The 250,579-nt window shown below is 34.4% G+C and overlaps 5 protein-coding genes, 1 non-coding gene and 5 pseudogenes across 23 annotated transcripts in view; 7 read left to right on the top strand and 4 right to left on the bottom strand.

The window, feature by feature from the left end:
* TOGARAM1 (TOG array regulator of axonemal microtubules 1) overlaps positions 1-2,881 on the top strand; it is a 68,584-nt gene extending 65,703 nt beyond the window's left edge. For both annotated transcript variants that reach the window (XM_039856548.1, XM_039856547.1), the window contains 2 exons: positions 943-1,029; positions 1,749-2,881. In XM_039856548.1, coding sequence (XP_039712482.1) covers positions 943-1,029; positions 1,749-2,002 — 341 coding nt within the window. In that variant the 3' untranslated portion in view covers positions 2,003-2,881. The remainder of the gene's footprint in view (positions 1-942; positions 1,030-1,748) is intronic.
* A 5,284-nt stretch (positions 2,882-8,165) lies between these two features.
* Positions 8,166-38,554, top strand: PRPF39 (pre-mRNA processing factor 39). 6 transcript variants are annotated; one of them, XM_039856472.1, is made up of 14 exons: positions 8,166-8,320; positions 19,470-19,816; positions 20,247-20,372; positions 21,019-21,137; positions 25,412-25,579; positions 30,017-30,182; positions 30,656-30,763; positions 32,159-32,323; positions 32,636-32,762; positions 33,115-33,383; positions 34,249-34,433; positions 37,152-37,226; positions 37,440-37,560; positions 37,817-38,554. In XM_039856472.1, exons 2-14 carry the CDS (start codon positions 19,499-19,501, stop codon positions 37,871-37,873), a joined length of 2,004 nt encoding a protein of 667 aa, XP_039712406.1. In that variant the 5' UTR covers positions 8,166-8,320; positions 19,470-19,498; the 3' UTR covers positions 37,874-38,554. The 6 variants fall into 6 exon arrangements, with proteins under 6 accessions (XP_039712406.1, XP_039712411.1, XP_039712408.1 ...); XM_039856474.1 differs by lacking the exon at positions 8,166-8,320 and adding an exon at positions 20,728-20,890 and having other exon boundaries at positions 19,702-19,816; positions 20,247-20,624; XM_039856475.1 differs by lacking the exons at positions 8,166-8,320; positions 19,470-19,816 and adding exons at positions 20,556-20,624; positions 20,728-20,890.
* LOC120597949 (uncharacterized) lies at positions 25,846-25,964 on the bottom strand (annotated as a pseudogene).
* Positions 33,445-33,524, top strand: LOC120597995 (small nucleolar RNA SNORD127). The gene has a single exon (XR_005651487.1). It is a non-coding gene; the product is annotated as a small nucleolar RNA SNORD127 (small nucleolar RNA).
* A 304-nt stretch (positions 38,555-38,858) lies between the features above and the next one.
* Positions 38,859-52,308, bottom strand: FKBP3 (FKBP prolyl isomerase 3). The gene is made up of 7 exons (XM_039856478.1): positions 51,898-52,308; positions 49,420-49,521; positions 48,656-48,763; positions 42,558-42,693; positions 42,006-42,073; positions 40,416-40,513; positions 38,859-39,205 (listed from the first exon to the last, which is right to left on the bottom strand). The coding sequence occupies exons 1-7, from the start codon at positions 52,003-52,005 to the stop codon at positions 39,151-39,153; spliced, it is 675 nt and encodes a 224-aa protein (XP_039712412.1). The 5' UTR covers positions 52,006-52,308; the 3' UTR covers positions 38,859-39,150.
* FANCM (FA complementation group M) lies at positions 52,171-118,662 on the top strand. Of its 4 annotated transcripts, none has more exons than XM_039856460.1 (25): positions 52,172-52,284; positions 53,190-54,029; positions 54,493-54,665; positions 57,255-57,332; positions 58,365-58,523; positions 61,179-61,310; positions 63,016-63,148; positions 63,477-63,602; positions 64,123-64,203; positions 66,682-66,866; positions 70,724-70,930; positions 71,514-71,727; positions 74,813-74,970; positions 75,985-76,140; positions 77,790-79,674; positions 83,885-83,976; positions 84,082-84,150; positions 86,839-86,967; positions 87,721-87,877; positions 89,879-89,982; positions 90,720-91,274; positions 94,800-95,175; positions 96,774-97,065; positions 97,578-97,730; positions 117,992-118,662. In XM_039856460.1, exons 2-24 carry the CDS (start codon positions 53,510-53,512, stop codon positions 97,714-97,716), a joined length of 6,120 nt encoding a protein of 2,039 aa, XP_039712394.1. In that variant the 5' UTR covers positions 52,172-52,284; positions 53,190-53,509; the 3' UTR covers positions 97,717-97,730; positions 117,992-118,662. The 4 variants fall into 4 exon arrangements, with proteins under 4 accessions (XP_039712395.1, XP_039712394.1, XP_039712393.1 ...); XM_039856459.1 differs by lacking the exon at positions 117,992-118,662 and adding an exon at positions 107,653-108,870; XM_039856458.1 differs by lacking the exon at positions 117,992-118,662 and having other exon boundaries at positions 97,578-98,336.
* LOC120598014 (uncharacterized) lies at positions 80,370-80,488 on the top strand (annotated as a pseudogene).
* On the bottom strand, positions 99,928-146,334 carry MIS18BP1 (MIS18 binding protein 1). 9 transcript variants are annotated; one of them, XM_039856465.1, is made up of 18 exons: positions 145,471-145,617; positions 143,271-143,446; positions 141,246-141,877; positions 137,254-137,361; positions 136,493-136,980; positions 134,131-134,204; positions 132,357-132,487; positions 129,506-129,593; positions 127,971-128,128; positions 125,180-125,331; positions 124,622-124,718; positions 121,771-122,614; positions 114,521-114,693; positions 113,632-113,792; positions 111,556-111,701; positions 108,876-108,963; positions 101,091-101,142; positions 99,928-100,907 (listed from the first exon to the last, which is right to left on the bottom strand). In XM_039856465.1, exons 3-18 carry the CDS (start codon positions 141,784-141,786, stop codon positions 100,807-100,809), a joined length of 3,402 nt encoding a protein of 1,133 aa, XP_039712399.1. In that variant the 5' UTR covers positions 141,787-141,877; positions 143,271-143,446; positions 145,471-145,617; the 3' UTR covers positions 99,928-100,806. The 9 variants fall into 9 exon arrangements, with proteins under 9 accessions (XP_039712399.1, XP_039712396.1, XP_039712398.1 ...); XM_039856462.1 differs by having other exon boundaries at positions 143,247-143,446; positions 145,471-145,616; XM_039856464.1 differs by having other exon boundaries at positions 143,247-143,446; positions 145,335-145,586.
* Positions 125,657-125,775, top strand: LOC120597989 (uncharacterized; annotated as a pseudogene).
* On the top strand, positions 137,437-137,555 carry LOC120598020 (uncharacterized; annotated as a pseudogene).
* Positions 146,335-150,883: 4,549 nt separating the features above from the next.
* Positions 150,884-165,519, bottom strand: LOC120597802 (60S ribosomal protein L27-like; annotated as a pseudogene).
* Positions 165,520-250,579: the final 85,060 nt, after the last annotated feature.

Below are 250,579 nucleotides of genomic sequence, written 5' to 3'. Positions count from 1 at the left end.
AATAAAAAGTGACAACAGCAAATGCTAACAAGGTTACAGAGAAACTGAATCTCTTACACATTGCTAGTGAGAATGTAAATAAAATGGTATGGCCACTTTAGAAAATATTTTGGCAGTTTCTTAAAAAATTAAACATGCACTTATGATATAACCTATCAATTGCATTCCTAGCACTTATCTCAGAGAAATGAATACTTCTGTCCATGCAAAAACCTGTACACAGTTGTTCATAGCAGCTTTATTTATAATAGCTAACAACTAGAACAACCTGTATGTAATTCAGTGGATTAGTGGTAAAACAAACTAGGTGACATCCATACCATAGACTGCTACTTAGCAATAAAAAGGAATAAACTGTTGACACAGCACATTTGGACTGATCTCAAGGTCATTACTCTGAGTGACAAAGCCAGTCCCAAAAGGTCATGTGCTGTAGGATTCCATTTGTGTAACCTTTTCAAAATGACAAAATTACACAGATGGAAATTGAATTAGCGATTTTCAGAGTTTAGGGGCAGTTAAGAAAGAAGCACTGGATGTGACAATAAAGAGGTAGAACTAGGGAGATCTTTGTAGTGATAGAATAGAAAAATCAGTAAAGGTAAAAATGCCCCCCAAAAGTAATTTTTTTCTCTTTTTTGATAAATTTATATATTGTCATTTAGATAGAATAAGATGCCTAGAAGATAGGCATCTATCTCTTTTTTATACCATATGATAGTTCCTTTAATAATCTATTGTATTTTTATTTCTCATTTTCTGCAAGAATGTTACTGTTAAGGTTTTATGGAGAATTTTAAATAGTGATTAGGTAAATTAAAGTCTTTTAGATACATTCGTAATCATTTACATATTTTTTTCCTTTTATTGCTATGTAATGGAAAATAATTACAGTCTCATAACTCTTTAAACATGTCTCCCTCTGTCGTTCTTTTTGTTTAGACAATTACTTACTTCTACAGCCATTTTGCACAAAAGCTCAGTTTTTAAATGGAAAAGCAAAACAGGATATGACTGAAAAGCTTGCTGGTAAATATTTTTATATTGTTAATTCTAAAGAAATATTTTATTAATTAAGGATAAATTGATGAGTATTAAATTTTAATTTTAGGATAGCTACCCAAATTCAGTATCATTACCCATGAAATAGCAAGAAATTGTATAATGATTCCCCAGGACCTTTTAAGACTTTTACCCCCAAAATTTTCTTCAAAAGGATTTTATCCTTTTTTTTTCTAGTAAGTATTTAGTCTTCCTGTTAGTAAAAATAAACAGGATAAATAAAAAGAATTAAAATCAAGTATTAGTATTCATAGAAAACTGTTATTCCAACTTATCTATTTGATAAAAAGTCCATGGGTCGAAATGTATAAATTTTTAATTAACTGCATTTGGAAAACATTAAGATGAATTTTGGGTTTGTTTCCTGTCTTCACTATTTTTGCCTGAACCTATCATTGTATATGGAATTCTTATACTTGAAGATCCCAATCTTTGGGAGGAAAGTTTCTGACTTCTTTTAAGATGCCTAACATTTTAGAAAAAATGGCATTGGGGAGAGGCTATTTTATACGCTTTTTAATTAGCAGAACTTGAATTTATTTTGTATTACTTTTTTCTTTTTTATTAAATTTATTAGAGTGACATTGGTTAACAAAATTATATATACAATTTAATTAATGATACATCATCTGTATGAATTTGTTTTTTTAAAAAACCTTAATGTTTACCATATTTTTGTATTTCAGATATTGTTATGGAACTCTATCAAAGAAAGCCCCATGCCACAGAACAAAAAGTGTTGGTTGTTTTATGGCATCTCTTAGGGAACATGACAAATAGTGGCTCTCTGCCTGGAGCTGGAGGAAATATACGAACAGCCACAGCTAAGTTATCAAAAGCACTTTTTGCACAGATGGGCCAGAATCTGTTAAATCAGGCTGCATCTCAGCCACCACATATCAAAAAGAGTTTAGAAGAATTGCTCGATATGACAATTTGAAATGAATTATGAATCTTTCATGAAATATAGTATGATGAACAAAACTGTTTACATGATGACAGATGGAACTTTTTTAAAGTTACATTTTTCAGTGCCTGTACTTCTCATCCAGTAAATTAAGTCAATGGCTATGTTTATTTGCATCCTGTAAGTACACATCTGTCCTGTATCAACCCTACCACTTGTACCCATCACACAAAAAACCAAAATAATTAATGTAACCTAATATTCTTGAAATCTGAGACACATGGAATTAATTCAATTTTAATATTTTTGAGAAAAGTCCTGCTCATTTGCACTATCCTATAAAAACCGCAATTTGTTGCCCTATATGTACAATTAGATTTGTAATTAAAAATATACTTTTTATTATGTAATCATGTTCTTCTATGTCTCATTACTCAGTCTTATTTTATGAAGTGGAAGAAAAGTCATTGAACTATGTTATCGTGCTTTTTGTGAAAACATGTATTTCTCAAATCAGTCTGCTAATATGATTGTGCAGTATTAGCTTGCTTTTGCTGTTTTGTGTTAATGTGATATATTTGCTTACCACTTGGGTTTAATCATCTACGTAATTGTGAAATTTAAAAAGTTATAATAAAGCATGATGACCAAAGTTTTAGGAAACATTTAAACATTTTAAATGCACGTTTAAGAAAACGTGTTGAATGTAACTTCCCTATTTTTTGTGCAAACACTAAATTTTATTTCTATTTGCCCTGACATTTATAAAGGTGTTATTTTGCTGCCCAGTTATGTAATTCTCAAAAATAGTGCCAGGTGTTCTATAGCTTTTCTCAGAATTCTTGGGCTATAAGTACTGTATGCATCTTAAAAAAGAAGGAATGTTATAAAATAAAAGGATTTATTTCTGTAGATGTGTGAGAGCTGTCCTATTTTTCCAACTTCTATATATGTTAAAGTGGAAAAAATATATATTGTAATATTAACCTATCACTTATACTCAATATACTTGATATCATATTGACTTTTCTCCTTTGACCTGGGTTATAATTCTAGATATGCAGGAAAGTAACTGTGACCTTGCACAAGTCACTTGCCAGGTCTAGGCCTCAGTTTTCTCATCTCTAAAATGTGAGGGCTGGACCAAATGATTTTTAAGGTCTCATCTTGTTCTAAAATTTTTATGATTCTATGTTGCTGTTTATTCTATGATCACTTTATTACAATTGTGGATTATCTTCATTCTTTTTCATTTCGTTTGTCACTGACCAGTTTTTTAATGTATTTAGCTGCTTTTTAAATTGTGAGTCTTTGTATTAACCTGTGACTTCTGAGGAGAAAAAAAAAATGAGTTTTTAATGCCATTAGAAGCTAAGCTGAAAGGAGAGTAAAGACTTGGTTACTTTTTCTATTTATATATATTGTTTTATAGTTACATACATACTTTTAATATACTTTATTTTTTCTCCTAAGTGTATTTTATTATGTTTCTATACTTTAGGTCTGAAGTTGGCAAACGTTTTCAGAAAAGGATCAGAAAGAAAATATTTTTGGCTTTATAAGCCATAGACAGATTGTGGCATATTCTTTGTTTTTGTTTTTTTAACAACCCTTTAAAAATGTAAAAAGCATTCTTAATTCAGGCCAAATGAAAACAGACCTCTAGTATAGTTTGCCAACACCTGGTGTAGCCTCTTTAATTTCAGTTGTAAATCTGAAATCATCATTAAATTTTGATTCAACACTTTACAATGTGTATCACTGAAACCATAGTTATAGATTCCAAGTTTTATTAATTTTGACCACTGACCTTGTGTCATTACAAATGTGACTACTAAGTTTGCATTGATTGAGGGATAAGTTAAATTTTAAATTTCAAAGGTAAAAGAATACCATTACTTTATGTATAAGTTTAATTGTCCCTTATTTTAAATAGATGTAGTTTGAATTTTGCCTTGAAAAAGTACAATAAATACAATCACTACTAATAAGGTGGAGATTTTATTTCACATAGTCTGTATGCTTGCTTTTGTTATAAAGAAATTAGCCATAATGTAACATAGAGTCTCAAGCTGTAAAGATCATCTCTATTTTAGTAACTTCTTGATATTGAGCACTCAGAAGCCTAGCACTCTGTTATCAAGAACTGTTATTAATCCAGAAGTCAGCAAAGAATTGGAGACTGATCACTGATTGAAAGAATTAGAGGGGTGGTTCCATTGAGTAGTACCTAGCACGTCTGCCTTACATACAGAAGGTCCTGCGTTCGAGCCCCAGCGGAGCCACGGCCCGTACCCCCAGTGTGCCAGGCCCTGGGTGTGTTCTGTGAGTGCCTGGGAGGAGACGCCCCACCTTCAGAGATCCAGCTCTCAAGGGAGATGGCAACATCCCTGGGTCAGGGGTGGAAGAGAGGGGGGAGGGGGTCAAAAAAAAAAAAAGAAATAGAGAAAAGCTGAAGGCCTGAGTAAATTGAAATAAAGGATGTTCTTTTATAAGTATTGATAATTATAAAATCCTAACCCCACTAGTATTCTGACTAAAAATAAAAAAATTTTAATGGAATCATTATCATATAGTCATTAAAATGTGAAATACTTTAATCACAGAATTAAACATTCATAATGTGTTAAAAGAGCCTGACTACAAAATAAGTACAGTGTCTCTATCAAATATATATGCACACAGAAAATAGAACTAGAATTATATACAACAACATGTTAATGGTGGTAAATCATGGGTAAAGTAGTTTTTTTTTCAGTGTGCTATTCTGCAATTTCTATTTTTTCAGAAATGAGCAACATGTATTGCTTATGTAATGAAATTTAAGTTACAACAAGTGAAGGTAATACGAAGAGAATGTGAAAATAAAGGCAATGTGAAGAGAAAAAATATGGTAATAAAAAAAGAGACAGTAAAGAATATCAAAGTGCTGAGAGATATAGACACATTACTAGAGGGAGGATAAGTGAGGAAAGCAAACTATTCAAAAAGTAAAGCGCATAAAAAACTTTGATTTGGAAAGCATGGATTTGGAACCCAGCTTTATTATTAACCTGCCAAGCCTTACATACATCTTGGAGTTGTAAGTTCAAAAATTAAAATGAGATTCTTTATAAGAAAACATTTGTAAACTGAATTCTCTATAGGTAACTTATTATCAGCAGCAAATGAAGATGAAGAAGGGTGAGCAGAAACCTTATAGAAATCTTTAGTAATGGTATAAGCTAAGCCTACTTATTGCTAGTTAACTGGCTGAATATGTCAAGTGAAGGCAAAATTAATTAAGCACTGAAGTATTATTAATAATTTATTGTCTCATAATGTGTACTGTAAAAGAACTTAAACTCTTAATTCATGCTTAAATTCGTCTCGGCAGAATGGTGGGATAAGAAACTTAAAGGCATTAAAGTAAATTGCAGATTAAGCAAAGTACCGTTTTTTTTAATATTGAAGCATAGAATGTGCAAGACATATAATTCAAAAACAAAGATCTGGTGGTACCAAATTATCTTGAATGACTTTTTTTTTCACCACTGTGCTTAGAGTAGTACCTTGACTTATCCTGGGTGCTGAATAAATAGTACTTGAATAAAATAGTGAATGATACATAAGTTTGAACTTTATTCTTGAGATAGAAAGCAATGTTTTCAGGATTGGAAGCGGTGCATTTAAAGTAACCAGTAGCAAAGGATTAGATAGAGTAAGGAAAAGATGTAGGCAAGGAAATCAATTTGGAAGCACTGATCCATAGCCACCTGTGGCAAATGGATTTCATTAAACGCTCCATCTTAAAGGATTGATAGTGTCTGCCTGTGCAGTGTGTTGAAAAAGATTATGAAGTTATGACAAGTTTAGATGGGAAGGAGTGTCGTGATCTATCTAGGGTTTAAAGCCAGACTCTATATGTAGTCAAGGTCTAAACTATAGTAGAAGCAGTGAGAATTAAAAGAATGGATTTGAAAGGTGTTCTGGTGGTAGGATTGAACTGGGTTGACGATAAAGATTTGGAAGATAAAGGAGTCAGCAGTTAATGAAGTTTGTAACTCTAGTGAGTTTCTCTAGTGAGGCTTTGTTTTTTTATTTAGAATAGAAGGACCTTCCTTGTGCTTCTACCTACATTTCTTTGGCCACGCTTAGATTCAAGGGAAGCTGGGAAATTGAGTATATTAATTCCTAGCCTCAATAGTTGAGGAAGATAATAAGGAAGGTAATAGGAATGCATATGAGTGATCCTACCTATAATCTGTTATATTCTACATCCCCCACTCTGATGAACCACAATGGCAGTTTATGCTCCCAGGAATTCATTTTACTTTGGAACCAGTGTCCAATAAATTCTGAAAAGTCAGCACATTTTTCCCAGTGTGAGGTTACCTTGATAAGAATCCAAAGATATCTTTGGAGGAATAGTAGTTATAGGACAGAGTTTGTCCACACGTCTCTTAGCAGGGCCAAACACTAAACACTGAAAATAGTGGAGAAATATTGGTTATTTTATTGATGAATGGTGCCATCCAGGAGAACAGGAAGCTAATGCTAGTATGAAGGCTGGCACGATTATGAAAGACTGTATTTTCAATGTTAAAATGTTTTAATTTTTCTTGTAAGTACTGGGGCAAACCAGGAGAGTGGAAGCAATAGCACTGGCTTGAAAGGTAAGATATAGAAAACTAGAAGAAAACAATGAATCTGCCCTGAATAAAGTTGAAGCAGATGAATTTTTGCAAACTGGCTATTAGAGGAGGTTGGGATCTTGGAGCTAATCTTACTGATGAAGAATTTGAGATCACCTTAGGAAAAGTTGAAAGAATCAGTAAAGGAGTGAAGAAGGCCATTAAATGGCAGTGTTGTAAATTCCAATCTATCACTCTTAATAGCCTGCTCCTACTCATAGTAAACATCTAAAAGTTGCTAGTTAAACCAGTAAAAAGCATGGCTGAAGTGTCAGAATCCAAAAAGTTTAACTCGAAGAACAGGAAAGGGAAACCTGCAACTAGATGCAGTTTGATGAAAGTGAAGGCAGAGGGAAAAAGATTACTTTTGATCATTGGAAGCAAGGGTCGTTGAGGAGATTTATGATTAACAGGGCCGTGGACAGGAAACATTATTATGCAGAGAAATATTTCTGGACTCAAATTCCAGAGGAGGAAGTTACAGCCCAGCTTTGATACTACTGAACCTTGAACACAGAAGAGGGGCTGATTAGATGGGTGAACTCAAGAACCTTGTAACAGAAACAGAGAGGAGAGGAAGGCCAGACGGGGGGGGGGGGGGGGGGGGGGGGGGAGTTATTTTTAAGTGATAAAAGTACAACTGAAGAAGATTGCTAAGACTGGCAACACAATTCCAGAGGATAATTTTACATATCCCTCTGTTGTGACCGAAATAACTAGGCCCAACTCGAGTGCTCTAATCCAAGAGACAGTTTATTAGCCGGCAGCTGTCCTTGCCAAGGAGCAGCCCGGAGACGCAGGGGCACAAAGGTTTTAAGCCCTCGATTCCATCCCCCACATCCTTAATTTTTACACAAAAGACTATATCTCCTCCATTCATTAACTGATAACTAAGAGGTGGGTAAGCAAGTAGGGTTACAGAAGCAGAATGCGTCATTGTTAAAATATTTTGTACCTATAGGCAGTGATCCGGCCAGTAAATCCCTCTAGTTAATAAATTTTTAGCAGATAACTAACTAGAAGTGAGACATGGCAGTTAGCATGTTCCATGTCTTATCCTTAACCTATTGTTTCTAAAGGTGAGGTCACTACACCTCTAATATTCAGTTCCTTAAGCCCCTAACTCCACTATTGTTTACTCTTCAGGTAGCCTGAGTGGAGTGTGTCCATATACCATTTTGAGATTTGGGGGTTTAAGGATGAATTTCTGTCCATTTTTAGGTGGGGGGTAAAGCCTCAACAATTGTTAGGAAACTTTAGATTTTCTCAGTAATATTTTTCTTTGGGCGGGGGCTGGACGCTGTCTGCATTTGTGATCAGGGGTATGAAAGGCCCTAAACACTCTTTAGGCTTGGGAAATCCACACAGAGCCGGGAAACTGAGCAGGATCTGCGGCCCCGCCTTCGGTGCTGGCGGGTGGGGCCGGGCAGGGGCCAGGGCGGGGCCAGGACAGGGTTGTCTCTTGGACCCTGCGGGAGGCCATGCCTGCGCGCCGCGCAGCCACGTGACTCCTTCGCCTCCTGGAACACCGGCGCATGCGCGCCGCACTCTCGACGAGGCGGCCGTGGCGCTGGCGGCTTTCTTGTGGCGGCTGTGGGGACTGAGACTGTGGAAGTGCCATCGTCGGCTCTGTTGGCCCAGACTGCGGCTCATGTCTTTGCGTCGCATCCATCGTCAGGTCAGCAGGGGTGGGTGGGCGCCTTGGAATTAGCTGAAGAGGGTGACAGGCTGAGCGTGAAGGGGCTCGCCTTGTTTCAGGCCTCTCTTGGGCCGCGGCCTCTCTCTCCCTCCCTGTTTGCGGCCTTGCCTGGCCTCAGCGCCCAGCTGTCCATTCTTTTCTCCTTCCCACCTGTTGGGTGGAGCAGTGCGAGGATTCTTTTCTTAGACCAGACGTTTCTCCTATGGGTGCTTTATGACTGGCAGGGAAATGTGGGCCTCCACACCTTGATTTAGGAAGAGATTTGAGAGTAAGTCTGAAGCACTTGCTTCCCCGAGACCTGGAAACCATTGTGGCTGGGACGACTGGAAGTGGAAGGGGTTCAGTAGTATCCTCCAGAAGTCTGGGAGAATATAATACAAATTCTGTTAAAGCTTTTAGGCTTCTTGTGAAACGCGTTCTGCGTTCTGACTGCATAAGCCACTCTTTTGGGACCCTGAGTCGAGCACCCAGAGATCTACCAGAGCTTTTGACAAGATAGGATAAAAGCAGAAAAAGTAAACATTAAAAATCCTAGTAGAATCTTTTAATGAAATTGATTTAAGAATAATGTTTACCTTTTGTAGACAGAAACCAATACTGATGTTTTTCTCACAGTAAAATTACATCTTTAAGTTAATAAATAGTACTTTAAAGTAGTACTGCTTTTAATGTATGATTGGTGATACCATAATACCACATTATTTTATGCTATTAAACTTACTTTTTAGTTCGATATTCATGTTGCCTTCTCTTTAAGGTCTTAAAGTTATTTGGCAATTGATCTAATCTGTTAAGAAGTATTTTAAACTTTTCTATATCTGGCAAGGTTGAAAGTTAAGAATGCAAGCCTCATAGATGGAAGTATGAAGCTTCTGTTGGAACTTAAGTGTTTGGGGCCCTGTGAGCGTTTAAGTGGATTTAAAAAAAAACCGGGCAACTACTGTCAGGTATTCCCCACACCCTCCCCCTTATAGCTTCATTGTAGAGTTGCAAAAGTTTCCACTCTTCCACTATTCAGCCTTTGGTATGGAAAAGGCGAATGAAAGGAATTCTGCTAAAGAAGACTAGTTCTTAGATTGTGAACTCTTAAATAATTAGGGGTTGATCAAATTATTCTAGTTAGTAGGCCTGAAGAGATATTTAAAGTGAGAATTGAAAAACAGAAAATTTTTAGTGTCATTGGTATTTGGTACTGTTTTTTACTTGCTTAGCTTGCTTAGCTATAGTTGACTAAGAAAAAGAATTTTGTAAATCAAATAACAAAATATGGGGTGTGTGTTTTTCAAGTGAAAGAACAACCTTCTGTGGTATGTTAACAATTCCACATAAAGCATAGGATTTATTTTAATAGCCAAAGGAGAAAGTAGTAGTTCCAGCCAAATGATGATTTTTTTTCCCCCCCAAAAAACCCGAAGGTGATGCAGACATTTATGCAAATATCTACCTATCTATATCTATCCATCCATCCCAGTTCCTGGAACCTAATAAGTTTTTAATGTGTGAAAACTTAAAAAAGGTCAATCTGTGACTATTCTACTTAACCTCTGAATACAGTTGCTAAAACAAGTGGTTATGATAGTCTCTTTTCTTAAAAACTTGAGTCTTAAAAATGGACTTATCTGATGAGGCACAGAGTAACTTATAAATTGCAAAGCTGGTTGACTTGTATTACTCCAACTAACTCTCAGTCCGTAGCGATGTCTTCGTATTTTTATATGTTACTCTGTTTATGAAAAGAGTAACCACTGGTATGATTTTGAATACCTCTGTGGCCATTTTCTAGATAAGAGATGAATGGGTTGAACAGGATTGTAAGAAGTAGGATTCTGAATATATTTGCATGTGAGAGAAAGGGAGGAAGAGTCAAGGATGACTCCAGGATTTTTGGTCTGAGCAACTGGAAGGAAGGATAGGGAGGGCCATGGGTAGAATGGGTTTTTGGGGAGAGATCAGGAGTTCACTTAGGGACATTTTATAATTTGAAATGACTGCATATGTCCAGATGATGTCATGTACCAATTGGATATATGAACCTGGGATTTGGAAAAGAGGTCTGGGCTGGAGATAGAAATTTGGAATTGGCATATAATTAGTATTTAATTATACTGAGATTGAGAGTTAATGGAGATAGAGAAAAGTAGATGACTAAAGACTAAATCTTGGGGCACTCTAACATTAAAAGACCCAGTCTGTCAGGAAGCTGTCACTTAGGAGTAGGACTGATAGTGAGGTAGGATTAACACCAGGAGATAGTGTGATCTGGAAACTAAGTCAAGAAAGTATTTCAAAGAGGAGGACATTATCAGCTCTAGGAGTGTGTTGAATGAGAAAATGTGAGAGCTGAGGACAAAATCTTGGGTGCTACTAATTCTTATGGTCCTGAGAAGAAAACTGATAAAAAGTAGAGAGCAGTGATTAAGAAGCAACTATCTTGCGAAAATGGTTGGAAGAAGTGATCCAAGTCAAGAATTCAGGGTTTGACTTTTTATAGGAGCAGAGATACTTCATCCATTGTGACTAAGGAAAGGATAATGGTTATGTATTTCAGCGATTAAAGTAGTGCTATAATAGAGATAGAAAACAAAACTTTGACAGCAAAAAGGAAGGAAAATTAGAAATGAGGTGAGGGGATTGGGAGGTTGGTACATAATAGATTTACTTCAAGGTATAAAGAATTTAAAAAAGGAAATGGAGGATTGATTAATAGAGATCTAGTAGGATAAAGACTGACCGACCTGGATGTGGCCACAAGGATTCCACAGTATACCAACATAATGGTTATTTTCTTAAGAAAAATTGTGGAGAACACCATTGTTCATGATTAATTCTTTCAAATAGCCTTTAAAAATAATTATTTCTAATTATAGAAATGTCACTTATTTTTTATATTTCCCTTATCGGCATCTTTGTTAATCTAATACTTCTAATAATTTGCCAAGTCATCATTATTTCTTTTAGAGAAAAATTCTAGAAGTGATATTGGTAGGTCAAAGCTGTGATTAATTTTAAGGTTTATACTACATGCTGGTATATTGAATTTCGAGAATATAACCCAAGGGAAATAGCATTTAAAAAATTTACGTGAGGGTGTTTACTGGGATATACTTAGGAAAGCCAAATTTTAGAACTCAAACCAAACTGAGGATTGTATAAGCATATTCAACCATACTGCCTTTCATGTTGATCTATGTTTCTGTGAACATGCCAAACAAGCACTATCTCAGTGTGCTCTTTCTGCTGCCTGGAATTTTCTTTTTCCAGATAATATGCATGACTGGCTTTCTTACCTCATTTGCTCTTTTGTTCTTAGCACTTGATATCATGTACGTATTGTAAACTTTACTTTTTTTTTTTTAATCTTTCTATCTCGACACGAAAATGTCAGCTCCTTGAGAATAGGGGCTTTATTTTGTTCATAGCTAAATTTCCAGTGCTTGGGACAATAGTGTCTGACACACAAAAATCAATCTCTATGTATTGAACGAATATTTTTACACAAGGAAATGAAAATGTTAAATGAAAGTTTAGCATACAATAATTTATATGCCTAGTTTCAGTAAAATAAATAATAATAAAGTATAAACCCAAAGAACAGGAGGAGATATCAGCAGATGAGAACATTTTGGAAGAAAATGGATGGACTAGTTTTAACTGATTAACTTAGGTTTTCGTTTTTCTGTGTTTAGCTGTGTTTGCTGAGAGGGAAGTTAATAAGGAACATGATGGATCTTCCCAAAAAACCCCAGAGAGGCTCAGGAATTAGGTACTAAAGGCCTCTGAAGATGAGAGTGCTGAGTGGAACTAAAAATTGGAGGATTGGTTGAAAGTCTGGTGTAGTTTAGACCCGAAATTTTCCTTCTTCATCTAGTATAGTCAGCAAAAAACTGGATGTTTATTATTTGAAGAGAGTGGAACCATTAAAGTTTTGGCACAGCTGTTGGGAGATTGGGCAGGGGTGAAGCGTCTTAATTAAAATAGGAAATCGAATGAAAGTTTCTATATTGAATAGTGAGATCACTAGCCCTGTTTGTCTTCTTTTCTCCCAGAATGTTTGTTGCCTTCCTTATGTATTTTTAAATTGAAGCATTCTCTTTGAGAAAATTTAACCCAAAGGAAATGATATAAAACACTGACATTTAGTGGGTTCCCTCCAACAGAATGCCATTCTGCACTGAGGCCCACAAGTTGTCTAGTTTCTAATTTGTTTTGTGATGCCTTACACTTCTTGAACAGAATTTGAAGATCACTCTACTTGAGAGATCCAAATAGTTAAAAAGTATTCAGAAGAGACAATGCTGAGAATAGAATAAAATTTAAAGTAAATTATAGGAAAATAACAGGAGATATTGCACCAGAGAGACAGGAATAGGAGACTATAAAATGGATTATTCAGAGAATTAAAAATGGAAATTAAAAATTTGATTCATATATTTAAAACCCAGTAAGAGGGGATATCTCAAGAATAGAATGAGTCAGAGGGATAAAGAAAAAAATGTGGAAAAGATAAGAAAAGTAGAGGATCAATCTGAGAGGTCCAGCACGTGAGCACTGTGAGTTAAAGAGAGATAAAAGGGAAAACCAAAGAGAGAATTATCAAATAAATAATAAATATAGAACATAAGGATTGAAAGACATAAATATCTAGATTAAAATAGGCCTTCTGAGTGACTGCCTTGCAGGATGAATGGCACTCATCTTAAGGTACATCATTGTAGAATTTCAGAACACCTGAGACGAAGAGAGATCCTAAACGCTTTCATGGAGAAAAAAACAGTTCACATATAGAGGATGAAGAATAAAAATGGCATCAAATTTTCTCAACGGCAACACCAGATGCTAGGAAACTGAATAGATTCCTTCAAAACGCTAAGAAAAAAATATATTTTCATTCTATAATTTTATACTCAGGCAATCTGTCATTCAATTGTGAGGATTTTAGATTTGGAAAATTTTAATTTTTTCACCCCCACATATCCTTTTTCAGAAGGTTATAGAAATGATTCTTTAAAAGAGGGAGTAAGTCAGGAAAGAAAAATATTTTGGCTGTTATAAGTGAGATTCATCCCAGGAGATAAGTGAAAGGAATTCCTTGGATCAAAATGAACAGACAAACCTATACAAGAGAAATCAGTCTGAGTTGGTGCAGAAAGTTTTAGAAACTGATGGTTTTAGAATGGATGTCTCCAGAAGGGAAAATGAAGTTGATAAGTATGAGAGCCAATTGTTTTTTGAAGGACTTTTTTAACAGCTCTTCAAGGATATAGGGTATAGGGTCAGTTTCTAAGGACAACCAAGCATGTGAAAACAATGATGAAAGATTTAAAGAGGTAGAAGCAAGGAAATGTAATTATATACATTTCCTTGCTTAGGAAATGTATGAGATAGCTTGAGAGAAATGTTTACATAAGGCACACTGATGTAAACCTGAATATTGCTTTAAGCCCATAGTGATAGAACTGTGTTGGGAGCACGTGAGAGGGAAGTTTTGTACATATGTTTGGTATAATAGCTAAATTTGAATCTTCTCTAATAGACTACAGAAAATGTCTAAAATGGAAAAAAAAAAAGTAATAAGATATACCTCTAGATAAACTGTTGACTTCCAGTTTTTTGAAGTCAAAGTGAACAGCTTTTTTTCTTCCTCGTAGAACTTCTACAAAAAGATTTTAAATGCATCATGAAGTTCATTGTTTTCCTTAGTTAAAGTATGACATCTTAAATTTGGATAACGCTTTCCAAGAAATTCATTGTTTGCTGTGCTACTTTCATTTATGTGAATTTAAAGTTTTTAAGACTTTTACATGCTTTTATCTCATCTGATGATCTTAATAGCCTTATGAAGCAGATAATGCAGGTATCATTAGTCCCATTTAGAAGTGAGAAAAGCGAGAGCAACCTAGGATCATGTGCTATAAAGGGAGAGAAGTATCCCTAACCCCCACCTTTTGTCATATTTATCTTTCTGTGCTTTATCTTATAATGAAAGGTCTGGGAATTCTAATTCCTAGTCTTTTGTACCTTATTATTTCCTGATTTACTTATGATTTAGCTGTTTTCCTTTTTGTTTTATTGTGGCAAAACCATGTTAACATAAAATTTACCTTAATTGTTTTAAGTGTACAGTCCAGTAGTGTTAGGTATGTTCACATGGTTGTGAAACGTATCTCCAGAGCTTTTCATCTTACAAATCTGAAACTATATCCATTAAATACAACTCAGCCATTAAACAGTAACTCCCCTTTTCTCCCTTTCTCCAGTCCCTAGTAACCACCATTCTATTTTCCATTTCTTTGAATTTGGCTACTCTAAATAACTTATAAAAGTAGAATCATACAGTATTGATCTTTTTATGAATGGCCTGTCTTCAGGTTTCATCCATATAACATATGACAGGATTCCCTTCATTTTAAAGGCTGAATAATATTTCATTGTATGTATATACCACATTTTGTTTATCTGTTTGTCAATGGACATTTGAGTTGCTTCTTGCACTTGGCTATTGTGGATATTGCTGCTCTGAAATGGGTTTGCAAATAGCACTTTGAGACCCTGCTTTCAGTTAATTTGTATGCATACCCAGATGTAGGATTTTTGAATCACATGGTAGTTCTCTTAATTTTTTGAGGAACCTCAATCCTTATTTTCTACAGTGGTTGCACCATTTTACAATCCCACCAACAGTGCACAGGGGTTTCAGTTTTTTCCTCACCCTCACCAAAACTTGTTATTTTGTTGTTGTTAGTAGCGGTCCTAATGTGTATGAAGTGATAGATATCTCATTGTGATTTTGGTTTGCATTTCTCTGATGATTAATGATGTTGAGCATTTTTTCATATACTTCTTGGCCATTTATATGTCATCTTTGGAGAAATGTCTATTCAAGTCCTTTGCCTCTTTTTTAATCAAGTTTTTGTTGTTGAGTTGTAGGAATTCTTTATGTATTTTGGATATTAACTCCTAATCAGGTGACTTTCGCAAATATTTTTTCTCATTTTGTAGGTTACCTTTTCACCCTGTTGATTGTGTCCTTTGATGTGCAAAAGTTTAAGTTTGATATAGCCCTATTTGTCTATTTTTGCTTTTGTTGTCTGTGCTTTTGGTGTTATAGCCAAGAAATCATTGCCAAGTCCAATATCATAAAGGTTTTCCCCTATGTTTTCTAAGAGTTTTATAATTTTATATTTACATTTAGGTTTTTAATTCGTTTTGAGTTAATTTTTCTATACAGTGTAAGATAAGGACCTACCTTTATTCTTTTGCATGTGAATGTCCAGTTTCTCATCACCGCTTACTATTTGTTAGAGACTGCCCTTTCATTGAGAGATTTTGGTACCCTTGTCTAAGATCATTTAACCATGTATCTGAAAGTTTGTATCTGGGCTCTCTGTTCTATTCTATTGGTCTCTTTGTCTTTATTTCAATACCACACTGTTGTCTTCTTTTTGATAGTTAAATTTGATAAATTGGTACCAGTGATTGCTATATTATGAAGAGTCTGTTGGAATAACTTAGTAAAAGTAACTTTAGTATATTCTTTTGACCCAGTGATTTTGAAGTAATCAGAAAAAAGATTTCCCTAAGGGCAAGGCCAATGTTCTTAATTCTTTTTATAACACCTTAATTGCAGGGTGTGGAGTAACTGATAATCTCTTATTGTGGGAGTGTGGTACATTCTCTGATTCCAGAAGAAACCCTTTTGTACCATTGAAATATGCAGTTAGAACAGGGCAGGTAGTAAATGACTCAGAATGTGTCAACCAACACACAAAGCAATGACTAATTTGCATTCGGAAAATTAACCTTCAAATGTGTCTTTAAAGGATGGGGTTAGAGAGCAAAATAAATTGAGAAGCTTCTCTGGCTTTTTCTAGAGCCTCAAATGGTTTAAACCTGGGGAAATTTATGACAGTTACTCAAGTAGAAGGGAACTTTTTTCTGGTAGTCGTAATACTTTGGATTCTCCTTTATTATGTACGAACTAGATTTGATTGGTGTATTTTTTCTTCTTAAATTCCTCTGTAGAATTTCTTCTTCTGTCATATTTTAAATCTCTCAAATCTCTCTGTAAATTTTCTTCTATTCTCAAATCTCTCAGGCCCTGCCCTGCATATTCTGCTGCTTACCCTCCCATTTCTCCAATACAAACCCTCTTCATTATGGTCATTTTCTTGTCTTAGAACCAGTCCTAATTTCTGCCTTTTAGTCTACTGTCAAGATTTGTTCTGTCAAGCTAATAGGCTGTTCCCTATTCTGTAATAATTCTATTTCAAAACCTGTAGTTTTTCAAAGTTAAAACCATGTTCTATATTTCATGAAGCTTTTCTAGCTGGCAGTAATTTTCAGTTGATTAATCTTTTTTACTTCATTTGAAATTAATTCAAATCTTTCCCGCCCACCCCCCCCACCCCCGCCTTTCTTTCCTTGTTTCCTCCTCTTGTTTTTAATCTCTCTCCAACTAGTTAAGAACCCTTAGAGTGAGGACCTTATCTTATTCTGGACAAAGAACTAGTGGAGAGCTGGATATATACCAGGCATTGAAAACTTTTGTCCCCACCTTAACTCTCTGCACTTCCCTTATTCTCCTCCTCCTTTATTTTCCCTAGATTTACCTGGTTATAACTAATTCTTCCAGTAGCATTCAGTCTCAAATGGTCTCAATTTAACATTTTAAATTTATCCTTTGTTGGGAAAAATTTTCCTTCATATTACATTTGAAATAATGAACATATAAAAAAATCGATTTCATATGTACACAATTTAAAAGATGCCCTCTATACACACAAAAGAACTTAAAACTATTAAGAAGTAAAACGAACAAAAATGTTTTACAGTGTATGTCATGAAGATCAGATTTCCTTAGTTTACAAAAAACTTGTCCAAACCAGTAAGACTAAAAATTAGTGATGCAATAGAAAATATGGACAAAGGATGTGAAAAAGCATTTAAGAAAAAATAAAGGAAATAGAAATTCAACCTCCTCATAGTTAAACAAATGCAAATCAAAATGAGGTATTGCTCTTATTTTTAAATCAAATGAACAAAATTTAAGTTTTCATGGTACCTAGTGCTGAAATGGGAGATGAAGAATGGATATTCTTATGCATTGTTAATCAGTTAGGAATGCATTTTCTGCAAGTAATAGAAAACCTGTCTATTAATAGTTTAAACAACTAGGGATTTAATTTCCCACACAGTATGAGTCTGGCAATGTGTTATTAACATCTTGATGATGTCAGAGATGGCATTCATTAATTCTGACCAATCCCTTATTAACTGCTTCATGTATACACATTGTTTCAGATATGTTCATATTCAAGGTAAGAAAAAGTAATAGAACCTATACTATTTTTGACTGTCTCTTTTTAATTTAATTTTATTTTTTAATCAGAAAAGCAAAATCTTTCCCAGAGCTCTCCAGCAGATCTCCTTTTCAGTCTCATAATCCTTTATATAGGGTTAGGTATCATGTGTCTCTGAAAAAAAACCCAAAGTTTTGTTAGGAAGATGGTGAGAGAGGATATTGGATAGGCATCTAGAAGTGTCTTTCCAAAGGACTTTGCAACTTTTCTAGAGATAAATTGTCAGCATCTTCCCAAATAAATATACATGTATTCTTTGATTCAATAGTTCTGTTGTTCAGAGTTTATCTGTGAATAAGTTTCTGTTCTTCTGAATTATTTAGAGAACTTGATAGAAATAGAACTTTCTGAGCCGAGCCTAGACCTCAGAATCATTGGTGTTGGGGTCAAGGAATTTGTATTTATAAAAAAAATAGCTTACTAGGTGACTATTGTGTGGAGCTAGGCTTGAAAATTTCTGTATAGATTATAGTGAAACTCAGGTTTTTAAAGTAGGCGTAAAATTGCAAAAATAATAATAGTAAGCCAGCCAACCATTGGCATACTGTAGCTGGCTTTTCTTAAAAACAAAAACTTTTTTTTCTTCTGTCAGTTAAATAATTGCAGATAAGCCAAAAGAAGAAAGCATCAGCCCATTATGCAGGGAGAACAGCTGTTAACACCAACATTTTTTGTGTATTTTTATTTTATTTGGTATAAATCTCTATAGATGCATGTGTTGCATATATATGTATAGTATATACATAGTAGACATATTTCTTTATCTACACAGATACATATTTCCTTTATTATTATTCCATTATATAAATATGACATTTACTAAAGCAGTCCTCTTGTTAAAACTCATCTCTCTGTTTGTATAACAGTAGTGTTATAGTGAATGTTTTTATACAAATGTTTTTGATTATTTTCATAACATAAAATACATACAGTTGCCATTTAGTACATTTTGGTTGATTGCCCTCTAGAAAGATATCTGTAATTATTGCCAATTTGATATCTTATTGTTTTAATTTATGTCTTTATTAGTAAAGATGTGATCCTTTCATATATTTATTGGTCACTTGCATTTCTTTCTTAGCATTACTATCTTTAAAATCTTAATCATATTTTTAAATTTAAATTTTATTTTTTAAGATCATTTTTAAACTACATTATACTATATTGTGTATTCTGAGTATATTTTAAGAGTAAATCAGTTTTATGATCTTCATTTTGAGAATAATCACTCACTTGGGAAAAAAGACATGCCTTCTAATTTAATGATTCACTTTCCATTTAAACTGTTAGTAAAAGAGATGAAGTCAACTATGAAAATATATTGTGGCACTACCTTTATAAGATAAAAGAATAATCCCTTGTTATTTTATGGCCTTAACAATAAAGATAATGCTGTTTTCCAGGATTGGTAGCAAGATAGCATTCAGATATTGAATTTTAGAATTTTAACCAGCTAAGTAGCATTAAATTCAAATATGATTGCTTCTTTAGGGAGCAGGCATAGTCTTCACTTGTTTTATGGATAAAGGAAGTAAATCTTCAGTTATTTACATTTTGCTCAAACACTAAAAATAAAATGGCAATTTTTAGAAAATTTATATGTTACAGAATTTTTCGTAATATAGAAACTAATAAATCTAATTATGAGTTAGAGGAGAGATCAAGAATCAATATATTTAATAGCTAATGAGGGCTTTTTTTTAAAAAGTGCTTTTGATGATGCCAAATAAACATTTGAAAGACATTTCTCTTTATTTTTGTTTCTACAGATCATCTACTGAAGACAAAATAAAGAGCTATGCAAAATTATCACATGGATGAGTACAGAAATTCTAGTAATGGCAGCACAGGCAACAGTTCGGAGGTAGTAGTGGAACAGTCCGCTGATTTTAGTACTGAAATTATGAATGTTACGGAAATGGAACAGTCACCTGATGGATCTCCTAATGTGAATGCAACTACAGAAGAAAATGAAATAGCAAATGCTGTGGACCTTCCAGTGATAGAAACAGAAGCAAATTTCCCTCCAGAATATGAAAAATTTTGGAAAACTGTAGAAAATAATCCTCAGGATTTTACAGGCTGGGTATATTTGCTTCAGTATGTAGAACAGGAGGTTAGTAACTATTTAAATGAGACTAAAAGGACAAATTAATCAGGTCATATCAGACTTATTGTTTTGTAATTAAAGTTGCCTTTTTTATACTTTCAGATTGAATTGAATAAGATTGGATATATACTTTTTTATCTTCAAAAAATGACTTTTATGGCATCTGTACATGTGAATGTCTGTATTAATGGAGTCAAAGTCTATTGCGGGGTGTGTGGGTGCATATGTATAAAATTACTGAATAAAGTTACCTTGCTATTTGACAGAATTAGTTCCTTCTAGATAAGTTTGTATTTGCAGGGACAAGGGGTGCTGTGAGTGTGGTTTTTAAACCTGCCATTTATTTTATTTGAGATAACACTTTTGAAAGGAATAGTAAATATTTTTGTGACAAAAACTTCTAAGATGTTTAAACACCTCATTTTATTTTCATCAGAATCACTTGATGGCTGCCAGGAAAGCATTTGACAAATTTTTCATACACTATCCGTATTGCTATGGTTACTGGAAAAAGTATGCAGACCTTGAAAAGCGGCATGACAACATTAAACAATCAGATGAGGTGCGTACATCACTGAATAAAGTTATCTCCATTAGGTACTGTAAGCCAAATAATAACAAAATAAAGACCTTTTTTTGGCTGGCAGTACCTACGATTTATGGTCAAACAATTTTATAGGGTATTTTATTTGCATTTGTCACTCTTGTGGCATTTGTAGCTAATATTTTCTCTCTTTGTTGGCAGGTGCGTTAAACCTCTACAGTTTGTCAAGCTTTGCAGTGCAAGCCTCTGTATTACACTGCAGCTTAACAAGTAGGGCAGGGCTTTTCTCTCACTTACATTTATTTCTCATTTTCCAAACAATATAGTTGGTTTGCTAGTCACATTTGCTACGTCTTATTGCATTTTTGGTCAGACGCTGTCATTGATGCTCTAATGGGTCTGTGCCCTATGGTCTGTAACCCAAAGCCTGCCCACACAACCCGGTCAGAATGCAGGGACTGCTGCGCTTTGAAGATCAAGACTCTGCACGTGGGGATCAGAACATTGCCATGTTCTATCCAACCTCCACCCAAATGGTAATGGTAGATTATTTAAACAAAATTCCAGTAATTAGTATTTCTAAGGTTCACCGGATAACACAGTGTTGCCTCTCTGTTAAGAAATAATTAAATATTTGAAGTACAGTTTGTTGTTTTCTTCTTAGGTTTATCGGCGGGGGCTTCAGGCAATACCTCTTAGTGTTGACCTTTGGATACATTATATAAACTTCTTAAAAGAAACATTGGACCCTGGTGATTCTGAAACAAACAGTACAATAAGAGGGTATGTGAACCCTATCATATTTTTTTAACCATTGCAAAAGTATTTTATAGTATCAAGGTACTATATTTTATTCTACCCACTCCTTATAGGAAATAATCACTGTTGCAGTGACTGTCTCTGTTTGAGTCAGTGTTTATGAAGAGCATACTAGAAATGGAACTCTGTCAAATGGAATACACAGCTAAGTTTTATCAAATGTTTCTTCAAAAGTGGTATTATTGTCAACTCCCACAGTGTATGAGAGTAGTCATTTTCTCATAGCCATGCCACATTTTTTTAACCTCCAGTGATTTTACATTATTTAAGTTTTACATAGTTCTACATTATTCATCCTAGTTTGCCATCTTTTCATATTTTTATATAAGCCATTTTTACATTGCCTGTTCATATCATTTGCTCATTTTACTTTTGAATTATCTTTCTTATTGATTATAGGAAATTTTAAGTGTTTTTGGTTTTTATTTTTATCAAAGTATGTGCATGTGGTTTAAACAATCAGTGATAAACTGCATGTACACAAAGTGATTCCTTTATCCCTATTCAAGTATTTTGGCTGTGTCTTCTGTTTTTCTCCTAACACATTCGTAATAGTAACTCTCTACTGCTTTCTCTCTCTCTTCATTAGCTGTAGACGTTGTAATTCTTTTATGATAGGTGAGAATGGAAGAATCGTCTTTTCATTCCCGAACTTTCCAAAATGGATAGGTTTCATGGACTTTTGTTTTTCTTGGAGTTAGTTACTATTTCCCTTCCCTCCTCCCTTTTTTTCATTTGCCAGATTTTCTTTGAACATTTAAAAATCTTCACCCCCTCTAATTTCACTAGCTATTACTAATACTACTTGACAAAGTGTACAGAAGCTATGTAAGTTATTTTTTGGAGCTAAAAAAATTCTATTTAATCTGAAAATTGTAAAAGAGAATTACACTCTGAAATCTGTCAATTCCAATTTTTCCCTTCCATCTTGGAGACAACCCTCTTGGAACCTTCTCTTCTGTAATCTGGACTGGTTGCTCTATTCTGTTTCTGCTATACAGCAGTTGTTTTGGGATTCTCCTTACAATGATTCTAGGATGTCTTTACCTCATTCTTGGGTTTCCAGCTGTTTTTATTAAGACTGTATTGGATCCTGCTCTTTCGGCCTACCTTTTAGAGTAGTACATCCTATTACTCCCGATAAAGGATGCTTGGAATTAAAAAAAAGTCTGAAACACCCAACTGATGGTATAGTGGGATATGGAATTTCGAGTTGAAGGTAATTTTTTCTTACGGCTTTGAAGGCATTTATTTCTTCATTCTCTTATAACTTCTAGTATTGCTATTGAAAAATGTACCATTCTTCTTCTGGATTCTCTTTATATGACTTGTTTTTCCTCGTGGAAAATGTTCTCCTTACCTTTAATTTAATGTGATTTTATAATGATGTGCTTTGGAATAGACTTTCTAATTCATTGTGCTTATTATTTAGTGGACTTTTTCAATCTTGGATGCTTGCATCCTTCTTTTCTTTGAAATGTTATTGTGTATATTCTTATTTTGATAATTTCCTTCCCTTGGTTTTCTCTGTCGTTTTTATTACCCAAGAATCTTTCTTGTTCTTTGTTCCTTTTTTTATTTCCTCCTATTCTTGTTATATGCTACATATCTTCTGCTGCTCCAGCACGGTTTCTTCTGAAGTTTTTTTATTTACTTGTTTTCATCTCTGACATGTCTGATTTCTGGATTTCTGCTTATGTTAAAGATTAGATATTAATAAACTGAGTGGAAACTCTCTGTGTTTTGTATGGGGGGGAGCATTTTTAGTTGGCCTGGAGGGCTTTACAGTAAAGTGAATAGGCGGCTACTCAGATTTTGTTGGGAACTCTCAGTGTTGGTATACTCATATCTTATTCCTATGCTAAGCAGCATCTTCATTAAAGGATCATCTGATCTGCCTGGGGAATGTATACCTAGCTTCTGAAATCCCATAGCTGGGCAGGAAATGAGGATTAAGGTCTCAACCATTCATTAAGCAGACCTTCTTTCAAACACTGTTTTTAGTTTATTACCTTATCATCCTTCCTCTCCCAACTCTCCCATCTTTCTTAGTGTCTGGTGTGTTAATTTCCTGAATCATTTTGGGATTCTGCAGGGGCAATGACATGTATTTTACTCTCTTGAAAACTTCATACACTTACACATGTACACACATACACACATTCTTAATCCTTTATCCATCTTAAACATATTTCCCACAGTTTTAGCCATCTTTTAACTTTGTTTACAGTGTCTTTTTATCATATAGAGGGTTTTTTTCCCCTTAATGTGGTTCAGTATTCAATCTCTTACTGGTTTCTGAGTTTTGTGCCTATCTTGTCAAGAATATATATATCTTGTATTTTCTTCTAATTATTTTAATAGCTTTTCAAAAATTACTCATTCATCTGGTATTTGGTTTGTGTCTTTTGTGAGATAGATTTTAAACTTTCATTTTTTGCATTTATCGAATAGTCCAGCTTTTCTGCATTTATTTAAAATATCTTCTTCAGCATGTACTAAATTCAGACATTCATATGTTTTGTTATCTTGGGAACTGTTTTGTTAATCCATTTTTCTGTTCCCAGGCCAGTGCCATACTTTTAATTACTATAACTTCCTAGTTTCTTTTGATATCTTTCAGGAAAACACTGCTTGCATTGTCTTTATACAAAAAATTTACATTTTTGTATGGTAGGTGAATGTTAGAATTCGTTTTTCCTGTTCCACCCAAAATTTGTTAGAGCTTTGATTGGGATTGTGTTTAAATTGTAGATTAATTTAGATAGTATATTTTTATACTGGTAGAATCCTTCTTAATTCTAAAATATTTATTTTGAAAATATGTATCTAAAAGTTTTATCCCATTAGGACTTCAAATCTAATGGTTAAAATTGCTTACAGAAATCTCTTAAAATGAATTAGGTATTTTAAATTAACATTTTTGTAGTAAACTATAGTCGTGGGATTTTAGAATCTAGAAAGACTTATGAGAGTTTTAAAATATATGTGTACTTCTCATTACTTTATAAGGCAGCTGGATCTCTTATTAGAGAGTTATTTTGCTAGAAAATTTTTACTTAAATTGATATAACATATGTCTCTGTCTTCTGTTCTAAATGAATCCTCAACAAACATTTCAAGTTTAGCAAATATTTAAGTATCTACTGTGTTATTTTTATATGTTTCCAGGGTATAAGTTTTGCATTATAATTTTATGTAAGGTAAAATTACATGAAAGTACATTTATCTATATTCCCTTTATGTTTTCTCACTCTTTGAGCAGCTATTATACACTTCTTTATTATTCCTTCTACTTTTTAATCTCTACCTGTATAGAAAACAATATAATTTTGAATTTAGCATTATATTCTAAAATGTAAAAATAATTTTATTTTTAATTTTTTTAAAGTTGAGGTTTAATTGACATACATCACAGTAGTCCTCCCCCCCACAATCTACAGTTTTACTTTTCACGTTTTCAGATACCCTGAATATATTAATTGGAAAGTTTCAGAAATAAACAATTCATAAGTTTTAAATTGAATATTCTCTTGAATAGTGTGATGAAATCTCTAGCCTACCTGCTATGGGACATACATCATTTCTTTGTCTAGCATATCCATGCTACCTGCCTATTAGTTCCTTAGTAGCTGTCTAGGTTATTAGATCGATGATCACAGTATCGAAGTGCTTGTTTTTAAGTAACCCTGATTTTACTTAATATTGGCCCCAAAGCGTAAGAGTAGTAACTCTGGCAATTCAGATGTGCCAGAGAGAAGCTGTAAAGTGCTTCCTTTAAGTGAAAAGGTGAAAGTTCTCAACTTAAGAAAAAAGTCCTATGTGAGGTTGCTAAGATCTACGGTAAGAATGAATCTATCCATGAAATTAGAAAGAAGGAAAAGAAATTCATGCTAGTTTGCTGAGACAGACCACATTCACATAACTCTAATTACAGTATATTGTTATAATTGTTCTATTTTACTATTAGTTACTTTTGCCTAATTTATAAATTAAACTTAATCAGAGGTATGGGTAGGAAAAAACAGTATGTACAGAATTTGGTACTATCTGTGGTTTCAGACATCCCAAGACTGGGATTCTTGGAATATATCCCCTGAAGATAAGGGAGAACTACCATATATTAGTTTGAAGTGTACAACTTAATGATTTGATATTTGTACACATTGCGAAGTACAGAAATAATATTTTAAAAGTGGTTTTATCTTAGATAACTTAAAGGTAATTTAATTTTTCAGAACTTTTGAGCATGCCGTTCTAGCCGCAGGAACAGATTTCCGATCTGACAGACTGTGGGAAATGTATATAAACTGGGAGAATGAACAGGGAAACCTGAGAGAAGTTACAGCTATATATGATCGTATTCTTGGTATTCCAACACAGCTGTATAGTCATCATTTTCAGAGGTAAGTGGAAAAATCAGGTCATTAAAATATCTTTGATTGTTCAGGTAATTAATTCCTAATATTGAGGATCGTAATTCTCTTGAAATGTCATGTTGAAGTCTATTAGATTCAACGAGGAATATATTTCCTTGCTTGATAATCACAATTTATACACTTATTATTATTATTATTCATTTATTTATTTATTTTAGGCGAGGCAATCCTTGGTTGACCTCACAGGTTGCAAGGACCTTGTCATCTTACAATCTCTTATTTTTAATTTTTTACTCCTACAGCACCTGGTCTTCCTAGGTGGACTCCCATCCAAGTGCTAACCAGGCCCAACCTTGCTTAGCTTCCAAGATTAGACGGGATCGGGCTTGTTCAGGGTGGCATGGCTGTAGACACAATTTATACACTTTTAAATTTAGACATTTTCCCATATGTCTTGTGAAATGTTTAGGAATTTTACTGTTTTACTTTTTTTAGACATAAGATTCTTATCCACTTTATAGATGAGCCTTTTGTCTGAGGTATTTCAGAATAGTGAAGGAATGAGAAAGTAGAATCTTAAGTTTAATTATTCTTTGTGGTACTAAACTAACACTGTACAGGGCATATAATAGATGCTGTTTAAAACTTAATGATTTACTACAGGTACATTCTTGTGTTCATGTAACTCCTTATATCCAAAACAGTGAATGAAGTATGTATTTTGTGTAGTAAGCCCTGTCTGTATTCAACAATAAAAAATTATTCATTTAAAATTTACACTGTGATTTTCCATTATGATTGGTATAATTTCATTTTAATTAGTACTGTTAAAACAACTAAATCTGTGTACTGTGATTTCCACATTTTGTGTTATGATGTACTCAAAGCCTCCCACTAATACAGACTCAGAGACCTGTCTTTCTGAACAAGAAAGTGTTAAGACTGTGTTGATAAGTATTTACTTTCTTTCAACTGTAATATTTTCTATATTTTTATCATTTTTATAAGTAGTATTGTGTTAGAGCCTATAAACTTAGGGACTTTTTAAATAGATGATTTTCTAAATTTTTTTTTACTTAAATGTAGAACGCTTTATGAAGCATCTGAAAAGTTCTATGTATCAGTTTGCTAAGATTAAAGAGGTTATGCAGACTACTCAGGTTAGAAATAGGAAGCATGTAGATCTGAATATACTGTCTCTTTTTTATGGAATAGACATATTCCATATGTCTCTAGGGTCTATTGACCTAGGGAGACACTTGCTGGAAGACATCATTAACACGAAGCTTGGCATTTGGAAATGCTTGATGAGTATTTGTTGAACGAATGAATATAAAAGGTGGGACAATGAAAGTGCCTATTCATAAACCGATTCTTCTGGGATCTAAAGTATATGTAAAATATATGATTATAAGAACTTTACTGTTGGTAAGAAAAAAAATATAATTAGGAAACATACATACAGTATTTGCCATATGCCAGACACTGTTCTCAGTGCCTTATAACTCATTTAATCCTCACAATAAGCTAGTATGGTATAGGTACTAGTAATATCCCATTTTATGGAATTAGAGGAAGATTAAAATATTCCTGTAAGGTCACATAGTTAGTAAGTGTTGGAAGCTAGACAGTGTGGCCCTAAAGTTCTTGAACTAGTCCTCTCCAAATCTTTTTTATTTTTATTTTTATTTTAATGAATATCCCACTAGGCTTTTTTAAAGTCATATATACTTATAACAAATTAGTTGATTGCATTATGCATACTGCTCATTAATATGCTCTTTTTTATATAATACAATGAGAACCACTTTTCTTATCAGTGTGTAGCAAACTCACAAGTAGTATTTATTGTAAGTAAATCTTATAGTTTATATAAATAAATTCACATGACTAGCTGCTTTGAAAACCTCTGAAGTGTTTTCTTTGCATAATATACTCTCCCTACTTAAAAGTCTTAGCACTTGCTATGCAACAGATGATATGCCTTTTAAGTTGTAGGAATAAAGGCCCAATATAACTATGTGTGGATGGTCTTGGCCCTCAAGTTTCTCAAAACTATAGAAAAGGAATGATGTGTTAAAAAAAGGATTCTAAGTGCTATAGTAGAAATAATTTCCATTGGTTATACACCGAACATTATCTCTAAGAAAATATGTAATTTAAAATCTTACTTAGCATGAGCACTTTGTGATGTGACCTAACTTCTCAGACCCAGTGCCTAGTTGTTGCTAAGCTCTAGCCATACCCAAGTACTGATAATTTCCCAAAAGGTGGTGGTGTTTTATACTTTTGTGACTGTATTACCTTTGTCACTTCCAATTTGTTTGGTAAACACATATTCCTCAAGAACATACAGCTTAATGTTTCTCTGTGAAACTTTCCCAGTTCACCTAAGTAGAAAGTATCCTTTGGTCATTTGTGCTATCACGCTACCTACTTATTTACATTTATCTTAGCATTAATTTTGCTATATCTCTTGTAGCTTTTACATGTCTGTCAGTTTCTGGAGTTTATTCTTTTTATCCTTAATAGCTAGGAATAGGGCTCACTATATATTAGATCCTCAGCCATTCTTCATTGAGTAAATTAGCTTTATAGTTGAAAAAGCTGATGAAAAATTACTGCTTAATATTATGCATGTTGTATCACCATTTGAAAGAATTTTCTACACAGTGTAGCAATTTTAAATTTATGCTCTATTAAGTAGTTATTTTTCAAATTTATCTTATTTCAAGTTTCTTATTTGTTTCCTGGTCTCAATTTTGAGTTTTAATATTTATCTGAATATTAAATTGTTCCTTTTCATACTACACATTTGAGAGTTACCTCTTTTTTTTTAAACAAGGCAGTCTGTATTTTTCCCTCCCAGTGATGAAATGGGTCCCAGGTTAATCCTCTGTATCCACTGAGTTTTGCAAAATTGAAATTAGTTTTCAGTGTTATTTACAGACATTAGTGGAAGTCTAAAAATCCAGGTGTAAATAGCCTAAATCAATTTTAAGAAAGTTGGGAGGAAATTTTATAATGTTGGAACATGTCTAATAATTAGATTGAAAAGGTAAATTTGGTCAAAAGTTGTGTCAGAATATGAAAAACTTTAAGGAGATTGGATTTTAGCCTGACACGGTAAATGCACTGAAGTGATTTTGGCAGGAGGAATTTATGATCATGTTTATGATTTTGTTTTACCTGATTACTTTTTAATAACATTTTTTATAGTAGTATTGGGTGGGGATGAGAGTTGTGAGACTAGGGGCTGGAATACTATGTCCAGGGGAAAAGTGAGGAGGGCATGAAAATGTTAGAAGGTAGAATCAATACAACCTGGTATCCATTGGAATATAAATAAACTAGATAGAAGAGATTGGAGAACTTAGTGGTTGACACATTAGAAATGTTGAAGGTGTTGATTTGTGGATGAAGATGACACAGTTTAAGACATTTTTTATAAGTTTCCAAATTGAGATAGTATAGATATTGAGCTCCTCAACTTGGTGTTTTTGATTAATATTTGTACATATATATAAATTAGTGTGTGTGGATAAAATGAAACGACATTTTTTTCAAAACACTCTGCTTAAAATTTCTTTGTGAAGAGTGTTGGACATTGGATATACTAATCTGGAATTTAGGAAGGTTTGAGCTTGAGTTATAGTTTTGAAAGCTGTCATAGTATGTGTGTTATTTCAAGCTATATTAATAAGATTGTCCAGAGATATGTAAAAATAGATGAGAACAAAATGCAGAGCAGAATCCTTAGAAATACTTGCATTTAGGGGCAGGTAGGAAGAGGGATCTCTCAAAGGTGATCAAGGAGCAGTCAGACTTGGAGGAAAACCCAGAAAGTGCTAAGTCAGAGCCGAAAGCAAAGAAGATTCTAAAAGAAAGGTGTGGTTAGCCTTAAGTACTGAAGACATCAGGATAGGCTGTAGTACGTGTCCCTTTAATTTTGCATGTAAGAGGTACTTTGTGACTTTAGGGCAATTTCATTAGAGTTTGATACAGACACATGGATTCAGGAGTAATTGAGAGGTGGGGAAGAAACTGCAAACATTTCTTGATCATTTATAAGTGATCATTTATAATTTAAGTATAGATAACTATATTTAATTTTACAGTAATTTTTCAAGATAGATATTGTGCCTTTTTACAGATGAGAAAACCAAGATTTAAAGAAAGGGAAAACTTCCCTTAAGTCAAATAACTAATAATAGACAGAACTAGAATTTGAATTTATGCCTGTCTATGCCTTTTCCATTTCATTACAAAGGCAGAAAGGAAATGAAGATGTCTGTAGACTGCTTTATCAAGTGGTAGGTTTTTACTACAGAAAGGAGGGAGAAAGGGAATGCTGTTTTGCTTTCTTTAAATCAGTTTCTTTGTAAGAATGTGTTATGGGAATTAACATGGGATCTGAAATTAGGCTTCATATGTAGAGCATGTATTTTTATTGTCTTCCTTTAGATTTAAAGAACATGTACAGAATAACTTGCCTAGAGATCTTCTAACTGGCGAACAGTTTATTCAGCTGCGAAGGGAATTAGCTTCTGTAAATGGACATAGTGGTGATGATGGTCCTCCTGGTGATGATCTACCATCAGGAATTGAAGACATAACTGATCCAGCAAAGGTAACTAGACTTTTAAAAAATCCTTCAATACATGAAAAACTGGACTTTATATACCTTGACTGCATGTGTGGTATGACTTGTAGCTCATATAAAGTATTTCTGATTAAGGCAAGTGAAAATTCTTTAGCTGGTATAATTTAAATACAGATTTAGGTAGAGAATGTATTTTACTATGAGACATCTAGAAATAACCTAGAAAGAATATTTTTGCCTACATTGTGATCTACCAGCCCTATTTAAATAAATAAATAAAAATTAAAAAAAAATTTAAAAACATTTTTATTAAGTAGTTAGGAAATTCTGTTACAAATTTTAGTAGTTAATTTTATTTGCACATAATTTATAACAGTTTAAAACCCTTCACTATTCTAAGACTAAAGTATGTGTGGATGATACTTAAATGTAAGCAGCGATATTTTAAAATTTCAATATATAACTTGTGTGATTTAAATTTTTTTCTTTTTCTTCCCAAGCTAATTACTGAAATAGAAAACATGAGACATAGAATCATTGAAATTCATCAAGAAATGTTTAATTATAATGAGCATGAAGTTAGTAAAAGGTGGACATTTGAAGAAGGTGTAAGTGTTTTTATTTTGTAATAGTCTCAAAAATATAGTGATAGGAATAATGTATTTTTCTTTCATTTTTGAGTATTGCCTCTATTGCTTTTTATTTTTCTTATTTAAGTAATAACTTAAGACATTTGTCCCATTTTTGCTACTAGTATCAAATTTAGAATCTTATTCAATTCAGATTTATTTGAATTGCAAGATATCTCTTTAGTCCAAACCATTTTTTATACTTGTTCAATTCTTAAAATCAACATTGAATTATACTTCACATACAACAAAATGTACCCCTTTTAGGTGTACAGGAAAATGAGGGTTTTTCCCCCCACAATTCTAATTTTTTATTTTTTTAACAGCTTTATTGAGATGCAATTCACATACCGCATGGTTCACCTACTTAAAGTATAAAATTTAGTAGTTCATAGCAACTACAACCATTACTATAGTCAATTTTAGAACATTTTCATCACCTCAAAAAGAAACCCCTTACCCTTTACCTCTCATCCCTCTATTCCCTTACCTACTCAATCCATCCCTTCCGCCCAGCTCTATGGTACTACTAATCTACTTTCTTTTTCTGTAGATTTCTCTGTTTTGGCCTTTTGTGTGAATGGAACTATATAGCATAATATTGGTATCATCCAGGGATTGGTTCCAGGACCCCCATGGATACCAGTATCTGTGGATGCTCAAGTTTCTTATATTAAAAAAAGGCATAGTATTCTCATGTAATCTGTATTTTCATGTAAACATGGTTTGCCTACACATCACTTCATTCATGTGGATTCAGCATAGTGCCAGGAGTGTGGCAAAGTCAAGTTTTGTATTTTGGGACTTTCTGGGATTTTTTTCCCCCCCAGATATTTTTGATCCATGGTCGGTTAAATCTGTAGATGCAAACCCTCCGATACGGAAGGCCAACTAACTGTATGTGGGGTTTTCGTGACTGGTCAGAAAATGAGTTTTGACAAATGTGTATGTGCTGCAGTCACCACAGAAGTCAGGAGATAGAATTATTCTGTCGTTCCAAAAAGTCCCCTTGTCCCCTTTTCAGTCAGTAACCCCCACCTCACTCCTAGCCCCAGGCAACCACTGATCTGCTTTCTGTTATTATGGTATAATTGTTCACTTTAAAAGTAACAGTAAGATTTCTAAAATATTAAAAAATTGTGTTAAAATAACTGAATAAATGGAAAATACCTTGTTTCCTCATTATGTAAAGCCTAAGGTGTTTAAAGGATTATAATTTACAAAGTTTTTTTTTCAACGTGAAATATGGTGATTGAAATTTTTGGTTCATTAGCAATTATATTTATAATTTAAATAATTTATATTGTTACTGTACACATGCATATTTTGTTGATATTGGTTTATTTTTATTGTCATGTCATACTTTTATTACAGATTAAAAGACCTTATTTTCATGTGAAACCATTGGAAAAGGCACAACTAAAAAACTGGAAAGAATACTTAGAATTTGAAATTGAAAATGGGACTCATGAACGAGTTGTGGTTCTCTTTGAAAGATGTGTCATATCATGTGCCCTCTATGAGGAGTTTTGGATTAAGGTAAGAAAATTATATGCTCTGAAACTTGAATATTATAAACATTGATCTAGTGACTAACCTTTTTTGTACTTCTGTTGAATGTTGTTCATATAACTATATCTGTTGCATTAGGAGATGGTCTGCTTGCAACCAGATTTGACTGCTGCATATGCCAACCTCGTTGCCTCTCTTCGTCCTTCCTTACAGAAACTAGTCTAGTGGTTCAATAAAGGTGCTGAATGGGTTTACAAATAGAATTTTATCGTTCTGTCACATATTTAATGGCTTGTTCAACTGTAAATTATTCAGTATTTCCTCTGTTTCTGTGTGTAGTATGCCAAGTACATGGAAAACCATAGCATTGAAGGAGTGAGGCATGTCTTCAGCAGAGCTTGCACTATTCATCTCCCAAAGAAACCCATGGTGCATATGCTTTGGGCAGCTTTTGAGGAACAGCAGGGTAAGATTGAGGAAATTCAGTTGATTTTTTGGGATTTTAAGTTACTTCAGGATAAAGATACAGAAATCGAGTCTTTAAGGGATGGTGTAAAGCAGAGACTGGTAAACTTTTTCTATAAAGGGCCAGATAGTAAATATTTTAGGCTCTACAGGCTAGATGGTCTCTTTCCTAACAATGCTGCCATTATAGCCTAGTAGTAGCTCTAGATAATACATAAACAAATGAGCATGTTCCATTTTTTAAAAATAAAACAGGGCTGAATTTAGCCTCTGAGCTGTTTCTCAGCAATACCTGACGTGAGGATATTTCAGAAGATTAAACAAAAGCGTAAACAATGAATTACTATTTCTAGGTAATATTAACGAAGCCAGGAATATCTTGAGAACATTTGAAGAATGTGTTCTAGGATTGGCAATGGTTCGTTTGAGAAGAGTAAGTTTAGAACGACGACATGGAAATATGGAAGAAGCTGAATATTTGCTTCAGGATGCCATTAAGAATGCCAAATCAAATAATGAATCATCGTTTTATGCTATCAAACTAGCCCGCCATCTTTTCAAAATACAAAAAAACTTTGTAAAATCAAGAAAGGTGCTTTTGGAAGCCATTGAAAGAGACAGAGTATGTATTTGTATATTTTGGAATGTCTTCCATAAAAAAACATGTTTTTTGGGGTTTTTTTTGGCAACTATGATGAAAGATTTGTCTGTATGTAATATATTACTAAATGAAGACAACAGTCCCTCTAAACTGATGTTGCCACTTTTTAAAGAAAAATTTTAAATTATTATGAATTAAAAGGTTGAAAAATTAAGATTATTGGATTAAAAAGTGTTGCAGACATTGTGATACTATTTTCCCCACATTTAGAAAATTTATGGTAAATTTACTGATGATTAAGTAGACGGCTTGGGAGAACACCTTATAAACCAAAGCATGGCAGTTATTTACAGTGCAGCAAATGTAGCAGTGAGATTCTCCTTTTTCCAAAGTATTTCCTTTTATATATCAATTGATAAGAGTCAGTAGATAGGTAGGTTCTCATTTTTTCAATTTTCAGCTAATGCCGGGTCTGTTTAAGATACAGGTTTATAACAGTTTGCTTCCCGCTGCAGTTTAAGATGATTATCTACAGTTGTCAAGATTTAAGTTATTGGAACCATATAGTTCATTTTTTAATATTTTATATTTGTCATGGTAGGTCAAGCCACTTGAATCTCAAGACAGGATATAGGGTTTTAAATTATTGACATTCAACAATTTTCATGTTGTTTGGGAAATACCAGGATAATGTCACTACTTGTAAATGTGCTAATCAGTTTGTACCTGTTTTGATATATGCTGAAAACATTTAACATGAGTTACATTTTAATACAATTTTTAATATTGAATTTTTCAAATTGAGACATAAAAGGGCATTTTAAATATAAATATCTGTGGTCTAAAACTTGGAAATATTATTAATTGATGCTACTTTTTTACACAGGAGAACACAAAGTTATACCTTAATTTACTTGAAATGGAATATAGTGGTGACCTCAAACAAAATGAAGAAAATATCCTAAATTGTTTTGACAAAGCTATACATGGTTCATTACCTATTAAAATGAAAATTACATTTTCTCAGAGAAAAGTGGAATTTCTTGAAGATTTTGGTTCGGATGTTAATAAGTAAGATATTAATTATATATTTATATTTGAATAGTAAATGAGCATTGATAATTCTTGATGGGAATTTGATGATTAATACAACTTAATATATTGTTGAATTTAAAATGTTTACCTAGTTTATTTTTCCCTTAGGTAGATGTGGGGTAAATTCAGTTTCGTAAATGTATATGTGTTTAAGAGGAGGACATATGGTTTGTTTTTCCTTCAAAACTTTTCAAAATTTTGGTATGGTAATTTGAACAGTGAGTTGATGAGAGAAGGCAGGTAGGAAGCAGCAATCCCTTGAGAAAGGGAATAGATCAAGGATTGAACCCTGAAACACAGATACATATAGGCCACAGAAGGTGGATGGGATTCATCTGGGGGGGTGGGGTAGGAATGCCATTTTATCTCAGATTGGAAAAGAGGATGGATATGGTTCTACAGATAATGCCTAATGGCCTTATCTTTGTGCATTGTAAAAAGCTGAAAGTTAAGGGTGGTAGAAATCTAGATTTGAGTAAAGGACAAATTTAAGATTTAAATTTGTAAGACAGAAGAGTAGAAATTGATTAGAGCTGCAATTCCATTTCTAGTAAGGAAATATCCCAGTTCTTGTTAGGCATGTGCCTTCTCTAATTCTAATTTAGAGTGAATTCCATTGAAATAGCTGTTCATAAAATAAGACTTACTTGTGTGTCTGTGTGTATTTATATGTGTATGTGTACATTTTTGATGGTTGAGTAAAATTTCAAACTAAAAATCATTTAACATGAGTTACATTTTAATACAGCTGTATAGTATGTGTTTGGTTTACATTAAATGTTTTATATGAATTATCTAATGTAAAATATGTTAATAGTCTAATGAGGAGTATAGGCACTTCAGTAGGTGGAGAGGTTTAAAGAGAGATTAGGCATTTTTTCCAAAGTCACTTAGCTATTACCTTGTACAGCTGGGATTAGAACCTACTTCAGAGTCTGCTCTTAACCACCTCATGTCCTCTATAGCTAGTGTCTTCTGTTTGTTTTGCAATGAAGAAAATATACGAAAGAAATGGTATATGTAATTCTAGTTTTTAGTCTATTTGGATGATATGGTAATTGAGGAAATACATAAGTATATGAAGTAGCATATAACTTAAGACTGTGGGTCAGAATGGATTTGTCATCCTTCATAGAGAAAGTGGGGCTTCATTTAAATACAAGATTCTGATAAGGAGGATAAAATGTGGAAGTTAAAAGTTCATATAAAAGTGACATCTGCTTGATGGAGAGTTTTGTGAAGTAGTGGAAATTATATAGATTGTGCTGGGTCTTGAGAGCTAGACTGAGTTCAGAGAACATGTAGTACACAGTTGACAGTAGGAAGCTATTAGAGTTTTGGTTGAGATTAAATGACATATTTTAATTAGGCAGTAATATGCCTGCAAAGAGGCTCAATGCAAAGATGCCAGTTGGGCCTTTGCAAATACTATTAAGGAGGGTTTTAGTATCAGGTAGTATGTTGTAGTAGAAATTAAAAAGAAAAAAAGAATGATTGAAAAATAAATGAGCCATTTAGACATTTAGATAGCAGTATAATGAATTAATAAGAATTAATGCTTTGGTCAGACAAATACAGGCTTAAATGTTAAGTCACTTGCTGATTTGTATGTTCTTCATTTTTCAAAATTTCTCACATGAAGATTGAGTCTCATCACTCAATCTACGGGTTGTTAAAGGCTTTAAGGTAATTAGTCCATTTAAAGTTTGATATTGAGTAAACACTCAACCTGAGATGACTGGTATTAACAATTTTATAGCCCTTGAACATGTTGGGACCAGTGTAATTATAAATATTATTAAATGTGTGTATATATATATATATATATGCAAGATGCCCAGGGAAGTTGTGCATGTTATGTAAAATTTCAAGGTTATTTCTACAGAAATGTTGTATTCAGGTTTATGATTACTTTTAAAAATAAAGCCAATATTTCAGAAAATGGTAAAAGGAAAACAAAATCATGATTTTACAGTCAGTTTGGCTTCAAGTGACATATGGCACTTAGAACTTCATAAACAATAAGTTCCATATATTACATCAGAATTTTATTAAAACTTACCTTTTAATTAATGATAACCAACTATACTATAGTTTTATATGGTTTTTAGTTTCATTTTAAATACACTTTATCCTAACTGATGTCAGGTGTCTTCAGTAGCATTGTTACGTTAGATTTTAAAGTATACAGATTGTACAGTTGTCAGGACTACATGATGGCATTGGACAAAAACATCAAGGTCATTGTCTTAGTTGTGTCACAGCTTCTCAGGCAGGCTTTCCTCATGTATTAGAAATGATAAGCACAGGTAGCTCTTGGCCATCAGCTTTTAGCCAACTAGTAGAACAGGCACCTTTTCAGTAGCTCAGTCAAAAACCCTGGGACTACTAAACGTCCTGGTTTGGGTCATATCCTCACCTCTAAATCAGTTATTGGTCAAGGATATAATGTAATTAGCCAGGCCTGTAAGAAGCCCCATTTGAATGCATGGACTGAAAAGGAAAGTGCAGGGCAGTGGTTCCTCAGAAAAGGTAGCTGGGAACAGATTTGCCTGCTGGCTCATTAAAAAAGAAAGTCAAAGGATGTTCATTTCAATTTACTTTTGTTTTCCTAAGTAGAAATAAGTTAAAACACTTTAAAAATTTAAGTTTGGATTTTGTATATTCCAGTGGATTTTTTTTCTTTTCTCTCAGGCTGTTGAATGCTTATGACGAACATCAAACACTCCTAAAAGAGCAGGATTCTTTAAAAAGAAAAGCAGAAAATGGGTAAGTAACTTTGTTGAATCAGAAAGGGATGCTTAAAAGACATTTCATTGTGGTAATTCCTGTAAAAGACAAATATTTTTAAATGTTACCTTTATGTTGTGGTAATTTAGACAATTTTTTAAAAAAATATGCAGATGTACACTGGTGGCATGCATCTGTTTGTTAAAGGACCTATCTGTAGTTTTGAAGGTTTCCATTTGTCCTTTTATTTAGATCAGAAGAACCAGAGGAAAAGAAAGCACACACAGAAGATACAACTTCATCATCTACACAGATGATTGATGGTGATTTACAGGCAAATCAAGCTGCATATAACTATAGTGCCTGGTATCAAGTGAGTTCACACAATTATAATTGAATTTTTGGTTCATAGATGTTGTTAAAAAGGCTTTTTTTTTTTTTTTTTTTAAAGATAAAGCAATTCTGCTTCTGTTCCAGATTGTACAGTATGTTATTTTGTGGTCAAATCTTAGAATTTCAACAGTGAACACATGCCTATTTTCTTACACATATTTGCTTTATATATATTTTTTTTATATGAAATTCAGCCATAGTGCTAGCATGCCAACATGTTTGCTTTTTCCTTTCAGTATAATTACCAGAATCCTTGGAATTATGGACAATATTATCCTCCTCCTCCAACTTGATGGAAAAATGTAAATATCAGATGGAGTGTGTGACAGTATGAAATTTTTTTTTTTTTAAATGAGGGATGTAAACATAGCATAAGCTTGTTGTATTTGATAACTTGTCTTCCCTGGTTCTGTGTAACATTTGTTTAGTAATAGGGGAAAATGTCACTAAGTAGCTTACAGATACTATTTCCTACCATTTATAAAATTTACTTTTTATTGGAGAACTATTTTTTTTATTTTTGCATTAAGTGGTCTAGAATTCTTTTGCAATGCATTTGCAAGAGTTTTTGTAGCCTTAAAGGTAGGAAAAAAAACCTGACTGCAAATCATGTCAGTGTAGTACAAGATTCTGAAAATACATTAAGGGCTGGTTTAAGGATTTACCTCCAGTTAAAAAAAAAAAAAAAGGATTTTAACCTTTGCTGACTAGGTTTTGTCTGCGTGTTTCAATTATCCTTGTGAATTTCGATCTAACTGCAGAAAATATACATAATTGAAATACTGTATCTTGAAATAGATTATAAATAAAATGTAATGTTTGCATCCCTTTAAAAAATGAAAATCATATCAAAAGTATGTTGTTTCAGGAGACTTTGTATTTAGAATATTCATGTAAACTTGTGAGCAAGCCTTCATTTTTGATCAAACTGATCATCTTCATTTTTGTAATAAAATTGAAGACTCATCCTCTAATTGTTATGAATTTATTTGGGAGATCACTTAATATTAACTTTATTATTAGTGGGTCATTGATTTTGAAGTATCCTTTTCTTGAATTCAGCTATTATCTTCTAACATTTCTTAAACCTTTTAGCTTTTGAATTCCTCTCAATCTCTGCTTTTGCCTTCTCACTATATAGGAATATTTATTTTAAAGATTTTAATATGAGTGTCCCTGGCAAAGCTGTCTAGATAATTTTACTGTTACTCCCTGGTTTGGTGAAGTCTTAGTCCTGGTTAACCTAATCAGAATATTAATATATTAACACCAAACAAATCAAGACATTGGATAAATTTTTATTGAGCCTTTTAGTTTACAACATGAGGTAAAAGAAAAATGAGTTCTCCTTAACCAGTATTTTACACACCAGTAGTAAAATATTTTAAACTTCAGGGATTTATAACAGATTACATTTTTTAAAAGTTTGGGAATCAAGTAAACAAGTTCTAACTTAACTCCTGGAATTTTGCAGTTGACTCTTCCCTTAACAATAGCAACCAGATGTAATTAGTTACATAAGTTTCTTCAAGGCCATTGCTGATGTCTTTAGATCTCAAGCATTGCTATTTCAATCAATATCCACTAATTCCACTTCAAATATGAGTTTTGCATTTGGTGGGATTCTGTTGAAGAAGTCAAGGTAAATATGATAAAAGTTGCTTCTCCCCTCACTCCCAATAACGTTAATCTAAAATCAGAGTTATGTGTACTGGATGTTGGTAAATAACTCCAAATAGGAGGACTTTACAGTTGCTTCAGAAGTGAATAATAAGTGTAGTGGTTCCTAATAAAGGTATCTTTGTGAATGGAAATCGTAGACTGACTAAAGAAGTTTAGCATGGACTAAGATCTTCCTTCCTGGGATGCCTCACCATTAGCAACCATTTAATGAAGACTGCTACTCAGTACTGAAAAAAAAAAAAGTGATTTCAGTCTAGCTGGGTAGATATTAAATCAAAGTTTATATAAGGTAGTTCCTAATATTTGTTGTGAATTTAAAAATGCTCAGTTTAGAGAAGAGTTCGATTTTTATCTGATATTGGTCTTGAAATGCTTCACATGAGGGAGCTACAGCTGGCCATCAGATTTTGATAGGTTTAGAAGAGACTTATATCCTCAAATAATGTTAACTGATAAGACTAGAAAGGAGTTCCAAAAAAACTTTTTTTTCAAACTTTAATTGGTCCAACTAGTCCAATGGGAATGGAACCAACAACAGAAAACTAACTTCTCACCACTTATCTACTGGATTGTTCTGGAGTCATGACTTTTTTTTAATGTTCACAAACTAGACCTATCAGAAAAATATTGTCATTAGTAGTAATCACAGATGCTTACAGTATGATGGATCCATGGTCTCCTTCATTTCATAACTGGTAATCCCTAACATGTTTTCTATTTCTGTGCTTTGTATACTTACTTATAATCACCTAAAATTATACTGTAGCATAAATTACCATGAACCATTATCTGCATCCTGCAGTTTGTTACGATTGTTTGTATTGAGCAGCTTAACTCCTTGAAGTAAACCTTTCAACCATTAACAATTGCCTTTCAAAGTGGAAAACTTAAACCTCACAGTTTAGGTTTGAAAAGTAAGAGCTTGAAGAAGAGGGAAAAAAGGTAGATTCTACCTCAAGTTTGAATACTTTGTACCAACAGAAAATATTAACTATTGTCTGTATTGCAGATGTTGATACAAAAGCCTCTAAATATCAGGAAGACTGGTCTGGACAGGATTCCTGACCCTGGAGATTAACCTAGACAGCATCTTTCATACCGTTAGGTGATCTTTTAGTGATTTTTCTTTAATTACAAGGGAAAAAAGGATACTTGGCGTCAGGCTGTCCTTTCTTTCCATAAGCCCATTCTGGTTCAATCTCCAGTCGAGCCTTTTCTCCTTTACTCATAGTCAAGAGTGCTTCATCCCACTAAAGGCAAGAACATAAAATCAAAACTAATGATAGTCTGCAAAAAATACATGCAAAACCAGAAGAGAGGCAAAGTTATATACAAAAAGAACATTACTGGATTTCATTATGTCCTAAGGTAATGTCCTTAGGTGAGTCCCCAAATCACTGTCCTTTATTTCCTCGGGGCGGCGGGGGGGACGACACTATTTTTTTAGTGTAATACTCAAATGCCTCAAATGATAAAATGTGCAAACATTTTACTTTTGTAAACTGTAACATGTTATAAAGTATGGAAACCAGTTTATTAGCAGTATCATAAAAGTTTTGCTATACTTTTCTATCAGGACAAACTTCGGAATTTATTTTTATAGAGATAAACTAATAAGTACTCACTCTAATGATAGAGGTTTCTGGGCTGCCACTCCATTTTGTCAAAATTTGGATTTTAAAGTCAGTTACCAAAAACAGCTTAATCAACATGATGCAAGAATATAGACTATATTACTAATATATATTCTATTGAAATTTAACAGTCACATAGAGTTCAAGGGATAGAGACAGATCTGTCACATACTGGAAATTAAAAATATTGTTAACTAGAAGGAATTTACCAGTAAGCAAATTATAGAGATAGAAAAATAGCTCAACTTGATATATAGTTGCTATCAACTTGGTATAATCAGGTAGCAGTTAAGGTTACTTTAAATTTTTAGTTTCGAGATATATTTTCTATTCTAGGTTCTGGATATGATTGAACTATATTTTAGGACTTACCCATAGTACAAGGGGTAACATTGAGGGTTCTCATAAGTGCATTTAAATAGGTATTTCAATTATTGTTTGATGTCCTGAGTAAAGACAATTTAAAACAATAAGTGGGCCCTAGCATGACAACCTGATTCAGTGAAGCTGATAATCAGCCTTGGCTTTTTATCTCCTTTTGTACACTGGAATGGTAAAGTACAGCTGAAGCCTAACTTCCCCTTTTCTCAGAGTTTCCTTCCATTATCTCTCTTAGATAAAGGTGTATAAAGGCATGCCTATGTCTGAAAGATTTCTGGTGTTTGAGCTTAGGTTTTGAGAGGTGAGTAGGCTAGAGAACAAATTTGTTTTTATCAGTATTTTAGTGGAAGATATTTTACTTTTCTTGATCAACAGTTATGTAACATCTTACAAGAATCTTAAAGACAAACTTAAAAAGCAAAACATCCTAAGAAATATAATAAAAAGAGGTATGTTGGAAAGAAATATCTGAGTCTGATATATTACATGCTTTAAGTTATATTCATTTAATCTTTTAACAAACTTGAGGTAGGCTGTACTGTCCTTATTTTATAGATGGGCAAACCAAGACCCAGAGAACTTGTGCCATATCAGTTAGTGACCATAGCACCAATTTGTCAGACTCCAAAGATTGTTTTCATCACATCCCCAATCTTAATTCTTTATGGCACCAAGCCACAAGTAGCATGTAACAGAATCTCTTGATTCACTGCCATTTTTTACTTACTCCTCTGATAACTTTGCCTATTCCAACCTTAAAACTTAAAGGCTTGGCATTTTTCTTCTTCTTTGAGCCTGTAAAACAGATTTTCCTTATAATTAATGATGAAATTAAGTTCCAATGGAAAACACAGGGAATTAAATGTTGACATTGATTTTTAGAACTTACCATACTATACATTTGGAAAGAAATAAAAATTCAAAAAGCCAGGTAATTTATCAAGAGTGGTCTAAATGGGGGAAGAGGGGGAGGACCTATATTTACACCACTAAAATAACACACGATCCTGCCTTTTGTATTAACTTACTAAAGCTTCATTTTGGGACATTAACCACGTTTAGACTAAGCTTCTTTGTTTTTTGGCGTTCCAATGACCAAGAGGTCTTTATTCACCAAGTCAATAAGTAGTAAGTAAACTGAAGACCTCTTCCAAGTAAATCACAGGTGCAAATGACCTCTAGAAAAAAGGGACAGCCAAGAAAAAGGTACTGCCAAATGTTCACCTACAGACTTTGTAATGCCTTAAAGTCAAAAAGGTAAGATTACATTTAGACTTACTCGTTTGAATATTGGTATCAAAAACAGTTCCATCCTGTAGTGTTCCTGTATACCAGCAATGAACAACATCTCCCTTTTTGGGGAAGTTGGTCTTATCCCCCTTTTTAAGAACAGATTTTGTGTATTTTGGTGGACCCTACAAACGACAACACACACAGAATTATTATTAACTCATGTCCTTTTAGAAGGATAAAGGATGACAGAATATGTATACAGCCAACTGTGACCTAAGGCTGGTCACAGTGGTTCACCTCTGAGTTAATAAAGTCACTATCTCTCATTTCAAGTCTGTAATAAGAATATTAGTAACTAGGATATCTATAATTTAATTTCAGATTAACTTCCAGCTTCTGTGGAAACCAATGTTCTTTGGCAAGATTCTGTTATTCACCAAACTATAAAATGAATCCAGTTATTTCCCAATGTTAGAAATATCATTACTATTCAATTCCTACAAGATCATTAGGCATTAAATAAAGCATTGTGACACTTTTTCAAACATTTGAGTGGTTTTAGCACCAGTAATTGACATTACTAAATATTTTTATTATATCCAATTAGAATGAATACAGGCATGATGTACCTGTTTCTGAACTTGAAGTTCACACAATGAATGGAATTATCTATAGAAGTTATAACAGGCATATTTCCTAAAACAAAGGATTATTGGTCTTCAAAAAAAAAAGGCTAATCTAATCAAGTATGATTCATATATTGTGAGAAAAGCAGTTTCTTAGTCAAATTTAATAACCAGAATCTTAGAGTATAGAACATCTAATGGTAAAGGAAAAAAGAGATACTAAACACCTATTGTTTGAGTTACTTAACACATACCACCCACTTAATCCTAACAATCCTCTGAAGAAGGTATATCACCAACTTGAGTTTTTGCAGATGAGGAAACTGAGGTTCAGGGTATTTATGCAACAGAGCAAATTAGTAGACTTGGGACTTGGGTTTGTCTGAATCCAAACCCCCTGTTCTTTCCACTATACCAAAATACCTCAAATGATAGTGATCATGATAGTTAACCTCTACTGATGTTAATAGTTAAATAGTTAATTTGCCAGCCACTATTCCAAATTCTTTACATAAATTAACTTTTAATAGTCACTACTTTATGAGGTAGGTACTGTTATCCCTATGTTATAGATAAGGAAACCTAAGGATAGAGCAGTTAAGTAACTTTCTTAAGGTCCTATAGCTCCTAAGTGGCTGAGTAGGATTGGAAACCAGGCAGGTTGGATACAAATGCATGCTCTTAACCATGTTACTACCCCTCAAACACATATGGAACATCAGGTACTATACACGTCATTTTCTTACATCAATTCATTTAACCTCACAGCAACCTAGCAGGCTTCTCCCCATCTTTTATAAAGTGAGGCCTGGATAGGGTAAAAAGCCCTATGTAATTCAGAGTAAGGATTAGCACTTTGAACTAAAGCTAGGCTGCCTCCCTAAATCAAAAGAAAGTCACATCTATAGCTTGAGTACAATTTGCATTATTAAACTAAACATTAACTTCCTCCCTGACATTCCCATTCTAAGCTTGTTTTATTGAGATGCTACTATAAATGGTCAGGTGTCTACTAGTGGTAGTGTAAACTGGCCCCATCTCTTTGAAATGCAATTTAAAGATGTTAAAAGTGTGATAAATAATAATTCTATTTATACAACTTAGGAAAAAATCTTTATGCAGTTATCCAATACACTATTATCCATACTGGCAAAATAACCACACATTTTATGGTAATATAAGACAATAACATAGAAAAATTCTTTTAAAATTAAGTGAAAAAATCAATAGAAAGTTCTAACTACAGTAAAATCTCAACTATTATGCACAGAAAATAAAACATTCTAGAATGTTAAACGTGTTCATTTTTAGGTGTTAGAATTACTGTTACCTATCCTTTTCTGTTATTTTCTGTTTTAAAAATAACGTATTTTTATATCAGAAAAGTAAATGGTTTTAAAATGTTGACAAAAATCTAGTAACATATTCCACATTTGAAAATAATTTTAATTAAAAAATCTTAAAAGCCAGAAAATGAGAATGACTACATATATTTATTATGAGAATATCAGACTATTTTAAGGAAATTACATATAATTATTTAAATGGATAAGGTATGATTAGTGAACAATAACCATATTTTAAATCTTAATGTAATGCCATCGTTTTCCCATTTGTTGTCTCAAGTTAATTGGGCATGTTGTGTTATCTAAACTAGAGGTCCTAGAATAATGCAAACATACATTAAATTGGTGGTTATGGTTCAGTCTTAATGGTGAAGGTGCCAAACTGCCCAGTGATAGCCTCCATCAGTGGAGGCTTATTTAGTGTCTTTAATGGATCACTCATTCCTTGGCACTGTTAATACTGTTAGAAGGGTCTAATGTAATTAAGTTTGGGAAATACTACTTTAAAGTTATATATGACTCTATTCCACATGACTTTTCGGAGCTGTCATTAGCTAAAATGCACTGTGAATCTTCAAGTAGGAGACACAACGTAGTTTTTAATGACACCGCAAAACAACCTGGAACTTCTATAATCTATATAACCAGAAATTCTACTCTGGTTATTTGAACTGATGCTGGTTTTCACTGCAAGAATCTGTTTGGTTCATGGTGAGGTCACATCAGTTCCAAGGCTATCCTGGAGTTATGTGCTTGAATGAACCTTGCTTTTAGGTAATTTGGCTTTACAGCAATTTCTTAGTCCGAAGTGATAAAAACAACATTTCCAAAATTGGATCTAACTTAGGTACTTCTAGACCCAGAGATAAAAGGACTTAGAGAGTAATCAGCCAATTACAATTAACTGAATCACATCATAGCCTCTAAAAATAAGAATATATTACATAATAGTTCCTGTTACTAATCTAAGAAATATTTGAGTATGTTCTATGTGATAGAAACAATATACATAGGTGAACTGGCAGACATGGTCCTAGTCCTCCCTCCTGCAGAGAATATAGGCATGTGTATAATTACATATGTTTTGAGACCTGTAGAAAAGCACAAGATACTAAGATGGGAATGACACAGTGACCTAACCCAGTAGAGGCTATAGGGTGGGAGAGGTTTCTCTGAAGAAATGTTTAAACTGTATCCTGAAGGATAAGCAAAGGCTACTCAGGTGTTGGGGGAAGGTTTACAACAAAGAATAGCATTTTCACATAGCAGAGAAGAGCATGAAAATTGTATAATCTGCAAGGGAGGAAAGGAGAAAATGGTACGAGATAAAGGATGGAAAGACATGTAGCACATGTGAAGAATCTGGGTTTTTATCTTCAGATCATTAACCAGCCAACTAAAGAGTTTTAAACAGAAGTTACAAAATCAGAGTTGTGTTTAAACAGATCATTGTCACACAGTGTGAGGAATGGTCAGAGAATGAAAAGTAGAAGTGAGGAGACTTGTAAGGAGAGTTTAAGATAGCAGTCTAGGTCTACATTAGAATGCTAACACTGGGGATAACAAAAGATGAATGGTTCTGAGATATATGTATGAAGAATCAACAGAATTTAGTGATGGTTAAATGTGAAGGAGTTCTAAAGGATGAATCTCAAGTGTTTTGCCTGAGTACTTTTCAGAGTGATTCCTGACTGCTGAGTGAATTCCTGTCCCAATGTGTACTTACTTTCTTGTCCAATATTCATTCATACTTGAAAACTTTCTTCATCACTATTAAATACATAATAGACAATAAATATCTTGACTATGACCCATTTATTTAAAATCCACTAAGAGCAATTAGACAAGGTTCTTTACATTAAAATCAGTAAGGAAGAGAAATAATACAGGTACCATGTGCTACAGGAACTTATGCAGTTAAGTATACAGTGAAGTCTGGGATGGTGAAAACTTCAGAGGAAGCAATGAGCCCAAGACCTGTGTCTTAAAGCAGAGAGAGAACAAACAGGGAAGCAAAGAGGAAAGATACACTAAGCAAGTAATGAAAGTAGGAAAGGGCAGTTTTGTAGACCATGAGCAGACGTTTGTGGTTGAAGAATATTTCTATAGAAGCAAATCTGGAGCTGAGCAGAGGCCAGATATTGAGAGACTTTACATGTCAAAAATGCTGTCCAGTAGAAATAAAATGAGTTACAAATGTGATTTTAAGTTGTCAAGTTGCCACATTAAAGCAACACATTCAAAATATTTCAACATGTAATCAATATAAAAAAATTGAGATATTTTATATTCTTTTAAAAAACTTATACTAAGCCTTTGAAATTGAGGGCATGTTTTACACTGAAAACACATTTCAATTCAGAGTAGCCATAAAGTGCTCAGTAGCCACATATGGCTAGTGACCACTGTATTGGATACAGCAGTTCTATATAGTACAGAATTACTGAAGATTTTGAGCAGGATGTAGTTTGCAAAATATTGTAGAAAGCTTACTAAAATAGCCATTTTGGGGCTGAATGGATGAAGGAATGAAGACGGGAGATTAATGACTTTTCCAACACTCAGTTCTGAGGCTTTGAAATGCTGAGAATCAAAAAGGAATAAAGATTTGAAAAAGAAAGGAGATGTTTGAGAGCACGAGTCCCAAGGGAGACATGAGAATGAAAAAGCCAAAGATTCAGAGAACTTTTAAGCTGGGAAGAAGAAAATGGTTATAATTATGTATGCTAACAATCTTGGTAAAATAGAACAAAGAAGTATATAATGAGAAAGGAGTAAGAGAGGATTGAGAATTTATGAGAAAGCAGCAAGTAGTTTATATGAGCAGTGTGATGAATTGAGTGAGGGAGAGTATAAAAGTTTGAGTAGCAGTGAAACTAGAAAACATGCATGGCTGGTATTAAGCATGAATTTATACCAAGCCCAATAAACAAGTTTTCTGATTATTTTTCGTCGCAGTACTTGCTCTGCAGTACCAAAGCATTAACAGAGAAAGCAGACAGGAATCAACAAAGTATTGGTCAAGAGGCTATGGACTCCAGGTGCTTGGAAGACAATGAAAGCACATAACAGGGCTCAGCCTGGCCAGTTAAATGAAATGAAATGAAAAGGCTCTAAATAAAAGAATATAGTTTAGAACCATCACAGTATCTCTCCAGTCTCCAGCCTTTACAGTCTTTTATTTTTAACTCTCTTTTTCTTACCTTCTTAATGATATACTATCTGTTGCCTCATATCTCCCCTAATATAATTTTCTGGAAGGTAAACTATGTTGCCAATTGCTTCTGCAACCCTTTTATTAATTAGTATGTCTCTATCTGCCTTATTAGTTGCTCAATATTTGCACAGTATAACATCAGATAATAGTTACGATAAATCTCAAAATAGCTTTATATTGTGTACATACCCACAAACATTAATATGTGCTTTTCAACCAACATAGCTTTAGTCATATAAACATTTATATTTCTATACTTGACTTAGACTTTTTCCACAAATGCCCAAATGCTATACCTTATCAACAGGCTACACCTCTTCATAAGGAATAAAGAACTAGTATTATTATATTATTATCACTAATACTAAGACAGCTAGGAATGAGTGAGCTTAGTTATTAGCAAGCTATTATCAGAAGTGGCAAGGTTATAATCAATTCAACTCTAGGCTGTTCTAAGAGCTGTCTTTAGCTTACAAAGGCTGTCCATTTGCAGAAATGGTTTTACCTGGGTTGAGAAAGATAAGACAAATGAACCCACACCCTGCAGCTAGGCCTGGACTAACTACTTCTATTGCCAAGGACACCATGTACATTGGAAAAAACTAAAAATAATCAAAATGAAGTTTCTTTCACTCAGTCCAACTTGGCTATAGAGTCAGGACCTTAAAATAGCTTTGAAAGCTCAGAAGTTTTGGCCAGACATAGCTAGAGATGTCTCAGAGGAAAGGCTTCCCAACTCTAAAGCACTGGTTTTAGGCTCTCCGACTCTGCCCCATTGGCTTTTTTTTTTTCCCCCGATTCAGTACACCCTAGGGAGATACACTCCAAATTGGTGTTTGGCACATGTAGGTGGCTACACTCACCTACCCCTTAGTGTGAGAAATCAATGATGTACAACAAATACTATTCTCAAATTCACCTAACAATTAAATAGGGAACTATTATACATACAAACCTCATCCAGAGTCTCTTCAGACTTGGTTTCTTTGGGTTTATCTTCATTAAGCTTCACATTTTTCACCTGCTCAGACACTTTACTTATACTTTCAGTACCCTTGAAACGCTGTAAGGAAAATATTCTAACATCATATTCAGGATTGGCTAAAAGCTAGGAAGGACATTTAGATTTTCAGCCTCTCAATTAAATGAACATCTGCACCATGAATATCGGCTACATAAGTCAAATAGAAATAAATAGAAACTGCCTAAGAACAAAGGAAATATGCTAAGCATTTTAATCAACAAATTGGCCCTCAAACCATCTCACAATATAAATTCTGTAACGAAAACCATGACTCAGAGATATAAATACTACTCAACTCCTTAATAAAGATTTGTTTCTGTGGAAGATGGTCATTTCATAGTGAACACATATTGGGAAATTTCTTAAAATTTGTTTTTCTAATGGCTCAGCATAAATCTGAGACTTTAAATTCATTAATGAAATGGAACTTACTTTGGATTTATAAGTTTTTGGTGCCCTTAAAAATTTGTCATCTTTACTAGAGAATTATTTTAAAGATCTGATCCTTTTCAAAATATCAAAACATCCTGCTATACTGCAGATTAGCCTCCCTAGAGTTGACGGCCAGCCCATTTATTACAGTTAAGAAAAACTGCAGGTGTAAAAACTTCATATTCTGCAAATAAATGCATTCAAAACTTATTTTTGGGAATAACATCTAAAATGATATTCTGCTAATATATAACAATACTCACCTTACTTTCAAAAAGATGGTTATAGGCTGTAACCAAATGATCCTTGTTAGCTGTCTTGGCCACATTTTTAATGTTTCCTAATAATTTATGTTCTGCAAGAAACTAAAAAAAAAAAAGTCAAAAAAATTTCCCTCAGATAAAATGGGTCTAAAATTACAAAATGACCTTTTATGTTAGCTATTATGTTTTCAATACTACTACTGATAGGAAAAAATGAAATAAATGTATTTTATACCCTACTTTGTAACAACAAAAAAAGATTTAAGGAAGATTTTAAAAACCATATTGGGCAGTTTTTTAGAAGAGTTATTTAGAAGACTGGAACTGCAGTATTATGTAGGGGTCACACTGGTGTGTACTAACCCTTTTTCCATAACAGAACTCAGAAAAGCACATTTGTACAGCAAGCACACTTTGGTAACTGGGCAAAGCTGCTCCTGGCAGGATGTTACTTGGCCCTGGCAGAGCCTCCTGCCATGTTGGGCACAGCTATCTTGACACATCTATAACCCATTCTGGCAGACTGGGAAAAACAGTTACATAACGCCAGATATATAATGGTTAAGTTTATGGGCTGTAGAGTCAGACCATCCGGGTTAAAATCCTAGCTGATTTTAGACAAGGGACTAAGCTTCCCTGAAGATTTAGTTTCTATATCACAGTGGAAGATTAATAACAGCATTTATGTCAACAGAGGGTGGTTGTAAGGATAATCTACAATAGAATTACATTTCTCTCAAATATAAGACCAGTGCTTGCTTCAGCAGCACATATACTAAAATTCAAATACAAGACTAAGTTGGCAGATGGGCACCAAAACACTATTAAAATATGAAGTCATCAAAATCATGTAACTTCATCTCAAAATCATGTAACAGGGATTTTAATAACATCTTTGTTTCCTTTATTCTGCTTCCTTTTCTGCCTTGTGGACCTTGCTTGGTTCCTTTTACTTTCTCAGTTGTCTTCTGACTCTTCTAACCTTTGATAAAGCAGTTTTCCTAACACTGACACTATTGTTTTTGCTGTTTTACTCTCCCCCTCCTAGAGAAATGTTCTAAATGATAAAGGCTGATGGGGAAAGGCTATCTTGATTATATGAAAGTAACCCACTGCATTAGTATTCCTGTGATTTCTTTAGCAAGATTTCTGGAAAATATCCAAAATATAAACATCTCTTTGATATCTTATGATCAATAAAATAGTGACTGTAAATATAGGCTTAAGTATGTGACTGTACACTATAAAATATGCACTTGGAAGATTAATGTGCCTAAAAATATTTTGTCAGTCTCTCAAAATTGTCCCACCTGGGCCAGTTTTACTTTAGATTCCACATTGGGTTGATTTGTTTTATAAGAATTTGTTGAAGTACAATATTGAGGCATTCTATTGCTCCATTTGAAATATGAATTGGCTTAAAATAATTCCACTAAATTGGTATAAAATGGTATCCCTGAAGCAAGGTTTCTTTTTCATCCTTGTATCCCCAAACACTTGAGCATAGCTCTTGCTGTAGATGTCAGGATAATTATTTAGGAGTATGGAGCTGGAAGGTGGAGAATAATTCTCTCTCCTTCAAGACAGCTCAAAGTGAAAATCTTAGAATCTTCTCAAAGGAACCCAGAAACAATATTTCTAAACAGTAATTTAGAACCTAAAAAAAATTATAGAGAAACCACATAGACTGCTGCTTCTCTTTCCGATAGTGGGCGATGCCTCGTTCATAACATTTACAGTCGTTCAGTAATTTAAGAGAGGTATGAATGATCTTAACTTTCGAAGGAAAAAAAGTCTGACAAAAATAACTTGTGACTACAGACGGGTGGTTAAGATGGAGACTATGCTGAAAAATGCAGGACATATCTGTAAAGAATGCCAAATTGATTAATTTATAACAATGGGAGACCACTATATATGAAATGCGACGTTAACTCCAACTATAAAGGTGAAAAAGTCACTTAAAGGTTCCACATTTTAAAAAATTAAACCAAAATTTACGGATTTTTTTTTAAATGACACGTATTAGTGTTCAGTATTTAGTAATTAATGAGAAAAGCAAATCGCACACACTGTTCCCACAGAATCTTCATATTTTCTCATTTCCCTAACAGCCCGCACTCTCCTCTAGAGGTCTCATCCAAAGGCCCACTCCTCGGCCCCTGGCCTCAGCCACATCTCTTGGGTTTCTTTTTTTCATGGCCTTCCCCTCACTCAAAGATCCCAATAAGGTTCTAATTCTGCGATTGCTTCCTGCGAGCCCCAAACGGTAACGCTGCTCCACCCGCCCAAGCAGGGCAGGCCTGAGGGGCGGGAGCCCGGCTCCAAAGCTCACGCAGGGCCTCTCCGGCCTTCCAGGCCACCGGCCGCGAGAGGACGAGGGCGGGGGCACAGAGGGATACGGAATGTACGGACATCTCCGGGGGGGTGAGGCGTCCCTTAGCCGCACTAGCCCGGCCGCCCCGCCGCCTCTGGTACCGAATCTGAACCGTGGTCCTGTAGAAACTTGATAATGTCCTTCTTGGGTAGCTGCTCGCTGCGCAGCTGCTCCACGGTCCAGGCCCGCTGTGGAACGGCTGCCGCCATCTTCCCCCGCTGCCTCGCTTTACTGAGCCAGCCCGCCTCGGTTCTGCATCGCTCCGCCCCGGGGCGTGGCGTGGACCAGCACTGAGCTCGACGGGGCGGGATCACGGCACTACCCGGCGGGATTGGGGCGCGTCCTTGAGTGACGTCAAGGCTGTGCTTTGAGGACTTCTTTATTGAGTCCGGGTGAAAATCCAGCTGATGGGGCTCTAGCGGCCAACTGCGCAGAATACTGTAAACTGTAATCTACTCTTAATTGGAGCCCTTGTGAGACTTCTGAAGGTAGTGATATTTACTAGCCATTACCCACACTTGTTTTTTACCGACGGTTTGCTGTGCCTTTAAAGTCTATAACCTATTTAAAGAAAACAGCATTTAGACAACTAACTTCATTTTATCTAATTCGAACCTAAAAATTCACACCTAAATTGGCTGTCTTCATCTAACAGAATAACCCATATCCCATCTCTCTTTTAAAACTCACACAAATGAAACTAAAATACAACCTGTGCTCCCCCCCCAAAAAATACAAACACAAGAGAAACAATGATCTAAAAGTAAATTCAGGAATTTAACCCAATAAAACAATGTAACGAAGCTACGCGCAAGAAGTCGTTTGCTGATGGCGATGTGGGTGACATTAATGCTCAAAACATTTCAGGATGTGTGTGTACTTTTCCTCAATACACGAGGAAACAAATTTACAACGGTTCCTTAAAGTCGCCAGGTTTAGAGTAGAGAAGCCGGGAATTGTATCCAAGCTTGAGGTAGAAAGCTATCGCTAGAGTAAAACCACAAAGACGCTTATCGTTCCATATAATTTATGAAGATGTGAGGAGCATCAGAATCATTTTTTTTCCCTTTCGGATTGTCCAGCGAATATCAGGACCAAACCATTTACTTCCACGTTAATAATAAAAATATTAAGATAATGGGTTGCCACTCCTAATACTGCAAAAAAGAGACCCGACATTTTGTTTTCTCAGCCTGGGTAGAGAAATAAGACATTATTTAATTGAATCTAAATTTTCGGTTTTCACCTCATTTTCTGATTTAAAAACACAACTAACAACAAATAAGCCATGTTAGATTATAATAATGTTAAGTTCACAAAAAAATGTGAGTACTGATTGTCCTCAGGATCTCAAGGTTATTTATTTTTATTATTTCATGCGACATCACTTCAGCAATGACGGCAGGACACCCAGCCATTGGACGCGGAACTCAAATTCAGAGTTTACTAAAAAGCTGAAAAAGGGACCAAGTTTGAAGTAACTCCAAAACAATGCGCATGCGTCTCTGGGAGGGCCTCGAGGGTTTCCATGAAGCTAGCCAATCATTCTCAACGCAAACTCAGGGGCGGCATTTTCAACTGGATAAACTAACCTCAGCCCCGCCTCTGGTTCCACTGTTCTGGGTGAAGGTAAACCGATGGGGGTGAAACGGTGGCGGTTGAGCTGCTGCAGCTGCTGGCATCTGAGAAAAACTTTTGGTGGTTGTCGGCCTCATGAGCGGACGGCAAAGAACGCTTTTCCAGACGTGGGGCTCGAGTATCTCCCGATCCGCTGGGGCTCCAGGTTGCAGCTCTGGAAATGAGCGGCCTCAGAACCCCAGCGTCTCTAAGGCGCGATTTCCTGCTGCGGCAGAAGCCGCCGTGGCACAGCCGGAGTCAGATGATGATGATGTGCTGCTTGTCGCAATGTACGAGGCAGAGCGGCAGCTGAGTCTAGAGAACAGCGGGTTCTGCACCTCTGCGGGAGCCCTGTGGATTTACCCTACTAATTGCCCAGTGCGGAACTACCAGCTTCACGTCGCCCGGGCCGCTCTGTTCTGTAACACGCTAGTGTGTTTGCCCACCGGGCTGGGAAAGACCTTTATTGCCGCCGTGGTCATGTACAATTTCTACCGCTGGTTCCCTTCTGGCAAGGTGGTTTTCATGGCCCCCACGAAACCGTTGGTGACACAGCAGATCGAGGCTTGCTACCGGGTGATGGGGATCCCGCAATTCCACATGGCGGAAATGACAGGTATTTTAAAAAGAATGGGCTAATTTGAAATTAAGAGCTGGGTACTCAGGAGAAAGTACGCGTTCTCTTGGAAATTGAGCTAAAGGAATTCCTGAAACATGGAATAGTCCCTAGATTATATGTTTTCTTACTTCCTCTCCCTTAAACATCATGTACAGGCATGCCTCCTTTTTATTGCTCTTTGCTTTATTGCGCTTCACAGATGTTGACGTTTTTAGAAATGAAGGAAAGACCCTCCAACCAGCCAAAAGATTACCACTCACTTTATTGCTATACTAGCTTTATTGCGGTGGTCTGGAACTGACCACTGCATGTTTCTGTGGTATGACTGTATTTGTAGCAAGTCCAGCCTTAATAGGTTTGTTTTATTCTGTCAGAATCCCTGTAGCTTGTCAGAGCATTTTGAAGCTGTTAAGTGTTTATGTATTCCCCATCGGTTACCCAGTGTCACTTTTATTTATAGGATCTACCCACGCTGTCACCAGGAAGGAAATATGGAGCAATAAGAGAGTCCTTTTCCTTACACCTCAAGTCATGGTAAATGACCTTTCTAGAGGAGCTTGTCCTGCTGCTGAAATAAAGTGTCTAGTTATTGATGAAGCTCATAAAGCTCTTGGAAACTATGCTTATTGCCAGGTAATATTTTCTTAAAAAGTATTTTGTAGAGTAAACATTGTTAGAGGGTATTTTGGAGAATAATGATTAATAATGGAAGTTATTGATGGTATTATGAAAAGCCTTAACATCTGTTATCTTGGAACAGATAGCGATAGGAAATACTTTTCTTCATCTATTAAAATCAGTGTCTGCTGTCTTTATTTGTTTATTTATTTTGCTTAACAAGGCCATTAGTGTCAGATGTAGATATGAGAGCCTCGTCATTGAGGCAGTGATCCAAACTAGGGTATGGGTGGAGTTTTGGAACTAAGATAATTCAAAGATTTGTAGTGAATATGCAGTGTAATTCCTTGGTAGGTAGGTAAAATAATACTCAACTGTTAGCATTGTTTTAGAGATCGAATGACATAATGCAGCATACCTAACACAGTGCCTTGTAGTCAAGTACTATAGTAATATAAAGTACAAAGGTGAAAAGGTGGGCTATGACTGGAGAGTACTTAAGAGCCAAGTCATGAAGGCATTTGTGTTTTATGCTTAGTAGTTTGAATGCTCTTTGTAGGTCATAAGGGATGTAGGTGGTGGAGACATTGAAAAATGTTTAGCTAGGGCAATATTTAAGATTTAGAAGAGATTAGAGAGAGAGAGCTAAAAAAGCAAGTGTACAATGAAAGATAGGAATTCAGGATGACTCCCAGGTTTCTGACTTGGAAGATTGTGAGGATGTTGGTGCTACTAGTCAAGATGGAAAGTTCTGGACGTAGAGAATATTTGGGGTGTTATGGAAAGATAGTACAGTTTTAGATTGTTGAGTTTGAGATATCTGTGAGGAATCTAGCTGTAGATATCTAGTAAGCAGTAGGTGATAGAAGTATAGATTAAGTAAAGAGTTCTGAGCTGGAGATACAGATTTGGAAATCATCAACTTATAAGTGCTAGGTATTAAAACTAATAGCTGGTAATACTAGGGAGAGAGTATTGTGTAAGGTTAGAAGGGAAAGTTAATTTCATTTAGTGCAAAGAGATGAGTTTCACTGTCATTTTGTGAATTTGTAAAGTAGCTTTTTTGGGGGACTTTATTATTGTATTATATCAGTATTATCTTTTGGAAAAATCATCTTTCTCAGTTGATCTCAGCTAGAAAATGGATATATTTTTCCATTTATTTGTATTTTTTTCAAGTTAAATTGATACTCAGTGTGTTAGGGTTTCTACTTGAGAGGGACAATTACAAATTTTTATTCTAATTATGGAATTCATTTTGTAGATTTAGCTTATATTTAGCAACTTTAACTCGTTTATTTCCAAAAAATTGCTAAGCATTAGGTGATTTCTTTTTTATTTAAAAATTTTTTTTTTAATAGGTGATTTCTTTTTTAAACAACAGGGCTTATGCTTTTAAAGTACTATGAGACATGCATTGACTTAATTAATACTCAAACATCCCTGAGAGTTTATGCTACATTGAATATTCAGATATAGGTTCTAACAGGCATACCAGCTCAATGAAGAAATTATCTTCCGGGGTTACAAACACACCACTAGTTCTTCTACAAAATGCTTGAGAACCCCTCTTGGAAAAAAGTCATGTATTAGGGACATTTTGTCTTGCATCAGTTTTTAATTAGAACAATTCTGTTTAACTGTCCATTAAATATAATATTCTATCTTTATATGCATTCTATATCGCGTTTTTTTTTTTTAAAACAAGCTCTAGAAATAATTTCTTTGAGTTTTAATGAAGATTCAGTGTGAAGATTCATTGAATTCATCCTTGACATGGGTTGAAGTTAGGACAGTTTTTAGATAATCTAGTTTTACTGTTTTCTATGTCTAATGTGGAACTGTGGAATACTGAGAGCTATTCCTGCAACTCAGTTTACTTAGGGGTCCTTTTTTCTTATATTGGGGCCTCATGAAGGGGCATATGAGAATCTGGAAAATTATCCAGTATTAATCATACCAGAAGTTGTGTTGAAATTAAACTGGGAAACCTGGAATGACGCTTGTTGCCACCTAGAAAATGTTTTAGAATTTAAAAGGAAAGTTAAGATTTTTTAAATTACCCCAAAGTAGCCTTATTCTTTTAAAAATAAACTTAATTTAAAAATTGTGAGCCTTCCACATAAAATCTAACTTCCTTAAAATCTCAAAATAATTTTTTTATTTCAAATTTAATTTTATATTGGTATTCAATTTTTTTCTATTTTTATACTGTGATTTATCCTAATCCGGTAAATGTGCATATGTATATAGCTGTAAGGCTACACTGTGGCCCAAGCAATGGAGAGTGGACTCTTTTCTTTCATTTGCCCTTGAGTTAGCCATCTGAATATTTTGATTTGCCTCTGTATTAGGCCTTGATGTCATAGCTTTATATATAGAAGAAATCCCAAAGCGTTTTTGATTGGTGTATAGACCTAAATCACTTGCTCTTCACATAATATGACTAATGATTGTTTCATATACTAGGTTTATCAATACTCCGAATAAAGGAATAATGATAATGGTCCATATATAATAGCCTATTTAACAAAATTATTATTATTTTTGTATTGGATAGATGAAATTAAGGTTTTTTTTTTTTTTTTTTTTTTTTTTTTTAAGGTTGTGAGAGAACTAGTCAAATATACCAATCACTTTAGAATTTTGGCTCTTAGTGCCACACCAGGTAGTGATATAAAGGTAAGTAAAATGTCTTTCCATTTATTAACACTTAGGAAAATAAGAACTTTTGTATGTGGCCAGATCAGTTTTCCATTTTATATTTAGTTTGACATTAAGACTACAACATTTCCTACAACTTGACTACTTTTTCTTCTGTTTACAGTTAGTTTTTATACATTAGTAATTTTCAGACTTCAGTGTGCAGAAGAATCATCTAAAGCTGTTTGTTAAATTTTTACTGTTTTCAGTTCTTTTAATGTCTTATTTTGAAATGACTTTAGACTTCCAGAAAATTTGAAAAAATTGAAGTCTCCATGATAAAATTATCAAAACCAGGAAATTAACATTAATACAATACTAGTAACTAATCTAGTTACTAGTACTAGTAGACCGTATTTGAATTTTGCCGGTTTTCCTACCAGTGTCCTTTTCTGCTTCAGTGTCTAGTTCAGGATCTTACATTGCATTAGTTGTCATGTCTCCTTTGTCCATTCCAATCTGTGACAGTTCCTCCGTCTTTTGTTGTCTTCCATGACCTTTTCTTGTTTTTCATGCTTTTGAAGAGTGAGTGCCAGATATTTTGTAGAATATCCCTCAATTTGGGTTTAATATTTTCTCATGATTGGAGTGAGGTTATGTAGATTTCCTGATTCTTGGCAAACACTTTTTTTTTTTGCTCTAAACTTGACTGTTATATAATTTTGAGGGGATTTAGTTTGCTGATCTAAAACTTCAGTTTTGAGTCCTTATGAAATGTTGATGGAAAATATCACTGCTATTGGAAAGTGCAAAATATATTTCATTGACTTGTTAGACATTTACGATATCCGTATTTCTTAGATGCTTGGCTTGAAGGGCTATGTGGAAGAAAGATGTTTCAAAAGCCTTGTTCCTCTATTGTGCCAATTCTTGTGTACTTTATAGTACTTTTTTTAAATTAATGATGAATTTTTAATGTTTCTTTCAAAAATTTTACTGCTATTTCTGTTAGTGACAAAGTAAAATATTTAACATGTAACATAATTTATGATCATAACTGATTTTGTGTAGGCTGTGCAGCAGGTTATTACTAACCTACTAATTGGGCAGATAGAACTTCGTTCTGAAGATTCTCCAGATATTTTGCCATACTCTCATGAAAGACAAGTTGAAAAGCTTGTTGTTCCCCTTGGTGAAGAACTCACAGCTATCCAAAAGGCGTATGTTCAGGTAAGCCATTTTGATCACAATGCAGGATTTTAATAAATGAACTGATAGTGTAATTATTTTAATTAACAGAATCTGGCTGTGAGAATATATAGTTATCATTTTATACAATCGTTGAAAAATTTTTTGAAATTAAAATTTTTGGAATGAGCACCATGTTTTAAATGTACTGACAAACTTAGTTAAAGAAGTTGACCATTTCTAAAGTCAATAATAGCCTTATATGGTTTTGTATTTTTTTAAGTAAACTTTTCAATTGTAGTATAACACTTTCTCCTCATACACACACTCAGCAGAGTGCACAAAATATATGTGCAGTTCAGTGACTTTTTATTTAGTGAACATACCCATAACACATATCCAGATTCAATCAGAAATTTCTTTGTAAGGAAATGTATTTTCAGTATGTTCCTCCCTGATCCCTTATATAGCAATGGTTCTCAACGAGAGGCGATTGTGCCTACCTGGTAACATTTGGCAATGACGTAACACATTTTTGGTTGTTATATCTAGAGAGAATAGGGGATGGATTGCTCCTGGCATTTAGTATTAGAGACTGGAAATGCTGCTTAACATTCTGCAATGGACAGAAGAGCCTCCGACAATAAAGAATTATCTGGTCCAATTGTAGCTATTGAGAATCTTCTTTGACAGTTATCACTTTCAGTGGAAGAAATTTGAGGTAACACATTGTTTTTCTGTAGTTCATAATTAGTGTCATGCTAGGAGAATACCTTGTTTTCATATTTCGTTGCCATGGATTAAAGATGGCCACAGATTCTTTGCCACTCCTCTAGTTGAGAGGTAGGATACATTTCCTCTTCCCTAGAATCTAGGCTGGCCCTGTGACTGACTTTGACCAACAGAATGTGACAAAACTCAAGCTATCCATGTTGAGGAGAAGGGAGGAACCAGTAGATAACAAAGTAGAATTGAAGGTTCGGACATGTGGCCCCAGTTGAGCTATTTCAGCTCCCCCAGCCATCTGAGTCTCCAGACATCAGGTGCAGAGACAAGCTGTTGTGCCCTGACAGAATTCTTTTTTCATTTTTAACATTTACAATAATTTTAGAATTTCAAGAAATTTGCAGAAATAGTATAGAGAGTTCCAGGAGGAGATACTTTAAGAATACAAATATTCCTGTTTATCAACATATTTTGTTCACTGATTTTAGCATGTAATAATGATGGTTCTTGTATACAACAGTTATTTCTGTAGTGTTTGCTTAATCATTGTTAACTCTTTCCCTCATTTCTTTTACATTTGTTAATTTGAATTCTTCTAATATGAAGGGTTGTTTCTTCTCCCATATTTACCTATTAATTCAATTCTTTATATCAGTATGGACTAAAGGATTTTTGTTTCCTGTGGGTTAAATCCAGTACTATCATTATTAATTTTGTTGCTCAGATTGTACCAGCTTTGGCCATTGGGAGCTCCTTTAAGTTGGCTCCTGTGTCCTTCAGACATGTTAACTTCCTGGCATTACAAGATATTTTATGTTCATTTGGTATTTTTCTTGTCCCAGCCGTGGAATCAACCATCTCTCCAAGGAATCCTTGTTCCTTTTATGGAAGAATGGTATTTAGAAACCAGGATCTAGGTACTAGATATTCTCATTGTTACTGTGGTGTCATATCTCCTAGGCCCTCTGAGTGATCTGCTTGAGTTCTTACCCACAGAATGAGAATCACGAGCAAATAAAATGGTGGTTGTTTTAATCTATAATGTTTTGCAGTACTTTGTTATGCAGGCATAGATAACCAAAACATTCATTTATTATTTAACCTTTAATAAGTCTTTATTAAAAATAATTTTATAGGAATATGGTTTGGTTTTTAAATTATTTGTAACAAAATTCTAAGCATAATTAAGATATGGCAAAGTCTTTCTAGTAATCAGTTCCTAAATACAAATACATTTGGTTATGATTAAAATCGTTCCACTTACAAGAATGTAAACAATGTAATTTGTATAATTACATATAATAATTTAATAGTGTCAATATTTTTAGAGTGCTTCTTTAGGCATAAATGTACTAAAATAGTTCAACTTCAGGAAATAAAAATTAGGCAAAAATTTGAATCATTTCATTATGTATTGCTATAGTAGGTCTTCACTGAAGATCTTTTTTCACTCTGTCATCAAGCTCATTCCTTCATCAGGACCTTTGGTCTGCTGTTTTCTCTACCTGAACTGCTCTGTCTTCAGAACCTCGCATGCTAGATACACCTCATCATTCAATGTATTCAAGGCATTTGATTTAGTCATCCGTCTGTAAATATTTACCTTTGTGCCAGACCTTGTTGTAGGCACTGAAGATGCAACAGAAATCAAGGCCATCCTTTCACTGTAATTAAACTGAGAAAGAGGAGGGAAGTTAAGAAATAAACAGAAAAACACATATGTCTTTCAATTATAGTTGGATCTAATTAATGGTTGTGCTGACTCTCAAATGGATGTTATCTGGGGATAAATGTCAAGTACTTTAAAATTTTATCATTATGTTTTCTGTGTTTTATTTAAAAATTCATTTTAGGACAAACTTTAATATACCATTTTATATATGTCTTACTTTAGTATGTAATGAAATAATTGTATTTGAAAAAGGACTTTAAGACAAGCTTAAACTACATTTTTTTTTTTGAAATTTGCAGATTTTGGAAGCATTTGCCAGTTCTTTGATTCAAAGGAATCTTTTGATGAGAAGGGATATCCCCAATCTAACAAAATACCAGATAATTCTGGCAAGAGATCAATTTAGGAAAAATCCATCTCCAAACATTGTGGTAGGTATTTTAAAATAAATTTTGGTGATAGATTAAGTTTTTACTCAGAGCCAGGATGAAATGTAAATAATGATTATTTTTCGCTATATATATTATTACTTCATAAAGAATCAGATATGATTTGTATACTTTATAAAAGCATGAAAAAAATTAACAGGAATACAGCCTATGCTTTGAATTAAGATAAATTTACCTTATAACTTTTAATTAAGAGTTGGTCTTTTAGTTTATTTTTGTTTCGCACAAAGTCAAAGAGCTATGACAGGATAGATTCTAAATAACTTTTAGATCCATAGCATTTTGTCTTGACTCGATATCGAGTTTGGAGGAAGCATCACAGTAAGCTTCTATTTCTAATCTTCATAGGAAAAAAATAGGCGAATAGGAACATTATCCATCAAGCTAGGTCCAAAGTCAAGAGATGCTCACAAGCATAAAAAGGCACTGAGTTTTTCTTGGAACTGAAAAGGAACACATGTGCAAAAGAACAGAGGCAGTTGAACAAAAGTATGAGGGAGATAGTGAGCAAACCAATTTGGCTAAGGTAAAAGATTGAGGAAGTCCGAGGTGATAGTTAACCTAGGTGTGACCACATGGGTGTAGCTTTAAATGTCACACCAGAAATATGGACTTTATTCTCTAGTATCTGGGGAACCACTAAGGGTAACTCCTCTGTGAAATTATATAATAATACAATTAGTATATTAGTATATTTATAAAATGTCTTTAATTTTTGCTAGGAGTTAAAGATTCATTGAAATTTTAAATAGTAAATTTAAAACTTGATCTTACTGATGACAGTTTATATTTTACAGAGAAGTGGTTTTACTTTTTCACGTAATTGGGCTGCCATTTTAGGGCATTTATCACTATCTTGGAAACATTTAAACATTTAACATCACTGATGTTAAATGCTACTAAATGTAAACTAGAGAATAATAGTCTTTATCTCTAGTAAAGGAAGATAATTAAAATATGTTGTTCTCAATGGTCTTCTTTTAAAACTGTCTTATTAGATACACCTACTGTATGTTCCCCTTTAAGGAATGTGTAGTTCACTTTTCCTTAAGAGTAGTGGTTAAAAGCACAAGGACATGGGGCCAAATTTCCTGGCTTCAAATAATAGTTCTGCTGCTTACCACCAGTATAAGTTTCTTCATCTGTAAAGAGGGCATAACAATAGTACCCACTTCCTATATCTGAAGATTAAATGAATTTGTACAAGTAATGTGCTTATAACAGTGTCTCCTCGGTGTCCGATGTTATTATGGCTCATATACTTGTTGGTAAATGTTAATGTTAAACAGTCTGATTAAATATTTATCCTGATTCCATAACATTCATGTGGATAGGCCTATATCTGACTTATTTTCCATCGTATCCCAAATGTCTAGCTCAGTGCTTAACACATAATAGATACCTATTAAGTAGTTTCGAAAGACAAATGAACCTATGTACTGCTAATAATTGACCTATAAAGAAAAACAGTATATGAGAAATATTTCCCCTCCTTCATTTATTCTCTTTAAAACTTAAATTTAATGTTGAATTAAAAAAACATGAAGGGACAGATTTTATATGGAAAATACATTGCCACCTTCCATAGCAACATCCTGTGACATTCAATGGAACCAGTAAGTTCTACATGGAACATGTATCTTAATTTTTTTCTCTCATTAAATTTGATATATACTTGTTTTTCTAGGGAGTACAACAAGGCATAATCGAGGGAGAGTTTGCTGTTTGTATTAGTTTATATCATGGTTATGAATTATTGCAGCAAATGGGAATGAGATCATTATATTTCTTCCTTTGTGGAATTATGGATGGAACTAAAGGTAAATTATTTAAAGAAATACTGACATGTATAATTTTGGCTAAAAGCAAATATTGAACAGTTTGGTTACTTAAAAATGCTTTTAAAAAGTAATGAAGTGGTTTTGTAACAAGTGGCAATATTTCTTTGTTTTTGATAAATTGCTGGAAACAAGCAAGCCATTTATTAATATATGTGTGAATGTAGAACTAGAAAACATTGATGGCTTTCATGTTTAAGTTTTAAAAATTTACATTTCTAAAGATTAACATCTTCTTAATACATAATAAATTTGACTAGTTTTGCTATTAAATTTATTTATTGGGAAAACTTTTTCTCAATTTCTGAAGGAATGACTCGAGCAAAAAATGAACTTAGGCGAAATGAGGACTTCATGAAACTCTATAATCATCTAGAGTGTATGTTTGCACATACACGTAGTACTTCAGCAAGTGGCATTTCTACTATCCAAAAAGGTCTGTTTTTTTCTTTTAAAATTTTGTTGTTCTCTCTTCATCAAGGTTAATTTGGAAATTTTACTTCATTGATACACATGTCTTTCTATACTTGTATTTTTATAGCAATAGATCTGTTAAATGCTAAAAGGGATAAATAGAACAAATAAATAAAATACAATAAAAAGGAGCAACTTAGGGTAAATGTGTATATTCAAGCAGTTTATAATACAAGTTAGTAGTTGTTATGGTAGTGAAAAAATTCTGAGAATTACCAAAAACTGATGTATAGCTTACTTAATATTTTCTTTCTTCTATGTTGCTGCTGATTCCTTTTTGGATTTTCTCTCAGGATGAAATTTTTATAAAAATTCAAATTTTATTTTGCTTTAAGGTTTATGTGCTATCCAGATGCTACTTAGTGTTTAAATAAAAAAAAAAAGTTTTAACAAATCCATTTTGAAAGAGGTAATTAAAATGTATTAATGTAATTGAATATGGAAAAATACAGAGATTTTTTTAATTTTTTTTATTTTTGCAGGAGATAAAGACTTTTTCTATAGTCACCCAAAATTAAAGAAATTAGAAGAAATTGTAGTTGAACACTTCAAGTCATGGAATGGTAGGTCATATTTAATAGCCTCAGGGCAAGGCAAAGTTATTGAAAAAGCTAAAACTGACTCATTAGTTTGTGCTAGCTTTTCTTATGGAGAAGTTGGGCTTTTAGTTACTCTGAATAATGAATATAAAAAAACTGAGAAATTTTGGGAAGATAAGGGCAACGGGAATGGTAGGAATGTTAATACTGTTAGATATGTGAAAAAGAAAAGATTAGTCTTGGGCAATATAAGGGAAGCAGATAGTAAAATAATATATAATATGATGGTAGGGAAAAGTGAACTAGGTAGGAAGATAGTCATGAAGGAAGCTGTTTTATATAGAGTATTAGAGAAAGCCTGTTTATAGGGTGATATTTGAGCTTTTTACCTGATGGAAGTGAGGGAGCAAGCCTTGAGGATTTCTGGGGGAGGATCATTCCAGGCAGAGAGAAGAGCAGATCCAAAGGCCCTGAGGCAATAGAGTGCTTGGTATGATTAAGGATCAGTAAACAAACCAATTTGGCTGGAATAAGTTTAATGAGGGTAAGGGTAGTATAGAAGGAGGCTGGAGAGGTAGTCAGGGGCAGACCTAGGGCTTGTAGGAAAGTCAGGACTTTGGATTTTATTCTTTGAAAGTGTGTGCTTTGTGCAGTTGTTAACAGAAGCACTTAGAGCTACAGAGTGATATACTCTGACTTTTTTGAAAGATTGCTCTGGTAGTTTTGTGGAAAGTAGACATTGATGAATTAGGAGTCTATTGTAACAGTCTAGGATGATAACAGATGGAGGCTTTAATAGTGGAAGTGCTGAGAAGTGGTCATAGATTCTAAGTATATTTTGAAGTTGGAGCCAACAGTATTTGTTGATGGACTGGACATAGGATATAAGAAAAAAAGGAATCATATAGATGCGTGTGTGTTTATGGATGATTATATGAACAAAGAGAAAATTAAGAACAATATAGAGAAGAAAGAGCAAACATGTTAGGATGCTCTTGAGACATCTAAGTGGAAATGTGTAGGCAATAGAAAAGTGAATCTGGATTTCAGAAGAATGGTCTGGGCTATTTTTATCTCTTTACAGATGCATGAATATATTTTGTAGTCATCAGCGTAAAGGCAGTATTTAAAGTTTCAGGAATGCATGTGATTACATCACCAGGAATACAGTTTAGGGACAAGAGAGCACCCATAATGTAGTTCTGAAGAATACTAATATTTAGAATTCAGATGGAAAAAAGCCACAAAGGAGATTGAGAAAGAAACTAGACAAGTGCAGTATCAGAGAAGCTGAGGGAAGAGACTATTTCAGTAGGATGGAGCAGACTGTATTAAATACTGCTGAGAAGTGTGCTTATATGAACTAAAAAGTATCCATTGAATTTGGCAATATGGAAATTATTGATAACTTTGATAGAGGAGCTTCAGTGGAATGAAGGCAGAAAAACAGGCGGTGGCTGGTCGAAGAAGACATACTTTGCACTGAAAGTAGCTATTGGTTAGAGATTGGTCAGATGCAGAAGCTCGATGCTATGGTGACTCAAAGGAAGTTTGTCTAAAATAATTTTTCTTGCAGCTCCTGTTACTTTTTCTTTATGTATTGTGAATTTAGCTTTATGTGTATTGTCATTTAATCCTTAGGGTTGTTAGGAAGACTAAATGAATTAATATACAAATGCTTAGTGTAGTCCCTGGCACACACATGGTAATTAATATAATATAAATCATATGGAAGAAAGAAGGATTGTCAAAGTCCCGAGCAAGCTTAAACACAGAAGAAAACTAATAACAGAAAACCTCACACAACTTGCAATTATTAGCCAATTGCTATGTGCAAGTCTACATACTTTATATTTACTAGTTCATTTAATCATCCCCTCAATCCACATTAGACATGAAGAAACTAAAGCTTAAAGAAATAAAATAACTACCATGGCCACACATCACCCAGAGAGTAAGTGACCCAGCCTACGAGATCATGTTCTTATTCACACATTCTACTGCCTTTGAAGCACAGAGACATTGGGAGGAACTTTGCAATTGGCTTGTAGGGTATATTCAGTAGTTACTGGAGAATTTGAAAGTATAATAGGTATGGGGACTGAATTCCATGGCCTGGATTAAGACAGTGCCTTTGGTAAACAAAAAGAAAAGGGGAGATTTATGAAATCAGTAAGAACTCTACATTTCTGTACTTCTGACTTAGAACATAAAGGGAAATAATAGGCATCATGCATGAAATGAAAGCCTGGTCAAAAGTGATTCAGGTAATTTTTATTTGATTTGTATAGGATTTTATTTTATGACAGCCAATGAGAGATAAGGAGCTAAGGTTATTAAAATTACTAGGAAAGATGAGAAAACCAGCAAAGGTTTAAGATGTCTTAAATTATTCTTTTGAAAGAATTGTCATTCATTACTACATAGTTTCGGGCTTGTCTTTTGAACTAGTTCTTATCTATATTCTTTTTTTAAAAGTTTTCATTTTTTTTTGTTATAAAGCTCAAAACACATCTGAAAAGAAATGTGACAAAACCAGAGTTATGATCTTCTCTTCATTTCGAGATAGTGTTCAAGAAATTGCAGAAATGCTTTTACAGCACCAGCCAATTATTAGAGTAATGACTTTTGTTGGCCATGCCTCAGGGAAGAGCATGAAAGGTTTTACCCAGAAGGAGCAACTGGAGGTAATTATTTTTAGAGACAATGAAGTAAAAAAAATATTGGTTAGCTTTGCACTTATGCATTTTTGTTTTAACTCACTGATCAATTGGGTATTTCTTAAAGGTAATTTTATAGTAAAACATGTAAAAAAAAGATGGTGTATACACACACACACACACACACACACACACACACATTTTTAAGTAATGTAAAGTGTAATATTTAAGCAGATAGTCTGTGGAATCATACTACTGGGTTGGAATCCTGGCTCTTCTACTTATAAGTTTCTTTACTTCCTGTGCCTCAGTTATTCTTATCTGCAAATGTACTCCCTAGAGTTGTAAGCATTAAATGAAATTGTGCGGTAGAGCCTTCAATAAATGTTTACTGTCTATTTAAGTCATTCTAGTTATTTTAAACAATTATGTCTTTTTTCTGTTATTTAAAAATCTTCATTTAAAAATATGGTCAGAGGAAACCATGGTGGTATTTAAGGTAGCTGTATGCTCTGAATGAGAGGTCATAAGTTTTCTACATACTGTGATAAGTTTTGTGGGGAAGTTTTAGACTCTTAATTTTTATAAACCGTTTACAGATTTTTGCAGATTATCTATAGGTCTACACTGAGTAGTCACTAGCAATTAGGTGTGTCTTTAAGGTCAAATTCATTTTGATAGATCTTTTCTTGATTCTTTCAACATTAGTAGAGGAGGAATCTCGTTCTTTAAATAACTTTTATACCAGCCCTCACTGCACTCAGAAGTCTGTTTAAGCTGTCTGGATCTGGTGGGGAGGGTCTTTTCCTGAGTCTGACTATAACACCTTTTCCTATCTCAAGTCTGATTATAAGTACTTTAAAGGGTTCAGACATCTAGTAGGTGATTATTACAAATCCTAACATTTGTATGTGAATGAGAAATAAAGTGGATTTTTACCTAGGAGGGTCAAGTTGAAATTAAATTATTTAGGAACAGGTGATGAAGTCACAGAGGAACTGGAGGGCCAGATTCTTTAGGGCCTTATAGGTAATTTCCATCTTAATGACAGTAGTAGCTTTTACTCTGAATGAGATGGGAAAAAGCCCTTGGAGAGTTTGGAGGATAGGAGGGTCATGGCCTGATTTATATTTTAAAAGAATCACACTGGTTAAGAATAAACTATAAGGAACTAAGAGTGGAAATAGGAAGACAAATTGGAAGACTTATTATAATAATTCAAGCTAACAATGATGGTGGCTTGTACTACAGTGGTAGCAGGGAAGGTTTTGAGAAATGATTGTATTCTGGATACATTTTGAAGGTTGGGCTGACAGAAGTTATTGACATTAGAGTGAGATGTGAGATAAAGGAGTATGAAGGCTAATGCCAAGGTTTTTGGTTTAAACAACTAAAAATTGCTGCTGTTAACTAAAATAGCTAAGCCTGCAGGAAACAGGTTTTGGAGAGAATATCAAGAGCTTGGTTTTGGACAAGTTAACTGTCATAACCATGAAATTAATGGTTTTCCAGCTATCAAAACTGGAAGATTAGTTTATTTCCTCCTAATACGTCATAGACAGATACTTTTGAACATTACAATAAACATGAATTACGAGAAAAGTAAAATTACTGCAAAACAAAGGTCATGTTCAAATTTTTTATTATTAGAGTCAACAAACAGAATTATTCTGTTAAACTTCTAAACTCTTACTCTTAGTTTTTCTACTTGTTGGCCAGTAATAAACAATTTGTAACCAGCACTAGTAATAAACAGTTCATGGGCTGCACTTTGAGTAACACTGTTTTACATATCAAATAGAGTTGTTGAATGAACAATTGAATATATAAGTCTTGTTTAATAGGTTCATGGATTCATGGAAGTATATATTCAGGAGTCATCATCATGTAGATTGCATGAAATTACCAACTGATTGAATGGAGATAGAGAAGATGTCCAAAGACAGCTCTAGGGTACTTCATTGTTATGAGATAGAAGTGATTATGATTCCATATGGAATCAGAATAAGTGGCTAGTATAATCAGAGAAAGACCAAGAGAGTGTGGTATCCTGGGAACAAACAAGGAAGAAGAGTGATTAAATGTATAAATGCTGCTAGTAGGTCATGTAAGGTGATAACTGGGAATTGACCATTGGATAAAGAGGTGAGAAGGCAAATGAGCTTAGAAAAAACAGTTTTAGTGGAGTGGTGGAGATAAGCCACCATTGCGAAGAGCTGGAGATAGCAAGTATACAATTCTCTTTCAAGGGTTTTGCTGTAAAGGAGAGCAAAGATGGAAGTGATATTTTGTTTGTTTTATGTTGGGTTGTGAAAGAACTTGATGATAGAGTAGAGGAGAGTATTGCTGGAATGATCTATGAGTAGATGAGGGAAAGGGATGAGATCTAGTACAAAAGTAGAGGGAGTAACCTCCGTTAACATGGAATTTATTCAAAACAATAGGGGAGAAGGTAGTCTATGTAGCCACAGGTACGGGTGGATAAGTTGACCTGGTAGTGATACCTTGTGGAAGGTCTTTTTGATTGCTCAATTTTTGTTCTGTCACCAGCTGAGAGTGAGGATAGAGAGGAAGTATTAGAAGTTTGATGAGACAGAAGAGAGTAGGAAACAGTTATCTGGGAGAATGGGGAGTGTGAATGGATTAGGGAAATGTGAAATGATTTTCATATAGCACCAAAGGCCCATTCAAGGTGAGAAATTATGAATTTAAAGTGAAACCAGTTAACATAGTTGATATTTTTCTCCAGCCACATTCAACTGTATACGTACAGACTCAGAGTAGGTGGAAAGTGGAATATAACCAGTGTCAAAGTTTATAGTCAGAGAAATATGGAGTGAGAGGAGCAGGAAAGACCTTGCTCCCTGGCATGTGTCGTCAGTTTGGCTTAAATAAACTCATAAAATTCTCTACAGGTTTGGACGTTTTTTACATTGACAACTCTTACAGTCATATTTTGGGTGGCATATTCTACTACCCCCTCACTGGAATAATAGTATAAAAGGAAAGGTGAATTTGTTATTGTAAGAATGTCCAAACCTGTAGAGAATTTTTATAAGAGTTTATTTCTTTGAGCCAAACTGACAACAACAGTGCCGGGAAGCAAGATGTCAAATGCTTCAGAGAATGACAGTTTTGCAGTTTCTTTTTTCTACATTTGGAATTAGGGAGAAAGCAATTAGGACAATTACATAGAGGTGGGAGAAAGCAGGGTGGGGGCTTAGATTATAGGATAGTTAAGATTACTGCTCTATTGAGACCTCTAAGAAAAAGAGGCATTTCAAGGGTGTGTTAACCTAGATTCACAGAAACAATGGGCAGGGCTTGCTTAAGGCAAAGATAAACCTGTTACTAAAGAAGTTATAGGCCTGAGGTGTGACTACCTACCTTCACCTGCCTAGTTAGGAATTTGTGATCAGATCCTTCTGAGGTTACTTTCGGTTAGATTTCTTAAAATGCCCCTTTTTCATCCACAAATTCTAAGAGTAATAAAACGTTCTTACTTGGCATACACCTTACAATAAATTTAGATCTAGGATATAATAAATAGCAGTAATTTCTGTGGGCTACTTACCTTCCCTATATGCCCTTTTAGTGATGCTAAAAATAGCATCTGAGATTTCTCATTTGTGGGTAAATTATTAACAAACTCTTTTGGAATTACAACCCCTATTAAAGCAAAGGATTAAGACTGCCCTTTGCATTTTACCACAGTTTCTTTTGGCTTATATTGCCATTTTGCCACCCTTTTCCTATTTAGTAGTATTCATGGAGATTTTTAATCTGATTTCATCATTTTGAGGTGAGCAGGAAATGTTTGCTTTGAGCAACAATTCTCTCATATTTATTTGCATCTAGTTATTTTTAAGTCATTTTTATTTTAGGTGGTGAAACAATTTCGTAGTGGTGGTTACAATACATTGGTTTCTACTTGTGTTGGTGAAGAAGGTTTGGATATAGGAGAAGTCGATCTTATAATATGTTTTGATGCCCAGAAGAGCCCAATTCGTCTTATACAACGGATGGGTAGAACTGGCCGAAAACGTCAAGGCAGGATTGTTGTTATCCTTGCTGAAGGACGAGAAGAACGTGTAAGTAGACTTTAAGAAACATGATTTGTTAATTTAAACTTGAGAAATACAGTCTAATGACAAATTCAACATTTTTATACCTTACAATGTGATCACCCCCTAATTCTAGTAATTATCTGCCACCGTGTAAACTTATCACAATATTATTGATGCAGTATCTTATTTAATTCTGTATTAACAATCCTGTAAGGGGAGTATTGCTTTTCTTGTATACAGTAAAGAAAACTGAAGTGTAGAGGGGTAAAGTAAGAAGCTGAAATACAGGAATAGTATTTTTTAAAAAAAGCAACTTATACTTATTTATAAATATCAGCCTTACTCAAAAACAGCAAGATACTAAATAAGATTTCTTTTTTGCAATATAGTTACTAAGGTAGGCTTTTATAATAATAGACTTTGAAACGATTTTCATCAAGAGTTAATTGAACAGGGTTCAAATTCAAGACAACAGATATTCTATTCTCCAAGTATTTAACTTGATCAGAGTTTAATTTACTGTTTATAATAAACTCAAACTAATAATTGCTTGTTATGGCTAAGTGATTATTATAGAAATAACATGATCTAATGTTTGTTTTTGCAGACTTATAATCAAAGTCAATCCAACAAAAGAAATATTTACAGAGCTATTTCAGGTAACAAGCAGGCCCTTCATTTTTACCAGCGAAGTCCACGAATGGTTCCTGATGGAATCAATCCAGAATTACATAAAATGTCCATTATAAATGGTGTCTATCAACCAGAGAAGCCTTCTCGAAACTTGAAGCAAAAGTCATCTATCTTTTCCTATAGGAATGGTAAATAAAAAATTTTGCATTTAAAACATGCACATTTTTCCTTTTAGTTAGCAGGTCATATAATGATGTATTTGTTCTTTGAGGAGTGCTATGAGCATTCATTCTACAATGTTATGGGTGTTCTCTTAGGAGGGAAAGGATGTGTGGTAAAGGGCAGGAGACACTGGCAATATAGTGTAATAGAAACTCAGTGGTAGGAAAATTAAAATATCCTCTTTACAAAATGAGGAAAAGAAAGAAAAGTTTTATTATTGAATAAGCATTAAACCAGATTACAGTGTGCATTGTAGGCGATCCACAAGGACAGAAATTCTACCCTGTTCACTACCCTAAATACTTAGGATCCTTTATATACATATTCTTGAGATTAACAGTAACTTGTCCTATATAAGAAGACAGCACCATTTGCTAGACATTCTTTCATAGTTCATCCCAAATTCACCTGATAATCAAGGTAGCCATTTGTGTTAGCTAATTGCCTTTATTCAATGAAATAATAAAACTTATCTCTATGACAAGCAGATAGTGACAGCTCTGAGACTGATACCTAAGGTAAAGTCCGCTGGTGACTGGAACACGGGGACACTAATCTTCCTTGATATTTACATGTCAAAGAGACAGCTTCTAGACTCTTAAGATCTGGTTGAAAAGCTCCCTAGAGGCTTGCTTACTTTTACAGAGATTTACATACATACCCAAGGGTTAAAGAAGGAGTTTACAAACATTTTCATGTGTCTTTGGAATTGCTCTAAAAAAGGTAGGTGGAATGGTTTCTTTCCCAATCTGCAAAGGAGATAATTCTTTTTCTTTTCTCTTTGTTAAAAGAAACAATTGGTAATACTGAGTCAGTGAGAAACAAATGCTTTGGTGCCAGGGAGCATAGTTAGTATTGAGGGTGTTGCTGGCTTAAGGACTGCAGAGGTTTTGGTGATATCAAGAAATTATCTTGAAATATTAGCACTATGAAAATGAGAAACTAAAAAGTTTTTTTTGTTTTTTGGGGTTTTTTTTTTTTTAATCTTTAAGGAGGGCTTTTAAAGAATCATAAAATCCTGTAATTGTATTTTAAGATTTGAGAGGAAACTTTGGATCATTTGGTCCAATTACTGTTAGGAATGCTTTCTGCTACATCCTTGTTAAATGCATATCTAGCCTCAACTTGAATATCTGTTAAAGCAAATTATATTTCTTTTTGAGGGTTCATTCTATTGTTGAATATCCCTGTATAGAAGAAAGTTCTTTTTTATGTTGAAAAATCTTTGTACCTTTTTCTCATTGATTTTGTTTTGTTTTCTCAATGCAAAGAATGGTTATGATCCTTGGTTCACCTATGTAGCAGTCGTTTGTGTATTTGAGGTGTCACCAATTCCTCTTGCCAAGATTGTGTGTATAAATGTAATCTTCTATATATCAGTATATAATTCATTGGGGCTTAGAGGCCTGAATTTATTTAAAGCGAGTAGGAGAGTAGAATATTTTCAATATTTCAATATTTTCAATATTTCAATATTTCAAAAGTCTTAGGGCCTCAGATTTTTAGATCTGAAAGGGACCTGAGAGATCACTTAGTTCAAATTCTTTATTTTACAAAAGCTTCTTAATAGTATTTGGAAATAGCTAAGACAGAAGTTTCTTGTTTTCTGTTTCAGTAGTCTTTATGATTTTTTTTTTCTGCCCTCATCTGTATTAGGCCAGAGTTCCTGCTTTATAATGTTTATCCTTTCCAAATTGGCAATTATTTTCGTTTATAGAGATTATGGAAGTCAAAAAAGGTTAATTTATCATTTTTAAAAATGTATATTATTATGTCATTTTTAAAACAGTAGGTCTTTTTTATCATCCTCCATTCCCCCCGTCTGCCGCCTTTAAGTCTTAAGCTAAAAACTCTTTTTAGTCTTGGGGTTCCCACCATCCCCAAGCTTCAGATAGCCCTTCCAATAATGTTATGATAGAATCATGGTACTAGTTTTTATTTGTATGTTATCTGACTATTTCATGCCAGGTCTTAGACAACAAATGGAGAGAGTCCAAAAGAGACCAAGACTGAGAGCCTAGCTACCTGGTTTTATTCTGTTAATGAAGTCATTACCAAAGGTTAGCTCCTAGATAGAAGGGTGCAGTAGTACTTTTAAAGAAGTGAGAGAAATTAGGAGATATGTAGAAGCAGGAAGTGATAACTAGAGTGATTATATGAAGAATACTACTTTTAAGGAATAGAATCAGTGGTTTAGCAGTGATGAATAGACAGAGACGATGTTGTATATTTTGTGTTTGCCTAACAGATTTTTTAACCTCTTTTTCGTTGTTGTTGTTTTTTAATTTTTTTTAAGTTCATTGGTTTGGTTAATACAATTATATAATTTTCAGGTGTACATTATAATTTGACATCTATATATTGTATTGTGTCATTACCACCCAGAGTCCAGTTTCCTTCAGCTACCATATATTTGATCCCCTTTACCCACTTCACTCTCCCCCCAGCTCCCCTATATTTTACCCTCTTTACCCTGTTTACCTCTTCCCTTGTCCTCCACCCCCTACCTTCTGGTAACCACCAGTCCATTGTCCATGTCCCTGAGTCTCTGTCCTGTTCTTTTGTTGCTTTTAGGTTTATATCCCACATATAAGTGATATCATGTGATTTTCAACTTTTTCAGTCTGGCTTATTTCACTTAGCATGATTATCTTGAGGTCCATCCAGATTGTCACAAATGGCAGTATTTCATCTCTTCTTATGGCTAGTATTCCATTGTATATATGTACCACAGCTTCTTTAGCCAATCATCTATCGTAGGACACTTCGGTTGCTTCCATTTCCTGGCTATCGTGAATAGTGCTGCTATGAACATCAGTGTGCAAATATCTTTTTGGATATGGGTTTTCAAGTCTTTGGGGTAAATACCCAGTAGAGGGATTTCTGGATCATATGGTAGATCAATTCTTAGTTTTTTGAGGACCCTCCATACTGTTTTCCATAGTGGCTGTACCAATTTGCAGTCCCACCAGCAGGTATGAGGGTTCCTTTTTTTCCACATCCTCTCCAACATTTTTTTTAACCTCTTTTAAATCTCTGTTTAACTTACAGGAATGAGGCAAAGTAATTCCAAGGAAGATTGGTTCTTATCAGAAGAAGAATTTAAATTATGGAACAAACTTTATAGATTAAAAGACAGTGATTTAATTAAGGAAATAACATTGCCTCAAGTTCAGTTTCTATCTTTACAAAATGAGGAAAACAAATCAGTAAGTTAAATATGTTTTCATACACTGTTTATAGTGATGATACAGTAGCTTTGGAGTAAAGAGAATGCTCATGATCAGAATGTCAACTTAAAAAATTAAGAATGTAAACAGTTTAAAAAATAATATTAAATTAAGTCTAAATTTGTTAAACTTCTAATTTTCTTATATTTATTATATATATATTTTTTATAATACTGTAATATATTTTTATATTTTTATAAGTTCTGCCTTTTCTTCATGACTTTCTACCATATGAAAATTTCTGTATAGGTATAATTTACACAATTGTTTCATTACTCTGCAGTATACCATAGTTTGACAATATCACTGTTATTTTTTGGAATTCTTTATATAACTAACATAAAATTATACTGTCACAAGCATCTTCGTAAAAACATTTTATTTTTTGTTTTGAAATTATAGTAAAACTTTAATTTGGATGTTAGTATTTATTTTGTTTTATGAATAAATTATTGATGAACTTAATGAAAGTCAAAATAAATTGTTAAAGGTTATTTATGTGTTTAAAGAGTGGGAAAAACACCTCAGGAAAGATTCCTTTTAGAAGGTTTATAGTGCTTGAAATATACGGTTATTTAGAATTTGTATTTTATTCACTTACAAGGAAAGTAAGCCATGTCAGCAGGCATGAAGAATTGGGATTACTATCACTGGGAGATTGTGAATGCCTCCATATTAGATTATAGAATATAAATCAAGCAAAATAGTTTTGAAACCGTACATTTTCTTAAATATTTGCTCTTAACATGGAACTATATAAACAGGAATATGGTCAAGTCGTAACTCATATGTCATTTATTTTAAAAATGTATTTAAAAGTCATCTTTATACTTTATGAAATTATTTTCTTTTTTCTCCTGAGAGTTTAGTTGCAAGTACCTAAATGAATTCAAATTATTTATGTTGAGCTGATTGTGTATTGTGTTTTTTAATTTGTGAAATCAGAGTATATGTGTTTTATCATTTTTATTATTTTTAAAATCCTTAATCAAGATTCAAGAACCAACCATTGGAATTCATCAACTCTCTCTTTCTGAATGGAGACTATGGCAGGATCATCCTTTTCCTACATATCAAGTTGATCATTCAGATCGATGCCACCATTTTATAAGCATTATGCAAATGATAGAAGGAATGAGACATGAAGAGGTAGGGTTTTATTGTAACTTTCTTTTGCTGTTATGATGCTGAAACTATAATATTTAATCTTTATCCTTAATTTGAAGTCATTATTACAAGAAACAAGTATTACAAATAATTATAGCTAGAATATTTTGTTTTTCTGTATAGGATCCAGATTTCTGCCTTAAGAGAAGTACGCTTAATTAAAAGAATATTATCTGTAAATATTGATAGACTAGAGTTAAATTTTAATATACATAACGATTTAAATAAACTGTAAAGATTCTCGTTAGATGCGATTTATTGAAATATTCTCTATTACATAGGTCATTTATTTGGTATGTCTCTTATATCCTGGTGGTAGGTTAGAAAATTATTTATTCCTTCAGCAGTTTCTTGATTATTCTTCCTTGAGAAAGTCAGAATGATGACCCTATTATGAAAGTGAAGCCCAAAATGCCTGGGTTAGAATCCCAACACTACCTCTACTAATTGTGCATCTGTTCATTACTTAACCTCTTTGTGCCTCAGTTTCATCTGTAAAATGGGGATGATGATGAAACCTTCGTAGGGTTGTTGTGAGGATTAAATGACTTAATACGTGTAAAGCACTTAGAATATTAAATGACACATAGTAAGTACTCTGTAGATTGTAGCTGGAATTTTTCTTACTAGTTATTGTTTACAAATACGTGTACATAAAGGAATTAGTTGTGAATCTAAGCAAAACTTGTGCCATCAAATTAACACATTTATTTGGTGTCCTCTATATGTCATTATCTGTTCCAGGCCCTGTGGCTGCATCAGTGAAAAAGCCAGATAAAATACTTTGTGTGTGGGAGCATATACGCTACCAGAGAGACAGACATTCTCACATTAATATTTATTGATTTATTATTCAAACAGTAGAGAGTTAACTGCTTAAGTTCCTGAATAGTAGAGGGATCTTGACTAGAGCAGCTTTCATGGGAAGGAGGGACGGATGAGCCAGGAGTGGTGGGGACTGTAGTTTTAGATTTAGAGATAAATAAGTCTTAGAATTTCACTATAAGGCTTCTTGGTTGGGAAGTTTGTTAAAAATAGAATTTCTAGCCTGGAGCCTAATGAACATACAAGTACCACTATTTTAGGTGTTGTAAAAGCTGTTCTTAGTTTACCTTCATCAAGAGAGTAAATTTAACATATGTATTTATGCTTTTCTTTTATATACATATAAATTTCTTAAATATTTTTAGAAAATTAAAATATTGTTCAGTTAAATTTTAGAAATGAAAAAACTTAGTGTTTATAACCTTATGTATTCATTTTGTTCTTTCTACAAATAGTTATCATGGGTCATCCATGTATTAAGTACTGAGGATACAAAAGTATTAACTGATTAAAAAAATGTATGATAATTTCATAGTAGTATCATTTATAATTTTGTTTATCAGAATAATTTTTAAGTTTTAAAAGAAAATCATTTAATGTAATATTGTTTAGAAAATATTTTAACATAGAGTAAAACTCATCTCTTAGAATTGGCTTTTTTTTTAAATGCCAGTTTATTTATTATTTTTTCATACATAATTTTTCATACATAATTTTTTTTAACATTTTGTTTTTTTATTTTCCCCCTCCCAAAATTGGCTTTTTTGTTTTGTTTTCTGTGACTTTTTCATTTTCCTTCTTTATAGGGAGAATGCAGCTATGAATTGGAAATTAAATCTTACTTACAAATGGAAGATGTTCACTTGACATTTAGTGATTCTAGGAGCAAATACAATCATCTTGCAAATGGCACCTTTACTAGTAACAAGAAATCTTCATTTACAAAGAATACAAATCAAGGCAGTTCACTCTCAGTGACAGAATCTGATGAAGAATGTGCTGAAATTTTTAAACAAACTCATATCAAACCTACTAAAATTGTTTCTCTAAAGAAAAAATCTTCTAAAGAACCGAAGAAAAATCAGCCTAAAAAAGAAAACAATGATATTGTCATGGATTCTTTAGATACCGATGGCAATTCTACTGTTGAAAATATTTTTCGGGTAGACCTAAATGATAAAAGGGCTTCAGATACAGATGAAGTTGCTGCCATATGTACTGTCAGTGAAAATGTTAATCAGCCATGTGGATTATTAACAGAATATCAGTTTACAAATAAATCTGCTAGTTCATTTGCTGGAAATTTTTTAGATTCTGGTTATAACAGTTTCAGTGATGAGAAGTCTGTTTTATCTAGCTTATTTCTTCCATTTGAGGAAGAGCTTTGTAGAGCTAGAACAGATGACCAATTTTATTGTCATTCATTAACAAAAGAGGTTCTCACTAATGTAGAGAGATTTTTATCTCATTCTCCTCCACCTCTCAGTGGACTCTCAAATTTGGAATTTGACATTGCTAAGGGTTCTGCTCTTGAAAATTTGCTTTACCTACCCTACACAGAGTATTTACAAAATGATAAAACTACCTGTTTGATACCACATTCAGCTATAAATTCTCAACAGAATTTAGAATTGAATTCAATTAAATTTATTAATCATCCTGAAAAAAGTTGCCTTTATAGTAAAACTAATGATAAGATTTCTGATGAACCAAGCTTCTGTGACTATGATGATAAAGTATGTAAAGATACTAAAAATGAAAAGTTAGTATCCAACAATCATACTCAAATAAACATAGGCCCTCCAAAGTATTTTGTTGAAAACAATCGCAGTGTTGATAACAATGGCCTCCCAACATTGCTCACTGATCAGGATGAAAGTTTACTACTATTTGAAGATGATGTAAGCCTTTCTCCCTCAAATAGTAAATGCAAATCCTTATGTCTGTCAGACAAAATTGGTATAAGTGAGATGACACTGGTCTCTCAATTCTTAATTTCTGATGAACTTTTGTTAGACAATAATTCTGAACCCCAAGATCAAATTATCTGTGATACTAATTATTGGAAATCTCATGGAGATTTGACAGGTGTAGGTGAGGAAAAACTGAAGAATGATGAATATGTTTTTGACTGCTCTAAGAACTTATTTTCTGTTACCTTTGATTTAGGATTTTGTAGTCCAGATTCTGATGATGAAATAGTGGAACATGCATCAGCTACAAATAAGAATAAATTTTTAGATGACCCATCTGAAAGGTGTTTTGTTATTAAGGAGATAAGTGATGCAAATTATGTTTCAAATCAATCAGTAATACCAGGAGATCATGCTGATAGTTCTACAAGTAAAACCATTATTATCCCATCCAGTGAAGATAAACAGAGTTCTACTTCTGCACATTTTCCATTGAGTACAGCAAAAAATAAGCAATTTATGTCTCCTGGATATACTCAGTTCTTTTTGCCAGTAGGAGAAAAAGTTATGAGTACACCACTTTGTGAATCAAACACATTGAACTCATTTTCTAAAAAGAGAAAGGAAATGCCTAGGACACCAGATTCTAATAAGGGAAAAGTAAATCTACAAAGTTTCAAAGAAACATTGAATTCAACTTTTGATGATTCGGGACTTTCTATAGAAAAAGCTAAAGGCAAGGAACAAATCAGTCTGCAGCAATCCTGTCATTCTGAAGGTAAGAGTTCATCTTTATAAAACACAAATCTTTCTAGAATAGTTACTTTAGATAAACTCATTTTAAAAATGTAATTTCTCAGTATATAGTATATTAAATTAGATAATTGATATATATTCCTTAAGCTGATGTTTACTGATATAAAATTTGTTTTATCTACATATATATTTATGGCATGTGTACCATGTGAAAAGTATTACACTGAAATGCAGAAGTATAAGAATTGGCCATAGCCCATGATTGTAAACCACAAATATACGTTTGAAAAAATAACCAATAATGTGTAAATAACTACTAAAGGAATAATAAGATAGTGGATGTTCAGGAGGTTTAGAAATTTTCAAAATTTTGAACTGGATTAGATTGGAACTATAGGTTTTTATTAAATAGATTTTCATTTTGGCTCCCCAGGAATATTTATTATTGGGTTATGTTGAAAATAATAGGGAATATGGATGTTATAAAAATGTTAAAAACAAAGGGTAAGAAGGAAAGTGTAATATTTTGGCGGGGAGGGTAGAATAAACTAGAAAGTTTATATAGCAAAAACAGTTGAGAACTAGGACTATATTTGGAGGATTGAGGAGACAAGACCATGGCAGATGAAGAGGAATCTCTGCATTTCTATGATATAATTTATAGAAAAACTAGAAAATATAATGATAGATATTTGATATTAAAATGATTTAAGTGTCGTCTACAGCCATGCCACCCTGAACAAGCCCTATCCCATCTGATCTCAGAAGCTAAGCAGGGTAGGGCCTGGTTAATACTTGGATGAGAGACCACCTAGGAAGACCAGGTGCTGTAGGCGTAAAAAAATTTAAAAAATAAATAAATAAATAAGGGATTGTAAGCTGACAGGGTCCTTGCAATCTGTGAGGTCAACCAAACCAAGGGTTATCTCTCCCCCAAAAAATAAAAAAAATAAAAAATAAATAAATAAATGAATGAATGAATAAATAAAATGATTTAAGTATCCTTTAAATCCTGAACTCTATGTATAGATTACTATAGCAAGACATTTATGGATTTTAGTCCTTATGGCTATGTAAAAAGAGTAGTTGCAGGATAAAATAAGTTTCCTCTAAATCTTTTTCCTATGTTGTTCTCAGTAGTATGGAGGGCTTGATTCAAGAATGTTTTATTTACAATAAAACTTGTTTAAAGTAAATTCTGAAAATATATTTAATTTTCAAAAACAGGCTATTCTGCATAGTTTTAGATATACTCTGACATATGTATTTTTACTAAGTGTTTCTGTTGCCTGTGAGCCTTCAGTATTTGCTTTAACACCTTTATATTAAGTTTGTAATTGGTATCAAATTTTTTTTTTTTGTCTTTGTGTCAGATTTGCATTAAAACTTTTTTTCTAGCATTGCACTTAACTACTATCCATGGGCAATATAATTATGAATACATATGTATTAGGGAATTATTTATCAGAATATTTATTTAGTATTTTTTATTACACCTAATTGAAGTAGAGGATTTAAGATCATTTGCAATGTTACATGGATACAAAAATAGTTCATTAAAATACCACTAAAGCAGTTAAAAGGAAAGCCTCCTGGAATTGGTTGGTTACTGTAGCTGAGCCCTGCATTTAACTCTAGCTTTCTTGGAAGATACTGAAAAAAAGAAAACTGGTTGGATAATACTGTGCTTATCTGCAAAAAAGGATTTATTGAAGTTTATCTGTCTGGGTAGATGTTTTATTGACACAGATGTGAGGAGGAATTTACTGTATGAATTTCTACTAGTTATTTAATTAGTGGCTTAAAATAACAAATATTTATCTCACAATTTCTGTAGTTTAGAAATTCTAGAGTTGTTTAACTGGTTGGTTCTACCTTATGATTTCTCATGAGGTTATCAAGATTTCACCTGGTTACCGTCATCTGAAGACATGGGGAATCTGCTTTCAAGATGGCTTGTTCAAAATGAGGGATGATGGAAGGCACACAGAAATCTCTAGTCCATAGCATTTCTAAAACCCAACAGAACCAAGATTGGAAGTTTCTTGATTAGAACTCAAACCCTGAGAATAAGTCTCCATGGTTTTTGGCTTTGTCCTCTAGGTGCTTGATCCTTTTTCGTAACAGGTAGCACCTGTGGAGTTTTCTCAGCCTGCTTCGTTTATTAAAAGTTTGAGATTACAAAGGCCTCTTTTCTTTTTTTCCTTTCTCTGCCTCTTTCAGTTGTAGCTGGCCGTGTTTCTTCCCATATAATTCTCATGAATCTTGTGAAAGTTAATAAGGTTCACACTAGCCATGCCCACTAATCTTTTGGAGTAACTCTTCTAACTTGAACTTCTGCTGAGATGTCTAAAGATAGTTCTTTAATATTCTTAGAAGGCCTATTATTTGAGAGTATCTGTGAGAGACTTCCTTAAAATATTTAGAGAGCCTTTTATCTGAACTAAATGGTACTTTGAGGCACCATCTTTGATCTTTCTTAGGTCTTAAAGCCTCTACAGTAACGCCCTCAGCTTCATCTGGACAGTGTTTCCCTGGCAGTCCTCTAGATTAGATCTTTGCCTGGAAGATTTCTTAATTTAACATTATTTGCCAGCTGGAGAAGCTGGGCATTTTTAAAGCCAGCAAGACTCAGCTGTTTCACACTTAATAGACCTTTAGTTTATCTCTTTTGCAACTTACTTTAACAGCAAGAAACACAGGTGATACCTGTGTGTAGGTACATTTTCTACTTTCCATGTTATTGCAATGTTGCTGAACTTTCTGGCACTACAAAAAGGATTCTCTTCCGATTTCTAATAAGATTTTATTTTCTTTAACCTCCCACCTGTAGCCTCCTCAATGGTCATTAATCTTCCAAGAAATTATTCCCACAAAACAATTCTTTCGAGTCTCTTCAAGCTTTCACTAAGATTCTCCTCAAAATCCTTTCAGCTTCTGCCCTCAGCCCAGTTCTAAAACTCCTTCCACACTTTAGGATTTTGGTATGGCAATTCCCTATTTCCTGGTACCAAAATCTGTATTATTTATCTGTTGCTGTATAACAAATCATCCCCCAAAATTAATGGCTTAAAAAAAATAAATATTACTTCATGGTTTCTGTGGACCAAGAATTCAAGAGTGTCTTAGTTGAGTGGTTTTGGCCTAGGCTATTTCATGAAGTTACAACCAAGACGTTGGCCAGGGCTGGAGTTATCTGAAGGTTTGAATAAGCTTGGAGGATTATATTGCTGTTGGTAGGAGGCCTCAGTTTTTTACCACATGGGCCTCTCCATAGGGTTACTTCTTATATCCTTACAATACAGCATCTAGATTCCTCCAAAGTGGGTGATATGAGTGAGAGCAAGGCTGTAATGAATTTTATGATCTAGAATTTGAAGTAACACACCTTCACTTCCACTATATTCTTTTCTTAAAAGCCAAGTGATTAAGTCTACCCCACACTTAAGGAATTCTGATTCACCTCTTGAAGGGAGGCATATCAAAGAATTTATGAACATATCCTAAAACAACCACAGGGCTCTTAACAGAATCTTTCGTGAAGACACAAAGAAGTGTCTTCAATCAAAATTTTATGAAAGTGCAGAAATAGAGCTTTAAGTACCTGAACATTTGAAGCATTCAATTTCATACATGAGAGTTTTGTTTCTAGCATTCTTTCCACCTTCCTAATGTGTTGTTCTAGTTACAACATTTTAGTGAATATCTTACCAATTTTTATTTCATGCTTGTGCACAAACACACATGTATATGTACATATATAGAGACATAGAAAAAAATTTTTTTATATATTGTTTTGTAGACCGCGTTATCATTCTTTAACTTTTTCACTTAGAGAATAAGACACAAAGGGCAGAAAGACTATAGTAGATTTTAAAGCTGAATTCTGAAACTTTGACTAATAAAATTTCATTTTATATTCTTCTAGCCTCTTTTCAGTTAATTTGTAAAATTGAACTCAAGTATGTGTTTATTATAAAAGTTATCTCAATTTTATCACTGACACTGTTTTATTTTTCTGTCTCTTCCTATGCTGATTTAATTTTCACTGGCATTTTTATTTTTCTGTCTGCTGATTTTTTTGGCCAAACTTCTGAAAAATGATCTTTTTTTGAGAGTGAATAAGTGTTGAGATTTACAAAAACAATTCTTATCGTATCTATCTATAAAATAGCGTGGCTGGATAAATTTAAATCTATTAACTAGATTCATTATTTTAAAATACATTCTAGGTGAACAGTTAACAAGCAATGAAAGTGAAGATGATGAGATTTTCCAAAGAAAGAGTAAAAAAAAAAAAGGAAATGTTTTAGAATCCCCTGAGGTGAGTCATTCAGTAATCACAGTAGTATGATCATAAAGGCATCTTCTCTCTCCTTACTTTTTTTTTTTTAACCTTTTACTTTATCTATTTATCTACTTTATCTAGGATCAGAAAAATAGCGAAGTTGATTCTCCTCTTCATGCTGTAAAAAAGCGCAGGATTCCTCTAAACAAAGTAAGTAGATAAACATAATGTATAGTATGTTCAGATTCTTTTGGAGCAAATATTACAAGAAATATATTTGTATAGGTGAATGTCAGTATGTTTGATCTTACAGGTATATAGTTAACAGAAAAATAGATATTACATCCTATGTGACTGGAATTTCTATTTTAATTTTATTCTCCTTTTAGAAACTATCTCTACTTTTGTCAGTACACATCAGCAATTCAGCAAATGTTTTTTTAAATACGTACTGTGTATATACAGAGTAAGGTGCTGGGGATACTATAAAGATTATATCTGATACTATTTTAAATCACCTATAATCTAATAGGAGACAAAGATAGGTAAATGGATTTTTGGGGGAGGAGGGGAAGTAAATGTATATATTTAATGTAATATTTTGAGTTAAGCATTAAGAAAAGATAATAAGCCCTTAGCCTAGACTTTGGAAGTTCTGGCAAGCTTCTTGAAGATAAAACCTTATTAAATCTTAAAGCATAGATAAGAGAAGGGAGAAGAGAAGGTATTGCCAACAGAATGAACATTTTAAAAAAGGACACAAAGTTGTGAAACAGCATATTATTAGATTGTAAAGACAAAGAGTGCCAAGAAATAACATTGGAGAAAAATCTGGGTCCATTCTTGGTGTTTTTTCATTTGCTTACTGAATGGGTTTGAAAGAAGGAAAGGATGACTTTCCAGTAGGACTGGTGTTTGGCTTGGGCTGTTAGGCAGATGTGTCACAAATCTAGAGAAGACAAGAAAGAGATAAGTTCATTGATGAACATGTTTGAGTTTGAGGTTTTGATGGGACAGTGAAGTGTCCCTGTCTGGAAGGCATTGGTGACTATGTGAATATGAAGTTTGGGTTGGAGGAGGGAGCAAGTCTTAAGCCTAATGTATTCATTTGTCATCAGCTCATGGCTGATAAGTAAATTTTGAGATGAGGAAATCTTGTGTGTTTTAATTCTCTAATAAAATCTGTTAATTTGTGTAAAATTAATTAAAAATGCTGTCAGTCCGTATTAACTTTGTATACTCATAGACTAGAAAAAATTACTTTAACTTGCTACCTTAACTAGAATGTCTGATCTACTTCTCAGAAGTGAATTAAAATATTGATAATGCTGATGATCAAACCACTCAAAGTATTCCTATTAATTGAAATTATTTTAATAACTTTCTTTGATTCTTTTGATTGGTTTTAGATTATTCTGTAAAAGATGTAGTTGATAGACCCTCTCATCCAAATTCCTTATTTTTATATTGATTTTCTTGGTTTGAAAGGAGTGCTGTATGTTTGGACTGATTTGTTGTTGTTGTTGTTGTTGTCTATAAATAAGATAAATTTATTTGCGAAGGAATTGACTAAGAAATGCAGTGACTTTCTTATTAGCTTAAAATTATTTAATCAATACAACACAATTGCGTTTCAAATAATCTTTGAAAGTTCCAAAGAGTCTTGAGGGTTTTAATTGCTATTTAATCAGATAGCAGCAGTTGAGTTACAGATTTCCATTTTAGAGAAAATGTTCTTTGTAGATCTAGCACTCTGACATATTTTCAGGCCAGATACAAGGGTTTTAAGTTACAAATTAATTTCATTTTTCTGTGGTTCACCAGGGCAGGGCTGGGGAGGGGAGTGGGCCGGAAATGCTGATTCAGGGATCCATGGCTCCTGCCTTGTATACCTCAGGAGAGATGTACTTTCTTGCCAATGGGGCGGTTTCCCAAAAAGCAGAGAGGTGCTGCTGCCAATGACTCCAGTTAGCAAATCTGGATGGGACTTGGGTCTTTCATGTCCCCTAATGGCTCCTGCAGATATAAACCATGAACCACCTCGGACTAAGACTTGAGGTAGGAGTTTGCCTGGATCCCACTCATATCTGCTATACCTGCTCTGAGGACCCATGAAGTGAATGCAACATACTACAGTGGAACAAGCAATGGATACAAAATCAGAACCTCTAGGGCAGGAATCTGTGCTTTTACAAACATATTATAGTTTGAGAAGTCCTAGTCTAACCTTTTTTTTTAAGTTTATTGGGGTAACATTGGTTAATACAATTATATAATTTTCAGGTGTACATTATAATTTGACATCTGTATATTCTATTGTGTGTTTACCACCCAAAGTCCAGTTTCCTTCAGCTATCACATATTCGATTCCCATTACCCAGTTCACCTTCCCCCTACCCCCTATATTTGACCTCCTTTACCCCATCTACCTCCCGCCTCATCCTCTACCCACTACCCTGTGGTAACCACTAGTCTATAGTCTATGTCCATGAGTCTCTGTTTGTTTGTCGGACTGATTTTGATAGCTATATTTACAGACAACTATATTTTGTGAAGCCTTTCAGGATATTCTAAAGAAAACAGTTAAATTGAAAATATAAGTTTCATCAAATACATTTTATGTAATACTAAATTGAATGACTACTATCTTAGTATTACTTATATTACCTAATTGTATATCTTAGTACTTAGTATTACCTAATTTTTCAATCCTTAAGTATTATGTATTTGTAACATGGTTCTGAGTTGTGAGAGCATTTTATTTTTCTAACAAGAAAATGTTAGGCCAACTTTTAAAAGGAAAAAATGGAAGTGAAAGCAACAACCCTTGAGAAATACATTAAGATACAATAATCCAGTTGTATTTTCTTATGCAAGAATTTTATTAAATTATTATAGTTAGATTTATCATCTAGTGATGAGAGTGAGAATTTTCACCAACAACATCCACAGTTAGAAGACTTCAAGAGTCAGAACAGGAACATCAAAAGAGGCATCAAAGTCCAAAACAGACAGAGTCACCTAAAGGTAAACTTTTTTCAGTCTTTAATTTCTATACATACGTATATGTACTATATGTATTTAATTAGTAAAGAACATTCGGTTTTACATAGAAGTAGATTTCTGTCTATAATTTCTTAATAGAAGAAAAAAATCTCCAAATTAAATATTTTTACCCCAATTTTACCTTTTTTACTGGAATTAAAATCTCAAGGTATGGTATTTTTGTTTTTGTGTTTGTGTGTTTGTTCTGAAGCTATCTTGTAGTGCTGTGTTATTTTGAATTTCTAAATAAAGAAACTGTAGTGTATTGAGAATTTAAGATTCAAATTGAAGAAAACATAGAGACAGAAATCAGTTTTATTGTATTTGCTTTTATAATCATTGTAGTATTTTTCTTATCTCTATCCAATCTTCAAATCCTTGGCATTTAAAAAAAAATCCTTGGAAAAGAATTCTCAGCAGCTTTTTCTGATCAGTACTTTTATGGTGCAGTATTTTCCTGGCAAAAATTAAAATAGCCAGAAGACTCAGGTGACTTTATTCTTATTTAAAAAAAAAGAAAAAGAAAAACATTCTTTAAGCTGACATGCTGACTTGTACTTTATTTTACTTATAAGAATTATCATAAGAAATTTAGATGTGCTACTTTATCAATTCTTCTGGCAATTTTCTATTTTTATTTTATGGTCTTAAAAGTATTGGCAAGAAATCTATTTTCCAAAACTATAAGTAAATGATTTTCTTAACAGTATCTTCTTGTTTTTTAATTTATCTTAGTTTGTAGCTAGGAAGTTTTTAGATAATGAAGCAGAGCTTACCCAAGAAGATGCAGAATATGTTTCATCAGATGAAAATGATGAGTCAGAAAATGAAAAAGATTCCTCATTGCTTGACTTCTTAAATGATGAGACTCAACTTTCACAGGCCATAGATGGTAAATGATATAATGATGCCTTTTTCTTTTAATTTTCAATGCTTCTAATGTGGCTGTATTTAAATATTTTAGCAACTTTTCAAAGAGCCTTGACTTTAAAGGGAATTAAATTTGGTTTGTATGAAATTTTTGGTCATTTTCATTCAAATTCTGTAGTATTTGCTTTATTTTAGACTTATTTGTTTATAGGCTTCTGCTAATTTGATTGTTTCTCCAGAACAACCTGGTTGACTTGGTGTTAAATGTTCATTTAACAAGTTTTTAGTGCCTACTACATGCCTGGTACTATGTAAGGTTCTTGAGAAAGCTATATCAGTGAAAACAATGGACAGAAATATCTCTGCCCTTATGAAGCTTACATTTAAATGGAAAGAGACAACAATAGATATAATAACTAAATTATGTAATATAAGATAAAAAAATTTATAAAAAATGAAAATGATTTGTTGTGGAAGGGGTTATGGGTATTAATAATGGATAAGTTGCAATTTTATATAAGCTATTTAGGGCTAAACCTTATTGAGAAGGTGACATTCATGTGATCACACTCTAGAATGAGATGAAGAATTTAACAATGTGGATTTTTAAAACCAGCTGAAGCACAAAGCCAAATTTATTAAATTTGCCAAGTAAAGGAGATTGACTTTTGGTAAAGTCTCTCCAGACAAGGCTTGAGTACATCTTATACATAATTCATTAAGAGAAGATGATTCAGATTGGCTGTAATAGAAATAGGAAATATATTGATGAGCTCTACAATGTTCTGGTCTTTTACAGATCTTGCCGTTTATTATGTTCTTGCAATCTCTGATATGATAAGACAGCAAAGTTTCCCAAGGTCCATGACTCTGAAAGAAAAGGTCCTGAAGTTTTCAGTGCTATGTCATTGATACTGACATGATTTGCAGGACAAGGTGTCAGCATTATGCCCTTGATGTTCATTTCTTAAGTATTCTGTGCTATAACTTTAAAAAATGATAGGCATATGAATCTCATGAATTGTGCTTAGTGACAAAAGGCAGATTTAACAAGTTATATACTGTATACTTTGATTTATACGACATTCTGAAAAAGATAAAGCTGTAGGGACAACAAATAGATTAGTGGTTACCATAACTATGCATTTGTTAAGACTCAGACCTATACCCTAAAGAGGATGAATTTTACTATATGTACATTATGCCTAAAAAAAAAATCCGAAAGCTCCTTGATTCTGAGCCCCTCTAAACAGTAAACTGTAAGTAAGGTCTCATTCTGTAGGGATTGAGCATGAGTAACAACTGGATAGTTAGGTCAAGAGGATATCTAATAGTTGAAGCTAGCTATGGAATTGAAGATAAGGAAAAGATTATTCAAGAAAAACTTATACATCTTGTACCAAGCACTATAGTCATTAAATTAGCAATGTTATACCTCAGTTTAACACATGTTAATTAATCACCCCAAAATTAAGGGAAAATGGGAGACAAAAATAAAGTTGCTTTCTGATTATAACCTTAAAAAAAAGATAGGCATAAATAAAAACCTGTACATTTGCTAGTTTTGGCTTGACTGAAAATTATGAAACCTATAAAATATTGGCTGTGGCTTTTGATGTTTATAAGCATGTTGGTTTTTTGTTGTTTTTTTTTTGCCTGGATTTCTGGTATTTTATTAAATACTTTCTATAAATGAGGTACAGTCCAAAAGTCTTTGTATACATTTATTTTTCATGAATAGGCACTATCCTAATCCGTATTTTAGGAGGAGATAGCTGAGTTAAAGAGCTTAAATAAATTGTTCATGATCACCCAACTAGATGGTCTGATTTCAAAGGCAAAATTCTTAACTTCGTATTTTTGAATAATTGTTTTTAGATGTTTCAATATCTTTTAACTATCTTTTGTATATTACAATTCCATGAGGTTGGAATTATGTGAATTAGGAATAAGTAAAAGTTAAATAGTTTGCTAGTTTTCATTTAAATAATGTTGCTATTTGAAATTTTTATTCTTTACACAGATTCTGAAATGAGAGCTATTTACATGAAATCTTTGCGCAGTCCACTGATGAACAGTCGGTACAAAATGATCCATAAGAAACATAACATAAACATTTTCTCACAGGTATGAACTCCAGATAATTTCTTGATGGTGACGTCAAAATATGTTCCTGTTAATGAAACCTTCATTTTGTTTCTGAAATTGGACTATCAGAGCTAATTGGGATTATTTCTGTCCTGAGTTAGGAAGGTAGACTAAAGGAATTCTCGAAATCCCTTTTAGTACTAATATGATCAAATTATCCTTCCTTTAATTTGAACTAATTAGAATATACTATTATTTTTCAGTTAGAAGAATGTTTATAGGAAGTGAATAAAACTTCACCATCTACTCATTAAATTTTTAATTCTTATGTTATATTTCTCTTGAAAACTTATTTTTTTCATAAAAATGTTATGTTCTAAAAATTACGGATTTTCTATTGATGATAACATTTTTATATTAGTCTAAATTTATAAATTGCCGTGTTCACTCTGGCAATATGGTCATTCATATATCTCTGTACTTCTATTGTGTTTATTACGGAAATCATATTGTTTATAAATTACTGTTTGTTTTTCTGGGTACCTGCACTAGATTATTAATTTCTAAAGGGTAAGTCATTATTTTTTTATCCCTAAAGTACCCACTTTTTTCCATAAAGAATTATTCAGTATATGTTAGTTGAGCAAGTGACTGAATTAATAAAGTAAATGAAATAAATATTCATAAAGATCTTACATACTTAAAAAGAATATGTTAAATAGGTGCTGATTTTATGAAAGAAATTTGTAATAGTCTTATTTGTATTTTTACTTTAGATTCCTGAGCAAGATGAAACCTATCTAGAAGACAGTTTTTGTGTTGATGAGGAGGAATCTTGTGAAAGCCAATCAAGTCAAGAAGTGTGTGTTGATTTTAATTTAATAAATGAAGATTGCTTTGCAGATGGGAGTAAAAAATATAAAACCCGACGTGCAGTAAAGCTAAGACAAGTGCAGATGAGACAAAGTTGTGCACAGTCAAAAAAGAAATTATCCAGAATTATTTTACCAGATGATTCAAGTGAGGAGGAGAACAATGTAAATGATAAAAGAGAATCCAATATGGTGGGTAACCAAAGCATGGTTAAAAAGAGCAAACAACAGGACCATTGTTTGAATTTAGTGCCTTCTGGATCTTCCTTGCAGTCTAAGGACCATTCTAATCCAATTGTTAATCGATTGCCAAAGGAGAGACAACAGACAGCACTTAATTTAAAGGATACAGTTTCTGATGCCTGGGACTTCAAACCTCAGAGCAGTAATAAAATTGAACGTACCTCAACATCGTTCACTACTTTTGAGTCAAAGAAAGACTTTCCAGTTCAGTTAAAGGTATGGATCAAAGTAGAGGAAAAAAACCTTCATATGTTTACCAAAAGGTGTTTTTTTATTTTGTTTTGTTTTGCTTTCTTTTGTGTTTTGTGTTAAATAACCAGGTCAAAGAAAAATTAGCTAGTGATGAAATTAATTCTTCAAACAAGAAAACAGCACACTAAATTATATAGACAATTTATATATAGATGCTTAGTTTTTATAATTTTAAATGTGTTAATAGTTTTCTTAATAACACTCTTTAAGGAAACTTGCTAATTTTATAAAAAGACTGTTGGAAAGTGGGCTTCTTGCAAGGCAAAATTAGCAGAAATTACATGCTCAGTAGTTTCCCCCAGATTAACTTTTCTTTACCCTAAAGACTTAAGGTATGTAGCTCTCATCTCTTTATTGGGGAGAACAGAGGTATCACCTTATTTCCTTCCTTTAGATTTCTTTCTTTCTAGAATGGCTAAGTAGTCCAGTTTCCAGGTTCTCCCTATCTCCCTATTGCTGAACAATCCCTAAAACCATTTTTAGTTTTTAAGAGTTTATAGTTACAGCAGTTTTACTAAAATAGGGGTTAAAATCATAGTAATAGGAACTGTAAATATAGATTCATTTCCTTTCTTGTCATTTCGGAGTGAAATCTAGATCTAGACTTCTATTTCTTTTATTCCGGGTTTTCCAGTCCATCTTGCATTGGCACCAAGCTCCAGTGTCTACACAATGGCTCTCAAATTGATGTTTCCAGTTTTAAATTGTCCCCAGGCTTTTTTTTTTTTTTTTTTTTTTTTTTTGCACAAAGTTATTTCTTGAAGGTTTAATTAGGATAAAGCTGACTAGATTAAGTCTTATAATAGATTGGAGATCATGAAAGTACTTAATTTCTCTGAGCCTTAGTATCCTCAGCTGTAGTATAAAGATAGTAACCCTAAGAGTCAAGGTTGGTGATATATGCACAATACTTTCAAACCTAGTAAGCACTTTCTACATTTCTACTTTAGCATGTTCTAACTAAAAAATTGACATAGGCTAGTAATACTTTGAGGACTATGAAAAAAGATACACAGATTTTAACAAATGTGTTTTAGATTTTCATCTATTATCTAATATTCCATATAGTATGATTCTTTTTTCCCTTGAAATTATGAAAGGAAAGAATTTGAGAAGACAGAAAATAAACTAAATATCCAGTCAAAACCCATTAGTTACTAAAAATGAAAACATTTATTTTGTCATGTATATTACAAACAGTATTCCTTGTCTGTCATTTACCTTCTTGTTTTGTTTGTAGCGGTTTTTGCCATAGGAAGAGGTAACTGTTTTATACAGTCCAAATTTTTTTCTTTATAGTTTCTGACTTCAGTGTCATGTTTAGAAAGCCATTTTCTACTTCAAGATAACTACATATATCCAGTATTTTTTTTTAGTTGCCATTTCTTCCTTCATTACATTTATTCTTTTTTGTTTTTTGAAACTGAATATATTGTAAAGATTATTTCTGAGTTATTCGGACTTCCATCTTTAGCTTATGACGTAGCAAGCTGGAAAGAGCATTGTTCCCATCCTTATAACAACAACAAAAAAGCCAGGTAATCTACAAAATCATAAGTTTACTTGATTCTTATGGAGCTGAAGTTGCAGAGCAACCAATTAGTCTGATATCTAAGGAAAGACCAGTGCTTCCAGTGAGAGAGTTGCTGATTTGGAACAGTCACTGGGTATTATACAATCTGGTAAGAAGAATTCAGCTAAAACTTTAATGAATTACAAAAGGCAGTGGCCTAGCATGGGAGTTTAGAACCCCTGGGAGTTGCAGCAGAACAGAATTTGCAACTTTTCATGGGCTTATTTCCACAGACTCATCAGGTGTTCACAGGAAAGACAGAATCAGAGAAAGCCTCCTTCTGGTGCAGGCCTTGTGGAAGCGACCAGCAGTTACTGTGGAAAAGAAACCAAACTCCATCTGGTTCCTTCTGCCCTACTTCCCCTGTGGAACAAAAAGCTTTGAGCCACTAAGAAAAGAGTAGCAAACCATAAAGCCATTAAGGGCCTAGGCAAAGACCCTTTGCAGATGGAGGAAGGGGATAAGAAAAAAAATGCTCTATACCCGAGAAGGCATAGGAAAACATATTGAGCCTAGAACATTAGAGATCTCCAACCACTGGGAAAGAAGGCAGGGTCACTGAGAAGGTTCCACCTCTGAGACCCAGGGACAGAAGTCCTACCCAAGACAGTCTGAACCAGGGAGAATAGAACTCCCTTCTCCATACCAGCAACAGGATGCTCCTAGTGCTCCCTCCAACCAGGCTAGCAAGCACTAAGTAACAAATAAAAGCAATCTCTGCTGAGGAAGGAACAATTGTCTGGGAAGAGGAGCTCCATGAGGCTCAGGCTCACAGAGAAGACCTAAAGCTGAGAGAACATTTAGAAAAATCATCTGGCAACCCAGCCCCCACCCTAAATACAGAGTGACACTACCAATTTTAAAGCCTCTGACTGTACCTAAAGTAATCATAGCAATAAGAAAACCCAAACCAAACTCAACTTTGACTAAATTTACTCAGTCCTACACACTAAAGGCCAAACAAAAGAAAGGCATACCTGTTTCTAGGCATAAATACTATTTACCTGAATTACCACAGTTTTACACAAGATGTTTGGTTTTCAGCCAAAAGTTACAAGATACATAAAATGAAGAAAAAAATGCATTCTCAAGAACTAGACTCAAATATGACTCAGATGTTGGACCTATCAGAATTAGGGAATTTAAAATAACCGTGATTAATATGTTAAAGACTCTAGAGGAAAAGTAAAACAAACATACATGAACAGATAGGGAATATTTTCTGATAAATGGAGAATATAAAGAACAAAGTGGAAATGCTAGAATGGAAAATATGGTAAGAGAGATGAAGAATGTGTTCAGTGGGCCCATTAGTAGACGCCATACGGTCATGGAAGGACCAACAAGCTTAAAGCAAGGTCAGTAGAAATGACCCAATCTGAAAAATGAGTGAAAAAACAAATGGAGCATCTAAGAGCTATGGGACTGCATCACTAGTCTAAGATACATATAGTTGGCATTAATAAGAGAAGAGGGTAGAAGATACATTTCAACAGACAGTGGCTGAGATTTTCCAATATTAATGAACATTGGTATACAAATATCTGAGTTTGTTTTCACTTCTTTTGGGTAATACCTAGGAGTTACTGGGTTATAGAGTGATTCTGTTTCACTTTTTGAGGAATCGCCAAATCGTTACCTACAGTGGCTGCACCATTTTACATTTCTACCAGCAGTGTACGTTCCAGTTTTTTCACAGTCTCATCGACACTTATTTTCCTTTTTTTTTTTTTTTAAATAGCCATTCTACTAGGTGTGAAGTGGTGGCCTGGTCCTCCATCTACATAGTCCCTTTGGTTATGTTGAAGAAAAAAGTAAAAAGAAAGTAAAAAGTATCAGTAAGGAAAATCACCTTCAGGTTTGTGGCCCTAATATACACTTAACCTAACCATGATCAATGTTTTTCATTTTTTCAGGTTGGTAGTACTTTGGAGGATTCTAGCACTTCAGTAGCATCCTCTTCCAATCCAAGACCAAGTTTGGCTGGCACACATGGTGCTCTTAGACATCCACAGGAAAACCAGAGAACTTGTATTCTTGTAGATAGTCGTGAAATCACTTCTGGTTCAGAAATAATTTCTTCCCTCAGAGCAATTCATGGCTTTCAAGTAGAGGTCTGTCCTCTTAATGGTTGTGATTACATTGTGAGTAACCGCATGGTGGTAGAAAGAAGGTCTCAATCTGAAATGTTAAATAATATTAATAAGAACAAGTTCATTGACCAGATCCAGTACCTGCAGAGCATGTTTGAAAGAGTATGTGTGATTGTGGAAAAAGACAGAGAAAAAACAGGTTTGTACTTTAAAATATTTTTGTTTATGAGGCTGTAAAGGAACTTGACTATTATTTAGTTTTCTTCTATTGTCAGGATGTGGGACGCTCTTGTAATACCTGATTGATGAATATCATTTCATATTTACTTAGTGCCATGTTTTTCATTAGTCATCGTGTTTAACTGCAGATTATGAGAATTGAAAGGTGATAAACTGAAGGCAAGTGAACCTTATCATGTCTTTTTCAGAAGCTCCAGAAAGGACGAGGGCCTTAAATAAGGCGGCAACGGGGAAAAGTAGGATCCAGGAGGTTTAGGAAGCAGAATTAGCGGGAAGAGTGAAGAATTACTCTTGAGTTGACCAATTTCTTGGTTACTGGGCAGTCAGGTAGTGGTGCTTTTTATTGAAATTATAAGAGAAGCAGTAGAATTGAGGGACAAGAGGTGTTTAGTGTTGAACACATTAAGATGAGTTCTCAAAGGGTCACTGAAATGGATATCTAGGATGCATTTGAGAATGCAAGATTGGAGCTTAAGGTGGGGAATTTCTATGGGTAATATTTAATTATATTGGGAATCCCTGAGAATAGTGAAAAAATCAGAGGATATGGAATCAGAAGATGTACTGAGTTCTGTTGTCTCAATTGCTATGTGACATTTGCATTGATAAATCACTCCCTCTGAAGAATTAATAATGTACTTGTCCTATTCATCTTGTGATGTTGAGGATTAAGTGAAATCATGTGGGTGAAAGCCACTATGGAAAAATTCAAGAATTATACAGTCATTATGTAAAAGGAAATCATGTAGTTTATGTAAAACATTAGTTTGGTAATTTAACAGTGTACGTTTTCATCACCGTGCAGCGCTTGGTGAACCACGTGATCTTGGATAAGTCACTCTTTATCTTTCAATAATCCAGTTTTTTAAAAAAATTTCACAAGGCTCTAGATTATGTGATATCTTGGGTCTTCTTAGTGCTAAAATGCTATAATTTGCTCTCTACCAACGTATCCTTTATAAAGGAAATAGATTTGGAATAAAGATGAAAGTAACATGGCAAAAGTTATGGAAAAGGTTTTTTTTTTTTTTTTTGGCATTTCAAAAATGCCCAAAAGAGGATATGGGTAGAATATGGAAAGAAAATGAAAGGGAAAGGTAGGGAAGTAAATTAATAGACAAGAGTTAAAGGTTACATTAAAATGGGTGTGCAGGGTATTGAGTTACTCTTGAAATAAATATATAAGAATTTTATATCAGTAAAACCAATAATTAATGAACTCTTCATCAGTGCTAGCATTATGAAGAATTTTATTATAGACAAGTAATATGGTCTTGGCTTTTAGGAATGAATTATCTAAGAATATAAGCTCTTCCCTGCCTACTCACCTTCCTATGTTGATTCCAATTCAAGACATTCATAAAGACAGTTCTATTTTATCTCAGCTATTTGAGAATCTCTTTAAATCTTTAGCTGTAGGGTTTTCATTAGCATAATGTGGCACTAGTTTGCTTAATGGTATAGATCTTGAGATTTTAATAATAAAAGTATGGTATTAATAATTCTAGTTAATGTAAGTTACTAAGATTTGCATTTTCCTAAATATGAAATATTTAGGAGACACATCCAGGATGTTTAGGAGAACAAAGTGCTATGACAACCTGCTGACTGCCTTAATTGGTGCTGGAATCCGAATTCTTTTCAGTTCCTGCCAAGAAGAAACTGCAGATTTGCTAAAGGAACTGTCTTTAGTGGAACAAAGAAAGAATGTTGGTATTCATGTTCCAACAGTGGTGAACAGTAATAAATGTGAGGCACTTCAATTTTATCTAACTATTCCCAATGTAAGTTATATAACTGCACTAAATATGTGTCACCAGTTTTCATCTGTGAAGAAGATGACAAACAGGTATGTCTATTTCAATATTTTTAAATGGTTCCTTTTAAATGATTCTTAGAAGCATTTTATAGAAATTTTAATGTTTTGTTTTTTAAATAAAGGGGTACAGTGTCTTTATTGGCATTGCCTTTGAGGAGCTTAGAGCCCTATTGCAAACTAGACAGCACTTACATTGAATCTTGCATTCTCACACTTCTGGACTGTTCTGTAACTAGAAAAATGTCCGCATTGAACATTTGCTAGTTTTTGATTATTATACTGCTTGAAAAGGAAGATTTTAGAAAATAGGTTAAACTAAAGGCCCATGTAAGATGTTGAAATTATTATTACATACAATTTTAAATATGGGAAACAAGCTTTTGTCTTAAACTAAAGCTAAAGACATATTAACTGGATGTAGAATGCTTAGGAAGAAATGATTTTCTTAAAGGCTTTTATGTTTGGTGTTCTTTAAGCAAGATAATATTAAATTTTATAAGTCAAAAGTTCTCGTGTAATGTTTTGTCTAATTTATTTTTCAGTTCACCTCAAGAAATCTCCATGTGTGCACAGATAACTCGTCAAAAGGCTGAGGAGATCTATAGATATATTCACTATATATTTGACATTCAAATGTTACCAAATGGTCTTAACCAAAGTAGACTGAAATCTGACGTATGATCAGACTGCTCAAGGTGCGGTTATCAAAGAATTCTCATGCATTTCAATAATCATTGCTATGGGTTGTGATTATCAGTTTAAAATATGTAAATAAATATGTAAATATTCCATATCTACTCTTTCATATTTTTATTTATATATATATTTAAAAATCTGATGTTCAATAATCAATTAGACTGAAGCTTTTTCTTCAATAATAAAAGGTTATTGAAAGTGCTATTAAGAAAGTAAAAGCTAGAGATGTATTATGGAATTTTCCCAAAGATTTTAGTACTGTCATTGCCATTTGTTAACATAATATGTTGATGGATTTGACTGTTGCCAACTTAATGGTTATAAACAATATTTCTTATATATAAACTATAATGTCTCGAGTATTTTAAATGTCCTGAGTCTATATACACATTGGATAAGGTGTGGGTGGTAGGTATATTAAGTGCCCCAGTAACTAAGAAAGTAGAAAGTGTAACTGAATATGTATAGCTTACCAAAGGTAACTCAATCAAGTACTCAAATCCTATTAGTATAAATTCCAACCTACATTATTTTTCTGTTGTTGGACTTGACTTGGAAAATTGTTTTAGTATAGGTTAGCTGTTAAATATGGACTTTCATTGTGACCCATTACTGTCTGTGATGCTATTCCAATGTATGTATCTGCAACAGCTGAGGCTCTTCTTTCTAATCTAGTACTAAAGCAGCCCTTAATTATGGATCCTCCGCTTTCCCCATTTAAAGTCCTTTATTCTCTGGTTGCCTTTATTTTTTTCTTTTACATTGTGGGGAGTTGAACCAACTTCACAGCAGAGCGCTTTTCTTTCTGTAGACTTGGCAGAGACTTCAGAGCTTATCTAATTTAAATTGCTTTTCTTTTTCCTTTATCAGATGATAAAAGTGAGGGCCAGAAACAAGTGACTTACAGAAATCTAGAACCAAAACCCAGGAACTGGATATAATTCTCTTTCACTAAAAAGTTACTCTAATTGTAAATTTAGCTCCTTTGGGGTAGCAGAAATTTTCAATTCTTCTGAAAGCAACTGATCTCATATTTCTGCTTTTCAGTAATTGTCAAAGCCAGAGAGAAAAGAAGTTCTATAAGTTATTGGCTGATATGCAGTTATGAACATATTATCTCTAAGGTTCAAATTCACCCTTGCTCTGCTTATGATGGACTGGACTTTCTGAGCATTTCTCCCCATGGTGAGCTTGATTTAAGCTTTGTCCATGGAAGGAAGATAAGGGCTTTCAGCAATGCATGTGAGCAGGGACATGTGGTAGTGTTCTGCCCCTGCTATACGCCGGAAGCATGCAGTTTCACAGCCACTAGGACCAATGACCACATTGCAGCACCTCCCATTCAGACACCAGTGTGCTCAGATTTTGTATCTACCCAGCAGACAAAATATTTCATAAATTAACGTGATATAAAGGACATAACTAGAGGATTTTATTTCTGCTTGCTGTGTAGAGTTCTGTCCTTATTTAAGCTGCAAAAGCTCTCATTGGTAGCACTTAACTATCACCGCTATTGATTATCAGTCCATCTTATTGTTTTCCTTTGAGCCCTAAGATTTTTTTCACTTTTAAGTCTTCTTTGGATGTTACCTTAAATATTACTAGCTTATCTCATGGCCTAATGGGAAGAAATGGGACTAACCAGGAACTTGGTAGGTGGGATACAGAACAGACTAGGAAGGACGCTGCAGTTGATACGATACAGGGACTATGGGGAGCGAAGCGGGGAGTGTCACTTTGTTTGTGTCAAGTCTATGCTATTTCAAAATTATGCTTCTCATTAAGGAATTTAACTACTTTATAACTTCTAAAATACTATTAACGTCAAGCAGCATGGTATTATACTAAATATTGGTAACTTAAGTTTGACTCTTTTCTTTAAAGCCACTCTAAAATAACCTTCTCATGTTTTCCATCATACACCTGTCAAGTCTTTGTGGCAGAAACAAGCATGATAGTTTAAAGGAGAATAATCTTAGTCTAACTGCACTATTCTTTTTAAATCTTGTGTTTCTACAAATCCTATAGTTACATAACTGATCATTATTGACTAAATTCTTAGGACACAAGAAAATGTATTTTTTACTAAAAATTCTGGAATATTTTGAGGAAACAAACTGAACCAGTAATAAGATGCCTGTTTTGTTTCTATGGTCCTACAATTAAAAGATACACACACACACACACACACACAAATATTATAAAAGCAAACTAATTTTATTTGAACCTAACTAGAGAGAAAGGGTAGGGAGAATATGTACTGTAACCAGAGGGGAACAGCCTGTGTCAAGTTTTAAAACATAATGGCAGAATAAGCTAAAAAGTTCTAAAAGAGCTACTATCTAAAAGGAAAACAATGTTTATTATGACATATTAACTTAACTCCTGACAATGGCAGACCTTGAATGTATGTCTAATCCAGTTTTTTTAATACTGAGACCAAATTTAAGCTGTGTCTGCATATGTAAATAAGGCTTAAGAATGCAACAAAATCTGTTCCACCTAATAAAATACTGAAAAAGCAATAAAAGTTTACATCAGTTTCATATATATGCCGATCACAAATTTTAAGAAAAACAATTAGGAGAAAAGAAAGCATATGAAAGTTTCGACAACACGTAATTTAAACATCAATTCTGGCTTGTATACCAAGTGGTGGAAAATGCTAACTCAAAGTTTTCGTGAATTCAGTAGCTACCAATACAATCTATCTTTTATTCTCCCCCACCTCCTCCCTTAAGGATAGCAGTATTTTCTTGAAAGCTGTTTAAAAATCCAGTTTGGAGCATGATTTTCATAACAGACTCAGATGCTTATGAGACTTATTTAGATGTATTTTAACAAAAACAAATTTAGAAATATCTATATAACAAGCAAAATAAATTTCCTTATGTTTTTAGTAAGCTAAAACAAAGAGGAATATTCTAAAGGATCTTTAACTTTGAATAATAAACACATAAGTCCTTTGAAAAAGAGTCCACAATTTCACATGAAACTACATTATAAATATAGGTACTCTAAATGAAGATACAAATACAGTCTTCTTCATATAAATCCTGGAAATTTTCATTTTTACTATGAAGAATCAGAGTTTGAAAAATAATAATCTTTCTCTTCTTCATCTAAAGATTCCATAGCATTAGTGAAAAGTTTTCCGATATTAGAGTTTTCTAATTCTGAAACAAAAAGTTTAATAAAAAAGATTAGTATATTTCTAAAAGTCATTTCAATGAAATTGAAAATAACTAAGAAACCAAATGGTAGATATGCCCACTTGAGAGCGATTAATTTAATACCATGTTAATAAAGAGACGACCCTATAATAGAATTGAGCTACAAAAGAAATACAAGTGTGTTACCTTTGTTAAATGGGGTTTTTCTTGATGCTGGACTTGAAGAATCATTTTCAACCTACAAGAGAGTTCATATTAATAGCTAAAGGGTACCTCCTATGAAGCCTGCCTCAAACCTAGACAAAATTAAGTATGCTTTATCCCCAGAGTATTTATAACACCACCTGATCACATATAATTATATGTGAAATGTCTAATTCTTTTTTAAGCTGAATTTTTCTGGAGGCAAGAACAACCATGACTTCTTCAATGTTGTTTCCCACTGCTGGCAAACATGACTATAAGAAAACATTACAAACTAATGCAACAGCAGCTAAGAATGAAAGTCTATGGGCCTCTGAAAACTGTCAAAATCTACTACTATTCTATTACATTACACTAGCAAAATTTAAATTCTCTGTACTTTAAAATTTTGGCTAAAATGGTAATTTATATTGTAAGCTTTCAGTGTATAATGTATGCTTACATACATAAGTGCTTTTTAAACGACTGGCCATAACCGATTATCTTTAAAAAATGAAAACAGAAATATGACAGCGTATACTCACGATGCTAAGGGTAACTAACGATTTTTGAAAGTTTTGAGATACAAACTTGTGTTTACAGATTGTAATGTAAATGTTTTTTTTTTCCCCTATGAAGTGAGTCAAAACCCAATTACATGTTTTAGCTCTCAAAATCAGTTGGTGAGATAAACTAGTATCATGATCCCCACGTCAGACCATACATGAATGAGATTATAAAGCTCAAGAAGCTTGCTTTCTCATAAAGCTAGTATAGATCAGACATTGAAATTAGAACTTTTAACATTAAATCTTTTAAATCTTTTTCTCTTATCCTCACATGGGCTACAGAATATTACTATAAAAAATTGGGCTACAGGTAGAGAAATTGTCCATTAAACACCATGAACAACAAAGGTGACAAGGCATCTCAGAAAGAAAGAGAAAAATCTCCAGAAAATAAGCTTACAGACATAGAAATATGCAACTTAAATGACAGAGACTTCAGGATGGTACTTCTGAAAAAACTCAATGAGAACCAAAACAAATCATATCAACAATTTCAGGAATTTAAAAAAAAAAAAAAACTAGAGCAGAACAAGGAGATTGAAACCCTCAAGAAGAACAGAATAGATATTCTAGAGATGAAAAAACACTGCAAGAGTTGAAAAATGAAATAGCAAGCCTAGAAAATAGAGTCGACCAAATGGAGTAAAGGATCAATGATATTGAAGACAGAAATCTAGAAATAAATCAGAAGGAAGAGAAACCGAAGGATGAAAAATAATGAAAGAGAAATACAAGAACTAGCTGATACCATCAGGAGAGGAAACATAAAAATAATGGGCATTACTGAAGGTGAGATAAAGGAGCAGGGACTAGAAAGCATTTTCAGACAAATAGTTGACGAGAATTTCCCAAATCTAAGGAATGAGCTGGAGCTTGGAATTTAAGACGTCAACAGAAACACCCAATTATCTTAACCCACAAAGGCCTTCACCAAGACACACTGTATTAAAGTTATCAAAAATCAAGGCAGCCAGGGAGAAGAAAACGGTAACATATAAAGGAAAACCCATTAGATTATCCTCAGACTTCTCAGCACCAACCTCACAATCCAGAAAGGAATGGAACCAAATATTTATTAAGCGAAAGGAACTACCAGCCTAGAATTATGTATCCAGCTAAGCTCTCCTTTAGATATGAAGGAGAAATCAAGACTTTTCCAGACATACAAAAATTGAGGGAATTCTTCACTACAAGGCCCGCTCTACAGGAAAAACTGAAAGGGGTCAGCTCACCTAAAACAAAATCACAACAACAACAAAAATACATAATTAGGAGTAAAGTGACTATTGGCCAAATAGAAGCAGAGGAGTGCAACCCTTATTAAGAGCAGGGCATTATTGCTTAAATAATAAGTGAATTGTTATAACAAGATAGGAATGAATGTTCAGCATACATAAGGACAAACTGAGACAACGATGTCTGAAAACGGGAGGATTCGAAGATCCGAATTTGCAAAGGGGAATGGAGATAAGGCACGCGCAGAAGAAAACAGACGACTGTATATATATATATAACTATCCTTTACATATTCGTAATGGTAACCACACACCAAAGATTCAGAACTGAAATATATAACATAAAACAAGAGAACCAGGGGCAAAACCCACAAAAGCCAACCAAAATAAATAAAACAGAAACACATGGACAAAGAAGCAATGGAAACACTGAGCTACCAGAAAGCAAGATAAAATGGCTATAAGACCTCATATTTCAATAATCACCCTAAATGTAAAGGGACTGAACTCACTGATTAAAAAGCACAGAGTTGCAGAATGGATCAAAAAACAAAATCCAACCATATGCTGCCTCCAAGAGACACATCTCAGTTCCAAAGACAAATACAGACTCAAAGTGAAAGCATGAAAAATGGTATTTTAAGCAAATGGCATTCAGAGAAGAGCGGGAGTAGCAGTACTAATATCAGATGAAACAGACTTCATAATTAAAAAGGTAAAGAAAGATACTGAGGGACACTTCATAATGATAAAAGGAATCATGCACCAAGAAGACATAACACTTATTAATATCTATGCTCCTAATCAGGGAGCCCCGAAATATATAAAGGAATTACTAACAGAACTAAAGAGTGAAACAAACCAAAACACTATCGTAGTAGGAGACCTAAATACCCCACTGTTGTATTTGGACAGATCATCCAAACAGAAATTCAATAAGGAAATCACATCCTTAAATGACACATTAGACCTACTGGGCATAATTGACATTTACAGAGCCTTTCATCCCAAAACAGCTGCTTAGACATTCTTCTCTAGTGCACCTGGAACATTCTCAAGAATCTACCACAAACTGGGACACAGAAATAGACTCAACAAATATAAGAGGGTTGAAATCATACCAACTATATTCTCTGACTGTAATGCTTTGAAACTAGAGATCTACTGCAAAAAGAAAGCAGGAAGAACCACAAATACATGAAAATTAAACAACATAGTACTGAAGAATACTTGGGTCAGAGAAGAAATAAAAACAGAGATCAAGAGATACATAGAAATGAATGATAATGATAGTACAACATGTCAAAACTTTTGGGACATGGCAAAAGTGGTCATATCATTACAGCCTACCTCCAAAAATAAGAATGAGCCCAAATAAATAACCTAACACTTCATCTTAAAAAACTAGAAAAAGAAGAACAGATGAAGCCTAAAGTCAGCAGAAGGAAAGAAATCATCAAAATTAGAGCAGAAATAAATGAAACTGAAAACAAAAGAACAAGAGAAAAAATAAATGCAACAAAGAGCTGGTTCTTTGAGAAGGTTAATAAAACTGGCAAACCCCTGGTTAGACTCACTAAAGAAAAAATAGAAAGGACACAAAATTAGGGATGAAAGAGGGGAAATTACGGCATATCGCAGAAAACAAAGGATCATACAAGAATACTATAAAAAAGTATATAACACTAAATTTAATAACTTAGAATAGACCAGTACTTACAACCTTCCTAGAGTGAATCAAGAAGAAATGGAAAATCAAAATAGACTGATCACAGTATCGAAATTGAAACAATCATCAAAAACCTACCAAAAAGTAAAAGTCCATAACCAGATGGCTTCACCAGTGAACTCTACCTAACATTCAAAGAAGATTTAATACCTATTCTCCTCAAACTCTTCCAAAAAATTGAAGAGGAAGCAATACTTCCCAACTCATTCTATGAGGTCTATATTACTGATACCAAAACCTGGTAAGCATAACAGAAAAAAAGAAAACTACACAGCAATATCTCTCATGAACACATATGCAAAAATCCCGAATGAGATACTAGTGAACCGAATACAGCAACATATTAAAAAGATTACACACCATGATCAAGTGGGCTTCATCCCAGAGGCACAAGGATGGTTCAACATACACAAATCGATTAATGTGATACGCCACATAAATTAAAAAATAAGAATCATATGATCATATCAACAGATGCAGAAAAAGCCTTCGATAAGATACAGCATCCATTTATGATCAAAACACTTCACAAAATTGGTATAGAAGGAAAGTACCTTAACATAATAAAGGTCATCTATGACAAACCCTCAGCCAACATTATACTTGATGGTGAAAAACTAAAAACCTTCTAAGATCAGGAACAAGGCAAGGCTGTCCACTGTCCACTATCGCCGCTCTTATTCAATATAACATTGGAGGTCCTAGCGAGTGCAATGAGATAAGAGAAAGATATAAAAGGCATCCAAATAGGAAACGAAGAAGTCAAACTGTCACTATTTGTGGATGACATGATTTTCTATATAGAAAACCCTAAAAACTCTACAAGAACACTACTAGAAACAATAAGCAAATACAGTAAAGTATCTGGATACAGAATCAACGTTCAAAATACGTAGCATTCCTATACTCTAATACTAAAGTATCAGAAAAAGAAGTTGAAAAAATAATTCCTTTTGCAATTGCAACGAAAAGAATAAAATACCTAGGTATAAATTTAATGAAACATGTGAAGGACCTATATAATGAAAACTACAAAACCCTATTAAAAGAAATCGAAGAAGATACAAAGAAATGGAAAGATATTCCATGTTCTTGGATTGGAAGAATCAACACAATTAAAATGGCCATATTACCTAAAGCATTATACAGATTTAATGCAATCCCCATCAAAAGCCCATCGGCATTTTTTAAAGAAATAGAACAAAAATCATCAGATTTGTATGGAAGCACCAAAGACCCCAAATTGCCAAAGCCATCCTGAGACAAAAGAATGAGGCTGGAGACATCACTCTGCTTGACTTCAAATTATACTACAAAGCAATAGTAATCAAAACAGCATGGTATTGGCAGGAAAACAGCCACATGTACCAGGGGAACAGAATCGAAAATCCAGAAGCAAACCCATATTTACATGGGCAAATAATTTTCAACAAAAAAGCCAAAAACATACAATGGAGAAAAGAAAGCCTCTTCAACAAATGGTGCTGGGAACACTGGAAAGCTACCTGCAAAAGAATGAAAACAGACTGCTTTCTATCACCACACACCAAAATTAACTCAAAATGGATTAAGGACCTGAATATAAGACCTGAAACAATAAAATGCATAGAAGAAAACATAGGAACTAAACTCAAGGACCTTGCACTTAAAGAGGATTTTATGAATTTGACCTCAAAGGCAAGGGAAGTAAAAGCAAAAATAAATGAATGGGACTACATCAAAGTAAAAAGCTGCTGCTCAGCAAAAAAAACCAGGTCAACAAGGTAAAGAGGACAACCATCTGAATGGGAAAGCATATTTGCAAGCAACATCTCCAATAAGGGCCTAATATCCAAAATATACAAAGAACTCACACGACGCATTAACAACAACAAAACAAATGATCCAATCAAAAAATGGGCAGAGGACCTAATAGACACTTTTCTCCCCAGAAGACATACAAATGGCCAACAAATATATGAAAAGATGTTCAACATTGCTAGCTATTAGGGAAATGCAAATCAAAACCACAATGAGATACCATCTTATACCTATTAGAATGGCTATAATCAACAGGACAAGCAATAACAAATGTTGGAGAGGATATGGAGAAATAGGAATCCTCATATACTGCGGGTGAGACTGCAAATTGGTTTAGCCACTATTGAAAACAGTATGGAGGTTCCCCAAAAAACTAAGAATTGATCTACCATATGATCCAGAAATCCCTCTACTGGGTATTTACCCCAAAGCTTGAAAACCCCTATCTGTAAAGATATTTGTACACCAATGTTCATAGCAGCATTATTCACAGCGGCCAGGACATGGAAGCAACCGAAGTGTCCTACAATAGATGACTGGCTAAAGAAGCTGTGGTACATATATACAATGGAATGTTACTCAGCCATAAGAAGAGATGAAATACTGCCATTTGCGACAACATGGATGGAACTCGAGATAATCATGATAAGCGAAATAGGCCAGGCAGAAAAAGTTGAAAATCACATGATATCACTTATATGTGGGATATAAACCTAAAAGCAACAAATGAGCAGGACAGAGACTCATGGACATGGACTATAGACTAGTAGTTACCAGAGGACTATAGAGTAGTGATTACTAGTGGGGTGGGGGAAGGTAAAGTAGGTAAAGGAGTAGAAAGGTAAAGGGGGACAAATATAGGGGGGTGAGGGGAGAGTAGGTAAAGGCGATCAAATATATGGTAGCTGAAGGAAACTGGACTTTGGTGAACAGTAGAATATACTGATGTCAAATGATAATGCACATCTGAAAATTATGTGATTGTGTAACCAATGTTACCGCAATAAACTTAATTAAAAAAATAAAATTAATTAAAAAATAAAATGTAAAAATTAAAAAAAAATTGGGCTAAGTCACAAAGATACTATAGTTTGGTGGAAAGGCTCAAATTATAATCTATTAAGAAAAACAAAGGTCAATAAGTAGTTAAGGTGATGTCAGAAATATAGAGAAATAAAAGTTCTTAAAAGAAAAGGCCCTTATATTCATATGAACTTTTCCTTATTTTGCAGAGAGAACAGGAGATTAAGGTCTTGCTACTTCTCAGTATGGTCCCATGGATCAGCAGCAGGGGCATCACCTGGAGGCTGTTAGAAAGGCAGAATCTCAAATCTACTGGGTCAGAATCTAAGGTTTAAGAAGATTCTCTAGGTGACTTTCATGCAAACTGAAGTTTGAGAAACGCTTGTCAAGGCAACCCAGCTTCTTACTGGCAAAAAGAGGAATAGAAGACTTCTTATTATATTAAGATGATTTCTGGTCCTTTGCTACAAACCAAAATTTTATTTTCATCAGGAATGTGGGACTGGACAAAAGGAATCTAAGAAACAGAGGAAGTTTGCCTTCATCTTCAATTATGGAGTAGAGATATCTTTTGAAGAATTTAGTCTCCAGGCTGAATTTAAATCAAAGTCCCCAGAGGTAGCTACCATTTGCTGTGGACACATGAAGCCCATAAAGATTGGATATGATTATATAATCCTGAGAGGGATTATACTGTAGCTAGTGTGTAATATAAATATTTCATAGGCAAGGAAGAGATGACCATAATCTGGTCAGAAGGAATATATCTTCAGGGAATAAGGTAGTCCCCCATTCCACTACCCCCACAAATTACCATTCTGTAAAATTAGCTATTTACTTTGAGGACATCTGAGGTGAATCAGCTTTTCCAGAATACTTGTACTTTTATCTGGTTATAAGTTATCCAAAATTCAAGAAGATAAAGGATTCTCCTAGAATCTTTTATCAAAGGAGATATCAAAGTTAAAGTTGTTTTGTGTAATTACATTTTAAATATATATATATGAAATTAAGTAGCTGAATCTGAACATTTGAAATCATTGTGAAGCTGCATGGGATTTGATGATTTCTTATTCTATTACAATAACTCAATTAATCTGAATTATTCCCCAATCACTGAACAGATACGCTTTTGTGTCTTACCTGAAATGTCCTTCCCTGAACTATAAGTATTTTTCCCACCCTATCTGACTTTTTGAATGAAAATTTTTTACCATTCTCACTTTCTTCAAATGCTTTAGTCTGTCAACTGCCATCTGTAATCCTACAGCACTTACATACTTACCTCACTCATGGCCCCATATTATTATTTACTTGTATTAGGCTGTAAGTACCTTGAGAGTAAGGACTGTGACATAATTTATAACTCTCATAATTTATTGTTGTCCAGTATACCCTGAATAAATCTGGTGTGAAGAATAAACATACTTACTGTTTTTTTCTTGATAATCCCCCAGACAACGCCACCTTTACTTTTATGGTTTTTTTGCATATGAAAAACATATTTATCACAATCATCCCTGTTTGAATACAAAATAATTTCAAGTCAGCATTAACTACCATACTTTTATCCACAGGTTGAACAGCAATTGACGAAATTAAGATGTTTCAGTATTTTAAAAATGTGCTTTCTTTTCCAGTTTTTAAATGACAATGGTGTACCTAGGGAGACAGACAAAAAGCTTCAAGTATTTAAAGGAAACAGAAACACCAAATAAGTATATTCTAGGAAATTATGGTTTTGCTTATTGTTCATTAACCCATTTGTGCTCTTTCCAATCTCACCTTGCTGCCTCTTTTCTAAAACTCACCAACACTTATCCCTGGGACTGCTTCCCTTTTGTCACAACTTACAATCCTTTCTCCCAGTCACCTACTTCCCTGTCAAGATTGAATCTTAAAATTGATCACTTTAAGGATACGCTTGGTGATGAAAACCCCTCAATTTATAATTTCCAGCTGTCTTGAGTCTTCAATTCAGCTCACAAGCCTTTTATTTCTAGTTATTTCCTTAGAATTGACTAATAAAATTCAAGGGCCAAAGGAATATTTTAAAGCTTTTGATGATTTGACCAAAATGCTTACCAAAAACTTTGTCCAAAATTATACTCTCAATACTCTTTCACCTGCACTAAATACTAAATAAAAAATAATTTGTAGATTGCTAAGAAAAAGTTGGTTTTGTCAAATAAATGCAAATTAAAATTCACCAAGCTTCATGAGTACTGAATACTTTTTTCTGAGTCGCTATCAGGATTCTGCCTCTCACAGCCCACGGAAATTGTTCTTACTAGATCTGCTATTGACCGGCTTAAGTGCCAAATGGAATAGCCTATTTTTAGGCCTTCTCACTTTCCATCTTTTCTCTGTGATATTTTACTGTTGACCACTCCTGTTTTTATTTATATTTCAAATAGTTCTTATATTCACTTACTTCAAAATTCAAAGTCTCTCAAGATATCTTAGTTCCTTTCCCTAGGATCTTCAGTGTTCCCAGTTTCTATGTATCCTCTCAGAGCTACTTAAATAAAGCAATTATGATATATGCATATATCTACACATACAAGTATATACATATACACATGCACACATATATCACCCCAGTTTACTCAAATGGTAACATAATTCACTGTGTCTTTTTTCACTTAATATATCATGGGCATTTTACCATAATAGCACATAAAGAATTTCTTCATTAATTTCTATAACTACATAATGTACCAAAAGTTATTTGATTACTCCCTAGTGATGGACATTTGAGCTGTTTCCAGTCTTTTGCTGTTATAGCAATGAGTAAGCTGAACATTCACAAATCCAGAAGTAGGAATGCTAGGTCTAAGAGCATGTATATTTATAATTTTGATAGACACTGACAAAATGCTGCCTGCAGAGATTGAACTAATTTACCTTCTCACGAACAATGCATGCAAATGGCATTCCTAATTTCTAGGAGTGCTATATCAGGAAAATTAGCCTTTTTCTTATGATGAGTTCCACATGGTCTTTTCTCACATTGTCATTTGTCTTTTTAATTTACTGGGGTAACAGTTAATAAGATTATATAAGTTTTGAGTGTATGCTATTGTAATACATCATCTGTATGTAGTATTGTGTGCTCATCACCCAATGTTTATTCTCATCCCATCACCATATATTTGACCCTCTTTACCCTTTTCAATCTCCTCCCACACCACTTCCCCTCTTGTAACCACCATACTGTTGTCTGTGTCAATGTTTCTGTGGAGGGGGGGGTTCATTTATTTTTATGTCCCACATATGAGTGAAATCCTGATTGTTCTCCTTTTCTACCTGACTTATTTCGCTCAGCATGATACTCTTAAGACCCATGTTGTCTTAAATGGCAGTATTTCATCTTACGGCTGACTAATATTCCACTGTATATATGTACCACATCTTTATCCAATCATCCATCAAAAACACTTAGGTTGTTTCCATGTCCTGGCCACTAGGAATAATGCCGCAATGAACATAGGGGTGCATATATCTTTACAAATACATGTTTTCAAATTTTTTGAGTAGGTACCCAGAAGAATTGCTGGGTCATATGATTAGCTCTATTCTTAATTTTTTGAGGAGCTGTTTTCCATAGCGGCTCTACCAATTTATATTCCCACCAGCAGTGTATGAGGGTTCCTTTTTCTCTGCACTTGTTATTTCACTTGTTATTTAACACTTACTTCCTTGTTCTTAGTCTTCTGGTTATTTATGGCTGGTTGGTATATCAGATGAAACTTTATATAGTTGACTCATTCTTTTTCTTAGTGGCTTCTGGGTGTTTTGCATCATAGTTAGAAAGACCACTAATCTAGGATTACGAAATAATTGTCCAAGGTTTCTTTAGGTATGTTTTAAAATTTTTTACAGGCAAAACTTTGATCCATTTGGAATTTATCCTCATACAAAGTGTGAGCTGTGTCTCAACACTATTGAATAACAACCTTACTTGCCAAAACTGTCCATTCTTGACTTCTAGGAACTATTCTTTCTTGACTTTTTAATAATGATGACTCATTATTGACATCTACTCTCTTCAACTTATGAAATGTTAAATGCCGATACAGAGAATTACAGTATCATGTGTAAATATTTACCTATCTATAGAGGCTAGCATTCCAGGACTGACATGCTGACACTGAGGAGTTTTTGCCAAAGGAAAGATAACTGATGATGGAGTTGTTGGATTTCTGTCCATATTTGGCAGAATATCATCCTCTTGATTGTAATGGAAACTCGGCAACTAGAAAGCAAACATTTATTATCAGTAGGCACCCCTAAAAATAAAATTTCTCATCACAAAATGTTCTTTGTGGGATAAGTTTTTTCTACCTTATAATTTTCTCAGATAATGAAAAATATTAGTAGGTAGAGAATAGAGCCATGTCCTCTATAAAACTTCGTTTCTATTGTGTAAAATGGAAACAATGACATCTGGTTCAAAAAGTTGTGTAGACCAGGGGGCAGCAAAAGTTTTATGTAAAGAGTCAGAGAGTAAATATTTTAGGCTTTGTGGTCCATTACAGTCTTTGTCCCAATTATTTAACTCTGCTGCTGTAGCAGAGAAGCAGCCACAGCCAACATGTAAACAATGGGCACATCTGTGTTCCATTAAAATTTTGCTTACAAAAAAAGATGGTATGCTAGATTTGGAGCATGGGCCATAGTTTACTAACCTCTGTGTAAACAGAACAAAACTATAATTCATTTACTATTATACTTAATAGGAACTCAAGCAGTATTAAATTTTTGTGTGTATTTATTTCCAATAAATGATTTAACCCTTAAGATTTTACTTACCTTTATATTAAAACCTTAGAGAAAGTGGACTTATGCCACAGAAAATGAACTACTTCACTGCCTTTTTTTATTTTATTATCTTTGCTTTTAAAATGTTGCTACTATTGCAGTTAGGCCAAAACATATATTAAACCTGAAATGACGGTGGAATAATATAAAGAGTACAACCCCTAAAGGACTGGTTATTGGGCAGAGAACATAATAAGAGCCTCAGCTGGCTCCCTTAAAATACCTCCCTTTACAACCTGTATAGGCAAAAAAGGAGCCCACATAATGATGTTACTAAATTATTAAAGCACTGTGTAGCCTTTCAAATTGGAAGTGATTTAACAATTTTAAGAAATTTGTAAATGAAAAAATTACTAAGTCTAGCTCACTAAAACTCAACTTTACACTTAGTCCAATTGTCTATTCACCTATCTTTATATTACTTTAATCTTAATATTCTTAATATTTAATTTAGATTCTAGAAACAGTCTCGAATTTGCACTTAATAGTTGTACTATATTTCACCATGTTTATGAAGAACATCCTTAAAGGGTATGTAGATTGATTCCAGTTTTTTGATGTAAAGATAAATCTGCAATGAATACCTGTGTGAAGATTTCTGGCTTCTTTTCAGTTTCTTAGGATAATCTCCCATGAGTAGGATTCATCTTTACAGCGGACATATATTGCCATAATGCTATCCAGAAGATATGATTCAATTATGTATCCACTGCTTTTTGTTAGTGAATATTTTAACTTATTTTTTAAAAAGATTCCATAACTTTGAAGGTTCACTTATATATAATTTACTTTGTTTTCCTTTGATCACTAGCTAAAATGACCAGTTTTCCCAAGTGTTCATTCAGTCTTTGAATTTTTTCTTGCCCTCTTTTTCTGTGATCTTGCACATTATTCAAGTAACATTTGAATGAGTTCTTCATATCATAAATATTATTGGCTTATTTGTTGTAAATATTTTATCCCAATCACTGAAATTTTTAGTTAATGTGGTTTTTCATAATATAAAAATTCTTTTAGATATTCAAATGTCAGTCTTGTGCTGTCACCTATTCCTACCCCGAATTTCCTATACAGTAGATAATCTTATCACTTTTTAAAAAAGTTTACCTCATTGTTTATGAAATTTCAAATATATACATTTGGTCTATTTCTGGGTTTTCTATTTGGTTCCACAGATATTACCTCTGAACCCCAGTGAAGAGGAGATTGGCAAGTACTGGCAGACTGCTTCCTATACTGTACTCTGGTCATATCTGTGGAGACTATCAATCTTTGGCCTAAATATTATGAACACTAACCATATGTAAAAATGAAAGATAAAATTCAATATAAAGAAAACGATTTCATGCATTTAAGAGTCTTACCAGTACTCTTCGATTCTGCAAAGGTGTTGTACTGAAAAAATCATCATGGTCATCTTTTGGCAACTGCTCCAGAAAATCCCTCATCTGCCGCTTCCTTTTAAGAGTTCCCACTTTGGCAGTTATCTTAATAGTTTGCTTCTTGTCAGCATCACATCTCTTGTCTTAAGAGTCAGCAAAACATTTTGGTGAGAATTTGACATTTATAGTAACTGTCCTATAAAATTAAAAAACTCTGCAAAATCTAAATTGTATATTCATATTATGTAAACTCAGCCTTTATTAAAGTTTCCTATATAACAAATGATTTTTTTCTACACTGGGATCTGTGCAATATGATTAGCCCTCAAGATACTCATGAAGAAACTACATAAAATTAGGCAAGGTTGAAATGGTCTTTACCTTGTGAGAAAGGCTACCTCCCACACTTCTTACTGAATGCCTACTTCATTATTGATTTTGCTAAAATATAAACCTCAATGAATTAGGATTCAGATACTGAATACTCCCTAAAGCTTAGTATAGGACTTCTCTGGCATAAACCTTGGGCAGAAGTATGTACTCCTGGGAACCAAGAAAACTAAATTTATTCTGAGTTTTCTTATAAATTACTAGGGACTTTACCCAGGTGGCCTCAAATTAAATTAGACCCAACATTAATCCATCCAGACATTGAAATCCTAGAATAAACTCAAAGCATAAGGCTGCTAAGGCTAATATTGATGGAAGTAACTATCTAGATAAGACTTAAAAAGTAAACATGATCTTTGGAGCTTTAAAACTTTAAGAAAACATCTATAAGAAGACACAGGGATAAATATAAAATACATTTAGTAAGTGAAGAGAAATTGATATGGAGAACTAGGAAAAAACTATGTACTGCAAAGGTTACCATTTTGGCCTTTGAGACTGACTGGCTTTTTCTTAGTGACATGTTTTTGGGATCCTTTTCTTCGGGGATCTTCCAAGTATTTCCTTTGGCATTCTTCAGCAGACCGAGAACCTACAGCCATAGCTACATCTGACCAGAAACCAGGTTTGTGCTTAGGAACAGATGCAAAAGCACTATGGAAAACCAAAACCAGTTAAAGAATAAGAAATTTAAATCAATAAAAATAACCTCCCGAATGCATACCACCAAATCAACTAAATTTACTGTGCTGAATTTTACCAAAATAATTTTTATCTAGTAGATGCATACTAGTGTGTTATGTAATCTATTAAATAAACCTGAAAAATCACCCCCAATCTTAAAACATTTTCTCCTAAGTCCAACTAATCTATGATTTCATCTTTTGGGGGACTCCAGCACGACTAATGTTTCTACACTGTTGCTCAAGTATTACTGATGCTAAGTATGTTGGAAGAAGAGCTCTTAGTTCCTAAATATTATAGGTTATAAACTTATTAAAAAGTGTTATGCTTGCTTTCATTATACTTTACAGAACACAGTATTTGAGATACAATACTTGAGGGAAATGAAAAATTGAAGTAGAAAAAAAGTCAATATAAGGTAGTTCTCTAATTCTAACAAATGAGTTACATCCTAAAAGTTCATTTGTAAATGATTATTTAGGACCTGGTACACATATTACTGCACTGCCCCTCCCCCCCCAATAGATTTTATATATTGTGGTAAGGTTGATAGTTTAGCCAGAAAAGATCTATATAACTCACCAATTTAACCTGTGCAATGTCATGCTGGTAAATTTTTAACAACTAGCTTTCTGGGGTTAAAAAGTCCTTTTTTGCAATGTATTCCAATTTCCACAATTGTAAATACCCCTGATGTGGCTAAGTTCAAGCTACCAACATGATGTCACTATATGAGGAATAAGAACTGTGCCACGGCACACGATTAAATGGAATTTCCACCATACAGATAAAATTGATGCAAAGTACCTAAAGGGTATACATAATAAAATGTACTAAAATAATTAGGAAGTGATGAATTCAGAGTATTGTTTTAAAATTGTTGTTTAATTTTAATAATGACTGGTAAACATTTTGTAAGATTTCTGAAAATTAAGAAATCAGCTCTTGTTAACAGGTACAAGCTGACTACAGAATACCATTCCGTGCATAAAAAGAGAACAGACACTTATAGCATTAAATACTGTTACTGAATGCTCTATGCTTTTGCACAATTAATCTCTTCACAAGTGTTCTAAGGTGGAACATTGAAGGGAATTAGAAGCTCAAGCTCCAATATTTGTGTATATTGCTAATTTGCAAGTCTAGAACTGCTGAAAAGGACTCTTGTTATAATAAAAAGACTTAAAGTACTTAATAATTAGTCTGTAACTAACTCATGTCCTCCCTGAAAATCTTAAAAGGTAAATTTAATCATGTCACTTCAGTCTTACTTAAAACTCACTTATCTTTAGCATAAAAACCAAAATATTTAATGACTTAAACTGTTCTTTGCCTATCTGTCCAGTCTCATCCTGTACTGTTCTTCCCTTGCTTTCTATATTGTAGTCATTTTGGCCTTCTCACAATATTTCTAAATATGCTTTCTACTTTTACATACTATTCTATTTAAAATGCACTTATCATGAACTTTGGGCTTAAATAATTCTTATTTATCCTTCAGATCTTAGTTTAAGTATCTGCCTAAGTCAGATTTCTCTGATATTCTCATAAATTTCTTACAGTGATTACAATGATTATTTGTTAAATATCTGTCTACTAGGTTATAAGCATGATGAGGAGTACAAAGCAGTTGACTGCAATTAAGAATCACTTGTGGAGCTTACAGCAAAAATGCATGGAGGCAAATAAGCAAACAACAGATACATAACTCTACCCTTAAAGATTTCAATTCAGTAGGTCTGGAGTGGCAATACTTTGCATTTTTGAGAAAGAGACATAATATCTAATTGAGTGGGTGGCAGGAATAGGTGATGAAGAAAAAGTTACAGGGAAAAAGTGATGTGAGTTAGAATTTGAAGGACAGATAAAAATATAACAGGTGAAAATGAGGCAAAGAAATGAAAATGAGGAAATGACATAGTTAAGAAATGAATAATAGTTCATATTTATAGTATGGTAAATATCAAAGGAATGGCTGCAGGTCAGAGCTTTGAAAAAACCAGAAAAGTGTATCCCAAACCTAAGAATATTAATAGTATGCAGTAGAGGCACTTTGTAAATTTTAAGTTAGCTAACTTTTTTGGATACAGAACAGTTCCATTACACCAAGAAAAATCCAAAGTGCTACCCTTGTTGTCATTCGCCACTATAACCATTGCTAATCCTCAATCTGTTTGCTTTCTAGTTGTCTTTTCCAAAATTTCATATATCTGGAATCATATATAATCTTTTAAGCTAGCTTTTTTCACTCAGCATAATGCCTTTGAAATTCATTCAAATTGTTATAAGTATCAGTAGTCCTTCCCTTATTACTCAGTAGTCCATTCATTTTAAGAATGTACCACAATTCATTTATGCAGCAGGTATGGTGGAAATCAGGAAGAGAGAAGAGCTCAGTAAAAACACCCTATGAAGTTATGAACTTCTGGGCTTACATTGCAAATTTTGATTTTTATTTTGTTCAGAATAATTTCCCTTGAAACTTCCTCTTTAACCCACTGATTATTTACAACTGTTATTTGTCAACCACTTAGAAATCTTCCTGTTTTTTCTTTCGATTTGTACTTTCAGTTATACTCTGAGAACACCCTTTGTATGATTTCAGTTATTTTAAAATATACGATTTGTTTTATGACCTAGTAAACATGTTCTATCTTGGTGAATGATCCACCTAACCATGGAAATAATATTTTCCGCTATTATTGGGTGGACTGTTCCATGTCATTTAGGACTGTTGTTCAGTTCTATATCTTTCATAATTTTGTCTACTAGTTCTGTTAATGACAGAGAAGAGCACTGATGTCTCCCACTATAATTGTGGATTTGCTAACTTTTCCTTTTAGTTCTGTCAGATTTTGATTCATGTATTTAGAGGTTTTGTTGAAAGGTGTATATACATTTAGGATCGTTATGTCTTCCTAATGAATTGACGCTTTTATCATTTTGTAATGTACTTCATCCCTGATAATTTTCTTACTGAAACCTTTCACATGTATTAGTATAGCTACGCCAGCTTTCTTTTTCTATCCTTCTAACTTACCCACGTCAAATCTGGAGGTTTTTTTTTTATATAGCATATGGTGGGATCTTTTAAAATTTGTTCTGACAATGTCTTTTAAGTAGTGCATTTAGACTGAGGAGAGAGTGAAGATAGGAAATATATAAAATGGATTCACTTTAACCAAGCTGCTAAAATCATGAATATGAGGCATGAGGAAATACCCCATTCTTGTTCTAACTAGTCTGGTACTTCTTTTTAACTTTCTAGTCCTGCATCACTTCCTGGATGTGCATCTGGACTTCCAGGTAACCCTCTATCCCCTGAAGGACTCACAAATACAACCACCTGACATCTATTATCCAGACCAGATGTGATTAGACCTCCTGGCGCCCATCTTCTGAACCACCTGGCATCCATCAGCCTGACTGCCTGTCATTTGATAACTGTCGTAGGCCAATCCTAGGGCTAAGAATGCAGGACTGATAATTCTCAATATATTTTTTGCTTGTAAGAACTTTTAACTTTTCTGTCTTCTTTGGAACACTTCTGAGTTTCTTCCTAGCTGTTTTTATAGTTTGCAAACTCTAAGATCCTTGAACAAATCACTCATTTATTTCTACCAAAGTCTCCAGACTCAATTTTTAAGTTCATTTGACAAGACCATTAACATTTAATGGAATTGTTTGGATTTAGGTCAACCATTTTCTGTGTTTCCTGCTTTTTTTCCATTTCCTATTATTCCTTTTCTGCCTTCTTTTGAGTTTATTTTAATTATTTTAATTTGTATATTTGAAGATATCTGTATAGCTTTTTATTGGTCACTCTTGGGATTGATATGTACATACTTAACAGTCTACTTAGAATCAGTATATCACATATACCGAAAACTCCATCATATAACATTTGCTTTCAATCATTAAACATTTTAAAGAACTCAAGAGAATAGTCTATTATATTTAACCTATATAGTTAACATTTCTCTTGCTATTCCTTCATTCCTGATACTGCTTCTTTTCTGTCATCTCCATTCTGCTATGAGCCTATGAGTTTATTTTGATTATCTTATTTTGCAGTTCTAAAATTTCCATTTAAACTTTATGTTTCTTGCTAAGATTTCTAAATTTCCATTTATTCCTAGAATTTTTGCTCTTAGTTCCTAGAGCATTTTTATATACCTGCTTCAGAATCTTGACAGATAATTCCAATATCTCAACACTGGTGTTTTTTCCCATGAGAATTGAAATTTTCCTGGTTCTTTGTATGCCGAATAATTTTGGATTATTTCCTAGGCATTCTGAAATTTATTATAAAACTCTGGGTCTTTGTGACGTCGTATGGAGAATGTTAATTTTGTTTTAGCAGGTAATCAACCTCACTGTAACCTGAGCTATAAATTCCAGTCAGTCTTCTGTGGCTGCAGTTTCAATGTCAAAGCTTTATAGTGATATTAGGATATCCTGCGTGTGGGACACTGAGTGGCTGGCCTGGCAACTCAGCAGTGGTCTACCTCTTCATTTAGTTGTCAGTCTTAGGAATGAAGTTTAGGATCAGATCCTCACATGTGCAACTCAGAGGTGAGCCCTAAGTTCATAAACAACTTTATGGGGTCCTTAGCTAGCTCCTCCCTCTCTGCAATATTTGCTTCCCTAGGGTTAACATTTTTACTTCTCTGGAAGAAAGCTGGGGGCTTTAGTTACCTAGCTCTGCTGCATACTCTTTACAATTGCACCTTTCTCCAGTGCCAAGCAAAGAGGACAGAAAGAGAAAAACATATTTGCCCCACCCTCTTGAGACCTTTACTTGCCCTACTTTCAGAGTTTTAGGTGCACATGAGTCCCAAGTGCTGCTGTGATTTTCATCCCTGCAGGATTAAATGGGACGGCGGTATAAGAGAAAAAATAAAGAGAACTGGGGCATTTCCTCTACTGTTTCTGAGAGTCGGTAGTCCCCTTTCCTATTCCTCAAGCCAGAAGTGGAGGGATTTTCTTCGCTCTCTGTCACGCCCCAGTGCCCACTTCCAGGTGTTAGGTAGCCTTGAGTTTAGCGTGGGGGGTACCAGAGGACAAACTGGAAATTGCTGCCAATTTGATGGTACTTAAAATTCCAGTCTTCCCCAACCAACCTGCTATATTATTTATTTACTTTCCTGAGTCAACAAAACGCTACTCCATGCATTCTGTCCAGGTTTTACAGCTTCACAGAAGCAACAGAGTGGAGTGTACTTACTCCATCTTGGAACTGGAATCTCTGCAGTTCTTAGATGATCTGAATATACAGCAAAGGTTGAGAACCTTTATTACAAGGAAATGATGGGGGATACAGTTGGAAAAGATAATTGAGGTCAAAACATTACGTGCTCTCAATGCAAAGCAGGAGAATCTTTATATGGTTTGAAGATTAGTAAGACAGCAATGAAGGTTTTTGATTTGTCAGAACCACAACTATACATTAAGATTAGTCTGGAGATGTAAAAAACAGATTACACAGATGAAAATAAAGTAAATACAAGGCTATTTCCATAGTTCAGGCAAAAGGTATTTAAGCTCTGAAAAAGCAGTGTCAAGAACGAGTGCAGACGGAATGACCCTGTGGAAGAATGTATAGCTCCTTGGGAACTAATCAGATTTTTTAAAAAATCAATAAAGTGTTTAAACTTAGTTGACTGGAAGAATTTCATTTTCAGAAACAGGAATGTCAGGCAAAGTGGACAGGCAGGAGAAATTAAGTTTGGTTTTTGATATATTAAGTTATTGGTTTTTGATATATTAAGTAGGCGAGATTTACACAGAGATGTCCAGCAGGCAAAGGGAAATATATATACAAATCTAAATACAAGAATTCAGGACCAGAGATCTAGATTTGGGAGTTCCTACACAAAGAAGAAAGTTAGAATTATGAGAGGAAAAGATCACTGAGGAGCACAATACAGCAAGAAAGCAGCCAAACCATGTACTTTGGAGAATAAGAAGGAACATTACCTTGTATGCCTGAAAAAGGAACATTTATGCAACTGAAAAAGGAAGAGTATATTGGCACAGATCCTTAAGAGTGTTTCAAGAAGGTAGATTTGAAAATGAATTCCAAATGTTATACAGTTGGGGGGTATACAAGGGAGTGAAACACTGAATGTGGTATGTTTCTATGTTATCCTTCAATCATATCTTTTCTTTCATTTCCGTCAACATACCACCATACTCTGTCATGAGTCATCTTACAAACAAATAAGCAAGCAACCAAACATACATCTTCCCTTACCCTCATACTTTCTTCTATTATCTATGCATTTTTCTGGTCCCCATCATTGCCAAATTTCTTGTGCTGTCCACCTTAGCTGTCTTTACTCTCCCATTCACTCTTCATTGCTTAACTATTATCTGGCTTCCAATACTACTAAACTACTAAAACTGCTCGTCGTCTATGTAGCCAAACCAAGTTCTTATCATACCTGATTTATCAGCAACACTATGAAACCTTGGAAAAATCATCTAATTTTGAGTCTTTTCTTCTCTATTAATGGAGGCGGAAAAAACTATTAAATGATCTACAATTTGAAGGTTTTATAATATTTAATTGTCAAATATTTCTTAAAATGTGAAGCTGTGAGAGCAGCATTTGTCTGTGTTGAATTATTTTCCCAGCTTTATTGAGGTATAATCGACAAATAAAATTGTATATATTTAAAGTCTACACATGATTGTTTCATTATAAACATTGTGTAATGCTCACCACAATCGACTCAATTAACACACCCATCCCCTCACATAGTTACCTTTGGTGAGAGGGAGGTGAAATATTAAATGGGAAGGAAAAGTAAGTCACTTTTACCTTCCTCACATGTAGATTGTATAGATGGCCACAAAGTACCTAGTTGGAAGTTATTTGTATTTTCCCTTCATTCTCTGTATAAACTAATTTCTCTCCATTTTAGATATCTTCCATATTAATGATTAGAAGTCATTAAATCAACCTCTTATTGGAGTCCATTATAGTCTTCAACTATTTTGTGACCACTCTAGATATTACAAGAGTCAAATCTAACTACTTACCAATGCAGTTTCTGTAATTCGTTCTCATTCCATTCCTCATCCTGAACTGAACCAGGTAAAAGCCTCTTCGTCTTATCAAATTCCACTCTATCAACTGGAAACTCATTCCTAATACCAGATTTTTGAGGATTTTTTTTAGCAGAACATCTAGCTTTCTTTTGTTTGATATGAAATTCATTTTCACTTTCTTCAGTTTCAGGTTCAGAAATAACTGAGATTTTCCTTGTGGTGTTCCTTGTGCTTTTTCTCTGATGAGCCATTGTTTCTTTGGTATTTCTTGTTGTGGTTTTCTTAGCAAGCCCAGCTTTTATTCTAATTTCCTTTTCTGTTTCACTCTTGTCAGACAAATCTGATGAGGACTGATGCTCGTGAAATGATGTAGTTACTTGATTATCAGTTTTCTTCAATTTTGATAACCTTGTATTTTTCTTGAAGTCAGAGGTGACTGTTTGTTCCTTTTTAGGACTAGATATTTTTATTTTCTGGTTGACAGTGAGTAAATCTCGTTCACTGCAATCTTCTTTATTTTTACTTTTATGACCCACACCACACTCAAATGCATTTTCAAAAGTCTTTGTGGGCTTACTGATCAGACGTGTTTCATTTAAGTGTGACTCACTTTCCTTTTGATGTTTTGGAATTATAAAATCTGCTACTGCTTTAATGGTACTAGATGACAGATTATACTTCATGCATTTTTGCTCTATCACGTTTTTAGATTTAAGTGGTGTTACTACAATATAAACTTCCTTTTGATTAAAAACCGTATATTTTCTTTCTTTGTCTGAGAAAAATGGTTCCCTCATGATAATATCAATAGGTACATTCGATTCTTCGGTTCTCTCTTTTAATTTCATAAGACAAAACAAACATCAAAATCTCAAATTAGCTATAAACAAAATAAAGTATAGAAAAACTATTTTCACAAATAAAATATACTGTTTTTCTCCACCCCACTTTACATACTACTGTCATATTAATCTTCCTGAAGCACCAGTTTGTTCAGATCACCACCTCTTTGATTGAAAATACATACTTTTTTCTATATCAACCTGTCCATGACTTCTTATAGTCTACTTAGAGTGCATGTAAGTTCTTATACCTGGCTTTCAAATACAGTTCTAATCTTTCACTGTACTCACATCTGAACCATATTCTTTCTATATCTATGAGGCCACTGTTTCTTAAATTTTCTTGATTCTCAACTTTCAGTAATGCCATTCACTCTACTTGGAAAGTTTCCTTCACTAATTTACAAACCAAATCGCTACCAGTTTCAGTTCTATCCTCTAACCTATCTAGCCCACAAACTTTGTCCTAATTCCCTCAACTGAATGAAAGCTCTATCAAATTTTCAGAATACTTTTTAATAATGCCATGTTTGACAATGTGCTCTACATTATAATTACACACTTATCTTTCAACTAGACAGAAAAAAATGCTTGTCTTAATTTTTAGATTTTTTTGGCTGGAGTTAGTTCAGAGTCTTTCATATATACACTAGATGCTAAATAAATATCTGTTAAATCAATTCCTTGGAGCTAAAATATTTAGGAGACACAGGAAAACCATTAGGGTTGCTAAACCCTTACTAGGTATGTAACACATAGAACAAAAGCTGTCCTAATTAAGGAGGGAAGTAGGAGAACATGGAACTCCATCTACAGGGCCCATTCTCATCCCTTACTGTGGTGACAGACACCCTATTGCTGAATTCCCCAAAACTCCATGAAGTACCATGGGATTTCCACCAAAACAGAGCTTGGAAATCTTTATAATACCATGTCGCTAAAGAAAGCAAAATGAGGGAAATTCTTCAATTTAAAACTTAAGAAACCAGAAGCCAAACTAATTTAATTTCTAACTTTAAATTATCCAGTTGTAATTATAAATAGGCATAAATTTTAAAGTTTCACACCAGTCATCACAGTGAAATACTGCAATAACCTATATATATTATGTAGCATTTTAAAGATGAATGACAAAATAAAAGAATGGTGGGTAATACTGAATGCTGGGGAGAAAAAAAAGGCTAATTCATGAAGGAGTGGTACTAATCAAAAGTAATCAAGAAAGTTTCTACAAGACTTTTCAATGGAATCATGTATCTTCATATCATGAGAAGTGTTTTCTTCTAATTCCTCATAAAAATATATTCAAATGTTCAACTGGCAATTAAAAAATTTTGAAGGTTCTAATTTTGAGCAAAGCATTTTTATTCTATTTTTATTCATTTCATTAAATAATTTGAATAAGGACTCAGCTTATTCTGGCTACTTTGACCTAAGTCATATGAACTTGATAGTCTAAGCAGTATTGATTTCCTCTCTACTTCTTTACACACTTATAAATGTTCTCCATTTTCATTTTTTTTCACTTATAAGAAATAAAATGGAAAAAAATGCTATTGAGCTAATGCATTTAACTCAACATGAAATTTTAAATTTGCTAATGCATAGAGAAAAGGCTATACAAATTCTGGTATCCAGGATTTCAATGAAATCACTCTGAAAATCCACACTTACACAAAACTAAATTATGGTATTAATTTCATAAAAAGATTCAGTCTTAAAACATTCCTATAAGCATTTTTTAAATGATATATAATTTTGTGATTTAAACAAAATTATTTAGTACTTAGATTAAAGGAGGCAAACCTGCAAGTAAATGTTATTTAAAGTAATGAATTATTTTACTATGAAAATCATCTGTAAAAAAACAAAACCAAACATTTATAACTACTGAAACAGTTGGTCTACCATGTTAGATTTGAAAATCTACAAGATCACATTTATTATTTTAAAAATTTTCAAATAGTAGCTTTCTACTTACTATAAAACCGATATATTACCTTGTTCCTGACTTTTAATTATCCTTTTATTTGTTGTTCTTTCACAATTTTTGAGTTTCTTTGAAGACTTTTTACATTCCTTTTTTCTAATCGAATCCTTCAAAACAAAAAGATAACTTTTTACTGTAACAACTACTACCTAGAAACAAGACCTCAAGCATTTTCACAGTATGTATCAAGCATATAAATTTCTCGGTACCTATACTTCCACAAATTTCATAGTGGAAGCATTCAGAAACTCATTTATCAGAGCTTGAGCTTTGGAAGCACCATGTGGGTATCCACTATCTTACATATTTCCTTTACTGATTTAACACTGTCATTTTTTCAAGTGCTTTTATATTTTACATACTTTAAACTTTACTCAAAGAACTAAAATTTTATTACTTTGCCTGCATTTTTCCAATGAGACACTGAGAAAATAAATATCAAGACATCTACCTACATGCCCAAACTAATGAAAAGCTGACACTTAACAAAACCCATGATTTCTGATTTGGCCCCGAACCTTTTCAGTAGTAACACACCACCCCTCTACAGTGTACAGTAAAAGCTTACCTGATTAGATAAATCATATCCTTCTCCATTTTGAACAGTATTATTTATTTGGTCATCTGGGAGCCTTAATGGTGGTTTACTTTGGTGATTACTCTGGCAAATGTTTAATTCTGTAGTTCCTGGTGACCTACTATGCTTACTATTCTTTAGCTCTATGAGTACAAAGATGGAGATTTCAGTAAATGATTTATATAAAGATAAAGCTGCCCTTCTACATTAAAGCATTCACTTTGAAAAAAATCTGTCTAATCCAAAATCGTAAATATTTGTTAAAATTTGACTATGATATAAAGCAATTTTATTTGGACAGAATCACTCTGCATAGGGTCATGTTTTGTTTAAATTACTTTTATTACATGCCTTATTGTTAAAATGTACAGCTGAAACTTATTGGATTTCATTAACCAATGTCATCATTAAATAAATAAATAAATAAATAATAAAATTACTTTGATTCCCATCAAAAAACAAAGACAAGTCTACAGCCATGCTACCCTGATCAAGCCCGATCCCATCTGATCTCGGAAGCTAAGCAGGGTCGAGCCTGGTTAGTACTTAGATGGGAGACCACCTAGGAAGACCAGGTACTGTAGGTGTAAAAAATGAAAAAAATAAAGGATTGTAAGCTGACAAGGTCCTTGCAATCTGTGAGGTCAACCAAGGGTTGCCTCACCTTAAAAAAAAAAAAAAAAGAATTGAACAGCAATATTATTTATTACTATCTGTTTTGGATCTCCTTTGTCACATTTAAAGGTAAAATATAAATGTTAAACCATTTTGTAAATATAAATTCCTGTTCATCTTAATCCCGCATCAACTAAACAGAAATGTAATAACTATTTCCCTCTAAATTTCTTCTGGCAGATTGAATTCTTATGTTTTAATTAGTTTATGCACTCCAAAGTATAACTAAATCCATGCTAATTAATTTTAAGCAAAACCAAATTATATAGAATATGATATAAACTCAACAAACGGTTATTGAGCTGAAATTCTAAGTAAGTTAAAAAAGACATAAAACTATAAAAACATTTGTTATTTTTCTACAAGGTGTACCTGAAGATACATAGTGGACGGTCCTTACTCTTGAGATTATTACAGTATAGTGAAAGAGGCTGATATTATAAAAGATAATTTCTAACAAACTCTGTTAATAACAGAGGAAGTATTTTAAAAGCAATATTAGGATATATAGATTATAGCACTAAATATGCAAAACTACATTTTAGGCATATCATTAAAATATATGCACACAATCGCATCATCTTAATTATCATTGGTTGACACTTTTACATAACCTTAATTGTTTAATGTTAGACATGGTTTTACTTTAGTAAAACCATGAAAAGTGTAACGATAACAATAAAAGCAATAACAGCACCAACTACCACCACTCAAAACAACTTATGTAATATAAGGATACACAATGTCTTAACAGTTTCATAAAACAAAGACCTAATGAATCACACCAGGAAAAGTACATCCAAAAAGACATAGGTAATATTTGCCCCTAACCTGAGCTTCCCAAGGGGGAGCATCTCATCTTATTCATCTCTCAGTTCCTAAAGGCTAACATAGATCAAGGTTTATGGTAGGTACTTTAAAAATATTTGTTGAAGGATTTTCCTATGGACACAGCTGGCATGTAAAATAGTTTAACAAACTAGTCTTTTACACTTGTATCCTCAAACACTTTACCAATAACATTCATAATTTAGGGCAAATTTCTGAAAAATAAGGTGTGGGGAGATGTTAAGATCTAAGACTAAAGATTAAAAAAATGATTGAAAGTGAGATATATGTTTAGGGACTTTTAATTTTAGGAGTAAAAAAGTATACAGCAAGTGCTGCAGCCTCAGGACTCTTGAATACTAAAAATGGTCTAGCAATGACAATAAGCGATATCTAATTTACAGGAAATAGGATGACATTTGAAAAATGATGAAGGGCTGAGAAGAAACTGGAGCAACAATAAAGAGTAAATTTTAGCTCTGAGCAAGCATTCATCCGCATATTTAATTTATTCCTTTGTACTAGAGAGGATAAGCAAAGTTTCAAAGTGGTTAGGGACCTAGGACACAGAGAAGAGGGGTGTGCTGTGGTGGAGGAGTGACATATCCAGCGTAGTGCCATGTTTTTGGCAGAAGCAGTCCTGAACTCCTATTGAAGTTCTATAAAGCTTTGTTTACACGGTCAGAAATTTATACAACAGATTTCTAGTAACTTTTAGTCATCTATATTATCTAAAAAAGATTGTAATGTTCATACTTTTTCCCCCCACAGGAGTTGGGGATGGGATTGAATGTGAGGCAGCTTATAGTTTGGGCAAAGAGCTGAAACCATTTTGCCAGCTATCTTTATAGCAATGGTCATTCAAACAAACAAACAAACAATAAATACATGCCATTTCCTCTATGAAAGCAACTTGGTTTTGTCAATTAATAAGAATGAAATTTAGTACAAATATATAGGCATCTTTAATATAGGTTTGAAGTAGGCTGGCAGCTTAAGTACCCTTGGTCTAGGAAATGAAAGAATAATCATCTTTCACTGATATGTTTATCAGTGTTCTTGGTATTCTAATTAATTAAAGGTAATATTTAATGAAGAAAGCTAGATGCTGACTATGAGCAATCTGCTTTGCAGTTTTCCCCCCTTAAGTGGTAAAAAAACAGGAATTTTAGGACAGTATGAGATAAGAACTCAATATTCTATATACTGTAAAAAATTAATGTGGAGCTCATATAAGAATTTATCACTATACCAACAGAGAAGAAAATAGTAAACATACCTGAGTGATCACAATCAAGGTCATAAGTGGTACTGGCTCTTTGGAGGGCATCTGTTTGGTTTTCTCCTGCATCATTTTTCATTGATTTTTGTGTGTCAGGGACAAAACTTCCAGTTTTCTGTGTTTGCCTGGCCTTTCTCTTTTTCTTTTCACAAGCTCTAAAAACATATAGTATTTTTCCTCTAATGTTGTTTCTCAAAAAACGAAAACAAAAAACTAAACCCACAAATAAATGAAACTCTCCTATACCTAACCTCAACCCTAAATGTAACCCTAATCCTAACCTTAACTATAACATACCAATCCTAACCAGAACTCTAATCCTAACACTGTTCCTAATTTTAAACCTAACCCTAAACCTAACTCTAATCCTAAATCTAACTCTAACCTTAACCCTAATTCTCAAACTTAATTAACCTTATCCCTAAAATTAATCCTAAACTCAGCCATCACCCTAACACTAATTCTAAATAGTAAATCTAACCTTAAAAGTAACCCTAGCCTAACCCTAATTTTCAATCCTAACCCTAAACCAAAGAGTAACCCTAAACTTAACTTTTAACCTCAACCTTAATCATAAACCTAATCCTAACCCTAACTTTAAACTTCACCCAAACCCAAACTTAACCATAACTTCATACATTTAAAAAAAAAAAAAAGTCACTCCCTCAGCTAAAGCCTTCTTGCCACTGGCAAAGATTACCATTAATCTTACATTATTTAGCTTTGTGGCATCTATCCCTTCTCCAGCAGAAAAACTCAGGCATGGTATTTTAAGTCAAAAGATTCAAACGTAACCTCTTAAATACTTCCTACTATGCTTTTATATTTCCTACTTAAACTGTTATTATTAGAAAAATAATACAAGACAAATCCTGTCAGTTGCTTATTTTTGTAAATGAAGTTTACTGAAACATAACCACATTCATTCAAGTACTGTCTATAGCTGCCTTTCCTCTACAAAGGCAGAGTTGAGCAGTTGCGATAGAAGCAGAATGCCTATAAAAATACTATCTGGCCCTTTACAGAAAAAATTGCCAACCTGTTATAAGTTCTTCCATTGTACTGTGACTAATTAACTTACATCACTGTATCCCCTATGAGTTCCTTAAGAGCAAGAATTAATTTCATCTTTGTTTTCCCAGTGCCAACACAATTATCTACTAAGCAGCTGACATTCACTGACTATAGAGGGAACAAATGAAAGAGAAAGAGCCAAGAACTTCAGACACATATTTAACTGCTACATGCTTCTTAAAGGGTCAATGAGGATGATTCCCTGAAATATGACAAAGGTTTTATTTTCCTTTTAGATTTATTTTGTATGATAGAAATTCTAGAAAAGTGTCACTGCCTTCTGAAAGTCTAATATCAAAGTTTCAAAACTAGCATTTCCATAAAAAGAAATTAAAACCACTTTACATGAGTATATAAATTTGTAAAAGCTCATCAAATTGTATACACAAAATGCATGCATTTTATCAAATGTAAATAGGCTTCAATAAAGTTTTTTTTAAGTTAAAAAAGTACTTTACCTTAATTGTTCTAGAAAATTATCGATGTGCTCTTTCCATCTTTCTGGAAAGCCAAACATAAACTTCCTTATGAGATAATTTGGATAGCCTATTTAATGATAAACAAACGAAATTACCTAAAAGCCTAGATTTTTAAAGAGATGTCACTAATTCATTGTATCAATGAAAAAATATATACTTATTGTTTACTATGTCTCAGGCACTGTTGCAGATACTGAGGATTCAGCAATAAACAAAACAAACTAAAATCCCTGACTTCATGGAACTTGCCTTCTAGTGTGCAACAGAAAGCAAACCAATAAGTATCTTATTAGATGGTCATTGATGCTATGAAGAAAAATTATGCAGTTAAGGGGGAATAGGGGGGGCAGGCAGCATTTTAAAAAAGTATAGTCAGAGATGTTCTCACTGAAAAAGCATTTGAGTAAAGCCCTGAAGGACATCAGCGAGTGAGCCACATGACAATATGGGGTTAAAACAATGGAAGCAGAGAGAACAAAAGGCTACTGTATGATTCAAGAGCATGCCTGGCCTGTTTGTAGAACAAAGAAATCAACTTAGTAGATGTGAAGTGAGACGAGGCTAGTACTAGGAAGCTACTCATAGGTAACAGAGGCAACTGGGGAGCATAGGAGATTATAAGTCATCGGGGTCATTTTACAAACCTAGTCTTTTCATTTGGGTGAGAGAGGAAGCTATGGAAAGATTATGAGCAGAGGAGCAACAGGATTTGACTTTAACAGGACAAAATTTACCACTATTCTGAAAAGAGTCTGTGGAAAAAAGGGAAGAAAAAAACAGGACCAGTTAGGAGGTTACTGCAATGATTCAGACAAAAGAGGGAGGTCTGTACTACAGTGGCCAGTAGAGGCCTAGGTTCTGGATATACTTTGGAGACAATGCCAGTAAGATATAATGACACACTAGATGTCGGTATGAGAGAAACTGAGGATTTAAGGATGTCTCCAAAGATTTTGGCTAGCCACTGGAATGAAAAGAGGGTGAAGACTGTAGGCTAAGCAGATTTGAGGAGAAGATCAGGTTTTAGATATACAGTCATGCACCACATAATGACATTTTGGTCAACGATAGACTGCATATACAAAGGTGGTCTCATAATATAATAATGGAGCTGAAAAATTTGCACTGCCTAGTGACATTGTACCTGTCATGATATCACAGCACAATGCATTACTAATAGCTATTAATATAGAATAAGAATATAAAGATTTTTGTATAGCTGTACAATGTTTAAGCTAAGTATTATAAAAGTCAAAAAGTTTTTAAAAATCCCTATACAGGTATATCATTATCTTTTATACTGTATTTTTACTATACCTTTTCTGTGTTTAGATACATGAATACTTACCATTGTGTTACTGTGAATAGTGCTTACACTATTCACTAGAGTAAAATGCTGTATAGGTTTGTAACCTGGGAGGTATAGGTTATACCATCTGAGTTTGTGTAAGTGCACTTTGATGTTCACATGATGACGAAACTGCCTAATGATGCATTTCTCAGAACATATCCCTCTCATTAAGTGATTTAAAACTATATTCAGTTTGAGATATCTGCAGACATGCTAATGGAGATGTCATATGGGCAGTGGAAAATGAGCAGCTTAGAGAGTATTCTTGGTTAGAGATGGAAATTTTTCATTTGTCACCATACAGATAAGATTTAAAGACTAAAAGAAATCGACACAGGATTGAGTGGAGAAAGAGCCCTAGTCTACCCCATTATTTAGAGACAAAGAAAAAAAAAAAAGAAAAATGAGCAAAAAAACTATGAAAGAACAGGGAGTGAGGCAGCATGAAAATCAGAATACGGTGTTCCAGAAGTCAAGTAAAGAGGGTGCTTCAAGGAGGTAGGTATGATTAACTGTGTTATTATACTGGATTTAGCAATGTGGGGGCTACCGGTGATTTTTATAAGGGCTGCTTCATTGAAGAACTGGGAATCGAAGCACGCTTAAAGAGAATTCCAAGAAAAAAGCGGGAAAATTTCAAGAGGAATTTCGATATAATAAATGTTGTTATTTTGCTGATTGAAAGCAACAGTGATTGAAAGAAGTATCGTTAAACAAGAAACTGTTTTTGACAAAAGGGATATCTTTGAATAAAAGAGGGAAAACAGGAGCAAGAGTACAAATGGAGAAGCTGACACAGACAGGAACATGAACAGTTAGCCCATAATAAAAGCAGATACAGATGCAAGCAGGTGAGTAGATACGGTATAATACATGTTTTCTAATCGTTCCTATTGCTCATATAATACCCTCTGTCCTCCACCCACCCTTCTCCCCTACCCCCTAGAGAGAGTAGAAGGAAGTATTGGAGATTTGTGAAAATACGCAGTAGTTATCAAGGAGGATAGAAAAGTGAATGTATAAGGGAAATGTGGTAAGATAGCAAGTGGCAATAAGGGACCGCAACTTTTTGGTAATCAGAAATTAAAAACAGACTGTCCAGATGTGTTTCTCTTCAGTCAGATTAGCTATACATAAGGCACAGGCAGAAAATTAGATTATACCAGGACTGGGGGTATGCTGGGCAGAGGAGGAACTAGGAAGTTAAATTGTATTCTTATAAAGTAATTCCTCCCAAATAAGCAGCACTTCAGTTTTTTGTGTTTTTGTTTGTTTGTTTGTTTGTTTTAAATCACTGGACTTAAGTTGTCAAGTAAGGTGAATAAATCAGAAAAAAATGATCAGCTTATAATCATCCTACATAGTGTGGTCAATTGTTTTAATTTTTAGTTTTGACTGAAAACATGTATATTACTGTTAGAAATATGGTTAACTGCTTCATTAATTAAAATAATTTATCAATTAATAATGAGCCATTACCTGCTTCTTTCATGGAAATCTGGTCTATCATTCCTTTTAATATATAAATGTTGCCTGATAATGTCCTAAGTTTGTTGTGCTTAATCCGTTCTATAATTGCATTACTGTGCCAATATATGTCAGTGATGTCTCTAGGAGGAAAAATAGCTTAGTTAAGGCCAAAATATTCACATTGATCATTAGTTATAATGTACATAGATAAGTATGTAAATTTATAACATAAAGTAATAAATTTGCATTCTAGCTATATTAACAATATCATTAATTACAAAACATATGATGACCAAACATTGCAGCAGAATTCAACTGTTTGGCTAATGTGATCCTCAGAGTATGTACCAAAAAACTATGCTGTGACCAAACCACATTCCTTGTATAAAATACACTGTAGGCAAGGAAGCAGGGAACTTCTCTAAATATCTGGTTCTGACAATGCTTGCAACTCCGTTTAACTGACGCTAAGCTTTCAAAGAATGATTTCTCTGTCCTCTTCTCAAGGCCTATACTATGTTAGTTGTCATACAATTATAGTTTGGATCCATCCAATCTTGTGGTTTTTTTACCCTCACTATACAGCCAAATGTTTCTGCATTCCTCTTTGGTAAGTACCAAAAAGAAGTTCCAGGGAAAAAACAAACTGCAGTATCAAATCACTGACCCATAAATGTACTCTTCATATTTCTTTAAATGAAGCTGAGAATAAATATAAAATAAAATGAAATATGAAGATGTATTAGATAAATGTTGAACATTCTCATGAGATAACTAATAATAAACATACTAAATCTAAGTGTAAAAAGTAAGAAAGTAAGTTCCTTTCGTTTGGTCAAATGAGATAAAAATTCAGACACTGTACTTTAATACAGTATTACTTCTCATCCTCTGTTTTTTGCTTTATTAATTTTATTTTAAAAACATTTAAATAGCACTCTAAAAGTACTGTTCTCAAGTCTTAAAACTATAACTCATTTAATCTGCCAAATAACTCAAAAGGTAGTTGTAATATTAGTATCACCATTGTGCAGATGAAAAAACTAAGACAAAGAGAATAAGCAGCAATAGGATTCCAACCAAGGCAATCTACACTGCCTCTTGAACATTCAGGAAACGGAAACAAGGCAGGAAGAAATAGAGTGGGCAAGACAGATTTTACATACTTAACATAAATTTCCAGGTAAGTACTTTGGACAGTGATATCCTGTATTATCTTTATTACAAGCTTTCATTACCTTTTTTTTTTTTAACCACTAAGAAATCGATTTTGAACAATAAGAAATGATGCTACTAGATCAGCAGAATTAAACAAAGCCCACCTACCTCTGGAGAACCAGAGAGTGCCAATGATTACTTAATATATAGCTGTATGGCAAGAACTAACTAATTTTGATTCCTTTTCTGGATCAGTAATTTATATCTGGTTGTCCCAATTTAGATGTTGAGAATCTGGACTGAAATGCATATAGTAAATATTAACTAACCACATATAATTAAGCAGATAATACCAATCCACTTATCAGAACCTCTGGAAAAAAAATAAAGCATTGTATATACAAATTTGAACTGTCATAATTTTAAAATAACAGGCAAAAGCAAGAAGGCTGGTTACAGTCAACACATATAGTCAACTTACTTTTTTGCCTTCAGTTTGTAACCTACTTAGTCTTCATTTTGTAGGAAGATGCTATTTTTCATGCATCTCCTTTTCAGCTCTTACACACAGGTATCTTATTTTATTACAAATTTTATTAGAAGAATATTCAAATATTATACTTACATCAATTTTCCTTCTACACATATATCAGTGTTATTGTTGATGATTTTAATCATCCATTCCTGTAGCTGGACTACCTAATCAAGCATAAAATAATATTTCCTATATTACTTATTGCATAAGCTCTACAAAATCAATATACATGAAATTAAAAAAACTCATATGTAATCCATATGATTTAGTGCTCATCTATATAAAAATCACATTCTATTTCAAATAGCAACAAGTTAAAAATTCTTATAAACAATGATACAGAGAAGATGGCAAAAGAAACTGAAGTTGCACTGCATAATTTGTTCTACAACCCAGAATCAATTATACTTTAATATTCTTAGTATCGAATATTTCAACCATGAAAGGAAAAAATAAATCACCTAAAATCCTAAGGTAGCCATTAAAACACCATGTCCCACAAAGACCCAGTAACTTGAAGAAAAAAAGTCAGTTGTATAGTATACATGTCACTATCACTCTTACCCCTAAAAAAATTACAGCATTTTTTTGCAAAGTTGATTTGACGCTGCATTCAATTTTCTATAAACTATAAGTGATTGCTAGCAATCTATATTTAATAGCATTGTATTCCAAAGCAAATTCCTGAAAAGCTCAGAGAATTCCTTATTTTAAGACAAGTAAAATTCCATTATAAAGGAAAATTTCTGTGAACATCTGTGCTAAGAAATTATTCTATTATGTAACAATACTGAACCATTTCTGATGAGATATATAGTCCGAAGTCATAAAATAATTAATTTTACTAGCCATTTACTTTACATATAAAATTGTACATTTATAAAGACAAATTCTCCAGTGGTAGTTTTATGTTGAGTCAGGAAAAAATGTTAAGATGGAAAGGTGCTCTTAGTTATTGCACTTCTCAACTATGTTCATTTAAAAAATTATACGTAGTACTTGGGGAAGAGGCAATAAAATTCCTTTATTTTTCCTACTTCCACATTTGGAACTACCCAATATATATCAAAGAATCAGTCAGATAGTATTAAAAATAAAAGCTAAAAACAGATAGTGTTCCAAGCACCTTAGATGCATTGACTCATGCTATCCTCATAACATTAGGAGGCAGGTATTATCTTTGTTTTATAGAAAACTCTGTAAGGTCTAGTTAAATAACTTGCCCTTGGCACACATAGCTAGTTAGTGGCACAGATGGGTTACAAATTAGGAATTCTGGATCTAGAATCCTTTATCATGCTGTTTATATAAAATGTCAAAATGTTCATTGTTCACTCATATTCATTCAGCAAATATTTATTGAGCTCTATGTGCCAGACACTGTTTTAGGCACTGGGGATTCAGCAAGAAACAGAATGGCTGCCCTCTAAGAGCAAACATTATTGGGGTTGGGAGACAGTAGAAGCAAGTCATGCGATGGTGTTGCTATCCAAACAAATGGACAAATAAATAATAAAATATCAGCTGGTGATAATTACTACTTAAAGTAAGTATAAGTCATTAGATAACTGGAAGTGCTTTTTTAATAGGATGTTAGGGAAGGTCTTGGAACAGAGGACAATAAAGTAAGGGATGAGCCATATGGATATCTGGGACTAGATTCTTCTAGGCAGAGGGAACAAATGCAAATGTCCTAAGTAAGTAGCATGGATGACATAGGTTTGAAAGGAGTAAGTAAGTGGGAATAAGAGATGAGGTTGGATATCTCCAAGATTGAATTATATAGAGTACTGTAAGCTGTGGTAACAGCTTAGTGTTTTCTCTTAAGATAAGAAGTTACTGGAGGATTTTGAGCAGAGGAATGACATGATTTAACATTTTAAGGAGCTGCTGGTAGAAACTGGACTATAAAGATTCTGGCTTGTCTGGAAAACACCCATCATCCTTTTAAAAATTAATAGACAAACCATTAACAACTGGAAATCTTACACTGTACCTTTCTTGAACTTGTTTTTCCATTCCACTTTCTTCAGAGAATCTGTCCCAATATAATATAGTTTAATGGTCTGAAGTCTTTTTTTTATTGATCATTCTATTACTTTATAATAGAAAAAATTCTCAAATTTTCAAATGCTATGTGTAATTCCTTTTCCTTTTACTGTTAATACTACTCCAAGAATTAGGGAAAAAAAGAACAAGAATGAACTCACTGTTCATCCCCAAAGGGAGTAAGTAAATTGTTGAAATCTATAAAGCTAGTAATAGGGCAAGGTTAAGGCTTAACACCTGGGTCTTTTTACTTTGAACTCACTGCTTTTTTTGCTAGACCACACTGCTTCTAAAGCAATAAAACACAAAAATGAAGTTACTTTAATAGACATTATAAAAGGTCAAGCTCTTGAAGAATGGAGGTAAAGCCAGAAATACACGTCTGCATTAAAGGTTTTCCTACCTTATTTTTTTTAACTCCATTGATAGTAGTTTGAAATATACTTGGTGCAGGAGGCTTTGCAGCATATCTTTTTGATCTCCGAGGTATTGTTGCATGAAATTTTGGACTTGCAAGCACAATTTTACACGTATCATTTATGGAACCTGGAAGATAAGTCTCTCTGGGCATTGTTTTCTCATTTCCTTCCTTAATTTCTTGTTGTGAAGTCCTTTTTGTTGTCACCTCACTATCAGAAACGATTAACTGATTGCCATTTTTAACAGGAACACAGTTGGTATTGAGAGTCTCAAAAGTAGTATTTTGGGATTTTTCATAGGCTGAATCAATGCATTCTAAAACAAAGGTGTCCTTTTTGGACTTAGTAGTTGCAACTGTATTCTCCTTTGAATGAAGAAGAATTTGTTTAGCCAACTGAGCTCTAGTTAATGCCCGGTTTGAGACTCCTGCAGCTAAAACATTGTCATGTTCTTGGTTCAGAATTGGGAGCTCTGCAAAAATACAAAACCAAACAAAATTTATAGAAGAATCATGTGAAATTAAAAGAGAAACAAGACAACTGAAATCTGTTTATATTAAAAAGAGGTCCTCAGGTCAGGAATGCTCCACCTTCCTTTCTGACAGTCTCTGAGTGCCTCTGGCTTTTATGATTCAATTTTTATCTACAGTCAATGCTTACTGCATACCTACACAGGGAAAATAATTATCTAGAACATTTAATTATACGTTAAAATAAACGAAAAAACAAAACAAAAGCATTTTACCGTAAGTTAAATTATGCAGGGGAGCTTTCTTTTTCTCTTGACATTGACTCTTTTGCTTGACCGGGAGTAAAATATTTGATGGTTCTACAGGAACTTCTTGGACTGAGGCTGAGTTTTTAAAAGAAAGAGTAAAGTGAGTTGTATTAGCCACTGAGAAAAGAAATACCTTTTTAAAATCTTGCGGTCTATGGCCATGCTACCCTGAACAAGCCCGATCCCATCTGATCTTGGAAGCTAAGCAGGGTCGGGCCTGGTTAATACTTGGATGAGAGATCACCTAGGAAGACCAAGTGCTGTAAGCATAAAAAATAAAAAATAAGGGATTGTAAACTGACAAGGTCCTTGCAATCTGTGAAGTCAACCAAAGGTTGCCTCATCTAAAAAAAAAAATAATATATAATAAAATAAAATCTTGAAATAAGGACTTATGTTCAGTGATGACCAGACTAACATAGTATATGTCTTTAATATATGACAGTTTTTCCCTTTATCTTCTCGTTTTTTCTCTCCATTCTCTATATCTACATTATGCTGAGAAAGAATTTTTTAAAACTTATAATTTGCCAGCTCTAGACAAAAGTATACTACTGGACTTAGAAGCCTAGAGATCTGAAATAAAATTCTGGTGCTGTCACAAATCACGTATATAGGTGTTAAGATTATATATGAAGTGCCATCCAGTCTTGAAAATTCTGATTCTGCCTCTGGTTGCTGTAAATTACTAAAATGTGAAAGAACAGCTGAAGAGTTGTAACTCATGCTTTACAAATCAAAATGTTGAGACTCAATTGCAAATCCAATCATAATTTATACCCCTCTGACATCTCTTTTGCAAGCCTTCAAAGGCACAAATCAGGTAGGCTTATTAACTAGACAATAAGAACTACTAATATTGCTCACATTTTATTCTGCTTTACATCCTAGATCATTAAAGTTTTATTTCTTCAATATAGAAGTTTCTTTCACAAAAAAGGAGGAAGGTAATAGACTTAAAAACTGTACGAAAAAACAATAATTTTATGTTTAATTTCAAATATACTTGAAACAAATTGATAGTGATTATGCTTTTATAAGTATGCTGCTTTGGCCTTAGAAATCTTACTATAAATATTGTATTATAAAAGCTGCAAAACTTATTCTCCAGAAGCATTTGAGATCTTACTCCCCGGCAATTGTCATCAGTTTTGGCTCAAATAAACTAAAAAAAAAAATTTTTTTTAAGATTTTATTATAATGACATGTATCATAAAAGGATAAATTTCTATTTAACTCATTCTACTAGAAATGGCCGGGCAATGCAGTAACAACAAGTAGGTAATTTGATCAAATAAAACATGCTGTATAATCTGGGTCATTTGAGTCCAAGGCCCATGAAGAGAATCTAAAAGATCTCTGAAATTACATTCAAAATCTTTGTTTGTATATATGCACATTTTCTGGGGAAAGAGTTATCAGACTCTCAAAGCTGTTATTTCTTCCTAATTCCACTCTACATTTAAATGTGCTTTAAGGTGCATTACTTCATTTGCTTCTCCATTTTTTCCCAGACTATGTGAGAAACAGATTATTTTGTGTACTCCCTCACCTCCATTCTAAACTCCCGTAGAAAACTCTGCTTTTGTGTTTCTGAAACCCAACAATGCACCCACAATCTACTGTGTAGTAAAAAGCATGCACTTTCTAATAGATACCTGTATTTAATTCTCTGCCGATCACTTATTATCTGTGAGTCACAGAACAGACAAGACCTCTTTATAAGCCACATTTCCTAGACTATTAAATGAGCCTCTACTCATAGTGTCTACTGAAAGGATTAAATGAGATAACACATGTAAAATATCTTTATTAATTACTTCAACTCACTAAAATCTCAATTTCAACTGTCCCAGTTTCTGACCACTTTCTATCTTTCCAGATTATTCTTTCAAATCCACTGATGATCTCAATAAGACTTACACTTCTTCAGTCTTTGTGCTCTTTTTTTTGCCTAACCAACTTAAATTTCATGGCCATTTGTGGTTACCAACTTGCACTCCCCCCCACAGCCAAATGTTTTGTAAAATTACAATCCTGATAAAATCCAACACTCTGCTTCTTCCCCATCAGCACCCATGCAGCTAAATAGAGCTAGAGGAAAACTTAACAACCATAGTGATTGCTCTCATTTAAATTCATGGCCATAAATCTCAAATAGGTCCTTAATTTTACTCAGGAAATGAAATTTAAGCCTAAAACCATTTACTCTCCCACTCTCCTACACTATTCAAACCTCCACCTCCTCAAATTTCAATACCTCCTTCCCAAACTCACTCTCAGCTGATGTCTTCACTTCCTATTTCATATTATTTCTGAAGTCATAAACACTGCCTATCTTATTTGACTGATGATCTGTTTAGATAAAACCAAATCTTTTTAGATAAAACCAAACCTTCACTTTTAGATTCTATTCCCTCTCAACTACTCAAGATTATCAGACTTCCGATCCGTTTTTCCTTCCTTACTTGGATCATTCCTAACAGCACACAAAAATTCTTTCACCAATTATTAAAAACAGTAAAATCTTTTAAAACCATACCTCCCATATTTCTTGGCTCCCTTGTGTATATTCACCACTGTCAATTTCTCTCCTCACATTCTCTTGATCCCTCTTGAATCACGTTTTTGATTCTATCACCTCACCAAAACTGCCCTCATCAAAGTCATCAATGACTTCCATGTTGCTAAATCCAATGGTCAAATCTCAGCCTTCATCTTACCTGACCAACTGCAGCGTTAGACACAGCTCTTTCCTTAAAGCATTTGTTCTTTTGGCTTCCAAAGTATCACTCCTGGTTTTCCTTCTTCCTCATCTTCTTCTAAATGTCCTTCACTACTTTCTATCCTTTACTCTAATTGCTAAATTTTGGGATTTCTTCAGGATTTCTTGAATGTTTTCTCTTTCTACAAGTACTCTTTGGTGATCTTATCTCATAGTTTTAAATACCACTTAGGTGCAAATGATTTGCAAATATATTTTTCTCACCTGGATTACTTCACTAAATTACATTTTTTTTCAACAGCCTAATTCACATCTACTTCAATTTTTGACATATCAAAATCCACAACTGAGCCCCCAAGATCACTCTTCCTTCAGTCTGCTCCATTTTAGTTAAATTGCTCCATCCTTCCGGTTGTTTGGGCAAAAAACAAACATAAAAATCAACTTGGAGTCATCCTTCATATCTAACATTCCACACCCCATCTGTGAGCTAATGTGACTGGCTCTTACTTCAAAATATACCCAGAATTCAATCACTTCTACTTATTTTTACTACTACCACCTGAACCAAGCCGACATCATTTCTCACCTTGATTACTGCAGTAACTATTTCAAATTAACAAAGTGACATTTTCAAAACTTAAGTCAGGTCTTGTCATTCCTCTGCTCCATGCCCTCCAATGGCTCCCTAGTTTGCTCATAGTTAAAGCTCGAACTCTTACATTAACCTATAAGGCCTTATATTATCCGACCCTCTTATTTATCCTCACTTCTTTTAGTTCTAACCACTCACTCCATGATACACCAATCTCCTAGCTAGTCCTTGAATCTGTGAGGCATGTTCCTATTTCAGGACATTTGTACCAGCTGTTACTTGTCTGGATCATCCCTCCCTATTACCCAGGATTCCTATCTATATCCATCACCTTCAATTTTTTGGCTCAAATGCCACCTTCCCTTTGAAGCATACCCTGACCCACCCCACTGAAAATGACAACCTGCTCTAACTCTCCCTATCATCCTTACTTTGCTTTTTCTTTCCATAGCACTTCTCTTTTACTTTACTATAAAATTACTTAATTACTGTATCTGTCTCCCACTACCTGAATGTGAGCTAGCTACATGAGGGCAGGGATTTTTGTTCATTGCTGTATCTGGAGTACCTAAAACAGTGCCGAGCACAATAAAAAACATATTACAGCTTTTTAACCAACATGTACGTAATAAAACTAACCTCTCAGAGAGCTGTTTTCTGATTGGAACAATTTGTTGTTTTCCTTTTCTTCACAGAGATATGTATGCTGCAATAGTCTTTTCTCAGCTCCATTAGGAGTGAAAATTTTGTTACTTTCACTTTTTGGTGGTTCCAGCAAATTACTGTTTATTGATGCTTGTTCTTGCTTGTTACGCAGTACTTTCTCTTTCATTCTTTGAAACACTTTTCCTGGTGATTCATAGTTTGCTTTATTTTTTAATCCATCTTTGTTGGGCTTTATAGCACTGATATCAAGAGGACTGTTAGAGGTGTTAGCCTCTGCTAGCATGGTGGATTGAAATATATTTTTATTTTTAAAAACTGTCATTTCTACAAATTGATTCTTCTTATGGTCATTCAATTTTAAAAAGTTCTGATATTTCACCAAATCTTTTACAGGAGTAAGTGTACCCGAAGGAATGCTGTCAAAAAAGACTGCATGAATGGGCATATTTCTCCTTTGAGAAGATGTCTCTGAAGACAAGTGAATCCCTGGATGTTTCAAAGGTGTTGTAATCATATTAATAAACAAGAACAACAGATTTCCTCTATCAGAAGATTCACTCAGACACAATTTTCAGGATAGATCTTCAGCAAGGATCCAGAGAAACCTGTAGTTCAATGTGAAATCAACGTTTATTACGCTTTGGTGCAAAAAAAGTTAAGTTTATTTGTTTTCCATAACGACATTATATCAATTAAAAGGTTTAACTGGTTCACAACAATACTGGGTAACCTATAGCTCCCAAGTCAGACTAAGATTTTATATTTTGTTAAGTCTCATTTTATTACTATTTTTAATTAGATGAGCAGTTTGGTCTTTAAATTTACTTCTCTACAAAAAAAGCAGCATTTGCCAAATCATCTATGTAATATTTCTAAGAAATGAATCTGAATATGTTTTTTTTTGAAATTTACTTGAACCTCAAGTCCTGGAAGTTCCAACCTAATATCTGCATCAAAAAGCTTTAAATGACATCTGCATGTGGCAGTATATTAAGTTATAAAAGATTAAGTTTCACAAATAGGCTTTTCCCTTCAGGCATGTAAATTTTAAGGCAGCAGCTACATCCTAAAGCAAGCTGAAAAATCTATTCAATTTTTTAGTTAAATAATCCCCAATCCTGATTTTGTTATGCTGCAGAACATTTTGAGGTTTTAGTTGAAAAACTTTCAAATCAAAAGTAAATTATATTCATTCTAATTTTAAAAAATTTTAATGCTATTTAGAATTTTTCAAGGGACTCATATACTTGAGCATACATGGTCTTAGACTTTTTAGATTGTTATGTACAAATTTTATATCTGACATGTAGAAATTACGATTCTTGGTGATAAGCCATACAGTTGCATTTTGTAGTACTTGGTAAATAAAATACTTTGACCCAAGGAGCTTGGAACTTACTAGTCTAGATTTATAGCATCTCTTATTGCTGAATTTATAACTATTCCAGTAAGTCTTTGACATCATATCAACATAAAAAGCCTCACAGAAAAATGCAGTCAGACAAAAGACATCAAGTATCTTTATCTACAGTAACTTCTGTGGGAAATAAAGATACAAGTTAAAAATTCATATACAAACTACTATTTATCCAACAGTTTATGAGAGAAAATAAGGAACTATTTCTCAATAACGAGAGCTGACAAAGGGTATCTTGGGAGACTAGCCTTCTGAGACAAAAACCACTGAACTCCACAGAAGCAGCAAATATGCACTAACACATACAATTATGTGGCAATGTGCTAGTGAAGGGAATCCCATGCCAAGAGTTATAATACTCACTAGCTATCCACTTTAAACTCTAGAAAAGAAAAATTAATAAACTGAGACAATTGAAAAATGGCAAAGTATGTGCAGGTTTGCACAATCTCAATTTCCCAGAACCTAATGAAATGCTCAAAAGGAAGTACAAACTGCTTATTAACTAGAACTGAAAATAAGCCCAATCTGTAGTAGACATACAGAACTATTTTTACCTAAAAGCAGATAATGATGGTCACCTTGAAAGGCTCCAAGAACCAGCTCATAACACCTTCTTTCATGTTGCCCAACCTCTTCCCTCTCAATTCAATCATGTAGTATGGAGACGTGAGTAGTCAAGATTTTGAAGATCCTCAAATTCCACTCCCCGCTCAGGAAGCCACAGAGTTCTTCTAGGAGTCCTTTTTTCCTATATCTAACAAACCAACTCGATGTAAGCCATAAAAGTTGCCAGTAGTTGACAGTGGTTTCAGTGGAACAAACTAGGATGTAGAGGTGAACAATATCACCTGGGATTTTCTCTGACCATAGAGGCTTTGCAGAATAGATAGAGAATAAAAACAAAACACCACTAGATCGAGGCCACTTAAGAAACACTTAAAGACCCATTCTCCTCAAGTTAAAAGAGCAAACCAAAGAAAATAAATTATGCTGCTCAGACTCTGATAGATAAACGGACAGACTTTAGACAATGGGAATTTAGTAATCGACATTCCTCAAGTTGAGCTCCTTCTTGGACTGGAGAACAGAAGGTGAATTCTAAAATGGTATGCTTGTGTTTTCATTAACTGCTTAAAGCTATTTGGAAAACTTCATCCTTATAACTTATTCTGAAAACTGACAAATGCTGATGTACTAGGAAAAAATTACTATTTCAAAATAAAAACTCAGGTGAGAAAACCATTACATGAACAATCTAGCTATGTAAATGTAAATACAGAAGGCTAAGCAATTAAGCAACTGGTGTTATGGATGATACTGAATGTAACTGGTACTCTTCTTCCCAAAAAGACAAATATTTTTTTTAGGAATTTACTGTATTAGTAGAACTACAACTACTAATTATAGTCCATTATAATGGAATGGGTCAATAATCTCAAGGCACACTAACCAAAACTGGAAGGCGGATGTGGGAAAAGTGAGAGGAATTCTAAGTTAACTGGCAAATGGTACATTTGGAAACAAACAAAACAACAAGAACAAAAAACGCAGTACATGATATACAAAGAACTAAAATAGATAACAAAGAGACCAAATGAATTAATTAAAATAATGATCAATACAGAAAATGGACAAAGGACATGAAAGAATACAAAGGCCAATAAATGAATGAAATGATATTCCATTTTATTAAAAAATGAAAAGATGTGAATTAAAATAGTAAAACTTCTTAGCTTATCAGATTGGTAAAGATTACTTTTTAAATATAGGGGAGCATACCCTTGATCAAGAAATTCCACTTCTAAATTTTTTTCTTGCTGAAACATCTACATGTGAATGTAAATATATATGTGATAATAGCCAATATTTACTGTATATATGCCAGATACTGCATAATCTTACAGCAATTCTTAAGAGGTAAGCATTGTTATTCCCATTTTGAAGATGAGGAAACTAAAGCACAGGGTGGTTAAATAACCTGCCCAAGGTCCCACTGCCTAAGAATAAGAGCGAGATCCCAGCTTATCTGACTTCAAAGCCCAAGTTCTTAAACGGGCACTGTACACGGACGTTCACTGAGGTCCTGAGGAAATTAGAAGAAATCTGGGTGTCCACCAGTCTCAGACGGAATTTTATACAATTAAATTTTATGCATTCAATAAAAACAAATACGTATAGTAACAAACGTGGCTAGGATATATTAAATAAAAAAAGGAAGCAGAACATAAAATTGCATTTCTGTAACACACACGCACAGAAGCATAAGCATATGAAAAAAATCTGGAAGTGTACCAATTTGTAAAAGGCGTTTCTTTGAAGAGTAGAATGAAGGGGACTTCCATTTCCTAACTTTTATTGACATTTGAAAATATGTGCAACCAAACTGTAATCTAATCAGAAGAAAATATAAGTTGGTTGGATCAATTGTTTTCGTAGCCCTGTGCACCTTGAGTTCCAAGATGAAAAATTGGGCAATGACGCACACAATTTTCCCACTTGGTAATCATTCTAAAATAAAGTTGTTGTTTTCTTCTACAGGTAATTTTGGAGCAAAGGCCTAGAGCGCTCACCATCAAAACGAATCTGAACGAAGTGATCTACACTCTTGATAACTGCAGTAGAAATGCAACAAATATACACACCGAATGAATCGATAGTTGCGAATCCACCGCCAAAGTCAGAAGCCCGCGTGGGCCTAGAATTCTGAAGCGCAGGGACTAACAGAGCCCAAGGGTACCCCCAGGCAGGAGTCGAGGAGAGGAGGTGGGGAGGCCGTACCTTGGGTGAAGGTCCTGACTGGGAGAGACCGCGGTGGTCTAGGCTCGGCTTTGCGTGATTGGGGGTCAGGAAACTCAAGGGTCGCGCTGCGGATGCACGACAGCCCGCAGCCGAGAGTTCCCTAACACACAACAGTGTGAGGATTCAAATTTGAAGAGCCCGCCCTCCAGTCCTCCCGGGATTGGCGCGCTCAGGGACTGCGTCACCATGCGTTTCACGAGGATTTGTGAAAAGTGGGAGCGGTCCCCGCGCCGCGTTGCCCGTACTGTTTCCACAAAAAGTACGTAATCCTAAACTGCCACGGGCACCGAGCTCGCCCCCTCCAGTCGTCTGCAGAGTTTCGTCTACAAACGGCGCGCGCCGGCACCTGCGCTCCGGCACTCCTCCCGTTATGCTCTGCGGCAAGAAGGCCTACGTCAAACGTTTCCTGCGTGCTCTGGCGCTATTGCAGTTTTTAAAGTTTGGCCCTTCCCGGCTACCTGCCCTCCCAGCCCCACCCCACTGGTGGGCTCGCCTGTTGCGTTTGCTTATCTGTTGCTTCCGTATCTGAGGAAACAGGTTGCTGGTCATGGTTGAGAGAGCTTTTAGTTTTCCCAGGCCGTCAGATGTTTGAGACTGAGAAGGAAGGTTTTGTTTTAGAGGAGTTAATGGACTGAATGCTGTTATACTTGCAGTGGAGTGTTTAGTTCGAGCAGTTCCCACAGGGAGTGTGATGTTTTTTAACCTTACCTCGAATCCTAAAAGCTTTAATCTCGAAGACTCGGCTGCGATGCAGTTTGTGACAGTGGCGCTTAGAGCCCTTCCTTTGGTGCAGCCAGTGATGCTCTACTCTGACTAACCACCGCGAAATACCACGTATCCTGCCTCAGCGCCCCGGCTAGAGTCAGTTGCTGGGTGGAAGTGTTGTGTAGGGCGCCTTGTTTCATTCTTCCGGGCGGAGGAAGAGGAGCTAGAGCAGTAACAAGAGCATTCAACCCTAAAGCCCTTCCAGCTCCAATCCTGCATGTTCTCTCCATGAACTCCGCCCCGGCTCCCTTCCCCCGCCACAGTCAGCATTTGGGACAGGGGTTAATTTTATGCCTCATCCAAGAAAATTCCTCAACATCCTAGTCATATATCGCATTTCTCCATTAAGCCTGGACTGAAATCGGTGTAATGGGTTAATTTTTTAAAGTGACTTTTGCAATTCCCCTCTTCTAAATCCTGTATCCATTAAATCTGTGCACACCGAATATTCAGAATCCAAGGTATAAATTTAAATTATGCAAATGAATGCAAGTAAGGAAAAGAAACCAGTTGGGGGAGGGAAGGAAGGGAAACAAATCTACAGAGAGAAAATGAAGTTTCTGCCTGCGCAGCATAATGAAGAAATGGCTGGACATGGATTTGCACCAAATTTACTGGAAAAGCCAGACTTAAAAATACATGTTAAGTGACAAGTACACTTTGTGGAATAGAGGGACTTTGAAGAGATAGATTTCATACTTCAAAGCAACTGAAATAGAGATATGAGAGGTTTTTATTCCTGATGATGGAGATAGCCATGGCTTACATATTCAGCCAAAATAGGAACCTTGAGATATTTAAAGCAGACACTCAAAAGTTATAGACATTTATTTTTTTTGATTAGCTATTTCTCACGTGAGAAGTAACTAGTACATAGTGTGCTCCTGGGTGAACAGCAACGGGAATTTACATAAAGATGGCTAATGATTTTCCAAGAAATACTGGATAAAACAGTTTGTGGTTAACAAAGTGTGATGAAAAGTCACAGAGGCCAAGGGACAATGTTAATCTATCCATTGAAACCTCAACATGCTGCCTGAATGGGCCCTCCTTTAAGTTTCTGTCTACCAAGAAAGGAGAGCTTCTAGTCACAGTCAGCCACTTGGGTTAATCTGTCCAATCCTAAATCTGTAACTCATGGGAACACATGCAGACCCATTTAGGGTCCAAAGGACAGACATAGGAGGAAGAGACTCACACTGTCTGGAAGTTGCTGCTAAGGGATCTGGGTCTGCGTAGTCCAGAGGAATATTCCTATGACCATGGTAAGTTACAGTAAGGATACTAATTTACCATACAGCATTTTGGGGGCAATTAGAAAAAAAGATGCTTCAAGGCCAATATTTCTCAAGCAGAGGTGATTTTGCCCCGCTCCCCCAAGGGACATTTGGCAATGTCTGAAGACATTTAAATCATAAATGTCACAACTGAGAAGGGTGCAATTGACATCTAGTGAGTAGAAGACTAGATGTTTGAGAATGCTACTGAACATCCTATAATGTGCAGGACAGCCACTCCACTACAAAGAATTATTCAATCTAAAATGTCAACAATGCCAAAGTTGAGAAATCCTACCCTTGGAAGATGTAGTTGTGGCATAGGATTTTAGTGTCTTCTCACTCTCTCAGCTGTGTTTTCTTATGTAAGATACGATTACAAAACCACTATTGTCCTGTATGGGCCTAGAGGTGAGATGAGGCTGGAGTCAACACATAGGTTATGCAAGCTTTGTGAGAGAACCCTTCAATGGTAAAGACTGCCAAGAAGATTACAGTGTGATAGAGACAATATACAAACAAAAACATATAAAGATAACATTACAAATTGTAATAAGTGTGATGAGGACGTATCAGTTCAGATTCTGTAGTAAGGTGATGATAAAATGGAGTTAGGAGTACTAGAGATTTATTGGGAGATATGGCCTGTGAAAATTTAAGGGGTGATAAGAAAGGTTGGGCCTGGTAAATCAGAGCCTGATGCAGATTTGACATTTTTGAAAGAAAAAGGGAGAAGTAAACAATGGGACAGAGGGAGCCCAAGATTGCAGTGTAGAATCAACAAAGTATTGGCTAACCCAATAGGGAAATTGGGGGTAGTTCATCAAAGAAGTCCTTCAGGGGGCATAAGTGAGCAGGCCCTGGAATTCATCATGCTATATGCTGCCTGGGAAGAACATCGCCTTGGCTCAAAGGCTTAAAAAAATTTTTTTTAATTAAATTTTTAAAATTGAGATACAACTAACATATAACATTGTATTAGTTTCAGGTGTATAAAAGAATAATTTGATAGATATTGTGAAATGATCACATATGTCTAGTTAATATGCATCACCACACATAGTTATGATTCTTTTTCTTATGTTGAGAACTTGTAATATCTACTCTCTTAGCAACTTTCAAATATACAATGTAGTATTATTTACTCTAGTCACCATGCTGTACATTATATCTCCAAGACTTAGGAAGTTTTTACCCTTGGACCACCTTCGCCCATTTCACCTAACCTCTGTCCATCTGGCAACCACCAATCTGTTCTCTGTATCTATGAGTTCAGGTGTTTTGTTTTTAGATTTCACATACACGGGAGATTATACAGTATTCATTTTTCTCCGACTTATTTCACTTATCATAATGCCTCAAGGACCATCCAGAATGGCAGAATTTCTCTCTCTTTTATGGCCGAATCATATTCCATTGTATATATGTACCATATTTTCTTCATCCATTCATCCCTCAATGGACACTTAGATTGTTTCCATGTCTTGGATAAATAATGCTGCAGTGGGCATGGGGATGCAGATATCTCTTTGAGGTAGTGATTTCATTTCCTTCAGATGTATACCCAGCAATGGAATTGCAGGGTCAAATAGTAGTTCTATTTTTAATTTTTTGAGGAATCGTCATGCTATTTCCCATACTGGCTAAACCAATTTACATTCCACCCACAGGGTACTATGGTTCCCCTTTCTTCACATCCTTGCCAACATTTATCTCATATTTTTGATGAAAAGCATTTTAACAGTTGTGAGGTGATATCTCATTATGGTTTTGATTTATATTTCTCTGAGGGTTAGTGATGTTGAGCACCTTTTCATGTACATGTTGGCCCTTTGTGTCTTCTTTGAAAAAATATCTGTTCAGTTCCTCTGCCCATTTTAAAATCCTATTGAGTTGTATGTGTTATTTTTGTTGCCTTTGCTTTTAGTGCCAAATCCAAAATATCATTGCCAATAATGATGTCAAGGAGCTTATTGCATATGTTTTCTTCTAGGAGTCTTATGGTTTCAGGTCTTACATTCAAGTCTTTAATCCATTTTGAGTTATTTTTTGTGTATCATGTGAGATAGTGGTCCAGTTTCATTCTTTTGCATGTGACTGTCCAGTTTTCTCAGCATCATTTATTGAAGAAGTCACAGGCTTTAATAAATCACAAAGGTAATGCCATCGAAGGCTGTCAACTAACTGCACTCCTTAGAAAGTAGTGACACTCTTTCATGAAAGTTTAGAATTATGCACTTTCATGGCTGCCACAGAAGGATAATTAAACTATTCTAACAGAAGTTTAAGTGGCTGTCAATGTTTTTTGTTGTAACACACAGTAATAAATATGTTTTACATTATAACCTAATAACCTAATAAATACAAAAATACATATAGCTGAAACAAGAATTTTTAAAACATTACTTATTCTTTCTGTGTGCCATCCATGCTGATAGTTTCCTCTTATATTTACTGTTTTTTAATATCTGTGTAAAACTGTAGGACATTGTGAATATTTTCATGTTTCTGACTTTTTTCATTAAAAATTTTAAAATGAAATTTACATAACTTGAAATTAAGCATTTTAAAGTATACAATTTAGTGGCATTTAGTACATTTACAATGTTGTGCAACCACCATCTACAAAATTTTTTTATCACCTCAAAAGAAAATCTCATACCCATTATACAGTCATTCCCTATTTTTCCCACCCACAGTTCTTGGCGACCACCAATCTACTTTCTGTCTCAATGACTTCACCTGTTCTGGATATTTCACATACTGTATGTGGCCTTTTATTTATTTCCTTTACTTAGCATAATTTTTTTGAGGCTAATACACACTGTAGCATGTATTAGTACTTCATTTCTTTTTATGGCTGAGTAATATTCCATTGTATGAATATATCACTTTTATCCATTCCTCCATTGACAGTTGTGTTGTTTCCACTTAAATATATAATAATCTAAGTTTTAATTGTTATAAACTTAGCTTCAGTAGCATACAAAACTCTGCTCATACAAAGCTCTGTCCCCTCTTTTATCATATGCCCACTGTCATAAATTTATGATTATTGTTTTATGCATTTGTCCTTTAAGTCACATAGAAAACAAAAAGGGCTAAAAATCAAAACTACAATGATACTGGCTTTATATTTACCTATGTCATTAACATTTATCTGAGTTTTTTTATTCTTATTGCTTTGACTTGCTATTTAGTTTCCCTTCATTTCTGCATGAAAGATTCCCTTTGGCATTCCTTATAGAGCAGGTCTATTAATGAAAACTCTCAGCTTTTGTTTATCTGGGTTGTCTTATTTTCTTATTTATTTATTTATTTATGTATTTACGTATTTATTTATTTATTTATTTTTGTACTTTTAATGACTGAAACAAAAAGATCTAAAACCGTAGCTTCTGGAAGAACTATTTGTTCTTGCCAGTCTTGTACCTCTCTTCAAACTTGACCTTGGCTTCCCGTCAGGACTTGTGTTTCAGATCAACATCTCTGAAGACATCCTTGTTGACAGCAGTTTTGTCCAAGGGGATATCCACAGAGTACCTTCTGGGCATGAGGTAATTGTAGTTATAAACTTTCACAAAAGACTTGATCTTTGACCTCTTGGCAAATTTCTTCTTACCCATGGCAGATGTCACTTTGCTAGGATAGCGGTCAATTCCAGACACCATGGCTGTAGGGGCAGTCTGAGGTGCCATCATCAATGTTCTTCAGGATGGCTGCTTTGTGTCTGAAGTAGTGTCCAGCAAGGGCTAACAACAGCTTCCCAGGTTTCATAAACTTGCCCATTTTGACAGCAGCCACTTGGGCCTACATCCTCCTTTATTTTTGAAGGATAGTTTTGCCAGATATAGAAATCTTGTTATAGACAGTCTTTTTCTTTTAGCATTCTGAATGTCATCCCACTGCCTTCTGGCCTCTGTAGTTTCTCATGAGAAATCAGATGTTAATGGTATTAAGGATTTCTTATATGTGATATATCTCTCCTCTTATAGCTTTCGAGATTCTCCTTTTATCTTTATCTTTTGAAAAATTGTGTATATTCTCCTTGGAGGTGTTTGAACTTCTTGGATGTGTTTGTTTTTGTCTTTTATTAAATTTTGAGATTGTTTTTGGCCATTTCTTGAAATATTGTTTCTGCTCCTTTCTCTATCCTCTCCTGGGACTCCCATGATTCATATGTTGATATACTTAATGGTTCCCATTGTTATTTTAGCTTCTGTTCATTTATCTTCATTATTTTTCTTTATGTATCTTCAAACTGGATACTTTCAATTAACCTTTCTACAAGTTACTCATTCTTTCTTCTTCCAGTTCAATCTGCTATTGTAACCCTCTAGTGAATTTTCATTACAGTTATTGTAGTTTTCAACTTTACTATTTCTGTTTGATTCCTTTTCATAATTTTTATATCTCTTTTATTGATATTTTCTGTTTGTTGAGAAATCATTCTGCTGATTTCCTTCAAATTTTTGCCTATGGTTTTCTTTTGCAATTTGAGCAGTTGACTTAAAGTCTTTGTCTAGTAAATTCAATGTCTGTGCTTCCTCAGGGACTTCCTAAGGAATTAATTTCTGTTCATTTCTTCTGTGAATGGACCATACTTTCATACTTCTTTGCATGCTTTGTAAAATTTTTCTTGTTAGAAATTGGACATTAAAGTGTGCTAAATCTGGAAGCAGATTCTTTTTCCTTATCAGGATTTGTTTTTGTTACTTGCTGTGGTCTGTAGCATTTGTTTATTTAGTAATTTTTCTGTACAAATTTGCAAAGTGTATATTTTTTGTTTTGTGTGGCCTCTGAGGTTTTTGTTCCTTTAGATTGCATTCAGCTAGTATTTGACAGAGAGTTCCTTGATCATCAGGAGCTAAACTAGAATAGAAAAGAAAAATAAGATAAGATAATAAATAATTAAAAATAAATTACCAGAGGTGAAAGCTTATGGTCTTCTAGGGTTGTTTCTAAGTATACATTCTGCCCTAGGCAGGTATGTGGCTTTCTAAATTCCCTAGTATATGCAGGCACTTTGAATGCCCTAATTTCCCAAAGCAACTCTCCCTAGCTTTTCTTTCCAGGCTTTCAGTGCATCTGTTGTTTGCCTCAATAGTACTCTTCTGCCCAGGCAGCAGCATGTTGTTTATTTGCCTTACAGTTGTTGTTTTTTTTGTTTTTTGTTTTTAGCAATGTTCTCTGTGTAGCCATTTTGTGTGTGTGTATGCCGAGTGGGTTTCAAGTTATGCAAAGCAAAGGCAAGCACCTTGTGTTTTTCTTCTAGGTGGTACCCATTAAAGTTAGAGAATTGTCGCAGTTCTTTGACAATGAAGTCTGCTTTGCTCTCTCTGGAACCAGGGACCGAGATCCCACTCTAAGAATGGAGAATGCTATCTTCAAGACTGCCACCAAGCCAGGGAGGGGAATACAATAAGGGCAATTAAAAATTCCTCTCATAAAGCTTTCTTACTACTTTTAAGTTGCCTCTTTCTTGATTCAGCATTTTTTTTGGTTGCTGTAAAGCTTTGATTATTTCCCAGAGTTCTGATTAAGCTGATGGTACAGTTTTTGTTTGATATTTTGATATTAAAAAACGGACTCTTGGAATTATCTATTTTGCCATTTTTACTTGGTCAGGCTTTCTGGGTAAAGGAAATTAACTTGTAATAAATCCTTTTAGCAGATCTGTTTGCTCCTCACATTCCAGTGGGGTGAAATCTAGAGCCATCTGTTTCTATTTCTGTTTATCATGACTTATTTACCTTAGGAGGTAAGGTTTCTCTCCTCTCCCAGGAGAAGAGGGTATATCTATATAGCAGTTGCTATACAAGATCTCAGAGTCATGATTTCAGAGGTCCTCTGTGGTGCAACAACCTCTTTTTTATACATGCAAACATAACCATCTGGCTCTTGTCACATTACCCCATGGAAAGAGAATAGAGCTTGGGAAAATAATATGATTATTGCTATAATAATGGTCCGTCCTAATCTAGAAACCTCATATTTGCTATCAGGACAACAGAAATAAATATAAGATTAAAAGCTTGACCACTAAAATGATTTCATTTCCCACAGCAATATGAAAAACATACTACGGATTGTTTTATTACATTAATGGCTCAAGGTAGCCTTCTGTGAGGCATTATTATTTAAGCTGAGGCCTAAAGAATATTAGGAGTTAGCTAGGTGAAGGAAGAGAATAATTCCAGTGAAGGGTCCAGCTGGGATGATGACATTAAGATGAAAGAGTACAATAGTTTGTTTGAAAAATGAAAGGAGAAAAGCTAGCAGAAGAATGGTGATGAATAGGTTAGAGAGAAAGAAAAGTCAGATTGTTTTGAAGGGGCTTGTTAAGAACTCTAAGGGCAAAGGAAAGACATTGACTAGTTTTAAGTAAGAGAGTGACAAGTTTCTATTTGTTTTAAAGATATACCTCTGGCTGCAATGTAGAGTTGATCATTTTATAATGCAGGAACTAAATGATGCAAAGTCCATCTCAGAAGCTTTTGTAGCAGTCATGATAAGACACGATAAGAGCCTAACTCAAAACTTTGGAAGTGGAGATAGACAGTTTGGGGGTAGTGAGTATACTTGACAGAATTAAATGGCCAGTTTGATGTGGGACCTGGGAAATGGAAGTGTTTAAAATGAAACCTTCATGTTTCTGGTTTGGAAAATTTGATGAGTAATAGCACCATTTATAGAAATAGGTAATAACAGAGAAAGTATTGGTCTGGGGTTAATGAGATGTACTTAGTTTTGATATGAAGAGTAAAATAATTCAAATGTGTAATGTAGCTTAAATGGCAATGACTTTATCTTTTTGTGCAATTTTTGCATATGAAAGTCAAAACCTGTTATTTTACATAATAGATATGCCTTAAAGTTTATTTTACTCATTTTTCTATCAAATTGCTGTTCCTCTTTTTTTGTCTTTTTGTTTCACATGATATTAGATGTTTATATTTGGTCAAGTGATTTTTAAGAACTGAATATGTTTAGTTCATGCTTTTGAACAAACTCGAAAATAGTCTGGAGGCTTTGCTAGAAATAAATGAGAAAGATTTGTTCAAGGGTCTTAGAGTTAGATACTAGAAACACAGCTAGGAAAAAAATCCAAAAGTGTTCCAAAGAAGAGAATGTATAGCAAAAAATACATTCTTGAGAATTATCAGTCCCGCATTCTTAGCCCTAGGAATTGGCCCACGACAGTTAGATATTAGGTGGATGTATACGTGAATCCTTAAGGGGTAATCAAGTGGCCTGAGTATCTGTATTCCAGGTGGAGGGTGGTAATTATAGGATTATCTGGAGGTCCACATGTATATCTGGGCATTAACACAGGACTGGAAAGTTTAAAAAAAAAAGTCCAGACTAGTTAGAACAAGGATGAGGTATTTTCTTATGCCCCACTCTTCATAATGTTAACTATTTCAGCAAGTTGGTTAAAGTGACCCCATTTTATTTATTTTGTATCTTCACTCTTTCATCAATGATGTAATTTTTGCAGCATCCATATGTATCTATGGTTAATAGGTTGTCACATGTCAGTTGGATTTAGCTAACATCTTAAAATACTTAATTTCTTTCCAAAACTGATATAACTACTTTGTCATAAAATATTAGTTTGCAACAAAGTATCTAGTTAAAACCTAATATTCAAAGTAATGTAGAAATTAAGAGAAAATTTGCTTGTTCCTTGAATGAAACAGAGTAGGTACGGCAATTCTGGTAGACTAAAATAGTATAAGGATATCAGAATGCTCTTTTAGAGACTTAGCTTATATCTGCTCTGGTAAGAGAGGGGGAAACTCATTGTTGAGTTATACATCATTGAATGTTGGAGATGAAGCTCCTCAGTGACACCTCTTAAGAGGCTCTTGGAGAAACATGGGTTGTTTTGCACTTGCTACTAAGAGTCATCAATAAGTAAGGTATTTGAGTGCTGGGCTGGTTATTTTCTGTTTCCCCCAACTCCTCTTTCCCAGATTTATTTCTACCCTTCTCTGCTGTACTGTTTGCCCCTGGAAGTGGATCCTGATTAACTGTGTTGTGTAGACTTTTTTGTTCTCTAGCTTCCAGTTGGTTCAGGCAGTTGTAGGGACCAGAAAGGGTTTGAAGGGTATGAGGAGAAAGATAAGAGAGATCAGGGCATTTCTTCCTTCTCACTGTCCCTGCCTGGTAGCTGTGTTCTGGCTGTGACTGCAGCTGTACAACTACAAGCTTTCATCCTCCTAACTCCTCCATCATTCCATCTCCAACTTGTCTCCCCAGGCCTAGAAGGGGCAACAATCCCAGAGTGCTCGACATTCCCGTTTAATCTCTTAAGTTTTTTCACACATTTGCAGATAATCTCTTTATTAAATTATCTTCAAATCTCAACTGAGGGTCCCTTCTGTTTCCTGATGATACCTATATTCTGAGAACAGACTAAGGCACATTAGTATACCCTTTTCTAGTGACAAAAGGAATGGACAGCCTTATTTAAAAAGAAGCTTCCTGACAGATGATATGAAACATACAGGTTTTTTCTTTTGGTAGTCTTTAAAAATAAGAGAATTTTTTTTCCGGAATGGCTTATATCTGTTTAATAGATGAGATTAAAATATCAATGGCTATCATATCTATCCATGCCCAAATAGTTGTTCAACACAGTCCCACTAAGCCATTTCAGTGCTCTTGTGCACTTAAAAAAATATTTAAATACATCTGGTCTTTTGCTGTTTTACTTTTTAAAGCCTCTCTCTCTCTCTCTCTCTCTCTCTCTCTCTCTCTCTCTCTCTCTCAAATTGAGTCACCTTAAAGAAGAATCTTTGTAAAAGGTTGAAAATAGAACAAATGAAAAATTTATTTCAGCTAGGATTTGGCAACTTTCTTTTGCAGATGTTTTTCTTCCTCTAGAAAATAAAAGCCAAAGCCAACTAATGTCCAAGGTTCAAATAGTACATTTTAATTCAAAACATACTATAAAGATTATCAACATAATCCAGAGATGAATGTAGTGATCTCTGGTAGTTGAAGTAATAGTAATTTTATCTTATATTTCTGCCTCTATCTTAGGAGAAAATATGCAATAAGAGATCATCCCTCTGCCCTTGATGAAAAAGTCTTGAAAATTTCCCTCTTTCCCCACAGTCATGAGTGAGGTGATGAGCTCACAATTTTTATTACGGTCTGAGGTTGCTGTAGTTAGCCTTATATCTATCTTACTAGCATTATTTTTCTCAGAGCTAAACCTACATTTCTGATTCTTCTGAGGAAAGGAAAGATGGAAAGCAGCACCTTAAGCTGTGGTCTTCCATACAGCACATTGATTCTAAAGGAACAAATGCCAATGACATGAGCATTTGCTACCTGTAAACAGGGGTAATTTGGCTGTCTTCTAGTTTCACTTTTGCATACTCTTATTGAACTGAGCATGGTGGGGATGTGGAAAGAGGAGGAGACATGAAGAGTTACCATAGGAAGAGGAACTAGAAAGGGTCTGAAGGGGAATATAGAGGAGAGGGTGAAAGGAGCAACTTTGTCCAGAACTGAGCATTATGCATTAGTTCATCTCAACCAACCAGTGTCTCATTAAACTTGGTTACCAACCTCCAATATCTGTGATTCTTGGTTGAGTTTTACTTTTTGGACCAATATACCCTAAATATACAGGGCATGGTAAAATAGGAACTTTCCAGAACTCCATCAATGTATTTGTACCATTGCAGTTGTATAGAATACGACATTCCCATGATTATAGAAGTCTTTGACAGCTATTTCCTGGTTTGGTGTTCTATGAAGCATAAGACAAAGGACCTTTATATTAGCTCATCAATAGGTGATATTTCTAGCTGTCAACTGGTTTTTTTTTATTTTAGCATCTAGTATCTTAGAATCTAGTGTCTAAGCTGGTCTCAGTTGATGTTCCTGATATTTAAGTCTGGCTGCTACTATCCAAGACCAACATTACCTTTTCTTTCTAGATGATCACTACCCATGAATGGAAGACTATGACTGTTCTGTCATGATTTACAGAATGTATTTAATTTCATGGAATCATATTTTCCTCCTGTTCTACTTTGTTCTAGTAAAGTGGTTTCTTGAGTGCGGGCGTTCTCATGGAGCTTATATATCTCCTCTAAGACCCAGAGACTGATACTTCATGGCTTTATCACAGTGTGGTGGACAGGGATATGTGTCCGCCAGATATCCAGCTGTATTATTTTCCTATGCTGCTGAAACAAATTACCACAAGCTTAGTGGTTTAAAGCCACACAAATTTGTTTTTCTATAGTTCTAGAGGTCAGAAGTCCAAAATCAGTTTCACTTGACTAAGGACAAGGTGTATGCAGGGCTGGTTCCTTCTGGAGGCTCTGAAGGGAAAATCTGTTTCCTTGCATTTTTTAGCTTCTAGTGGCTACCTGTATTCCATGGCTTATGGCCCCTCCCTCCATCTTCAAAGCATACTACTCCAATCTTTGCTTCCATCATCACATTGCCTTCTCCTCTGACTCTGACTCCTTCATCCCTCTTCTAAGAACCACTGTGATTACTCCAGGTCCCCTGCTGCTTCTCTCCACCTCCTCCCAATAATCTAAGATATATTCTTTCCTGTCAAGATCCTTAACTTAATCATATATGCAAAATCCCTTTTACTGTATAGTTTAACATTCACAGGTTCCATTAGGACATGGACGTATTTGGGGTCCATTATTCAACGTACCACACCTATCTCTTCAGTGTCTGCCTTGGCTGTAGAGAACCACTGTACATGAAGTTACATCCTTTTCAGGCAGCTTGCATCTGGTGACTGAGGGAAACACAGGTAGAAAGACATGGGAATTTTGGCCCAGCCCAGGAAGCTTTGTTGAGAAATACTTGCTCCTGCCAAACTGGTTGAGGGTTTGTTTGGTCTATGGCATAGTTTGATTTCTTTCTCTCCCCAATTCTATTTTCTCCCCTTTCCTTTCCTTTTTAACCAACATCTTGTACCTCAAACTCTGGTCCATCTGGTTCTAGAGAACTCAAGTTAGTACTGGGAGTAAGCTGAAAAACAGTCGATAAGATGGGTTTTTATAGTTCACTACATGGAAGACAACGCAGAGCTCAAACAGCTTCTGGCAAAAGTGGTGGTTCACTGTTAAGTTTTCACTCTTAGTGTGTTGGGAAAGTAAACTGGTAGAAAGTAATGTACTAGTAGATGAAATATATTAGATATTTGAGATTTATAGTGAAAAGACCTATTATACATATATACAGTTAATAAAATTGGTTGGCTATTACTAAGTTCTTGGCTTGATACCTGTTTTTGTAAATAAAATTTTATTGGAATACAGCCATGCCCATTCATTTATATATTGTTTATAGCTACTTTTACACTATAATGGCAGAGTTGAGTAGTTGCTACAGAACCTGTCTGACCCACAAAGTCATACACAAAAAATTTACAATCTTGCCTTTTGCAGAAAATGTTTGCCAACTCCCAAATGAATGCTGGAGTGGTAGTCCCTATCATATTTCCATTTAATTTATCAGGCTCCTGCAAAAGCCAATGTACCTGGAGAATGATTAGACTACTACAAACTCAGTTAAATAATATCTTTGGTTGCACTACTTGATGAGGAACTTTTACTAGAGTGAATTAGTTTGGCAACAGATCCTTGTTGAGTGGCCATAAAATTGGAAAATATATTCTTTTCTATTTCAATTAGAAAGAATAAGAATCAGTCCATAATCCTATGGAATGGATAATAATATTCATATGGAATGGATAATAGTATTCATTTGTAGATTTGTTTTAGTCTCCTACTTTTTGTAATAATTTAGTTTGAAGAGATAGACCATCTTGACATTCTACACTATATTACTTTAACCAATTTATTTAATGACATTATATTGATTCATTTGGATTTGTAAAAGATTACTAGGACAGTGGAGGTACTGGTAAAACATGTAATCTAGAGCATGGGTGACAAACTCTATGAAGATTAAAGTGCCTGCCACATCTATAAATATTTTTGGGGTCTATTGGTTAGCATTGTGCCTGGATAGCTCCTCCAAAGTAAAAGAGAAGTTATTTCATTTTGTATCACCTACATTAAAAAAGAAGCACAATACTGGTGGGCCCCTGGGATACCTAGGGATACTTCTCTAGCCCATAAATATAAAAGGCTGACTACTTTAAATGGGATATAGTGTAGGAAAGAGCTCAGCGACAGGTCCCGGATGTGGGATGTGGTGCCAATACCTCTCCCACTTGGGCCCTACAGTTTGACAGGATCTATGATGTTAAAAGTGTTGATGAGCAAAGATGCTGCATGGAGTTTGTGGCAAACGCCAGTGGGTAAATCATAATGTAAGCCCCTTAAATTCTAGAGCAAGACCATGCCATTTTCACTGTAGAATTATATACCTTTTGATGTGCCTGGCCTTAGAGCATTAAGTGACTATCTATCTAGAAATTCCCGTCATGAACTAGGTCCTGTCAGACTCCACAAATAATAAGGTCAGACAGGCTCAGAAACAATGTATAGCAAGATGGAAGTGGTACATTTGGGAGCAAATACAAGCATGAGCAGATGGCACAAACAAGCTTCATGAGCAGGTGTCACAGATGCCTGTGGCACAGTTATATCAGTGACCTTCCCTCAGCTCATGCCTATGATTCCATGGGGGATTCTCTCTTATTACCTGAGGAGTAACTGAAAAAACTCAAAGCTGGTTTATGGATGGGTCAGCTCAGTGTGTAGATGAAAGTAAAAAATGGCCTCACTCAAAGATGGCCTTGAAAGACAGAAGGTCCTGGGAACCATTGTCTATCCTATCCTTTGCATAAATGCATTTTTCCTATCTCACTGGAACATTTTTTCTCCTAACCATGCTCCTGCCTCATTATATTTTATAGCTATTAACCTTTCAAGTAATGTTATGGAATCCACTTACTTGCTTCTTTTAAGAATTATTATCCATAACTTGGTCAAGTTTCCTCATTTTTAGAGAGAAGGAACCGTATTCAACATGTAAGTTAGTTCTTTCACCCAAGAACTATACATCATTGCCTCAGCTCATGACCCTACCACTGTAATTTGTTTCTGGAGATATGAGTTAGTTTCATAAGCTTGGCTACTTCAGGGTTTTATCTCTATGGTTATTAAATGAGTAATAGTAAATTCAAATCAAGAAGTTTTATTAAATATGATGACCTGTTAAGAAAAAAGGAAATTGTTTACCTTCTAAGTTTTGATGGTAAAAGGAAATGGTTTCTTGAAAGTCAAAATAGGTCAAAACTTCAAAATTAGACTTTCACACACACACACACACACACACACACACAAACAGTGCAGAGAGAAATAAAGGAGACTACTTATAGAGAAACTGGACCTTAAAATCAGATAGAAACCTGAAAGCATGAAACTTCTTATATTCTTGGCCCTTCTGCATGGGCACTGTGGAAGAAATTCTGACATCTCCTTAAACAAGTATGTGTCTTTTCTATTGTTATTTTCTGTAATTTTCTTTCAAGCCTGACTTGAAAATACTGTGATATGTGTGTGTGTGTGTGTGTGTGTGTGTGTGTGTATAATATATATATATATAAAATATAATTATATAATATATTATATATTATATATATGTATAAAATCTTATATATATATATAAAATCTTGTGAAGCATATTTTGTTTGGAGGATAATTTGAGGCAGATTTATTATTATTATTATTATTATTATTATTCTCTACTGCAGAGCATTTTCCCCCATAAATGTGTACAACAAAACAATGCGTAGAAAGTTTCTCACAAAAGATATTATAAAGTTAACAATTCACTTGAATTTAAGAATTTGCCAGAACTCAGAAGCAGCACTGGAATTTAATTAGGTTTCCACTAGATGGCAAGCTTCCTCTTTCAATTCCAGAGACATCGAGCTTAAAAAATTGTTGCTATTTTAAACCTACATCCTGCACGAGTCGGCTGCACTTGTATCAAAAAATGATAAAAGCACTGTTCACAAATTTAGTCAAATTTAGAATCAAGTTTTTCAAACGGAAACTGAAAATATATTGTGAAGTTTAAAAGTTTTGTTTGGAAAATATATATTCATTCATTCATTTGGCAAACAAGTACCTCATATATGTTTTTCATACTTTGTTTCTTTTACTCTCCCTGCCCCTCCCCCCATGACATTAGGTATTTTTATTACTCATTTTAGAGATTGGGAAACTGAGGTTTAGAGAGATTAAGTAATTTATTAGCCCAAGTTAAACCGTCTATGTTTAAGCCTAGACAGTTTGATCCAAATCATTTTTCTCCTAACCAGTACATCTTAGTGTCTTCCTTAAGTAAATTAAGATAAATCAATGTAAAATATTTAGCACAGAGTTTGACACATAGTACTGTTTAAAATATTAATTTCTATTTTTTCTCTGTTGTAGATATTAACAGACGTAGAGGCTAAGAAAAATATTAATACTTTTCCTTTCACCCTCAAAGTTTTTCTAGCTGGGCTAATAATCAAATTAACAGAGAGAGATTAATAGGAGAAAATAAAATTTTACTATATGCTCATGGGGAATTCACATACGCATGAAAATTCTAAAGACAGTGAGGCAACATTGGGTAGACATGTCACTTTGGACAAAGGAGAAAAGGGGGAGATAGCATCTTAGTTTTTAAAAGTGAAAATGGGCAATTTTCAGGTAGATGAAGAAGAGTAGAACACACATGGAGGGCAAATTCTTGCTGAGCAACTAAAAAACAATGTGAAACAGGGGGTGTCTAGCTAATAGGCTCCTGCCTGAAGACCTCCTGTTTGCCATACTTAATTCAAATTAGGCTAAGGCAACATTCTAAGATCCCCTCCTGGAGCAGGCCTTTCTCTTTACCTGAATCTTTACCTGAATCTCTTAGGAAGGGAGAGAGTTAAAGGTTCTTTCTAAGTCTTTTGTTGCTTAATAAATAGCTTAAAATCATTCTTCCAAAACGCAGCTTCAAGGTGGTAAAACTTTGGTCCTCCTCAAGGGTTAAATCTTCTAGTATGATCTTAATGAAAGATCATTAAGATCTTTAATTTAGATAAATAAAAATGATTGCAAAGCACTGTATTAAAGCAAATAATGTCTGCACAATGTCGCCTACTTAAGCATATGTAAGATGAAAAGAAATGACATAAAACTCTGCAAAGGAAATGTATTATAGAAGAGAAAGACATATATATATATATATATATATACACACACGAGAAACATACACGTGAAAGACATATGAGGAAACCAAATGCAATAAATCATAATTTCAGTAACAGAAATTGTTTCCTTGTGAATGCTTCTTGCTGTAAAAAAAATTTGTATGAATACAAATTAAATAAAATGAAAGTTTAAAGACAAGAATATAAAACAACAGAATGAAATAAAAGAAGTACTAGGTCAAAGAAACTGAGATGGCATTTTAAATCTAATAAACATATTAAAAGACTAAGGAACAGAAATACATTTGAAATTTAAATTAATGTGATAGAAGAAAGGCATAAGAGCCAGTGAATTCAAAGCAAGTTGGAGATGAAAGCAATTAGGATGAAAATGTCAGACATGGATGATTGACAAAGACAATTAGTATCTCTAAAGTAGACAATAGATAGTGAAAAAAAGTATTCAGAGATATAATAATAGAAAATTAATAAAAAAAGTGCATACCTCTAACAGGAAAAGTTGATATTAAATTATCAGTATTAAGGTATGCCCTGGTTGTTATTCGACCTCAAGAATTAAAAACAAAAAGAGTTCTTTAGAAATCAAACAGAAAAAACAAGTAACTTACTAAGGGGAAAACTCAAGCTGGTGTCAGACTTTTCACAGAAACATTTAATGCTGGAAGAAATAGAGTGCCTACCACATTCTTAGACAAAGGAAGATTGACTCAAAATATTATATCTGCCCATGTTATTATTCAAATATAAAGGTATCAGAGAACAAAAATTTTAAGAGTTCTTAGAAAGAAAAAGAAAAAAACAACACCAAGCTCTCATCAAATGAAGTTCAGCTAATCAAGAAATTAATAAAAAATGGAGACCTTAGGAATGGAGATACACATCAGGTGCCTGGCAGTGTACTAGATACTGGGATTTTAAGGTAAGTAAGGCTTTTCTGTCCTCAAGGAACTTAGCCTAGCGGAAGAGAAGGAGATGCCAAAAAATTTGAGTACAGTGTATTAAATGCTACTACATTGGTAGAACAAGAAAAAGTAATTATATTGAAACCCGAAACTTTGAGGCTGAGCACCTAGAAGATAATAGGAAAGTAACAGAGAAGACCTTCCTAGGAATGGGGAACAAAGTACAAAGGCTTGGCAATTTGAGTTGGCACTGTGGTGGTACATGTGGAAGTGGCAGAAGCTGAGCCTGGAAAGTCATAAGCAGCTCATGAAGGGATCTGTGTACTTGCTATGGGGTTTTAACCACTGGGAAATGAAAGACAAAAGGGAAAGATGTTAATGAGACATATCTCATGACATTGTCATTGCCACAACAATCTGCACAGAAATTTCATTCCTATTTCAGATGAAACTTTGCATTTGACATTACTATTTTCTTCTTGCCTTTGTCTTTGATGTGCTTCTTTGATGTCAGTATAACTGCTTCATTTGATCTTATTTAGTAGCATCCTTTGCAATCTTATAAACAGTAAGCATACTGAAAGAGCATTATCATATCCATCAGCTTTGTTTTCCCTGGTCAACTAAAATTTTCATGTATCCCTTATTCTTGCCACCACAATCAGTTATTTGTTTATAACTTGACAAATTCATACAAATATTTATTCCAGTTAATTTAAAAGGAAGGCAAGACTAACAGTACATCTATTATTAATGCGTTCTAGTTATTTAAATGAGAGTGCAGAGTTCTGGCTGTGGAAGATCAGAGTTAAAAGAGATGTTTAAAGTTTACTTAAAGTTTAAGTTTAAAGTTTAAAGTGACAGTGTTTTTTTAACTTTAATGTGCTTAGTAATCACCTGAGACCTGTTTAAAATGCAGATTCTGACTCAGGAGTCAGGGGTGGGGCCCAAGATTCTGCATTTTTAACAAGCTCCTAGCTGAGGTCAATGCTACTGGTCTACAAACCACACTTAGAGTAACAAGGTACTATAAAACAGGTAAAAATACCCAAACATTCTACTCCTATAATTATATAATAAGTATTTGTAATTTTATAATTTTCTATTTGGCCACATCTTGCAGATGGGCCATGAATCCATCAGAAAGCTCAGGCAATGCTACTGATATAATATGCTATTTAAATAAAAACTAGACCATTCTCTTCTGAGTATTATATTTGCTTTATATAAGTCACACTAAAGTTAATTATACTAAGTCATGTTTTTTACCTCACAATGTCTTGGTGTGATGTCACTCTCTGACAGCTGGGGCTACCTTTTTGGGGGTCAGTCCCCATCCATAATTAGGCCCTTCTAGTCACATATTTAGCTAAGTTTAAGAAAAACTAGTATTTTTACTGAGCTATAACTGTCTCAGGGTACCTATGGATAAACAGTGTGTTGTAAAAAGAAAGCCTGATATATTATTTCATCAACATAAAATTCATTTAGAAGAAAAAAACCACTTGAATTGTGAAGTAATGTTTTAAGTTCAGATTCAATTTATAGTGTATTCTTACATCAGTCTGGTTTAAATGGAAAACTTTCTAAGGCAAACAGAAAGTAGGGAAAGTAAAAATAATTATTGGCAAACATTTTGTTACCCAAGTAAGTAGCTACCACTTTGTTTAAAAATAGATTTAGAGTCAAGTTTGGAATTCATTTTTGACATGCTTTAATTTAGCATAATCTCATAATTTTCTCATTTCAGGTAAAAGGGTTTGTTTTGGCTGGAAAGGAGCTCATGCATCTCACACCTAGCCTGGGAGAAATAAACCTAAAATTGTGTGGTACACTCCTTACCTGGCTCATGAACGTGGTATCCTTCCTTTGCCATTTGTGCCTTTTGTCACATTGAAAAGCGGCAGTCACAGTTTCTCCTGAAAGTGTAATGCTGCCCCCTTCTGTCTACATGTATTAAGATTCAGGCAACGGGGACACTATGGTGCAAAGGAGTGTCATTTTGGCTTTGTAATGTTTTTTGTTTCTGAACATCTGCAACTCCCTCAGGATTGTGCTATACACTAAAAATAAAACAAGTATAGCTTGTGATTTACCTCGTTTTCAGTGAGTCAAGGTTGTAGATTCTAGGGATAATTCTAGTAACATAAGAGAGTTGTAAAAATGGAAATAAAATTGCTGAATCCAAAACGAACTTGGAAGATGATGATAGTAACTTGTACATGCCAAAAATCAAGCCTAATATCTGGAAAATCTGACTTCTTCCAGATTTTGCATGAGGAAATCATTTTAATGTTTTATTGTTACAGCCGTTATGATTACCTGGAACCCTTAGGGATTCTTTATGTGGAGCTGCTTGCTACAGATATTAGCATGAGGAATAAGATGCTTTATAGTTTATGTTTAAAAGAAGTCAGCAGATCATATCTTCCCTAAATAAGTCTCACTCAAGGCAATACTTCTGACATGCTCTCAGGACAATTCTATCACCTTTGTGAAAAGAAGGAATTAAAAACCTAGACAAGGAAGCTATTGGCTAGTATAGGCTTATGAATGGATAGACAACTACGATAGAGGAACTTTCCTGGAAGAAAACTTTCTCCTACAACCCTAAAATTTCAACATTAGAAATTAATTTCTATTGACTTTGGTCTTTTAAAGGTTTCATACTAAAATACAAACACACTTTCAAGGCATAGTCCATTAAAAACACAGAAATTAGATTTGTAACTGGTTTGAAGTCTGTGCTCAGATAGTGCCTAAGGTATGTCTCTGGTAATGTCTTTTGAAATATTGAGTTCAACATTTAAAAATCATTTTATTAAAATAATTCATACTCATTAAACTGACAAATTATGAAGTTGGGAGAATTAAAATCTAAGTGATCCTGACTAGCTGGAATGGGAGATGAAAGTTTAAATCTAAGAAAATGAAATTTCCAAACACTAAGTGTAAAGTGCTGCACTTAGGTTTAAAAAATAGACAACAAAAAACCCTGTGGATAACATAGTATATGTGAAAACATCTTAGGGTTATCGTTGACTATAAACTTTAAATAAGTTGACAGTGTGATGTAGCAAAAAATAAAAAGTAGTAATGCAGTCACTGGTTCTATCACGAGGAAATAAGAGCCTCTCTTCCCTGTAAAACACATTTGGAAGATTGTGTTTAGTTCTGGGAATCACATTTTGAAAATGATTTGACCAGCCAGAGAAGAGTGAGCTGAAGCCATATCGTACAAGGTATATTTGAGAGAATGGAAAATGTATACAATGGAGGAGACAAACTTAATTGGACTTGATTCTATCTTTAAATAGCTGAAAGATTGTCACACAGAAGATTTAAATTTATCCTGAGAAGCCTCAGAGGCAGACCTAGAAGCACGACAGTATTAGAGAGGGATACTTTGGTTAAAGAATTATCTGAAAATGGAGATGCTTTAGGAGGAAGTCTGTCATCGCTAAAAGTTGAAGTATTCATGCAGAGACTTGTTGACTACTAGTTTGGGATCTTATAGAAGGTATTCTATGTTTAATGTTTTCTATTGTGTTAATGGACATCTTAAAGGAGTTTAAGGTACAGACAATAGTGGGACACAAATAGGTGCTTGCAGTCAGGGAAGAATGTGACAGAAGGAGAAATACTCATAACAAGACACAACACCAAGTCAAACTTTTGTCTATGTGATTGTTAGCAAGGGTCAGCCTGCTTGGTAAGTGGGAGTGAGAGGAAGATGAAGGGGATAATGCAGGGGGGTGTAGAATATCTTCAATTCATTCACTCACTCAACAAAATGCCATATATGAGGTCTTATGCTTAGGTACCAGAGGTATAAAGATGAATGAGATGTAATTCCTACCCACTGGAACTCCTATTCTGGTAGAGGAGACACATAAAGACAAAAAATCCACAATACAACATGGTAAGTGCTTTGGCAGTAGATGGAGGGCAATTGACAAGGGACTAACATTTGGGATAGACTGATCAATGAGTTTATAAACATGCCATTTCAAATTGACAAAAAGAAAACCATGATGATGCCATATTTATTTGTTGTCAACTAAAGCGTATACTCAAGAAAATTTGTTGTAGGGTCAATCTATGGGAACTTTATAGTAAGCGTTGCTTCTCTGAATAGTGGTTCATGCAAAACACCTACGTATTTTATTTGAACTCAAGCTCAGTGTGAGTTCAGTGTGATATGACAACCAAAAAAGCTATTTTTAAAATCCAATAATATATGTATAGTACCATGAACAATTAGAATAATAAAAGGAACATCAGACCACATCTCACATATATAAAATATCATGATTTAAAGGGAATATTGACAGTCTAAGCAAGATCGTTTTTCAAATGACATGAAATACAATAGAAGGAACTGAGTTTTTTTTAGTTTGCAAAAGACATGATTTATGAGGAGCCTAATCAAATATTTTAATGGCACTTAATGTCATATGAAAGAATGATTAGACTTACACAGCTATAGCTCCAGAGAATTAACTCGAACAAGTCAGAGAAGTTAAGGAGAGGGAAGTTTTGGCTCAGCCCCAAGTGTATCTGTCTGATAATTGCAAAGAGCTGCCTTTTAATCTAGTGAACTCCTTGTGTGTGATAGCAGTGATAATCCAACTTCCCACTCCTCCCTATATCCACATCCTTTGCAATATAACTTAGGAGTGCCTCCCATTGTGGGCAGGTTGATCTGCCTTGCCTTTTAACTCTAGGCTGAACCATGTGACTTGCTTGGCCAATGGGATATTAGCAGATATGACACAAGCAGAGGCTTAAAGTAGACTTGCACATTGGGATTTGTTTTCTCCTACACTTTTGCCAGCACCATGAGAACATGCTTGGGCTAGAAGTTTGGAAAATGAGATGCGCATGGGCAGGGTGAATCATCCTAGTCATCCCAGTGGAAGCCTTCCTAAATCAGCCGAAGGCCAGCTGACCTCCAGACATCTGAGTTGAATACAAATGAGTCCAGAACTGGCCAGGCAAGTCCAGTCTAAATTGCTGGCCCATTTACTTATTATGAGCTAAATAAATACTTATAATTTTAAGTCAATATGTTTTTAGATAGTTTATTTTACACTATCATTGTGGCAGTAGATAGCTGACATTCTCTATTGGTCATATTCAAGAAGGGGATGGATGGCTATTAGTCAGGATTGTTATAGAAAAGGACACTTAGGTGAACACTTAGACTAGATGAATTCCAAAGATGGTTCTCTTCCTAGGGACTAAAATGGTAATATTAACATAATAATTAACACTCAGTGAACAGTTACTACCTGTCAGGCATTGTTTTAAGGGCTTTACATGTAACAGTATTTACTTCTATGAGGTAGTTACTCTTATTATTCCCCTTATACTGTTAAGGAAACAAGCAGAGAACACAAAACTAGTAAGCAGTGGATCTAGGATTGAACTTAGGCATTTGTTTCCAGAAATCACAACCTTTCTCAGTACTCTGTGCTCACACTGGCCCATGAATTATGTTCCGTATTCCTAACGCCCATCAGAAGGTGGGCATTTATATCTCCATATATTTATTGAGTGAGAAAATAATCACTTCTCTAAATGCATTTGTTTTGGATACAGGAAAACTTTCAAAACATGAGTTATATTAGGTAAAATTAAAAAGGATTCCTCAGTGGTAAAAACATTGACAACCACTGCTTTAGTCTTCCAACCTTAAGATTGTATGATTCTTAGATACGATTTTCTAATGCTAATGTACCGGGGTTTTCTTTTATTAAAATAATAATCTAGTGAAAAGCATTCCATAAAAACTTCCTTAGAGTACTTGCTTTACAGTATGTACTTCATAGTGCCATTCATAAAGAAAATATAAATGTGTTGGTGATAGTAGCAATGTTCTGCTCATCTACCAAAAAAGATGTGTTACAACATAAAGAAAATTTAAAAGAAAATGCATATTAGCCAAACTATGGGTGGTAGGATTATATTGTAATAAAAACCCTTTATTATACTGGACATGGGGATAGAATTAGCAATAACTTTCGGTTGACAAATTAAACATATTATGTGAGTGTTTGGTTTCGTAGATATTTTGGAGAACCTGGCTTAATCTCTCATGTCTTACTGGATACTTAAATTAACTGTGCTACTTTAATAGTAATGAAATCCATATTTTTATACATTCTTTGCAGCAGAAGATAAATATTGAGTAGAATTCAATCTGAACTGTTGAAAACATGTTATGTAAATCTAATGAGCTTATATAATATGAGTTTAGCAGACAAGCTCTATTTTTAAAATTGTTTTAAAAATTATATTATTTTCTGCATTGCTTGCTTTTCTAAAATCATACCTATTTTTAAACTAAGGAAGTTAGCAATAAGGCGATAAGATGGAGCTTGTGGCTCATCCTCTTTTTAATGTTTATTTAATTTCTTGAAAAAAAATTATCACTGTTCAAAAACTGCCTTCATACAAGTGATCTCCAGTTTCCCTCACACATTTTGAAAAGGAACATATACATTAATTTTAAATATGTAAAACCATTTTACCTAATATTTATAAATATGTATTTATTTTAAAATATATGCATTTATTGTGATGATCTACCATTTAGTTGAACATTCTTGGTAGTGTATACTGGTAGTTTAAATTGGGATATCTTGGGACAAAACTGATTTAATAATTTTCTGTGTTCTTCACTGTGTTCTTTACACCTGTAGATAGATTTTTCTATTCACACGAAGGTAAAATAAGTAAAAGGCAAAAAATTTTATGAACAGAAAATACTACTCATATGACAACAAATACATACCTCTACCAGGGATAAAAATATGACTGTTACCCCAATCTGGTCTATTGTAAAAAGTATGAGTTGATAACTTTTCCTCCCAGGTCCAGACTCAGATTTGGAAATTTTACTGATTTAGAAATTTTGTATGACATTGTTACAATATATTAAAAATATCCCTACTTTGATTAAACAAATATAATCTTCCTTTGGTTTGAAATGGTGCTTCATTCATTATTCTTTTTTTAATTTATTTTTTAAATTTATTTTTTAATTATAGTTGACCTACAATATTATATCAGTTTCAGGTGTACAGCATAGTGATCAGACATGTACATATCTTACAAGGTGATCACTATTACCCAAGGTGATAAATCTATTACCCATCTGACACCACACATAGTTATTACAATATTGCTGACTATATTCCCTATTCTATAGTTTATATCCCTGTAATTATTTTTATAACTTCCAATGTGTACTTCTTAATCCCTTTCACTTTTATTACCCATCCCTCAACCCCCTTCCCATCTGATGACCATCAATTTGTTCCCTATATCTATGATTTGTTTCTGTTTCATTTGTTCATTTATTTTGTTTTTTAGATTTCACATATAAGTGAATTATACAGTATTTGTCTTTCCCTGTCTGACTTATTTCACTTAACATAATACCCTCTAGGTCCATCCATGTCTTGCAAGTGCAGGATGTCATTCCTTTTACGGCTGAGTAGTATTCCATTGCATGTATGTACCAAATTTTCATTATTCATTCATCTGTCATTGAATATTTAAGTTGCTTCCATATCTTGGCTATTGTAAATAATGCCACATATATCTTTTTGAATTAGTGTTTTGGATTTCTTCAGATAAATACCCAGAAGTGAAATCATTAGGTCAAATGGTAGTTCTATTTTTAATTTTTTGAGAACCCTCCAGACTGTTTTCCATAGTGTGTGCACCAATTTTTATTTCCACCAATAGTGTATGAAGGTTCCCTTTTCTCCACATCCTTGCCAACACCTGTTTGTTGATTTTTTTATGATAACCATTCTGACCAGTTTGAAGGGATATCTCATTATGGTTTTAATGTGCATTTCTCTGATGATTAGTGATGTTGAGACTCTTTTCATATGTCAATTGGTCATCTGAATGTCCTCTGTGGAGAAATGTTTATTCAGATCCTCTGCCCATTTTTTTTTAATTGGCTTTTTTTTTCTTTTTGGAGTTGTATGATTCTTTATGTATTTTGGATATTAACCCTGGATGTATCATTGACAAATATCTTCTCCCATTTTGTAGGTTGTTTTTTTCGTTTTGTTGATGATTTCCTGTGCTGTGCAGAAACTTCTTTAGTTTGATGAATCCCATTGTTTATTTTTTTATTTTGTTTCCATTGCCCAAGGAGACATATCCAGAATAATATTACTCAGAGCAATGTCAAGGAATTTCCTGCCTATGTTTTCTTCTAGAATTTTTATGATGATTTCAGGTATTACATTTAAGTCTTTAATCCATTTTGAGATTTTTTTTTGTATATGCTGTAAGAAATTGGTCTCTATGGATTTTTTTTTTTTGCATGAATCTGTTCAGTTTTCCCAACACTATTTATCGAAGAGACTGTCTTTACCCTTTGTTGTATATTCTTGTCTCTTTCGTTGTAGATTAATTGACAGTACAGTCATGGGTTGTCTATTCTGTTCCATCGATCTATGTGTCTGTTTTTATGCTAGTACCATGTTGTTTTGATTACTAGAGACTTGTAGTATAGTTTGATATCAGGTAGTGTGAATACCTCCAATTTTTTCTTTTTTTTCAAGATTGCTTTGGGTTTTCGGGGTCTTTTCTGGTTCCATATAAATTTTAGGATTACTCGTTCTAGTTCTCTGAAAAATGCCATTGGTATTTTCATAGGGATTGCATTAAATCTATAAATTGCTTCGAGTAATATGGACATTTTAATGATGTTAATTGTTCCTATCCATGAGCACAGTATATGCTTTCATTTATTTATATATTCTTCCATTTCTTTCTTCAGTATCTTATAATTTTCCGAGTATTGGTCTTTTACCTCCTTGGTTAAATTGATTCCTAGGTTTTGTTTTTTTGATAAAAGACTTGTATGTCTTTCATCTTCAGAGAATTTTTGTAAATATCATTGTTTTCTTAATTTCTCTTTCTGAAGTTCATTATTGGTATATAGAAATGCAACCAATTTTTGAATGTTAATTTTGTGTTCTGGTACTTTTCTGAATTCATTTACCAGTTCTGACAGTTTTTTTGGTGGAATCTTTAGGGTTCTCTCTATACAGTATCACCTAGCTCTTTAACTGAATTTATTTATCAGTTCTAACAGATTTTTTTGTGGAATCTTTAGGGGCCTCTCTATATAGCATCGTGTCATCTGCAAATAATGACAGTTTTACTTCTTCCTTTCTAATTTGGATGAATTTCATTTTATTTTTTTCTCATCTAATTGCTGTAATTAGGATTTCCAATACTATCTTAAATAAAAGTGGTGAAAGTGGACTTCCTTGGTTGTTCCTGAACTTACAGAAAAAGCTTTAAGCTTTTCACCATTGTGTATTATGTTAGCTGTGGGTTTGTCATGTATGGCCTTTATTATTATTTGCTGAGAGTTTGTACCATGAATAGATGTTGGATTTTTGTCAAATGGTTTTTCTGTGTCTATTGATATGATCATATGATTTTTAGCCTTCTTTTTGTTTTTGTGGTGTGTCATGGTAATTAATTTGCAGATACTGAACCAAACTTGCATCCCAAGAATAAATCCCACTTGATTGTGGTATATGATGTTTTAATGTATTGCTGAATTTGGTTTGCTAATATTTTGTCAAGGATTTTTGCATCTATGTTCATCAGGAATATTGGCTTATAATTTTCTTTCTTTCTTCTTTTTCTTTTTTTTTGTGGTATTTTTATCCGATTTTGGTATCAGGTTAATGTTAGCCTTGTGCAATTAGTTTGGGAGGCTTTCCTCCTCTACAATTTTTTGAAATAGTTTGAGAAAGCTAGATCAATTAATTCTTTTTTGGTAAAATTCACCCTTGGAGCCATCTGGGTCAGGACTTTAGTTTGTTGGAAGTTTTTTAATTACCAATTCAATTTCATTAGCACTTATTGGTATGTTCAGATTATATATTTCTTCCTAATTCAGTCTTGGAAGATTGTATGTTTCTAGGAAGGTATCCATTTTTTTTCCAGATCATCCAATTGTTTGTAGCATTTTCTTATAATCCTTTGTATTTCTGTGGTGTTGGTTGTCACCTTTCCTCTTTCATTTCTAATTTTATTTATTTGGGCCCTCTTTCTGTTTCTTGATGAATCTGGTTAAAAGATGATCAGTTTTGTTTATCCTTTCTAAGAACCATTTCTTGGTTTTATTGATCTTTTCTATTGTTTTTGTTTTGTTTTGTTTTAGTCTCCGTTTAGTTTATTTCTGCTCTGATTTTTATTATTTGCTTTCTTTGACTCACGTTGGCCTTTGTTTGCTGTTCTTTTTCTAGTTCCTTTAAGTGTATGGTTAAATTGTTTATTTGAAATTTTTCTTGTTTCTTCAGGTAGGCCTGTATTGCTATGAATTTCCCTGTTAGAACTGTTTGGGCTGTGTCTCATAAGTTTTGAGTTGTTGTGTTTTCATTTTCATTTGTCTCGTGGTATCTTTTGATCTCTTCCTTCATCTCATTATTAACCCATTCATTGTTCAGTAGCATGTTATTTAGCCTCTATGTGTTATGTATTTTTCAGTTTTCTTCTTATAATTGATTTCTAGTTTCATACCATTGTGATCAGAGAAAATGCTTAATATGATTTCAACCTTCTTAAATTTATTGGAACTTGGTTTGTGGCCTAATGTGTGTGTGTGTGTCTCTCTCTCTGTGTGTGTGTGTGTGTGTGTTTCCCCATTGGCATAAAATATCTTCTTCTGTCCTTTTATTTTCAGTTTGCGTGTGTCTTTTGATCTGAAATGAGTCTTTTGTAGGCAGCGTATATACAGATCTTTTTTTATCCATTCAGCCAAACTATGTCTTTTGATTGAAGCATTTGGTCCATTTACATTTAAAGTAATTATTAATAGGTATTGCCACTCTGTTGTTTTCTGATTTTTTTGTAGTTCTCTGTTTTTTTCTTATTCCTCTGCTACTTCTCTTGTATGTTGATGATTTTCTACATTGTTATGTATGAATTCCTTTCTCTATTTCTTGTATATTTCATAGATTTTTGGTTCGTGGTTATTATGTGCTTCATTATATCAATTTATGTTTATAGCAGTCTATTTTAAGTTGATGGTTGCTTTAGTTCCAAAACATTCTAAAACCACTATAATTTTTACTTACCCCCATCTTCCACATTTATATTTTTACCCTTTTTAAAAATTCTTTTCTGTGTGTGTGTGTGTGTGTGTGTGTGTATCCCTTAATTTATTATTGGAATTACACATAATCTTCCTACTTTTGTCTTTTAACCTTTGTACTAGTTTTATTTTTGGTCGATCCACTGCTATTACTGCCTTTGTCAGTGAAAATTTTTTTCTTTCCTATATTTTCTTATTCGTATTTTTTGATCTTTTCTTCTTAAAGTCCCTTAACATTTTTTGTAATACTGGTTTAGTGATGATAAACTCTGTTAGCTTTTTCTTGTCTAGAAAGCTCTTAATTTCTCCTTTGATTCAAAATAATAGCCTTGCTGGGTAGAGTAATCTTGGTTGTAGGTCCTTGCTTTCCATCACTTTGAATATTCCATGCCAATCCCTTCTAGACTGCAAAGTTTCTGTGGCGAAATCAGCTGACAGTCTTATGGGAATCCTCTTGTAGGTAATTAACTGTTTTTCTCTTGTTCCTTTTAATATTCTCTCTTTGTCTTTAAACTTTGGCATTTTAATTATGATGTGTCTTGGTATGGGCTTTTTTGTGTTCCTATTGTCTGGAACTCTCTGAGATTCCTGGACTTGTATGTCTTTTATCTTCAAAGAATTTTTGTAATCATTTCTTCAAATATGTTTTTAATTACTTTGTTTCTCTTGTCTCCTGGTACCCCTACGATGTGAATATAATTATGCTGATGTTTTCCCAGAGATCCCTTAAACTATCCTCATTTTTAATTTTTTTTCTTTTGCTGTTCTGATTGTTTTCTGCTACCTCATCTTCCCAATCGCTGATTCTATCCTCTGCTTCATATAATCTTCTGTTGATTCCTTCTAATGTATTTTTCATTTCAGTTATTGTATTCTTCAGTTCTGACTGGTTCTTTTTTTGTTTTCTATCTCCTATTACCACAACAGTGTTAACCAGGTTAACGGAGATCACAGATTTGGCTGGCTGGGTGGGAGGAAAACTCAACCAAAAACAGTGGTGCCTGCCAGCACTTCCATCCCCAGAGAGAGTTGCCCAGACCTCTGCCATTCAAGTCCTCATCCTGAAGTTAATAAATTTAGTTCCTCTCCACATGTCCTGGGTGCTTTTTGAGCTGCTGTCCCTGTTGCTAGAGCTTAGAGTGATTGAGTTTGTGAGTAAGTAAGTTTGTGTGCAGTCCCTTTATGAGCAGCATATCGGTCTCTAGCAGTCCTTTGTGTTTCTTGGGAACAATTTCTACTGTTTTTCCCAGGCAGATGTTGTGGGAACTCTTTTTCCTGGCACTGGTGCCCTGGGCTGGGGAGCCTGATGTGGGGAACCTCTGCAATCAAGATATCCCTTCCATTTCTTAATTGCCACAGCATGGGTGTAGGAACTTCCCTGTCCACATCTCTGCCCCTCTTACCAGTCTAGACATGGCTTCTTCTTCAAATCCTTAGTTATAGGAGTTCTATTCAGCTAGTTTTCAGGCAGTTCTCAACGATGACCATTCTATAATTTATTTGTGATTTTGATGTGACCATGGGAGGAGGTAAGCACAGAGTTTACCTATTCCTCCATCTTGACTGAAAGTTGTCACTGGTTATTCTTAATGCAATGCTGCATGCAGCTGCTGCCAATTGTTAGAGATATAGACAAACTCAAATATGCTTATTATCTTAGAATTACATTGAACTTAGAAATGCTCAGATGATTGATCAGAATTTTAATGTAATACAAATAAAACATCTGCTAATTACTCCCTAGGGACCAGGTGCTGGGTTCAGTGTTACACCTGCATTATCTCATAATTCTCACAGAAGCCCTATGATATAGGTTATTATTGTTATTCCTATTTTACAGATGAAAAAGCTAAAGCTTAAGAGGTTAAATAAACTTGCCCAAAGTCATATAGTTAGTAAGTTGGTGCTAATATTTAGTTAAGCTCTTTCTGAATTTCTGATTTCACAGCCAGGCTCTTCACCACTTTTTGGTATCAGCTCATTTCATTTAACTTTTTGGTGATGTCAACAACACTCTGTTTCAGAATACCTCAATATTGTGTTAATTACACTTTTATGCAGAGCTGGCTTGTTCTCTGAAAGTTGGGTAGAGAACTTGTTGCTATTTTTCGTATAGGAAAGAAATGGGCCAAAAAGCACATTCTGGTAATAATTCCTTATAGCACAGCATTGGGAATTTAGAACATTTTGAAATTATGTAAGAAGTTGTCCTAATATATTAAAAAATGTTCCCCTTTTATATTAAGCAAATATGTTTCCTTGGTTTGAAACTATGCTTCATTGGTTATGAAAAGTAGCTTAGGCAGAATTAATCAGTACCTTTTAATTTAGGTTGAGAAATGAAACCAAAACCTTAAATACTGCCCTAAAGTGCTATTATAGAACTGACAGCATGTGTAGTCCTGGAAAATTTTAATTTATAAAGGATAATAGATGTTAATGCTCTGTTTAGTATTTCAATGTCACAATTAAAAATTCTGCAAGATTGAATATTTTATGTGTCTAGAAATGGCCGTGAGTCTAAGAATTGCTTACAAATTCTTAAGTTTCTTTTGTATAAAGCAGAATCCCTTTAAGGAATTAAAATTTCATTTAATTGAAATTTTAAATAAGAATACTTATATATTTTTACCATCTTTTTAATGAAAGAAATGTCTAGAATTAATGTGTTAACTTTGAATGTTGTGGTTAAGTCAGATTTTTGAAGCTTTAGATATTCATGCAAATTATCATAATTCTCTCATGTAATAGGGAGCAATTATTATTATTTCTCTAACTGTAATGTTATTGAGTTGTCAGATGAAGATGCAAAACATTACATGCCCAAATTTCCACTTATTAATAATCTTATTTGGCCCTTTCCTTTTTCCATTTTGCATGTTTTAAGCTGCTCATCATAGTCTTTGTTTTTATCTTGATACTAATGATTGAAATTCTGGTATTATCAATAAAACTGTAGGGACTTTTAGCTGCTGATGACAATTTCAGCAAGATAAGAAAGATAAAATATTCCCTCTTCCTCTATATCTGTAGAAACATACACACAGTTTTATTTTTGTCATCAAATTATCCTTGCAAATTTTATTTCTAACAAAAGAATCTTGTAAGATACCTGGATTTTATGTATTGTTGCTAGGTTCTGGGAAAGTAACATGTAGCCTCTAAAAAATCTGCAATTCTGTTGCTCATCTTACATAATAATTTGTTGTTCTGAAAATAATATGTAAACCAACATTTCTGTTTCCCGAAAGATAAAAATAATTGAAAATTGTAAAGCTTAAGAAAATTAAGTCAGAAAGGAATTATTGGTACTTCCTTCAACTCTTATATGCAGAGGGAAAAATTAAAACTTGCTGGATTCCTTATTTGAACAAAAATTTGAGAGTCTAATATATTTGATTAGAACTGTTTGTCAAATTTATGATTATGTCTCACAGAAAGACAGGTTGAAAGGTTCTTATGAAATTATTGAAATGTATGTCATGCCTGCAGAACAGAGAGAAAGAAGACTTTTGTCATTTATCTGGTGTCTGTGATTTAGGCACCAAAAGCCAGATTTTCCTCACTTGGGGAAACGAGACTGCTACTTAGTAAGAAATATCAGTCTAGCTCAGTTCAGATTGGGAGACAAATGGCTGTGGCACTGAGACAAGTTCAGGTACAAGTCAGAGCCCTGACTCTCCATGCAGATGGGGCTCTGGGTTGTTGCTTCATTGATGGCCCAGTGGACTATGCATGTGCCATGACCTTGAGAAGAGCTGGACAATTGAAAGAGTATTCTCCTTTGGAGTTGGAGCCTCCCTTTCTGTCTTTTTTTCCAGCACTAGCTCTCTTCTCTTTCTAATTTAAGACAAATTTCTATTAATCTGAACTTGACCTAGAGACACAGAAAACCATTTTATGAATTCTGAATTTTCCCATCTTCTCCTGAAATGCTTCCTCTTATTATGCTTTATAGTTTCTCTCTCTACTTTCCCTTAAGCCACTGGGAAAACAGAATTTAAAGCATAAAAATCATCTTTCTAGACTGCTTAGGACTTCCCCAGGGGAGAGATTGATGGCCAATTCCCTTTTCTATATATTGTTTGTCATCACCTCTCTAGAAAGAACTAGGAAAGAAAATCATAGAAATTTTATGCACATCATTATGTCATGTTCTGTTATAGAAATGCTAAGCAATTGTCTGTATGCATAAATCTCAGTCTCGGTTTACTTATGGAACATAATGTTATTGGATGATAGACTGAGGTTAGAAAGAAAGAGTGATATCTCAGACCACTAGGTTGTGCCTTTTCACACCAACTTAGATTGTCAGTTTCTATTTTCTTGTGAGAAATACTATCTATTAGAACCAGACACTGCAGTTTTCAAAAGTAATTGTTGTATCTGCATTGTTGCATTACTGGATTATTTGGAATGAGCAATAATGAGATAGATCAAGACAGTTATGTAGTGTTTTCAGCCATGAAATGTTTATGGGTGCACAGTCAATCCTATTTGCAATATAGCACTTGGTTATGAATATGGAACTTCAAAATGACCCATGTCAGTTATGGACACAGCCAACATGAAACCCAATATATGAAATTTCAATTTTATGCATTGCTACAAATATTCACTTGACAAAAAGTTTACCACTGGATAACTTTAAGCATTGTGTTCCTAATTCATTTTAAATGATTAAAATATAAGATTTGTTTGGAATGCACAATAAGAACTGTTTTCAAACAATAGTAGTATAGAGACTAAATAGTATTATAGAATGAATAATCACTAATGTGATAAAAACATCAATATAAGAAAGAAAAGATAAATCCTTTGTTAATTGCAATAAGTCTATTCTACTTTCTGATGTCTTTTTTACATTTTTTCCTTTGGATCCTGACTATTTTGAATTTAGATTTGAATTATGGAGAGGAGGAGAGAGAGAGAGAGAGATGAGAGAGTGTGTATGGTGTGTGTATGTTTGTATGTTGAATATAATCTCGTGATGTCATTCTTTGGATTTTTTTTCCATTATTAAACTCTATAATATAGAATTCTAATTTAATATAAAATGACTAAATGATAACAACAACAAACCCGAATATATCAAAGCAGAAACAAACAAACACAAAAACAAAGAAACAAGCAGAAAACCTCTCCATAAAATGGGATAACTGAACATAATTTAAAAACCCTTTGGAGATGTTACCTATTAAATCAAGGCAAGGGAAAATTCACAGTAGTTCTTTCTGTGATACTTATATGGAAATAAATGGTTTCAATTAGGAACTTCTAGTTCTGAGTCAGATTTATAGCCTGTTGTTATGAGGAAGAAAGCAAGAGAGTATCGATATAAGATATCAAAGAACAATTATTGGTTTAAACCTAACGAAACATGTGAAGAACCTATACACTGAACACTGTAAGACATTATTAAAAGAAATCGAAGAAGACACAAAGAAATGGAAAGATATTCCATGTTCTTGGATTGGAAAAATCAATATAGTTAAAATTACCTTATTACCTAAAGCATTATACAGATGTAATGCAATCCCCATCAAAATCCCAACAGCATTTTTTAAAGAAATAGAACAAAAAATCAGAATGGGAGCACAAAAGACCCTAATAGCCAAAGCAATCCTGAGAGAAAAAGAATAAGGCCAGAGATGTCACTCTGTATGACTTCAAATGATACTACAAAGCAACAGTAATCAAAATAGCATGATATTGGCAGAAAAACAGATACACAGACCATTGGAACAGAATTGAGAGTCCAGAAAAAAGACCCCGTATATATGAGCAAATCATTTTTGACAAAGGAGCCAAAAACATATGACGGGGAAAGAAAAGCCTCTTCAATAAATGATGCTGGGGAAACTGGAAAGCCACCTTCAAAAGAATGAAACTATACTTATCTATCACCACACACCAAACTTAACTCAAAATGGATCAAAGACCTGAATATAAAACCTGAAACAATAAATTGCATAGAAGAAAACATAGGCACTAAACTCATAGACCTTGGATTTAGAGAGGATTTTATGAATTTGACCTCAAAGACAAGGGAAGTAAAAGCAAAAATAAATGAATGAGACTATATCAAACTAAAAAGTCTCTGCACAGCAAAAACAAACAAACAAACAAACAAAAACCCTCAACAAGACAAAAAGGCAACTATCCGAATGGGAGAAAATATTTGCAAACAATACCTCTAATAAGGGCTTAATATCCAAAATATATAAAGAACTTATACAACTCAATAATAAAAAACAAACAACCCAATGGAAAAATGGACAGAGGACCTGAACAGACACTTCTCCCAGAAGACATACAAATGTCCAACAGACATGAAAAGATGCTCTACTTTGCTAGCTATTAAAGAAATGCAAATCAAAACCACAACGAGATAGCATTTCATATCTGTTAGAATGGCTATCATCAATAGGACAAGTAATAACTGTTGGAGAGGTCATGGGGGAAAAGGAACCCTCGTACAGTGCTGATGGGACTGTAAATTGGTGCAGCCATCGTAGAAAACAGTATGCAGTTTCCTCAAAAAGCTAAGAATAGAATTACCATATGACCCAGTAATCCTTCTTCTGGGTATTAACCCCCAAAACTTGAAAACATTTATACACAAAGATATATACAACCCTATATTCATAGCATTATTAATGGTGGCCAAGACATGGAAGCAACTGAAGTGTCCTTCAATAGATGATTGAATAAAGAAGATGTGGTACATATATACAATGGAATATTACTTGGCCATAAGAAAAGATGAAATACTGCTATTAGCAGCAACGTGGATGGATCTTGAGATTATCATGTTAAGCGAAATAAGTCAGAAAAGGTTGATAACCATATAATTTCACTCATATATAGGATATAAAACTGAAAGCAACAAACATACATGACCATTTTTTTTGGACGTAAGAGATTGGGAAGAGTTGCTGGGGAAGCTGTTTCTTTTCACATCTACACTGATTTTCTCAGTAAACACACCCATGTAAATTGGGTGAACATCCTCAGACCACCCTAACTTGGGCTCTTTGGTTATCTTGTATTTATATTTCATAGGTAGAACAAACACAAAAAAATTTCTTGATTTTTTACCCTGAATTTTGAATATCATATCTAGTTAATTCTTAGGCTCAGATATAGAAATTAGGTTTGCTCTGAGAGAATGGAGGCAAGTAGAGTATTTGTTCAGTTTGAGATAGTTATCTCTACTGCTTTGGATGGCTATGGAACACAATAGTTAGCAGAGACCTGTGAACAAAGCAGATGTTAATGAGGTCTTTCTTTGCAACATTGGTAGAACTGCAGTTACATAAGGTCAAAAGAGATTGAGATAATATTCCACCCTACACTTAAAAAAAATCATTTAAACTTATCCAGTTCGAACAAGTCCTGAGCATCTTGAGTCAACAGAGGAGCAGTGTATGCACACTGGCAGCCTCACCAACCCAGCCAAGTATCTAGCATCTGCACTGCAGATCCTTGGGGCTAAAAAGGTCCTGTTCATAGCTCTGAAGACAAGGGGTAACAAAATATGGACTCATTTTCTACTACACCTTCATTGTCCAGGCGGCTGCCAAGAACAAAGGCTGCATCTCCTGATACCTGGCAAACGAATGCAGTATGGATGCACGAATTGGTTGCTTCTCTGAGGTGCACACAAGTGTATTTAGGGAGAAGCTTTGAGAACAAGTCAAGTCTCTGATCTTCTATGAGACCAGAGATATTCCATTAAAGAACCTAGAGGTCATGAAGGAGGCAATAGTTCAGGCAGAAGAAGTGGCTGCTGAGATTACTAGGAAGCTGGAGAAATAGGAAAAGAAATGCTTGAAGAAGGAAAAGAAACAATTGTCTGCAATTGCTCTTGCATATTCAGAAAATAGACTTGGTAAACTGGAAGCGTGCAAAGAGACAAGTGAAAGTCCCCAAAAGAAGAAAAGGCAAAAGCTCTAGGAGTCTCCTCAGGTGAATGGAATGGAAGACCCACCTGTCTCTTTATCCAAACCCAAGAAAAAGAAATCTTTTTTTCAAGGAGGAGCTGGTTATAGTGATCTTGGAGAGACAGCTGGCAGTGGAAGTCTTCCAAAGAGGAAGATATCTTTCTCCAATAAGGAACTAGATAGTGACCCAAAAAAAGCAGGAGATAGGATTGTCTCCAAGAAAAAGAGGAAATTCTTTTCTGAGGAGGAGCCACCCAGCAGTGGACCTGAAGAGGGTTCTGGCAGCAAGAGCAGTAGCTCCAAGGAAAAAAAGCTACAAAAGCTATCCCCAAAAGATTAGAATGCGTAGTACCCTGGTGAGATATAATCACCCACACATGACATTTCCCAACCCCTATATCTCAATAAAAACAAATTCACAAGAGTTGGGAAAAAAATAGAGGAGCAGTGTGGTAGGTATATGGAAGGGATCAGATGGACTGTGTTTGAGTCCTGGCTTTGTTTTTACCTTTCTGAGCCTTTATTCTTTATTTGAAAAATTAAGATGAATTGTCTTCAACACCAAAATGTAGTCTGGATTAAATGTTATAATGTATATGTGCTTTTGTAATATTCTTAAGAACTATGAAAATGGCATGTAGTAGTACTTCTACCCAGCCTCTTCTCCCTCATGCATTTCTTTCTCCTATTTATGTCAGTTCTAGGTAGTATAATGGCCTATTTGTGGATAAAGAGGTGAAGCTAAAGCGAAATTGATTTATTCTGTTCTGTGGGAAGTTCTGTAGCCTTCCCTTAGCCTTTCCATTTCTTTTAGATTTAGAGGTTGTGTGAATGATGAAATGATTTTATTATGAAGATGCCTAAATAACTGTATACACACAGCCTGGAAGTATAGCCAACAAACACTCTTATGAATTTGTCAGTTTAGAATATATACCATATAACATATAATGCATTTCATCTAAAAAAGGGATAAAAAAGGAGTGATAAAATAATAAGCATTAATGGTGATGAAGGTAACTGTTCTACCTATTCCTGGATTAATGTTCAGGGCAGTTTTGGCATTAGTGGGGCTGAACTTTCTAGGGTACATAAGCAAGTAACAGCAGGATAGGCATAAAGGAGGAAGCCCTTTCACGCATACATTGATCTGTGTTCCTTGTCAGCTGTCCTATCGGCTACCTGGCTGCAGGCCTTTGTCTGGTGCTTACAGACAGCTTATCTTAACTTGCAGCTTGTTTCTTTAGGGCATTCTCCCGCACACTCTATGAGGTAATTGCCTATGCTGCATATGTTCTACCAGATAGTCACCTGAACAAAGTTTATTATGAGCAAATCTAGTATAGCCCATATTAATAAGAAATACCATTTTACACTTACATGTCCTGTACATAGATGTACGTCTTTAACATTTACCTGTTTTATATATAGACATATAAACTCTTCAGCACCCATAGGCATATGCTTTTATTTACAAACCTAGGAAAATGACAACCATGGTATCGTAAATGGTAAGGGAGAGTAAACCCAACATATAAGTCTCAAGTTCTCTCCAGATGCTTCTATGATAATATTAATAATTGATACTGTTCTGATATTATAAGGAGGTCTGGCAAATCACATGACCTATCCCCTCTCATTTGCTGAAAATTATATCAATATGGCATTGTATGGCTAGGTGTCAATACAGTAGATTTCCTTTTTCATCTCATTTCCTGTTAACAGGGTAAACCAGCATTTTTCAAACATTTTTGCTTATGGCCCAAAGTAAGAAAGAATTTTATACCATGACCCAATACATATAAACCTGAATACAAATATATAACGTAATTTAAAAAATTATGATTTCATGATCCACTAAACAGTTGCAAAGTACAGTTTGAAAAACACTTTACCAATTGAAAACTAGTTAGCTGAGATCTGGAGGCTTGTTTTCTTATGATCAGTTACTTTGTCTAAAAACAAAGCTAAAGTGGAATGGTGAAGACTGATTTCCTTTATTATCTATGCATTTAAGATTTGTGAGGCGTGTCTTGTGTGATCAAGGAGCTTTGTCATGGCCTATTTGAAAGATCAAAGAATTATCAAAGGTAAGTCAAATTATTTCTGCCTTAATTTATATTAACCCAGGACCTTTGGAGCCATTGTGTGAAGCAGGAGAGATGGGTCCTTGTAGCTTCAATAAAGTAGATGATTTGTCTCTTTTACCTCTAAACTTCTATGGCACTTACTTTATTTCAGACACTTTAGTTCTTTACTGTAGGCTCTTTGATGACAGTCTCTAATTATTTCATGATTATGTATTGTGTCTCCTCCAGTGCATTTCTTAACACCTTTTATTTATCTTTTGAGGCTTTGCGTCACTCTAGGTAACAATTAGACTTCTTCCAAATACTTTTTATTGTTTCATTTAGTAGAAGGGAGAGAAAGTCCTCCTGTTCCACATTTAAACCAATCAACCCACAATGATACATAGTACCTGTTAGAGACTCATTTTAAGCATCAAGCAACCTCCTTCTAGATTAAACTGAGGCAGAAATGTCACTTACATTAAGTTTACTTTCAATACTTCTTAATTAATTCATTTAAGTAATTTATTCCATAGATAATTAATGAGATTTATTATATGTCAGAAACTATGCAAGGGATATAACCATGAGCAAAATATTGTGGACCTTACAGTGTATTATTTCTACCATTTATTTTTTATAAACCTAATACTCTCATATTTTTCTTAATTCCACATTTGATCCTTGTGTTTTCCTTCGAAATCTGCCCTCATATTTTTAATTTATACACTAGCATAAAAAGCCAATCATAAATCACAGTGTTATCCACTGAGACATTTATACTTTTTAAACTAAAGGAAGAATTTAAATCATCAGCCAACAATAGTGACCAAGATTTAGTAAGCATTTATTTTGTTCTATGCACTACCCTAATCACCGCATGTAGATTTATTCATTTATTCACCACATGTAGATTTACTCATTTATTCACAGTAGCACTATCAGGTACATGCTATTATTATATTGTTATAGATGAGAACACTAAAGCACAAAGAAATTAAGAAATTTGCTTTTTAAGTCACTAGCTTCAAAAATGGAGCTGCGAGTTAAAATTGGGTGATTTGGTTTTAACACTCATGCTGTCAACCACACCATTGTACTACCTGCATTGACATTGAGTTATTTCTTTGGAAAACTGATCATTCTTGGTTCATGAAATCATATATTGACTAAAATAATGCCTTCTATCTCAAGCCCTCTCTGCGTTGAAATTTATGATAGGTTTCTGCCTTTGCTCTATGTTCTCTTCTAGCTGGGCGGTGGGACTCTGCCCTTGGTCAGAATTTATAAACAATTCGATTAGAAGAACAACAGTCAAGACATAATCTTCCTAATGGCGGTTTAAGTTAATTAGTGTGGCAATTATCTAGCTATTGTTTTCAGCTGCAAATTGACGCTCTATAACTGGTAATACTGAAACTGGGACTCACCAACCACTCTCCAATTGTTAGGCTCTGCCAGTGGGGATGTTAGAGACAGGAAGACAGGAGGTAGGGACACGTGATTGCTCCCTTCCTGTTTGTTTTCTGTTCAAGTCAGAGTTGCCCTAGCATTACAACTTTATCTGGGTATCCAGACTATTATCTTGCGCACAAAATGTAAGGAGGCTAACCTTGCACTTGCAGGGGATAAGGGAGTGCCTCCTTAAGTTTTTTGCCTTAGGCACCTCACTATCCTCTCTCTAGTCCCTGCCCTGAAAACTGTTACAGATTTGGTATGTGTCATTAGACTCTTATGTAAAATGCACTTTTTATGTAGTTTTTAATTATGTTGTAGTTTTTAATTATATTGTTGAACAATTGTCTGTTTTTTTGTTCATTTTATGTGTCAATATAACCATTCCCCATGTTATTAATAATTTTTTTATTAATATATTTAATGGTTCTCAGAATCTATCATTGTAGACATTTGTATAATTGCTACAAGCACTATCACACACAATTTCTCATTTCAATTATCAAAACTTTATGAGGTTAATGAGAAAGATGTTTTTCATTTTACAGATAGGGAAACTGAGGTTTTGGTAGGTTAAATGTCTTGCTCAAGATCATAACATTACTAAATAGAATCAGGTTTTAAAAATTGTTCATTGTTTTTGCTATTAATAATAATAATCAGTACTATTTTAGTGAGGATCAGAGCTGGCCTTGGAATTCTTGTTTCCTCTTAAAGACTGCTTATTACACCATTTTACCTCATTAAATTAGAACTTGTTGGAATTGTGTGGCATGGACTTTCCTTCATAGGAATTCAGAGAGGAATGCTCAGGGAAGAATTCCTGCAGGAAGTCAGACTTGAATTAGACTTGAAATGATGAGTGGGAATTGGGAAGGAGAGAGGAGTGGAGGATAGGGAATTGGTGAGAAAAGAACAGAGGTGAGGAAGGAGAGAAGAGTGGAAGAGATGAGGCAGGGAGGGGGAAGAGGAGTTCATCATAAGCAAAGCAGTTGGCAAAAACAAAAACAAGGAAGAATAAACATATTTTAAGACACTGTGAAGTCTATTTTAGTATGATTGATGTGTGTAAGAGAGTCAAGCCGAATTTAGATTATTGAGGTGGTTTTATGGCCCTTATAATAGGAATGATATTTTAGAAAGTTTACTTCCACAGGAAATCTATATCACTCTGTGGCTGTTGTGGAAGCTGAGAACATTTAGCAACTCTTTCTGTTGAATTTAATTTCTCTTTTGAGTTTCCAGTTTACTCATACAGATATACAACATTTATTCTTTCCCCATTTTCTGTATTTAGAAATTATCACCCTGGAACAGACTAGGGTGAAATCAGTAATTCACTTGATTACATTTGTAGTACTAATCCTTAGGGATAAAATCTCATTTTAATCCCAGCTAGAAGTCAGTTTATTCACTAAAGCCTTAAGATTGAGACCCTTTGTATAATTTTAATGAAAAAATATGTTGTAAGAAACTCATGCCTTGGCAAAGAGACAAACCACACAGGCCTGTTCCATCTCTTACTTCCATAAAGTTCTTTCTGCAATGACAGACAGACATGTAAAGTTTTATTGTTAGGATGCCTTTTATGTTTAACTTTTATAAAATATTGCCTTGTGAACAATCAAATAAAAAACTTGATTAATCAAATAGGGAATATTTGTTTAGAATACTATGTGCTAGAGTGTGCTAGTGTGTAATTTTTTAATGTTATTTATGGCTGAACTCTTCACTGGTTTAGTATTATTTTTTAAATTCTGTTTTGTTAAATCATTTTAAATCGCCTTAATTATATGTTTATTTTAAATTACATAGTAGATGACTTCTACAAATAGATAACTAAGTATATTAGTATTCTTTAGGCTACAAGTAACAAAGCCATAACAACTAATTTAAACAATAAGGAAATTTATAATCTCAAATAAAAAAAATCCAGAAGTAGAGTAGACTGCAGCTTTAACTGTTTTAGTAGCTCATTAATGTCATGGACCTAGGCTCTTTCTGTTTTTCTATTATGCTATTAGTAGTATCAAGCTTCAAACTAAGGTTGGTTCCCTTTGTCATTTTAACTGGCTGCAATTTGGGATACGTGTTTTCCTATTCAAATCAAGCTATAGAGAGACAGCAGTTTTTTGCTTCTGTCTTAGAAATAAAGAATAATATTTCTAGATTCTTCTAGCACTTTTCTTCTTATGTTGTTAAGGGTGTGGTTCTGGGCAAAGATATGCTAACGGTCAACTTCTGCTTCTGTAATCTGCTTGGTTGTTTGATGTTAACTAGGGTGTGAATAGGCTTTATAAGCTGCCTCTTTTGGGAGCTTGAAGCTGATCTCCTAGAACCTTGCGTGGTAGAGAGTCAGTCTCCGGCTGGCTAATATAATAAAGGCTCATAATTCATCTCAATTGGCTCCGTGGATCTTAGAATTGATCGTGCCACAACAGTGTCTAATTGGTAACAATTATGTCACCATTGCTGGCAAATTTAAGCTTAGATAAATTCCTGAAACACTATTTCTATAATTGAATGGGATGGTGGAAGAATAAATATTGGATGTCTGTTCCAAGGGTCACCACAATTACTTCATTAAGTAGTTCTGAGGTTGTCTGTTATACTTTATGGCTTATGTTAAAATCTTTAGTATTGTATCATTATTTTACAAAGCAAAATATAGGACAGTGCATATGTCTTTCTTCCATATTTTGAGTGGTTATAATAGTCGGCTTGAATACATTTCAGCTATATTCGAATCTAAAGCTGGAAATCCTTTTCTCATCCATGGCTGGTCTAAGTCAGGAAGGCTTCCTGGGATGGGGGGAGACTATTAATCCTTAATTCTTGGATACAATGCTAAAATTCCATAGAACAGATGTTGAATCAAACAATGGAGATAAATTGCAAAATAGACTCCGGTAAGCATGAAGTTGGCAGAAGCTACAGAATATTCTGTTCTAGAATATTCCATGGTATCTACTTTAAAATTCTTTTCAGTATGTCTGGTCTTTGAGTTGGTGTTTTGAGGAGAGATAGACTTAAGTGCGCATGTAGGTACATGTGTGTGTATTAGGAGAGGTTGAGTATTTTTTCCTTTACAATAAGGTTGCTATAAAAAAAGATAGTCAGTTGATTATTAAGAATGCTAGTCCTAAACCTAGATACACTGAGTAATAGAAAAATATGTTGCAATCCTTACTTCACAATAAACTTTGGAAAATATGTTGCTCTGATAGTTTGGTGAGAAAACCAAATACTAAGATACTTGTTGCTGAATGTAATAATTCTCTTATCTTTAGCTGCTGTCAGTAATTTGGGGTTTTGGCTGTTCTGAACTTTTGGTGTATCAAATAGTATGTGAAAGAAGAATACAAACTTGAGATTGGTATTATGCTTCTCAATTGGACTAGGTTCATTTGCGTCATCAATAAATATTTATTGAAATATTACAATGGATCAGGCAATATGCTAGGTGCTGAGAATACCTTGGTGAACAAAACAGACATATCTCTGCCTTCATGATTCTTATAATCTAGTAGAATATGGTTGGAAGCTGGGAGATTAGTTTGTTGTTGATATAGATGGCTGGATATGAAGAATGGAGGAAATCTCATAGTTATTCCAGTTCATATTCTAATGTGGTAAAGTAAAAGAAGAGAGTCTAGACAAGTTTTGTGGCTGAGGGAAATCAAGTCAATGGCAGAGCCAAATAGGACCAGTGTCTCAGCTCACTTAACTCCCAGGACCCTTTTTGATGACACTATATTCCTTTATGTTGGTGAAGGGCTGGACCAGGAATGCAAGACAATGCCTCAGAGAGTCATAGCCTGTACCATTTTACTCTTGGAGCACCACTTCATCCCTAAATCAGGTCTCAAGTGTGAAGCAGACATCCCCTGGACATTATCTCATTTTTAATCTCCTGAAAGGTACATTTGCATGATATTATCCTACAAAAACAAAATTTAGAATGCAGCCATGAGACGATTATTATTTTTTAAAGAAATGAGCTAGTTTAATAGATAAGGCATATACCCCAACAATTACAAAGATGATACATCTTTGTAATCATTCTGTATTGTTTCAGAGAGCTGTGAGAGAACTGCCAAAGAAACTGGAAGAATTAGGTTTCATGAATTATTCAGTGGATTCAATTTAACACTCTCCTTATTTATAGAGCTTCAGGTTAGTCTGTGGTGTTGACTATTTGCCTTAATAAGGGTGGGAATAATAACTTGGCAGTGTATCTGTTTGCATTTAGTGTGTGTATTGTTTACTGAAATAAAGCCCAAAGTATTTTCAGAAAGATGCCTCTTTAAAAATAGTCATGGCTAAAAAATATTGCATTTCATACCTTGGGGCCTAAAAAATTTTATTTGCATGAAACTGTTTATCTTTTAATGAATATTATTAATACAAGGGAGCTATATTCATAGTTAGGATATCATTGCTTATTGTTCAGCTAATGCATGGTGGGATTGTATAAATCTTTCTAAATCTGGTTTATCTTGGAATTAAAATAAAGTATTTGTAGAGGCAAAGAAGAACTAGTTAGATTGAAGTTGGTTTGTATACTGCTGCTGCTACTTGAATTCCAATGATGGGTATTTATTTTAGAGAGAAAAGTTTGTAAGTTAGATCATAGCAATTATTTTCCAAGTTATTTGGTAAATTAAGTTTATGTATATATTGTGTTCAATGGGTAAAACATCTGATGAAGCAATTCTGAAGAATGCGGTTTATTACATATAAGCATGAAGGAGGGTAATTTGGTTATTTTTGAGAGGGTTCCATTAGATTCTATTAAATTGACTATTAAAGGAATAGGAGAGACTGGGAGAGAAGGGAAAGATATTTAGATGGAGAAATAAGAAATAATAAATTGTTAATAATACTCAGAAAATATGTCTAGTAATTTCCTGTATTATTAAATTGGTTGCTATTTTAAAAAACTTGTTACATAGCCATAGCTCTATTCAACAATGGTTGGGGGATTAGTCTGAAATTCCTTAGGTACACCATTTCCCATCTCTTTCAAATGTAAAGCTCTGTTCTTCTCTTCAGTCACACCTGCCATTTTTAATCATCAAGCTGTGGTTAGACCACAGTACAGGCAACTTTCTCTTAATTTGAAGTGTAATCCAAAACTGCTTGGGAGACTTTGCCAATAGGTACTCCTGTAGCACACCTGTATTTTGGAGAAAATTCACAGATTGGTTGTATGAAAAATTCATGATCTCAGCTGGCATCAACTGGCCTCTCAATGCTATTGAGAAATCGTTCTATATTTCCCTAGTCACCTCTTTTCTAGTCTCTACAGCAGTTATGTAAAATTTCTTTATTGTCTTCAAACTTCAAACCTCTTCACCTCCTTCATCAATCTTAGCAGATAACCCCACGTTCTTCTTATCGGAGGAAACTGAGAAAATCAGATGCATGCTTCCTCATTCACTGCTACTGACCAATAGTTTGATATTTTTATTTCCCTCCTATGAAATGAAATAGGTATCCTTTCTTCTACTGGAAGCTGACCATTTCACTTAAGGAACACTTTCTTCTACCTCCCCGGGCACCATGTATATCAATGATTTCCTCCTTCTTTTGTATTTTTAACCTCTCCTTTTTAATTCTACAACCTCTGTATTAGTTGTAGAATCTAACGATCTGTTGCTGCACAACAATTTGCCAGCTTAAAACAACATACATTTTGTATTTCACACAGTTTTTGTGGGTCAGGAAACTTGGAGTGGCTAAACCTGGTGATTTTATCTCAGAATCTCTCCTGAGGCTGAGGTCAAGATGTCAGCCTCAGCTGACAGTCATCTGAAATCTTAATTGGGGCTGGAAAATCTATTCTAAGATGGCTCACTTACATGACTATTGGCAGGAGGGCTCAGTTTCTTGCTAGCTGTGAGCAGGATAAATGTTCTTTGCCACATGGACCTCTGCATAGGGTTGCTTGAGTGTCCTCACAACATGACAATTGGCTTCCTTCAGAGCTACTGATTCAAGAGAGCAAGGCAGAAGTCATAATGTCTTTTATCATTTAGTTTCAGGAATCACACATTATTATTTCCATACTCTTATTATTTGCATAGATATATACTATTTGTGTGTTTGTGTGTATGTGTGTGTGTGTGTGTGTGTGTGTGTGTGTGTGTGTGTGTGTGTGTGTGTACTACCTACATGAATACTAGGAGGCAGGGATCATGGGAGTCATGTTGGTAGCTGGCTACCATATCTTCTGTAAACGTTTAAAAATATTCAGTTTTCTCATGTCTCCCATCCAGGCTGGACCCTGCTTAGCTTCTGAGATCAGATGAGATCGGGAGTGTCCAGGGTGTACTGGCCAAAGATAAAAACAAAAAAATAAAAACTAAAAAACAACTAATCAACTAAACAAAGAAACAATCATATCAATAAAATCTCCCTATAATGTGCAACTTCTTCTAATATTGCCTTTTTTCTCCCCTTTTTTTTCTCTTCTTTACAATTGAAACTTTTGAAACTGTTGTCTATATTCTCTTCTACTGTTCCCTCACTTGCATTTATTTCTCAATCTCTTGCCTGATACCATCCTTTCATTTTACTAAATTACTCCTGTTAAGGTTCTGACTTTCTTATTGCTGAGTCCAGTGGACATTTTTCAGTTCTTTTTTATTTTCACTTGATCTGTCAGTAGCATTTGACACTGTTCACCCAATATCATACTGACTTCTTTCTGGAGAATCCCTCTTCTATTAGTTGCTCTGATATGTCACTCTCTCATTTTTCATCCTATTTCTCATTTTTTTCCCTTCCTAGTCTCCTTTGACCAGTCTTTACCATTGTTTAGGTAATGATCAAAGTTTTGCCACACATCTTTTCTCATTCTACACAATATCTTGGATGTTATTCAGCACTATTATGGCTTTAAGAATTACCTATATAATTACCTATATAATGCTAACTCCCAAATCTATATTTCCATGCCACAATTTTCACTTAACTCAAAACCAACAATACCTTATTTCTGTTTATCATGCAACTATCTTACATAAAAAAATATCATAAATCTTATTAAATACCTTCCTTCTAGACTTTTTATTCTTATTATGTTTCCAGTCTCTGTGAGTGGTACCATTATCCACCAGGTGGTAAATTTAGGAAGCTCAGCACTATTCTCATCTCTTTCCCCTCTCTTAACTATGTTATCTCATCAACTAACCAGATATGATGATTCTAATTTTTAAATATCTCAGATCTGTACATTTATCTCCATTCCCTCTGCTAATTCCATTATTGAAGCCCCTATTACTTTCTCCCTGGATTACCACAGAAGCTTACAAAGTGTATCCCAGTGTCCACTTTGAACCTATTCTAATCCATTCTCCACATTATCTTTCAAAATGCAAATCTGATTAAATCACTCTCTTGCTTAAAACTATTCTGTTCAATTTATCTGTCTGGAAATGTTGCAGAAATGTTGCAAAACAAGACTGGTGAGAAACCAAGCACCACTCCGAGGGTTGGAGAACTCAGGTTTAGGGTTGGAGAACTCAGGTTTATTATGCCGGCGGTCCCAGAGGAGCTAGTGCTCTGACGATCTGGGCCCTGAGCTTAGGGGCAATTTTGCTTTTATATTCACACTGTTACAGCTGTTGCAGTTGGTATGGGCTGACTGGTTGATTTGTCCTCAGCTGGTTACAGACCACGGTAGTTGCTATGGGTTACAGGCAATTACAGAGCATGAGATTTTCAAACAGGAACTTAAGCAATACATCTGTTATCTAGACAGAACAATCAAAGGATATGGTGAGTCTTCAGTTGATTTTGAGATCACTCTGCCCTTTGGCCTATGCAGCAAGCATGTTTACAGAAGCAGAACAAAGAGCTGATTACAAGGTTAGCCATTTGAGTGGAAAATTCCTCTTCAGAAGTGCCACATTTTAACAATTATAGCTTTATAATATGTTTTAGTATTTAAAATCTCATTAATTTTCTCTTTTGAAACATATTTAGTTATTCTTAAATCTGTCAAAATGAGCATTTCTGTGGAAATAAAGCAGGGTACCAAATATCCAATCCATCATTCCATTGCATTGCTGCCCTTCAGGGGAAATATATCCACTGGGGATAAGATAAGAAAAAGGTATATAAATGATAGATAGATAGATAGATAGATAGATAGATAGATGTTTTTTTCTTTCCCCCTAACCTGAGCTTTTACTTAAAACCTAGCAGAGTCTCTAGTGCTGGTGAGTTAAGTTAGTTCTGAAGGACTTCTTTTCCCCAGACTAGGTAGGTCAAAGTATATTCCTTTTCCCCAAGTTTACTCTGGTTCCAACTTGGCTTTCTAAGGGGGAAGAAAGCAATGAAGCATAGGTGGGGAGTGTACTTTCTTCTCAAGCAAGTGAAACATTAGGCCCTTATTTCAGAAATCCAGCATCATGGAAGTTAAACATTCCCAAAGGATACCTAGAACTATAACTCAAAGATTACCTGGAATTTGACTCACTAGTCCTATAGACTTGATAGTGTTCTGACCGTTTTACTACTTTTCTTTGAAGAAGCTAGCTTTGGATTTGTGCAAACACTAAATTAAAAAATACATTTCTTTGTGGAAATTCATATAGAGGATGCTGATTATTGAAGAGGACAATCTCATTCACAAATTGTATATTGAAAATGCAGGAGTGAATTTCTTGTGTTTGTTTCCAGCTTTTTATAAAAGCCAGAGGCTTAACAAAAAGAGCAACTCAATGGAGGTGATTCTAGGATCCCTGCTTTGTTACTCCACAGGATGCTAGTCAATATAAAATTTAAATGCTATTAAAGTATGTGAGAGGGGACTGGTGGGAGGGAGTGTGCCTTTCACATGGAATAATGCCCATGGAGTTTTCCTGTGTAGTGGCCTCAGGTGAATCTTTGAAGGAAAGTAGTATGGTACAAATAATGTAGACTTTTGGTGGTTCAACTGGATGCTTCTTTTTATTTTTATACTTATAATGTAGGAAGGAGGCAAGAAAATTAAAAATGTTAATCAAGCCACATTTAGAGACTGCAATGTGTTGATCAGCCCTGCAGCCAGACCAGGAAGACACCTTCAGAACAAAGGAAGATTTCTGCTGGGATTACTACCAGCCTATTCCCCACAGCTGTGAAGGGGAAACAGGCACTTTAAGAGTCATTCCCTATGGCTAAAACAATGGGGAACCTACGAATTAAAGGCTGAAAACTGCCAGCCTTTCACTCCACATATTATCTTTTCAGGCTGCACACCCTTTTCCTTCCTCACTGTATGTCCATGTCAAAGGAAATGGGAATTAATGAATGCCATATAAACTGAATTCCCTGAACACTCTGGGCACTTCTCAGTGCCCTTACTGTCTCTCTCACTGACTCAGTGTCCTTCTCTGCCTCTGTGAGACCACACTCTGTCAGTGGAGTGTTATTGTTGTGGCGCGAATGATTCTGAGACCCACGGAGCAAATTGAGATTAATTATGAGCCTTTATTAGCCGGCCAGCGACTGACTCTCTACCACACAGGGTTAGAGGAGATCAGCCCCGAGCTTCCCGAGTAGGCTGCTTATAAGGTTTTTTACTACATCTTTGAATGAACAGATTACAAGAAGCAGAAGTTAGTCGTTAACTCTTTGTACACAGATAAATGTATTCAGGGGAACTCCCAGCAAACAGGGCCTAATAGACAGTTTTATTACTTTCGCCTTGGAATGTTGCGCTTCCCCCTGGGGCTGGCGCCTGGGGATATCACCTCCCTGCAATTGAGTTACTGCTCTCTCTAGGAGATGGCGCCCGGAGATAACCTCTTCCCTGAAACTGGAGAATTTCCACTTTTACATTATCCCTTTTCTAATAAACTTTCCTTTTGACTAACTTTGGCGTGTGTATTGAATTCTTTCTATACTCTCCGCCAAAGGACCTTCTTCTCTTGGTGCAGGGCTTGGTCTCCCAGTCACTTGGGGAAAATTTGCCCTGTCCTGCATCAGTAATATGAAACTGTCTTCCTCTTAGATTCTATAGATGGTTTAGAGCATGTAAAGGAAAAGATAGATTGTTACTCCTATGACAATTTGTCTTGAATTCTCTTGGCTAAGTTTCTAAAGAAAGAGAAGAGACAATCTGAGGTTGTGGCTTTTGACAAGGGCATATAGAACACTTCTTATTAAGGATTGAATGCAGGACTACATAGTATGAAAACAGACAAGGAAAATGACCTGGTCAACATCCTGTTTTGAAAGTTCAGAAGCCTAATCAATTCTTTGGCTTGAATGGAAGTTTGGACCATTTTCATAATCATTTATTACTGCATTCAACAAATATTTATGAATATTCTATATACTATAAAGAACACAACTAATATACTCCTTATCCTGAAGGAGTTCTTAATTCAATAGGAGATAGACAACTAAATGGGCAAATAACAAAATGTAACAAATACAGTTTTGGTGAGGGTCCTCTCCCAGGTAACAGACTGCTGATTTATCACTGTATCTTCACATGGCAGAGAGCAGAGTAGAAGCAAGCTCTCTCATAACTCTTATAAGGCACTAATCCCATTTAAGAGGGCTCTGCTCTTACTGTTACTGGAGAGTGGGGTCCTCTCCTGGCAAGTTGTCCAGGTTCTTGATGTCTTGAACAAAGAATCAAGCAAGACACCGAAATACAGTAGAAAAGAAAAGTTTTATTAGAAAGGAAAGTACACTTCCAGACGTGAAAGCAGGTCTGAACAAGAGAAGTGTACCTCAAAAGGCCTGGTGACAAAGACTTCAGGGTTTTTATACTTTTTTTGCTGTGAGTGGTTACTTTTGTTAGAGGAGTGAGCTTCCTTGATTGACAACTAAGATTGACAGGACTCAGTGATTCATCATTTTGCTTTCTGTGCATGTTTGTGCCCAGAATTCAGTCTATTATAATGATATTAATGAACTTCTGGGCATATGCATCATATTATAATGATGGTATAATGAGACTCAGGTGAGTTGAAGGTCGTTGAGTCTTCATTGCACAGGTGCAAGTGACAGGCTTAGACTGGTACCTAAATCTCCGCCTACTGGTTTCTTTGTGTTAAAAAATGCCTTCTGGCTTGCTTAACTGTGGGCATATTAGGACAGACCCCTTCTAAAATAGGATGACCTCAGTGTCTTTGCAGGCAGACCGGAAACCCCCTAACGTTCCTGCCTATCTCTTTTCTAAGAGCCATGAACCCCCTTATTAGTATATATATTGAGGGATGGGAGCTTCTGTATCTGCTTCCTGCTGAGAATGGCCATAGTCCCTATCTGCCTCAGTTGGGGTGGGGTCTTGGGTTTCCTGCTGAAGTGCCACCTCAGTTCCTAGACAAAGAAAAGAAAATACAAACTCGTTATTTAAATCATACATCTATTCATTTCTATTATTGATTTGCCTATTAAGTGAATAAAGGGAAACAGGCTTGGTTAATGGGTTTCTTAAAGGTAAAAAGAAAGACCTTTGGCTTAAAGTCTCCACCCCCACACTCCCCCCAACCCCCCACCCCCGCCGCCCCGCCCAGACTCTAAGGGCCCTGCCAAGCTTAACACCATTTCTGCTTAACAATGGGCTGATGACCCTTATCTATAGCCAGAGGATCTGAGTCGCCAGGGCAATTATCAAGATTTGAGGGAGAAGGCTTTTTTCCAAAGAAAGGAGAGAAGAAAATTTAACTAGGTTTACTAAAATGATTAACTCTGCAAGAGATGTCCCATTTCATTTCCTGCTAAAAGATTAAGAATTTACAAGTGATGTCCCATCTCATTATGACCTCGCCTAAGCCTAATTACCTCCTAATGGCCCCAACTCCTAGTATCACATGCAGAGTAGAGTTTCAACATATGAATTCGAGGAGCGGGGACACAAACATTTAGTCCATAACGAATGCTACACAAGATTAACTGGAGGAAGCTACTAGACCTAGACTTAGAGGGCTGGTAGCATAGAAAGACTTCCTAGAGGAAGTGACATTTAAACTGCTGAATTGTGAAAGATGAAAAGGAATTAGTAAGACAAAAAAGATATGGACAGATGCCCTAGGCAGAGCCATAGGGGAGAGAAATTGAACTCAACTCCACTGAAACAAAAGGTGAGAGAGTTTTTTAAACATTGGAGTGAGCTAATGGAAAAGTACTGAAGGATTTTAGGGAAGAGGGTGATCAGTGTGATTAGGTCATCTGTGTATGTTAATTGGCCCTTGTAGAAGTTGGGCTACTACCCTCCCAGAGAGACTGATCAAATTTCAAGGAATGGCCTTTATATCCTTGAGAAAGACATTTCTTGATTGTAAAACTGGCAAAGAGGCTGGGAGAAGATTTACACCTCAAAGGGGCAGAGAAAGAATTTACAATTGCAAATTTCCTAAAGTAAATGCTCCAAGGAAAAGGGAGGTTTAGGGGCCTAAATTCAGTAGGAAACCTATCTAAACTTTAGTGAAGCCTAGGGAAATGTTAAGTCTGTCTTGGTCTCATTAAAAATAAAGTCAGATATTAACTGTTGATAATTTTGAGACTAAGATCTTAATCTTTAAATAGCTGGGGTCGCTGAATCTCTATAATGAATAATTTGTATTGCAGGGAAGAGTATTTCACACCTCTCTAAATAGCTTAGGTGTAATATTCCTTTTATTTTTATGAAGCTGTCTTCTATTTTAGATTTTATGGAAAGTTTTTCTCTCTTCAAGTTCATCTTCCATATCACTGCCAAGGTAATTTTTTTAAATGAGGAATCTGATGTCATAATTTTTTTTAATGACCTTTCTTTCAGTTTCAAGATAAAATCCCAACTCTTCAGCATGATATTTAAGTTTATTTTTTTTTTTAAAAACAAATCCTACTCACTTTTTCAGCCTTCACTTTCATCTTTAACAGTTTCTACAGCCCTTAAATGTTCAAACATTTATGTAATTACCTCAGCCTAATTGCCCTCTTCTTCTTTGTTAAGAGAACTCTCTTTATTTTGACCTGGCAAGACTAAATTCAATTCTATCTTGGTACTTACCAAGATGTATTAATTTTCTTTCTCCTTGACTAGACTCTGAGCTCCTTGAAGGCAAGTATTATAACTTTCATCTTTTTTTCTCTAGTTAAGTAGAGTGCCTGACAAGTATTTAATATTTAATATAAACCTTTGTCGTACAAATGAATGAGTGAAGGTAGGCAATTAATTTCTTTATGAACATGACAGCTGTTGGGTGACTTATTGAGTTATTTTTAATAGAATAAAATAATTTTCCTGCTAACTATTTACTGGTAACTTTGTAACTTTGTTCTTACTACTCATGTAAAAGAAAAGATATAATTGCATTTAAACACCCATAGTTACTTAAATTAAAATATTAATTATTATTTTTCTGGAGATATAGCATCTGGTTTAAAAATGGGTTAAGGAAATAAATAACTTGGCAAATCATGACCTCTACTTTTAGTAAAAGTGAAAATGAGATATCATTCCTGAAATTTTTAAAAAACAGATAAGCTGCTCTGTGGATAGAAAAACTTTAGAAACATTGGAAAGTGTCCAATTCAAATAAAGCAGTGTTCAGTCTGTTTAATTAAAAAAACAGATGGATTATCTGACCTACTGATGGCTAGAAGCTTTGTGAGGATGACACTTCTATTTACTCGAAAGGAAATGGAAGAGGAGACTACTTATTGAATAGGTTTTGTATTTTTTATCCAACTCTTCAGTGTGTTCTCAGCATAGCACTGATTTTCAAAAAGATACAAATAGGAACCAGAGAGAATTAAGAGCCTCATAAAAGATGGGCCTGCAATAGTCACAGAAGTTCTTATATGTCAAACTCCCCTAAAATATGGTAAAAATCTACTGCATTTCTTAGACAACATAAAATCTAAGTGTGCCAGTTCAGAGCTTATTTCCGATTATATCTTATATTTATTTGTCTATTTTCACGTGTTTCATATATTGACATTATTTCAGGACAGCTTTTCAATTTAGATTGTATTCATGGCATCAAAGAGCCACTTTTTCTGGAATTGTTGCTGCGTAAGAAAAAAATTATGTTGTTCTCTAAGGCCTTTACAATTTTCTTGTAGATTGTAGTAAGCATACTATTTATTCATTTATGAATTAAAAAAATATTTATTGATATAGATATAGTTTTTGTTCACTATAGTCTACAAGAGAAGAGACTTTAGCTAGATAATCTTACAAATGAATTTAAAATTACAACCCTGATTCGGGCCACACATGATGTTCTGAAGGTACATATCTGAAAGATGAATAGAAATTAATTAGGCAAATGCGCAAATGGTGATGGGAATGGTGGGAGGTATTGGAAGAGAATGTTCAAGGCTGAGAGAGCATTATGTACAAAGGACCAGTGGTAACGGCATATGTAAGGTTAAAATTACTGGAAGAGGCCATTGTGGCTGGAGGAAGGAAATGGCCCCATGTCACCGGGGGACATCATGGAGATGATGCTCAGACCTGACCCTGCAGTTTTGAAGATTATGTTATGAATGTTGATTTTCATATTAAGAGAAATGAAAGTCATTACAATACTACTCTAAACAGGAAGGCTAACAGGGTCCGATTTGCATTTTGATGAGATCACTGGCTGTCAGCGGAGAATGGAAGGGAAGAAATCATCCATAGAGACTAGTTAGGAAGCTTTTGTGAGAGAACAGGTAAGAGAAGGTAGGAATTTGTACTAAGGTGGACAAGGCTGCTGCATACTGTTGTATAGATAATGCATTGTGCAAAAGCTCCCAACCCTCTTGCCCACAGGATTTTTTCACTAAGAGAGAGTGCCAATTGGTGATGGATGAGAAATATGGGTTAAGAGACAGAAAAGTGTTAATAATGACACCTAGATTATGGACTAAAACCCCAGAGAGATGGTGACATCATTCACTATATTTGCTTGGATTTGTGACTTTAAGAATATTTTTCTATAGGTTGATAGTTAAGGCTGTTTACAATCTACACCCAAATAAACTCTCTAGTCCTATCCTGCCATTCATCTGGATTACAGTATAGCCTAGCCATAGTAATTAATGACACAGAGTTCTTGAAGATTGAAAGTACTTTCATGCTTCCATATCTTTGATAATGCTATTTTCCCTGGCTTAATGAGAATACGTTTTCCCTCTTATTCTGACTGGAAAACTAATTAAAAATTTAAAGTTTTAACCAAAGATGACTTAATCTGTGCAGCTTCTCACCACCTCTTTTTGCCCAAAGAAGAATGATTGTATCTTCTTATGTCCCACCCCCCTACATCTTGTACATGCCTCTAATATTACTTAACCAATTACCATTTTATGTCTTCTATTTAATCATAGACATCTTGAGAGCAACTGCCCTTTCTTTTCCTTCCTTCCTTCCTTAGATTAGTTTTGTTTTTTGTTTTTAATCACACAGATTAAAAAGTCAAATAGTAAACCAAGACTTGTTTCAAAAAAAGGAAGATTCTCCTATCCTCTTGCTTCCCAGCCACTTTCTAGGGCAACCATTTTCAGCAATTTAATCATTCTTTGATCGTTTATCACCGAATAAGCTTATATTGCTACTTTTTAATTTTTCAATTTTAGGCATTATCTATTCACTTTTTCCTATGAGAGGTTATAGCTTTTCTCAATGAAATATTGAGCTTCTTTTCCCCATACTCTACCCCCAGCATATGTATTCACTAGTGTGTACATAAACTCTCATATATTTCTTGTCCTTCATCATCTCAGTAGAGCTATATTGTAATTTTGGTTACTTCAAAATTCAGTGTTTACACTGCTGTGACTTTGTATATACGATCAAAAGCTGAACCATTAAATAGACATGTATGCACAATTTTTTTTTACCTTGAAGTTAATAATTGTCTTTTTTGTTTTGTTTTCTATGTACTTTTCTCTTAATATGTTCAAACATCAGATATTTCATCTATTTCATCTTCTCAAGAAGACCCACAAAAAGGGTTGATAATGTATTCTATTTTCACATCTGATTGTTTGACTGCTATAGAATTCTGGCAAACAATTTTAAGAAATAATAAATAAATTCTAGAAAATATTTTTGAAGGCATTGTGTCATTGAGGTTTAGCTTTCAATATGACACTTAAGAAGTTTAATTCTACTCTAATTCTTGAGTTTTTGTATGAAACTGCTTCTTCTCTTGGGAGCTTCATAAAAGAGGGCCTGGAGTACTCAGAGAATTTCTTATATAATACATCAACACACAGAGAGGCATGGTGACATTATGGATAGAGTATAAGTTAGACAAAGTTCAAATCATTGCTCTGCCCATAACTGGCTGAACAACAGCAGGTAAGTCTCTTCATGTTGCTGTGATATGGGAAATGTAAAGAAAAGATGGCCACCCAGTCCCAGAGGAATTTTTCCAACTTCCTTTTCCTGGAACCCTACCTTTCCCACACATGTGAATCAAAAACTGCCAAGTAAGCGGAAGTAACCAATGTATAAATCTACCCGCCCGCCTTTGTTCAGGGCTCAGACTCTGGAGAGTGACTCTTCTGAGCCTGCGGGTATAAATAAACCTCCTTTGATTCTTAGCTTGCTCAGTGCTGCTTGGTTCTTCCGGGTACATGGGCCGAAATCCGCAACAGCTGAGTCTCAATTTCCGCTGCTGAAAATGGGGGGAATAAAGTCTACCATTTGGGGTTAAGTAAAGATTGAAGATAGTGAGACCTATACTAGATATCTTACTAATAACTATTATTATTATTTGTGTATTACCATAAAAAAGGAATCAGCAACTTTTCCTAATTTTAATACATAACTTTATTACCTCCAACTCCTGAGTTTAAATTACAATGTTGCTTTTTAAGCTTTAAAGACTCCAATATTTTTTCTTTTTCATTTTTGAATATTAGCTCTAGTATCTTGGAAATGGCTCCAAGGGCATCTTGTCAGTGTTAATCAAGTCTAAACTTTCTGGAATATTAATAAAAACAAAAAATTCCAACTTCTTTCCAGGGGAACACAAGAGAACCCCCAAATTACCATGTGCTCAGTATCAAGGCTCTAAGGTTTTACCCTGTTCGCAAACTCACAAGTTATCCTGTACAGTTTTACTAATGCTGGTAGAAGACACAAGACTTTGTTATACATAGCACAGCTGTCAGCATAAGCTTTATGTTCTCCTAGGTCCTCCTCACCCCCCAAGTCCCACAGGGGTTACATGGAGGCAAGCCTAGGTGGATGATGCAGAGATAGTGGTTTGCATCATAGCTGAGGAATCTGAATTTAGAAACTCCAATATTTTGTAAAAAACTACAAGCAAACCTGCTCAAACTTTGCCCTAGAGAGAGATCTCTTTGTTATACTGAGCAGCATGTTTGACAAGCATCCTTGAAAGGTAGTCCAGAAATAAAGCCTGCTCACAAGAAATGCCAGAGACCATGGAGAAGTGTCTCTCACTCCCACTTTCACAGAATCCCTGTACATTTAGTAAAAGGAATAATAAAAGGCAAAATAAGACAAACTCTAGCTTTAAAGTTTTATTTAAAATCCTTCCCTAGTTTTTTTATTTGCACTCCATTACTTGAATCTATTTTCTTTATATAATACATGTGTATTATATATGCGTATAATTTTAACCAATGTCATATTCCCAGTTTTATATCCTGTGGTAATTGCGTGGTCACCCAGTGGGGGGGGGCGTGCAGAATAATATAAAATTCTATAAAAGAGTCAAATATAGCAATGTTTTTATTCAATTTTGTTTGTAGCATAGGATAAAAAAATTGCAGCAGTAAAAAAAATTTTGCCTTTTCACTACTATTACATCTTTTTAGTTTATATTAAAATATTTTAATACTAAAGAGTTCCAAGCAGAAAACATTTCCAATGTGTAATTGTAATCCAGTTTAACAAATCACTCTTTATTAAAGAAGGGCTGCAGGGGTGGTGAGATTGGTAGTATTGATATTCTCAGAAGTTATGGCCTCATACCAAGATTCTAAAATGATATAACAGAGAGAACAAACAAAGATACTTCTAAGGTTTTAGCTTCTGGGAATAGCATTTTGATAAACCTAGTTATATCACTGTCAAATTATACCCTCTCTTACCTCTTTTCTGTTGGGTTTGATGCGGGCCTAAGTTAATTTATCCCTGAAATAGAGATGTTAGTAATTTTAAACAATTATATTTATACCAACAGAATAGTTTAATTTTCTCAAGACCATTGCAGTGCAATATACATGGGAATGTTGGACCATCATAGAAATGATTAAATGTAGAGATTTTCATTGTCCCATACATCTGGACCAAATAGCTAACAAGTCCATCTAGTCAGGCCCTTATACGCCACGTAGACCTATTTCAGGCAGAAATTCCAAAAATATTTTTCTGATTTTATAAAAGGAAACGTATATTTCCAATGAAGCAAATTCTGGAACTTCTGGATCAATTAGTTTTCAGTAATATCTCAGAGACTCACGGAGAAAGATTTGGCCCCTGCATTTTAATAGTTGCTCATAGATAACAGCATTACTTAGAAACTTCATTTGTACTTAGCTACCTCTTCAGAAAAATGCAGGAAAATAGAGCTTTTCTTATTCCTAATTATATTCCCTTCACCATTTGAAACCTTTGGCATTTATTCAACGCTCTTTTGAGGCCTCTATATCTGAATGCTTACAGAGATTTCTCCCATTTGTCTCTGGGGGCAGAGTTACTTGAAAAAGATCAGAAAATTTGCCTTGCCACTCTTAGTCTCCCTCTTCTCCCATTCCTCCTTTATCACAGACTGGATCCAGAACCTGGGAATCAGTCCTCAAGAAATCCGGCTCAAGCTCCTGACTTGCCTTCTAATATGAGTGATATCATCTTTCCTGGCATCTTTCCTGGCATAATGATTTAACAACCTTGGGCCTGTGGCCAGGTATATTTGGAAGCCCCTGGGGGACCACACCTGGAAATCTGCCCTGGACATCCCAGTACCCATACTGCTTACAGTCACCCTCTTCCCTGAACAGAAAGAGTAGGGAAGCTTCTTTTAATATTGTCCTTCCTGGTCTCCTTGAGGTTTGGCACAGTTTCTTCTTTAGCAGGGTTAGCTCTTCCTTTTTCAATCCTGCTGTCAAAAGGGCTTGGGTCAAGTGTGGACAGAGATGATCTATCCCAGCTTCACTGCATTTCAGGTTTTCTGTGTGTATTCCAATTCTCCAGCTATCCTGGCTCTTGTGATGTCCAAACCTTGCAGAAGGACTCCTTGTTTTCTGCTTTTCATACTTTTATTTTTTTGGCTAGCACCATGGATGTCTGAGAAGACCCGCTTGTCCTTATATTCCTATCCCTTCACCCGTCAATTTTTTCAAATAGATCAGATATACTTTGTCCTGTATTTAGCAACATCTTTTTTGAGAAACTCCATCCCAGAGAATATACCAGGCTCTATTCTAGTTCTGCCACTCTCTTCAGTACAGGTCAGTGAGCTATGTTACCTGGTACTCCAGAAATTACTCAAGAGAGGAATACCTCTGGTATTCCTTTGGGGATGGAAGGAGAAGTGGAACAATCGAAGCATTTGTCTGCCTTCGTTGTTCTGAATCCTTACACAGCAGTAAGTCTGTCAGCAGTCATCTTCTCTTAGGTTACGATTCCAGGTACTTGATGTTTCCTTCTAAACAATAATGCTAACAGATTGACTAGGAAAGATAATCTGAGCTCTAACTATATGATTTATTACTCAACTTTGGCTTGTCCAGAGTTAATAAAAGTAGGGTCATTAGTAGATGTATAGAGCTTTTGTGAGAATTAGATATAGCTCCATGTCATATTCAGCCAGCAAGTGGACTTCAGCTCCCACAGAAGCACTTGTCTGTGCATGTCTGGGCAGGGCCCAATTTAAGCTATCAGAATGTAGAGACTCAGTTAATTTTGTGTCACATTATTACAGTAATGACATGAAGTAATGTAGTGGTGAGTTTATTTTAGAGGCAGAATTCATTTTAATCGTTTTACAAATGACTCCTGTCCTGTATTTATGGAATCATTAAGAGTCTGAAGTAATGGCCTAAAGTTTCCAGTTGTACTTCATTGAATTACATGGAGGGAATGATATGCTTTAGTATATTCACAAATTTGGGATTCATGGTCTTAAGACATATCCTTGTGTGTAACAAAGGTCTATGGTATTTTCAAAGCATTTGGATGACTAATCTTTTTCTTTTATTGTAAGGCTTCACATAACATAGGTTGGGTCTGTTTTAACTGTTATTATAGAAACTTACATATCTTCTTTTTCCACATTCAAAATATTTAGAGAGACCTAATTTGCACATATATGAAATTAAACCAGTAGGGGTAGCAAAATCATGAAAAATCTAGTGTGCAATTCTAAAACAAAATCATTAATAGAGTGAAATGATTTAATTACTTATTTTATACAAATACGAAAACTGACAAGCTAGCCCTGACATCAAATAATTGTGCAATGAGGATAACAAATCAAGGCTGTCAAGGTATATGACTTCTAAATATTGTTGGGAAAATTTCCAAAATATATTGCCTGTCTAACATTAAGCTAAATTCTTTTTTGAATAAATCTGTTAATATACTTGATTGGCTGTTTCAAAGAATTAAGTGTATATTAAGAACAAAATAGAAAGCGATTATCCTTAAAGTCACTTGGCCTCTTTAAACAGTATACATGGTAATAATTGAATAATTAAGAAATTTAATGCAGGTGAGTTGTACACTAATTTGGCTATGAGCATCAACATCTTGAACCATGACTATGGGAAATGCTTTTAAATTAAGCACGTTTTGATAGCTACAACTGCTTTTGTAATTCATTATTCTTCACTCTTTTCATTTTTAAAAAATCTTTAACAGCAGACTGCATGCTGAGTTGCCATAAAATTTCACTTTTAATCAGTCTATAATGGTAAGGGTCACATCTCAATATGTTAGATATAAAAGCAGTGTACCTCATGGGCTTGGGTTTAATGTTTTACCAGTGTAGCATGGGGTAACAGTTGTTTTATTTTAAATAAAGGATTGAAAGTGACTTTTTAAAAAAGTGCTAGACTCTTGGCTATGAATATTTACTAATTGATGAGGAGAGAAAGCATGTTTTATTTTGATTAAGAGCTAGAAATTTGTTTTTCGAGTAGTTCAGGTATATGCATAGCTGTGATCAATAATGAGCAATGATGTCACGGGAGGCGTTATTCCTGTTCTGACCGCTGTGTCCCAGCTGACACTAGATTCTTAACAATGGAAATGTATTATTAGTAGTAGGGCAACATGACATGAGCAAACAGGGGCAAAGGTTGTGACAAAACAACTTCACTCTAGGTATTGGAAGAGGATGTGAGAAGTATCTAGGGGCAATAGTACAAAAGGGCAAAGCAACAGAAGAGGAATAGTCTGGGAAGGATAGAAGCCTTGGGTATGCAACAGTGTTTACCATTTTATTTTTTATTTTTCTGGAGGTATGTAGGATAGCTACTTGCTAGGAGAGATATTAGTAATTGGAATGTCTTTCAGTGATTTGAATGTGAATAAATCTTTTCTTTCCTCTGTGGTTAGGCTTTGACTGATGAGCCGATGAACTACCGTCTTCTCATCTATCTCCTTTATGGAAGAGGTAAGGCTTTTAAAAATCAACTTAACATCAGAGATGAACAATTCTGGAAACTTTTTTTTTGCTTCTAGGATGTAATCAAATCTATCTTAAGAACTCATCAAGCCTTAAAAGTTAAATATTTAGAAGCAGAAATATTTCTGACAAAGTATCAGCATTACTCCAAGTAAGAAGTGGGTGTGGTTCCCTGGAAAGAACCTAGAACCTGATTGTCAGGAGACATGGATAATTCTGGGTGTCCTTTTGGCTGGCTGATGACTCTGGGCAAGTTGTACAGTGCTTCTAACTCATATTTGCTTTTTTTTTTAAACCTGAAAAATAAGCAGGTTTTTTTTTAAACCTGAAAAATAAGCCATGAGGCCCCAATATTCTCAGAGGTGCCTCATCATCTGCTCTGGAGGTTGAATATCAGGGCTCCAGATTGGCTGGCCTTCCACTGAGCCTGCTGCTAACTCAGCTTTTCATTTTCTATATGTTATATATATTAAGTCATATTAGATCGAAAAAAATAGTAATCCAGCTAAGAAAGTTAAAAAACCACTAGGTTAAGATTAAAAAGAAAATAAAATTACAGAAATTGTCTTTGCCTGGAGAGGAAATTGGAGGTTTACAGTTGTTTTCATTATTCACATAGTCGCCTTCTGACTTCCTTGTTCATGAGTTTGAACAATCAATTAAGAGAAAAGAGGTATAGTGTCTGCTTGCTCTTTCTCTTTCTCTCAATCTCAATTTCTTTCTCTCTCTTCAGCATATCAACATATCAATGGTACTGAATCATGAGTGGACTCTGTGGTTTTAAGTTGACTTCCAAATTACCACTCTGACTATGATATGATGGTTATTGCTATATTTGAGACAGCCATCACCTTCTCCAGCTTTAATGAGCTCACGTCTCATATAATATGCACAGGATAAAAAAGAATAGCTTTAGTTACTCCCAGGCAAATTTCTCTTTGTCTTTTTACTATCTAGCACATACCAGGCACTCCATATACATTTGTTATATGCATGCAATAATTGTAATGTGCACGTGAGAAGGAAATGCAAAGGCCCAAGGTATCATATCTGTGTTGATATGCCCCGGTTTCAATTCTATATAGCTTGTGATAACCAGTAGTGAAGAGCAATAAGGACTATGCTTGATGGGCAACAGCTAATTTTATTGAATTTGTGCATGTAATCATAAATTCAGTCTTAGGACCAGCTATATTATTACGAAGTCCAGGAAATTTGGACAGAAAAACTGGGCAATTTGAAACAGACTAGTAAAGTAACTTAGTTTGATTAGAAAACACAATCTAGGGATAAAGTTAGTTTGCAGTTTCGTGAGATTGAATACTTTTTCTTTTATGCAGTTTATAAACACACAAACATTCTCTTTACGTGGGAATATCTATTTTATGACCTAATCTAAACAAAGAGAAGATTTACAGTTTACTTCTTCATTAAATAATGTTTTGTCTCTGTGTTGCAAAAACAAGAGAGAAACAAGAATAACTCTAGCAGATACTTAAAGGTCTAAGATTAAAGACACATGTAAATGTGATTCACGGAGGGTGTTCCGTGCACCTGAATGAATATTCCCAAATCACAGCTAGAAAAATTTGAGAGTAAATTGACTTAACTTAGGGTAAATCAATAGTGGTCCCTGAACTGAAGGGGAATAGATGAGCAAGAAAAAAATTTAGGTGACAGCACTCTGCTAAGGAAAATAACATTCAAATGACTAATGAGATATTCTATTGCCTAGAGGAATTACACAGCCTTTAGCAAGGCAAAGTCAGCTTCAACTGGCAGGTGGTTTGTTTTAAAACTGAAGTGAGAAAAAAATTCTGGGCTTACAAATAATGGGACGATATATTATCAATAAGAGGGAAAAAAATCAGAAAATAACAACCAACTTGTTTCCCCACCACAACTGAAAGGAGGAAGAAGGAAAGCAATTTAATGTATCCTGGTCAAGCAGTTTCTCTTCTTTATCCTTATAACAGGACTTGTCAAGGACCGTTCTGGAAATTGGATGAATGTAAGTAATGAATCATGATAGACATCGGTGAAATGCTTTATATCTCTTTCTACTTGTTCATTGTTTCTTGCTTGACTTAAATTGGAGGTTTACAGTTGTTTTCATTATTCACATGGCCGCCTTCTGACTTTCTTGTTCATGAGTTTGAACAATCAATTAAGAGAAAGGAGGTATAGTGTCTGCTTCCTCTTTCTCTTTCTCTCAATCTCAATTTCTTTCTCTCTCTTCAGCATATCAACATATCAATGGTACTGAATCATGAGTGGACTCTGTGGTTTTAAGTTGACTTCCAAATTACCACTCTGACTATGATATGATGGTTATTGCTATATTTGAGACAGCCATCACCTTCTCCAGCTTTAATGAGCTCACGTCTCATATAATATGCACAGGGTAAAAAAGAATAGCTTTAGTTACTCCCAAATAATTCTAATGTTGATGTTTCTTTATTTTTGTTGCCTTTAATGGTTATCATAAGGAAAAGATTGTTTCTCTGATTTGCTTGGTTAACTCAATTCTAATACAGTACCATTCACTATCATTTTTCTTTTTTGCCCTATATTAGGATATAGATAAATCTGCTTAATATCTAGTATTATATCCCAGAACAAAGGAAAATTAATTAACCTTAATAACCAAATTCTTAACCTAAACATTGCCTCTGCTTTAGTTCTTGTTCTAAAGACTTAGAAAGTGAATTAGAGTTGACTTTAGCACCAGGGTTGAGTTCACTTGGAAGTTATTGATAACATAATGATCAAATTAACTGTTGAAGGAAAATGCTCAGGGTAGGAAATACCAATAATTATTAGCAAATCTCATTTAGATTTTAAAGCTTTCCTCTCCCAGTAGATTGATCTGTCATAGAAAATATGGTTATACTTTCAGTGTTAGTCTTATCGAGATTGTTTAAATTATAAAGTACTTTATGTTCAACATTATTAATGTTTTGTAGGGTCCCTGAAGCTCTTATCATTCATGACCACCAAGACTGATGAAGAGACATATATGAATTTTGGGGAACCTCAGTGAAATGGTGAGTGACAGAGAGGAGCAACAATCCAGTATTTGCAGTAGAAGAGAAGAGAGCTGGTTGAGAAGCCATTGGTTGTTGAGTGCTGGTGGCTTCCACAGCAATGTCATGAGAATTTGATGGGAGTGAGGAGGATAGGGTTGTAGCAGTTATTATAGATTTTTAGGGGCTTAGTCATAGAACTAAATAATTTTATAGATAGAAAATTACTTCCTGATGTGATAAATGTAAATCAAGACATGAGTAAAGGAAGAGTGACCATAAACCTTGATTTTTCTGGGACTGTCGTCATTTCTGCCTATTGTCCTAGCTTAATTATTGATAGCACCTGTGGTAGCCATCCTCTAAGATGGTGCCCAATGATCTTTGCCTCCTAGTGTTCACATTTTAGATAATCCCCTACCACATCACACCAACTGGTCTGTCTGACCAGTAGAATAAGGCAAAAAGTGATTCTCTGCCACTTCTGAGATTTAGATAACAAAAGACACTTTTACCAATTCCCCTCCACCCTCATTATTTATCCTTGGGGAAGCCTGGGCCTATATCTTGACTGCAACTTCGTGAAAGACCTGGAGAAAGAACCACCCAGCTAGGCCTCTCCTGGATTTATCACCCTGAGAAAGTATGTAAAATAATGAGTAGTTGTTATTTTAAGCTGCTAATTTTGGGGATAATTGCTATGCAGTAATATGTAATAATTACAGCATCCCCTCACTCCCTAAAGTGTTTTAATTTGGATAAAAAATTATAAAGTCACCTATATAAAGCCGATATGTTAACAGACATCTAATTCACGAACTTAGGGATTTTTCTCTTCTATTGCCAGTTGGAGCTTTCACTATGACATTAATATGCAGACACAAAGGTTATCAGGACGGGAGCATTTGATGGTGCCGGCAGTCTAAATCTGTAGACTCAGAATCATGAAAGACAGTTTAGTAGAGTAGTTAAGAATATTGGATTTTTGAATAAAATTTGCCCGGATTTGAATTCTGGCCCCACCTTTTACTGGTCTTGAAGAGTTAACTTTTCTCTGCCTCAGTTTTATCATGTAAAAAATGGGAATAATAATAATAGTAATAGTACCTCTCTCATAAGATTTTTTTTTTTTTTGAGGATTGAATATGTGTAAAGTTCTTACAATGATGCTTGGCATATGTAAGCATTCAATAAGAGTTATCCATTAATTTTGCAGTAAGAAATTAAGTCGATATTTTTCCTTTGTTCCATTTTTACACAAATAAATATTTCTTTTCCAATGGTATTCTCAATGATTTCTTCTTTAAATATTTGTATGTTTTTAATGTGTGCAAGAACATTAGATAGAAATATATTATCCGTTAAGGAACTTAAAAAGTAGGTGGGAAATTTTCCATATGCCTATATATATTTAATGTATATACTATATAACATAAATTTTAAATATATATCTTTATATATATATTTACATATATATAGATTATATATGTGTATATCAGCTATAAAAATATTCAACTCAAGGACTAGATGATAAGGGACAGATTGTATACAAGGGAAAATGAGAGTGAGTTAAAAAACACTGGAGTGCGGAATAAGAATGGAATAGCTCTCCTGAAAGCACTTGAAAGAAATGTAGGAACTGGAAAATCTCATGGAAGGAAAGGCTTCAAACTTGATAAAGTGTCTATCTTATTGATCTTATTGACCTTGTTGATTGCTAAATCCCTAGCCTCTCAAGCAGTGCCTGGCTTGTAGTGATTATTCAGCAAATATTTGTCAAATGAATGTGATGTCAGAGGAGGAAAACTATTAAAACAATAAAGAACAATAAGATTTGGCACTGTTTGCAACGGCAGCAAAGGACCGGATAGTAGCTAATTTGGCGGGATGAGTTCAAGATAAGAGGAGATGTTTTGAAGACATTGGGTTGAAACTTAGTTGTAGTCAGTGTAGGAGAGGCAAATTTAGTGGTTTTTGATATTGTGGTGATAGTTGAATCAACAAAGAGACAGATGAATTCTCTGTGAAAGTGGATTTGGAAAGAAATTCTTCCTCAAAGAGGTACAAAGTTGCTTAGGTCTGTGTGGGTGTGGTGTGGAGGGTGTTGTGTATACTCATACAAGTATGAGAAGGAGAAGATAGTGGAGCTAGTTTAAAAACCCATGTTAGAAAATAGATGGTGGTCAACAATATCGAATGCTGCAGAGAGATTTCTGTTTGAGAATTAAGAATGGATCTTAGATACCAGTTTCAGACTATAGAAGCAAGATTTTAAGGAACTGAGGAACACTGAAGAAATGAGGATGACACTTATAATCAGCAATTTGAAGAGTTTGTAAAATGAACAAAATAGGATCAGAGTTAGAAAGAGCAGAAGAGCCAGTTTTAAAACTTGAGACTCTGAGTGTTGGAAGATGAAAAAGAGCTATATTAGGAGGAATTTGTTGAATATTTTACAATTATAAAGCCAGATAGTCATACAAGATTATTTTGTAAGCTCGATGAAGTCCATGCTCCTTTAGACATTCTGATGAGTACAATGCATAAAAGTTTCAATTCAAAGTGGACACAATATTCTGAAGGCAATGTCAGCCAACTCTATAGAAATTAAGAAACAGGGTTATTGGAACTCCAGATCTAGGGCACTATCAACACTGTTTTGTATAAATGAGGTTCCCCCCCACTCCCGCCTCCCAAATTCTTATTCCTTGGTTTTGCAAGGGAGGTAATGAATGTACAGTTCTAGTCATCAACATTTCTTTAACACAGCTCATTTCAGTAGGAGATAATTATTTCTAACATCTCTTTTGTTAACTAATGAACATTTTGATACGAATTTAAATGGTGATATTTACATCATTTGCCATAACCTCCTCTGGAGTGTATATTTCTTAAGTTACTTTGGATAGTAACCAACAGCCCCTGGAATATAAATTCTGATTAGGGTACCTCTGATGTTAACTAACAAAATTAACTTAAACCCATGATATATCTCACACTGTTTGTACTGAAACATTTTAAAGTAAATTGAAGGAAATACAATCCCATACAATACAAGATGTGAGAGACGCATGATGGCTAATGAATATTTTTATGTGTAGTAGAATTATTTTTGAAGCTTAATTTAATTGTAACATATCACCAGGTAGTCAGATTATGGAGGAGAAACCATAGCATTTCCTTACTGATTGGATACTCTTTACCAAAGAACCTGTTAATTATGAATGGACAAATTGGCTTATATAAGTTTTCAACCAGGAGATATACATATACCAACAAGCAAGGCTTGGTAAAGCTGTTATAAATAAGGCAAAAAAAAAAAAAAAAGAAAATTGTCTCATTTTCCAGTATTTTTTAAATGTTTGTTAATCAGCAATAGCTAACTGGTATAAACATGATAATCTCATTTTTGCACAAAGAGAGAGACATTTATTTAGCATGGGTCTTTCTTCAAAATTATACCACTTTAAGAGTGAGATAATCCAGTGAATAAACATCTCAAGGTTATCTACTCCCCAAGCTTCACTTCTGTACATTTTCTCTTGATTTACAGTATACAGTCAGTCACTAGATGTTGAGCTTTTCAGAGATATAAGTAGTGCATTTTATTAAAAAGGGCAGAAATAGAATGGATTTTTCATCTATCACAGACCTGTGCTAAAGAAAATGTTGCAGATTTTTACTGGGGGCTATTCTGTCTTAACCTTCCTAGAATGATTAATGACCACCTATCAACACCCTAAAGATCATGTGTCTGTGTATTCATTTCTTTCCCCTGTGAATTAATTTGTGTCTTTTTAAAATTGATGCCAAAGAAATTTTACATTACTAAGAGCTGAGCTACATCATCGAGTAAGCTTAACATGGAAAAGATATGTATGGAAAAAATCTAGTGGCCATCCAATGTATTCTCTGGAACAATTTTATTTCCCATGAATAAAAAAAGCCTCCTATAGTATTCTTTTAAAAGCTATCTTAAACACATGTCGACCACATGAAATTTAACTCATCATTTTTTTTTTTCTGGAAGAAGAAAAAATAATTGAAATGTTGAATTCTGGATCTAGAATGAAAAGCACAAACTTTAGAGAAGAGGTAATATCTATTTAAATTACTTGACTGATCAAAATTATAATTTATAATTGTTTCATGAGCTAGAGTTATTCAAGTTTGTTAAGGGAAGGAGGTTAGTAGAATGAGGGCTTTATTTCCTGTCTTTATTCTTTAACTTTGGTAACCTCTGAAGGGTTTGTATGATCATATGATCATAGCAATTTCATCTTAAGTGTGACATACCCTTTTCTCTGTAAAGTTAGTGTGTACTTTTGGAACAAATCCTTTAAGGCAGTAGTGTCAGTGAGGTAGTGCTTTGGTGCCTGACTAGTTTTGGTTGTGTGTCATGATGTTGTGACTTTATCCTAAAAACTGAGAGAAATAAGTAAGTCAAGAGTTTGAGTTGCGTGTTGTTGATACACTTAGGGAGAACCTGGAAGTGTGAGGCATGTCTGCTTTCCTGGATGTTTGTAGACCTGAATGAAGTACATTGGCTTTGAGGGTAAATGAGACTAAAGTGGGAGTACAAGTAGTCCACCACAGTGCAGGCATCTTTGGCATCTGTTTGAAGACCATCCTGGGTTTTGAAGAAAGTTTTCGGTTCACAATCTCTCCATCCCACAGAGAAAGACTTTGATACTTCAGTACAACTTTTCTACCAGTTTTACAATTTGTGCGGCAAATATTTGTGATTGATCCTACTCTTGATTAAAGATGGGTCTTTGATTCGTTTTAGATAGTAGCAGTCCACCAAATGTTATATAATTTGCATTGGATATTGCAACTTGAACTTTATTATCACTAAGAATATGCAGATTTGACATTCCATATGCATTCATATTCATTTCTTCTATTTCATATTTTCTAGTCATCAACAGTTAAGAAATAAAGATTTTTAAGTGATATGACAAATCTGAACTTGACAAAAAAGAATAATCAGTGGGTTTTCTAATAGTCATAGTCACTTGTGGAAACAAAAAGAATGGGGTGTCATTTGTTGGTAAAGGAAAAATTCCCCATATGATGAGGTATGTATTTTGAGTGAGAAACTGACATTTCTATTTAAATGAATGAGAGCCCTTACCTATAAATGTCTTTTATACTGAGTGACATAATGCATAATTATCTGTTACAGTTGTTGATGTGTTTTGTGTGCAGGTTATGATGTTCACTGGAAGAACATCCCACTTACAAGGTTCATATAATACAACATATAAAAAAACTTGGTGCCCCAGAGTTTTAAAAATCATTAATCATGATGAATTAAGACAGTTAATCAAGACTTAGACACTGACAAAAGATTGTCCCTGAGGATTCATACCTTGAAAACCTTTGCAAAATGATGATTTCTGCTTTCTACTTGACTGCCTCAGTAAGGCAATTCATTTTTTTCAGGAGCAGTTCAAGGTCAATGATATAACTATGTCAGCTTTAAGTGATGTTCTCCCTCACACATGTAAGCTAGACCTCCATTGTTATGACTGATGTCGAGAGTGGTACTGTCAAGAAGAAGCCATTAGATTGTTTAGGAGGAGATTAAGTAAAGAGAAAGACCAATAATATTGGACATTTCAATTTGTTTTTAAATGAAAATATTTAATTGAATATTTGTACCTTGTGATGCAATTAAATTAAATTAAAATGATTTTTTACAATAAATGGAGAGTATTACCCTATAATGAAATATGCAGAAGAATTAGGCTAGACCATGGTATATAACTCTGGGAAAAAAGTCAAAGAAAATATCTAATTGGGTTAATCTCTGTAAATTTTATAATTTATGTAATTAATTTCAAATGGAATTTTAAATCAGTTTTTCTCCTTTGATTCTCCAGGGCTTTTCACAATAGCAAATTATTTCAGTGCTGTGTCACAGAGACTGGATTCTCGAAGTCCTGGCAGAGGCAAATGTCTCATTAATGTTGATCTGAGAGATACTTGTTATGAGCCTGTACATAAGGCGGAATGCAGAGCTGATCTGCAGCTGATGAGTGGTTCCACAGTGAGGCAGGCTGAGAATGAAGACTACCCCACAATGAGATGATGACATCTCTGTTCTCATAAAATGACCTCATAACTGGACTTTTATGTTGAATTTCTCAAGGCTTAAATGTGCAAACTCTCCCAATGTTTTTCCCTACAATCTGAAAGTGAATTGAAGGACTGAGTCAACTTTCAGGAGAATTCAAGCTCCTTAAACCCACTTGGCTTGGATATATTGGAACTTGGGTAATCCTGAAATTTGTTTTAATGCCTTATTTAGTTTTATAGAGGGTTTTTTGGCTTCTGATACAACAATGTCAAATTCTTCTTTCCCAAGCTCTCCTTTTATTTTTTTTAAAAAAAGTTGGGGGGTGGGGAGGGGGAGAATGCCTAAGGTTTGTGGCAAAAGTCATATTAAAAAAAGAATTTAAAATGGCCATCTTTCTCCAGCAATTATGTCTGGCCTAGAGCTTATTACTGGAATGCACTTTACAGTGAATGGCAAAGTAATAAAGAGAAAATACTACTGGAAGCAGGTGACATTAAAAATAATGATGTTTTGCTTTCATGGTCTATTTTCTAAAGAATGATGGCTAAAAGAAAATTATGCTACTTTAAAAATGAATTCTAAACACTAAACTGAAAAATAAAAGCAAGGCATTGTTATAGTAATATTAAATATTTTCTTCTGGAGAATTAGAAACAACTATGAAGTACTTTTTAAACCATTAACTTGTATAATCTCCAAGGCATTCTCTGCCTTTCTCACTACACCTCACCACACCTTAGGAATAAATTCATAATGTTGATTTCTGCTCATTTTTCAATGACAAGGATAAAAGTTTTGAGAACTATTTGAAATAAATTTAAAAATTGGTGACTAGATAATGAAAGTTGGTGCCCAATGAATAATGCAAATTAAAATGGCTGATAGATTGGTATTTTTTGGCTTTTCTACTTTTAACTTTGAGATATTAAAACTAATGTGTAGAGAAAGAAATAAAAAAATTTAATGTTTAGTTAACAGCAGATGAGATCCAGAAGAATAATGATTTAAACCAAGTATTCATACAATAATGTGTAGAACTCTCTCTATTTTGAAAACCAAAGCATGATAATTTATCTTATGAATTACTGATATATTACAATAGTGCTAATTATGCTTATGCTGCTATAATTAAGCCATGCTATGATTAAGAGTCTGCCTGCCTTCTCAATTATAAATAAATATTTCAAGCCATTATCTTAGGATTCCATGCTGTTTTTAGGGAAGAATTTGTCTTCGTAAAATACAAATCAAGCTTTAAATTACGTGAACCAAATTTGCAATTTTCTTCAGGTTTCATTGTGGAAAACTTTCAATTTCAGTGTGGAAATTAAAGCAAAGATTCATAGTCTTAATTCTCTTGTGCTAAGCAGAATGGAGAATAAAGCAATAAACTTTTAAGTCATTGAGTTTTTTTTGTTTGTTTGTTTGTTTTTAACGCCTAGCCTACCACACTTGGTGTTCCTAGGTGGTCTTCCATCCAAGTACTAACCAGGCCTAACCCTGCTTAGCTTCTGAGATCAGACAAGATAGGGCATGCTCAGGGTGGCATGGCTGTAGACTAAAGCAATAAACTTTAAAAATAGTAATAATGATGATGATGATGATAATAATAATAATAATAATAATAATAATAATAATAATAGAAAACCTGGAAAGAAATAGCTTTGGGGACTAAAAGAGTTTACTATCAATCTTTATTCTACTTCATTTGAGTTAACCTTCTCTGCTTACTTTTGAACTTAGCTGTAGAGCTGTAAATATATTGAAATAACAGTTTTTTCATGAAGAGTCTGATACCACATGCTACACACAACTCTTTCATATAGACTAAAATAAAATATCATAGCTGGCCACTTAATTTCTTTCTGTTCTAGGTGGCACCATTTAATTCAATCTAGAATTAATTCAATCTATTCCAAATGCCATTATAGGGCACAGTAAATGACCCATTTGACCTCATCACATCATCAAGAAAGATTTGTGAGTCCACCACATTCATGATACTTTAAGAGACAGTATTTCTCCTTTAAGTGATCATGTATTGAGTACAAAGTACCTGTATGTCTATTACTAGGTTCTGAGGGTAAAATGCGTAGCTCCTGTTTTTATCAAGCTCATGGTCTAATGCAAGAGTTGGGCAAGTAAATAGACACTTGCTGTATATGATATATACAGTGAGAGAGAAGGTATAATGTTCTATGAGAAAGGTGAAAAAGAAGAATACCGCCTGAATCACAAGGGATGGAGGGAAGTCAGGGAAGATTCCTATAGGAGACAAAAGCCTACTTAAGTTTTAAAAGAAGACAAGATTCTGGCTAGATTAAAAAATAAAGGAAGGATATCCTGGGGAGAGGAGTCATCAGGCAGAGAGAACAATATGGGCAAAAAGATAGGATGATTATACTAATGACTAACGTGTAGTAAGTCCTTGCTAGATGCCAGTTACCTTCTGGGTTCTTTTTTATACATTTTTTCATTTAATCCTCACAAGAACAGGATGAGGTAGTGGTATAATCCCTTTTTTATAGATGAGGAAACTGTGATCTTTATGGCTATGATCTTAATGTCTACTCTGCTGCACGAAATAATGTATTATAGAAACTGCACATTGTTCTGAATTCTCTTTCTTTCTTTCTTTCTTTCTTTCTTTCTTTCTTTCTTTCTTTCTTTCTTTCTTTCTTTTTCTTTCTTTCTTCTCTCTCTCTCTCTCCTTCTCCTTCCTTCCTTCTTTCCTTCTTTCCTTCCTTCCTTCCTTCGTTCCTTCCTTCCTTCCTTCCTTCCTTTCGTTCTTTCTTTCCTTTTTCTTTCTTTCTATAAACATTTACTGAGCCAAGCATTGTGCTAGGTCCTAGGGGTATAAAGCAAATTCAGAAACAATCTCTTTTCAGGGAGATCTTTTGGTTTAATAGAATGGATATGGCCATGTAAACAGAGGCCAATATGATTGGCTTGCTCTTTTGATCGAAATCTCTTCAATAGCTCCTCATTTACCCCAAAATAACATCAAAGACCCTTATGATCTGACTACAGTTTATTTCTCCAGTCTTCTCCATTGTCACTCTCTACTTTACATTCTAGGCTGCAGCTCTAGTATATTATTTGCAGTTCCCCAAACAGGCTGGAGATTCAGGTTCTCCTCTCATCTGTTATAGTAACACCAAGGGAGCTATTGAAAATATTTGTCACCTGCTATGGCATGGGAACCAAACAATCAAAACAGAGAATATCCCAGTCAGAATGGATAATGGTTATAAGCAGCTGGCTAAATATCTGTCCTGAGGAGGTCATTATCTATATTTGGGGTCCACACATTTCTGTCTTCCCCTTTCCCTACTTCCCTAGATACTGCCAGAGTGAGAAGATGATGAGTAATATTGCTACCTTTTGAATATTACATACTACAGCTTACTTTTTGTGAGTTTTGGCTTTGCATTTCCCCTGAATTGCTGAGTTTTTGATCCCTGGAGGGTATTCCATTCAGCAGGACATGGTGAGGCAGCATAAATGATAATGAAGTCTGTTCATTAGTAAAGTTCTGTATGAGTGGTTAGTCAGGACTGTAATGGTAAAGTCTTGTTTCCCTATATTAGGCAACAGTATCTCCCATCTCACGTGCTTTCCTAGAATCTTGTCACTCCCCTCTCAAGAGATAGAGTTTATGTCCTCTGCCTTTGAAGCTGGCTTGGCCTTTGTGACTGCCTTGGCCAATAGAGTATGGCAGAAGTGAGACTAGATGGCTCTGAAGTTAGGTCATAAATATACAACACATCTCTGTTTTATTCTCTGGAATGTTTGCCGGACTGTGAGGAAGTCCGTTACAAGTGCATGGAGAAGAAACATGTAGGAAATCCAGTGTAAGTCTGGTTCCAAATGCAGAAGACTGACAGATGTCTTAGCTCAAAGACAGTCTTCAATGAATTGGATGAGGCCCACCCACACTGGAAGGGATAATCTGCTTTACTCAATCTAGGATTCAAATGTTAATCTCATCTAGAAACATCCTTACAGACACATCTAGAATAATGTTTAACCAAATATCTGGACACCTCATGGCCCAGTCAAGTAGACATATAAAATTAACCATCACAGACACCAAGTTTTGAGTGATTTATTAAGAAGAAATATATAACTGGAATAGATGTCTACACCTCTGTCTTAAAGGTAGTGAATTTTGTAAATGTAGTGATTAAAGTATAAAAATGCATGTTTGAAAACTTAAAAAAACATGATTTCCCTTTCTTTAATCCGTTTGATGGATTATTAATTATCCAGTCACATTAATCACATCTCTGTATTGATTTGAATTTCTAAAGGCAATTGCATGCATAGAGATACAAATAAAGATAACAAAGAAAGAGGAATAGATTTCTTCTCCTTTCTCCCCTCTTCTGAGCAATCCCATCCGTAAAGAACAAAAAGAACAAAGAATGTCACATTGGGTGAGAAGAAGGCAAATATGTATCTGTTGAATGTTTTAAACATTCCTAATATTCAAAGCATCATTTTTGCATGCTTTACTTATTTTTAAGATCTGACACGTGAGTCAGGCCAATGGAGAAGTTGAATGGCTCCTCATGAAATATTTATATACTCCCCACCCCTTTGCACTTAGACGGACTCAGATGATGACCGCTTCTGGCTAATGGGCTGTGAAGGGAAGCAATAGGGGTCACTCTTCAGTGGTGACCATGGAAACTGTGTGTTGGCACGAAGAAACTGAAACCTGGAAGCAGCCTAGATGCTTAAGTCACCACAAGGAGCACAACTGCCTGCAGACCACATAACCTGCAGTAGACACACAACACTAGTGTATTGAATCACAGAAACTTAGGGGTTGTTTGTTAGGCATAGCCTATCCTGACTGACACAGATACCTGCAGTTGGAACTACCATCGATATGACTGATTACCACCAGATTGTGCTCTATGAAGTCCCCAGGGGACAAGCCCTAATCATGCATGCATGTCTTCTAGCTTATTATATTTCAATAAAAACAGATAGCAAAAGATCATCAGATATTTAAGTAAACGTTTCTATATTAAAGAGAGAGGCCATAACAAACAAATAAAAAATATATCTTAGAGGAAACAGAAACAACATGGTGAGCAAATGGGAAAAACAATGTAGTTTTTAACCTTAGAGGAATGTGAGGAGATAGTATATCCATGAAACAAAAACCAGTTGCTATTGAAAAAGATATCAAGAAAAAGCCTTTGGGAATAAAAATTAAAGTTCAATAAAAGGATTGTAAATAAAATTAAGAAAGCTAGAAATAAATGAGAAACAGAAAAAAAGAATAAAATTAGGGAATTGAAGGAGTGAGGTGTTAAAAAGAGTACTAAATCTCCCCATTGCAAAAAATAAAGTGTCAATAATAGTATCTAAGTTTGCTTAAATAACAACTATTGAGATAAGTATATTTAGAAATAAGAGTAGCCAGATGAAACAATGAAATGTTTAGGAAGAGAAACTAAAGAGGGAAAAAAGCAGTGCAGAGGGCTGCTAATATTCATGAGAAGTTTTATTAGTGTTATGTAAGTTTTGAAACTAGGAACGTAGACATTAGTTGGATAAAAAGATTTTTAAAAAATAAAATATTCACTTCTTTCCCTTCTATTTCTCTCTCTCTCTTTCCCCCTCTTCCTACTCCTCTCTCTCTCTCTCTCTTTTTTATTATTTATTATTATTTATGCCTACAGCACCTGGTCTTCCTAGGTGGTCTCCCATCCAAGTACTATCCAGGCCCGACCCTGCTTAGCTGATCTCGCTTCCGAGATTAGACATCGGTCTTGTTCAGGGTGGCATGGCCGTAGACCATGTACCGTGGCTCCACTGGGACCCAGGACCTTCTACGTGTAAAGCAGACATGCTAAACGCTACACTGTGGAACCACGTCACCCACTCTTCTCTTAATCGTGATAGTATTGACACTTTGGGCCAGATAATTCTTTGTCGTGGGGGCCATCCTGTGTATTGCAGGATGTTTAACAGCATCCCTGGTCTCTACCCACCCCTTTTCTCTGCCCCCCCTGTCATGACAACTAAAAATGTCTCCAGATATTGTCAAATATCCCCTGGGAGATAAAATTGACCCCTTGTTGTGAACCGTTGCCCTAAACCTATATAACACTGACATTAAAAACAAACAACCAAAAAAAGATAGGGAGAGGCACATGAGCTTTCCAAATGTTGGTTAACAACATATCAAAAATATTTAGAGTTCACTTTGAATCGTACAGTTTGCTAAGAGTCCATGGGCTTTGAAATGTAAGTTCTCAGCATCCGTGCATTTAAATTTGTAATGTGTTATGTTATGTTGTCTGGGTAATGCTGTTTGCCTAAAATTAAGACCCACTGTGTACTTTGACTTTCATTTTAGCCACAGTGAATTGATTAGCAAGTCTAACATGAGAGGCACTGAGAGTCCTCTTGGCTCCCTGCTGGATTGTGCGCACACCTCTCTTATTCAGAAGATGCCGAATGATAATCCATTGTTCCTAAGGAGAGACTTAACTATGGAAGGGATGTAATTAAAAATAACAAGCTGCGTAAGCTGGTTACCACAGTAGCAAGTTTGGCTCTGTGTGCTTGCACTGACTAGAGGAAGATGCTGCTGTTTTAACAGAATTCTTCTTGCGTCCATATTAATCAATGCTTTTGGTCAATCAAAAGTTTGACTGATGCTTTCATGCTGACAGAGTAACTCTGCCAGCTAAGAATAAAATAATAACATAGAGATGGTTGCAGTTCTAATGGCCATGGGCTTTAGTACTGAGGGTTTGTCAACCTTGGTTAAGGAGTCAGCAGGCTGATTTTTTTTTTTTTTTAATGTGAACATATGACATCTAGGATTTTACTTTTGTGTAGTGTAATGACTTGGTTGAGGAACAACATGTCAAGTGGTATGTTCATATCACATGAAATCGAATATATTTTCTCACGATTTTGAAGCACATTTTCTTAGTCCACTTGCAGAGACTCTCAGGAAGAATGATTTTACAGCCCAGCAAGGGAGAAAGAGCCCTTAAAAAGAGGTCTTCCTAAAGATTAACTTATTACTTTAGGTTTTTAACATTACATTGATAGAATTGCTTTGTGCTTGATTTTACTCTCCTCTCCACACTTCCCTCTTCCAGAGTCTGAGAATGCTGGTGATTCTACCTTTTACCACTGCAGCTAGAATCTTAGGCTTGATTTGTTCCAGGTATTTAAGTTAAAAAGCAAACAGAGAAAGGTTCTTTCCCTTCCTGTCTTTTACTTTTCTTGGGCCCGTGGCATCTCTGGGGTGCTGTGCAGCAGATGGAGAGATGATTCCTGCTGTTTCAGCTCATGAGCAGCTTACCTTAGTGATTCAAACTGAGATCTAAGACCTGTGTAGATTTGTAAGACAGACACATTAAGATTCAGATTTTTAAAGTTGTTAAATTTTCATAAATCTACATGAAGGCAGCCTAGTCAAAGGCAATATATGCATCTTTTTTTCATTAAAGAAGTAAAAGAATGCAATTTTCAGGAACATAAAGATTGCTCGTTTTCATGAGGGTAGATTTATGCTCAGAGGTTGAATTGCAGACTCATTCAAGAGTTTTACAAAGTAAGGATACATTGTGGTTAAATGAAAGCAAATACTTAGGAAACAATATTTTTGAAACATATTATTCTTTCGGTTAACATAAATGACAAAGGAACAGAAATGACAATTTTACCTGCATGTGAAATAAGCAAAATTCTTAGGACTTTCAGAGTATGGAAGTCAGATGATGAGAAAATGATTTAGAGGATTTGAGAAATCTACAGATAAATGGTTAATTGGTAACTAGTCCTGTAGCTAGCTTCTTCCATACGAAAAACTGTAGGTGATGTTCTATATTATCTTGGCTCTTTTAAATAGCCTGGCATGTGAGAGGTATAACTATTGAATGAACTAAAAGAACATGCTACATTTCTGCATGATCATCTTGAAACTGAAATAACTATGCTGTGGAAGTTGTTGAAAATGATTGAAACTTTGAAGGGAAGCCCGCCTTTTGTAGCGAGTTAGCTAGTTCTTCAGGAAGCTCATGCAGAGAGCAGGATAGAGCAGGAATTCCCAACCAGTCTTTCACTGGAGGAAATGTACTGCTCTATCCTTATATTCCTGTTTCTTAAATTCAACAAACATTTATTGAGCACTGAGTATGTTATGGGCTGTATGGCTGGCACTAGGAATATAGAGACTCAAAACATAGTTGTTAGCCTCTAGGAATTCACATTCTAGTGGAGAGAAAGACCACTAAACAGATGTTTATGAATCCGTGGTAAGTGCTAAGATGGAGCCACACCTTATCCAGGCTGGAGGAGGAGTTGATGGGTCAGGTTAAGGGTTTGGGGGAAGAAGATGAGTCAAGCAACTCTTGAAGGACCAGAGAGACCACCTGCTGAGGAAGAGAAAGCAGATGTTCCAGCAGTTTGGGTCCAGACTTTGTGGTTGCTTGAAACTGGGTAGGGACTGAAGAAGGGTCATGAGAAAAGTTTTTAATTGGTTTTATCGGGGGCGGAGGGGGGATCTCATATTTGAGGGAGCTGCTCCAGATAATAGGAATACACTTAAGCATAACTTATGCCGTAATTTATATCCTTCTCGAGACTCTCTTTATATTAAAGACTAAGGTTTTTTTGTTGGTCGGTGGATGGAATTGTTTCCTAAAGATAGAATAAATTCATATGATACCATCTAAAGCCTGTTGTGGCAGTGAGGCAAAGTTGCGTTGAAAGAACGACAAGGGAAATTTATTTGATGAAAAAATCAGAAAGATTAATGGTTATTAGGCACCATTTAATCCATGTGTCCGACTGCTGCTTGCTTGTCTATATGAAACTGGTGTTTAATCATAGATGAAAACTGGATTCAGGCAGTTTCTAATTGTTTTTCAATCACAGGGCAGTGGGAGGCAATCCAGGATTTAGGTTAAAATACAAAATACTCCAGAACTTTTTGGATGGAATATCTTTCTGGGCTAAACAGATTTTAAACAATTCATGAAAGAACCATCAGTAAGCCACCAGAGAGCTATGTGTAAAACTAACTTTTAGGAGCTTTTACCAGTAACCTTTACAAGTGAAAGAATGCTAAGGATTTCATTTTCAAGTGACAAGATCAGAATTTGTTTTGACTAAAGCTAGTGTAAAATTTTAATACCAAAAATAAGAACATATTTATTGTCAGGTCTTTCTCTCCACTATTAGTAAGGATTTATAAAACAACTATGCCCCAAAGCCTGGATAGATTATTTCTATCAGACCATAACATAAAATGCCGTTAGATGTTAAAGGCTTGCCAATTAAGGATTTATCTTCGCAATGGAGGCAGCAGACAAGCAATAAAATGTGCCATTTCCATCCCCTGTAATCTGCAGAACTGGCTAGCAGCAGATGAACTGTATGGAAGTCTGTAAAGTCTCTATCTTTATGTACTAATCATTCACTCAAACTTGGCTTCTTTTATAGCCATTGTTCGAGTTTTGCTTTTTTGCATATTTACTAATTACAAGTCTAGGGATGTAGTAAGTCAGTTGGAGAAAGGTTCTTGCCCTAATTAGGAGAGAAAATAAAATAATAAAGTGAATGGATTCTGGACAAAGAACTCTGGACTTCAGAGGACTTATTAGCTCAGATAGAAAAGCTGGAATGAGACTTTAAAATAAAATGACAACTAAGACACAGTGGCTTAGGTCAAAACCTGTAAGAAATCTGAGACTGACTGCACTATTACTGTCCTACTTAACATATAAGTGTTTGCATTCTTCTGTAAGTTGAATACTCTTGTCTACATTAATTCACCTTAACTCTAGCCTATAGGGCCAGGGCCAAGGTCTAACAAGTAAGTGTGGCTCTGCTGTACTGGGTAACCCCAGGGCAAGGAAAGGTGCGATAACTTCTATGGAAGGGGAAACAGCACTTTAATGCAGGGCTGTGGCTCCTGGTACTGCCTTTGTGTGACTTTTTAAAAGGTGTCCCCTCTGTGCAGGGTTTTGGGGAGCAGATTACAAGGTGGGTTTCAGCCCTTACTCATTTCCTCTACTAGACACAGCCTGAGTGGCCTGTGTTTTAATAGAAGTCTGTGAAGAGAGGCCTCTGTAGTAGCTGCAGAAAGCACTTGCCCTAGACTCTTAATTCTAAGAGTAAGGCCCAATCTGCCTTTTCTTCTGTTTTATCTTGTGCCTCATACAAAGCCCAGCTTAATAAATACTTGATCTATAACTGAAACTGATTAGCTGACAAATTGGTGAGTCTCTAGGTTAGAAGAATTATTACTTGGCTGTATCTCTCAAATATATTTAAGGAATGGGGATGCTTCAGATGTGATAAGGCAATTGAATTCTCTCTGTAGGTCTAGATTTACAACTTTACATTGGCTGTTATGATAAAATGTCCCTCACTGACACGTGTGACTTACTTCCCAAATGTTTTCTTTATCAGAAGAGGCTATAGTAAGTATTTCAGTATGTCCTTAATCACAGTACAGCCAAATCACTACCGAGACATATGCAAATTCATCAGAAGTTCAAAGAGATGACAAGTGAAGAAATGCAGAGGGAAGTGAGAAACAAAGAGAGGCAAAGAAGGGAAAAAAATCATCTGCAGAGATAGCGAGTCAGAGGTGACTGGCTCAGTAAGGACACTTTCTCCTTCTCATGTTCTTTTCCTTTCTGTCTAGAGGAAAATATCTCTCCTGAGCAGGCATAAAGCTTTCTCCTCCTCTTTTAACAAAGATGTTCCCTGCTAGCTTAGTGGCTGAGTCATGAGAACAGACACTTGTCTGATGAAACAGGGTTCTCCTGTTTGAATAGATTACATTAACTACAAGCATATGCTACCGATGAAGAGTTTTCTAGATATAGCCTAAAGCATCTTTCTTTTGAACATTTCTACTTTGTATTCAAACTGGGTTCTATACTGAGCCAAAAAGATATCTTGCGATTCTCTTTTTACCAGAAAACAGAGGTTAGCATTCTTCATTTGGAACCATACGTGTCCCTTCTCTTGCTTCTTGTTATCTACTGTACTCAATGTTTTGACTCCATGGGTGAATCAAATACACAGGAAATTTGATGACCAGCTTCTTCTGCATCCACCAACTGATTCAGAAACTACTCATTTTACAATGGAGACAGAGATGAAATGCTAGCAAAGTTTTCAATTTCTTTCATGATCTTCCTCTGTTTCTAAGAAATTTCTAACTGTTGACTTCTAAATTTGTGATCCTTCTGGCAGTTATTTTTGTCCACGTGGAAACTGAACAGGAATTGGAATTTAGTAAATTTCATCATATGAAATGTTTTTTCATAAGAGCCTGAATTAGAATCTCTCAGAATTTTACGTGGTGGTGGTGGTGGTGATGGTGGTGGTGAGGGCAGGGAAATGGTGAGGCAAAGGCCAACAAATGCTTTTAAAGCTGCTATAGACTCTGTATGATCTTCATGAAAATGACATTTATTTAGCTTAATTTAAGAACACATAGTATGTACTGGAAAGAACAGGGTACTTAGAAATCTGATTTATTTTTTTTTAGCCAAATATTTTCTCATTCTTCAATGTGACCTCGATTATAGAAGAGTTACAAATTAATAATTCAGTCTATCATCATCTTCATTTCTTCGTGTGAGGCTACAGAGAGGTGATGCTGAGGGTCCTTGGGTGAAAGAAATTGTGCCCAGAAATGCTCGAGGGGGTGAGGGGCACATAGCCAAGAAACCCTATTCACTAGACCGATAGAGGAAGCTTAAGTCTCATTTGGCTAATTGGCAATTTCTCTTCAGAGCAGAGAAAATTCTAGCAAAATTCAGGAAAATAAATAAAAATGGCTTGGGGTGAGGCTATTAAGTCTCCAGCTATAACAATTGAGATTTAATAATGACTCTTAGCTATAGGAAAGTACCATGCTGACTGGCTTACATCAGCATGAATTCTTGCCCTCATTAGCTTCAGGGCTGTCAGGATCTTGACTTGTAAATTTTCACCCTTCACCCTGGTGTAAAAGGCCCTGTACTCATGATTACAGAGAGCATAGGAAAGCATTTATTTTTTAGGAAGTTTCAGTGATTGGAATATTTGACTCAATATTTTTCTTTTGAACTACGTCTATTTTTCTGAATGTGTGACTAGAAACAGAAAATAAGTAGAATTTCAAATGAGCTTTACCTGAGGCAAAATGGTAAAGCTAAGCATTAGTTAGCTCAGAAAAAGAACAATTAGAAACTGAAAAAACAAATTATAAGCAAGAGCAAAAGGACAACTAGCTTTAAAATATTTCTTTTATTATTTTTAATTAAAATATAATAAAAATCAACTTCGTTCTCAAACATTAGAAAGCCACCTACATTTATGGAAGGTTGGTTAAAAAATATTTAAAATATTACTTTCTTTTGGTGTGAAGACTCTCAGAAGAAGGTGAACAATAGATATCAGAAAATATATATTATTAAGATATGAGATTTTGCCTTAGCATTGTGTATACAGTATAATGATATTAGCAAAATATTGTTCTTCTTTTGATGCTTTCTTCATTTAGGAGATAATCTGTAATTATGTCCTCTGCAAGATGAAAATCAGTAATTACATTTGCAGAATTTTTTCCTCTGAAACAAGAAGTATGACTTATGGAAAAATACACCTAAGATGATAGTCATAAGCTCCTGACAACAAACTAACAGTATACTCCCATTGCTGGGAACTGGATAAGAAGGAGGATACAAGTGGGAACATGCCTGGGTGCTGCACACTATATAAACTAACAAAACAACATCAAATACAATTTAGTGGTACATGGTCCAATAACTGCAGGGCTGAAAAGCAGTGTGAAACATTGCCTAATGATGAAAACTTCATTAGGAAGCAAGCTTTGCTGATTGCAAATTAAATGTTATCCCATCCTGCAAACTTACATTTAGGACCTGGGCCAAGCCTCACAGCAAATTTCTTTGAACCTGTTCTCACTCCACTAGGCCAAGCTGATTTCAATGCTGAAAATGTTCCAGAGGGAAGTTAGGTACTGTGGTATCACATAGAAAGGATCCTGGACTGGAAGTCTAAAAGCCTGGCTTGAACTGTATAATTAATTACATATGTCAAACTGGACATATAAAAACTTTTTCAGGTTTAAGTTTTCTCATCAGTAAAATGATGGGTGTCCTTCTAGCTACAAAATTCTACCATGATTGCCTGTAGTTCTTCAAATTCTTGTAGCAAGTAGATGGGGCATATTAGAGATCTCAGATTGATATTTTGCAACGGGGATCTGTGAACATATACCCAGTTTGATACCTTCTTTATCTGTGATATTAGTGTTGGTAAGGAGATTCTGATTGGTAAATCTGGACACTGAAGAAGACACAGAGTAATTTTAGTAATTTCAGGAATGAAATGACATTGAAGAATATAAATTGTACGAAGTTAAAAAACGTCAGAGGAAACTTATGGTGAGGTAGATTCTAATGCTTGAACATTATGAAAATCGGATTTGGTGCTATTTTTAGGCATCCAGCTGCCCAGTTTTCTTGAAAACAGTTCTCTGTTTCCCTGGTTGGACCATGTGGAGATGTATCTGTGCTTTTCTCTGGAATCCCCTCACTGCTCATATTTCCCTGACAGGAGACCCAAACTTCAGTATTTTATTCAATTCTACCACTAGGTGGCACTAATGGTGCATTCTCTACATAAAGTTATTTCTCTATCAACATGGGCTATCTCTTTCTTGTTGCTGAATTTGCTTAGTGGCCACAGTTGGGGATTCTAGTTGTAGGATCTCCTGGTGATACCATAAGTAAGTAATTTAATACTGATATAGCTCATGTTCTTAGAGCAAATGACTTTTATTCTGAACCTTCCTAGAGAATGTGACTTAATGATTTATTAGGCTCGCTTCCCCCATAACTCTAACAATAACAACATAACTTGAAGTCAAGACTGATGTGCGAGCAAGTTGCTTTTTTGTGTGCTTTCAGGTGGACGAGTCCTTTCCTTGCCTGTGATATCTTCAAAGTAGAAAAAGAGAATCTGTCAGGTTAATCGCTCAGGGGAAGGTTTTCTTGATATATGGCTGAGCCTTTATTTTTACTTGAGGTGTATGGACTTAACTGAAAGCTTTTAGAAATATTATGGGTTGCATTATATTTGAAACGTTCTCCCATGTTTTTTCTCACTGTATTTTTCCCTTTCTCATCTCCCTATTCAAGCAAGCAGTCAATTTGGGGCCCATTGTCTCGGAGGAGAAGAAATAGACATGTGTTGTAAATGTCTCTGAATTTTGTTTCAAAATCCTAATATATTTTTGTGAAGAGGATTTATGGGAATAGAACAAGTGCTTCACTAGAAGCTGGGAAGAGAGCAAGGCTTTAACTTAGTCAAAGAGACTAGAAAGACTAGGAAGAAGGGAAAGAGGCAGAGGCCTGTGGGATCTAGGAAAGAGGGACCTGGGGCCTGTTGGCTACTGATGCCATTAGAGCAGCTTCAAGAGTCTAGAGAGGAAGTATCTGCCTGTTACATTTATGCAGATGGAACCTGACAGCATTATAAAAGATTTATCTTCCACAATTGTGGAATGGAAACGGCAGAGAGCCATAAAAACTGAGGGGGCTATGTCATCAGATATAATGTATGTTACAGAGGCAACCCACTTATGTGGACTGGACCACTCGGTTTAACCATCACACCTACAACACTCATGCAAATTTGGAAAAAGGGTAGTCCTAACTTTAAGAGTTTTCTATTAGTCCAATGGTGCAAGGGCTTGGAATAAAGAGTTCTAGAAAATAAGGGTATATTTCTTTTACAGCTGAATATGTGAACTGCATTTCATTCCTTCTCTGCTGGGAAATCTTTTCTTTGTGCATCCATCAGGAGTGTCCTGGAATTCTTCTGATCTTTCTCAGTCTGGCTCAGATACCACTACCTCCTTTAAATGCCTTTGCTCAGCGGGATTAGAAATGATCTTCTCTTTGGAACTTCTATAGCATGTAAATTCCCTCATAGGACGCTATCCTCTCCTGCCTTGAATTGTGATTATTTGAGAACATGGCATCATAGCAGCAATCATGGTATATGCATGGTTGAAAGTGTCACAATGTCCAATATAGTAGGAATTCAACTGGTATTTGCCAAATAAATCAGGGAGTGAGCACAGAGTATGGCTATATTAAAAGTAGTTTGAAGTAATGCAGCGGATTCACATGGAGCTTCACTGGGCCAAAATCTCATGCATTTAAAGATTCTTCAGTGGAATGTTAGGACATAGGAGATTTTATTTTTTCTCTCTTCTCTTTGATGTTGTAAACAAATATAAAAGTCACAAAAAATTAAGCTCAGTGATATTTACCATGATGTAAATGCTCTGCTGTCATTGAGAATTTTTAGTTATATAAGAATCTAAATATCTGAAAGTTATGCAATTTTCTTTTCTCTTTAAAAAATATCAGTTTTGTAAAATGATGTAGGATTATTTAAAAAATTATAATACAGAAAAATACAGCAAGAAATGTAAGAGTCACCTAATATTATATCACAAGGAGGTAACTACTGTTAACATTTATGTACCTTCCCAGAAATCTATTTATATATTTATGTATATAATAAATTTATATAAATAATCCTCTATCATTACATGGTACAAGGTACTGCTTTTTCCACTTATCAATATATAGGTGTTTATATCAACAAATATGAATTTCTCCATAGTTTCTAATGCCTACATGATAGTCCGTCATATTTATTTACCCTGATTTATTTAAACTATGCTTTTTTTCCCCACACTAACTAGATTATATTGGTGAGATCCCAAAAGTTAGTTGATAAAGCCTTTCTGTATATGTATAAATATAGAAATGTGGGTATATAAACTTCTAGGGATACAGATGAGATATTCCAAAGTTTATTTTTAAAAATATCAATTTAGTTACACATTTATTTGAAAGAACTTATTTAAAAATATTTTTACCTCTAATTTTATAAAACTATTTTATTCAAACTCTTCATGCAACTTTGATATCAGTGTCATTGTTGTTTCTAGAGGTCTGCTTTGAGTCATCAATGATAGTTTTCCTGCACACATAATTCTACTTATTTATTTATTTATTTATTTATTTATTTATTTATTTATATTTATTTATTTTTTGTTTTTTTCTTTTGATTTTAAAAAAAAAAAAATCTAAGTAGTTTGATCTATACTTTTTGAATCAATGTATGCCGCAGTCACTGAAAATTTTATCCCAAGCTTAAAGGACTCATTTGCTTTTATGATTTCTATATGTAACCACTCACTGTATTGCTATTTTTAAATTATATTTTGAATATGAAACATATTTAACAGAGCAGAAAATGTATTATATTAAAAACTAATAATGACAACAACAATAATCATGTACTATATGATCAAGCATAGCCTATATTTTTCTGTAGAGGGTGCATAATTTGCAGCCTTTTTGGGGAACATAAACCCTTTCAGTGTCTGATGAATGCTACAAACTTGACCAAGCCTTGATTTGTCTTCTCCATTTTTAATTAAGAAAAATTTCAAAGACACAGAAAGGTTGAAAGAATAGTACAATGAACACCTGTAAAACCTCCACGTAGATTCAACAATTATAGCATTTGCTGTATGATCCCTCCTTCCTCCCTCTCTCCTTCCTTCCTCCCTCCCTCCTTCCTTCCTTCCTTCTGTCGGGATGGAAAAAACTTCCTTTTACTCTTCTGGTTTCTGTGACTGGTCTAAGAATTAAACTGACATAAAACAGATTAACAGTAGGAAAGCATCTGAATTGTATTGAATAAAAGTTTACATATCTATGGGAATTCTCATAGGAATATGAAGACCCCAAAAGTGGTTAGGCCTAAGTGCTTATACATTAGGTTGAAGAAAGAGTGACAATCGTAGAAAAGTAACTAAAATATATGGGAGACTAAGGAAGATAAAAGTTATTTAACAAAGTCTGCTTGTACAGATTACTCTAGTCTCAACTTCCTATCTCTGGTGATAAGAATTTTCCTGTTTTATTCCTCCTGATATAAGGAGGGCATCTGTCACATGGGATTTCCATCTCCTGCTTTCAGGAAGAAAAGGGGAAGTCAGCTGTTCTTTTGGTACCTATTTTTCAAGTGCTTTGAGCTCAAAATTAATCACTATGCCAAAGCAGCATGTTTTGGGGTGGCATGTCCCTAACTCCTCCATCTCCTTCCTTCCTTCTTTCCTTTCTCTCTCTCTCTTTCTCCAGACACACATACAACACACACACACACACACACACTATTTTTCCATACCATCTGAAAGTAAGTTATAGATGTTATGACACCTTATTCATACATACTTTAGCATTTATCTCCTGAAAATGAGAACAATTGCTTACATAACCAAAATACCTTGATCACATCTAATAAAATTAACAATAATTCAATAATAATAATATATAATATCCAGACTATATTAAAATTTCCCTATGGTCTCAAGAATGTAATTTTATAGATATTCTCCCCCCATCTCCCCACATCAAACCGTCTCTCTAGTCTCTTATAGTTTACTACAATGGTTCTAAAAGTGTAGTATGTGGATCCTTGGAGATCTCTGAAAACCTTTAGGAGGTCTGTGAGGTTAAAATTATTTTCATAATTACACTAAGATGTAATTTACCATTTTTACTCTTCTATTGACATTTTCAGTGATAGTGGTGCATTAGCAATGATTAAAAACCTGCTGTGCCTTAGCACAAATTGAGGCGATGTCACCAAACTTTTAAGTAAGTTATTGTACTTCTCACTCCCGGGTACTAGCAGCAAAAAAAATTGCCCGTTTCACTTCACTGACAAAACAGTACATTTATTAATTTTATAAAACATTAACCCGTGAGTACATACTTTTAAAATATTCTATATGACTAAATAGAAAATACTCATAAAGAAGTTTGCCATTTGATGGTTGTCTTGAGGAAGATACTTGTGCAAATATGGGACTCCAGCTTATTTTATTAAGCAGACATTAAAGAAGTCTTTAAAAATGTAAAACAATGTCGCTACTCTTACCCAGTTTTTTTGTTTGGAGTTATTTTCCATATGATAAGTTATTACTTTGGACCTTTATAGTTTTAAAATGACTCAACAAACATAATTTAAAACTGTCTCAGGTCTAATTTCTAAATTATATATTAATAGATATAATCCACATAACAAAAGCTCTTTGAGGTTTTTAGTAATTATTAAAAGTGCAAAAGGGTCTCAAGACCAAACAGTTTAAAAATAGCTGAGACTGAGAGAGATACAAAATTTAGCTGAGTCATCAGGAAAGAACTGTCTGTGGAAGTGACATCTGAGTGGAGAATTGAATAATAAGAAGAAAGCAGACAAGGAAAGAATTAGAAGAGCATTCTAGGCAAAGGGTGACAGTGGGAAGTGGCCCATAGGAAAGCTGAGACAATATAGAGTTTTGAGTGTTTCTAGGGAGAAAGAAGTCAGGAGATCATCTCAGAGAGATGGATAAGGATTTGGTCATTAGGGTCTCACAGACAATGATAAAGACAATGATAAAGAGACTAATTTTATTCTGTATACAATGGGATTTTATTTGAGAGTTAAAAGTAAGGTAGTGATATGATCTGTGTTTTGCCTTTAAAAGATCACTTTTTCTGTTGTATGAAGAATAGTCTAGGCACTGAGAGTGGAGGAAGAATTAAATGTTAAAAGGCAGTTGCAGTAGCCTAGGATTGATAAAAGGGGCATGCATGGTGCTTTAGCAGTGAAAGTATTAAGAAGTGGTGTCAGTCCATTTGGGCTGCTGTAACAGAATGTCATAGACTATGTGGCTTATAAACAACAGAAAATTATTCCTAACAGTTCTGGAGGCTGGAAAGTCCAAGATCATGGTGCCAGCAGATTTTGCGTCTGGAGAGAGAGGAGCTGCTCCTTATTCATAGATGGCTATCTTCTCTCTGTGTCCTTCCATGGTGACAGGGTTGAGGCAGCTCTCTGCAGTCTCTTTTATAAGTACACTAATCTCATTCATGAGGGCTCCGCCTTCATGACTTAATCACTCTCAAAGGTCTCATCTCCAAATACCATCCTACTGAGGATTAAGTTTTGATGTATGGATTTTGGGGGGACACAAACATTTAGTATATAACAAGTGGTAAGATTTAGATGCTATTTTTTTGAAGGTAGAAATGACTAATAAATTAGATGTGGGATATGAGGGAAAGTAGTGAACTAGAGTTTGGTTGAGCAGCTGGGTGGGTGGTAGAGACACTTACTGAAACCAGGAAGACTGGGAGAGGTACATTTTTAGAAAGGGGCAAGAGGCAGAATCAAGAGTTCTATTTTGTATAAGTATAAATCTATATGTACTATTATTTTTAAAATGTGCATTAAAAAATGAGGACGCGGTGGTTCAGAGAGGTTATGAAACTTGTCAAAAGTCACTGCTGTGTAAATGGTGGAGGCAGGATTTGACTCAGGCAGTCCAATTTTAGAGCCTGCTGTCTCAGCCACTGAGAGGACCTCCAAGTCTCTCCGCTTAAAGTAACAAGTTGGACAGCTATACATCAACAAAGGATTCCCCCTGCTCAACGCACAAACACGTCGGAGAGATCTGCGCATTGAGACATGTGAAGGTGGGAGTAGGGAGTAAAAAAGGGAGACAGGATGAGACGGAAGGACAGAGCCAGAAGTCAATCCCACAATCACCTCGGCCCCAGCAGATGCGATTATCAGTGAAAGGTCTGGGGAGAGGGTGGGGGCAGGAACACCGCCAGACTAGACCAGACTAGAGGGGCAGAGACAACAATTGAACCTGGGTGGCGGGCACACAGTGAGGTTGGGCCCAGGGTCAGGGGTAGAGGAACTGCAAAAAAAAAAATGGCAGCACTCCAAAGCCCACCAGCATCAAATGAAGGATCCTGCAGGCAAGGAATCTGCCTACCCCACCCCGCTGTGGCCCACCGAGCAGCAAAACCCTCTCTTAGCAGATTGCAAAATGGCTGGGGGAAGAACAAACAAACAAACAAAACTTTTCAGCTGAAGTGGTCTGAGTATTACTGCTAAACCTATAAAGGAAAGCAGAACTATTGCCATGCCAACTCGCTTCCCCATCTTCGCCACCCCTCCCCATTCCCTACCCATCCGGGCAGCGTAGTAGTAGCAGCTGGTCAACTCAGAGCAGTCTTCCATCAGCTTCTAGCTACAGGAAGGTGGCACCAGGAACACACAGGAGACCTATAACCTGCCCCTTCCAATCCACAGAGTGGTGCCCTGAGACTGAGGCAACTGGTCATAAAGGGGTTGCCCACCTTCAGGGGAATACAGAGGTTTTTCATGATGAGGCAACAGAAATCCTGGAAGCCTCAGCAGTGCAGGTAAGAGAAAAAACAAAACAAAACAAAACAAGAAAACACCTGTGCTTCAGCACCACCTACTGGAAAATGGAAGACTCTGCTTATCAACTAAAATTCTATTAAAAAGCAGCTTTCATTTCCACAAATGCCCAGGGAGAAATAATCCATCAAGCACAATGAATAGCTAAGATAACAATGGAATTCAGAAAGAAAATGAAAAATCTCCAGACAATAAACTTAAAACCTTGGAAATATGATTTACATGACAGGGAATTCAAGATTGCAGTTCTGAAAAAAGCTCAACGAAATGCAAGAAAACTTAGAAAGAGAATTCAGTGAACTCAGAAATAAAATCAATTAACAAAATGAGTACTTCACCAAAAACATTGAAACTATAAGAACCAAATTCTGGAGCTGAAGAACTCAATAAATAGATGAAGAATGGACTAGTGAGCTTAGGAAATAGAGCAGACCAGATGGAGGAAAGAATTAGTGACACAGAAGAAAGACATCTAGAAATGACTCAGGTGGAAGAAGACAAAGAATTGAGAGTAAAAAATAAAAAGAAAGAAAGGAAGAAAAAATTATGAGAACTGATTCCATTAGAAAGAACAATGTAAGAATAAAGGGTATACCAGAAGAAGAGAGGTAGAAGAGAACAGAGACACTATCGAAACAAATGATTGAAAAAAACTTCCCAAACTTTTGGAAAGAACTGGATCCTTGGATATAAGAAGCTGACAGGATACCTAATTATCTAAATCTGAAAAGGTATCCAAAGTTCTTCTCCACATTATATTAAAATCATCAAAAATTAATGAAAAATAAAGAATTCTCAAGGCAGCCAGGGAAAAGAAAACGGTAACCTATACATTACATTATCATCAGGTTTTTCAGCAAAACTCTACAAACTAGGAGGGAGTAGAATCAAATATTTAAGTTATTGAAAGAGAGAAATCACCAATCAAGAATAATAAATCCAGCAAAATTATCATTTTGGTATGAAAGAGAAATAAAGACTTCCACACATACAGAAGAAGAGGGAATCTACCACCACAAGAGCTGCATTACAGGAAATACTGAAGAGTGTTCTACCTGAAACAAAAGACTAAAAGAAACAAAAGACTAAAAGATGACTAACAGACAGAACCAGGAAACTGCAACTCTTGTTCAGAATAGGGTATCAAACACTTAAATATAACATAAAAGTTACAGGAGGTAAAAACATTAAAAAAAAAAAAGACAATAGCTACTGCAATTTGGAAATGAACTCCCAACATGAAAAGGGATAATTTGTGACCATAAAAACTTAAAAGTGGAGAGGGTAAAAGACTGAACTTGCACAAGTGAATGGAGATAAGATGCAATCAGAAGAAAAAGGACTACTTTTTATAAATGAAACTTTCTTTTGCATAAACCTAATGGTAACCACACACAGACAAAATCTAGAACTGAAACACATAACATAAAAAAGGGAAATAGAGGAAAGAATCATTGAAGACCACCAAACTAAAAAAACAGACAGAAACACAAGAGAAAAGAAAGAATGGAGACAGACCTACCAGAAAACAAAAAATAAAATAGTTACAGGAAATCTTCATATATCAATAATCGGCCTAAATGTAAATGGACTGAACTCACCTATTAAAGGTCACAGAGTAGGAAGTTGGGTCAAAAAACAAAATCCAACTATATGCTGCCTTCAGGAGACACCTTTCAGCTGCAAGGACAAACATAGACTCAAAGTGAATAAGTTGAAAATCATACTCCAAGCAAATGGCATCCAGAGGAAAGCAGGTGTAGCCATACTTATATTTGATAAAATTTGTTTCAAGATAAAAAAGTAACAAGAGACAAAGATTGATATTTTATAATGATAAAGGGGACAATATATCAAGAAGACATAACACATCAATGTCTATGCACCCAACCTGAGAGCACCAAAATATATAAAGCAACTACTAACAGAGCTAAAGGGAGAAACTCACAAAACAAAATTATAGTAAGGGACTGAAGTACCCCGTTAACAGCTATAGATAGATCATCTAAACAAAAGAGCAATAAGGAAATATTAATGTTAAATGACACATTAGACCAAATGGATATAATTGATATTTATAGAGTTTTTCATCTCAGAATACCAGAATATACATTCTTCTCTAGCACACGTGGTACGTTCTTAAGGATAGACCATATATTGGGACACAAAACTAGCCTTAACAAATTTAATAATATCGAAATCATACCAACATATTCTCTGACCACAATGCTTTGAAATTGGAGGTTGATTGCAAAAGGAAAGTGGGGAAAACCACAAATGTGTGGACATTAAACAACATGCTACTAAATAATGACTGGGTCAAAGAAGAAAAAGGAAGAGAGCAAAAGATATATAGAGACAAATGAGAATGAAAATATGACATAACAAAAGTATTGGGATACTGCAAAAGAGGTAATTAGAGTGAAGTTCATATCGTTACAGGCCTACCTCAAGAAACAAGTAAAATCTCAGATGAATAACCTAACATTTCACCCTGAAAAACTAAAAAAAGAAGAACAAAGGCTAAGTTAGTAGAAGGAAGGAAATAATAAAAATTAGAGCAGAATTAAATGAAATAGAGAATAAAAAGACAATAGAAAAAATTAAGGCAACAAAGACTTTGTTCTTTGAAAAGATTAGTAAAATTAAAAACATCTGGCTAGACTCACTAAAAAAGAAAAAGACTCAAATAAACAAAATCAGAAATGAAAGAGAAGTTACAATGGACACCATAGAAATACAAAGGACTGTAGAAGAATACTATGAAATATTAGTATACAAAATATATAAAGGACTCATACAACTCAACAACTAAAAACAAACAATCCAATTAAATTATGGGCAGAGGACCTGAACAATCACTTTTCCCAATAAGACATACAAATGGCCAACTGATGGATGAAAAGATGCTCAGCTTCACTAGCTATAAGGGAAATGCAAATCAAAACCACAATGAAATACCATTTCATACTTTTTAGAAATGCTATTATCAAGAAGATAAGAAAGAAATAATAAATGCTGGATAGGATGTGGAGAAAAAGGAGCCCTCATACACTGCTGGAGGGACTGCAAATTGGTACAGCCACTATGGAAAACAGTATGGAGGTTCCTCAAAATATAGAGTTACCGTATGACCCAACAATGTCTCTTCTGAGTATATACTCCCCAAATTTGAAAGCATTTATTTGTAAAGGTATATGTACCCTATATTCACTGCAGCATTATACACGGTAGCCAAGACATGAAAGCAACCTACATGTCCTTCTATAGATGATTGAATGAAGAAGATATGATACATACATACAATGGAATACTGCTCAGTTCTAAAAAAAGATGTTGCCATTTTCAGTAACATGGATGGATCTTGAGAGTGTCATACTGAGCCAAATAAGTCAGACGAAAAGGAAAAGAATCATATGATTTTACTCATATGTGGGATATAAGACAGAAAGTAATAAATGAATGAACAAAATACACAAACAAATAAACAAAAACAACTCTCATAGACACTGACAACAGTATGGTGGTTATCAGAGCAGGAGGAAGTTGAAGAGGGTAAAAATGGTAAAATATATGGTGAGGGAAGGAGACTAAACTTTAGGTGATGAGCACACAATGTAATATATGGATGATGTATAATAATACTGTACATTTGAAATTTATATAATCTTATTAACTAATGTCATCCAATAAATTTCATAAAAAATTTAAAAAAATTTAGGTAATTTTTAGGTAATAAATAAGGATGTAATGGGTAGCATAGTGCTAATCAAATTATATGAAAATGTGTCTGAATTAGCATTTGGCAAAAAAAAATGGATGCTTACTTATGTTAGAATATGATGTAAAAGTGAGCTTAATAAATAAGATTTTTATGGAATCAAATTAAATTAACATTGAAAAAATAAGCTCTTTAGAATAGGTATCATCTTTTTCTTGAGTGTAAATATTATTAGGAAAATATTATAACATACTAAAAGACTCCGCAAGCTGAATTACCTCTGTATAATTTACTATAAAAGTGAATAAAAATCATGGTAAACAGAAAGTAAGATATACCAAGACAAGTAAGGATCTTCTTTCTTGTCACACGATACCCAGTCTCTCACCCACAAAACCATCTACTCTTCATATTTTTATTAAACTCTCTCAAAAGAGGTTAATAAAGTACAATTTTAATACAACAAAGCAACACAGTCTGGAGCAAGAAACAGGACTGACATTAAAGGAGGCAAAAAAAACTTCAGGTGGTCTCACAGTGAACCACTTCCCAAGGGCCATGCCACTTGGCTTCCTCAGCACAACATTTTGCTAGTTTTCATCCTTGTTGGCTCCTCACTCTCTCTGCTTCCCTGGCAAGCCTGTCTGCCCTCAAAGCCACAGCCAGTCTCTTGTTTTTTTTTTTTTTTTTACTTTCTGAGTCTATCTCTGGATATCTCCAGGTATTACTGGTTTTGTACAGAGAAGCTGTGGGAGACAGAGACCCACTCCTGGGATCACCTCTGCCCAGTATGAAGACAATGCACTGGTGGCTTGGGGTTGGTGTATAGAGATCCAGCACCAGAACAACCCGGGGATTCACCTGCACTACTGGTGCAATTATTTTTTTATGATATTTGTGATATCCAAAGTACTTAAAAGTTCCCCTTCACTGCTGTAGGCCTTCATTGCTGGAGTCCCTTCAGTCTCCTGTAGGCACACACTTGCTGGGGCTTCTCCAAGGTCTCTTCCAATTCTCACTGCCAGGATGGGAAGTTATTCTGTGGACTGGCCTCTTGAAAACACAGCTGGTCAGCCTTATAGAAAGTGCACACCTTTCATGATGTCTTCGGTTGGTCTTGGCTAAATGTACTCACTTTCTCTAAAGTCTGGAGCATCATATTTTTATTTTTGAGCTTCTTTTTTGAAAACAAAATGAATGTGAAATTCGAGTAAAATGGGGGTATAAAGACTGCCAAAAACAAAACAGAAAAAAACACTTGGCTTTTGGAAAGGTAACCAGTAGAGTGATCTTTAAAAATATAAATCAGATCGGGTCTCCCTCTCCCACATTGTTACTCCTTTCTATAACTTTCCACTGGCACAGAGAAGATAATCCAGATTCCTGCTTGTCTCTCTGTCTTCACGTCACATCATTCAGCCAATATTCTGGCCTCCCTCTGTTCCCCGCATAGGCCAAGTCTCTTTCTGTGGTAGGCCCTTTGTACATGCCTTTCCCTCTGCCTGAAATGCTCTTTCCCCAGGAGTTTGCCTGTAGCTCATTCTCGCCCTTCAAAGTCTTAGGTCAAAGTTAGCCCTTCAGAGAGAACTCCCTTGACCACTTTTTTCTTAAGGAGCCTCTCCCAGGCCCATGCTGCCTCAGCACCTTATTTATTTCCTCCTAGACCTTTTATAATATGAAATTATCTTGTTTACATTATTTTTTTTTACTTTTATACTGTATGGTTTTTAATCACCAGAACCTCCATGAGAGCAGATCCACTGTTCTTTTTCACCACTGCACTATTAGGCCCAAGATAGCGCCTGAAACAGAATATGCGTCTGACAAACATTTGAGTATTGAATAAATAAAGGAAGTACTTTACAACTGGCAAGTAAATAAACAGAAATATTTATAGTGTACCGAAGAAATAGAGGGAGTGATTAAATCTGCTTATTTATTAACCTTAAACAAGACCAACCCTGTTGGAATGAGAGGTTACCTGAGAAGTCCTTCAGTCCCATATTTTCTGCCCTATGCAAGATGCTTGGACTTTTTTTTTTGTTTTGTTTTGTTTTCGATTTGTTACACTTCCTGAATTACCACAATAAAAGACTGATTACTTAGCATTAACAAGCATTTGCTCTTAAAAGGCAAGTGCTCTTGGGAGACTAAACACAGACCAAATTATTGGTCAGTCACATTTTAGTGGAAATTAATTAAAACAGCTTCTTTTTAAATAATATGAACCCTCAATAGAAGGGAGGAAATAGGAGTTAACCTTGGAGTACAGTCACTGACATCCAGAGGATGGCCCTGGCATCCTGCAGTTGGAGTGAACAGAAGTAGACAGGTGAGTGAAGGGCAAAGACAAGGACATGAGAAAACCCCAAAGGCAAAGTCAACACCTCTTTTCTCAGTTTTGGTCAGGACTGAATTTGGTGGTTGAATGATGTTTCAATCTATTTGGATTGGTTATAACTTAGTTCATGAAATGTCAAAGTCAGTTAATCTACCTCACAAATATTCAACTGTAAAGACACTTTACTCTCAGAGATTTAACTGATCCAACCTTTGCAAGAGAATCTTATGAATTATTGAAATAATGAAACAAGAAGCAAGCAGTTTACCTAATTTGCCCTTGATAATGAATGGCAGGGATTTAGAGATTAATTTCTTTCCTCAAGATTTAGTTTCTGTTAAATGAAGATGTAAACTCTATCATTGAGTTGGATGAGAGTGGTAAAGATTTTCCAAAGTTTATTAGCTTTCCAGCTGAGAATGTAATAAATGGCTTTTTGCAAATTAATGTTTGTTCTCATTCTTATGGTTTTAGCAATTGTTTTCTATTCTAGGGGATAGAAATGTAGGTGTCGACTTGGGAATAAATTACTTCTGTAGCCCATGGTTTAAGGCATTAGTTTGTAGACAATATTTTCTATGAAGTGGTGGAAAGTCACAACTTTTTCAAGGGCAGTTTTTACTTATAACAATATTATTTATGCTATTTTTATGGCTACCTAGAAGGAGAAATTTTTTTTCATCAAATTAAGAGCAATTAAAAAATCCATTGACTGTTTGATTGATTTTAATTCTCTTCTTTTGAATTTAACATATAATGAGTTAAAATAAAGCATTTTTTTTAGTATTGATTGAAGGCAAATTTTTTTTCATCTTCAGAATTAAAAAATATCTTAATTGGTTTAATGGAATTATTATAAAATCTGAATAGTTGTTTTAAATTATAATAACAATCTTACGATTTTAAGGTATAGCCCCAAATTATCCCTTACTGCTGGGTGATCTAAACTCAGAACCTCCTTCTTTTTTATCCTTGCATTCCAAGAGCAAAAATAGATTATAGATGTTTCACAAATATGTGATGGATAGATGTAGCTGAATGAAGATTGCCTAATAATACTGAAATACAGTTGTCTTGGTAATATGCACTTTAACAGAATTATCACAGAGAAGTCAAAATAAATCCCTTATGTCCTTTTGATTAGCTTCTTTCTTCAATGAGTCTAGAAGATGTTAATTATTAGCATAATGTTAAAAAATTAAACACAGCATACCAATAAAGAAATGGAAAGCAAGGGTTAATTAAGTCTTATCAGTGACAGGTAAGCCATACCTTCCTAAAGAAGCAATTATACAGTAATAGTCATCAGTGGCTGAGATTTCCAGCTTTATTGAAATGTAATTGACATATAACATCGTTTAAGTTTCCGGTGTACAATGTGTTGATTTGATATACTTATATATTCCAAAATGATTACCACCATAGTGTTAACTAACACCTCCATCACATCTCATAATTCCCACTTCTATTTTTGTGGTGAGAATATTTAAGATCTACTTTCTTAGCAACTTTCAGGTATATAGTACAGTTATTAACTATAATCATCATGCTGTACATTAGATCCCTGGAACTTATTTATTTTAAAACTGGAAGTTTGTACTCTGACCAACATCATCCTATTTCTCCCACCCTCAGTCCCTGGTAACCATTTTACTCTCTGTTTCTATGAGTTTGGTTTTTTTAGATTTCACATATAAGTGTTATCGTGCAGTATTTGTCTTTCTCTGTCTGATTTATTTCTCTTAGCATAATGCCCTCAAGGTCCATCCATGTTGTTGCAAATGGCAGGATTTCCTTCTTTTTCATGGCTGAGTGGTTAGGATTTTCATTACTAAGATAATAACTGGTATAAAAGCAGTTACTGTTCTGTCAGTAGCAGAGTTTGGTGTATCAGCAATTTATCACTGCCACATTCTCTAAATTTGTATTCCTACCATAAAGCCATGTTCCTACTCAACACCATGTTTCTCTGGCTATTTTTTTATTCTTAAACCAGGAAGCATGAAAGTAGAATGATTATTTCTAAATATAAAAGGAGTATCATGATTTCAACTTTATTATGAGCAAGTGAGCCAATATGTTGAAAATGGTGGCAGTAAATCAAGACCTTATGAGCTTATGAGCTTAGATACTGATCTCTCTTACTAGCCAGAGGGGACTTGGAAATATTTTATATTATGCTTTTACAGTATTATTGACAGTGATAGACTCAGTCTATATGCTAAGCCAGTTTCTCTCTCTCTCTTGTGGTTGATACCTAGAGATGTTTCTAAGGGACATTGCAATATTTTCTTTGGAGGTTAGTTGAACAGTAATAAATCATTGAGCCCCTCAAGCCAAATACCCTCCTTTGGATATATTCTATAAAAGGGCCGTGGCTAATATTTCATCCTGCTTTGTAGTCCTTTGTGATTTCTTTATAGTTACACTTCTAAAGGCCCAAAGCATTTGGAGTCTTAGATCTTCAGAGATATATGTACCTTAATATTTCCTTTGATATGAAAACAGAAATTTTTAAATGGAAAGTATTGAACAAGATAGTTGTCGTCTTAGAAAAGATAATAATGAACTTTGATCTCAAGAATAATGTACTAAGTGGGATAATAAAGCCTTTATTGAGTTCAGAGTATTGCCTTCTTAAAAGTAGATTTATTGCATTTTTATACTTTTCTTAAAAAAAAGAATTGACTTATGTAACCAAAATACATAAGCCTGAAATATATTAGCTGAATATATTCAGCATAGCTTACATGAGTTCTGAAAAAGTATTCTATATTTTGGTATGATATGGACCTGCATATAATTATTTTTTTCTGCATTTTTTTCCCTGTGAACAGGAAATTCTTTGATTTATAATTTTTTGAACCACAAGTCTGGAGATTCTGTTTATGCATTTGAACTTAACAATATTAAAGTGCCAGTGAGATTTACTGATTAAGAAGCAGGTAAGACAGTGGGGAAGAATTGAACTGAAGGCCTTGGATGTATGATTTTATTTTCTTTCTTAAAATATCCCCCACCTCAATTTATATCTTCTGATTATAAAATTGATACATGCTCAGGGAAGAGAACTTGGAAACTAGAAAACCATTAAGAAAAAATAATCACACTTTGGAGATGACCACTCCTAGTTAATAGTTTGAAATTTGTTTTCAGTTTAAAAGTTGTGTATTTTAAAAACATAATTTGTAAATATATCTTAAAAGTATTTTAAATCATTTTCTTCATGTAAGACCATTAGAAATAGAATTACTGGGTCAGAAATAGTTAATATTATAGAAATTCTTAATAAGTATTTGCGTTATCTTTAGAACTTTGGTTTTATTGGATAAGGGTTGATTTTGCTCTTTAGTAAATTTTTAATAACATTTTAATCATATTTAGCATTATGATTATATTTAAATAATTTAAAATTTACCCCAGGAACTCAATATCTTTGTGCCTAAATATGCAACTTATATTACCTAAGTCAATTCATGCATTGTAAATGAGAACCTAAAGGCATGTGGATAGATTTCTTTGAAGTGCTGATGCTAGCCTCTCTCATGTGCTTAGACATTTGTGGGTGTCTCCATCCTGAAGAGTCAAAATTCTGAAAGTCTTTGAAGGGATTTGGATATATTGAAGGAATATTGAAGTGTCTTACATAGAATCGAATGGCCTCTAAAACATCATGTTTAGAATTTGACCTCTTTGCTTTTATTCTACCTCAACAAGAAGCTTAGAAGTACCAATTTCCTCATTAGACCAATTGGGGAAAATGTCCTGGTGAGCTTAATAAATCTTGATGAATTGGGTTAAGCAATTCTTTGTAAAAGATTAAATTTCATGAACTTGGTTAAAATAGTAAAAAATTTTAATAAATTTGAATATAAATTATGTGTGTGCAAAATAATTTTTAAAAAAACAACCAAAAACAAACCCACTCCACTCCACTCCACTCCACTCCAAAACAAAATGAAACAAAACCAAAATCTTAACAAACCCAAAACTGGGAGTGAGCATCTAAACTTAAGGGGTAACTTGTCAGCATATAATACTTTCTTTGAGCCATGTATTACTTTGGGTCATTGTTTAAGTAGACATTATTGTAAATCATTGGTGTAGTAGCAACTCAATTTGGGCATTGTTTTCTATTTTTTACTTACTTCTGTGTACAGTTAGTTTGGGTAAAATTATATTGCCACTGTTAGTTTATATTAGTCATTTCAATTTTGAAAGGAAGAAAGGGAGATTGGAGATCTTCACGTCATTTAATTTTCAGAATGTCAGAGAAACCCTTGTGTCATAATAACAGACCCCACTCTCAAAACTAAGAGCTAACTTGTCTCAAGGAATGTTAGCCAAGAATGTTGTTCCAGTAATTCGTTGGGTTAAATATCAATGACAATGGCTTTCCTAAGACTTAAAATAATCAGTTAAAAAAGTTAATTTGTGTAGTCTCTAAAAATATTAAAATAAACTTTTTCTTTTAAAAGTAAGAATATGGACCAGGAATATGCGGAACATTTAAAAATATAGATCACAGTAAAAAAGAAAACCATCTCATCTATTACATCATCTCCTAAAACAATCCTTATTTATACTTCCTGATATTCAATACTATTCATAGGTGAAAGCATAAGATATGTACTATTGTTGAATACCCAATATTTCATCAAACAACCTGTTAATATAGCAAAGCTACATTTATTAGAACTCATTATTGTAAGAAAGTCATCACCTTGATAAAGACTTGGCAGTGGCTCGAAATGGGAAAATTAGAGAAAGGTATTTATAGAATTTTAAGCCTGGGGTAAAAGATATTATATTTTTGTTATTTAGCATTTATAATGATTAGAATCAGATACTTTAATATTGAGTTTTATTATGCTTATGAACACAGCATGTATTTCTATTGCTATTATTTATCCACTCTTTGGCACTTTCTATAGACAGTTGGAAAGTAATTTGAATTAAATAAAATTTTTATATTTACCTCTTCTTAAACTAGATTTTCATAGTCTGCCAGTTGTTTAAATGGATTGTGTCAATCTGGTTGTCAGTGGGTTGAGAATAAATCTCATCATCCATATCATACTCTTAGGGGCGATCTCAATCTGGCAGCTTGATTAACAAATCAGTGAATTACAGGTACTTACCTCTTATATGAGAAGGCTGGAACAATTTGATCCTGATTCAAATATGAAATATTTATGTGAATAAAGAACAACTCCAGAAGTGACTTTTCGTAAGAACCTCATTCCTAAGACCCTTTTCTTTCTTCTGCTACACCACAGTAATGATTCTCCCTATTGGAAGGCTGACTACAATGCAGATGTGTTAAAAGACTACTTCCTTTTTATGTATATAATGACCACATCCTAACTAAGCAAATTTTATCTAATTTACAGATTTATAAATAAAGAATGTTCAGCATTTACAGTTCTTGTGGTAAAAGATAAGTTTATTTTAAAATGACAATTCTAGAAGGATGCAACATTATGCAGAAATACAATGCAGGGGTATAAATACTTATCAGTAGGAAAGAGGTTTGTTTTATTTTATTTCCCTATCAAATTGACAGAATATAAGCATACTTGTAATAATTGGGATTTCTATTTTTATAATTTAAAATATTGGATATTTTAACAGGCTTGATAGCTTTGACTAGTTTCCCTAGGACTTTTGATTGAGGCATTCTTATTCTAATCAATTCTGCATTTAAGGATGCCAAGCAAACCAAAAGGAAAAAAAAAACTGTTAATCAAATGATAGGTTGTAGACACTACCAGACTGTTTGGGATAAATGCTTTTTAAGTCAGTTTTATAAAGGTGAGCTGGGTGATTTTAAGATGGACCTTGCAAAATAGGGAACGGATTGAGAAGATTTTATCACATAAAAACTTTGGATTGATAGATGAAGCATGGTGCAGATCTTGAAGCGAGACTGCTGTTTGATAAGCGAGCTGTCCGCCCCAGTGAGCAGAGTATTGTTTCAGAAATTTTCAGGGATATCCGAGTGGTAAAGTTTTTGTTTTTGTTTTTGTTTTTTAAATTGGTTTATTGCCCTAACTTTCCTGGGCAAATAACTTAGTCGTGTTGACCCAGATGGTCCTAGTTCTTAGTCTTAATAGTTAATGCCATGTAGATACAGTGGTTGTAGTTCAAATTGTTTTGTAAAAGCTTTTTTTTTTTCACTTAATGTATATATCCTGAAAGCTAATCCAAGAAGGCATGAATCTCAGGCAAGCATAATCACCTCTCCTTGGAGAAGATAGAAAATATGTATAAAATGGATAGTGTCAAACGGGAAAAACATTTTTATCTGAGCAAATATCTGAAAAGTTGTGCACATGGCTTATCATTGAGATTGAAATCAGAGCCTATCTTTCCAGCCCTCAATCTCATCTTAACCCCAGTCAACTGCCAAACCTGAAACAATGAGAACTTCGTCAGGCGGTCGATTGAGCAAAGAAGCCAGATAGCAGACGGGACTGACTCCATTTACAAGTGGAGATCCCTCTGTTATACACTTTTATAGAATCCTATTTCCCCTCCCTGCCTTTCATAGCTCATTATTTCATTTGGTAATTAAATATGTATTCAGTTAATGATTGAAAATTTAAAGTCATCAAAAATCTTTCTGCTTTGATTGCTGTAATATTATTGACAGTATGGGGTCTGGCAAAACACAACTAAAGCTTACTAGGTTCTACTATGTGCCAATCACTGTTCTAAGTGCTTTAGGTATATTAACTCATTTAATTCTAGACAATTTTGTGAAGTAGATAACAGTACTACTCCCATTTTACAGATGGGGAATTTGAAGCACAGTGAAGTAACTTGAGTCATTGTTACGTAGCTACTAAGTAGCAGAGCTAAGATTGAAATCCAATATAGCACCCAGTAAATATTTATTGAATAGATGGAATAAATGAATCACAATAAAATTTTAAAGATTCTTTTAGATGTAAGCAGTAATGCAGTAGAGTACACTTAGTTCCTATAGTGAAATATCCATAAACACTAAGTACAAGCTGCATTATTAGGGGATGATAGACATATTTAAATAAACTAAAAGAAAAGCAGCATCACGGCAGCTTTTATAAATCAAGCACTTAATTAACATAGGGCTATATAAAGAAAACTGTTCAGATTCAATCTTATCTTCTAAGTCTCCCAAAAGTTAATTAACCCTGGGTGATTCTCCT

This window comes from Pteropus medius, unplaced genomic scaffold (genome assembly GCF_902729225.1).
Source record: "Pteropus medius unplaced genomic scaffold, Ma_sr-lr_union100, whole genome shotgun sequence".
NCBI lineage: Eukaryota > Metazoa > Chordata > Mammalia > Chiroptera > Pteropodidae > Pteropus > Pteropus medius.
The sequence above is the reverse complement of the archived record's forward strand: the minus strand, read 5'-3'. Positions and strand labels throughout refer to the sequence as shown.

What these genes read in the sequence shown, in the direction of transcription:
- FKBP3 (XM_039856478.1), bottom strand. Translation starts at nt 52,005, where the DNA reads ATGGCGGCAGCCGTTCCACAGCGGGCCTGGACCGTGGAGCAGCTGCGC. An exon ending in TAGGCAAAGTTATCAGAGGA is followed by an intron (nt 40,514 to 42,005) that starts GTAAGTAAAAAA and finishes TCTTGCCTTTAG; the next exon opens with TGGGATGAAGCACTCTTGAC. An exon ending in AAAGGACAGCCTGACGCCAA is followed by an intron (nt 39,206 to 40,415) that starts GTATCCTTTTTT and finishes CTTCTTCAACAG; the next exon opens with AATCCCACCAAATGCAAAAC.
- FANCM (XM_039856460.1), top strand. Translation starts at nt 53,510, where the DNA reads ATGAGCGGACGGCAAAGAACGCTTTTCCAGACGTGGGGCTCGAGTATC. An exon ending in CCACATGGCGGAAATGACAG is followed by an intron (nt 54,030 to 54,492) that starts GTATTTTAAAAA and finishes TTTTATTTATAG; the next exon opens with GATCTACCCACGCTGTCACC. An exon ending in ACAGACAGAGTCACCTAAAG is followed by an intron (nt 86,968 to 87,720) that starts GTAAACTTTTTT and finishes AATTTATCTTAG; the next exon opens with TTTGTAGCTAGGAAGTTTTT.
- PRPF39 (XM_039856472.1), top strand. Translation starts at nt 19,499, where the DNA reads ATGCAAAATTATCACATGGATGAGTACAGAAATTCTAGTAATGGCAGC. An exon ending in ACATAACTGATCCAGCAAAG is followed by an intron (nt 30,183 to 30,655) that starts GTAACTAGACTT and finishes TTTCTTCCCAAG; the next exon opens with CTAATTACTGAAATAGAAAA. An exon ending in ATGAGGAGTTTTGGATTAAG is followed by an intron (nt 32,324 to 32,635) that starts GTAAGAAAATTA and finishes TTCTGTGTGTAG; the next exon opens with TATGCCAAGTACATGGAAAA.
- MIS18BP1 (XM_039856468.1), bottom strand. Translation starts at nt 141,786, where the DNA reads ATGATTACAACACCTTTGAAACATCCAGGGATTCACTTGTCTTCAGAG. An exon ending in TGTGTAGAAGGAAAATTGAT is followed by an intron (nt 132,488 to 134,130) that starts GTAAGTATAATA and finishes TTTTCCTCCTAG; the next exon opens with AGACATCACTGACATATATT. An exon ending in GGATTATCAAGAAAAAAACA is followed by an intron (nt 101,143 to 108,875) that starts GTAAGTATGTTT and finishes ACTCTCTTGTAG; the next exon opens with GTTGAAAATGATTCTTCAAG.